This window comes from Odocoileus virginianus, chromosome 10, assembly GCF_023699985.2.
Source record: "Odocoileus virginianus isolate 20LAN1187 ecotype Illinois chromosome 10, Ovbor_1.2, whole genome shotgun sequence".
Classification (NCBI taxonomy): Eukaryota; Metazoa; Chordata; class Mammalia; order Artiodactyla; family Cervidae; genus Odocoileus; species Odocoileus virginianus.
This window is the reverse complement of record NC_069683.1, coordinates 46,092,172-46,336,065: the sequence shown is the minus strand read 5'-3', so window position 1 is coordinate 46,336,065 and position 243,894 is coordinate 46,092,172. Positions and strand designations below refer to the sequence as shown.

The window sequence follows — 243,894 nt, the reverse complement described above, 5'->3', positions numbered from 1 at the left end:
TCTTCTTATCAAGAGGAAATGGCAGTACATCACAGGTAAGAGATGGAGAGAGAAATATCACACTTTAAAAATATACTTCAATATTGCTTGATTTTGTTATATATGTTATGTTCTTATATTTTTAAACAAAGTTTTAAAAGTTGATTTCGCTTGGCTGCACTGGGTCTTTGTTGCTGTGTGTGGGCTTCTCATGGCAGTGGCTCGTCTTATCGCAGAGCATAGACTGTGGGCAGGCGGGCTTCAGGAGCTGCATACTCAGGCTCAAAGCTGTGCCGTATGGGCTGTAAGGTGCTGGGGCGAGCGAGGCACATAGGCTCGGTAGCTGCGGCTGCGCGCCCCGGAGCATGCGGGCTTCAGGAGCTGCAGCACTGGGGCTCGATAGTTTCGGCTCTTGGGCTTAGTAGTTGTGCTGCATGAGCTTAGTTATTCTGTGGTGTGTGGAATCTTCATGGACCAGGGATTGAACCCATATCCCCTGCATTGGCAGGCAGATTCTTGTCCACTGCACCACCAGGGAAGTCCTAACAATGAGGGTGTTTATTTATTTATTTTTTTTAAGGTAACATCAGGGACTCCTTGTAGATACCACTCCACTGCCTGGACTCAGGTGCCTAGACCCATCTTTACTACCTGCCTCCAACACCTCCCTCTTCATCTACCACTCTCTCCCATTTCCCCAAGGAGACAGCAGAGAGCCCTTCCATTGACAAATACACTTGATAATTATCCAAAGATGAGAGACCGTCCTGGTGGACAAGAAACCTGGGGTGGTGGAAGCAAAACTGAGTCAGTTCCAAAGTCCTCAGTCCAATTTCTGCCCAGCTCCCATAGGATCCTGATACCCTTCCCTTTTCCCAATTGGTCCATAAATCTCCTTAGCAACTGCTTCTCCCATAAATCCCTGCCCAGAGCACCCTGTGTCTGCTTGATTACTTCCTGGCACTAAGCTGAGACAGGAATTTTCTGCTTCTGCCTTGCTCCTCATAAGCCAGTTACCATCAACACTTACCTATCTGGGTCTAGGGAACCTGTCCTGGATGGAGGCTGTCTTGGTGGTGATGGGAGGGGAAGTTCTGGAATGGGAATTGGGGAGGATCCTAGAAACAGAAGAGGATCAATGGTAGGGAACTGAGGAGGTCGATTTGAGGAAAGGAGGGAGGGTTCATTGAGGCATTGAGGAAAAGCCCAGGGTAGGAGATTGAAAGTTTATTTGGGGGTTGAGAAATCAAAGTGTACTCCCAGACTAGCAACATCAGCATCACCTGGGGACTTATTAGAGATGCAGATTCTCTGCCCCCACTCCAGATGTTGAATCAGAAACTCTGGGAGGGTCGGAGACCATGATCTGTGTTTTACGGACCCCTCCAGGGGATACTCATGTGTGCTAAGCTTGAGAACCACTATTCTCGAGTTACAAGGCCTCTTCCAGGAGTTAGATGTATGCATACTATGGAATCAAAGTCCTGTCTGGGAAGGTATATGGAGGAAGTTGGAGGTATCTTCCAGAATGGGAAGGGTCTACCCTAGTGGGCCTCTAGAAGGGTGGAAAACTTTTGTATCCTAGAAGGGAAAAAAGCCTATTTAGGAGAGTGGAGATGGATCTGCTTCATAAAATGGGAAGGTGACACTACCAGGGACTGAGGAAGCTTGACAGCGTAGATCAAGTCATGGTTTAGAATGTGTAGTCTTGGATTTGGATCCCTGGATCCACCACATGAGTTGTATGACCTCACACTAGTACTTAACATTTCTTAGCTTCACTTTCCTTATCTGAAACATGAGAGGATAATAACTGGCCTTAGTGGTCCAGTGGCTAAGATTCCGCGTTCCCAGTACATGGGGCCCAGGTTCAATCCCTGGTCAGGGAGCTAGATCCCACATGACACAACTAAGAGTTTGCATGCTGCAACTAAAACAACAGCAACAACAAAAAAGAACCATACATTCTGCAGGCAGCAACTAAATACCCTGCATGCCACAATGAAGACTGAAGATCCTACCGGTCAGAGCTAAAACCCGGTGGAGCCAAATAAAAAAATCGTAGTAACAAATACTGGCCTCTAAATTTGTGAGGACTGGTTAGACTGTTTAGTCAATGGATAGCTATAGAGTGGGTTTTCTGTGTACAAGTTCTGGGAATTGAGGGGAGAAAGAGAGAGACTTAGCTCCGTCTTTAGAGCTCATATCCCTAAGATGAGAGCCGAGCACATAGAAGATGTTCAACAAATGTAGTTTCCTCTCCTTTGCCAAGGAAATGAGAGATTCTTCTGGGGAAAATGAAATGACCTTGAACCATCATAAGTCTGACTTAGAAAGTAAGACTTAGAGAGTAAGGATATGTGATCTGTTTTTGAGAATGAAAAATCACCAATCTAGGCACTTGAACACTTGAATCTCATAAGAACCTTCTGAGGTAGACATGCAGGATTTTTATCATCCCCACAACTTGAATGACGCTCAGAGAGGTGGAGAACTTTGCTTCAGTACAGAATTAGTGAAAGCACCACGGGTAGAATGCACGTCTTCCAACTCCAAATTCAGGACCTGAAAGAAGTGTTCACAAAATAGGAGAGGGTGTCCTGTGTCCTAGAGAACATCCCAGGGAAGAGACAGGCCTTTAGTAGGCACATGACAGGTGTTCTAGCCCAGGGAATTGGAAGCTTCATCTAGGGTAGTGGCTCTCAACTTGGCCCGCTCAGTGGGATCAGTTGGAGAGCATTTAAAAATACTAATGCCTGGATCCAACCTTAGAGATCAGCATGAACTGCTCTAGAGTGTTATCTAAGCATCTTTTGAAAATCCCCAAGTGATGCTGAGTCTCAACCAAAGCTGGGGACCACTGCTCTGGGGCTGGGGATGTGAATCACACAGGGTGGAAAGCTGGTAGATTTGGGAATGTTGATCTCTGAGGATAGGGAAGTCTATCCTGAGGAATGGGGACAGAGCATTCCTAAGGAAGGGGAAGAAGTTTTCCTGAAAATTGTCAAGTTATATGCCACAGAATGGTGGAGAATGTCCTTAAGCTGTGGAGGTTATGAACAGCCTGTCTAGAGAGTGGAGGGAGACAGTCCTGGAACAGGGTTTCCAGGGGCTTCATAGCAGAGTGGGTAGAAGTGAGGGCTTTAGGGTTTAAGCCCTATTCTTCTACCAATTAGATTTGTCTTCTTGGCACATGGCTTAACCTCAGAAACCTCAAAAACCTCAGAAACTTATGCCTCAGCTTCTTTATCTGTAAAGAGTTGTTGTAACACCTGCCTAGTAGGGGCACTGTGAGAATTAAATGAGATAATGCAACTATTGGAGGGGGGAGCCTATAGTAGAGGACTGGAGGTTACCTTGGAGAATAGAGGGTCCTGAGGAACAGTGGTGATGTGGGGCGTGGGATCAGAGGAAGGTAGAGAGGGCTGGACCTGAAATCTGTTTGCAACTCTAAGTCACAGGGCGGGGCCTGGAGATGTCCTGCAGAGGCCGCCAGCCTCCAGGCTGCAGAGAGGCTGGAGGAGGGCGGGGAACCCGCGGAGGAGAGGTTTGACTGCTAGTAACCTCTCGTCTGCTGCGGTAAGGAGAAGCCTCAGCAGTGGCAGCAGACTCCCCTCCCATCCATCTTTGCTATGTGACAGGCGGGAACTTAAAAGCTCAGGTCACGTGTCTCAGCTGGCTAACCTACTTACCCCCTTGAAGACTGGGGCTAGGGCAGGCTGGGGCCAGGAGGAGATGCCTCAGAAAGGCACAGGGCAGGGGGAAGCCCCTGGAGTGCTCTGGGGTCTTAAAGGCTTGTAGGGTGAGGATGAGGATGCATATGTGTGTGAGAAGATGCCAAACACAGTGTTCTGCTCTACGCCCTGGCACACATGTACCTCCAGCATCAGGCGCTGTCTGTCTTAAAGGCCCAAATTTGCCCGGGAGAACTGAGATTTCTACAGTTGGAAATGGAGAAGGAAATGGCAACCCATTCCAGGATTCTTGCTTGGGGTGGGGGTGAGAATGTCCCACGGACAGAGGAGCCTGACCGGCTGCAGTCCACGGGGTTGCAAAGAGTGGATGACAGGAGCAGCCTGGGCTCTGCGTACCGGCTTAACCTTGGAGCTGCCTCTGAATTCTCCAAAAGCAGCTCTATCCCTTTTTGACTGGTCTCCTGGCCCTCAGAGAGGGAAAGGGGAGGTGGGGAGGATGTCCCAAGACTCTTGCTTGGGAATTCCTGGGGGATGCTGAGCTCAAGGGCCAGAATTGAGGGAAATTGATGGGGGTGGGGTGGTGATGCAGACAGGCTTGCAGCTCCACAATCCCCTGAGAGTGACGGAATCTGCACCCTCCCCCCTCCCCCACCACCATTGTATAGTCTGAAATTCAGGGACCTGTCTCCACTGAGCGACTTCAGCTCTCTTCACCGCCTCGGAGTCGGCCTTTTGCCACCAATCCCCAGTCCTGGGTCCACACTTGCACTCTCTCCCACACCCCGAGTAGCCGGCGCTTCTCTCGCCTTCGCCATCCTCGCTTCCCGCTGGCTGCCGGGCGGCGTGGGCCCTTTAAGAACTGCAGGACCTGCTGGTAGCAGCTTGGGCGAGAGCGCAGTCGCCAAAGATTGGGCTTAGGGAACCGGGTGTGCACGGCCGAGAGGGGTAGGGGCACGCCCCAGTCTCCCCTCCCCAGACTTGTCATCTTTTTTCTGACCTGAGGCTCGAGCTCTCCCCTGTCGCCTGCTCCACCCTGGCCCCGCCCCGGCCCGGCCCCCGGGTTCGGGAGCCGGGACACCGGGCCCAGTGCCGCAGCCAGAGGCAGGTAAGGAGGACCTAGCGTTTCCATCCTCAGCCCGTGGCAGCGCTCATCATCTCAGCTCTGCACCAGCCCGGGGAGCCTCAAGGTGACCAGGCTTGCGGAAGATGGGAGGGGAATGACCCCCAATGCGGAGCTTAGTTGGCAATGTGGGTTTTGAGTCCGGGTGGTGAGCCCGTTTGAGGCGAGAGCCCAGGGCGCGCGGACCCAAGGCCGCCGGCAGGAGGGACTGTCCAGGGCACCTCGCCTAGAGATGGGGAGGGAGGTGCAGCGGGAGGCCCAGAGCATCCTCTTCCTCCGCCTTTGCCTGGTCCATCCTGCGGTCACCCTGCTACCCTGATTTCCGAGCAGGCAGCCTCTGCCAGCCGCCCTTTCTGCACCAGCCCCCCCCCCCCCCAACCCCGCCACCACCACACACACACACCTCCGCGCCCTATCCTGTCCCCAGAGACTGCTGGCCTGCGGGGTAAGGAGATTAGAGCCTCCGCGGGGAGGAGGGAGCGGGTGCTGACTTCGAGGGGTCCGGCTGGGGCTGGGCTGCCCAAGACCGTGGAGAGGTGGGAACTGAACATAACTGGGAGTGGTGGTCGGTGGAGGGCAGGTGCTCTGGAGGTAGGACGCGGGAGCTTCCGGTAGCCGACCTACCCTGAGAAGGAGGCGGGGAGGCGAGGGCACAGGAGAAAGCAAGAGAGCTCCGAGCCAGGGATGGAGGTCTGCCCCAAATTGAGCAGGGCCTCTCCCTTCAGGCCGGACTTGGCGTGATGGCGGAGAAGACTCTGGAGGCCGTGGCCTGTGGACTACGACCTGGAGCTGTAGCCATGGCCGTGGCGCTGGAAGACGGGGCGGAGCCCCCTGTGCTGACCACGCACCTGAAGAAGGTGGAGAACGACATCACCGAAGCCCAGCGCTTCTCCCACCTACCCAAGCGCTCAGCGGTGGACATTGAGTTCGTGGAGCTGTCCTATTCCGTGAGGGAGGGGCCCTGCTGGCGCAAACGGGGTAAGGGAGCAGTCTGGTGGGGAACTGTGGGCCCCTATGAGTTGCCCCTTCTGGAACAGGAGGCCTGGGTTTGTCCCCTGTTCTGCAAATCCTGCGGGAGCCAGTCCACTAAAATCTCAGCCCCTCATTTACTCTGCCGACAGCTGAGGTGCCAGGGTCTGAGCTCCCTTCACACCTGTAAACACCATGGGACACTAGGTTCAATGGGTTATTTCCTCTTCTGAGTTGACGCTTTTGTTCCTGGTCCTTGAGGAGTTGTCCTTCTTTGTTTCAGGTGGAGCTCCTGCCTTCTAAGGTGGATATGAGAAAGTCTGGGCTGTGTGGCAGCGGTTGTCCTCAGTGGTTAGCAAAAATCCTTGGACCTATGGAGCACTGCTAATTTTAAAAGATGTTCTCATTCCTGTCTTCTTACTTCATTCTTGCCAAAGTTCTCCAAGGCAGGGAGGGTGAAGGGTTGGTAGGATAGGTGATATCTTGTTGTTTAGTTGCTAAGTCTTGTTTGACTCTTTTGAGAGCCCATGGACTGTAGCCCTCCAGGTTCCTCTGTCCATGGGATTTCCCAGGCAAATTGGCCTGGGTTGCAATTTCTTTCTCCAGATTTGCCCGACTCAGGAATAAAACCTGGGTCTCCTGCTTTGCAGGTGGATTCTTTACTTCTGAGCTACCTGGGAAGCCCTCTCTATGTTGCTCTTATGAAAACTGAGGCCCTAAGAAGTTGAGTAACTTGACCAATGTCACACAGCTAATAAGTGGCAGTGTGAGGACCAGAAGCCGGGTTTCCCAGCTCTCCTTGCAGTGTTCCTTTCTTTCTCTTATCTTCCCTGTTAAGCATTCCCATCTCCATTGCTTCTCTATTTAAGACAGGTGGATAATGGGATTGCCTGCGACTCCAAATTCTCTGAATCCTCACCATCTCCCATCTTTTGCTCCTCACCCCATCCCCCTGCCCTGGGCTGGTTGAGCTGGGAATAGAGAAGCTGGGGTTTCCCCAGAGCCTGGGTGTGGATCAGGGGTGGAGCTGGGACATTCTTCTCTGAGGTTTAAGAAGTGTTTGGGGTGCTTAAGCGAACAAAAGATCACAGGGTCTGAGTCACTAGAATTTGAGATATCTGAGCTCTCTGCTCAGTGCCCTTGGTCCTGAGGCCAGTTTTGGGCACAATCAGGAGGTACCTGTTATTTCTTTAACCCTCAGTTTTTTGTTTGTTTGTTTTAATTGAGTGCAGTTTATTATACCGGCAGGCCCAAGGCAGAGTCTCCTCTTAGCCAAGGACCCTGACCAGTTTTTGAGAAAACATTATATACTCTAAGTGTACTTGCTCAAACCCACCTCCCCAAATTCCTTGAAACTAGTCTGGACAAGGTAAAAGAGAGATACGATCAAAGTTATCCCATGATTCATGTGTCGCAAGACTAGTGGATATTTATCAATAGGCCAGTGGTCATAGCCCAGTAAACATAATGGAATTTACCACTTTGTTCTGTTACAGAGATAATTAGCATATTGTTTTAGGCAACAGAGAGTCCAAGTACAAGTCCTGAGGTGCTTTTATCTGGGGAGTCTGATTTTCCATTGGTATGCCATTTCTATAGACACCCGGCACAAAGTTCAGAGTTCTTTGGGAGGGTGACCGTGCGTATAGCCTAATGTTCACAGCCTGGCCTAAGATGGAGTCCAGCTCCGTCTGTTTCCTCCTTCATTCCCCCTTCTTGATGCTCTTAACTCATATTATGAGCATCATTCAGAGGGATATATTGCACCCTGGCTCTCCAACCGCCAATTTGGGAGAATGACATCAACCTTCGGGTTATAAAGTTCATAATACATTGTAAAATTCAGGGTCCACAAAGCAGAAATATCAAGGCAACTATAACAATGGTAAATATAGTTTTCCACCAATCGCCCTTCACCCAAGATAGGACTGAAGTCCAGAAAGGAATGTTTTCATTTGACATTGCTTTTATCTGGTTTTTCATGTCATCTAAAGCAGTGATACATTGCCAGATAAGTCAGGAATGCATGCACAGCATTCAACCTTAATTAGAGCACAGGTCCCTCCTTGAGCCGCTGAGAGTATGTCCAAAGCCATTCTATTTTGAATCGCCGCTTTTCTCATTTGGCTTTGCTCTTCGTTTAAGGCTTGGATGGCTTCTGTTCTATCTAGGAGGGCCTGTTTTGTGAAATTAGTCAAGGCCTCTACTCATAATATCTGTTGTCCCTATAAGTAAGTAAGTCTAAGTTAGTCAGTATAGTCGCTCAGTCGTGTCCAACTCTTTGCAACCCTGTGGACTGTAGCCCACCAGGCTCCTCTATCCATGGGATTCTCCAGTCAAGAACACTGGAGTGGGTTGCCATTTCCTTCTCCCTAACCTCCAGTTTTAAGGACTTCCCTGGTGGCTCAGATGGTAAAGAATCTGCCTGCAATGTGGGAGACTGGGGTTCGATCCCTGGGTTGGGAAGATCCCCTGGAGAAGGGAATGGCTACCTGCTTCAGTATTCTGGCCTGGAGAATTCCATGGACAGAGGAGTGTGGGTGGTACAGTCCATGGGACCGCAAAGAGTTGGACACGACTGAGCAACTAACACTTTCAGTTTTAGGAGAAATGAAAATACAGAAGAAGTGTCTAGATGGGCCAACTCTCTGGTGGCTGCAGCTCAACTCACCAGCCACAAATGGGCACCCCTGACCAGGTCCTGGAGAAGGCAATGGCACCCCACTCCAGTGCTCTTGCCTGGAAAATCCCATGGACGGAGGAGCCTGGTAGGCTGCAGTCCATGGGATTGCGAAGAGTCAGACAACTGAGCGACTTCACTTTCACTTTTCACTCTCATGCATTGGAGAAGGAAATGGCAACCCACTCCAGTGTTCTTGCCTGGAGAATCCCAGGCTCGGCGGAGCCTGGTGGGCTGCCATCTCTGGGGTCGCACAGAGTTGGTCACGACTGAAGTGACTTAGCACTAGCAGCAGCAGACCAGGTCCTGCCCTCCTTTGCCCTTGCCAGGCCCATTCTGTTCTACTGGCCATTCTGCCATCTTTTGCATCCCTTGTCCCTCTCTCTGCTCTCTGTACTCCTCTCTCTGCCTGCTTTTCTCACGTGAATCCCTGTCCCTTTCTTTGGAGGACAGAGAGCAATTAGAGGTAGTGGTATAGAATCTGCCTCTCGATGCAGGAGACAGGAGACACGGGTTTGATCCCTGAGTTGGAAAGATCACCTGGAGAAGGAACTAGCAACCCACTCTAGTATTCTTGCCTAGAGAATGCCCATGGACAGAGGAGCTTGGTGGGCCACAGTTCATGGGGTCACAAAGAGTTGAACATAACTGAGCACGCAGGCACATTCATTCATTTCAAGAGGAAAAAGAATAAGGAGCATGGAGAAAGGGAGATTCTGACTTTCCCAGGTCAAAATTTGTCACCTGCCTCTCCTAATTATGTATGACATTTCTTGATAGTCAAAACACTTTTCTATTAATTATTATTAATCTCAGTTAATAGTCATAATAACCTTATTTTGTCCTTGGGAGGAGATACTAGTATCCTTATATTACAGGTGAGGAAATGGAGGCCCTGAAAGAGTAAGTGACTTCATAAAATTGCAAAGAGAGTTACTGATGGAGGAAGAACTAGAACTCTGGTGGGTCTCCATCCTGAAAGCCTGGGAGGCAGACCCTTCCCAGGTTGAGCAGCTGGGGTCCAGCAGGAGTCCCAAGACATGGGTTCTTAGCCACTTGTAAGCTGTGTGATCTTGAGCAGACTGCCCGCCCTCTCTTGCTCTCACTTTCCTCACCTATAAACAGGGATGATAAGAATACCCACCACATGGGCTTGTGCAGCTTAGCTGAGATGTTAGCCATGAAAATACTTTGTGAAAGGCAAGCATTAAGATGATATTTGAATTTGGCATCAGAGTTCAATCAAGTGCTTGGCAGTGATTAAATGAGGGGAAGGTTCATCATTGCCAATTTCTTCCCCTGCAAAAGAAATCACTTCTTATGAGTAGCTCTGAGAGGCATATGCTGGTGTGCACAGCCACACGTCTCTCTGATTGATGGTGACAATGACTGAAGCAGAGGGTTGGAATTCATGACGTCCCTTTTCCAAGTAAAGAACTTGCTGTGTGACCTTGGATGTCACTGAATGTCTCTGGGCCCTAGCTGCCTCATCTGTGTTGCTATGGCAGTGACTGAGGCAACGAGCTTTGTAAACTAGAAAGCACCATCCAGGCAGTTAGTATGATCAGGATCTCACAGTGGACACCAAAGAATCCCCTGTCTGATGGAATGTGTTCAGAAGAACAGCTGGGTGCTGTGGAGGGAGGGTGAAAGATCACATCCCTTCACTGCCTCTGCTAAGGAGGTAGAATGAAGAGGGAATTGGGCTCCATAGGGGACGGAAGAGAGTGGTAGTGAGTGTTGGCTGTCAGATTGGTGTTTCAATCTCACTGAGGCAGGCCTGTGAGGCCAGCCTCCTTGGCTTCATCTTTCCTCTCCATCCCCTTGTCTCAGCAGTTGATTCTGTGGAATCTCTGCCCTCTGCTCCCTGGATTGTATTACATATATGTTGTTATACAGCAGCGTTTTCCTCCCAAAGCCTGGAAAGCCTCTGCCTTTCTTTTCCATTTTGAAATGCTGCTCATTCTTCAACACTTAGCTCAATGCCACCTCTTCCATGAAGCCATTCCTGTCCCTCTACCCTCTTCAGTTCTATTTTCTAGATTCTCATTGCCCAAAACTTATGCTTCTATGATAACCCTTACTTTATCTTTCTTCAGATCTATAGATGATTTCTTTTTTAAAAAATTACTTGTTTTTTATGTGACTGTACTAGGTCTTAGCTGCCACATGTACTATCTTCAGTCTCCGTTGTGGCATGTGGGATCTTTAGTTGTGGCATGCAAACTCTTGGTTGGGACATGGGGGATCTAGTTCCCTGACCAGGAATGGAAACTGGGCCCCCTATATTGGGAGTGCGGAGTCTTGGCCACGGGATCACCAGGGAAGTCACCATAGATGTTTTCTTGTCCATCTCTTTTACCTAGACTATCACTGTCTTGAGTGCAGGAACTGTGTCTTCCTCTTTTTTTTTTTTTTTGATTGAGTGCCTGATACAGAGTTTGGAATGTAGTGTATATCAATAAGCATTATCACATGGAATTAACATTAAAATGCCACTTGCTTTTAATGTGCTCTATGTACCAAGCACTGTGTCATATATTTTACATACATATATATACATATTTCTTTATTTGTGGCTGTGCTGGGTCTTTGTTGCTGTGCAGGCTTTTCTCTAGTTGTGGCAAGCAGGGGCCGCTCTCCGGTTGCGGTGCGAGGGCCTCTCGTTTCGGGGGCCTCTCGTTGCGGAAGCCTCTCCTGTTGCAGGGCACAGGCTCCAGGGTGCGCAGCTTCAGTAACTGCGGCACGTGGGCTCAGCAGTTGTGGTGCACAGGCTTAGTTGTTCCGTGGCATGTGGGATCCTCCTAGTATAGGGATCGAACCTGTTTCTCCTGCATTGGAGGATTCTTTACCACTAAGCCACCAGGGAAGCCCTATTTTACATATATTATCTCATTGAACCTTTATAGCAACCCAGTGAGATAGATACTATCTATCGTACAATGAGGCACCTTACAAATGAGGCACCTGGAGCTCAGAGAGATTAAGCAGCTTGCTGCAGGTCACACAGCTAGCTGGTGAGTGTGGAGTCAGAATTTGAATACAGATCCAACTGACTCCAAATGTGTACTCTTAATGCATATGCTGCCTCCCAGTGAGTGAAAGGTGAGATTTTACTGGGCCACATTAGGGGCTGCAGAGATAAGCCTGGTGGGGAGACAGAGCATGCGGATGAAAGACTTTTAGAAGGAGGCCAAGGCTCTGAGAACACACATTCAGAACAAACACTTATTGAGCACCTAATACGTGCCAGCCAATCTGCTAAGGTTACAAAGATGAGTCACACACAGACCCTGTCCCCAAGGAGCTCACTAACTAAGAGGCTGGGGGAGGGGGCTGAGGGGCAGGCACCTCAAGCAACAAACATGCTGGCATATGAGAAGTGCTGTGGGAATAGAGGACAGTTACCTAGCTCAGAATGGAAAATCGGAAACGTCTTCCTGGAGTGGGTAAGAGAGTGGCTGCCGTGTTTGTAGAAGAGAAGTGGGGTCTTCTGTTGGGTCCCCTCTCCATACCCATCCATCGGATGTGGGGATTTTCCCATGGCTTTCAGAAGAGCACTGTCACCTCAGGTACGTTGACATGAGTGGTGGTTGCTTCTGGGGGGACAGAATGAGAGGGTACAGGTCATCACTGGGGCTCTGAGGGTCACTCTGCCATCCTAACCAAGTCACAGTGAGCAGAGACTGCCTAGTTCACTGATAGCCATGGCTCCCAATAGTCTGAGGTGTCTGTTCATTGAAGCACTGATCAAAAGTTCCTCCCTACCTCCCCGTTACAGGTTATAAGACCCTCCTTAAGTGCCTATCCGGTAAATTCTGCTGCCAGGAGATGATTGGCATCATGGGCCCCTCAGGGTCTGGCAAGTCCACGCTCATGAACATCTTGGCAGGATACAGGTAAGGACAAGGCTGGGGTAGAATGGGTGCAGGGCCCAGGAAGAGAGGTACCCTGGGGAGAGGTTCTGAAGTGACCCTGACCTCCATCTCTGACGCCGTTCCTGCAGGGAGTCTGGAATGAAGGGGCAGATCCTGGTCAATGGGAAGCCTCGGGAACTGAGGACCTTCCGCAAGATGTCTTGTTACATCATGCAAGAAGACATCTTACTGCCACACCTCACGGTGCTGGAAGCCATGATGGTGAGAGCTGGACAGCCATTGCCCCCTCCCAGTCCCCCAGGTGCCTGCTGTCCCCACCCTTTCCACTGGCCAAAGGGTCAAGGCTGTGCCTGCCCCCATGCATATCTGATCTGCCCCGTCTCTGGGCCCCAGGTCTCTGCTAACCTGAAACTGAATGAGAAGCAGGAGGTGAAGAAGGAACTGGTGAGTCGGTGGGGTGGGGTGGGGGGTGTGGGGAGGGGAAACAAGGCAGCTGCCCTTTCCAGGCCCTGAGATCTGGGGTGCCCTCGATTTGAGTGGGAGGAGAGGGGTGGCCAAGGCTGGGATGCTGGGTTTAAGGGAGATGCTTATTTAAATTGGGGTGGTGGGACTTGCCTGGTGGCCAAGTGTTTAAGACTCTACTCGTCTCTTACAGGGGTCCCAGGTTCCATCCCTGGTCAGGGGACTAAGATCCCACATGCCGTGCTGGGTGGCCAAAAAAATAAAATAATTAAAAAAATTTTTTTAATACATAAATACATTGGGGTGGTGCTGGGGGGAAGCAGAGACTCTGAAGCTGACCTGGGCTGTATGGGGGGGCTGGGCCAGGTGACGGAGATCCTGACGGCACTTGGCCTGCTGTCCTGCTCCCACACGAGGACAGCCCTGCTCTCCGGTGGGCAGAGGAAGCGCCTGTCCATCGCCCTGGAGCTGGTCAACAACCCACCTGTCATGTTCTTTGATGAGCCCACCAGGTTGTTCTCCCCTCCTCTCCTACTGGGCTGCCCCCTTCCCTCAGCCCAGAGCCAGAACTGGAGACTGCATCTGCTCCGCTGCTGGAGACCAGAGCACGTGTTTGTAGCCTCCTGAGGCCAGAGAAGGGCTGCACCCCTGCCAAGCTTGTTGCCTAGCAGCCCTATCCTTCACCCTTGCAGAAATCCCCATGTCCTCCCTGACTGTTGCCACCTGATCCTTCTCTCCCCAACAGCCAATCAATCAGGGTCCTGCTGAGTCTACCTTCTTTCTCCATCTCTCAGATTCACCCCACCCCCATTCTTAGTGCCAGTGCCTAAATTCAGGACATCATCAACTCTTGCCTGCATTTCTGCAACAGACTCCTCTCTCCTTGTCTCCAGTCTCTCCCAGCCCATCCTTCCTCCAAACTGCAACCAGAGTGAACTTTCTAAAAGACAAGTCTGGCAATACTCATTCCTCTGCTTAAAAACATGCAATGATTCGCATTTGCCCTCAGAATAAAGGCAGAGGACTTACAAGGTCCGGGGCTGAACCTACTTCTCTGGCCTCACATCTTGCTTCATGCTGTCTTGTATTTTATGCTCTAATAAGATTGAATCACTTATTATTCTCTTCGTCAAGCCATGTGTTCCATGCCTCTGAGCCTTGCACATGCTGTGTCTTCTGCCTGGAATGCCCTTCACCACTGCACCTGCCCTTGCCCCCTCACTTGGCTGAACTCTTTCTTCTGCTAGCCTCACTCTGGAACCTCCTCTGACCCCTCTCCCAAACCTTTGTACAGTGGATGTGAATTCTCCCCTACTTTTCATCCTGTTTCTACAGCATGGTTCACATTGTCTCAAATGATCTGTGCATTTCTCTCTCTCTCTCCCTTCCAACCAGAGTCTATGTCTTATTTATTTATCTTTGTAATCCCAGTGGCTGGAATTCAACAAGTGCTTAATAATTGCTTGTTGCACCTATCCATAGTCTGGGCTTCTTGGTACCTCCAATCGCCTGAATCATACAATGTGGATGGGATATAGGGGTGGCCAGAGTGACCCCCTTCCTGCCAGCTCCCTCGCCCTCATAGCAGCTGCCCCATTCAGACACTCCCTTGGCCATCCCCACCTCACCCTGCCCCCTGGTGGCCTCTCTCTGGACAGTGGACTGGACAGTGCCTCCTCTTTCCAAGTGGTGTCCCTCATGAAGTCCCTGGCCCAGGGGGGCCGAACCATCATCTGCACCATCCACCAGCCCAGTGCTAAGCTCTTTGAGATGTTTGACAAGGTGAGGGTCTCTGGGACTCAAAGGTGGCTGACCAGCAATGGGGAGAGGGCCGGGGGTCAGTCAGGGTGTGCTGGGACCTGCCTGACCCACTCGTGCTATTTTCCTTGCCCTTCTTTTTCCACCTCAGCTCTACATCCTGAGCCAGGGTCAGTGCATCTTCAAGGGCATGGTCACCAACCTGATTCCCTATCTGAAGGGGCTCGGTTTGCACTGCCCCACGTACCACAACCCGGCTGACTTCAGTGAGTAGGGGCCTGGTGCCAGGCTGGGATATGGTGGTGGGCCAAACCTAGGGGTCCAGATCATGTCCTTGGGCCTCCCCGGGGCAGAACACTGTCACCTGCCTTCCACACACACTCAAAGAAGAGCTGACTTGCCCTTGGGAAGCAAGGAGAGATCTGAGCTGAGTGTACCCCTCTGTGTCCCCCAGTCATCGAGGTGGCCTCTGGCGAGTATGGAGACCTGAACCCCCTGCTGTTCAGGGCTGTGCAGAATGGGCTCTGTGCCCTGGGAGAGAAGAACAGCAGCCCTGAGAAGAGTGAGGTTCCCGCCCTCTGTCCCTCTCGCCCTCTGGTGAGTAGGGGTGGAGGGAGCAGGATGCAGAGTTGGGGAGGGGAGACAGGACTGGGGACATGGCCCGGCCAGAGAGGCTGTGCCCCAGACTCCTGGGTACTAGGAAGAACCAGGACTCGGAATAGACCTACTATTAGCGGTGTGACCTTGGGCACATTACTTAACCTCTCTGAGCTTCGGCTTTCTCATTCATTTATTTGTTCAACCAATTCTTACCAAGCAACTGTAGTGCCACCTGGTAAGCAAGGTTGAATCTGTCTCTGGCCTCGTGGCCCGTGTGGTTTACTGTCATCTTTAACTTGGGGGTGATGATACTTATTTCACAGGCTTATTGGGAGGACTAATTAGATTAGTCACACAAAGCTCTTCCTACTCTAGCTGGCTCTTTTCCTTAAATGAGATACTGTGACCCCAGGGGACCAGAAGGGTTATTGTTGCTGTTGTCATCATTACCATTGTTAAAAATATTATCGTGAAGCTGGTTGCATAAAGTATTATGCCCTTAGGATAAATGTATTCAATGGATTAAAATTTCCCCAGAATGACTGGGGAATTCCCTGGCAGTTCATTGGTTCGGACTCTCTGCTTTCACTGCCTAGGGTGTGGGTTCAATCCCTGGTCAGGGAACTAGGATTCCACAAGCCATGCAGCTCAGTCAAATAAAATAAAGTTTAAAAATAAACAACTGATCTATTAATAGCCACCACAGGTGTCCTTGACTACCCTTCTGTCTCCTCCCTCCCCACTTCTGTTTACTCCCTCTTTGTGTCTCTCTGAATCTCACTCTGATTCACGCCTCTAAGGCCAGCTTCCAGGTACCCAGCTCAATGGTGGAGAATTCTGGAGGACCCTTGTCCCTGGGGACAGGCTCAGCGGTTTTCCCACCAATTGAGCTGGCTATGTGGTGGGTGGGTGGGGTGGGCTCACCTGATCCAATTTCCTCTCCCCAGGAAGTGGATACCGTTGAAAGCCACACCTTTGCCACCAGCTCCCTCACGCAGTTCTGCATCCTCTTCAAAAGGAGTTTCTTGTCCATCCTCAGGGACATGGTGAGACATCAAGTTGGAGGAAGGGGAGGCTGGTGTTGGCCTGGGTGTGTGTGGTGTAGGATAGCAGCAGTAGAGATGGCGATGGGTCCCTCTCCCAGTGGCCCCCAGTGCTCCTGTGGGTCTCTGTGCCTGTGAGGGCACACCCATGTTCCTATGCAAGTGGACTCACCCATCCCTAGCCTGTGATCCATCCTCTCTCATGATCACCCCTCACACAGGTCCTGACCCACCTGCGGTTCATATCCCATGCGGGGATTGGCGTGCTCATTGGTCTCCTCTACCTGCAAACTGGCAACGATGCCAACAAGGTCTTAAACAACACCGGCTGCCTCTTCTTCTCCATTCTTTTCCTCATGTTTGCCGCCATGATGCCAACTGTGCTCACCTGTGAGCTGAGATGCCCTGGGCATGGGCGGGTGTGGGGAGCATGGGGTAGGGTCAGGGTGCTATGCCTCATCAGCCTGTGTGTTCAGTCCCCTTAGAGATGGCAGTCTTCCTGAGGGAGCATCTCAACTATTGGTACAGCCTCAAAGTGTATTTCCTGGCCAAGACCATGGCTGACGTGCCCTTCCAGGTGAGCCTCTTCCTCCTTCCTCCCTGCTGCCTCCCCCCTGTCTTGCTCCTTCCACCCTTGCTTCCTGGCCCCCCTCAACCTTGTTACATGCCATCCTTTCCTTCACTTCTACTCACTTAGCAAGAGGTGGCGAGTTCCAACCATGCACCAGGCTCTTTGTCAGGCACTGGGGATGTAGCAATGAACATGGCGGAAGTAGTCTTGACCTTGTGGGATTTATGTTCCAGTGGGAATAAGAGAGGACAAACAACACGTGATGAAAATAATAGCCCTACAAATGACTCTTACTCAAGGCAGTAGAGAACAGCATGGGCTCTGGAGCCTTGCTGCTCCTTGTTAGCTGTGAGACACTGGCCAAGTCACCTAATCTCTTTTTGCTTCGATGTCTCCATTTGTAAAATAGAATGATAATAATATCTACCTTGTGATTGTTTATGAGAATGAAATGAGTTAATACAGGTAAAGTACTTAGAATAGTACTTGGCACGTACTGAAGTATCCAATAATGTTTGCTGGGTTTGATTGTTATGGCCACCACTACCCTCTTCCAAGCACCAGGGTCACCAATGATCCATAGGTTACCTTTGAGCAAATTAGAAGAGGTGTCCCTTCCCCAGGGAAAGGGTGCACTGTGCCGGGGTGAGAAGATTACAAGCTGGGGCTTGGCTCCTTGTTGCCTCTTGGTTGAGTGCCTTGTCCAGGGAGCAGCCCTCACTACTGTACCTGGTATCTCGGTCCCTGTTGCCCAGGAACTGATGGGGACAGAGGGCTCCCCAGGTGGCGCTCGTGGTAAACAATCCACCTGCCAGTGCAGGAGACATGAGAGATACAGTTTCAGTCCCTGGGTTGGGAAGACCTCCTGAAGGAGGGTATGGCAACCCTCTCTGATATTCTTGCCTGGAGAATCCCATGGACAGGGGAGTCTGGTGGGCTATGGTCCATAGGGTTGCAAAGAGTTGGACACGAAGCTTACAGTGGGACAAAAGGCGCTCATATGTAAAGTAATTAACAATATAAGGGATCTGCTGGTCAGATGGGATGGATCTTCAAAGAAGTCACCAGGCCTGCATGGGCCTGGGTGGGCCTGATGGAAGATGAATGAGGTTCTTAGTGCCAGGGAAGGGGACACATGTCAAGTTCATGTGACAGCATGAGCAGGAGGACAGAGGACCAGGCATGGACACTCTAGCGTTGCTGTCCTAAAGGTTCCTGCCTGGGTGGAGTTGAGGGTCTTGGCCGCTGCCCAGCCCTGTGCCTTCTCCCCAGGTGATATGCCCAACTGTGTACTGCAGTATCATGTACTGGATGACAAGCCAGCCGGCTGAAACCAGCCGCTTCCTGCTCTTCTTAGCCCTGGCTACCTCCACGGCCTTTGTGGCCCAGTCTTTGGGGATGCTGATTGGAGCTGCCTCTAGCTCCCTACAGGTGAGGGGCTGGCACGTGGGGACCCCCAAGAGAGGGATTGAAGTCTAGTGGGAGGAAGCAGGGGCTGACCTAAGGAATGGGATGGATCTCTGGGAAGCCCGGTCCTGAGTCTGTCCTGGTCACCCCTGTGATGGCCTGGTCCCCTTCCCTCCCCTGCAGGTGGCCACCTTTGTGGGTCCCGTCACCTCTGTCCCTGTCCTCCTGTTCTCCGGTTTTTTCGTCAGCTACAAAACCATCCCCAGTTACCTGCAGTGGAGCTCCTACCTTTCCTATGTCAGGTCAGTACCCCTCCCCTTCCCATCTGCCCCTGCTCCTCCTTGCAGGAGGCCGTGCCTCCAGGTAAGAGATTGCACCTGGCCTCTGGCAGTTTGCCCAGGTGGCAGGGGCCCTGTGCTCTGTCCTGCTCTGATGCCTGTGATTGCCTAGGTATGGCTTCGAGGGTGTGATGCTGACCATATATGGCATGGGGAGAGAAGACCTGAGCTGCCTGACGGAACACTGCCCTTTCCAAAAGCCACAGAGCATCCTCCGAGCCATGGATGTTGAAGGTGGCAAGCTCTACATGGACTTCCTGGCCTTGGGCATCTTCTTCCTGTTCCTGCGGCTGCTGGCGTACCTTGTGCTCCGCTACCGAATCAAGTCCGAGAGATAGAGCTTTGCCTTGGCCTGGGCCCCAGCCCTTTGGGACTGTTTTAACCTTGTAGACTTGGGTCCTCCCCTCTCTCAGCTCCTTTGTAGGCTGGCTGTCGGACTGCGCTCCCAGCCTTGGCCCTAGGGGTGGGGGTGCCAGGCCTCTCTGCCATGCCCAGGATTCTTTCCAAGTTGACTCGGTCTGTAGCTTCCTCCCTCCTCTCTCCAACACCTGCATGCGAAGACCACTAGGAGGCTGCCACCCTCCTTCCTGCCCCGCCCCTGACACCCTCCTCTGTTGTCTGCCTGGGAGCCCCAGGCTCTCCAGGCCCCCTCTCACAATTGACCAAAGTGGTCCTCCTTTTGGGTCCCACCACACAAGTGTTTGTAAACTGGCTGTTATAAGGTTGGGGTTCTAGGGCTTGGTCCCGGTGAGATCCCCTGGATGTCCTGTTGGAATGGGGCAGGGACAGGCTCTGGAAGCCTCTTCTTCCTTCTCCTTACTTCTCTCTGCCCCTAGACCCTGGCTGGTCTGGACAATCAGTGGGGACAGGTGTTTGGATCTGTCTGGACCATCCCTCCCAGTCCCAGGGGTTGGAGAGGGCTGGCGCCTTGGGCTGTCCCCCGGGCCCCTCTGGCAGGGGCTGGGCCTATGGCTCCTCTGCAATAATGTCTCTGTTTCTTTCCCATCTGTTGCTGGAAGTGGAGAAGACGCTTTCTTCCGGGGTGAGGGTGGAGTGGGGTGGAGGGGGTGGTGGTGAGTGAGTGAAGACCCAAGCCTCCCTTCTTGCTGCTCACGTGGTCCCGCAGTGCTCCCTCCCCTCTCCTGAATTACAGGCACATCCACACAATACAAACAGGCAATCTCTACCCTACACACACTCGCCATCCCCCTGATGGCTCAGAGGCAGGGTGATGGTGGCATGGTGGTGGCAGGTGCTCTGGGGAGGTCAATGCCAACCTCTTCCTGGGGCCCCCACTTTGACTCTAAGGATGAGGCTGGTGCTGCCCGGGCCGTCTCCAGGAGCTGCAGGTGTCTACCCCCCAGTCTTCCCTCCTTCCCAAGCCTGGGGCGGCATAGGGTACCAGCTCCCTGGAGTTTAGGACCCCACACAAGCACAAAGCACGAGCATAAGTTGGACATGGTCACCGCCTCCCCATGGCTCTTCTTTTGCGTGTCAAGCTGGCAATGTCACTCCCTCATCCCTTCCATGGCCACTTGCGGCTCATTCAAACTCCTGTCCATGTCCTGCTACCTGCTTCCTATCGGCCAAGGTGGGCCCTGGGTGTCAAAGCAGCATGGCCAGGGCACCAGAGTGACAGATGCATCTAGAATACGTCTGACTTTCCTGGGATGGCTGGGGTCCAGGCTCATTATTTCTGATTTCCTCTTCCCCTAGGGCACTTGTCACCCTTTCTTCCTGTGCACATACCACTCTACCTTCCTTACCCTGCCACGGATTCTCCCCATCACACAGAGATGCCCACTGTATTTGTGGGATTTCACTCATTATTAATAAAACCTATATTTATACAGTATGCTGCGTGGAAATATGTGTGGGTCTGGCACTCGGTACCGTGGGCTATTAGGTGGTCTTCAAAGCTCTTGGTAAGAAGTCTATGTGCTTTAGGGAGCTGTGGCAATGGATGGGAAGTCCTAGATGGAAATCAAGCTGGTGAGTGTGTAACTTATGAGATATATGTATTATGCTCCACATCTTACAAATTCTTATGTTCACTATCTCAAGGGAGTCTCAGATCAAACCTGCATTATCTCTCGTGACAACCCACTTTGCAGATAAGAGAGCTGAGACTTGGGTTAAGTAACTTGCCAAAGGGCCCTGAGCTAAGGGAAGTGGGACTCAGCTCTGGCAACCAGGTCTTCTGCCTTCTGCCTCATCCTTGGCATCAGCTGATGATGCTTATTTATGGTGTATCTGCAAGCTGTGTGCTTCCCAGATGGCACTAGTGGTAAAGAATCTGCCTGCCAATGTAGGAGACTCCAGAGACGTGGGTTCGATTCCTGGGTGGGGAAGATCCCCGGAGGAGAAAAGGCAACCCACTCCAGTATTGCTGCCTGGAAAATTCCATGCACAGAGGAGCCTGGAGGGCTACAGTCCATGGTGCCGCAGAGTCAGACACAGCTGAGCACACACATGCATACACACACATGCAAGCTCTGTGCATGGGTTCTGTGTCTGTTGCATGGGTGAGTTCTTGCCTGACTGATACCCGGCTCTCTTTTCAGAACTCACTGAGCCCTGGTTCCCTGATTCTGCCTATGGGAGAGAGGGGAAGGTTAGGAGTCATGAAGGCAGTGAGAAGCAGAAAGCTTCAGGGGCCTAACCCCAGGATAAGAGTGGCAGGGACCCCACTGAGCTTAACACAGATTTCCCCATTTCCTCTTCACTTCTTTTCTACTGAGCCACACTTCCAGGGCAGTCCATCAGCCATGAGGACTGCTCTGGTTGAAACCATCTGGTGTTGTCTAGGGGCTCCGAAGACCTCCAGTACCATAATTTTTTATGTCTCAGCACAAAGAAGATAGAAATGATTCATTAGAATAGGATGCTTGTGAGACTTACAAGCAGGCAGGCAAGGGATGCTGCACCCAGTACTTACTGGGCTACAGTTTTATAATCAAAAGAAAAATGAGGAAGGGGAGAAGAACTTTGTCTTTGACATTATGCTTCTATCATCAACTCCTTCTCCAGGTTGAGCAGGGGAGTTTTCTTGTCCCTGTGGTCAAGCTAGGTCCACAAATTATGGACCAAATATTGTTTATGTGTGCAGAGAACATGTCCTGGGAATCATTAACCATTGTTTGCTTGTTTTGGAGCACGTCTTGTGCTTCTGTTGCATGGTTTCACGGCTAAACAAGCCTGTGTGGTTTTGTGGTTAAGCAAACCTGCTTTCTTGAGTACCCATTAACTTACAGGGGTCTCCCATATTTTTTTACTTACAATCACCTAGTGGGATTAACTATTTAATCACCTACTTTGTCCCTGTACTCTGTCCCTATCATTGTGGCCTGAGATTTGAAGTAGGCAATTGTCTGGAAGGCCTTAAGGGCTGGTAGAAGGATTACCGAAAAAGGAATACATTGTCTCACCCTCTTCTCTCCTGATCCTGAGCTTGGGGACTGAAGGAAAAAGCAGCATCAGTTCTGCCGGTTGCCCAGAATACCCTAGTAGTGCCACGGGTAGGGTAGGGCCCAATTTATGACTAGCTGGGTACTTGGCTGGAGATGAACTAACTGAGTTTCTTATGGGGGTGGGCATGGGGGTTGGGAAGTGGGAAGTCTGAGTCCTAGCTCCTGGAATTCTAGTTAGCTTTAAGGGCCACTCTGGGTGCCACCAGATGGTGACTGCAGCCATGAAATTAAAAGACGCTTACTCCTTGGAAGGAAAGTTAAGACCAACCTAGACAGCATATTAAAAAGCAGAGACACACACAAAAAAAAAAAATTGAAAAAAAAAAATAAAAAGCAGAGACATTACTTTGCCAACAAAGGTCTGTTGGGTCAAGGCTATGGTTTTTCCAGTGGTCATGTATGAATGTGAGAGTTGGACTGTGAAGAAAGCTGAGCGCCGAAAAATTGATGCTTTAGAACTGTGGTGCTGGAGAAGACTCTTGAGAGTCCCTTGGACTGCAAGGAGATCCAACCAGTCCATCCTGAAGGAGATCAGTCCTGGGTGTTCATTGGAAGGACTGATGCTGAAGCTGAAACTCCAATACTTTGGCCATCTCATGCAAAGAGTTGACTCATTGGAAAAGACCCTGATGCTGGGAGGGATTGGGGGCAGGAGGAGAAGGGGATGACAGAGGATGAGATGGCTGGATGGCATCACCGACTCGATGGGCATGAGTTTGAGTAAACTCCGGGAGTTGGTGCTCGCTTCGGCAGCACATATACTAAAATTGAAATGATACAGAGAAGATTAGCATGGCCCCTGTGCAAGGATGACACGCAAATTCGTGAAGCGTTCCATATTTTTTAAGAGAGTGCAAATGGTATTTTACATATCTTAGAGTTAAAGTTAAATTATACAATTAATTTTCATTTGTCATTCTCTGATCATTAGAATTTTCTCAATATCTCTTCTCTGAAGTATCAGTAAAAATGCTTTCAAATTGGTGTCACTTATTATAGGTGATACATTTATGCCTGTGTGTCTCTGAAGTATGTTAGCATGTTTGTGTATATTTGCTGTCTTTCATAAAAATATTTAAGCCTTTGAGTGTTCATGGCTCTAAGGTGTTGAAGGGCATTTTGTGGGCCTACTGTGTTCTAGAGATTCAGGGCACAACTTAGACACTTTGGCTAAATTTTAATGCTCCCTGGTTGCTCTGAAAGCCAACTGTGATGCTTCACCAGTCTTGCTGCATGAGCTGAGCGGCAGGCCCCTCCTGGTCATGTCGCATGAGTACACCAGAAAGTGTGTGAACACTATAATCCTTGGAATTTGCTTTGGAGGCATCTGTCACCCAGGATATGTTGCATACACATGAGAGAGAGCTATTTTCACAGGAAAATAATGTTTTATTATTTTTATTTTATGGTAATACATTTATTTTAGAGAATGTAAATCACACACACACATATCAGAAATAAAAAATTGTCATAATCCCACACACAAAAAAAACCAAAAAAACTCCGGGAGTTGGTGATGGACAGGGAGGCCTGGCGTGCTGCGATTCATGGGGTCGCAAAGAGTCAGACATGACTGAGTGACTGAACTGAACTGAACTGGACTGGGTGCCTCCTTCTCCCTGGCATAATGCCAATAGATGGCTCCCATAAGTCAGAAGGCACAAAATCCCACCACTATATAGTCTAAAGATTTTTCATTTTTACTTTCTCTCTCTCTTAATATTTATTTATCTGGCTGTACCGAGTCTTAGTTGCAGCATATGGGATCTAGTTCCCTGACCAGGAATTGAACCCAGGGGCCCTGCATTGGGAGGGCAGAATCTTAGCCACTGGACAATCAGGGAAGTCCCTTCTTTCTCTTTTAAGATGAAATTTAAAATACTTTCAAAAGAGTAACACTTATAAGTTCACACATTTGTACATTCCCTTAGGAGCTAAAGGAAATGAACAGCCATTCCAGAGCCAGCAAAGGCCATTCAGGCACAGAGAACATTCGTTGAGTGGCTCACCTAATTGCAAAGAAAGCACTTTTGTTTCTTGCAGCAACCCCCTGAGGCTGAGAGGAGGAGTATGATCATTTCCTCCGTTTACAGAGAAGGAAACCAAGGCATGGAGAAGTGCTTTGAGCAAGCCCTCAAGTTGCTATGCTCTTGCCACTGAGAGTCTTCTCAATTTCTACTCCCAGTCCCAGTAACCTGCGGAGGTGCCGGGTGACTTTCAAACATGTTTTGAAATGGACCCACTCTCTCTGAATGCCAGCCTTCCTGGACTCAGAGATCGTTTCCTTCAACACGGTGCTGCCTTCTGTGTCAGGGTCTGTGCAAGGTGCAGGAGGACAGAGATGACCACGGCACTTCGTGCTGCAGCTCTGTGGCACCTGCTGCCCCGTCCTGAGGTCAGACGACAGAGCACATGCCCACAGCATGACTCACAGTGCTTCTGTCTGCAAGAGGCTGGTCAAATTATATGTCATTAATAAAGCTTACATGGTTGCCATACCCTCTGAGGGGACAGGGGAGGGAAATGGTTTGTTCTGTACTGGGTCCAGTAATGCAACCAGAGGCCTGTCTGCCTCACGTGGCTAGGGAAGTGGAGTGAAGCTAGAGGAGCGCCCCAGGTCCTAAAATCACATTCGCAGGGTCACTCTGCCTCCTCTCCCCTCACCCCTTACCCCTCCCACACCCTGTTCAGAACTCTTGAAATCAAATGTGTTGTCTTCCTGCTGTCAGGAATGCCCTTCCATTCCTTGGCTTTTTAAGAAAAATTTTAATTGACACATTATTGATTTACAATGTCTCAGGTGTATAGCAATGTGATTCAGTTTTATACATACATATATATATTCAACTATATATATATATTCTTTTTCAGATTATTTTCCATTATAGGTTATTACAAGATCTTGAATATAATTCCCTGTTCTATTTGCTGTTTATTTTATTTTTACTTTTTATTTTTAAAAAGTATTTATTTATTTATTTTGCTGTGCTGGGTCTTAGTTGTGGCAAGTGGGATCTTCCATCTTCGTTGAAGCACATGGCACCTTTGTAGTTGTGGCATGTTGGATCTAGTTCCCTGACCAGGGATTGAACCTGGGCCCCTGCAATGGGAGCATGGAGTCAGCCACTGGACCTCCAGGGAAGTCCCTGATTATGTTTTATATGTAGTAATGTGTATCTGTTAATCCCAAAGTCCAAAAGTATCCCCCCCTTCCCTTTCCCCTTTGGTAACCATAAGTTTGCTTTTTATGTCTGTTAGTTTATTTGTTTTGTAAATAAGTTCATTTTTTAAATTAATTTATTTTTAATTGGAGTGTAATTGCCTTACAATATTGTTGGTTTCTGCCATATACCAGCATGAATCAGCCATAGATATATATATATATATATGTCCCCTCCCTCTTGAACCTCCCTCCTTGTACCCTTTTTTTTTAAGATTCTGCATATAAGTGATATCATATGATATTTGTCTTTCTCTGTCTGACTTACTTCACCTAGTAGGATCATCTCTAGCTCCATCCATGTTGCTGCAAATGTCATTATTTCATTGGTTTTTTGGGCTGAGTACCACCTTATTTTTTAAGATCCAGTTCAAATGTCACTTCCGGGTCACAGTCAGTGAGTAACTTCCTCTCCCAGACTTTCCTAAGGCTTCCATCTGCCTCTGAAGTACCGTGCTTTGGGTCCCCTAGAGGGGAGCTGCTCTGGTCTGGTCCTCGTTCTTCTTGTTCTTGTTGTTCAGTCTTAGCCCAATACCACGCATTTGGTGAAAGAACAGAAGTTTACACGTATAAGTGAATCTTCAGTCTGGATGGAAGGTAGAGATTGAGTCAGGAGATAGGCGGGCTCCAGGCTAGACATTTACAACTGGCCTCCTGTTTGCATTTCTTGGGGCTGGAAGAAGTGGGCTTTAGCCTGGGTAGTTAACAACTGTTTGCAATTCCTGATCTAAGAGATAGGCTCCAGTTGAGGAAGTAACAACAGAAGCAGGGTAAATAGCCAGTCTTTGTCTCTTGTGAACACCTTTAGGTAATAGTCATGGCAATAATCAAAATGATAGTCATAGCAAGGACAAAGAGGTGTAAAACTCTGTTCAAGTAAAGGATTAAGGGATTGCCACTCCCCCCCCCCCCCCCTTTTTGGGACAAAGGAGACACTACACTAGCACGGAAAGGCTCCTTGAAGGTCAAAAGTCAGGGGATAATTCCAGGCAATAATGAATGAGTCTTGCGCCTCCCAGAAGCCTTCACTTCGAGATAAATCTTGACTGAGGGATCCCTGTGCAACCAGGGGAGGGTCCCAGGGTAGGTCAGGTGTAGAAAAAGAAACCAGATAATTGGCTGAAGGAAGACAAAGACCCAGAAGAACTGACCTGTATAAATGACTTCACTGCTTTGTTACTGCACTCCTCCTCTCTAAGGGGTACGCCCCTTCTTTCTGGGTGTGCATCTCTGCCTTGCTTCTGCCTTAACTAAACAAGCCATTTCTCTATATGCTCTCCCACCTGTTGTGCTCTGTCTCTAATGATACTTTGTACCTACATTTACAATTTCTGCCTTTGTGATACATGTATTTTTCACTGGGGGCAAAGATCCAGGTTCAGTTCCTGGAGAGGGAATTAAGATCTTACTTCAAGCCACTGCTCACTGCCGCCTCGCTGAAATCAGGATCACAAAGCCCTCTTCCCAGCCCTGGCCTGCTGCCTCTCTGTCACTTCCCTACTGCTCACGTCAGTTCAGTGCACACCTGTGTCTGCTTGCCGAGGCATGCCCTGGCTGTGGGTGGTGGGTGATGCCTCCCTCAGCTTCGGCGTCGTGAGCGTGCCAGCATGGAAGCACAGGGAGAGTAGGGGTTCTGAGGACCAGGAAGCCCCAGGGCTAGGCTATGACTGGGTGCCAGACAAGAAGGGCAGTTAGAGGTGGGAGCAGCCCCCTCAGCCCCATTCTTCTCTCTTCCTTGAGGCAAGTGACCAGAAGCCACACACAGAGGTTGGGGCCGAGGTGAAGAGAGCCAGGTACAGAGGGAAGACGGAAGCTCCCAAGATCTCTGCCAAGAGGCGGGCTGAAGCGGTAAAGAGGCAGAGGGAAGAATGACCTGGGGACGAGGGAGTGAGGTCGCCTCGGGAAGGGCCAGGGGTCCGAGGTAGGAAGACCTAGGCCCCAGATTCTTGTTCTGGCTCTTCCCCTTCCAAGTTGGGTCAACTGGCGGCGCAAGTCATTTCACCCTTCTGAGCGGCAGTGCTTCATCTGTACAATGGGCGTTGCAACAAGCCCTGCCTGAGAGGTGGTGACTAATGGGATGAGACTGTCGCTCGGCGACCTGCAGAAGACAGCCCCAGGGGCAGGGCCCGCCGGATGGAGGGGTGTAGGACGGAAGGCGCGGGGAGATGGCCGGACGAATGGGGAAGAAGTCCCCGCCCCGGGCCTGCTCTCCGGGACCCCAGCCTCTCTCGCTATCTCCCTCCTCCCAGGACGCGGAGGCCCGGAGCGCCGAGGCGCGTACTCGCGCGTGCCCGCTGCCGGGCTGGTAGCCAGAAAGGTCAGGGTTCCGCGGAGGCGGGCGGGGCGGACAGGAAGCGCGGCGCCGCGCCGGGGCCTCTGCGAGTAAGCCGGAGACTCCGGCGGCGACCGCTCCCGGCCTGGACCGCGGCGGGTAAAGGTCTCAGCAGCGGGGGCGGGGCGGGGCTGGGCTGGAGCCGCTAGGAGCTGGCTGCCGGGGTTGCGTAGGACGCAGCGGTGCGCTGAATGGTGGCCGTTGTGGCGGGCTCTCCCCTTGGGTCTGAAACCAACTTGAACAAGGAACGCTGGGGTCTCCGATTAAGAGGAGGAGCTCTGGATCTGTGCGAGCACAGACCTGGTACCTCTCCTGCGGTGCCCTCTTCTTTTCTCACTGCTCTGGAGATCTTCCGAAAGTTACCTTCCCCACCCCCGCCCCCACCGCGAGTCCCATCTTGAATCAGAGGCCCTGCGTCTGATTTTTTCCCACTAGTTTCCCCAAGCTTTTCCAGCTTGCCTCTTAACCCTTCTTCTGCAACCGGGACTCCAGGTCTGAGCCCCAGCCTGCACCTCCACTGGTTGGCCCTGCTGTCAAGAGGCCCCGTGCACCCGCTTCTCCCTAAGTGTGTCCTGCACTTAAGGAGCCACATCCCAATGGAGACCGGCTGCCAAATAGCTGTGTGCTTCATTTAAAGGAGCTCAGGGATTGGGAAAGACTTCCAGGAGAGGGCCTTTAAGCAGTTTTTAAAAGCTTGGGTAGGATTCTGGCAGGAGAGAAAGGTCATTCCAAGCTGATGAAAGAGTATGAACAAAGTAAAGTGCAAGCAAGATTCCAAAAGCCTGGTGGATAAGGCACCGGTCAGGGGCATTATCAGAAAACTAGCAGTTGTGGGTCAGGTATTTGGACTCCATACAACCTAGGATTTTAGGGAGGCGATTGGTGACTGGGATGAGGGATGGGAATGGATGACACTGAAGGCAGAGGCCGGTAAAGTGAAGAGGGGTCTCCAGAAGTCTGGAGAGGGTCTGAATTAGCACAGGGGTGGGAGGAATGATGCAATAGGAACAGGCTGGCAAAGAATGGGGAGGAGGAATGGGCCGGGCTGTTTCCAGTGTATGAAGGAGGAGAGAAGAATTTGAAGACAAAGGGGTCAGATTTAAAGCAGAAATCACTGAACAGGGACTAGGGATGCTGAGTTCAGTTCTGCGAGCATGCATCTTGCAGCACAGGCAGGATGTCCATATGGAGACACCAAATAGGAAGTCCTTCATTCATTTATCTATTATTTATGCCAACCTGAAAAGCAGGTTAGATAAAAGTCACAGAGAAGATAAAACGGTCAAACCATTAAAACTCAGCTAAAAGGACCTGATAGCTACAGAAAAACTTCAGAAGAGAGTGGATGATTGATTGTTTACTGGGAATTGTTGGCTCAGAAAAGCTTCTGAACATGAACACAGAACTCCTGTGAGTTTGCTGGAGGCCAAACAAAAGAAGAAAAGGACAACGAGGGGCACTTCCCTGGTAGTCCAGTGGTTAAGACTCTGCCCTTCCATTGCAGTGGGTATAGGTTCCATCCCTAGTCAAGGAACTAAGATCCTACATGCTTTGTGGCACAGCCAAAATAAATAAATTTGTTTTCTTAAAAGGACAACTAAATAGTTCATTAGGCTGGAACTCAGGAGAAAGGCAATCATGAAGCCATAGGGGAGGGGCAGTGGATGGTAGGAGATAAAATGGGATCACTCAGGTGGGGGATGTAGAGGAGGGAGGTCTGAAGGCCAGGCCAGGGCTTTGGCGATATGGACACTTAACGAAAAGCTAATATTCTCTTGAGGAGGAAGGTCACCCTTTGGCCTGCTCGGGGAGGTGGGGTGGGAAAGTTGGGGTGTGTGGGGTCCATTCATACCATTTTTCCTGCAGGGGAACAGGATAGAAGGCAGTGTGCTCAGTCCCTCAGGCTCTGATCTTTTCTCCTGCCATGAGGTGGGGCTGCCATTTGCCCAGGGCCTCTTGGAGTCCTGGTCTGGGAAGAGTACTCCAGCCAGCAGGTGAGCAGAAAGTAAGGGTTTCTCTTTCCAACTCTTCCTTCATCTTCAGAGTCCAGACGGCACCCCCAGGAGAGCAGGGATCCAGACCCCAGGTGTGCTAGTCCTAGTTCTGTGATTCACTAGCTGTTGACCTTGAACAAGTCACTGCACCTCCTCAGTTTCCTTTCTCCCATCCTAAACTAAGGGAGTCGAACTGGAAGATCTTCGAGGGTCCCTGTAGCCACATAAGTCCAGGAACACTTGTCTGATTTCATTTTGCGTTCAACAGATATTTATTGAGTGCCTGCTGTGTGCTAGACCCTGTGCTTAGTTCTAAGTGGATAATTATGAACAAAACAGATATAATCCCTGCTCTCATGGAAGAATGGGTGTGTGTGTGAATGAATGTTAATGAAATAATTACATAATGAAATATAATAACTGCTGCAAAGGGGCAGTTCGTGATGCTATGAGAGCAAATGATGAGGGGAGTTGACGTAGATGTGGGGGTCTGTGTATTGTTGAGCTAATGTGGTTGCGTTCTCGATGCTATTTCTTCCTTCTTCTTTCTCTCTGTAGATGAACGTATCCCCTTCCTGATTCACTGGAGTTGGCCCCTTAAAGGGGAGGGCCCTCTTGGGTCCCCGAGGTGAGGCCTCCGTGTCATACTTTAGGACACATCTGGACACAGCAGAGTAGCCTGGGAAGGGTCAGGACTTGCAGAGAGCTTGATGTCCTGGGGAGAGGTTGGTCTTCTGGTGGGTAGAAGGGTAGAGAGTCAGCTAGTAGACCTAAAGAGGAAGTTGGCTCATATCATCCATGGTGCAAGTCACAGTGGTCAGCCAGAGGAAGGACTGGTGGAAAGTGGGTGGAGTCCGGCAGAGGCCAGCCTGAGTTCCAGGCAGGCAGGGAGCAGTGGGGAGCTGGAGGGCTAGGGGCGAGACCTCAGGCCCTGGGAAGGCTGTGAGTCAGACGAGGCTCTGGACTTGGATGTCCAGGGTCAGGGCTGGATCTCAGGAAGCTAGAAGCTTAACAGCTAAGGCAGGACTGGACTCTGAGCCTCTGTGGAGCCTGAGCCCAACAGCCAAGCCCCAGCTCACCCCCTCTCTTTGCTCACAGGGCCTTCATACGCCACAATGGAAGCTCAGTGGGCAATGGTCCTTCATCCGGGAGGCACGGACAGTTGTTCCGGGGCATTGCTGCATCTGGTAAAGGAACTGGCTCCTCAGTCAGCCCGAGGAGAGGGGCTGCTGGAATCCCAGGGGGTGTGATGGGGTCGGGGAGGATGGGCAGAGAAGCAAGCAGGAAGGTGGTATAGAGCATCCGTTACCATCGGCCATCCGTGGACCACTTTCCCTGGCCTTATTATCCATCTATCTGTGTACCCCTTCCTGCGACACTCGTGCAGTGCACACTTTCTTTGTACAAAGCACTGGGAGGGACATATCATCCCTCCCTTCAGCACACTGCCTCTAGCTGTCAGGGAAGATCATGCACGGATAATTGTGCAACCAGTCAGCCCAGACTCACCATCACTCATCCCATGGCTCCCCACTTCCTGTCACAGGGGTCTGAACTTCCTGGACATTCTGAGGGAGTCCTGTGTGTCCAGCACCATTTTGGACCCCAGCATCTCCCGATGTCGTGTCTTGACTCGGCAGCTTGACCCTACCATCTCCCTAAGCTCTTGCGTTTCCCCGCCCCTCTCCCTGACGCCCCTCTCTCCTCTTGCCTTCCCATGCAGAAGCTATCCAGCGGCACCGCCACAACCTGGCTGAGTGGTTCAGTCGGCTGCCCAGGGAAGAGCGCCAGTTCGGCCCGACCTTTGCACTAGACACAGTCCATGTAGACCCTGTGATCCGTGAGAGCACCCCTGATGAGCTGCTGCGCCCACTGGCTGAACTGGCCCTGGAGCGTCAGCCACCCTCTGCTGGGCTCCCCCAGCTAGCCCTGTCTCAGCTCTTTGACCCAGATGCCTGTGGGCGTCGGGTGCAGACGGTGGTGCTCTACGGGACCGTGGGCACAGGCAAGAGCACGCTGGTGCGAAAGATGGTCCTGGACTGGTGTTATGGGCGGCTGCCAGCCTTCGAGCTGCTCATCCCCTTCTCCTGCGAGGACCTGTCATCCCTGGGCCCTGCTCCCGCCTCCTTGTGCCAGCTTGTAGCCCAGCGCTACACACCCCTGAAGGAGATTCTGCCTCTGATGGCCACTGCCGGCTCCCGCCTGCTATTTGTGCTCCACGGCTTGGAGCATCTCAACCTCAATTTCTCATTGGCCAGCACAGGGCTTTGCAGTGACCCTGAGAAGCCAGAGGTGCCAGCTGCCATCATCGTCAACCTGCTGCGCAAATACATGTTGCCCGAGGTGAGTGTGCCCTGCCCCGATTTGCTGTCCCTAACTTGCCCCCTAAGGATTTTTGCATTCTGGGTCCACATATTTAATGCATAGGAGCGTAGGCTCTGGGTTAGTTCAAATCCTGCCCCTCTGCTTCCGAGCTGTGGGACTGAGCTGGTCAGTAGCTTCTCTAGGCTTCCATTTCCTTCTCTCCTTGAGTTGCGTTGATCAAATGAGATGCTGCATATGAAGTGCTTAGCACGGTGCCCTGGATCATAGTGGGTCCACAGTAAGCCTGAGTTATTACTGAAGTCATCATCATTTTCACTCTTGGACTCTCCTCCCTGGCAAGTGAGGCAATGAGGACACCCGGGTCTTTCTTAACCCTCCACCATGCCCTTCCCAGGCCAGCATTCTGGTGACCACCCGGCCCTCTGCGATCGGCCGCATCCCCAGCAAGTACGTGGGCCGCTATGGTGAGATCTGTGGCTTCTCCGATACCAACCTCCAGAAGCTCTACTTCCAGCTCCGCCTCAACCAGCCAGACTGCGGGCCTGGAGCCGGAGGGGTGTCGGTCACGCCAGCTCAGCGCGACCACCTGGTGCAGATGCTGACCCGGAACCTGGAGGGGCACCACCAGATCTCTGCTGCCTGCTTCCTGCCCTCCTACTGCTGGCTCGTCTGTGCCACCCTGCACTTCCTGCATGCCCCCACACCGGCCGGCCAGACCCTCACGAGCATCTACACCAGCTTCCTGCGTCTTAACTTCAGTGGGGAGATGCTGGACAGCACTGACCCCTCCAAGTTGTCCCTGATGGCCTATGCAGCCCGAACCATGGGCAAGCTGGCCTACGAGGGGATGTCCTCCCGCAAGACCTACTTCTCTGAAGAGGACGTGCGTGGCTGCTTGGAAGCCGGCGTCCAGACAGAAGAGGAGTTTCAGCTGCTGCATGTTTTCCGCCGAGATGCCCTGCGGTTTTTTCTGGCCCCGTGCGTGGAGCCAGGACACGAGGGTGCCTTCGTGTTCACCGTGCCTGCCATGCAGGAATACCTGGCTGCCCTCTACATCGTGCTGGGTTTGCGGAAGACGACTCTGCAGCGGGTGGGCAAGGAAGTGGCCGAGCTCGTGGGCCGTGTCGGGGAGGATGTCAGCTTGGTCCTGGGCATCGTGGCCAAGCTGCTGCCCTTTCGGGCCCTGCCGCTTCTCCTCAACCTGCTCAAGGTAACAGCCCCAGGACCCCTGGCTGCCAGCCCCATCCTCCCTGTTCACCCCTGCTTTTCTCCCATAAGGAGCCTATTTACCCTGCATAGCTGTGAATCTCCTTCTTGGCTCTGTTTCAGATCTGGGCAGTCTGGCTTTTAATGGGATTGGGGTATAAGGAAGAGGGAGAGAGAAGCTATAGGCTGGGGAACTCTTGGAGGGGAATCTGAGGGTGCAGGGACTTTATTAATAACAATCCCATAATTCTGATGATAGGTTTTGGGGGATGGTTTACTATCTCTCCTAGTCTTTGTTGCTGGGCAGCAGGGGTCACTACAGTCCAGGGTCTATACTGTGCTTTGCAGGTCCGGAAACCCAACTGTATCTATTCCTCAGAGGTGATTAGACTCTGGGAGTGATGTCTCATCCTAACTTAATCATCAGAGACAGGTTTATAAAGCAGATGGCATTTTATTCATTTATACCAGGAGGATAAATAGCATTGGTAATTGATTTAGGACGATTCGTCCGGGGTGCAGGTCCGCTCCAGAAACCAAATTACAGGCCTCAGGACTGTGCTGTGCGCAGTGCAGATGCACTAAGTTTTTGACGGGAAGAAGTATCCACTTTCAGCTGATGTCTGCCAGATGCCTTGTAAATGAAACACTATTATAATCCTTTTTCTAGATGAGGAAACTGGGGCTCGCAGAGGCTAAGTAACTTGAACAAGCTCACTCAGTAAGTAGAATAATTGGGATCTGAGTGCAGGTTTTATAGTTCTGAATCCTGTGCTTTTTCTGCTAAACTTTACTGATGTACTGTGGATATTTCTGTGAAGCTGTAGTGCTTTGCTGGTAACCCCGGTCCTCTGTAGAAATGTTTCAGTTATCTATCTTGAGGAAGCAGGGCCTTGGTAAGTGGACAAGATTTTAACAAGTTTTCCTTTTTATAGGCAGCAAAGCATTAGGGTTAAGACTAGGGATTCTGTAACACAGCTACCTGGGTTCAAATCCAGGCTCTGCCATTTACTAGCTGTGTAACTTTGTTCAAATTACTTAATCTCCCTGTGTCTCAAGGTCCTTATCTGTTAAATGGGAATAATGTGTGTGTTCATTCACTCAGTCATGTCCAACTCTTTACAATCTCATGGACTGTAGCCCACCCAGGCTCCCCTGTCCATAGAATTTTTCAGTCAAGAATACTGGAGTGGCTTGCCATTTCCTATTCCAAACTGGAAAAATAAAGAATCTGTATCATTGGCCCAATATGAGGATTAAATGTCTTCATCTGCAGATCCTGGCACATAGTAAGTGCTATTTAATTGTTTGTTAGGGACTTCCCTGGTGTTCCAGTGGCTAAGACTCCACCCTCCCAATGCCGGGGGTCCGGGTTTGATCCCTAGTCAGGAAACTAGATCCTACATGATCCAACTAAGGTTTCATATGCTGAGAGTAAGACCCAGTGCAGCATAATAAAAATAAATAAAAAGCTTAACAAAAAAATTTTTTTATTAAACATAAACAGGCTCAGGCAGCCCATCCCTTCTCACAGCATCAACTCAGGCAGGAAGGTAATGGCATTGCTGAGGCTGCTCCACCCCTTTGAAGATGTACTTGCTTCATCTGGATTGTAGTGGGGTTTTGGTCTCCTGATGGGATTCAGAAAGCCGCGCAGTTACTTGAGGGGGCACCGCACCCCTAGCCCCTCTTGGAGGGAGGGTTGCCTAGCAGAGGTTGGGTCCCATCTGTGTCTATATGAGCCTATTGACAGCCTCCCAGGGTGACTGTTTTCGTATCTTGTCTCCAGATGATTGTTGGGGGAGGGACCCTGTACCCTCCATGGTGAGAGCCTTGCCTGCAACAAGTGAAAAAAAGAAAAGGCAGGCATTAGAGGTAATTGTTCAGTTGCTCAGTCATGTCTGACTCTCTGCGACCCCATGGACTGCAGCATGCTAGTAAGAAGGTGCCGCAGAACAACCTCGTGGCTCTGGCCAGAGGTCCTTCCTTCTCAGAACCATTGCAAACATGGGAGCTGATGTCACCAACCTCCCCAACATTCATTTTTTTTCAACAGATATTTGAGCGCCTGCTGTGTACTAGATAATGTGTTAGATTCAGAGGAAAAAAACTAACAGAAGCCCAGGTTTTTGTCTTTTCTGATCATGCAGTCTCAACACAAACTTGTCAGCATGACCATATGATTAAAAATCCTGTGAAGTGCCTAGAAAACCAAGTTCCAGGTGTTGTGGAAGTGTGTAAGGTGGGGACCTAATTTAGGGGGATCAGGAAAGCTGCTCTGTAGGAAGGGCATTTAATCTGATCCTTGGAGGATTAACCAGGAGAAGCACTGGGGGAGAAACACTCCAGGAAGAGGATATAGCTTTGAAGGAGGAAAAATCTTAGCACTGTCAAAAAGACAGAAGAGAAAAAAAAAAAAAGACAGGAGAGAGAGAGAGAAAGAGAAGCAGAGAGAACAAGCGCAGAGTGAGTGAGAGGCTGTGATGAAGGCGCTGTGGTTGGCAGGGGCCTGTCAATGAAAAATTAATCAATCGTCCATCTGTTGCAGGAGGGAGGACCCCTTCCAGGGCCTGAGAGTGGGCTCTTGTCTAACTCTTGGAAATGAGTTGTCTGAGGAGACATACATACTGACAAAGCAAGAGGCTTTATTGGGAAGGGACGTCCAGGCAGAGAGCAGTAGGAAAGGGGGTGGGGAGGAGCAGAACTGCTCTGCACCGTGACTCACAGTCTCAGGACTTACGGTGATGAGATTAATTTCTGGGTTGTCTTTGGTCAGTCATCTTGTTTGGCCCATATTTAGTCTGACTCAGGGTCCTTCCAAGTGGCGTGTGCATCTCTTAGCCAAGATGGATACCAGTGTGAAGGACTCTGGGAGGTTAGTAGGACGGTATTATGGGGCTGGCATCTCCTCCCTCCTTTTGGCCCCTCCCAGATTTTCCAGGTTAGCATTTGGCAGCAGCACCACGTCCCTCTTTGGGACCTCCTACTGTGAGATCACTCACGCAAGTGGTCCTCATCGCTCTGGTCAAGGCGGGCCATTTCGGTCAATGGTTCCATAACATATCTAAGAGAGAAATGGAAATTTTAATTCAAGCCAATCTGAGGATTATAACCTGGGAGACAGTCTCTCAGAGAGTTCTAAGAACTATTTCAGAGGTAAAGAGGGAGACTAGTACATATGCTGCTTTGTTGAAGGAAGTGTGTGTGTGTCTGTGTGTTTAGTTGCCTCAGTCGTGTCGTGACCCCATGGACTGTAGCCCACCAGGCTTCTCTGTCCATGGTATTCTCCAGACAAGAATAGTGGAGGGGGTTGCCATTTCCTTCTCCAGGGGATCTTTGACCCAGGGATTGAGCCCACATCCTTACCACTGAGCCACCGGGGAAGCCCCATCTAATCATGAGGAACAGACATCTTAATGATTTTAGTGCTTTCCTAAGTATGGAAAGATGCAAGAATCCAGGTTCATAAAAATTTCTCCTGAAAATATCTGAGGATCAGTTCTGTCAGTTTCAGTCCAGTTCAGTCGCTCAGTCATGTTTGACTCTTTGCGACCCCATGGACTGCAGTACACCAGACTTCCCTGTCCATCACCAACTCTTGGAGCTTGCTCAAACTCATGTCCATTGAGTAGGTGATGCCATCCAACCATCTCATCCTCTGTCATCCTGCCTTCAATGTTACCCAGCATCAGGGTCTTTTCCAATGAGTCAGTTCTTCGCATCAGGTGGCCAAAGTATTGGAGCCTCAGCATCAGCATCAGTCCTTCCAATGAATATTCAGAACTGATTTCCTTTAGTATGGACTGGTTGGATCTCCTTGCAGTCCAAGGGACTCTCAAGAGTCTTCTTAAACACCACAGTTCAAAAGCATCAATTCTTCCATGCTCAGCTTTCTTTATAGTTCAACTCTCACATCCATACGTGACTACTGGAAAAACTATAGCTTTGACTAGACGGACCTTTGTCAGCAAAGTAATGTCTCTGCTTTTTAATGTGCTATCTAAGTTGGTCATAGCTTTTCTTCCAAGGAGTAAGCGAATTTTTATTTCAAGGCTGCAGTCACCATCTGTAGTGATTTTGGAGCCCAAGAAAATAAAGTCTGTCACTGTTTCCACTGTTTTCCCCATCTATTTGCCATGAAGTGATGGGACTGCATGCCGTGATCTTCGTTTTTTGAATGCTGAGTTTTAAGTCAGCATTTTCATTCTCCTCTTTCACTTTCACTGTCAGTTTAACCAGAGCACAAATTGCCTCATCCTGATCTTTACCCTGAATTCCTTTCAAGGTTATTGTAGGCCAGCAACAGCAGTGGCTAATGACTTGATTTTGTAGAACTGGGTGGTGGGCAACATTCTTTATTTTACAATCCCTTCCCTTTCAGTCTTAATTTTGATCAAGGTTTGGGAGGCAGTTTGTGACCAATTTGTTCCAGGGGACTAGGACTGCTCATTCACAGGTCAGGCAAGGATTTCACTGATGGGCCACTCAGTGTGCGGTTACTGGACTAGGCCTTATTTACAGTAGCCAACATCCTCTGACCTGCCTGTCTTACCAGTCTGTTATGATCCAGAAAATGATTCCCTCTTGTTGCTTCTTCCCATATCGAGAGTTACAACTTAAGTCATTCATCTTATAGAACTATGTATTTGATCAGTATTTCGAGTTGCCTGGCCTTCCTTAGTGTCTCAGTTGGTAAAGAATCTGCCTGCAATGCAGGAGACTCGGCCGGGTAGGGAAGATCCCCTGAAGAAGGAAAGAGCAACCCACTCCAGCACTCTTGCCTGGAGAATTCCATGGACAGAGGAGCCAGGCAGGCTGCAGTTCATGGGATTGCAGAGTCGGACATGACTGTGTGATTAACTTTCACTTTAAAGTTGCCTAGTCATTAATTTTATCTGAAGCTCAGTCACATGGTAATTCAGGGAACAGTCTTATAAAAAAGGCAAATACAAGTAATAGACCTCATAGTACCGATAAGATCATAAATAAGTATTGAAGCTAAGATATTCCATGAGGTGAGGTCCAGTATCCCCCCAGGTCATCTGAGAAGTCTTGTTTTGCATCAGTCGCTGTCTTTAAGGAAAATGATATATCGGCATTCTACATAAAGTTCACCTAAGATGTTTGCATATACAAGGTGAGGGGTAGATTATCATGACCCCTTAGAAGATTGAAAAAGGAATGTTATCTTCAAAGGAGTCACATAACTGATGCCAGAAGGAGAAACTGATCTTTGTGGCAGGTATTTTTGCCTTTGGGGAAGTCTAGTTAAATGTAGAATGGAGATGCACAGTGCATACCAGAAGGAAGGGAGGAGGCCCAAATGGGCAGAGAAAAACTTTATGTTTAAATTTTTCTTGTCTTACCTTAAAATATGAATTTTATTTCATCAGGTCAAGTCATGAAGGGTCTGAAGTAGTAGGAGCGACATCAGTCATCACTGCTGTGATGACAGTGATGATGTTGAAGATGGTGATGTATTTACACCACCTAGCCTGGGACCAAGCTAGATGAATAGTATATGCTAATTTCTTCAAGCTAAATGCATAATATATGCTAATTCTTTCCCATCAACCCTGGACTTGAAAACAGAAGGAGTATTAGGGAAAAAGAAAGAATTTCCTTTTGTCTGGAGTACGTTAGACAAGTGCTGAGAGATGACTCTGGAAAGGTCCAGTTGGGGCCAAATTATGCAGTTTTCTATTTCACATGGGCAACAGGGAGCCACGGAAGGTGCTGCAGGAGGGGGTAATGTGATCAGACAAATTACACTCCAGTTTAAAGGAGACTGTGAGGCTTAGGCAGGAAGGCTGAAAGGCAAGCAGGAGGCTGCACCCGCCTCCCCATTCCTCCACACTGCTTCCCTTCTAGGTGGTTCCACGAGTGTTTGGGCGCGTGGTGGGTAAGAGCCGTGAGGCAGTGGCCCAGGCCATGGTGCTGGAGATGTTCCGAGAGGAGGACTACTACAACGACGATGTCCTAGACCAGATGGGTGCTAGTATCCTGGGTGTCGAAGGTCCCCGGCGCCACCCGGACGAGCCTCCAGATGATGAAGTCTTTGAGCTTTTCCCCATGTTCATGGGCGGGCTTCTTTCTGCCCACAACCGGGCAGTGCTGGCTCAACTTGGCTGCCCCATAAAGACCCTGGATGCCCTGGAGAATGCCCAGGCCATCAAGAAGAAGCTGGGCAAGCTGGGCCGGCAGGTGCTGCCCCCCTCGGAGCTCCTGGACCACCTCTTCTTCCACTATGAGTTCCAGAATCAGCGCTTCTCTGCCGAGGTGCTTGGCTCTCTGCGCCAGCTCAACCTGGCAGGCGTGCGCATGACACCCCTCAAGTGCACGGTGGTGGCAGCTGTCCTGGGCAGCGGAAGGCACGCCCTGGACGAGGTGAACTTGGCCTCCTGCCAGCTGGATCCTGCTGGGTTGCGCACGCTCACGCCTGTCTTCCTGCGTGCCCGGAAGCTGGGGTGAGGCCCTGCCCTCCTGCACGGGCAGAGGAGAAGGTGCTCAGGAGACCAAAGGGAGTGAGGAAAAACCAGGGGGTGGGGTGAGTCTGGTGTGGGTGGAGGTGACAGGAGCCACAGAAGGGGATGCAGCTGTGGACTACAAGAGGTGGATGATGAGGGAGGGTCCTAGTGGGTGGGCAGGCTCCAGGCCGAACTCCTTCCTTGGTTTCTTACCTCCCCTCTGGCCACCTTCTGCTCTAGGTTGCAACTCAACAGCCTGGGCCCCGAGGCCTGCAGGGACCTCCGAGACCTGCTGCTACATGACCAGTGCCAAGTGACCACCCTGCGGTGAGCGCCCTATGGGGGGGCTTCATCCTGCTGGCCAGCTATGGTCAAGGGTGGGCTTTCCGCTTCCCAACATGCCTGGTGTAATAAACAAGGCAGGAGGGTAGACCCCGACCCACCCTCCTTACTCCCTCCACCCCCATCTCCCCGATCCTTCCTGTCTAGTACAAGCAGCCAGGCAGGGGGACAGTACCATGGGCCATAGGTATTAAGTAAGCCTCTCACGTGGCTAAAATCAGCCTGGGGAGGGGGCCAGTGAAATAACACCCAGGCCAGTTGCCTGGTAACAGCATCACTGGTTCCCACCCAGGATTTTCCCTGTCGCCTCACAAGGATGACCCTGATGCTGGGCACTCAATAGATGCTCCCAAAGTGTTGACTGGTTGACTAGCAACCCAGATGCCTGGGTTCCTGATTTCAGGTTGGAGTAAGGGGAGGTGAATGGGGTGGGAAGAAGGAGGAGCATATGGGAACAGAGGGCAAAGCAGGGATTGGAAGGGAGTGAAAAAAGGAGGAAGAAGGGAGGAGGAAGGGGAGAGGGAATGGAGGAGGAGGTGTCACAAGGAGAATGGAAGGCCGGAGGAAGGGAGGGAGAAGCCAGCTTCCATCTCACTCTTCCTCCTCTGCAGGGAGCTCACCCCTATTTTCTCATTTCCTGGCCTGCATTTCTCTGCATCCAGGCTGGTCTCTGCCCCAGGTGATGCACCCTTTAGGCCCAAGTCCCGGTGCTCAGCACTGGGCAGTTGCTAGGAGCTCTCATAACCTTGGACTGCTTGTGGCCCTAGGCTGTCCAACAACCCATTGACGGCGGCGGGCGTGGCCCTGCTGCTGGAGGGGCTGGCGGGGAATACCTCCCTGAAACACCTGTCTCTACTGCACACGGGCCTTGGGGATGAGGGCCTAGAGCTGCTGGCTGCCCAGCTGGACCGAAACCAGCAGCTCCGGGAGCTGAATGTGGCCTACAATGGTGCTGGTGACACGGCGGCCCTGGCCTTAGCCAAGGCTGCCTGGAAGCACCCTTCCTTGGAGCTGCTGCAGTGAGTTTCCCTGCCCCTTCCCCACCCTGTCCCATCGCCCCACCCCCCATCCGTGATGGGCACGTCCCCTGCCCTGATTCTCCACCACCGTTTCCCTTAGGGTCCTAGTGGCCTGGTTCCTATCGACTCTGGTCCCACTGATTTCTAGTGTCATCCCTGCCTCCCACCGGCCACCATCCTCCGTCTCTGGCATATTGCAGACACTTTCCCCATCGCATTCCACAGCTAGAGGATGAGTTATGAGACCCCTCGCTTTCTGTCCACCTGCCCTCTGCCTTCCTTCTCTGAACCCCGCTGAACGGCATCTACTCTGCTGTCTCCCACTAGTCTCTACTTCAATGAGCTGAGCCCAGAGTGCCGCCAGGCCCTGCGGGACTTGGGGAGCGCTACAGAGGGCGGTGCCCGGGTCGTGGTGTCGCTGACGGAAGGGACAGCAGTGTCCGAGTACTGGTCCGTGATCCTGAGTGAAGTCCAGCGGAACCTCAACAGCTGGGATCGGGGCCGGGTCCGGCGCCACCTGGAGCTGCTGCTGAGGGATCTGGAAGACAACCGGGGAGCTACCCTTAATCCCTGGCGTAAGGCCCAGCTGCTGCGGGTGGAGGGCGAGGTCAGGGCCCTCCTGGAGCAGCTGGGCGGCCCTGGAAGCTGAGACCGTGGCAGCAGTGTGTGTCCCCTCGCCCCAAGTCCCTTCTGTCTGTGATCCCCTAGCTTCTACTACTACTTCTGGAAAGATCCCTTCAGGGGATGGATGGAATAGGCACACAGGTGTGCCAGTTGCTCTCCTAGGGCATGTCCAACCAGTGTTCCAAGTCTGGAGTTTCCAGGACTGTGGAACATGCCTCACCTCCCTTCAGCCAGAAGGACTGAAAGATGTGGCATTTGGTGGCCACACTGTTCCTTAGCCTGTGTATGTGCATGATAAGTTGCTTCAGTTGTGTCCGACTGTTTGTGTCAGACCGTTTGGGCTGTAGCCCACCAGGCTCCTCTGTCCATGGGATTCTCCAGGCAAGAATACTGGAGTAGGTTGCCATGCCCTCCTCCAGGGGATCTTCCCAACCCAGGGATTGGACCTATGTCTCCTGTGTCTCCTGCATTGCAGGCAGATTGTTTACTGCTGAGCTATTCAGGGAATACACCTGTCCTGTGGCAACACCACCAAGCTGCTCTCTGATTGTGCCACCAGGGGGCACTCTTCTCATGTTGGACTTGCCCGGGGCATTGCTGTCCAGATGTGTTGAAGGGTTTCCGCGTCCTGCCTTTATGTTTTCTGGGGACACCCGGGATGCCAGCAGCCACTTTCCTGCCTCACTGGTGCTGTCTCCTCACCGTCGTCGCCCTTTCACCAATGGTACCCAAGCTTGGTGGCCCCTAGGGACGTGGGCGCTGACTCGCTATTAAAGAGCTGTGTCTTCCAACTATTGTGGCCTCTATTTTGCCTGTTGCTTTCAAGAAAGGGTACTGTTCTTGGTCATTCTGGTTAAACCACTGGCCAGTTTCTGTTGCAGACATTTCTTGAGCACTAAGTTCAGAGGCAGCGAGGGCTGGGGAGGGGGTGGTACATGAACTAGATGTTGGGGCGGGTGGAGGCCATGTTGGGTCATAGGGCTTCTGTCATCCATGTCATACACTTATCCCAGACTTGGAATTGCAGTGACCAGTAATTATAGTGACCTTTCTCTGCACAGAGGGGGACCTGGGACAGCAGCAGAGCCTCCTGAGAAAGTCGGGGCTCAGGAATGGGGCGGGAAGGACATATACACTTCCCCAGAAGACAGGACTCTCCTCCCCTTAACCATTACCCAGCTGCTTCTAAGGCAGTGTCTTGAAGGAGGCGGGACGTGGGGGCGGGGGTAGGTGGGAGGATCAGCTGGTTTCGATGGACCTTGTCCTTACACTGAGCGCTGGGTCGCAGATCCAGCCATGGAGGCAGCTGCAGGTAGGAGGCTGGGAGAAACCCTCCGGAGGGGACTTCAGGGCAGAGGGCGGATTGGAAGGCTTTGGGACTAGGACACACTTGGTATTGGGGCTTGGAGCCCTGAAAATAGACTGGAAGTTAGGAGGTGAGAGGTGAGTGGGTGGATGTGTCTGCCTTCCTGGTCCACGCCCTGTACTGATATGCTCAGATTTCTGTGTATATCAGAAGGCCTGGGCCAGGGAGAGGAAGGAAGGGGAAGGGAAGACCCTTTTGGAGCAGAACATAGGGCGAGTCTTGAATTTGGGGGTTCCCCTAAGTCCTTTCAGTAATGACCATGGAAGTGGAGTCTCGGGAGGCAGACTGCCTCTCGTCCCCTCATCCCTTCTTTGCCTGGCAGATCTTCAGGACACAGCTTCCTTGGCCCTGTAAGTGCCATGCTGCAAAAGACTGGGGCAAGGAGAGGAGGGAACTGAAGGTGGGGAGGCTCATCAGCTGCCTTTGGCACCTCAAGGCGAGCCTGGGACCCAAGTCTGGATGTCAGCTTTCTTCTACGTGTGTGACTTGCCTCGTTGCAGGAAGTTTGAGTTTAACCCAAAGCTGGGCATTGATAATCCTGTCCTCTCCCTGGCTGAAGACTACAACCCTTCTGGTAACCTCCCCCACCCCCCTGGGGCAACCACTTCCTTTCCCCAGAGCCACCAGGGCACCAACAAAGCATCCCGTCTCCTTGGAAACCACTCACTGTCTCCCTCTGATGACGGCCTTGGTGGGGAGTGACTACATGGAGGTGGAAGGGGGCTGGGCTTTTTCCTTCTGTCCCATCCACTCTGCCTGGGCTGTGTTCAGCCCCTCTGCCCAACACCTAACTGGGCAGAAGCCTGTCCACTGTTCAATCACATGGGCAGGGACTACCAGGCATAACGTGACTTGGGTCATGTCCCCTTTCCTCCACCTTTTCTGCTGCCCACCTCCCCATCCAGATCTCTGGAGCCTGGAACGGCCTCGCTTCTACCTGCTGAATAAAGAGGAGGGCAGGACTTTTGGCTTCCACCTGCAGCAGCAGCCGGGCAGGGCTGGGCATGTGGTGTGCAGGGTGGAGCAAGGCTCTTCCGCCCAGCGCCAGGGTCTTCGAGAAGGGGACTGGATCCTGGGGGTGAACAACCACGTCGTGGAACATGAAGATTATTTGATGGTGAGGTTGGGCTGGAATCCCGGTGGTACGAGGGAATGTTCTGCAGCACCTGAGGGAGACAGAAGCCTCTTGGTTACCTCCTTGGGTATGTGGGGGTGACATACCTCCCACATGGGAGGTGGAGGGTGGGGGGTCACTTCCCCCATCTCCCAGAATTTAGGGATACCCTAGGTCAGAATGGTTGGGTGAAGGCCTCCAGAGAGCTGGTTCCCGTGGTGAAGAGTGTGGCTTCTGAGGAGGGGACCTTCATAAAGGGGGCCAGCCCAAGCCCACCCCGCATGCCTGCTGTTCAGGTGATACGCCGGATCCGGGCCAGCGGGCCTCGGGTATTGCTGACAGTCTTGGCGCAGCACGTGCATGAGGTGGCCCGAGCTCAGTGGGGGAACAACGCCCACCTCTGTCCCCCTCTCGGCCAGGGGGTCCGGCCTCGGCTGTGCCACATAGTGAAAGACGAGGGTGGCTTTGGCTTCAGTGTCACCCAAGGTGAGCTTAGAGCGTGGCAGGGGTCAGGAGGGGGGGTCTGAGCCCTGTACTTGTGGGCGGCAGGCAGAAAGTCACCTTTTGGGCTTCCAGGACATCGGGGTCCTTTCTGGTTAGTGCTGAGCACTGGAGGAGCAGCTGAGCGGGCAGGAGTGCCCCCTGGGGCCCGGCTGCTAGAAGTGAATGGGGTCAGTGTGGAAAAGCTCACACATAACCAACTCAACAGGAAGGTATGGCTGGTTCCTCTTGGTCCTCACCCCTCTGGGCCTTCTCCCTGTCTCGGGAAGTAGACTCTCATTCTCCCAGTCTGATCTTGTGCCTCTGTCACCATCCTTCCCTTTCCACTCTGTGCTCGCCACCCCCCTCCCCTCCCGAGGGCTTCATTCTAGGGCCTGGGAAGAAGGGCTGGGATGGGGTGCCTGCCTCTGCCCTCCCTCCCCAGTTGGTTGATGCTGATGCCCTGCTGGGTCCCCACAGCTTTGGCAGAGTGGCAAGCAGGTGACCCTGCTGGTGGCAGGGCCAGAGGTGGAGGAACAGTGTCGCCAGCTGGGAATGCCCCTGGCTGCACCTCTGGCAGAGGGCTGGGCACTGCCCTCCAAGCCCCGCTGTCTGCATCTCGAGAAAGGGCCCCAGGGCTTCGGGTTCGTGCTCCGGGAGGAGAAGGGCCTTGACGGTCGCCTCGGTGAGTGGGAGCCCTGGGGATGAGGCGGGAAGGCGGGCCTTGGGGTGGGCACACCAGTGTCTGCATCCACTGCTCAGTGCACACAAGTGGTGGCCCTGGCTGAACCCCAGCCCGGGGCCTCCTCCTCCTGTGTACCCCTGGGTCAGTCCCCCAGTGGGCACACAGTGGCCTGGGCTGGCACTGGCGGTTGGGAGGGAAGGAGCCATGAGGATGTCTGCATCCCAGGTCAGTTCCTATGGGAGGTGGACCCAGGACTGCCAGCGGAGAAGGCCGGGATGCAGGCTGGGGACCGGCTGGTGGCTGTGGCTGGGGAGAGCGTGGAGGGGCTGGGCCACGAGGAGGCAGTGTCCAAGATCCGGGCGCAGGGTTCCCGTGTCTCCCTCATTGTCGTCGACCCCAAGGCTGACCGCTTCTTCAGCATGGTGCGAGCTGAGGGGCTGGGGCTAGAGAAGGGGCCGGAATGGAGCAGGGCTCAGGTTAGGGAGGAGCAACCGATTTGTCCGCTTCCTCTTTTCCAGGTTCGCTTGTCTCCGCTCCTCTTCTTGGAGAGCACAGAGGCTCCTGACTCTCCCCGGGGTAGTGGCTCAGCCTCTGTGGTTGAGAGCAAGAGCCCACCTGCTGAAGACACAACAGTGGCTCCTGTCCCAGGCAACTTCCGCCAGTGCTTCCTGTACCCTGGGCCTGGTGGTAGCTACGGCTTCCGACTCAGTGGTGTGGCCAGCAAGCCTGGTCTCTTCATCTCCCAGGTGATGGATGCCCCGGGCACCTTGGATGTTTTCAATCCTTTGCCTCTTGATGAGCCTTTTCTTGCTTCCCTCCCAGAGCCCTAGAATACCCAGCAAACATTTCTGCAATGTTCCAGGCTCCTCTAGACCCCACCTATTCCACCAGGTGACCCTAGGAGGCTCCGCTGCCCAGGCCGGGCTGCAAACAGGAGACATGATTCTGGAGGTGAATGGGTATCCCATGGGTGGAGAGAATGACCTGAAAAGACTTCAGCAGCTGGCTGAGGCAAAGCCACCCCTGTACCTGAAGTTGGCGGCCAGATCTCAGCAGGGCTTGGAAGCCTGGATTCCCCCAGGGTCCAGAGAGGTGAGGAAGAAGAGATAGCCAGAAGAGGAGGGGGTTGGTCAGAGAGGCGGGCAGAGCGGGAAGCTGCAGGGTGAAGCAGTTTGGGGGACCCTGGTTGGGACTTTAGGCCAGGGTGGGTGGGGACAGAAGGACCCCGGAGAAGAAGCCCCTATTTGTGGGCATTCCAGTGCAGGTGGGGGCAGGGAAAAGGAACTCTTCTGTTCACTGAATGACTTCTTCCCTTCTTTCTCTGCTTAGGACGGGGTTCTGGCCTCAGATCTGCTGTAGCACCCTGTGCTTGGCAATGATCTGCCCAAGCTTTCCTGTCTTCACCCTCCAGTCTGAGGTGGTAGGAGCCGAGATACTCTCTTTAAACCAGAAGCTGCAGCTTTAGGACTCCTGATACCTCCAGTCACAGGATTGTTCAAGGTCTCCCTCCCTTCCCATGGGTCCACCTCCTGGAAGAGGGTGTGGCCAGAGCCCTCAGGTGGGCCCATGAGGGAGCTTCCCGCTTGATTCTGGAGGAAGTCATGTGGGGTCTTTGGGAGCTGTGCCCCAGAGATGAAGATCTGCTTGAGATGAGCAGTGCGATTTTGTGATTTATAACAAGAAATATATATTAGGTTTTCCTATCCTTTCCTGGCAGAGAGTTCCTAAAATCCTTGGGATTTCCTAAGTAATAAGAGTGATAAAGTTGTCTTCTGTTATTCATAATAAGGCTCTTTCAATTACAGCTATTCTTGTCAATGAGGTACCTTTTGGGAAGCACCTAAGAATGGGGCACTGGTTTCCAGGAGAAACGATCATCTGATTAGCGGGCTGGAACTTTCAGTGCCACTGCCACCCTCACTCTCCTGGGAGGGGAGAGGGGCTGGAGGTTGAATTAATCACCAGTGACCAGTGGATTGATTAATCATGCCTACATAATGAAGTCTCCATAGAAACCCAGAAGCACAGGTTCAGAGAGCTTTCTTTGTTGATGAACAGTGGAGGTGCCAGGGGGTGGCACACCTGGAGAGGATGTGGAGCTTCCATGCTCATACCCCACCCTGTGTATCTCTTGCATCTGGCTGTTCTTGAGTTGTGTCCTTTGTAATAAAATGGTGATCTAGTAAGTAAACCATTTCCCTGAATTCAATCACTCTAGCAAATGATTGAACCCGGGGAGGGGGTTGTGGCTATCACTGATTGATAGCCAGTTAGTCAAAAGCACAAGTGACAACCTGGACTTCAGATTGGTATTTGAGGTTGAGGGCAGTCTTGTGGGACTGAGCCCTTAACCTGTGGGATCTGATGCTATGGCCAGGTAGATAGTGCCACAATTGAGTTAAATTGTAACACAAAAGTTAAATTATGTCTACAGAGAATTATTTGGTGTGGGAAACCTCCCCGCCCCCCTTTTAAAAATGTGTTATATTTATTTCTCTTGGAGGAAGTTTAAGCACCCTGGTGGTGTGGTGGTTTAGCTGTCAGTTGCGTCCAACTCTTTTGTGACTCCATGGACTATAACCTGCCAGTCTCCTCTCTGTCCATGGGATTTTCCAGGCAAGAATACTGGAGTGGGTTGCCATTTCCTTCTCCAGGGGATCTTCTTAATCCAGGGATTGAATTTAGGTCTCCTGCATTGCAAGTGAATTCTTTACTAAGCTACCCAGGAAGCCTTTTAAGCACCATAGCTAAAAGATACACAGTTGTGCATAGTGGAAACAATTGTGCATAGTGAGTAGACTCCTGATGCTTATTTCTATCTAAACCTCTACCTGTTCTACATGAAAGATCAGTCTGTAAGGATGAAACACAAATTACTGAAAGGAAGAATCTATAGAGGGTGAAAATGAACTGTTTCTGCTATTTCTATTATGGTGAATATATTCTATTATTCCCAAGAGATGGCAGAACAGTTAGAATATATTTGGTTATTCCTACTTTATACAAAATTAATTAAATTAAATGAACTTTTAAAATGACATTATAAATTCAATAAAAGGCAATGCTGGGAACTCTTTTCAAAATCTCCCGCTTCCACATTTAACCAGAAATGAAGTAGAACTGAGAACGTTGTAGTAAAAAAAAAAAGGAGAAGCAGAAAGTATTCCCTTTTCAGGTAGGCTGTGGGACTGGCTAGGATTGAAGCCATCTGGAACTTGCCCTAAGCATGACTGCAGGATGTTGGGTATATTACAAGAATTTGGAGACTAGCTGCACCTTCCCTCTGTGGGCATCTGAGGATTGTGGGGGCTGGTGCCTAGTCACTGTTTGTCCTTTATAGAAAAGGCCTTTATCCACAAATCTGGCTGCCTTTGTTGGTGCTGGTGGGGATAGGGTGACCAAAAGGGCTCCAGGCTCAAGGGGTGGGACCCAGACTCTCTAGGAGAGAAGTTGAGACCTAGTCAAATTTCTCTCTTCTTATTCCATCTTCAGGGTAATGGGTCAGTCCACAGCTGAGATATTCCCATGAGAGGCACTCCTCTCTGCCAAAAAAACACATCTCACAGTCCTGCTGAGGTCTACATCAAGACACCTTTATTGCTGGGGTCTCAGAGGGCCCCAGAGACTAGAGACTCACAGCCTCAAAGATCCAGGGGGTTGAGTCCAAACTGGCGGAGCTGCTCCTTGAGCCTGGCGTGGAGTCTCAGCACAGCCCCGTCCCACTGAGGCTTCACAGCTCTCAGCTTAGCCAGGAGCTGGTCCAGGCTGTCCTGCAGACACCGAGCTTCAATCTCAGGAAGGGAGAGGGTGGGGTGAGGGGTGCCCCCAGCCTGGCTGTAAGCTTTCCTGGCCAGTGTTTCTTCAAGCTCTTATTCTTAGTGGGTAGGCATGGTTGGATGCCCTAAGACAGAGCAGAGTGCTCTGTAGAGATGCTTCTTTCGCTTCCCCCGGGGCTACCATTGTCATACTGGCTGGGATCTGTGGGGATGGGGGAGGGCTGGATACTGGGATGGCTGGTCTTCAGAGGGTAGGGCTTACATGTAAGACTTCCTCATACTTGGCCTCCATGTCTGCCACGTGGGCCCGAAGCTGAGCCAGAGTCCGGTCCCGCTCTCCGAGGGCCTGCTTGGCCTCCCTCTGTGCAGTCTCAGCCTCCCTCTGGCACAATTCTGGGGGAGATGGTGCCACGGGGAGGATGAAAGAGGACACTCTGAACAGAATCTCCCACCCAAAGAGCACAACATGAGCAGGACTGTTCCAGACTCCCCCAGAGCTGTCAACTTCCCCTAGTTCCTATAAAGAGCTGACATATACCATTAACAGAGAGAGAGAGAGGGCTTGGGACAAGAGATTTGGCTCCCAAATCAGGTTGCCATTCACTACTTGTGTAACATCTGACACATCTCTAAGACTCAGTTTCTTCATCTTTATAGAGAAAATGACACATACTTCACGGGTGTGCTCTGAGAGTTAAATGTGATAATGTGAGGACTTCCCCAGTGCCAGTGGCTAAGACTGCACTCCCAATGCAGGGGGCTCAGGTTTGATCCCTAGTCGGGGAACTAGATCCCACACGCTGCAACTAAGAGTTCACATGCCCCAACTAAAGATCCCACATGCTCCCAACTAAGACCTGGGGCAGCCAAACAAAAATAAATAAAAATACATTTAAAAAAATGTGATAATGTGTGGGAAAGCACCTAGTATGTAGGAGGTGCTTAATAAATGCTGATTGCATTTGAGATAAGGCAAAGATTAGGAAAGGAACTCAGGGTCTGCGTGGGCAGATAAGCAACTCTTGGATATCTAAAGCTAAACTAAAGCTATTTTAGGATAAGAAAACTTTGAGGCCAAAATTATGGAAAATCCGTGCCATGCTAAAATTTTTCAACTCTGTCCTGTTACCAAGATGGAAGAGAGCAAAAGCTTCCTGTTTTTTTGTTTTGCTTTGTTGCTTATTTAGAAGCTCATTTATTTTTTACCGAATAGTTATTTAGGACCTACCACACATTAGGTCTTGAAGATACAGAGGTAAGTAATTCAAATGGTTACATTCAAGCTTGCTTTCATTCTAAAAATTAGCCAAACTAAGAGAGAATGTGTTTTGCTCATGAGAGACATGGTGGCGGTGGGGAGTAAGAACTGTCTGTAGAGAGACCATTGAGAGAGGGAGATGCAGTGAGAAAGTTAGGTCTTTTTCACTTATAACTTAAAGTTTAAGATAGGGTATTTTTTGCCATCCTGAACATTCTGTTGCAAGTGGTAGGAGAGTCAGTGGGGAAGACAGTATGAGAGCTTAAATTGAGAGAGTTTGCTTAAATTAAGCAAACTTAGTTAAGCTTAACCCCACTCCGGTACTCTTGCCTGGAAAATCCCATGGATGGAGGAGCCTGGTAGGCTGCAGTCGCTAAGAGTTGGACATGACTGAGCGACTTCACTTTCACTTTTCATTTGCATGCGTTGGAGAAGGAAATGGCAACCCACTCCAGTATTCTTGCCTGGAGAATCCCAGGGACGGGGGAGCCTGGTGGGCTGCCATCTATGGGGTCGCACAGAGTCGGACATGACTGAAGTGACTTAGCAGCAGCAGCAGCAGTTAAGCTTAAATTGAGCTTAAAATGAGAGAGTTTTCTAAAGAAAGACCATCCTAACTCCACCCCTTCAGGCTGGACTACGTCAGTGATCCTCTGAGAGAAAGTGCTGTGAGGCTAGGGTGTGCTGTGTGTATGTGCTAAATTGCTTAGTGTTCGACTCTTTGTGACCCCATGGAATGGGGCCGTCCAGGCTCCTCTGCCCATGGGATTCTCCAGGCAAGACTACGGAGTGAGTTGCCATGCCCTCCTCCAGGGGATCTTCCTGACCCAGGGATGGAACCCCCGTCTTTTAAGTCTCCTGCATTGCCAGGCGGTCTTTACCACTAGGGCCACCTGGGAAGCCTACCTAACTGCTTGCGCAGGCCCTTCACTTCTTCCTCCAGCTGCCTGCTGCGACTCTGCATTGCTGCCTGCAGGCTCCGGCACTGACGACTCATCTCTGGCAGAGCGGTGGGTGGCCAGGGACCCAGGTGGGGAGAGAGCAGTGGAGAAAGGACAAGGAGTTGTGGGTGGGGAGGGCTCTGCTTGATCCAGTGGACAGGGGCATAAAGGTCTTTTGGGGGCCTTCCCTGGCAGTCCAGTGTTTAAGACTTCACCTACCAATGCAGGGGATGTGGGTTTCATCCCTGATCTGGAAGCTAAGATCCCACATTCCTCAGGGCCAAAAACACAAAACAGAAGCAATATTGTAACAAATCTAATAAAGACTTAAAAAATGGTCCACATCAAATTAAAAAAAAAAATCTTAAAAAAAAGGTCTTCTGGGTTCTTCTTGTGGTGATCTGAGAAGGTGGGGACAGAGCTAGGAAACAAGATACCCACCCGCTGTGCCAGCTCAGGATGGGAATTCAGGCCCTCCTTCCCACCCACTCCCACGGGAGGAGTGAGACAAAGGCTAGGGCTGCGTTTTATAACCCACGTGACATCAAGCACTTAGCACTGCGCGTCATGGAAGGTTCCTGCCCAAGACCACAGAAGATCTTCCTTTGGTTCCTTCAGGATTCCTGTGCGTGCTGGGAGGGCTGAGGCTAGGTATGGCAGTTTGAAGTCCTCCTTGCCTCCCTTCCTAGCATCCTCGGGCCCTCCCAGCTGTCCTCTTGCAGGCCCCTGTCTCCCGCCCGCCTGCTTGATCAACCTCACACCTGCATATATGGCCTTCCCTTCGCTCCGGGCCCGCTCCAGTTCAGCCTCCAGGTCTCTGATCCTCTGCTTCAGCTGGTCTTCAGAAGCCTTGGCTCGGCGGGCTTCATCCCTCTGCAGAGCTGTGAACAGTCCAGAGCGGCCCTCTGCACTGGCTGGGGACTCCACTGACTCAGCCCCCAGAGCTTGATGGATTCTGTCCACCTTCAGAAACCTGGTGGCACGCTGTCAGTCTCTCATTGTCATTCTGTGTGTTTCCCCTTCCCCGCCTTAGAATCCTACAGACTCTTTGTTACTAAGAGGGAAAAACTCCCTCTGTATTCCAGCTATAAAAAGATAGCTTTCTTTATCAGCCCTCACTGCCCACCCTGTCCTCACGACCCCAACCCTTGACAATCTTTTCCCATTAGGGGATGGTTAGAGAGCAGCTCAGCCCTCCACCATGGCTCCAAAACTTTAAGCTCCCAGGGATACACAAATGCCCACTGTCTCTGTTGCCCCCAGAACTTCCACCCTGCTTACCCAAGCGGTCTTGGAGCACCTCCTTTTCCAGCAGTGCCAGCCTGAGCATGGATTCAGCCTCCACATCTGCCCTGGCAAGACGGCAGACCCTCAGCCTGTCAGGATCTCAGCCTTCCCTACTCCCCTCCCATCCTCCTCCTGTACCCTGGACTTCTCTTTTTTTTTTGTGGGCGATATGAGGACCACTAAATGAGGGATCTCTGACGGCAAAGTCTAATGAGTTCACTGCCCAGCACATAGTAGGGACTTAAAAGATGTGTAATGAATATATAAGGAAGGCACAAAGCCAGAAAGGATTCATGGGCGCTGATTTTCCCACGTTCCCAGCTCCATGGAACCTGGACATGGATATAAAGGGGAAAGGCCAAGACAGCTCCATCTTGTCACGCAGAGGGCTGAATTCTCTCTGGAGGTCTCTGAGCCAGAACAAGGAGAGGCAGGGAGGCACCCACCTCCACCCAGTCTGACTCACCAGCACCTGCATTCCTTTTCTTCTTCTGGGCCCCAGCTTTTGTCCCTTTTTGTTTGGCCTTAGGTGGCATCTCCTTCCTGTCCTGGAGGGAGGGAGGGGGCTCATATTTAGGCCTGGACGTGGAGACACTCTCCTGACTCCCTAGAGGCCCAGAAGTCCCAGGAGAATTAGTGCTCTCGTCTCCAAGTCTGTCTCTTACACTTTCCAGAAGCTTCAGTTCTTGGTTTCCTTGGAAACTTAGGCAAGGCTGGGGCCAGTGGGAAGGATGAACCTGTTTCTCTCTACCAGTCAGTCTTGAAGTACAGAAATCATTCCTCTCAACCCTCTTTCAGAGAAAATAAAGCTCAGTACCTGGCCCCTTCTCTCTTCCCATCATCCTTACCCTGCCTCTTCCTTCCTCCAAGACCCTCACTTGTCTGTTGTGTCTCCTTGTGGTGTGACCCATTCTCCAGGAGGGGCAGAGAAAAGACCCAACCAGCAAGGAGTTGGAGGAGGAGATTGTGTTCTGGGACCCAATCCGGAGTGGCAAATTTCATTTGTGGGTGGGACTGAGAACTGGAAGGTTGGGCTTCTGGAGGCTGCATGTTGTCCAGGCAACTGGGAAACATGGAGTTGATAGGAAGGTACATGCATGCTTGCTTAGTCGCTTTAATCATGTCTGGTAGAAGGGGCTAAATACAACGCTTAAAATACCAAGGTCTCAGAGGGCCAATACTCTTCTTGTCCCCAGATCCTAAGTGTAGTTTGAGGAAAAAGGGCTTTGGAACTGACTAACTATGATTCACTTCTATGTACCACTGCCTGCAATTTGGACACTTATAAATTATAGATTTACACATCGAAAAAAAATCAGCTATTGTGCTGATACAGAGGAACAGAACTGACGGTAGCCATTTGGGGTGATTTACACTTCCCAAAGTCTTATCAACAAAACAATATTATTAAATAGGCTTAAAATTGAAGATCCCTTCAGTTTTAGGTATTCTAGAATACCATAGAAGGTATTCTATGGTGAATGAGGGAAAGAAATTCAGAAGATGGTAGTTGAGTTTCCTATTTCGGATAAATGAGACACAGAGGAGAGTTAGACCTAGGACCTCAAGGTTCTGTGCTAAGTGGCTTCAGTTGTGTTCGACTCTTGTGACCCCATGGACTGTAGACCTCCAGGCTTCTCTGTCCGTTGGATTCTCCAGGCAAGAATACTGGAGTGGGTTGCCATGCCCTTCTGACGTAGATGCAAATCAAGAAGAAAGGGTACCGGTTAGAGACAGGAGCTTTTGACTTCTCATCCTTACCCTTCTCCAGATATGTAAATTTGGGTAAATCATTTTCCTGGCTCAGCCTTGGTTTCCTAAATCTTTAAATCTTTGATTTTGGGAAATTCCCTGGCAATCCAGTGTTTAGAACTCTGTGCTTCCACTGCAAGAGGCATGGGTTCGATCCCTGGTTTGGAAACTAAGATCCAGCAAGCCGCAGTGTGTGGCCAAAAAATAAATCTTTGATTTTGCAAATCTTGAAAGGCTTGGATTTTCACCAGGTATTTACAGGACTATATTCTTTTATGGCGACTTAATATATTTCCTCTTTCCCCCTATTCCTGTCTGTGGTTGACTTTCAGACAGGAGCTGAGAAAATAGCCGGCTTGGTTCCCTGTGGCATTGAGTTGATCTGGGCTCCCTCTAGTGGATTTTCTTGACCTTCTACTGAGTCTCCTGCATTTTTCTATTTAAATTATTTATGGAACAATGTTGGGGGAGCCCCTCACTTAGGGATGCTGCCTAGCATCTTGCTGAAGTCACGAATAGTTGGAAAAATAAATCTGGGGAAGGGAGAATGCTGAGTGGCTTGCCCTAGTCAGCTGTTCCCTCCCTGAAACCCCTCTCTCCAGCCTTTTGCCATTGGGAGCCTTGTTGTCTGTCTGCCACCCAGATTTGTGAACACCAAAGTGGCTAAAATGAAAACAGCAGAAACTTCAGGGCTTTCCCCCTTGTGGATTTAGGGAACTGCAGACTCTTTCTTTAGATATTTCTCTGTCTTTCTCAACAGTTTTGGTCAATTGCCTGTTATCAGGAACAGATCTGAAGAAACAGCCACGAGATCTTGGGGCGGGGAGGGGTGGAATCCTTCTAGGTAGTAGCAGATTCAGGCAGAGCCTGAGGGTATTTATTTGTCACCTTCACAGCTGCAGGATACCTCTCTGACCCCAGGGACATTTTACAGAGTAAAGGGAAGAGCCAGCCTTGTTCTTCATAATGCTTACTGTTCCTCTACTTCAGTGCCAGAAAATCTTGCCCACATGTCCCAAATCTGAAGAAGACTTTTCTTATAACCTTGACACGTTTTCATTTACTCCTGCCCTTCCCCCACCACCCCACCCCACCCCACCCCACTGACAACCCTCTCTCCCCGAGTAGGAAAGCAGTAGAGGTCTCTGTCCTGTCTTTCCCCTCATCCAGAATTCTGTGCTGGGGACTTTTCCATAGAACAATTAGTGTCTCTGCTAGGCTGATGCAGGGAGTCACATATTGAGGAAGAGATTACAGAGAATAAACAACATATCGTGTCTCAGAAGAGCATTTACTTTTCAAATACATTCAGTCAACTGACTTTCAGGTGCAGAATGAGGATGTGGTTTGGGGTGAAGGTGAAATGGAATAAGAAGAGTGCCACAGATCACATGATGCGATACAAACTGAGCCAGCTCTAGAATCATCCAGGAATGACATTGTGCTCTATGATTCAATCTCTAGTACATTTTGAAAATAAGCCAAGTGAAAATTGGGAAAGAAAGGTCAATCTTTCGTTCTTTTTTTTTTTTTTCCATTAACCTCAGTTCAGAAGTGAAAAGAGGAAAGATCATTTCAGCAGAATTCTATCTTCCTTTAAATAGGATCCCATCTTGGGGTTTTAAAGAGACATAGAGAAAAGGTCACCCTCTCTACTTTATTCAGATGTGAGACACAGGTCATCATGCATTAAAAGAAATATGGCTCGCTGCAGCAGGAACAAAGTACAAATTACACCATCCCATTCTATAATATACAGACCATACTGAACGTAATACAAATTGGAAGCCTTAAACCAAGCCAGAGATGGTGTAGATGAGCCACAAGCTCATATGCAACTCCAAGGGTTAATTTCTCACTCTGAGAAATTTGTATGCAGGTCAAGAAGCAACAGTTAGAACTGGACATGGAACAACAGACTGGTTCCAAATTGGGAAAGCAGTATGTCAAGGTTGTATATTGTCACCCTGCTTATTTAACTTATATGCAGAGCACATCATGCGAAATGTCGGGCTGGATGAAGCACAAGCTGGAATCAAGATTGCCAGGAGAAATATCAATAACCTCAGATATACAGATGACACCACCCTTAGGGCAGAAAGTGAAGAACTAAAGAGCCTCTTGATGAAAGTGAAAGAGGAGAGTGAAAAAGTTGGCTTAAAACTCAACATTCAGAAAACTAAGATCATGGCATCCAGTCCCATCAATTCATGGCAAATAGATGGGGAAACAATGGAAACAGTGACAGACTTTATTTTTTTGCGCTCCAAAATCATTGCAGATGGTGACTGCGGCCATGAAATTAAAAGATGCTTGCTCTTTGGAAGAAAAGCTATGACAAACCTAGACAGCATACTAAAAAGCAGAGACATTACTTTGCCAGCAAAGGTTTGTCTAGTCAAAGCTATAGTTTTCCCAGTAGTCATGTATGGATGTGAGAGTTGGACTATAAAGAAAGCTGAGCACCAAAGAATTGGTGCTTTTGAACTGTGGTGTTGGAGAAAGTTCTTGAGAGTCTCTTGGACTGCAAGGAGATCAAACCAGCCTACCCTAAAGGAGATCAGTCCTGAATATTCATTGGAAGGACTGATGCTGCAGCTGAAATTCCAATACTTTGGCCACCTGATGTGAAGAACTGACTCATCTGAAAAGACCCTGATGCTGGGAAAGATTGAAGGCAGGAGGAGAAGGAGATGACAGAGGATGAGATGGTTGGATGGTATCACCGACTCGATGGACATGAGTTTGAGTAAGCTCTGGGAGTTGGTGATGGACAGGGAAGCCTGGTGTGCAGCAGTCCATGGGGTCGCAGAGTTGGACACAACTGAGTGACTGAACTGAACTGAGCTATACTCTATTAAATCTAGGCTTTGACTATGAGGGGAAAAATGTCCCCTTGCATGTCTACAGTGTGCTGGGTACTGTGGAAGACCAAAGTTGATAGGACAGTGTAGCATAAATTAATGCCTGCATGTGTGCTCCGTTGCTTCAGTCGAATCTGACTCTGCGACCCCCTTGGATTATAGCCAGCCAAGCTCCTCTGTCTATGGGATTTTCCCAGCAAGAATACTGGAAGGGATTGCGATTTCCTCCTCCAGGGGATCTTCCCAACCCAGGGATCAAACCTGAGTCTCCTGCGTCGAAAATGGATTCTTTACTGCTAAGCCACCGGAGAAGCCCTCAAATTAATATGTGGTAGGTGAGAAATAGATAGTTATGGAAATTTAGAAGAGAGAAGCATTATTTCTAGCTGGAGTGTCTGATAAGGAGGACAACATTTGAGTATAAAAATTGGATTGGATTTCATTGCACTCTTTAGGCAGAGGGAATGCTCTAAGTAATGGTGATGAGAAAAGAATTGTGGCATTTCGTGACTTGGTGAGTCACCCAGCATAGAATATATGTATTGGAATACTAAAGAACTGCAAGGTAGTTTGGAGTTAGAGCATGACTATTAACTTCATTAAGGAGGCAATGGGGAGTGCTGAAAGTTTTTGTTTTTTGTTTTATGTTGTCAGAAGTATACTTTAGGAACACTGGTCTGGTGAAAGAATGGATTGAAAGTGGCAGGGAAATTAGTGGCAGGAAAGTGGCAGGAAAAGGTTTCAATAAATGCAGTGGGAGGAAAGGAGGGCCTTTAACTAAGGGTGGACGCATCAGGGGTGCGAAGTTTTGATAATTATCTAAGAGCTTTGCCTGTATTTTTTCTTTAGCTATTCTAACTCTTTCTAGATAAGTACTAATTAATGGAAATTCTACTGATAGGAAATGATAATTCTGACTCCACAATCAATTGTAGATACAGGCCGCTGAGTTACAAACAGGAATGTCTGGTTGAAGAGTCTTTCAGTTCAGAGATTCCCCCATCCTCTCTTCTAGGATCATTTGATAAGCTTAATTCCCTAATCAGTCAAGAGCTTTGTAGAAGAGCCAGGTGGGGAATCTAAGGCGGAACTGAGTACTTATTGACACACCAGGGCCTGCTAAGTCCCAAAGCTGAGGCTCAGAATTAGCAAATTAGGGCAGGGCACTTCCTTCTTCAGGAGGGAAGTTCTGTTTTTTCAAAGTTCTTCCAACGGAACTTTGAGACTAGAAAAGTGGAAGTGACTGGGAACTGCATTGCTGTTCCTGGGAGGGGCATGGCCTCCTCAGGTCAGGGCTCAAAGCTCAAGGTTTCTGGGGTCAGGGCCTGATACTGGCGGTGCCTACCCACCTGCAGAACAAGGTGCTAAGCAGGGGAATCTTAAGGCAAAAAAAGGGGGAAGTGTTTTGTTTTCAGAAGGTCAAAGGGCCTGGAAGAACTCATGGCCTGATGGTGCTAGCCTTTCTGAGGTCTAATCAGGATGCAATGATCTGCAGCATTCCCATTCCTGTCCTTGGTCCCGACTTAGCTGAGCTGAGCTGAAGTCGCTCAGTCGTGTCCGACTCTGCAACCCCATGGACTGTAGCCCCCGCAGGCTCCCCGGTCCATAGGATTTTCCGGGCATGAACACTGGAGTGGGTTGCCATTTCCTTCTCCAGGGGATCTTCCCAACCCAGGGATTGAACCCAGGTCTCCTGCATTGTAGGCAGACGCTTTACCATCTGAGCTACCAGGGAAGCCCTGGTCCAGACTTAACTAGGAGTTTAAAACACTAGGCAGTTGGGGGGGGGAAAACTTCCCTTTTTCTTCCACAATGTTAGGAGAAGCAAATAAAGTTCAATTTCCTAATTTGTCAGGTGTGGGGTAAAGACAACATCGAGATTCTTTCCATGGCACTTGTCTTAATTTTTCTTTTATTTCTTTTTTTAACAATTGGGGATTCCCAGGTGGTGCCAGTGGTAAAGAACCCATCTGCCAATGCAGGAGACATAAGAGATGTGGGTTCAGGCCCTCAGTTGGGAAGATCCCCTGGAGGAGGGCATCAGGACTGAAGCGACTTAGCATGCATGCACATATTCTCTTAAGGCTTCCCAGGTGGTACTAGTGGTAAAGAATCTGCCTGCCAATGCAGGAGATGTGGGTTTGATCCCTGGATGGGGAAGATCCCCTGGAGGAGGGCATGGCAACCCACTTCAGTATTCTTGCCTGGAAAATCCATGGGTAGAGGAACCTGATGGGCTACACTCCATGGGGCCACAAAGTCAGACACAACTGAATGACTGAGCACAAGCACGCGTGCGCATGCATCCCCCCACACCCCACACACACTCTTTTCATAATGTAGAAAAGAGCTTTTACAAAGCCAGAAGTTTAGAAAAAGAAGTTTAAACTCAGATGTCATTCCAAAGTTGATTTTCATGAAATTCCCAAATCTCCTTTCTTCTAACATCCTTTCCAAGAATCATTATAAGTAAAATAGTGCAGTAGACTCCCTTTTAAGAAGACATTCAATATAAAATAGATAACCAACAAAGACATACTCTGTATCACAGGAAACTATACTTAACATTTTGTAATAACCTATAAGTGAAAAGAATCAGAAATAATAGGTACATATACAACTGAATCACTTTGCTGTACACCTGAAATGAACACATTGTAAATCAAATATACTTCAATTAAAAATAGAAAATAAAAAAAGAATTCAAATGACCCCTCACCACAGACTGAAATAGACATGAAACTGAAGGTTGACTCACAACTTAGGCATCAATTTCTTCTATTAAAATAGAGGTTCATGTGGGTAAGCCTCTGAAAAGAACCTCTCAGAATCAGTAACTCAGAAGAGGTTACAATCCCTTGTTGGGAGAACTGGTCGAGGCCTTTGTTCTAGTTCTGATTAACCAGTGGAACTTCCTAGCTCTACCCGTCTTAACTTAAATAGCCCAACGACCTCCTCCAGGGGTGACAACCCACAACCCAGAGGGAACATGGAGGGCCTGGGTTCTGCCTAGTGCGCAGACTCCACGTTAGCCACGCCCCGCCCTTTCCCCCACTCTTCCAGCAGGGGGCGAACGGGGACAGTTCGGCCTGGGCCCGCCCCCCGGGGGCAGGGACGGGGGAGGCGGCGCGGAAACTTGGCGGCGGCTTTCCGGGAGCGGTGACTCGGGAAGGGGGTGGCGCAGGAGAGGCCGCTCCTCAGACGCGGCCGCTCGCTTCTCCGAGCCCGGCGCGCTCCCCCCGGGCTCGCGCTCTGTGAGGGGGCGCGCCCGCGCGCACTCGCGCGCCCGGCACCGCCCACTCCCCTCCCCGCGGCCGCCCCTCCCTCCGCCGGACGGCCGGCGGCGGCGGCGGCGGCGGCGGCGGCGGGAGAGGCCCCTCCTTCACGCCCTCCTTCTTCCCTCACTCGCAGCCGAGCGGAGCCGGCGGACGCGGCTGGGCCCCTGACCCTCTCCCGGGCCATGGCCGGCAACGTGAAAAAGAGCTCTGGGGCCGGGGGCGGCGGCGGCTCCGGGGGCTCTGGCGGCCTGATCGGGCTCATGAAGGACGCCTTCCAGCCGCACCACCACCACCACCACCACCTCAGCCCCCACCCGCCGGGGACCGTGGACAAGAAGATGGTGGAGAAGTGCTGGAAGCTCATGGACAAGGTGAAAGGCCCTGCGGAGGACCCGCGGGAGCAGGGGTGGGCGTGGGCGGAGGGGCTGAGGGAGGGGAAGGAAGGGACGGAGGAAGCTGGGGGAGGGGACGGGTCGTGCGAGGCTGGGGAGGCGAGGAGCCGGGGTGCCGGGGCCGAGGGCTGGGGGCTGTGGGGGTAGGGAGGAGAGCAGGAGGACGGGGGTCGGCGGAGGGGGAAGGGCTGCGGTTGGGAGGCGGGGGGGGGGGACGTTGAGGTGGTGTGTTTGGGGTTGCGAGACAAAGATGGGGTGGGGGCTGGGGGAGGTTAACTGGGGAGCCACCGGGGCGGAAGTCTAGTGGGGCTGCAGAGTTTGGGGCTCTGCGCAGGATGTAGGGATGTGGGTCACGGAATTAGCCCCGGGAGATAGGAGGGAAGAGGGGTGAGGAAGAGCGCTCGATTTACCGGCTGGGACTGAGCCGGACGGGCTGTAATTAGGGAATTGGGTTTTACGGGCTCTCATGGAGAGACCTGGGGTCCTGACAACTCCGCGGGTAGACTGCTCTGGGTGAGCGTACAATTGTTTTTTTTTTTTTTCCCCCTTCTCATTAAGATGTGACAGAGATAAAAGAAATGGGGATGTTTAAATGGACCGAGGAAGGAACTTTCCTCCACATCTAGCGCTGGCTCAAGTTTTTCTCTTCCAAAACATTGGATGGGATCCATTGCTGGTGCTGAGATATGCACTGATTAAACCACAAGTTCTGGTTATAACCTTTATCTTCGAAGAGATACGTTGACCGAGTGGGTTAAGCAGCAGATTCTGACTCCTTCCAGAACTTCCTCCTCACACACACTGCTTTTCGTTGGTTTCTACTTTTTTTGGTAATAGACCCTGAGTCCTTATTACAGAACCTGACTTTAAAATTGTTAGATGAACTGCTTTGATTTGTTTGAACTGCTTGTTTTTTTTTTTTTTTTTTTTTTTTAAGCAAGTGTGAAAAATAACTTCACTTTAAGCTTGGCATTTGACAGAATTTTACTTCCTTATAGTATGTCTGTGTAATGAAAGATAGTAGTTAGTCCCAAGTCTAACGGTTTGTTCCAGAGCATTCAATTTTTCCTTGCTATTTTTCAACATTTATCAATAACTGATTTTATCAAAATTCATTCTGCAGATGAAAGATGGTTAGAAGGATCAGGCGTATATTGTAAGTGAATGGTGTTATTTCCGCCACAGTAAAATTGGTTTTCTTTGGTTCCTCTCTGCGCCTAGGTTCCTCTTCTGTGAAGTTTTTCATGGATTGCTTTGGACTAGAAACAGCTAATAAAAGTGATTATGAAGCACTTGGCAGATATAAATGTGCTGTAGAAATACTTAATAAGTCCTCTGTGTGAATTAGTGCTCCTGTAGTGCATACCAGTGGCTTCCGAAGCTACTTTTTCAGGGCTGGTTTTTCTCATGTTAAGTAATTGGTATTGTAAATACTGTTATAACACTAATTTCATTCTTAGAAATTGCAGTAAAACCATTACAGAAAGATAGGCAGTTAAGGGAATTTTAAGTGCATTGATACTTTAAAAAAATATATTGAATATATTCAAAATTTGAAGATTGTAGGTTTGCATTTTGGGGATTTAGAGTTGATTTAAAAAGTTTCTCCAGGAATTTGCATTTCTAATTAGTTTCTCATTTGAGACACATGTATCAACCTGCAGTGTATCAAGATTCTATTGATTAGAGACCTCTCCTTAAAATAAAACTTTTTGTCAAACTCTAGAGTCTCTGTAATGTAGTCCTTAAAATGATTCCCCCCACCCCTTAAGCCTTAACTCCCATCTTTTAAAGAGTGTGTAGTATGATTTCTTCTGCAGAATGTTTATTTGAGAAGAATAGACCTCTCAGTTTTGAGTCAAAGACTTTTCAGGTTTTGATAGTTGAAGGAAAGTAGGCGTCTACCTTTTCCATTCTAGTGTAGGAAGCGTGGTGGTTTTATTCTTGTGTTGATTGTTTTGAAAGATGATTTTTAGTATTCTGTGCCCTGTATCACATGTTGCTGGTTGTGCTGAAATGAAAGCTTCGTTCTTCTTTCTGATGTGTTAATCCGGTGGATTTGTTCTGCTTTCCAGATTTTCTGAATACTCCTGTAGTGTTGTTAGATTGTGCTCTTTTACTCTTGATGTTTTGAGCATAAATGTTTTCTTTTTTCACTTTATTGTTGACAGTCTTAATGTATCACTAACCCTTCTTGACTTCATGTCGTATAATACAAGTGATGAAGAACTTAGTGTTAAATCCACAAATGTTCCATGTATTTATTGAATTTAACTCTAAGTCACCATCTCTTACCTGTTTTAACCTTGTCATTAAAGCTAGGTGAATATTATTCCAGCCTGTTATTAATCAGCTTATTGATTCAGTACTGCGAACTGTCTCCTCTCCTCCATATTTGATGTATATGGATGGAGAAGTTGGCCTAAGCCATGGGTTCTGGTCAGTGTAGGCCCAATTTACTATACCATTGCAGAACTTAAACTCATTGTTGGAAAAATGCTTGTGCTGAGATGCTTGTTATTAAACAGAAGATGTGGTTCAGTCTCTCTCATTTTGTTTTTTTTCTTGCCATCCCAGTATATTGTAATTGATATTTGTGAAGATACCTGTATGTGAAGAAAGTGGCTAGTAAGGAAATAGACAGCTGTGTGGGGGGTAGAGAAAGCAATCATATAATTGCTGTAAATGTAAATATGGAAGTATCAAGTATTTAATTTAGTGAGAGACTCAAAATTCCATTGTGAGGTAGAGTGGGAGTTGACAAACTTTCTGTTACGGAACAGATAGTAAATACTTTAAGCATTGTTGGCCAGCTCTGCAGTTCTATATTCTTGGCTGCTGTTGTTTTTACAACTCTTTGAAAATGTAAAAGCCATTCTTATCTTGCAGGTGTACAGAAAAATCCATCACGTTTTAGTTTGCCCACCGCTGAAGTAGAGCATCATGCCGGCAGTATTTTAGGTCCCTGCTATGTTTTTATTTTAAATTAGCTTACGTTAGTAAAACCTGGAGGTATTGATTTATTTAATGGAATATAATTTATTGGAAAAATGCTTTCCTTTAAATCATGAGTTTTAAAAAGCTTTTTAAAAAGATAATCCTACTTCTTGGCTTTTCTTGCTTGCCGTAAAAAAAAGCACCTTAAGTAACTTCTTGTATTTTGAAAGTAAGATGCACTTAACAGGATTTATGAATCAGTGTTTCGTTGGATTGCTTTCTCCCTTCCTTTTTACCTCTCCCCTATGTTTGCATGCTCACTAAATCCCAAGGATAGCATTACGTGTAAATTCTTGCATTCCAGGAGATTCCATTATAGTGATAAGTGACTAAGTAAGGATGTTCAGCGTGATACGGGATCTTTTAAGTTTAAACATCATGTACAGGGACTTCGCTGGTGGTCCAGTGGTTAAGACTCTGCACTGCCAGTGCAGGGGGCATGAGTTCAATCCCTGGTTGGGGAACTAAGATCCCACATGCCACGCAGTTTGGCTGAAAGATTAAAAAAAAAAAAAAAGCACATGTTTCTTCTCTATCCTAACCTCTCAAGATGTAAGTATCACGAGGACAACAGCTGTAATCTCTTTATCTCCTGCAGTCTCTAATCACGAGGTCTTACACAATAGTAAGTGCATTTGTAAATATTTGTTAAATGAAATTACTTTGTGTGCCCCCAAAGAAAAACTGAAAGGAAGAGGTATGCAAGTGGTAATCATTATTAATTACATTAACTTCTTTCATTAGTTCTTTGGCAGTATCACCCCTCTTTTTTGGGTACTTAGCTTCAAAGAGGTTATATTACTTAATTAATAGGGAGCTTGACGTAGAATCCAGGATTACCCACCTCCTAAGGCTTAGTTGGGGCTTGCTCCTTGGAAGGAGAGCTATGACAAAACTAGATAGCCTGTTAAAAAGCAGAGACGTCACTTTGCCAACAAAGGCCCGTACAGTCAAAGCTACAATTTTTCCAGTAGTCAAAGTATGGATGTGAGAGTTGGACCATAAAGAAGGCTGAGAGCCAAAGAATTGATGCTTTTTTGAACTGTGGTGTTGGAGAAGAGTCTGGAGAGTCCCTTGGGCAGCATGGAGATCAAACCAGTCAATCCTAAAGGAAATCAGCCCTGAATATTCATTGGAAGGACTGATGCTGAAGCTGAAACTCCAGTATTTTGGCCACCTGATATGAAGAGCCAACTCATTGAAAAAGATTCTGATCCTGGGAAAGATTGAGGTCAGGAGAAGGGGACGACAGAGGATGAGATAGTTGGATGGCATCACCAACTCAGTGACCATGAGTTTGAGCAGACTCGAGGAGACAGTGATGGACAGGGAAGTCTGGCATGCTACAGTTCATGAAGTCACAAAGAGTCAGACACGACTTAGCAACTGAACAAGGCTTAGTTATTTCCTCCATGCAGTAACTTCTCAGGTATACAACAGTCTTGATAATGAAAGTCATTTTTCAGAAAGTGGCCTGTGTAGGTATACAAGAGCAATCCTCACGCACACTCCCACACCACCATTCACACACAAAGTAGATGTTTTCTTAAATGGTATTAACATGATGTTTAACTAGTACCATTAAAAGAAAGAGCTACTTTTAAGTTAAGGATTTCTGTCTTTTCAAATTATGTGTACTCGTTACTTTGCATGGTTATTATGAAGGCTTCTACATGTTATTTTTCCACAATACTTAATTCATGTTATCTGTGGTAGCATTTATCACTTTATCTGTCTCTAGCTCCACTAGAGCCTCTTCAGGATCAAGGCTTTGTCTTAACTTCAGTTCCTGTGTCTAATACATAGTATTATACTTGCTGAATGAAGAGCAGGCATTTTAATAAAGTAAAATGAGATTGAAACATGCTCCCTCATTTTCTGTGTGATTAATTAGGGGGATAAGGTAGGGAGGTTTTTTTTTTTTTGAGTGTTGAGTTAAAATAACATTTGCTAAAAGTAGTTTTACCTTCTTTTGGTTGTAAAAGTGATACATAGTCAGTGTAAAAAAAAAAAGATGGTGTTGTTTTCAAACCTGTTAAGAATTCCCCCAGTGGATGTAATGTTCTCTCTTAATTCCTTGTGAGATGTAAGCTCACTGAGCATTTCATGTGATTCATGATAGAAATTTTGAAGGGCTTAGGCTGGGGAAGAAGATAATCTGCTCTGTTCATTTTGTGGCTTTGGTTAAAGTTTTTGGTGACTCTTGCTATAAGGAAACCTGTTTTTAATATGTTGTTAGCTGTATACACATGGGCAGGTTGGTTCCCCAAGTCTACTTTCAGTGGAGTTCATGTTACAGTCAACCATATGATAATGTCCTTTAATGACTAACCTAGAGCATTGAAGAAAAATGAACTAAGTATTAAAAGAAAAGTGGTCTAAATATTTGTTTGAAAACTGAGCCTAAATTTCATTCATATTTTCCAGTGAAGTTGTTAATTCTGATCTCCATTAGGTTTGTTGGAAGAGGGGAATTATAACAAGCAAGTCATTGTGAACTGTTTTCATGATTAGCACATTTTGTGCTGGAAGGAAATAGGTGGGAGTAGTCAACCAGGAGCACTGGAAGTCGGCCTCGGCTCTGTCCCCACAGTGTTCCTTCCTGCAGCAGCTTCCGAAGGAGGAGGGGAAAGGGGTGCAGTGATGGCATCAGTAGTGCTCACCCATGGGCAGTCAGGCCTGGGAGATGGAATGTCACTACTGTAGAAGCTCCTTAACCAGCAACGACTCTGGGTCTCCCCTCTGCAGCTTCCGGGACAGGTGGCAGGTCTTAGTGGTGTCCACTACCTCGGGCGCCTCCTTACAGCCACCACTGACCTTCCCTGTGGCTCTGGGATCAGCCATGAGGAAATCTTAAAATGAGGCCAACCTGCTGCTACTTCAGTGAGGGGGATGGCATCCTAATTCCGGCCTCCTTTCTCGGACTTGGGCTTCCCTGGTGGCTCGGTCGGTGCAGAGTCTGCCTGCAATGCAGGAGACCTGCGTTAGATCTGTGGGTCGGGAAGATCCCCTGGAGAAGGAAATGGCAACCCACTCCAGTATTCTTGCCTGGAGAAATCCATGGACAGAGGAACCTGGAGGGCTACAGTCCATGGGTCACAAAGAGTTGGACATGACTGAGTGACTTTCACTTCTTCACTTCTTCACTTCTTAGACCTATCTGAATAGCAGTATACAAGTATAGCACTCTTTGTGAGAAACAGTTTATGGATCATAAAATATATAGAACACATGAAAAAATATATAGAACAAAATGTAAGTCTCCCTTTACTCTCATACCCCTAAACTACTATTCTCTCCAGAGGTAACCACTGTCTACTATTTGGGGTCCATCCCTCCAGTCCCTTTTTCTAAGTGGCTCTGAGCAAGTTGTTGCCTTCTTAGCATTTAGTCTGAAGACTGACAACTAATAATTCCTTATATTGTGGAGCAGTTTACAATTTCACATCTGATACAGTAAAAATTTCAAAATAATGTATCTTATGAGAATGAAACAAGATTCAGAGAAATTAAGTAAGATAAGCTACCCAACTCATAGTTTTGTTTTTTAATGTGGATCTTGAACTGGTGTTCAGACTCTGTTAAGTGCTTCTCAGACTTTAACAAAAATTCAGATCTGTGAATCTTGTCTGAATAGGTCTGAGGTGGGGCCTGAAACTGTGTTGCTGACATGGATCATACTTCAAGAAGCAAGGCCCCTTCCACAGTCACTTTTATTTTAGATAAGCTTGAATTTTATTTATTTATTTATGTTCAAGATATTAATTATTATGTTCTTAAATTTGAAAAGTAGTATATATAACGTTTTTAATACATATAGAATACATTGCTAAGCAAAAGTGGGATTTTTAAACAAAAATGCTTCTAGAATGAAAAGATTATCTACATTGATACAACATGTAGGTCTCTTTGAATTCTTTTTTTAAGTTTTATTTAAGATTTTGTAATATGAATATATATATGTTTGTTTAACAAATCATAATGATAGTCTTCCAGGTGGCTTCTGGTTTTTAAAATTAGAAACAGTGTTATAGTGACAATCTATTATGCAGTTTCTAGGTATTCTTTAGAATCAACTTCCAGAAATGAAATGTACTGGGTCAAGGGATTCATACATTAAACTTTGAAAAGTATGTATTGGCACATTGCCTTCCAAAAAATCTGCTTTCATCCACAATCCTCGTCTAGTTTGTTGATTTAAATATGGTAGCTAATTCCTAGTTCTTTTAGGTGAAAATTGTGTTGGCACCTTTCCACATCGCGTTTTCATTGGACATGAACTTCTTGCTGGGTGCTAGGGAGTTAAGAACGAGCCATTGCTCACATTTACAAACTAGAGATATAATTGTAGTTATACTGGTTGAGGAATCCCAGCCCTGCACCCTACACCCCACACCATGGGAACCATTAGGCAAATCTTTACCTAATCCTTGAGGAGACCAGAAAGGGAATTGGAACTGGGGAGGTGCTTTAGACCAAACTGGGAATAGGAACTCCACAATATCCTAATTCACAGTTGTGCTCTAATTAGGGTCTGACATCCAAAAATGATGCTAAGATCATTTAATCTCTAGTTCATGCTAAGTATTTGGTTTTGAAGTTGCATTGATAAGTCTGGGGAGAGAATTATTTTTTCCTTTTAAAAACAGAATCCATGTATAAAAACTGCACAGTTAAACTGTAAGCACATGTCAGTTATTTAATTTCCTATTGACTATATTTTTGTCCTGTGATTAATGTGATAAATGAAAATAGTGAGGTTGGTAATTAGTTGTTAAGTGGCAGAGTGTTTTTAATAAATAGTGTTGGGTGGTATTTGAGAAGTGTTGGGTAGTAATTATAGTTCAGGTCCCTGGATGGGTTTTGATAAATCAATAATGGAGAATAGTAATTAGAAGTAAAAGACTTTTTTTCCTTGGGGCCATTACTAGTGATGATATGTTTCTCTTCAAAAAGTATGGGTTTCTGATTTCTCTTTGAAAAAAGTCATGAGTTGTTTTCACTTAGAAGCTTCACTGTGTAGTTACACTTGTAAAACTTAAAATCTTTTAGAGTTTCTAAGTTGATTAGTTTCTAAAATTTGAAGCTTTAAGAAGACTTTAAGGGACTAATTGATCTAACTCTTAATTGATAGGGGGAGAGAGTCCCAGAAAGACAGTAACTTGCTCAAGGTCACGAGGCCAGTTAATGTCAGTCACCAGACTAGGACCCAGGTCTCTTGGCTCCTAGTCCTTTCTGGTATACTTCCTGTTCTCTTGAGCAACTGATTCTTTAAATCTGTAATCAAATTTTTTGTGTTTTATATATAGTTCATCATACTGAATACTTGCTTTAGAAGCATAGTGGTTATTTTAATCATGCTTTTTATCATACGAAAAAGTTTGAAATGAAAAATGCTTCCATGGATAAGTTAAGGTTACAGAGATAAAAATACTTAATCATTCATAGTCTATCAGTTCAGCTCAGTCATGTCCGACTCTTTGCGACCCCATGAATCGCAGCATGCCAGGCCTCCCTGTCCATCACCAACTCCCAGAGTTTACTCAAACTCATGCCCATTGAGTCGGTGATGCCATCCAGCCATCTCATCCTCTGTCGTCCCCTTCTCCTCCTGCCCCCAATCCCTCCCAGCATCAGGGTCTTTTCCAATGAGTCGACTCTTTGCATGAGGTGGCCAAAGTATTGGTGTTTCAGTTTCAGCATCAGTCCTTCCAAGAAACACCCATGACTGATCTTTAGGATGGACTGGTTGGATCTCCTTGCAGTCCAAGGGACTCTCAGGAGTCTTCTCCAACACCACAGTTCAAAAGCATCAATTCTTCGGCACTCAGCTTTCTTCGTAGTCCAACTCTCACATCCATACATGACCACTGGAAAAACCATAGCCTTGACTAGACGAAATTTTGTTGGCAAAGTAATGTCTCTGCTTTTTAATATGCTATCTAGGTTCTGTAAGTTGTATTAAAACTATAAGCTTATAGTTTTCTGCCTGACTAGAAATTTAATTCCTTAGTGTTACAGAAGACTGTGTTCAGAATAGAATTAGGCATAGGTGCTGTTCTCTGTAACTTTTATCTTTTTAAAAATTTAACAATTTCCAACCATAATTTATTCTTCTTTATTGTAATCATAGCACTTTCCAAATTTTTTTTTTGTTGTTGACCATTGAGCCCTTGGCAGAAGCAAAGGGAGGTTCTAGGCCAGTGAGGAAGCTATTATGAATGGAGTACCTGGCAGCTGTACAAGGATGTTGTTGGTTTCCCGGAACTGAGTGTGTTTCTTTTTGACATTGCTCTGAGTGATGCTGTAAATGTACAGGCAGAAGTAAACAAGAGGAAGCCATTTTTGCTATTCCAAGACTTGTAAAGCAAAGGGAGTCAAAGGGAGAATAGACTAAGAAGGAAAATACCTTTCAGAAATTGTTTTGGTGAAGTTTTAAAGCTCAGAATGCTTGTTTGTACTTTAGAGGTTAATGAAAACTGTTTAAAATTCACCAAGTAGTAAAAGCAGGTTCTTTTGGCTTTTGATATTTGTTAACTATTGACTTGAATTATTCACAAAGGCTTTGGGAAGCTTTTCCCCTAGAGGCTCTAAATATTTAGGGAAATTTTTTTTTTTCTGGAGATTTTAATATCAAAAAAGTTACTCTACCTATATACTTTCTTTATGGTCTGTGTTAGTGCTAAAGACTCAGAGTTGTCAGTGGAGTGCTGATTTCCCTGGTCATGTGATGATTTATCTTTGAAATATCTTGAGAAAAGCACATATTTAATCTACAAAAGATCTTTATGAGGTCACATTCTAAGGAGGGACTGGTAACATTCATGGGATGTACCATGGTATGGTGGTGGTTCAAAAATGTGAACTAATCAGGTGTTTAGGAGACATTTTAAAATTCATGATTTTTTTGTTGTTGTTGTTATGGAAAATTAAACTTTTCCTTTATTTATTTATTTGTTTTCCTTTGGGATTTCTGGGTCCCAACTCATGATATTTTAAATCTGTTTGTTGTGAGGGGTAATATGGTTTTTCATTTCATTAATAGCATTTATTGTTTGCTTACTATAGGTTGAACAATTTTAGTTTAGTTTTATTATTGAAAGGAAGTATAGCTTTTTTTCCCAGAAGTATTAGGCAAATACTGCATTTTAGCCTGAATTCTTATTGTTAATACATTTGCTTTGAAATAGGGAGAATATAGGAGAAAGCATTGGCAACCCACTCCAGTACTCTTGCCTGGAGAATCCCAGGGACAGGAGCCTGATGGGCTGCCGTCTATGGGGTCGCACAGAGTTGGACATGACTGAAGTGACTTAGCAGTGGCAGCGGCAGGGAGAATATATGGGTTAGGGCTATGTGGCCCTGAATATAATAAATTTGCTTGGTTTGAACCTTTGAAGGAGTGGATACTGTAGCTTTTGCAGATTGTTGGTCACCCTGTTCTTGGGAGGCTTGCTGCCTTTTCTCTATCTTTTGATTACAAAGTAGTCTGAGACCATACACGTTTGGAAGGCTACCTCTGGCATGGCCAGGATGGTAGGAATAATGGTGTCAGTTTCTGGGAGTCATCAAAGGGTTATGTGAGGTCTAACCGTCTGTCTTCAATAGATAATTCCTGTGTAACCTGCAGATAAACCTGGTCAAGTGGTATGGAAATGGGGAGGGGACGAGCCTTAAATGTCTGTTTTTTTTTTGAAATTGTGCAGTCCCTTCATAAGCACTTATTATGAGGTGGGTATTATCATTGTCTTACAGGTAAAAAACTGAGACTCAGAGGTTAAGAAATTTACTGAAGACTGAAACAGGACATTCTGATGCAGCTATTTGGTATAATCTTGTCATATTAAAACATTTTAATTTTAATTCAACACATAAAAGCTTATATTTTAGGCTTTGTCTTACTGTGTCCTTTTTAATTCCCTGATGCTCCACATCTCTCTCTTAATGACCCTCTTTCACCTTGCTCTTTACATCTCAGTCCACTGACCTTTCTGTTCCCACTCTAGGGCTGTTGGATTAGTTGTTCCCTCTGTCTGGCCTACTCTTCTGCTGATTCTACATGACTGGCTCCTTCCTGTAATTTTAACTCAGCCTAAGTTCAGCTTAGAGAAGCTTTCCCTACTCACTATGCTACGGTGTCATTCAGTATTTTCTTATTATTCTATTTTAATTATCTGCAAAGAAGCTGATATTTTTCTTATTGATTTCCTTTTGTTGTTTATTGCTTGATTCCTCTCAGATTCAGGAGTATTATATTTTCACTTCTGTGTCCCAGTGCCTGACATATTTGTTGAACAGGTACATTGAGAAAAATCAAAACCAGGTGCAGCCTTCTTAAATATATTGCTTTCATGTCACTGAATTTGTGTCTGTTTCATCCTGTCCTTGCTCCCTTTCTTCCTGTTTTAGGGGAAGAAGGTGTCCCTTCTTTTAATGATATTAGGTGTTTAGTGTTCCTAGCTGTGTTGTAGACCCCATTTAGTTTATCTTCTTCTCTTCTGGTTCTTTATCCATATAAAACACATTCAGTAGTCTCTGAAAGTAAAAACCTTTAGTCTTGATCTCTTAGTCTCAGTGTCACTCTCCCTGACTCCTTCCATGGACTAACTTAAGAACCTACCATTTTAATTTTTATTGTAAATGTATATTCTCAATCAGAAATACCTGCCTTACAAATGAGATTTTGGAATGTAATACATGGAGACTACTTTATTAAATTAGTATGAGTTCATAACTCTGTTGCATTTCAAATATATTCTCTTCTGAGATAGAGTCCTGTTTCTTGGCTGTGTTGTGCCCTTTTGGCTTGAAACCCTTAATAGAATGAGCTGCTTCCTAAAACACTGTTAAAATATTCATAAATCAGATATTTTTGTTGATTCAGCTTGTCTTTATTTGCTATGCTTATATAGGGCTATATTTCAAGAGTACAGGAATTGATGTACAGAGGAGAAAATATTTAGTTTAAAAATTTTCATATGCTCTTACATCATTTGAAGAACAATTAGTAATTAAATTGGAATTTTGCAATTGTTCTAGATGGACCTAGTGATCCCAAAGTTGTTCATCATGGTGATATTTGTCATAGCGAAGACTTAAAAACAATATTAATGTTAAAGTGGAGGGGATGGTTTAAGATGCGGTATATCCGTAGAGTACAATCATTGAGATGTCTTGAAAAAGTTTATATGAGCTTTTGGTGACACAAGAAAATAGGCATTTAAAAATATGAATTAAAGCATAGGAAGTCCGATTTCTTCTTCTACCAATGTTAGACTAGATTGTTTGGAACCAAATAATGCTGCTGGCAACTAGAGAAGCTAGGAGAGGTCAAAGAGCTATAAAGGCAGTGAGAAATTAGAGGCCAGGATCTGGAAGATAAGGAAGGCTCTGAAAGGTAAGCCTGATTTTTGAGGCTGCCTTGCCCATGAGGTCATTGTTGATTCTGAAAGCCATAGGTGAAGAGGCCAAATAGAATTTTCAAAATGCTCATGTCTTGGAGGACAAAAAACTGGAATTAGGGCCTGTCAAGGTGGAGGGAAACACTCTAGATTTGGGGATTGAGTCCCTGAGGGCCTGAATTACAGGCGTAAGGGTGAAACAGAAGTAAACCAGTCTTTACAGGGAATTGAAGACTGAAACCCAGCCTTTTACTCTCAATTTGGGGTTAGAGTAAGACAACCTGGATGGAATTCCTCATGTCCCTAGCTAATCTGTTTGCTAGAAGCAAGAGTAAATCCTTTCTGAATAATATTATCCATAGCCTCAGATTATCTCTATAATTTTTTATATGCAGTGTTCAGCCCTCAATAAAAAATAGCAAGGCTTATGAAAAGATAAACTACAACCAACAGGAAAGATTGATAATAGAAACATACAAGGGATACAGATATTTGAGCTGTCAGTCATGGGTTTATATCTATGATTAATGTCTTAGAAGAATTAAAAGTAAAATGGATAATTTTGTCAGAGATTGAGATGGTAAATAATGAAATAGAAATTCTAGATCTGAAAAACAGAAGAACTGATTGTTAAGAGCTCAGTGGTTGGGTTTAACAGTATAAAGCTGAAAGAGAAATTAGTGAAGTGGAAGATAAGTCAGAAAAAAATCTAGACTGAAGCATTGAGAGGCAAAATGATGGAGAATACCAAAAAGAGTACGAGAGGCATATGGAATACTGAGTAAAGTTACCATGCACAAGTACTTGAATTTGAGAAAGAGAATAGAGAATGAGGCAGCAGCTGTATTTGATAAGAAATTGGTTGAGAATTTTCCAAAACTGGTGAAAATGAAGTCATGAATTAAAAAAGTTTTCTCAATACCGGGAAAAATCCAGAGTAAACTGCACCTAGGCACATTATTAGTAAAGCCCTAGGAAAAGAGAGATCTTACAAGCAACTGTAGAATAAAAGACATTTTATATTCAAAGGTGCAGCAGTGAGACTGACAGCATGACTTTTCAACAGGAACAGTGGTATCCAGAAGGCATACCTCATTTTATTGCACTTAGCAGATAATACATTTTTTATACATTGAAGGTTTGTGGCAGCCCTGTGTTGTTAGTTGAAGATTAGCAATTTTTTAGTAATATTTTAAACTAAGGTATGTATATTATTTTTAAAGACACATTACTATTGCACACTTAATAGACTGCCGTATAATATAAGGATAGCTTACATGCACTGGGGAACCAAAATTTTTGTGTGAGTTGCTTTATAGCAGTACTCCCTTCATTTCAGTGGTTTGATGCGGAAATGGTGTTATCTCCGAGGTATGCCTGTAGCTGAGGAGAACTTACAGCCCATAGCCTATACCTTAAAGGGCATAGGGTGTTCTTTAGGCTGAAGGAAAATGATTTCAGATGCAATGAAGAGAATTGGGAAGGGTGGTCTTGTGGGTAAATAAGAATGAATATTGTCTGTATAAAATAATAAATAGTAATAATGGCTTATGAACTTGATACATGCTGTTTGGGATTAAAATGTATGATAGTAAATGGCACATGACTTGGAAAGAGTAAATGGAGTTAGTGTCCCTTGCATTGTCTGGGAAGTGGTAAAAGTACTACTTGATACAAGTTTTCACGAGTCAGAGTGCATTTTACAATTATTAAGTTGTTCATTTAAAGAGTAGTAGAAGAATATATATTTGACAAGCTAATGGAGAAAATTGGGATAATAAACATGTAAACTGAATGAGGGCTAGAAAGGGGAGGTAGGAATATGAAACAAGAGAGACATTGGAAACAAATAGTAAATTATTTTATTATTTACTCTACTGTCAGAACTTATTAAGTGAACCATATGAAATAATAAGTTTCATAATTGAAGTGTAAACAGGTCAAATTGGTTAAAATCAAAGATAGAATGGATTAAAAAGAAACCAGTTATATTCTGTGGAGAAGGCAATGGCACCCCACTCCAGTACTCTTGCCTGGAGAATCCCATGGACGGAGGAGCCTGGTAGGCTGCAGTCCATGGGGTCGCTACCAGTCGGACATGACTGAGTGACTTCACTTTCACTTTTCACTTTCACACATTGGAGAAGGAAATGGCAACCCACTCCAGTGTTCTTGCCTTGAGAATCCCAGGGACGGGGGAGCCTGGTGGGCTGCTGTCTATGGGGTCGCATGGTGTCGCACATGGTTGGACACGACTGAAGTGACTTAGTAGCAACAGTTATATTCTGCACAACAAAATCATGCCTTAAATGTAAGAATACTTTTTTTTTTTTTTTTGGCTCACAGCTTGGCTTGCAGGATCTCAGTTCCCTGATTAGGGATTGAACCCAGGCCATGCAGTTGAAAGCCCAGAATCCAAAAAAAAAAAAGAAAAAAAGAAAGCCCAGAATCCTAACCACTAACTCCCAATTTGTAGACTTTTTGATGATGGCTATTCTGACCAGTGTAAGGTGATCCCTCACTATAGTTTTGATTTGCATTTTTCTACTAATTAATGATGTTGAACATCTTTTCATGTGTTTGGCCATTTGTATGTCTCTTTTGAAGATGTGTCTATTTAGATCTTCCTCTTATTTTTTGATTAGGTTGTTTGTTTTTTTGACATTGAGCTGAATGAGCTGTTTGTATATTTTGGAGATTAATCCCTTGTCAGTTGCTTTGTTTGAGAACATTTTCTCCCATTCTATGGGTTGTCTTTTGTTTTATTTATGGTTATGATTTGTTTTTGTGTCTTAAGTAATACTTCCCCTTTGAGATCATAAATTCAACAAATATTTTCCAAATTTTTTTCCTAAAATCTTCAAAGCTTTTTCTCTGCACAAAATGTTTAATTCACTGGAAATTTACTTATTACGTAATGTGTAAGGGATTTTTTTTTTCCATATGGATAACCAGTTTTCCAGTAGTTCTTCTCTTTAATTGATTTGTGGGTTTGATTTTTTTTTTTTTGGCCACGCCTCATGCAGGATCTTAGCTCCCTGACTAGGGAGGGGACCTGTGCCCCCGACGTAGAAGTGCAGAGTCCTAACCACTGGTTGCCAGCGGATTCCTCTTGAACTTATCTGTAATGCCGCTTCTGATACTTAATATCTATACGTGTGTGTCTGTTTGATCTCTCTTCTTATCCATTTGGTCATTTATCTGTCTTTGGGCGATATCACATTATTTTAATTATAAGATATGAAGGAGTCTTGATAGCCCATTGGGTAAATACCTCCTACTTCAAAATAGGCTTGACTGATTTTGGTTTCTTTTTATTCCATGTGAGTTTGGGATCAACTTGTTAAGTTCTGCAAAAAAGCTTTTTGGAGTTTTGATAAGAAGTGCCCTGCATTTATATACTAACTTGGGGGAGAATTGACATTTCCTTAAACATGATACAATTCCTCCTTAATTTCTGTTTTTATGTTCTTCAGTAAAGTTTAATAATTTTCTTAATAAAAGTCTTGCACACTGTTAGATGTATTCCTAGGAGCCTTAAAATTTTATTTAAGCCATTTAAAATGACAGCAATTAAAATCATGTTTTAAAATTATTTATAAAATGTTTATGAATGCTGTTTTGGTATATCAGTTTTGAACCAGGTTACTTTTGAATCCAGTAACCTGTTGGACTGTTTGCTTCTAATGGTTTGTCAGTTCTCCTTTATTTTAATCATGGACAGTTATATCAGCTGCAAATAAAATAAAATTTATTTTTTTCTGTTACTTATATTTTTACCACCTATGTATGCATAGCTCAACAGTTTAATGGGATATCTTTGTAACAGTAGTGTAGTCATATGTGTAATGGTGTTAAACATATTTTGTTTTCTGGTTTCTTTAGATCTGTTTTGAAGTGAGCTTCCATGTGGTAGTGTGGTGGTGGTGGTGTAGTCACTCAGTTGTGTCTGACTCTTGCGACCCCGTGGACGGTAGCCCGCCAGGCTCCTTCGTCCATGGGATTCTCCAGGCAAGAATACTGGAGTGGGTTGCCATTTCTTTCTCCAGAGGATCTTCCTGACCCAGGGATCAAACCCAGGTCTCCCGCATTGGAGGCAGATGCTTTACCGTCTGAGCTACCAGGGAAGCTGTTTCCAGGAATACTGGAGTGGGTTGCTGTTTCCTTCTCCAATGTGGTAGTGTATTATTGCTAATAAATATACTATAATTTGTCCACTCTACGTTGATGGACATTTGGGTTGTTTGTAGTTGTTAGTTGTTACATATTTTTGTATGTGTATCCTAGTATACCTTTCCAAGTGGAGATCTGCAGGTTTTTAGAGCATATAAATCTTTAGCCTGACAATATAGTGCTGACCTGTTTTTCAAGGTGGTTTTATTAGCTTAGATTCCCACCAGTAGTATTTGAAGGTCCTTGCTCCTTTCCAGTGATTGGCATTACCAGTGTGATGTGTGTAGTGGTAGTTGTGAGCATATGATTTTTTTTTTTTAATGATTTTCATTTTAATGAAATTAAAATGATTAATAAGATTAAGGACCATTTCATATGTTTAGTGGTTATTTTGATATCTTCTTTTGTTTTGTTCTTGTTCAAGTCTTTTGTTCATTTTGTATTAGGTTGTATCTGCTTTACTGATTTGTAGATGCCCTTTATATATTCTGGATATATATGTATGTCTTAATATATACATATTATAAATATCTTTTTACTCTTTCATGGTATCTAGAAGTTCTTTTAGAATATAGTAGACTTTAATATTTTCCTTTATTGCTAATGTATTTATGGTCCTGTTTCAGAATTTTTTCACCATCACGAGGTAATGAAAGATAGTTTTCCTGTCTTCTAAAGCTGCCTTTCACATTTGGGTCTAGAACCCATCTAGGTTTTTTGTTTTGTTTTGTCTTTTTTTTTTTTGATGAGTGGATTCTTTTTATTTTATTTATCTTAATTTTTGGTCATGCTGTATAGCACATGGGATCTTAGTTCCCTGGCCAGGGATCAAACCTGTGTCCCCTGCATTGGGAGTGCAGAGTCTTAACCACTGGATCACCAGGGAAGTCCTTGATTTGTTTTGTTTATTGTATAGTATAAGGGGAGGGTTTAGTTTGATTTTCTTTTTTTCCTGTGTGATTGTACCACTACTGTTTTTGGAAAAGATCATCACTCCATTGTGATAAGTCAAGGGTCTATATATGTGTGGGTCTATTTCTTTACTGAAGTAGGCTTTATTATTCCACTAATTTATGTTTTTTTCAGACACAAAAATCTATGGAAAGTGCTAAACAAGAATAGGAATGAATACAAATTATTAATCGTTATAACAAATATAAAATATACTAAACTCACCAGTCAAAAAACAAAGATTGTTACATTGGATTAAAAAAGTCTAATATGTTTTTTAAAAAGAGACCTACTTAAAGCTAAGAACTCAAAAAAGTTAAAAATAAAAGAAGGTAAAATGAATGACCAGGCACATTCTCAGAGTCTTGCATTTAAATGGGAAGAAATGGTGTCTTGAAAGAGTTGGTTTCAACTCTTTGCTGGGTCTTTGCTGGGTCCAAGACATCTGTGCTCCTGTACCCTAGTGGTCGTCAAATCTCTAGGCTCCTGCATTTCCAAGGTTTTCCTCCCAGGGCAGCCATGTTCTTTATTTGTGCCCCTAGAAATTTTCTTTGTTCTGTTGTGGGATGAGCCATGCATTTCAAAGTAACTTTCTGTACTTCGTCTAGCGTTTTTTAGGCATGTGTGTGGGTATCTCCCCCACCCCAATTGTTTAGTCTTCTGTGTGTTATCTGAACTGTTAAATACAGTTTTAAGAACCCGCCCTTTCGGGGAGCTGCTAAAAGAGATTGCCTGTAGGGGGGTGTTATGGATCATTTCTTATATTCTTGTGCATTTTTCATATTTCTACAAAAGAACACATATTTTATAACTTTTTTTAAATTTAAAAAAGGAAGTTGCCCATAAGATCCTCCAAGTAATAGTCCTTCTTTTCCATTTGTTGCAGGTGGTACGGTTGTGTCAGAACCCAAAGCTGGCGCTAAAGAATAGCCCACCTTATATCTTAGACCTGCTACCAGATACCTACCAGCATCTCCGCACTATCTTGTCAAGATATGAGGGGAAGATGGAGACACTTGGAGAAAATGAGTATTTTAGGGTGTTCATGGAGAATTTGATGAAGAAAACTAAGCAGACCATAAGCCTCTTCAAGGAGGGGAAAGAAAGAATGTATGAGGAGAATTCTCAGCCTAGGTAATGGAGAATACTACACAAATATTTATTCAGGTCTGTGACTGCCTGAATGGGTAACACATAGAAATAGTTAAGTTGGTTTTAAGTTTATGTCAACAGAAATAGAATGCAAAGTTAACATTTTGACTTAAAGCTGTGTTTTGTGTTAAAGGTTGCCTTGGAGGGTAGTGATCCATCCTTAGCTCTGATCATTCATTTACCTCTGAAAAGTGTGAGTGACTTGCAGTCAGGAAGATGAGCTGGAGGCAGGCGGTTTTTTAGAGATCTGGAAGTTTGTGGATGGGTGAGAGTTTGAAAGAAAGAAGTTGGAGTTGACAGTAAATAGTAAGGGGTCAGATTTGGACCATGAACTGTAGCCCACCAGGCTCCTCTGTCCTTGGGATTCTCTAGGCAAGAATACTGGAGTGGGTTGCCATGCCCATCTCCAAGGGATCTTCCCCCACCTAGGGATCGAACCCACGTCTCACGTGTCCTACATTGGCAGGCGTGCTCTTTACCACTAGCTCCATCTGGGAAGCCTCATTTGCCTGAGTTGATAGCATATTAGGTAAGGGTATAAGTTGGGGATAATAGAAAATATTAGCTAGTAGTTTGGATAACTTTAAAAAAAAATAAGCCTAAGTGAAATGACATTTCCTTTATAGGTAAAGTAACTTTTTAAATAGAATTGGCAAAATGCAGTTAATTCAATAAATATTTGAGGAACCGTTAAGTACTCTTTTGTAATTATTAAATGCTAAAAACTGTACTGGCTGTTCTGTATGTTATTGGCTTGGTTGTTGTAAATTACGCATTGGGAGAGGAATAGATTGATTGCGTGCATCGTATAGTTGTGTTTTGTCCAATCAGAATTAAATATTAACTCACCTGGAACAAGTAATAAGATATAAATTCTGTTAGAACTTTTTAGAGAGTAATTTACTCTTGAGGACTGACTTGAATTGGGAGGGACAATAATTTCTGAGGGCATTCAGTCAGTGTGCCAAGCAGTAATTTACTAAATGGTATCCTTGTAGCCTTTGATTCTCTTGGCTTAGATTCTGGGAACTTTCATCTCTCACTTAAAATTTTACCCACATCATTATTCATGTTCACTTTACTGTGGCAAATGACTCAGGTTTGGTCTAGAGTATTAGAATTTTCTTCTTAAGATTTTGGTGACTGAATTCTATTTGTAGGAACTTTTATAACACTGAATTTATATGAAAATGACCTTGTCTACTTAAATTATTTAAATTTTATGGCTTTTGTTAAAACCATGACTACTTAGACATTAGCTAACCAGTCATTTTGTATTGCTAAATTAAAATAAAAGTAATTTTGGACTTTATTAAGTACCATAACTTAAGAATAATTTTGTTTATCATCCACAGTGTACTAGGTTCTAATTCTAGGAGGTTAAAAGAAGAGTTAAGCATTTAATTCTGATGTCATGTGATAAATGCTTTAATAGAAATATGTACAAAATGCTGTATGAACAGTTTTGCCTAATGGCATCAGGGAAGGTGGCACAGAGGAAGTATTATTTGAGCTAGATTTTGAAGGATCTTTTGAAGGAATTGTCTAGGCAAAGTGAAGTGAAGCAAAGGCCTTTAACACAGTGGTGTGAAAATGCAGGCTCTGTTTAAAGAACGTGAGCGGTCTGGTTTGGCTAGAACTAGAGGAGATAGATAAGCTGGAAATATGGGTTAGAGTCAGATTGTAAAGAGCTGTTTTTTGACCTCTAGAATTTCTCCTGTTGATAACATGATGCCATAGGAAAGGTTTTATTTATTTATTTTTTGAATTGTTGTTCAGTTGCTAAGTTGTGTGCAACTCTTTGTGACCTCATGGACTGCAGCTTTTTAAAAATAATGAAACAAAATTGTAGATTTTTCAGTCTTTTTGGAACACACTGAACATTGCTTGACATTTTAATTTTTTTAATTTTTATGACTGATAGCTCATCACTGAGAGGCAGGATAGTCTACTGGTTAAGAAGAGGATTAACTCTGAAGCCAACTGCCTTAGTTTGAATCTTAACTTTTCCACTTACTTAGTGTGATTCCTTGTTTTCCTCATCTGTAAAATGAGATAATAATATGACTTTTCTTGTGGGGTTGTTGGGAATTTGATAAATAAATGTTTGGTACTTAGAACAGTGATTGGCATATGGAAAATAATGAGTGGGTTAGCTCTTATTATATTAATCATCTTCATTATTTTCATTACTATAAACGTAGATTGTTGTGTCAGGCTGTTTGTCATTAGTAAGCATAACCTAATGAAGTGCGTGGGACTTCCCAGATGTTGCTAGTGATAAAGAACCCACCTGCCAGTGAAGGAGACATAAGAAACAAGTGTTTGATCCCTAGATGGGGAAGATCCCCTGGAGAAGGGCATGGCAACCCACTCCAGTATTCTTGCCTGGAGAATCCCATGGACAGAGGAGCCTGGCGGGCTGTAGTCCATAGGGTTGCAAAGAGTCAGATATGACTGAAGTGACTTAGCATGCATACATACATGCAGTGAAATGCATAGACCAATTTGCTCTTACTACATGGCTTCACAAGATGCTTATAAGTTCTTTCGCTTTTTAAAAAAAATCTTACTGTCAGTATGTCTGTTGGTATCAATTTCATTTCCCCTAATATAAAGCTTTTAATCCACTATAGGTTTTGACCATACAACCATGCTTGTACAAATTATATTTAAAGTGAGAATAAATAAATTTGAGGTAAGAATACAATTTTTTTTTAGTAGAGGAAAATATATGGCTTTACTCTATAATCTTTGTGATCTGTATTTTGGTTGTTAGGAAGCTTTTTTCCTATTCAGTTTTAAAAATTGAGATAGAATTCATATACCATAAAATTCACCCTTTTAAAGTATATAATTTAGTAGTTTTTATAAACATAGTGTTCATAAAGTTGTGCAACCGTCACTACCCATTTAATTCCAGAACATTTTTGTCACCCCAAAAAGAAGCCTCATTTTCATTTGCAGTCACCCTGTCCCATTCCCTACTCCTGCTTCTCCCCAGCCCTTCGTGATCAATAATATTTACTTTCTGTCACTGTGTATTGCCTGTAATAGACATTTCATTTACATATGGCCTTTTTTTGTCTAGCGTCTCTGACTTAGCATGTTTTCCCATTCATCTATTTTATAGCATTGATCGTTACTTCATTCCTTTTATGACAAAATTATATTTGTATTGTATTTGTGTGTGTGTGCGCGTGAAGTCATGTCCAACTCTTTGTGACTCCCTGGACCATAGTCCACTAGGCTCCACTGTCCATGGGATTTCCTAGGCAAGATTACTGGAGTGGGTTGCCATTTTCTTCCCCAAGGGTCTTCCTGACCTGGGGATCGAACCCGTGTTTCCTGTGTCTCCTGCATTGGTAGGCAGATTCTTTTCCACTGTGCTACCAGGGTATTTATATTGTATTGTAATTATATTTTATTGATATTGTATTGACATTTTGATTACGACATTTGGGTGGTTTCTGCCTATTACTAATAATGCTGCTATGAACATTTATGCACAATTTTTTGTGAGACTATATGTTTTCAGTTCTATTGGATATATATCTAGGAGTGGAATTGCTGAGTCATATGGTAATGCTGTATTTAACATTTTGAGGAACCACCAAATTGTTTTTCACTGCAGCTGCACCATTTTACATTCCCCAAGCAATATATAAGGGTTCCAACTTCTCACCAATACTTTTATTTTTTTTGTTGTATCCATCTTACTGGGTATGAAGTAGATACTCATTGTTTTGATTTTCATTTCCCTAATAAATAATAAAATGAGCAATATTTTTATATGTTTATTCTCTGCTTGTGTATGTTCTCTGGAAAAATGTCTATTTGAATCCTCTGCTTGTTTTTTTTTTTTTTTTCCATTTATTTTTATTAGTTGGAGGCTAATTACTTTACATCATTACAGTAGTTTTTGTTATACATTGAAATGAATTAGCCATGGATTTACATGTATTCCCCATCCCAGTCCCCCCTCCCACCTCCCTCTCCACCCGATCCCTCTGGGTCTTCCCAGTGCACCAGGCCTGAGCACTTGTCTCATGTACCCAGCCTGGGCTGGTTATCTGTTTCACCCTAGATAATATACATGTTTCAATGCTGTTCTCTTGAAACATCCCACCCTCGCCTTCTCCCAGAGTTCACAAGTCTGTTCTACACATCTGAGTCTCTTTTCCTGTTTTGCATATAGGGTTATCGTTACCATCTTTCTAAAGTCCATATATGTGTGTTAGTATACTGTAATGGTCTTTATCTTTCTGGCTTACTTCGCTCTGTATAATGGGCTCCAGTTTCATCCATCTCATTAGAACTGATTCAAATGAATTCTTTTTAATGGCTGAGTAATATTCCATGGTGTATATGTACCACAGCTTCCTCATCCATTCGTCTGCTGATGGGCATCTGGGTTGCTTCCATGTCCTGGCTATTATAAACAGTGTTGCGATGAACATTGGGGTGCACGTGTCTTTTTCAGATCTGGTTTCCTTGGTGTGTATGCCTAGAAGTGGGATTGCTGGGTCATATGGCAGTTCTATTTCCAGCTTTTTAAGAAATCTCCACACTGTTTTCCATAGTGGCTGTACTAATTTGCATTCCCACCAACAGTGTAAGAGGGTTCCCTTTTCTCCACACCCTCTCCAGCATTTATTGCTTGTAGACTTTTGGATCTCTGCTTGTTTTTTTGACCTGGGTTACTTGGCATCCGGTTCCATCACTTCATGGCATGTAGAAGGGGAAAAAGTGGAAGCAGTGACAGATTTTATTTTCTTGGGCTTCAGAATCACTGCAGACGGTGATTGCAGCCATGAAATTAAAAGACACTTGCTCCTTGGAAGGAAAGCTATGACAAACCTAGACAGACTATTAAAAAGCAGAGATACCACTTTGCTGACTAAGGTCCATCTAGTCAAAGCTATAGTTTTTCCAATAGTCAGGTATGGATGTGAGAGTTGGATCATAAAGAAGGCTGAGTGCTGAAGAATTGATGCTTTTGAACTGTGGTGCTAGAGAAGACTCTCTAGAGTCCCTTGAACATCAGGGAGATCAAACCAGTCAATCCTTAAGGAAATCAAACCTGAATATTCATTGGAAGGACTGATGCTGAATCTCCAGTACTTTGGCCATGTGATGCAAAGAGCTGACTCTCTGGAAAAGACCCTGATGCTGGGAAAGATTGAAGGCAAAAGGAGAAGAGGCATCAGAGGATGAGATGGTTAGATAGCATCACTGACTCAGTGCATATGAATTTGAGCAAACTCTGGGAGATAGTGGAGGACAGGGGAGCCTGGTGTGCTGCAGTCAGTGGGATCACAAAGAGTCAGACACGGCTTAGGGACTGAACAACAACTTGTCTTTTTATTGTTGAGTTGTAAGAGTTCTTTGCATATTCTGGATACTAGATTCTTATCAGATATATGATTTATAAAACTTTATTCCCATTCTGTGAATCATCTTTTCACTTTCTTGATAGTATGATTTGGTAGCCTTTCCCTTCTCCAGGGGATCTTCCCAACCCAGGGATTAAACCTATGTCTCCCACATTGCAGGCAGATTCTTTACCAGCTAAGCCACAAGGGTAACCCAAGAATACTGGAGTGGGTAGCCTTTCCCTTCTCCAGGGGATCTTCCTGACCCAGGAATCAAACTGAGGTCTCCTGCATTGCAGGCAAATTCTTTACCAACTGAGCTATCAGGGAAGCCCAGATTCTTATCAGATATATGATTTATAAAACTTTATCCCCATTCTGTGGGTCATCTTTTCACTTTCTTGATAGTATCATTTGAAGCACAGAAGTGTTTTGTTTATTTGGTTGCACCAGATCTTAGTTGCAGCACACGGGCTCTTAGCTGTGGCATGTGGGATCTAGTACTCTGACCAGGGATCGAACCTGGGCCCCCTGGATTGGGAGTGCAGAATCTTAGCCATTGAACCACCAGGGATGTCCCTGAAGCTTGCAAGTTTTTAATTTTGATGAAGTTCAGTAATTTTTTTCTTTGGTTACTGTGCTTTTTATTTCATAGCTAACAGAGTGAAAGTGACAGTGTTAGTTACCCAGTTGTGTCTGACTCTTTGTGACCCCCAAGGACTGTACCTCTGTTCATGGAATTCTCCAGGCAAGAATACTGGAGTGGGTTGCCATTCCCTTCTGCAGGGAGTCTTCCTAATGTAGGGATCAAACCCAGATCTCCTGCATTGCAGGCAGATTCTTTACTGTCTGAGCCACCAGGGAAGCGTCGTAGTAAAGAAACCAGGACCTAATCCAAGATCGTGAAGATTACAGTTATGATCATTTTGTGTTAATTTTTGTTTATGGTGTAAGGTAAGGGTCCAACTTACTTCTTTTGATTGTAGTCATTCAGTTTTTCCAGCACTATTTGTTGAAAAGACTGTCCTTTTCTCACTGAATGAAGTTGGCATCTGTGTTGAAAATTAATTGACCGTGTGTGTGAAGTTGTATTTCTGGGCTCTCTGTTTTATTTCATTGGTCTACATGTCTATCCTTATGCCTTCCCTGGTGGCTCAGACGGTAAAGAATCTGTCTGCAGTGTGGGAGACCTGGATTCAGTCCCTGGGGTGGGAAGATCGCCTGGAGAAGGGCATGCCAACCAACTCCAGTATTCTTGCTTGGAGAATTCCATGGGAAAAGGAGCCTGGTGGGCTACAGTTCATGGGTTGCAAAGAGTCAAACACAACTGAGCAACTGACTTTAGATTTTCTGTATGTATATCTTTATGCCAGTACCATGTCATCTTAATTAATGTACCTTTGAAGTAAAGTTTTGAAATCAGGAAGTGTGAATCTTCCAATTTTGTCCTTTTTCTAAATTGTTTTGGCTTTTTGAAGTCCCTTGAGATTCTTATGAATTTTAGGATTAGCCCGCCAATTTCTACCAAAAGGGCAGCTGGAATTTTAATAGAAATTGCGAAGGACCTTTAGATCAGTGCAGGAAGTACTGCTACCCCAACAATATTAAGTCTTCCCAATCTATGAACGTGGATGACTTTCCATTTATTTTTGGGTCTTTAATTTCTTTCAGCAGCATTTTGTTTTTAGTGTACAAATCATTTACCTCTTTGGTTAAATTTATTCCTAAGTACTTTACTCTTTCTGATGCTATTATATGAAATTGTTTTTTCTTAGTTTTATCTTTGGATTTTTCATTGCTGCTGTATAGAAAGAATATGAATCAATTTTGTGAAGTTTTGTGTTTGATTCTGAATCCTATAACTTTGCAGAAATCACTTATTGGTACTGGTAGTAGTGGGTTTTTGTTTTAATGGATTCTTTAGGATTTTCTGCAAACAAGATCATGTCATGTGCAAATAGAGATAGTTTTACCTCTTCCTTTTCCATGTGGGTGCTTTTAATTTCTTTTTCTTGCCGAATCACTTTAGCTAGAGCCTCATGTGTTGGATAGAAATATGTTGAATAGAAGTAGTGAGAGCAGACATCCTTGTCTTGTTCCTGATATTACGAGGAAAGGTTTCAGCCTTTCATCACTGGGTATGATGTTAACTCTGGGATTTTCATAGATGCTCTTTATTCAGGTTGAGAAAGTTTCTATTTCTTTAATGTTTTTTGTTTTTTTTTTTTAAATCACAAAAGAATGTTCCAGGCCTTTTATGATTTGCTCTTGGTTTTTCTTCTTAGGAAAGGAAAATTTTGGACTCTTAAAATTCTAGAAAAAGTGAGTATCTTGAGTTGCGTTAAGGACAAGAATGCAGGCAAGCCCAAGGAGTAACTGAAATCAGGGTTGAGAATGCTGCCAGGACACTACCTGCATTCTTTCAATGCAGATTAATATCTGAAATGTGGGGAAATCTGGTCTCTGCTAGAGTCTTCCCAGGTGACTCAGTGGTAAAGAATCCACCTGCCGATGCAGTAGATGCAGGTTTGATACCTGGGCCGGGAGGTCCCCTGGAGAAGAAAATGACAACCCACTCCAGTATTCTTGCCTGGGAAATCCCACGGACAGAAAGCCTGGCACGCATGGTGTCATGGACTATAAGAATGAGACATGATTCAGTGACTGAGCAACAACTGGCCTCTGCTAAACCCAAGATTTACATCTTACAGGTGTCCACCATAGCAGAGCATCTATCTGTGTCTTGATCCCCCTTTTGATTTAGGCTTGGTATAGACCAATTGATTATCTATGGACCAGTCAACTCTAAAAGAAAAACTTAGTTCTATGATTAGTCAAACATGGGCAAAGTGTCACTTATAAACAAACCTGCTATGGCTTGGGGAACATATCTGTTCCCTCAAACCATGTACATGAGGGAATTTGTTCCCAGACTGGGTGTTAAGGAGCTTATCCCTTAAATATTCTGTATAAGAGTGTACATAAGTATCTGTCAGTATATAATACTGTTACTTCCTGTTTTTATTTTAGAGAGGATATTAGATGAATTAACTTCTCTGAAGGTACATTTGCTCTTATTCTTCTTAGACTTTATTAAAAATGAATTAAGTGAAAACCATAAGCTGCTTTCTTGCCTTTTATCTTTAATTCTGGTTTTTGCACCTGTTTTCCTTAGTGTACAGGATGTTATAGTAGAAGCTGAGTGGGGTTATACGGTGCAGTTAATTTTATTATTATTTTTATTTGTTTATTTTTTCATTTATTTTTATTAGTTGGAGGCTAATTACTTTACAGTATTGTAGTGGTTTTTGCCATACATTGACATAAATCAGCTATGGATTTACATCCCCATCCCGATCCCCCCTCCCACCTCCTTCCCCATCCCATCCCTCTGGGTCTTCCCAGTCGGTGCAGTTAATTTTAAAATTATCTTACTGTATTGTCATTGTCTTATTGTATTCATTTTGGAAGTTAGATTAAACTTTTCTGTTGCATGTATATTATCTTTTTAGAGGTGGTTTTAAACTGAAATTATCAAAATTTGGTTTTGTTATATTTAGCCAGGAAGAATTCAGAAACAGATAAAAGCTTATGTGCTAACCATTCATTAAAGAAAAAATAGTAGTGAGTATTTTCTCTGGTATGCACTGCTCTAGGAGCACTGATAGAGCAGTAAACAGAAGATAGTCCCTTTTCTCACAGTGCTTATTGCAAAGAGTTGTACTTAATGACTGAACAACAAAATTATAACCTTATGCTCTTGTCTCTTTACATTTGTTTCAAAAATATAACCACTGAACCAGTATTCTTTTGGTTTCCAGGTTATCCTCAAGTGGAAGAGTGGTGATTCACAAAGAAATGGCAGAATTTGTTACTGCTGTAGTTTTTCACTAGTAGCCTGAAAATAGGTGTCTACAAGTATGCCAAATCCTATTGGTAGATAACGGTGGCTTAGATCTGTGTTGAGGAGTTTGGGCAAAACTTGAGGTGTTTTAAAGCTTGCATAACATGACTTGTAAATGCACTGGCTTAGGTTTCTGGTTTGAGAAAGTGAATGATGTAATGGGAAGCCATGGAAAGGTATAAATAACAAGGGAAAGTCGTGATCTGATTTTTATTTTACAATGCTAGTATTGGCTGTTGTGTGGGAAATGGATTAGGCTTGTGGAGGTAGCAGTGATGAAAGTAGAGGGGATAGGTTAAAAGGTTACTGCTATAGGTCAGATAAGAGATGAAATAATTTAGACTAAGGATGAGAAAGTTGAAAGGAAGGAAAATAGAGTGGAGCTAGACTCAATAAGAATTGCTAGTGGATTGGACAAGAGAATGGTGAGAAGAATGGGCAGGGAAGAATCAAGGATGCTTTGTAGGTTTGTGGTCATTAACTCTGCCAACTGGTGGCAGCATTTACTGAAATGGAGAATTCGGAGTAGAGGTGGGAAAAGTTAAGTTGAGAGTAAGGGAAATTAAGAGTTCCATTTTGGACAGCTTTAAGTTTGAAATATTCTCATGAGCCATCTAAGGTGATACATCAAGCAGGCAATTGGGTATATTAGAGCTTGAAGTTTAGAAGGAGAGATCTGGAATAGAGAGAGAATTTTGGTAATATTCAGAATAGTATTTAAAGCCAGGACTTCTGGTTGGGGAGAGAAATCATCAAAGGAGACTTAAGAGGGGTCACAACTAAGGAAGAAAGTAGAGAATAGATTAAAATAGCCAACACAGAGTAAAAAACAAAAACAAAACAATTCTCTCTAAAACAGAACGCTGCTATGCTGTTGGTAGAATTGTAAATTGGTGCAGCCATTGTGGAAAATAGTATGGATATTCCTAAAAAAAAAAAAAAGCAACTAAAAATAGAATTGCCGTATGATCCAGCAATTCCACTCCTGGGTATTTATCCAGAGAAAACAATAATTCAAAAAGATAAATGCACCACTATGTTCATAGCAGCACTGTTCACAATAGCCAAGATATGGAAGCAACCTGAATATCTTTCAACAAATAAATGGATAAAGAAGATGTGGAATACACACACACACACATACACACACATCATGGAATAGTACTTGGCCATAAAAAAGAATGAAATAATGTCATTTGCAGCAACACAGATGGACCTAGATATATCATTCTAAGTGAAGTAAGTCAGATAAATACTGTATGATATCACTTAGATGTGAAATCTAAAATATGACACAAGTGAATTTATCTACAAAACAGACCCTCACAGGTATAGAGAACATACTTGTGGTTGCCAAAGGAAAGGAGATGGGGTGAGATTTGGGAGTTAGCAGATGCCAACAAGTGTATATAGAATGGATAAACAGCAAGGTCCTACTATATAGCATGGGGAACTATATTTAATATCCTGTGATAAACTAATGGAAAAAAAATTAAAAAATGTATATATATGTATAACTGAATCTTTTTGCTGTATGGCAGAAATTAATACAACACTGTAAATAAACTGTACTTCAGTTAAAAAAAAAAAAGAAATATCCTTCCTTCCCCTCCTCAAATTCTCTCTAAATACAAAACTAGCAAAGGAAATAAGTAATCCATGAAAGAAGTAGATTGCAGGCAGATTCTTTACTGACTGAGCTACAAGGGAAGCCCTTCCATCAACTTGTTAGTTGTAAAAAATTTCCTTTTGGCTTGTAAAATTGGCAAAAGACAAAAAAGGAAAATCTACTTATAACTAATGTTTCAAAGGTTGGGGGTACAGGAATGTGAGTACTCATAACTGGTTGTGGTAGAATGAAACTGGTTTAGCCTTTCTGGAGGGTGATTTATCAGAAAGAACAGAGAAGTGATTTGGGTTAAAATGCAGTTACAAAACTATTCATTTAGATGCTGTATATAAAAGGGAAAAATTGGAAACAACCTAAATGTTCAACATAAGATAAATTATATACACAAGAGAAGATAAGGTGTGCTATGTAGACATAAAAGTTTTTGTCAAATATTTTTGATAGGCAATATATTAAAGAAATATTGAAAATGTCAAAAGGTACACATTTCTAATTATAAGATGAATAAATCCTGGGGATATAATGTACAACATGATGACTGTAATATTTTTATGAAGGAAAAGAGGCCACAGAATTGTATCTGTAACTAATAAGATCACATTTTTGTAAAATGTATTTAAGAAATATAGAAAAAATATGGAAGGAATGATACCAAAATATCAACAGTCATTATTTCTAGGTATTGGAATTAGAGGTAATTTTAATTTTCTTTTTATTTATATATTTTCTCAATTTTCTCCAATTAATATATAATCAACCAAATTATTTTTTGAAAGAAGAAAAAGGTGTGATACTTCTTAGGTGACAACTTGGGTTTACAAGGACAATCCTGAACTTCCCATTTCTTGTAGTAACATGATTGGTAGGTTTAGTTGAATTCAGTGAACCTAGTCAAAGTCTTAAGTTCTCTGCTTGAGAGGCAAGAACTGGGCTCAGATGGACAGGGTGAAGTTTAATGAAGGTTAAGAGTCACATTTAGTTCTTAACACCATCCTGTACAACTATAATATGACAGCACTTGCAGACCAGTTAATCATAAATTACTGTGGTTAATTGTTAATATTGATAATAAGATCTTAAGAAATTCTAATGTAGGTGTTTGGCTGAATATTAGTGCCCAAGGTACTGTTTGTTTTAAACCAAATATCTACATTGTTGTATAGAGCAGTTGTTAATTGATATAGTTTTTTCCTCAAAGAAGACCTCAAAGAACTTTCATGTATGTGGATTATATATCTATCAATATTTACCATATTCACTGTTAAAACCGAGAAATTGAAAATACTTAAAATAACATTTAATAATAAGCCCATTACATATTAACATAAAATATTTTTTTAAACATGAAAACATTTTAATAGGAAAAAAAAATTTTTTTTCCCTTTTGGCCACATCACGTGGCTCGTGGGATCATAGTTCCCTGAACAGGTACTGAACCTGTGCCACAGCAGTGAAAGCCTGGAATTCTAACCACTAGGCAATCAAGGAAACTGACCATTAGTTCCCAAGGGAACTCTTTGGGAAATATTTTAAAAAATAAGTATCTCTCCATTTTCGCAAATGTCTTAAACTGCCTCAGACAACATTTTGTACTTAGTTACGTCAAAATTCATTGGTCTGTCTTGCATTTGGAATGAATCTTTTACCCATGCATGGTTTTATAGCATCCCTTGATCACTTGGAAAATATTGGTTCACTAGGTTTTGTAGATTTTCCAAGTGTTGACACATCACTGTATGATCACATTCATTAGTTAAATATTAGAAAAGTTTCATTTGGAAGCTGTTAAGCTCATAGTGGAGGATGGGCGATCACTTCTTTTCCTTGAAGTGACAAGTCACTTTGCTTATTTTGGAGAAACTGCCAAATAGCCAAGTCTGAGTAAACCATACTTTGTCTATTAGTCATTCTTTCAAGCAAAAATGGTCTTCCATGCCATATGTGAAAATCCCACAGCTAACATTATACTCAATGGTGAAAGACTGAAAGCTTTCCACCTAACATCAGAAGGGACTTCCCTCGTGGTCCAGTGGCCAAGATTCCATATTCCCAATGCAGGGGGCCCAAGTTCAATCCCTGGTCAAGGGACTAGATCCCACATGCCGCAATTAAGACCTGGCACAGCCAAATAAGTAAGTAATTTTTTTTTTTTTTTCAAAAGAGAGAAAACAAGGACGTCTGCTTTCACTGCTTCCATTCAACATGATTTCTGTTCAGCATATGAAGTTCTAGCCAGAGTAATTAAGCAAAAAAAAAGAAAAGCACCTACATGGAAAAGGAAGAGGTAAAACTATCTGTTTGCTTAAAATCCTAAGGAGTCCATTAAAAAAACCCACTACTACCAGAACCAATAAACGATATCTGCAGAGTTACAGGATTCAAGATCAAACACAAAACTTCACAAAACTGAATCGTATTCTTTCTACACAGCAGCAATAAACAATCCAAAGATGAAACTAAGAAAAAACAATTTCATATAATAGCATCAGAAAGAGTAAAGTATTTAGGAATAAATTTAACCAAAGAGGTCAAAGATTTGTACACTGAAAACAACAAAATGCTGCTGAAAGAAATTAAGGAAGACCCAAATAAAGACATGTCATGTTCATAGATTGGTAATGACTCAGTAGTGCTAAGATGGCAGTACTACCCACATTGATCTAAAGGTCCTGTGCAATTCCTGTTAAAATTCCAGCTGCCATTTTGTTAAAAATTGACAGACTAATCCTAAAATTTATTAAGAATCTTGAGGAGCTTTAAAAAACCAAAATAATTTAGAAAAAGGACAAAGGTGGAAGATTCACACTTCTTGGTATCAAAACTTTTACTACAAAGCTATAGTAATCAAGACGATATGGTACTGGCATAGGGATAGACATATAGACAAATGGAATAAAACAGAGAGCCCAGAAATACACCTTCATACATATGACCAATTAGTTTTCACCAAGTATGCCAAGTCTTTTCAATGAATGGTGTTAGCAAAACTGGATAACCACAATTAAAAGGATGAAGTTAGACTTTCACCTTATATTACATATAAAAATTGGCTTTAAATGATCAAAGACCTAAATTAAAGAGCTAAGTACCAAACCCTTAAAACAGGCGAAGATCTTCATGATGTTGGATTAGGCAATGATTTCTTGAGTTATAACACCAAAAGCATTAAAAAAAAAAATCAGCTGGACTTTATCAAAATATAAAAACTTCATCTATCAAAGGACACCAACAAGAGAATGAAAAGACAACCTGCAACTGGGAGAAAATATTTGCAAAGCCTGTATTAGGTAAGGGATTTAAATCCATATTATGTAAAGAACTCCTACAGCTCAACAGAAAACACACACACACACACACACACACACACACACAAACCCAGTTCAAAAATGAGCAAAAGATTTGAGTAGACACTTCTCCCAAGAAGTTATGTAGTTGGCCAATAAGTGCATGAAAAGATGCTCCATGTCATTAAGAAAATGTAAATAAAAACCACAAGATACCACTGGCTATTATGAAACAAGGGAAACTAACAAAAGTTGGTGAAGAGACATTGGCATCCTTTTCCATTTCTGGTGGAAATGTAAAATAGTGTGATCACTTTGTAAAGAATTTGGTGGTTCCTCAGAAAGTTGAAGTGGAATTACCATATGATCCACTGATTCCACTAAGTATCTACCCCCAAAGAATCAAAAGCAGGGCCTTAGATATTTGTATACCTGTGTTCATAGCAGCATTCTTCCTGATAGCCAAAAGGTAGAAACAACACAAATCTCCCTCAGTAGATGAATGGACAAGCAATAGGTGATGTACTCATGTGATGAAATATTATCCAGCTATAAAAAGAAATTCTGATACATGCTACAACATGGCTGAAACTTAAAAGCATTGTACTAAGTGAAATATAGCAGATACAAAGAAACAAATATTGTAAGATTCCACTTATATGAGGTATCTAGACTAGGCAAATTCATAGAGACAAGTTAGAAACGAGGTTACCAGGAGGCTGGGCAGAGGGAGAGTAGGTAGTTATTGCTAACGTTTCTGTTTGGAATGATGAAAAATTCTGGACATGGGTACTGGTGATAGTTATACAACATTGTGGATGTACTTAATGCTACAGAATTGTACTTTTAAAAATGGCTTATAAAAGAAGATATTCCTCAAAAAAGCAACTTCTTCAACTAACTAAACATGGCACAAATGCTTTTTGTGAGGACAACTGTTCATACAGCAAGAATGCTTCTGGGGTACTTCTCATTTGGTCACATGTAATATTTTAAAAAATATTCTCAATATTCAAAATTTAAAGAAATTAATGGTCTTTCCTGTTTCATCAAGGATATTCTGAAGTGCAACTAGCGTTTTGTTTTTGATTTTACTGCAAGTATTGGTGATGAATACGGTGCCTCTGTGTACAGTTCAGGGCTCCTGCCTTGATTCAGCCAGAACACGAGCAAGACACAACTCTCCATTGACACTGTGCCTTTGGTGCAAGTGTCAACCCAGTGGAAAAGATGAATCATGTCACGTCTTTAGTAGTAGTATGGAAATAGTTTTAACGTTGCAAACTCTCTGAAAGAGTCTCAAAGACCCCTAAGGATTGCATGGCACACTTTGAGAACTACTATATTGATATACAAGTTTTAAAAATGCTGCAGCCATGTTGTAGAGAATTGAAAAGTAGTGCAAAGAAAAAGATCGTGATTCATGCTGCTGTTATTTTGATATAGTTCCGTTCAGTCTCTTAAAGAGTGACTTGATGTTATACTGTTCCAGTACTGTCTTATAATTCTGGAGCAAGGCAGGATAATCTTAATCCTCTTTTATGTTTGAACCATTGTACATTTCTAGGGAACAGAATATCAAGGCTGGTAAATAGGTTTTAATAATTGCTGGTCCTATAGCTAGTGTGTAGCTGCTTAGATTGTTGTTTTGAGGAGTTCAATGGGTAAAGGTTGGAATAGAAATGTGAAATAGAAGTGTCTTCCTTGGACTTGGGAAAGAGATATGACATTGTCATAATTTGTTCTTTGTACTGTTTTAGTCTAAAATTCATAGTTTTAGAAAATCTTTATCTAATTTCTTCAGAAAAAAATTTTCTTTTCTTCCCCTTAGGGGACTCTGCTTATATGTATATTTGGCTACTTGATGTCATCCCATAAACCACTGGTACTCTGGTCTTCATTTTTTTCCCAGTGTTTTATTTTGAGGATTTTCTATCACCGTGCTTTTAAGTTAATTAATCTTTTCTTCTGCAGTGGGTAATCTGCTGAGAGCCCCTTCCATTTTAGTTTACATGTCCAGAAGGTAGATTTAGATCTTTTTTATGTCTTTCATATCTTTAACATGTACAAGAATTTCTCTGCCTTTTTGTACAAATATAGTTAAAATAATTATTTTTATATTCTTGTCTATTCTGTCATTGGTGTCACTCATGAATTTAATTCTGTTGATTTGTTTTTATCCTCACTTGCTTATTGCTTCATTTCATGTTTGCTGATTTTTGATTGGATGCTAGACATTGTTAATTTTACTGTGGTAGGTGCTCTATAGTTTTGTATCCTTATAAATATTCTTGAGCTGTGTTTTGGGATATAGCTGAATAATTTGATCCTTTTAAACTTTGTTAGGCAAGGCCAGAATAACTTTTTTAAAAAAAATTAACCTTTTAAAAATTGAAGTATAGTTAATTTTGTACAATGTTGTATTAATTTCAGGTGTATATCAGGTGTAATTATACACACACACACACACACACACACACACACAGATTTCAGATTCTTTTCCATTTTAGATACTGAGTATAGTTCCTTGTGTTGTACAGTAAGTCCTTGTCATTTGTTTTATGCATAGCAGTGTGTATATGTTAATCCCAACCTTCTATTACCTCTGCCCCTCCATTATCTCCTTTGGTAACCATAAGTTTTTTTCCTATGTCTCTGAGTCTATTTTTGTTTTGTAAATAAATTCATTTGTATCATAAGTGAAATATGATATTTGCTTGACTTAATAGTCTCTAGGTCCATCATGTTGCTGCAAATGGCATTATTTCGTTCTTTTTTTAGCTGAGTAATATTCCATTTTGTGTGTTTCTATACACACAGATATATATGTTGTTGGTCAGTAGCCCAGTCGTGTTCGACTCTTTGCAGCTGCTAGGACTGCAGCGTGCCAGGCTTCCCTGTCCCTCACCATCTCCTGAAGTTTGCCCAAGTTCACGTCCATTGTATCAGTGATGCTATCCAACCATCTCATCCTCTGACACCTTTTTCTTCTGCCCTCAGTCTTTCCCAGCATCAGGGACTTTTCCAGTGGGTCGGCTGTTCACATCAGATGACCAAAATACTTGATCTTCAGCTTCAACGTCAGTCCTTCCAATGAGTATTCAGGGTTGATTTGCCTTAAGATTGACTGAGTTGATCTTGCTGTCCCAAGGGTCTTTCAGGAGTCTTCTCTAGCACCACAGTTCAAAGGCATTAATTCTTTGGCACTCTGCTTTCTTTATGGTCCAGCTCTCACAACCGTATGTGATCACTGGGAAGACCATAGCCTTGACTATATGGACCTTTGTTGGCAGAGTAATGTCTCTGCTTTTCAACATACTGTCTAGGTTTGTCATAGCTTTCCTGCCAAGAAGCAGTCATCTGATTTCATGGCTGCAGTCACCATCTGCAGTGATTTTAGAACTCAAGAAGAGGAAATCTGTCACTACTTCTATTTGCCATGAAGTAATGGGGCCTGGTAGCTCAGCTCTCCTGCAGTGCAGGAGACCTCAGTTCAATTCCTGGATGGGGAAGACCCCCTGGAGGAGGGCTTGGCAACCTACTCCAGTATTCTTGCCTGGAGAAACCCAACCAAGGACAGAGGAGACTGGGGCCTGTGGCCCATGGGGTCACAAAGAGTTGGACACAACTGAGAAACTAAGCATAGCACAGTGGGGCCAGATGCCATGATCTTAGTTTTTTTAATATTTAGTTTTAAGCTGGCTCTTTCACTCTCCTTCTTTACCCTCATCAGGAAGCTGTTTAGTTCCTCTTCACGTTCTGACATTAGAATGGTATCATCCGCATATCTGAGGTTGTTGATGTTTCTGCCACCTATCTTGATTCCAGCTTGTAACTCATTCAGTCCAGCACTTCTCATGATGTGCTCAGCGTATATATGCAAACAAACAGGGTGACAGCAGATATATAATAGTTTGTAGGTCCATCATGTTGCTGCAAATGGCGTTATTTCATTCTTTTTTTTAGGCTGAGTCATATTCCGTTTTTTGTGTGTGTATACACACACACACACACACACACACATATCACATCTTCATCCATACGCATGTTGGTGGACATTTAGGTTGCTTCCATGTCTTGGTTATTGTTAATAGTGTTGTTAATGAACACTGGGGGCATGTATCTTCAAATTTAAGAGTTTTCTCCAGATAGATGAATAGCTTTTAATCTAGCTGCGTGCTGGAACTACCTGTGCTCTCTGAATTGCAAGATTCCTCCTGCCTCCTCCTATGTGAGAACTGGGGCGTGTACTCCTTTCATATGGGTTGTCCCCAACCTCAGGTGTTGCCCTTTGCTCATCGCTGCTCAACTGTGGATTTCCTGAGCTTGTGCTCTCTATGCATGTCTCTCCTTTCTTGTATTCTGTACTAAGAACTCCAGCTGCCGTGGTTTCCTCAGACTCAATTCTGTTTTCTCAGCTCAAGAGACTGTCAAGTTCTGCCTGGGTCCCCCCTCCCAGTGCTGAGACCTGGAAATTCCAGGCAGTAAGTGTAATCAGTCCTAAGAGTTCATCTCCATTTGTTTCCCCTCTCTTAGGGACAGTCCTCTGTTGCGTGATGTCTACTGTCTGGAAACCATTATTTTATATATTCTGTCCAGTTTTTTAGTTCTTTCAGGGAGGGCATATGCAGTCCCTGCAAATTTCATCTTGGCTGAAAGTAGGAGTCTCGGTCTAAAATTTAATTTGGTGTTTGGGTTTTCCAAATTCAGATACCATTAGTCTTTATCATGTGATTGCTGTATGCCTGAAAAGTTCAAATGTGGTCTAATCTTCTTTACCCACTCCCTGTCTCACCACACGTATCAACTGGGCACTCTCTCCTTTATGTTGAACAGAAAGAGCATGACCTTTGCCTTTATGTGTTTTCACTTTATAGATGTGGAAACCAAGGCTCAGAAAGTTAGACTACGTTACCCAAGTGTATGAAGTTATTAAGTGCCAGGGACTTTTTAATTTAAGCTACTCTCCCAAGTGTTTATTAACAATTACTTTGGTTTTCTTGGTTTGAATTTAAAGGAATAATGATTTGTGTGTTTCATTTCATATTACAGAAACGATCCCTTGGAGGCCATATTTCAAGTAGTATATGAAATGGTAAACTACATAAACTTGGGGAAGTTAAAACATTTTAATAGACCTGTCTTTTGAACAGGCAAATATTCAATACTGTGATTTACTACAGGATTAGGTATTCATACATAGCAAGAGAATTTCCCTCAGAATATTTCTAACAGAACATAGGCTTGATTATGCAGATAGAGAGGGAATATGAAGGTACCCTGGCCCTTACCTCCCCTCAAAGAATCAGTGATGACTTTTATAAGACCAGAGCAGTATAGAGAAGTAGGCAGTGAATGTTGAGTAGAATGCACGAAAGCCTTTTTGTAATCACTTGCTCTAATAGTGCCAACCAAGACTTGCTCTAAAACCATAATACTTGTGAAGTCTACAACTGCATTTAAATTAGGACATCTTAAAGAACAAGCTCAAAAGCTGGCTACAAGAATGTCTTTTTTGCCAGACTGTAGTATACAAAGCAGCAAATGCTTGCTAGAGATACCTAGTAGCATGAAAATGTTAGAAACATAGTGAACTTAAATCCTGAAAACATATATATATATTAGTTTTACTTGCTGTTTATTGAACCTGAAGTGTATGTTTTGTTCGGAAAGCTTAAAACCCTATATATTAAATTTGTTAAAGAAATGGAATAAAAAACTCCCATTAGCATTTTTCTTTCCTCTTTGTTTAAACCCTTCCCCTACTCCTTTTACATGCAAAACACTCATCCTGCTTAGCATCTAATAAAATATATCTAAATGATTTAAGTACTATTTCTTAACTTGTTTCATTCTTATTCTTAGGGTATTTTTCTTACTTACATTTAAAATAATTAGTTGAATGTTTTATTTACCCTGTAACATTGAGCCAGATTGTAGCGATCCCTTTTCTTCTGCTCTTCTGTTCTAACTTAAAAGAGCATGACTAAAAAGCCACTTTTTTTTTTTAGTGACTTTTTAAGAAAAGGAAATCTTTCATCATTATTTCTGTTAACAGTGAGTTTGAACTAAGTTCTCTGTTTTCTTAAAAATAATTTTATTTATGTATTTATTTATGGCTGTGCTGGGTCTTTGTTGCTGCGTGGGCTTTTCTCTAGTTGCAGTGAGCAACGTTGCTCTTATTTGCAGCATGTGGACTTATTGCAGTGGCTTCATTTGTTGCAGAACTCAGGCTCTAGGCCACGCGGGCTTCAGTAGTTGTGGCTCGTGGACCTGTTTGTTGCTCTGTGATGTGTGGGATCTTCGCAGACCAGGGATTGAACCTGTCTCTCCTGTATTGGCAGGTGGATTCGTTACCACTAAGCCACCAGGGAAGCCCCAAGTTAAGTTCTTTTGACATGAAACATTGTGAAGAGCTCTTTAGGGCTGTATATGACTGAGTGTTACCTATTTTATTTTTTATTACTAGATTAAGGTTGCATAGATTTGTCGAGTGATTAAGGCACTGCTTAATACCACAGGACCTAAGTATTTGATTTTTAAAAAATTAGAGATATACACTCATTGAAAAAATATGGGAGGGGGAAAAATGTTAAGAGAAATGTATATATGCACTTCAAAATAGTTGTAATAAATTTTATGTCGTGTATATTTGTCATTACTTTTAAAAAAGAAATGGCATGATTCAAAGGCTATTGAAATTTTCTTTATGCAAGTATTCATTCAGCAAGTATTTTTTTAATTAATTAATTTATCTTAATTGGAGGCTAATTACTGTACAGTATTGTGGTGGCTTTTGCCATACATTGACATGAATCGGCCACAGGCGCACGTGTGTCCCCGTCCTGAACCTCCTCCCTCCTCGCTCCCCACCCCATCCCTCTGGGTTGTCCCAGAGCACCGGCTTTGAGTGCTCTGCCTGCCTCGTGCATGAGCTTGTGCTGGTCATCTGTTTTACATATGGTAATGTACATGTTTCAGTGCTATTCTCTCAAACCTTCCCTCCCACGCCTTCTCCCACATAATCCAAAAGTCTGTTCTTTACATCTGTGTCTCTTTTGCTGTCTTCAGCAAGTATTTTTTTTTTAATTTAATTTAACTTTTGCTTTTTGGCCATGCGGTGTGGCATGTGAGATCTTGGTTCCCCAACCAAGGATTGAACAAGTACCCTCTCCCCCCCGCCCCGCATTAGCGCACAGAGTCTTCACCACTGGGCCGCCCCAGAAGTCCCCGCAAGCATTTTTGAAATCTTGCTCTCAGTGCACTCTAGGTGAACATCGGGCTTGAATTCACAGGTGGGAGGATGAGCCTGTCTAGAGACCCATAGTTTCTTGGTGTCTTGTGGAGAGAAGCGCTCAGGCACAGTCCAGGAAGGGGGTGCAGCCTCCCCGTGCACCCCTGCACTCTGGTTTACGGGGTCAGTGTGATAAGTGATGTAAAGAGCATGTTTGGCGCCACCTTTGCATAGGAGTTGCTGAGAACCAGCTGCCTGGTCGCTAGAGACTCTGGAGGTGGAGGTTCCTTGGGAAGATGTTAGGAGGAGCCCTTGGTCCTAGTCAAGCTCATTGCCAAGCAATGCAGAAAGAGCAAGATGGCCAGTCAGGGGTCAGATGCAGTAATCTGGGAGGGACTAAGGTAGTAACTGAACTGTGGTGGAAATAAAAAGTCACTGGATCTATAAAATAATTTCATATATATATATATACACACACATGTTGCATATGAGTATCTTATTCCTCTGTTTGCTAAGTAGAATTCTGTTATATGGGTTTACCACAATTTGTTTATCCATTGATGTACATTTTAGTTGTCTCCAGTTTTTGGCTACTATAAATGCAGCTAACAGGAACATTCATGTCCAAGTCTTTGTGTGGATATATATTTTAATTTCTTTGGAGCAAATATTTAGGGCGATATGTGTATGTGTGTGTTTGTATATATACACACACACAAACACACATTTTTTTAAGAGAAACATGCCACTTCTGTCCTTTTTTGACTCCATCCTACATACCCCCATACTCCCAAAGGGAGAAATGCCAAATCTTTTCAAAGCTGTGTTTCAGTTTCTTTTAAACTTTTAGAAGTTTATTGAGATGTGATTGACATACAGCATTATGTAAGTTTAAGGTGTGCAGTATGTTGATTTGATAAAAGCTCCATTTCATTTTGATTATCCCATGTGAGTGAATTAGCAGATAGGTTATTCTCAACAGTGTCAATGGCCTTACACAGATATTCACAAATCTATTTCCCTACTTGCTGCCTCCATCGCAAGTTCCCTGCTAGACAGGCCATAGTAATATCTTTCAGACATCTCACACTCAACATGTCTAAATACTGAATGTGTCCTCTTCATTAGCAAACCAACTTCCTCTTCTCTAAGTTCCCTCGGTTAGTAGTATATAGTGGTGACAGGCATTAGTTATGAGACTGACTCTTGGATTAATTTCTTTCAGCTAAGGTTTCTTTCATTTATAAAATGGGAATAAGAGCAGAATCTGTCTTAGAAGATTGTGTGTGAAAATTAAATAATAAAAAATATAAAATGCTTGACACATAGTAAGCCCTTTAAAAGTATTAGCTTTATTGTATATGTATGGCTGAGGCCCTTCTCAGTTCACATGAAACTACCACAACATTGTTCATTGGCTATGTAAGAAAGTGAAAGTCTCTTAGTCCTCTGACTCTTTGTGACCCCATGGACTGTATATGAATTTTCCAGACCAGGATATTGGAGTGGGTAACCGTTCCCTTCTCCAGGAGATCTTCTCAACCCAGGGATCGAACCCAGGTCTCCTGCGTTGCAGGGGGATTCTTTACCAGCTGAGCCACAAGGGAAGCCTGTTCATCGGCTATAGCCCAATAAAAAAACAAAAAGTTTTTTAAAAAAGTATTAGCTTTATTAATATATTATTTTTAAGACCCTACTCTCAGCTGTGCAGGCTGTTTCATCATCTCTTCCCTCCTACTAATCATCTCATTTTCTTGGTTTACTTCTGCAGTCTCTCTCAAGTCTTATTTTACTGATCATTTTTGGGCTCCCATTACCTTTCTCCTGCAGTAATGTCCTGATTGAGCTTGCTGCTTTTTGTCATTTCCTCTCTGTTTCGTCTTGCATGCCGCTGTCATTCATGGCCTTGAAACAGATTCGATGTCCCTCCTCAGTGCCAAGCCCGTAATGACTTCCTGCTGCATCCGTGACCGCTCTCATCATGGCCGTTAAGTCTCTACATTTTGAGTCCTGCTTGTGTTACTCAGTTTTATCACATGCTGCCATGATTCTACATTCCAGCCCATGCTTACTCTAATCCTCAGCAAAGTGTGCCTAAATGTGTGAGTTTGCTTTGATAACTGGTCAGGGCCAGGAAGACCTTCTTTCCTGTGTTATCTGCCTTTGTCTTTATCTATAGCTTTTTAATAAAACCATATTAAATTTTGTAAAATGCTAATTAAATGCTACTAACTAAAATACTAACACCAGAGTTGTACAGACACAGATTCTTGAACTTGAGGAGAATTATTTTTCATGGAAAATACATTGCAGAAAATGGCAGTGATAAAGATTCTCTGATTTTGATGCCTGCACATAGAGGAGATTCAGTAGATATAGAAAATTTCTTCTTTCCCAACTTTTGAGAACAGTAAAATCTCGTAGTTACTCAGTGTTTGTTCTAGGAAACCATATATTTGAAATGGAAATGGATGTCTGATAAATAATATACTCAGGAGTTAAATAATTAATGACAAATTTGATCTGCTTTTTACGTATTGGATTAGATTCTGTTAGAGCTGTCTCTTGCTCGGTATATAATTTGTCTGTATATCTGTATATTTTAAAGTTTTTTTTTTAAGTTCACGGGATAAAACTTCTGAAGGTGCTTGGTAGTTTTTGTCACTTGCTGAGGGGTATGAGAAGTTTTGGAGATTTCTGTATTATATTACTGATGTATTTGTATATTCTTTAAGTCACTGGTGTAGAGAAATAGTGGGCTTCCCTGGTGGCTCAGACCGTGAAGAATCCGCCGGCAGTGCAAGAGATGAACGTTTGACACTTCGAGGGCATCTTCTCCAGGAAGACCCCTTGGAGAAGGGAATGGCTCCCCACTCTAGTATTCTTGCCTGAGAAATCCCATGGATGGGGAACCTGATGGGCTGCAGTCCATAGGGTCACAAAAAGTCAGACACAGCTGAGTAACAAAGCATGCACACATAGAGAAATAGTAATCCGTTCTCAGGGTTAATTTGCTTTTAGCTGCAGACAGATGCTCCAGTGTATGTAACTTACATAGTTATCTTTCAGAATTTGGGTTGAGTAAATTCAGAGGTTATTTTGAAAGATAGGGAAATCTGATTATATTCTTGACCTCTTTAGGAAATAATGATGATAGTACCTTAATGTAACTTAGTGAACATTTGCTAAATGTTCTCAATGAGTTTTAAGCTGTTTTTGTTTTTTCCAAATGCACTAAAAGCCAAAAAACTTATAAATACTGTGTCTTTATAGTGTGTGCTTTAATGAGAGTATCACATTAATCATTTAAAAATAGTGACAAGGATAAGTGACCTGTTTTACATGAGTTAGGAAAGAAGGAATGTATCTGTGAAAAAAAGAAAATAGATCTTTTCCAGTAGTAAGTGGAGAAGCATGGCGAATCCTTAGTGCCTTAACTCAGGTGGTCAAAGTTAACATCACCAGTGATGTCCTGGGACTTCATGTACCCTCCAGTATTATGTGATGAGATAGGCACCTCTGTGGTATTGTGACCATAAAGCGGATAACCCCAGTCAAAGCATGAGAAAAACATCGGCTAAATAGAAACTGAGACACATCTACAAAATACGTAACTGGTACTCCTCAAAACAGTTAAGATCATGAAAAATAAGGAATGACTGAGGAACTATTACAGACCAGGGGAGACTAAGGAGATGTGTGGATAAATATAATGTAGTATCCTAGATTAGATCCTCGGATACATAAGGACATTAATGGGAAAAATAACTGGTGAAACCTGGATAAAGTCTAGGGTTTAGTTAATAGCACCGTACTGACAGTTTCTTAGTTTTGACAGATGTACCACAGGAATATAAGATGGTACTATTAATGGAAACCATTGAATGAAGGGTATTTGGGGGAATACCTTGTACCATCTTTTCAACTTTTCTGTAAATCTAAAACCCCACAATAAAAAGTTTATTTAAAAAATGAGGAATATTTTTCAATCCTATAAATTTATGGAATGTCTAAGTGCAAGGCAGTGTGCTCACCACTGCAGGGGATAGAGTGTACAAGACACCTTCACTGTGCCTGTCCTTGAGGAGTTGTCATCCAGTTGGGGAATAAGATACCTGGTGCACAGTGGAACATGATGAAGCCAGTAGAGAGTATGAACAAGATGCTGTGAGGCGTGGCAGGGGTGTGTCTGAGTTTGAAAGTGAAAGTGAAGTTGCTCAGTCCTGTCCAACTTTTTGCGACCCCATGGACTGTAGCCCACCAGGCTCCTCCATTCATGGGATTTTCCAGGCAAGAATACTGGAGTGGATTGCCACTTCTGAGTTTGAAACTAGACACTAAATGAAGACTGGGAATACATTTCTGAGAAGATAGCATTTAGAATGAATTTTGAATGAGCAAGATTTCTGTAACCATAGTCATTGGAAAGGAAATGATATGTATCACACCAGCAAGCCTGGGCTTTTGAATCACAGACCTGCTCTATCACTTACTAGCTCTGTGACCTGGACAGTTTATTTGATGTTACTAAAGTCTTTGTTTCTCCTTGTAAAATAGGATTAGTAATTTGTTTCAAAGCACTATTATGAGAATTAAATGAAGTACTTTCGTAGCTTAAGAAAGGATCTGATACATGAAAAAAGTCCATGTATTGGTTTGTCAGTCCTGTCTGACTCTCTGAGGCCCTATAGACTGTAGCCTGCCAGGCTCCTCTGTCCAAGGAATTCTCCAGGCAAAAATACTGGAATAGGTAGCCATTCCCTCCTCCAGGGAATCATCCCAACCCAGGGATCCAACGCAGCTCTCCTGCGTTGCTGGCAGATTCTTTACTGCCTGAGCCACCGGAAGAGCCTATCTGATACATAGTAAACTCTTAATGTTAAGTACTAGAGAAAGAGAGGCATAGATTACTGATGTAAAACCATCACCATAGGCTTGGGGCTTGGGAAATACTGAGTAGTATATGTCTGGATAAGTGAATCAGGACTATACTGTGCATGCTTAGACTTATAAGTAGAGTAACTGTTTTTGGTAGTTATTGGTAAATCATTGAGGATTTTGGTGTAGGGAGATTAAGGAGATTGAGTCTATGTTTTAAGGTTGTAATGGAATTAGAGGGTCATGTTGGAGATTCTTTTGCAGGCTGCTGCCTTCCCCTTTACCTGGTGAATGAGATTACTGTTTCTTTAGGTTTTGAGTTCTATGAAGTGGCTCCAAATGCTCTGAATAATACTCTTCTAATCTGTTACCATGTAACTTGGCGGGGGGCGGGGGGGGGGGGGGGGCCTCATAAGCATGACCATTAGTATATTATCAAATACACTTAGTATGTGTTAAGTAAAAAAGGTCATTGATATTTTTAGACATATTGGCTTAGTACTTTTTTTTAATAGGTGATGGTTTTTGCTTCACCTCCCTCCTTTTTTTTTTTTTTAAAACAGCTTAAGCAGATAAGAGTTAAACAGTACTTCATTGACTTCCTGTGAAGCTTTGCTGAAAGAAGTTCCGTTGTATCTATTTTTAAAGCTGATTACTGTGAGCAGAGGATGCTGCTATTGAGTTATAAATGTCATCTCAGTACGTTCTCACTCAGCGTTCTTTGGATGACACTAGTGTTTGCATATAAAGTTTTGGAGTTTAATGAATAAAAAAAGCAACACAGTTATCCCTGACGTGGTACCAGTAAATGAAATACTTAAAAGCATTGATCATGTCATTGTTGAGCAGTATGATTATTTCTCATCATCTGTGTAGGTTTTACAGCTCACACCATGAATGAGTGGCAGAGTGAATTATATTGTGACCTTATTTGGGAAATATTTTACTGCTCCAAAATGGTATTGTATAATGGTGTGCAGCTTGTTTGTCAGTCATTGTATTAAGTGTTAATCATTCTGAAATTTACTCCCTGGGAAGTACAGGATCATTGGGTCTACAGATATTATTAAAATAGATTTTTGGGGTTTTCCCCACCAATGTTTTATTATAAAATTCTTCAGTCATACAGAAAAATTGGGAAAATTTTTCAATAATTATGTACCTATCACCTAGATGCTACAGTTACCTAAATTATTGTTTTCAAGAGGAAAGTTCCACTTTCTTTGCTTTTTAAAAATAAAACTTCTGAGTCTTTGAACCATTTTCACATGTGACAGTATTTTCACTTAGCTGGGATGATTTTTCATGTTATTTTTTCAGAAATGATAAAATTCTTCGAGTAAAATAATTCAGTACATATTCTGGAATTTAGTAGACCCCTAGTACTAGAGTAGACAACAGTATTTTAATTTATTCCCGTATATGGTTCATATAAGTAACTTTAAATTCCATAAGATGTAAGTTTATTAAATTTTTGCAGGCAGAAATGTACTTTTAAAAATTCTTGTTTCTTGACATAATTTCTAGGCCTCTGTCATATAAGGGTAAAGTGCTGACTTTCTTTCTCTCATGACTTCTTCGATCTTATTATGCAGTTAAACTGCTGAAGTTAAGGTTTCTTTTCCAGTTTCAAATCAGTGACAATAGCATACATTTATACATTTTTATAAGTGGAAAGATACCTTTGGGAGTAATTGGTTCCAGTTTCCTTATGTTACATTTGAGTCGGTGGAGGCTCAGAATGTTTAAATAACTGTCGCAGGACACAGTAAATTAATGGGAGACCAGGAAATACATTTTAGATTTCTAGTTGTCTTTGTTCCCCCTGTTTTTTGGCCTTGCTACACAGCATGTGGGATCTTAGTTCCCTGAGGAGAGAGGTTGAACCTGTGCCTTCTGCAGTGGAGATATGGTATCCTAACCACTTGACTGCCAGCAGAGTCCCGAGTCATCTTGACTGTTACCATATATATGTTCAAGTCCTCTTTTGTGGAAAGAATAAACAGAGCATGCTTGTCGGTTATACACTTTAGCTGCTGAATGGCAGCAGTTGATTATCAAAGTGTAGTTTCAGGAAAAGTAACCGTGAGACTATCTTTATGAGTACATTGGACTGATTGTTTTGTAAGTCATCATTAAGTTTTTTTTCTAGAAGATCCAATCTCTTAATATTAATTTCTCAAAAGTCTTTTTCTTGAAACTTTTTTTGGGATGGAACATTCTCATTGTAACAAAAAAGAATGGTACTGTTCTCTGTACTTAACTTAAACATTAATAGATACACTTTAATATAGAGGGTTAATATATCTCCCCATACTATGTTCTTTTTCCCATTTCCTCTTTGCAAAGTACTTTGTGACCAAGAGTAACATGGCAGCTTGTGTTTTAGTATTTTGTGTAATAGAAATTCATTGGTTGGCATCCCTTAAAGAGTTTTCTGTTTGTTTCATATTCCTATAAAGGCTACTTTCCAACACTGTCTTGCTTGATCTATAGAAATTGTGATTGTGGTTTCTGTCAGGTTGTATTTATCTTTTTACTTTTGAAGCTAAAACAGGAACAATGATCATTTAATTTTCAATATCCTTATGTATTGGTGATACATAAATCTTAGTCCCTTTTAGCTGAAAGTATACATGGAAAAATGTATACCATTACGTTAGGCCTGAGGTACAAAGGTACTTTGGCTTTTAGAGTAGGACCTGAGGTGTGGGGGAGAAGAACTCACACCAGTCCTGAACCTTTTTAAAAATTGACACTACATACTGAATCAGCCTTTGATTCTGGGGAAGTTGTGAGAGGAAAAGAGAAAAGAAAGATGGAAGCTATAGAGTAGAATTTGCAGTTACTTAGATGTGAAGGTTAGTGTAAAGGGTGGTAAAAATAACTGCCTTCAAATACTGAATTAAAGGAAAGCTTTTGCTACCACTCAAAGTTAAGAAAGACAAGTTTTATCTTTAGGGCATTTACAAGGAAAATTTAATAGTTGTGTTCCTCTGTGGATCTTTGGAGAAATGTTAGAACACATTGTATAAGTTGAAGTAACTGCTGACAGAATTTTGAAATGTAATTGGTTGCTTATAATAAGCCCAAATATCCATCATGCTTCATTGCTCTAAGTTTACAAGTTTAGACAGATTTTGCTGGTTAAATTCTGCCCTGAAGGCACTGAACCATAAGCCTACTGCCTTAAAATGTTTTTGAATAGAACTGCAACTCAGACCACTTACCAAATACTCTGATCCATACATGGGCTTTTATAGTTTCTTTTTTTTCCTTTTAAGAAGTGTGATGCTTATGGTGCACATCTCTGGTGGTTTTAAGAAATATAAGCTGGCTTTTTGGGGGATGCATCCTTGAGTAGGAAAATGTCTTAAATTGATTTTCAGTAACTATTTCAGCCAGCACTTCAGATTGTTCTTATGCACCTGGTGCCATTATATCCTTGTGGTCAATAACTTTCTCCTTGTTGTGGCTTACTCCACAAATTAAAATAGCTTTTTGGTCCATTATATTTTGGTTCATGTATTTTATCTCTAATCCAGCATAGTACTACATACCTGGTATATTCTTAGTAGAAAATTATTTGAAAAGTCAAAGATGTCGACGTGGCCCAGTCACCCAAAGACTGGCTTCCTACCTTCACTTCAGAATTGGCTTGAAAAATCACCACTCAGAGAGGACCGTAAGATCATCCTCTCTAAAGATGACAACCATACAGGCCTCTCTTCGCATACCCTGCTTTGTTTTTCTTCAAAGCCTTTTTCTCATACAACCCTGATACCAAGGAAATGCGAGTGCTCTAAAACCAGGAATTTTTGTCTTGTTCATTGTTGTATCCATCCCTAGTACCTAGCACATAGTATGCAGTCACGTATTTTCTGGAGGTGTAATAAAGGTTAGAAATGATTCATTTCTAATATACATCAGAAATGAATTCAGCCCTCATATACACAGATAACCGTAGTACAGGATGGGTTCAGATGACATGGAGAAGAACTGAAGTGAAAATACTTAGGGTATTTTAGAGTTTGTTACTTCTATCTAACCTCTTAGGAAAGTGACATTTAAGCAGGGTCTTTTTCAAATTAAGGAACAAATGCATAGTGATTCAGAGATGAAAAAGTGAATTAGGGTAGTATGTGTAAGAAAAGGTAAAATGAAAAAGAAATGCAAAGGCAAAATGGTTGTCTGAGGAGGCCTTACAAAGCTGAGAAAAGAAGAGAAGCTAAAGGCAAAGGAGAAAAGGAAAGACATACCCATTTGAATGCAGAGTTCCAAAGAGTAGCAAGGAGAGATAAGAAAGCCTTCCTTAGGGATCAGTGCAAAGAAATAGAGGAAAACAATAGAATGGGAAAGACTACAGATCTCCTCAAGAAAATCTATTAAAAATACCAAGGGAACATTTCATGCAAAGATAGGCACAATAATGGATAGAAATGGTATGGACCATTTCTGGTCCAGACCAGAAGCAGAAGATATTAAGAAGAGGTGCCAACAATACACAGAAGAACTATATAAAAAAGATCTTCATGGCCCAGATAACCACGATGGAGTGATCACTCACCTAGAGCCAGACGTACTGTAATGTGAAGTCAAGAAGGCCTTAGGAAGCATCACTACAAACAAAGCTAGTGGAGTTGATGGAATTTCAGTTGAGCTGTTTCAAATCCTAAAAGATGATGCTGTTAAAGTGCTGCACTTGTTATGCCAGCAAATTTGGAAAACTCAGCAGTGGCAGGACTGGAAAAGGTCAGTTTTCATTCCAGTTCCAAAGAAAGGCAATGTCAAAGAATGCTCAAACTACTGCACAATTGCACTCATCTCACACGCTAGCGATGGAGAAGGCAATGGCAACCCACTCCAGTACTCTTGCTTGGAAAATCCCATGGATGGAGGAGCCTGGTGGGCTGCAGTCCCTGGGGTCTCGAAGGGTTGGATACGACTGAGTGACTTCACTTTCACTTTTCATGCATTGGAGAAGGAAATGGCAACCCACTCCAGTGTTCTTGCCTTGAGAATCCCAGGGATGAGGGAGCCTGGTGGGCTGCCGTCTATGGGGTCGCACAGAGTCAGACATGACTGAAGCAACTTAGCAGCAGCAGCACACGCTAGCGAAGTAATGCTCAAAATTCTCCAAGCCAGACTTCAACAGAATGTGAACCGTGAACTTCCAGATGTTCAAGCTGGTTTTAGAAAAGGCAGAGGAACCAGAGATCTGCCTCCTGAGAAATCTGTATGCAAGTCAAGAAGCAACAGTTAGAACTGGACATGGAACAACAGATTGGTTCAGAATCGGGAAGGGAGTACATCAAGGCTGTATATTGTCACCCTGCTAATTTAACTTACATGCAGAGTACATCATGCAAAATGTCAGGCTGGATGAAGCACAGGCTGGATTCACGATTGCCGGGAGAAATATCAACAACCTCAGATATGAAGATGACACCACCCTTATGGCTGAAAGCGAAGAAGAACTAAAGAGCCTCTTGATGAGAGTGAAAGAAGAGAGTGAAAAAGCTGGCTTAAAACTCAACATTCAGAAAACTTAAGATCATGGCATCTGGTTCCATCACTTCATTGCAAATAGATGGGGAAGCAATGGAAACAGTGACAGACTTTATTTTGGGGGGCTCCAAAATCACTGCAGATGATGACTGGAGCCATGAAATCAAAAGATGTGTGCTCCTTGGAAGAAAAGCTATGACCAACCTAGACAGCATACTAAAACCAGAGACATTACTTTGCCAGCAAGGGTTCGTTTAGTCAAAGCTATGGTTTTTCCAGTGATCATGTATGGATGTGAGAGTTGGACTATAAAGAAAGCTGAGCGCTGAAGAATTGATGCTTTTGAACTGTGGTGTTGGAGAAGACTCTTGAGAGTCCCTTGGACTGCAAGGAGATCAAACCAGTCAATCCTAAAGGAAATCAGTCCTGAATATTCATTAGAAGGACTGGTGTTGAAGCTGAAACTCCAATACTTTGGGGTCACCTGATGTGAAGAACTGACTCACTGGAAAGACCCTGATGCTGGGAAAGATTGAAGGCAGGAGGAGAAGGGGATGCCAGAGAATGAGATGGTTGGATGGCATCACTGGCTCAATGGACATCTGTTTGAGCAAGCTCCGGGAGTTGGTGACGGACAGGGAAGCCTGATGTGCTACAGTCAGTGGAGTCGCAAAGAGTCGGACATGACTGAGCAACTGAACTGAACTGAAAATATTCAGTTTGGCAGGAATATGCTAGTGAAATTAGTTATAAAGGTAGGTTAGACCCAGGTTAGTGGAAAGTCTAAAAATCAAAGCTGAGCTGCATTTTGTCTCATTGGTACTATTGAAATTGTGCCCTCCTCCCCTTAAAAGGTAACTAGTTATATGTGGTGTGATTGAACAGTATAGGAATAGACTGAAGACAAGTTTTTTGATTGAAGTATAGCTGATTTATAATGTTTCAAGGGTACAGCAAAGTGGTTCAGTTTTACACATATATTCTTTTTGAGATTATTTTCCATATAGGTTATTGCAAGATACTGAATATAGCTCTGTTGTACAGTAGGTCCTTGCTGTTTATTTTGTGTGTAGTATTGCAGATGGTGATTGCAGCCATGAAATCAAAAGATGCTTACTCCTTGGAAGGAAAGTTATGACCAACCTAGACAGCATATTAAAAAGCAGAGACACTACTTTGCCAACAAAGGTCCGTCTAGTCAAGGCTGTGGTTTTTCCAGTAGTCATGTATGGATGTGAGGGTTAGACTATAAAGAGAGCTGAGTGCCAAAGAATTGATGCTTTTGAACTGTGGTGTTGGAGAAGACTCTTGAGAGTCCCTTGGACTGCAAGGAGATCAAACCCAGTCCATCCTAAAGGAGATCAGCCCTAGGTGTTCATTGGAGGGACTGATGTTGAAGCTGAAACTCCAATACTTTGGCCAGCTGATGCGAAGAGCTGACTCATTGGAAAAGACCCTGATGCTGGGAAAGATTGAGGGCAGGAGAAGGGGACGACAGAGGATGAGATGGTTGAATGGCATCACCGACTCAACGGACATGGGTTTGGGTAGGCTCTGGGAGTTGGTGATGGACAGGGAGGCCTGGCATGCTTCAGTCTGTGGGTCGCAAAGAGTCGGACACGACTAAGCGACTGAACTGAACTGTATATATCTGTTAATCTCAAATTCCAAATTTATTAACACCTCACTCAAGGAAGGTTAGTTTAAGTCTGAGAATGTTGCTTTGAGGTGCTAGCATTTGACTGCAGAAATACAGTAGACAGTTGGAAAGCTACCAAGGCCTAAGATTTGGGAATCTCTTGCAAAGCAGTTTTTGAATCCTTGAGTTAGCAAAGAAAGAGTCTAGAGAGTGCATGGAGAAAGAAAGGAAATGGAGAGCAGATTCTTCAGTTCAGAGCAGATTCTTGGGAAATAGCTATTTTTGGAGGATAGAAAGTAAAACCAAAGGAAGAACAAAAGCAAGTAGGAGAACCAAGAGAGGATGACACTGGAGAAACTAAGGAAAGACATTTTCAGGAGGACATAGGATTCAAACTGTTCTTCCAAAAAGATCTTTGGTGTAACTTTGTAATATGTGTATTTTCTATCATATATGTTACTCTGCTGTACTGTTTAGCATAGTTCTTTACACATAGTTCTCAGCTAATTTAGCACATCTTAAGAGAATCAGGACTCTCTCTTGCTTATCTTTAAAGATTAACATTTGGCAAAATGTTACATAAATATTAAGGTTTAGTGCATTGTGCAGTCTGGTGTCCTGCTGAAAACTTGTGGAAATCATTGGGAATAATTTGTGCTTTGCAGATTTTCAATCATATTATCTGTGATATATATATCTCAATAGTCTCTGTGTGTGTTTCCTGTTTACTAAAATAGTAACTGTCCTAACCAGCAACAATTGAAGGCTCTCAAAGTACCAAGAGGAAAACAATTACTAGAGTTTAGGGATTGGATAAGTGATTGTGTTTTTCAACTTACTTACTTGAACTTTCAACTTACTTGAGCTATTTGGCATATGAATTATTTTAGACTGACTTCAATGAATATTGATTTTATCACTTTTTCGGTGCTTTCAGAAATAGGAAAACTAGAAAGAGTAAAACTTGATACAAGTGCTAGAAGACAGATACCAGAAAACTGAAGCTGATTTGATGAAAAGCTGATTAGAAAGATTTCAAAAGTATTTTGCAGAAAAGTTAGGGCTGCAGGGACTTGGTGCAGCATTTTATCCAGGAAGGACAAAGATGGGACCAATGGTGGAAAGAAAAATCTGTGTTAAAGAGAATTTTGAGGCAATAAAATTGATCATGGATTGACTTGAAATTTTATTGTCTACTTGTATGACAAGAATTGACTTTTTAATATATAAATACTAATTATTGAGGCAAGGGAAAATAGGCAACTGTAATAGTAGCTGATTTGGTGAATAGCAATATCTAAGACATCTGTATCTTATTCTGTAGCAGTACCGTTAAAGATTACCAAGATAATCTGATTTAAGTACACACCTGAAAGTAGAGACATCATCTGGTGTGTTGAACTGGTACTTTATAACCACAACCATTAAACAGAGGTTGTCAGGCTAAAGCTAACTTGTTAAAATATAGTAGTAGCGTGTGCACTTATTTAGAAATTTTTACATGGTTTGGATTTTAGCTTTTAGTTTTTGATAAAGAAAAAGAAGTTCCTCAAAGAGGAAAACTTCTCTTTTATGTCTGATTAGTGAAAATATTTGTTCTGGATATTTAAATAGTCCTCTTTATTGAGGATTTTTAATTTAGATGAGTTGGGATAATTTAAACATCCAGATTAGTTTATGCAAAGCAGGAAATAATATATTTTGCTTTTCTAACATCTCTTTTGTGAGTGAATGGTTATAGCAGTGTACAACTTCTTACACTTTTTGGTTGAGTCCTCTTTTACCTATCAGCCTAAAAAAGGTAGATTTGTTCATAGAAGTTTATGCTCAGTTATTAGGCTTGATTAATTTAAGATTAAAGGTCTTGAAATAGATTACTGTTAAAATTCTTTTTTTCTTATTTACCTGTTAATGCCTATCTGAATGGAGGGAAAGGAGTGGACTTTAGTGAATGCAACAGTCTTAATTGCATTATAATCACAAACCTGGTGTAGTGGATTCAGCACAATTAAAATAAAAATAATTTTATGTGCTCATTTAACCATTGCATTTCTGATCGTTTTTAGGCGAAACCTGACCAAACTGTCCCTGATCTTCAGCCACATGCTAGCAGAACTAAAAGGAATCTTCCCAAGTGGACTCTTTCAAGGAGACACGTTTCGGATTACTAAAGCAGATGCTGCAGAATTTTGGAGGAAAGCTTTTGGGGAAAAGTAAGTGTCAAAATAATGAATTTGAACTATGAAGAACTGAAGCTTGTGTTTTGGGTTTTTGTTTAGTTTGAAACAGAAAAATAATGAATATATGCGTAACTACTCCCAACTTTGGTAAATATTAACCTAGTTTTTCTTTTTTTTGCTCTGATCATGTTTTTTTTTTTTTTTCTTAAAGAAGTAGATAGACCTTTGCAATTCTGTTGAAACCCATGCTGTTCTCTTTTTTTCGTCATCCATTATGCTGTTAATGAACACATACATTTCAAATTATTTGCTATTGCAAACAGTGCTGCAGAAAACAAAATTGTATTTACCTTCATATGCAGGAGTTTCTCAATACTTAAATACTTAGGAGTGGGATTGCTGAGTCAGGGGATTTCACATCTTCTGCTTTGCCAAACATTGCCTAACTGCTTTCCAAAGTGGTTGTACCAGTTTCTGTTCCTGTAAGTAGTATGCACGTGTTCCAGTAGTTCTGCAATTTGGCTAACACTGGTAATATGAATTGGTATCATATTTTGCTTTATATTCCTAATGACAAGGGAGCTTGAGCACCTTTTCACATTTGTCACCTGTCTAGATTCTTTTTCTGACTTGGCTGTTTCTATTCCTGACTTGTCTATTTTCCTATAGACTTGTCTTTTTCCTGTTGTAGGATACTAATTCTTTGTTAGTCACTAACATTAGAGATGTCTTCTCCTAGTCTGTGGCTTGTGTTTCCACTTTGCTATATTGTTCTTTTTTTAAAAAAAGATTTTTTATTTGGCTGTGCTGTGTCTTTGCTGTTGCACAGGCTTTTCTCTAGTTGCTGCAAGCAGGGGCTACTCTCTAATTGTGGTGGCATAGGCTTCTCATCGCAATGGCTTCTCTTGTTGTGGAGCACAGGCTCTAGGACATGAGGGCTTCAGAAGTTCAGGTTCCTGGGCTCTAGAGCACAGGCTCAGTAGTTGTGGCGCAGGGACTCAGGAGCAAGGATTGAACCCATGTCTCCTGCATTAGCAGGTGGATTCTTTACCACTGAGCCACCAGGGAAGCCCATGATTTAAGTCAAGTTTTTGTTTCTAAGTATTAATATAAATGTTCTTGAATATACTCTGAAATTTTAAATCACAGAACTGAAAAAGTAGAAAGCAATAAAAATTTTCAGTTGAATATACAGATCCTAATGTAAGCCTCTCTTTGAATGCTTTTTTTTTTTATTGCAATATAGTTGATGCAAACTGTTAAGTTAGTCTCAGGTATATACTGCGTCTTGATTTGATGTATGTTAAATGTTTGCTTTATTTTAAAAAGTTGTGTTTAAACATCAGATATAGAATAATTAGCGATTTTAAAAAACCTAGTTGAAGAGGATAGGCATGAGTTTAACTTTGTTAATTTCTTCTTCATCTGTATCAGAACTCTTTTCTTCCTGTACCTTAAGCTTTATATTCCTCAAGTTTAGTCCTTGATAGTGTGGGTTCCTCAAAAGAATCAGAGTGTTTTATGTGCTTTTAAAAGGTTAATTTAAACACACTATGTGAATGAAGATCTGGCCACAGGTTACATCTCTAATACTAAAAGGATAATCTCATCTCTTTTCATGCTTCTCTAATACAACAAATATCTGAAGGTGAGAAAGGGAATTAACTTGTGGCATTCTGCCAAAGAAAAGTGGGAAAAGATGTCTCTATTATTAATTTACTCATTAGCAAGTTAAGAAACATATCATTTATACCCTTTCTATTATCAATGTAAAATATAATTCAGTTTCTCTAAGAAAATTAAAGTGGATTTTGAGAATTTAAAGAGACTGTGTTTTCCTTGACTGTAGTAGTGCCTGGAGTTATCTGCTATCTTATTCTGTGCCTTCTCTCCCACCCCCACCCGCATCCTAGGACAATAGTCCCTTGGAAGAGCTTCAGACAGGCCCTTCATGAAGTACATCCCATCAGTTCTGGGCTGGAAGCCATGGCTCTGAAATCCACTATTGATCTGACCTGCAATGATTATATATCAGTTTTTGAATTCGACATCTTTACAAGACTCTTTCAGGTAGGATGCTAAAATGTTGGCTGAACTAATTATTGCCACTTTTCTGAAGGGAAACCTTTTGAAAAAACATTTGGACATTTGGGAGTTTGCCTTTTATAAAAGTATTTTTATTCTAGAAACTATAGTTTAAAAAAAGGTTAAAACTACTCTGTATTTTATATTTATATAGATTCTTGTAAAAAGTAACTATATAATCTGCTTATTTCCCTCATATTTATAATCTTTCTTTTTTTATTAAATATTCTTTTTTACATCATTTTTTTTTCTTTGCATCATTTTAATGGTTGTATTTTACCCTAAAAGTGGGTATAATATACTTCCTGGGTTCAGTTACTGGACATTTATGTATGTTTCCAGCTTTTTCTCGTGTGGTATTAAAATTCTTGACTAATATTGAGATGCATTGATGGTTTGCAACTTCTTTCCTTTTCTAAAAATGATGTGTGTATATGCTACCTTGCATAAACCTTTATTTGGAACTTACTTGCACATCAGGCCTTGCCCTGTTTTCTCTGTTTTTGTCTGTTTAACCTCTGAGGCCGATTGTATGTTTGGAGCCAGATGGTCTGATTGAATCTCTTGTTTCCTTAGCCTTGGTCCTCTTTGCTCAGGAACTGGAATAGCCTTGCTGTAACTCATCCTGGTTACATGGCTTTCCTGACATATGATGAAGTGAAAGCGCGACTCCAGAAATTCATTCACAAACCTGGCAGGTCAGTGGAATGAAGCAAAGAAGTTTATTCACCTGAATTTTATTCTGTGACCTTTGCTGAAAAGGAGGAAACATGATCTTTTACTAGTTCTCCAGTGGCCACATTTCTGTGATAGGATTGTCTGTTTATCAGAGGAATTGACTTATTCAGATACTATGATTTGATAAATGCTTTCAAGCCACTTAAGAATTAAGCTTTTGTGTCTTTTACTTTTGATGTGAAGTCATTGAAAAATCTATTATTGATGGTCTTTTTGATTTTTGTCTCTGTCTCATCTTCCACCCTACTGCAAGCATATGTAATCAAGGTTTTATTTCTCTCTGTTTTCAGTTACATTTTCCGGCTGAGCTGTACTCGTCTGGGTCAGTGGGCTATTGGGTATGTCACTGCTGATGGGAACATTCTCCAGACAATCCCTCACAATAAACCTCTCTTCCAAGCACTGATTGATGGCTTCAGGGAAGGCTTGTGAGTACCTACTGTTTATCATCTGTTAGAGTCTAGGAACTTAGGACTGTGAAACTGAATCATTAATGACTTTATTCCAGGTTTCCTCTACAGGTTAAGATTCAGGAAACATATTAACAACATATATTGTTTGAATTTTCAACTTCTGTAGGACTTCTGTTTTTATTTAAAAAGGATTCCTTGAGTGAAATTATTTTTGCCTCTACTATTTCCATTGTTACCCTGAGTAGATTTTATCTTTCTTTTTTTCCACATGTTAACTTATTTTCAGGTCTATATTAGATTTTAAAATATACAGTACTTTCCAAACACAGGGGCCTCCCCTAGAGCTCAGCAGGTAGAGAATCTGCTTGCAGTGCAGAAGACACAGGAGACACGGGTTTGATCCCTGGGTTGGGAAGATCTCCTGGAGAAGGAAATGGCAGCCCACTTGTCTGGAGAATCCCATGGACTGAGGTGCCTGGTGGGCTAAAGTCCAAAGAGTCACAAGGGGTCTTGACATGAGTGAGCGACTACAACACTGACAACATCAGTATTGTCCTCCATACACTGATATTCTTTCTCCAGGGCCTAGTGCCACAGGCTCTAGGGGTTGATAAGCTTTTTTTGTGAAGGGCCAGATAGTAAATAGTTCTTCAGTCTTTGCAAACCACATAAGTCTGTGTCACTTGGTGGTGCAGTGGTTAAGAATTCACTTTGCAGTGCAAGGGACACGGGTTTGATCCCTGGTTGGGGAACTAAGATCCCACATGCTGCAGAGCATCTAAGTCCGCATGCTCCAGCTAAAGATTTCAGTGCCACAGTGAAAGCTCCCTCATGGGCTGTAGTTAGACCTGACTCAGCCAAATAAATAAGTAGGTAAATATTGTTTAAAATATATATTTCTATACCAATTAGCAGAAAATGTTACCAGTTATTTGACTAGGCACAGTTAGGATGACTTAGATGTTCCTGATGGCAGCAGGCCCAGTGGCCTTCATCCTAACTTCATTTTAATTCAGCAGAATTTCTTCAGGCTATGGGTTTTTGTTATCTCTGCTAATATTTATGACTTAAGTTCCTGTTTATTCCAGAATTCCTATTCCTTTGGGAATTCAAATTGATTATCAGTTGGTAAGCACTAAAAATACTAACAGTTGACCAGGTATGAGAAAACTACATGTGTTTTAAAGTGATTAGGAAAATCCATTTTCCATTACACATCATTTTCTACAGTAATGTTGGAACTGAAAGGGGTACTTTACCAGATGTCAGAGCAGTTTGATGCTAGAAGCTTCCTGGTAGTTGATCTCAGTGGCTTAATTTGCTTCTTGTTACTTTTCTTTCAAATTGGTGTCTCTTAGTGTTAAATCTGTAAACAAGGGTGTTTTAAGGTCTTTGGTTGAAGCAAGTGTCATTTTTTTAAATTGAGAATTCACACTTTAATCTGTGGTCATCCACAGATAAAAATAGTTGGTAAATTGTGGTGCACAGACTAGGTCTTTTAGTCTGTGTCTAAGATAGTTTTTCCTTTTCAGAATGTTGTTTTAAAAAAAAACCTAAAGAAGAATATGTGACACAGACTTATGTGGCTTGCAGAGCCTGAAACATTTACTAACTGGCCCTTTACAGGAACAGCTTGTCAACCCCTTGATTAAAATAGAGCCTGTGACCCTGGATAAAGAATATCAGTGTTTGAAGAGTATCTTCTTAGAACTGATCTGTGTTATTTAATTTTTTTGAAGTACTAATAAAATTTCTCTTTGCACTTCTCTTAAATTACCCTTTTAGAGTGAGAGAATTCCTAGATAACATTTGTCTGTACTAGTAAGCAGTGATAAATTGGCTTCAGATTGGTTACTCTTTTTACAGCTATTTGTTTCCTGATGGACGGAATCAGAATCCCGACCTGACAGGCTTATGTGAGCCAACTCCTCAAGACCACATCAAAGTGACCCAGGTGAGTTTTGTTTTTCATTTTAATCATATTGTTAGACCCAAGCTTCTGTATATTACTCTGTAGAACTGACAGAATTATATTAAGTGATTGGAACACTTAAAATTTTAAACCATTGACTAGAGTAGTGAATTTACGTGTGTGTGGTCTCTTTTTAAACCCTGCTTCTTAAAATAGGACCAAGACTAGGTGCTTTCTGTTTTACCTGTTCACTGTTGTGACATTCTGTTTCCAGGCAAAGATTAGTATTATAATTAACCATCTTCAGTTTTCCTATTTTTAGCTATATAGTTGCAGTCATTCATTCATTCATTCAACAAATATTTTAGCAGACTGAATAATCTCTTTTTCTTTTTTAATCAAAGGAGCAATATGAATTATACTGTGAGATGGGCTCCACATTCCAACTGTGTAAAATATGTGCTGAGAATGATAAAGATGTGAAGATTGAGCCCTGTGGCCACCTCATGTGCACATCCTGTCTAACATCCTGGCAGGTATGGATCCAAACCGTGCTTTTTCTCAGCTCAGTAATCACAGTGAAGAATTGGGGATTGTATATCCTTTATGGATATAAAGAATGGTCTGGTTTGTGGGGTAGGTTCTAAACTTCTGGTGCTTTTTTCATTTTTAGGTACTGTGTTCTTAGTGGACGAATATTTTAAGAACTTTCAGATGTGTCTGTCACCATCTCCTGTTTCCTTTGTAGGAATCAGAAGGCCAGGGCTGTCCTTTCTGCCGATGTGAAATTAAAGGTACTGAGCCCATTGTGGTTGATCCCTTTGATCCTAGAGGAAGTGGCAGTCTGTTGAGGCAAGGAGCAGAGGGAGCTCCCTCCCCAAATTATGATGATGATGATGATGAACGAGCTGATGATTCTCTCTTCATGATGAAGGAATTGGCTGGTGCCAAGGTAAGTCTACAATTTAATAGACTGTGGCAAAATCTTACCATCAGCTGTATCCTGAAGCAGTAGAACACTTAACAACATCTAAAATACAAGGAGTAATACTAGCTAATATTTATTGAACATTTACCATGTGAAAGAGAACCATGCTAAATACTTGACTGCTTTAATTCATAATCCTATACTTACCTATATTCATGTAACCCTATGAGTAGATGCTATTATTATCCTCATTCAGCAATTGAAGAAATCAAGGAGCAATGAGGTTAAGGAATTTGCTGAAGGTCACACTACTAGTAAGTTGAGCCAGAATCTGTGGCCAGGCATCCCGCCTTCCAGGCCCATGCTCTTACTCTCTGTATCCTAGAAGTGGGTTCTACTCAGATAGCTTGGTGGAGAAAATGAAGGGGGAGTAAAAGAATTGGACTGTGTCTTGCTACTGTGACTAGAATATTTTCTCCTCGTTTTTTTCTCTAGTGGAGTCTTGGCAATGGAAAGTTAGGTTTAGGCAGGAGAAACGAGGCCCTGTTAACAAATAAATGGCAACTAAAGTGATTGGAGGGTGGTAGGAGGTACCATACAGAGACTAAACAAACTCGAAAGGCCCTCGTAAAGATAGGAAAGGTAAAGGCCAAGAAAGGATGTGACCAGATTCTGTTACATCAGTGGTAGGATAAAACAGAGGTTTATTCGCTAATTCAAAGTAAGGCAGTCACCGAAGATTTTAATAAATATAGGGTAGACAAAGGTTCTAATATGCTGTCAGTTCTCTAGTTTAGTCTGTTACAACTTTGATAGGAGGCATTTTTTGATACAGAAGAATCTTTCTTTTATATCAGCACCCAACTGCCTGGTACATGGTAGGTGCTCAATAAATACTGAGAAGATGGGTTGGATTCTCTTCAATGATTGTGTCCAGTTTGTCTCCTCTTCTCTGTCCTCAATGCCACTGCCTTATTTCAGGCTCTCAGAAGCGTAAGTTCTCCCTGTTTCCAGAGTCATTGATCTACAACACACACCTTGATCGTCTCATTCCTTTGCCTCATGCTCTTTAATGACTTCTCATTACTTAATGGGTTAGTAAGTACATTCTCTGTTCTAGGCACTTTGCCCTGATAATCCTTTCACTTTGTTTTGTGGAAGCTGAATCATCAAAGATTTCTCCATGCTTTTGTCTTGATAGTTTCTATGTAATTTAGCTCAGTTTTCATATCCTGAGAAATCTTTCTAGATGATACCCTGCTTCTCCTACCCCTAACTCACACATATTTACCCAAATATAATCTAGGTCTGGCTCAGTGTTTCTGGGATACTGTGAAATGTCTGCCATAGAATGTCTGCCACCTGGTAATAATTTATTAAAAATATTTCCTGGAAATTCCATGGCAGTGGTTAGAGTTCCTTGCTTCCACTACTGGGTTTGATCCCTTGTTGGGTAACTGAGATCCCACACACCATGTTGTGTGACCAAAAAAATAATCATTTCCCATTAGTTCCTAGAAGGCAAGAGTCACCTCTCATTTGTAATTGGCTATTCACAATTGAGCACATAGTAATTGCTTTGGATGTTTGGGAATTAAAAACACATTGAAACAGGAATTGATAAATGTATCTATGCTATATGGATAGTTGAAGAAATTTGGACTGTTTGAGTAGTACAATTTTAATTTTTTGAAGCTGACCCTTATGGGCGTTCTTTTGCAAGTCTGTCTGTAGGGTGAATTTCTGACAGTCGGATTGCTAGATAAGAGTATGTCCATTTAATCTCTTTGAGAGAGGAGAGGGATATAATTAGTGGTGGGGCATATGGGAATTTCAGAAAGCAATGGTATTTCATTTTTTAGCTGAAAGGTAGGTTCTATGTGAATGTTTCATCTTATTCTTTGTACCTTATAGTTCATTATCTACTTTGTATGGATAAAATATTGGAGTAAAAATGTTTCTTTTTTTGGATAGACATTAAAATTTATTACCCGTATTTTTTGTCCTAAGGTCACTCCTAAAGTATATGTGACTATGAGAGTACCTGCTTTGTCACATCCCAGTAGCTTGTTTTGTTGCTTAATTTTGATTTGTTTTTAAAATAGTGAATCTACTTTTAAAAATATCCTTGTGATAAATACAGATGATTTTTTTGTTGTTGTTTAAAGTTTAAAAGAATTGCTAAAACTGTTGGTTATCTACTTCCATCTCCTCCAGCTCCTGTGTCCCATTCAGATTTTTCCATTTGTAAAGCTGTTCCTTAGCCACAGGCTATACTGCTTTCTCCTGATTTTTCGATATTAGTTATGTTTAGAAAAGGATTTAAATCTCTTATCTTCCTCCTTCCTACTCCCTAACTTCCGACTGTAGTTAATTGGAATGTTTTTTGGTTCAGTCAGTATGCAGTGTTTATTTATTTATTTATTTATTTATTTTTATTAGTTGGAGGCTAATTACTTTACATCATTACAGTAGTTTTTCTTATACATTGATATGAATTAGCCATGGATTTACATGTACTCCCCATCCCAGTCCCCCCTCCCACCTCCCTCTCCACCCGATCCCTCTGGGTCTTCCCAGTGCACCAGGCCCGAGCACTTGTCTCATGCACCCAACCTAGGCTGGTGATCTGTTTCACCCTAGATAATATACATGTTTCAATGCTGTTCTCCTGAAACATCCCACCCTCGCCTTCTCCCAGAGTCCACAAGTCTGTTCCATACATCTGAGTCTCTTTTTCTGTTTTGCATATAGGGTTATCGTTACCATCTTTCTAAAGTCCATATATATGTGTTAGTTGTATGCAGTGTTTAAATGAGTTTTGCTCCCTATTGTTTCAAGTAATATACTATACTGTGATTACTTTTGCTTTGTTTTACAACCTTCTACTTTTCTGAAATAATTGATTTGTTTTTATTTCCTTAGTTTTCAGTTCGTGCCTGTCACTATCAAACATCCTCTTGATATAATTTTCTCTGGAGTAAATTCTATGCATGTATTAATAAAGTAGATGTTATGTAATGTAGTATACTGATATATGGGAGTCTGTCATGTTTTGGCTTCAGTGTAGACTGGTTTTTCACTGGGTGTGCTGCATTCTGTCACCCTGAGGTCTTTCCTCGCCATCATCATGGGACTTCATTGCCTCTCATCTGTGTTGGATTTCGTAACTCCCATGTTTTTCTGTTTCTTTCTTTAACTTCCTTGTTTGAGTAGGGTATGCCCTCAAAATAGCTTTCTGTGAAAAGGTGAGAGGTGAAATTTTTGAGACATCTGATATCTTAAAAATGTCTTTATTCAGCCCTCAAGCTGACTAAATATAGACTTACTGGGTTAAAAGAACACTTCACCTCTGAATTGTTACAGCCTCAGTGACTTCTAGTTTCCAGCATATTTTTGCTCTTTGGTGCCTCTTTTCTCTCTGTCCTCAGAAGCCTTAGACTATTTTCTTTATCTTTGATTCCCTGAAAACTTAAGGATGTTGTTGTTTGGCTGGTTATGGGTTTCTTTTCTTTCTTTGGGCTACCTATGTAATGAACACTTTCTATATGGATATTTATATCCCTTAGGTCTTGCAAATACTCTTTTTTTTTTTTTTGTAATTTCTTCCTCGTATATGCTTTTATCCTTTCCAGGAACTTTATTATATGTTGAGATAAAAGAACATTTTAGGGATTGGTTATGATATTAAGGCATGAATTGAAGAATATGATTGATTAGCTCAACCCTCTGCCCTTTAGGGATGAGAAGGAGGGATGGATGGTGGAGGGTGGATCAAAATAGGCAGAGAGGGCCTTCCAACTGAGAAACAACTTGAAGAAAGTTAAGGAGGTAGGAATTCCAAAATAGAGAATTACAGAAAACGCTATTGGTTAGGGAGACCAAATTAGACTTGGGAAAGCCAGGCAGGAAAGTGACATTTTATGACATGGGAAAGTAGGAGTTACTGGTGGATGGTTTTTGAGCTAGTGAGGATTTAAGGATGGTTAAGCTGGTAATGGTGAGCAAAATCATTTAGCGAGATAAGAAACTAGAAAGCTGGGAGAATCGTTAGAAGGTGGTTTTGATAAATTAGGTCTGAGGTTGGTAAGTAGAATGGAAAGGAAAATATAGATATGCCATTCTTTTGTGGAAAAATAACAAGATAACAGTGAAAGAAAGAAAGAAAGTGAAGTCACTCAGTCCGACTCTTTGCGGCCCCATGGACTATAGCACTCCAGGCTCCTCTGTCCATGGGATTTTCCAGGCAAGAATACTGGAGTGGGTTGCCATTTCCTTCTCCAGGGAGTCTTCCTGACCCAGGGATGGAACCCGGGTCTACCTGCATTGTAGGCAGACGCTTTACCGTCTGAGCCACCAGGGAAGATACAGTGACTGACTTAGATATTGATGATAGAGGGGGAGTAAGTGTGACTTTTCACTTTCTTAACCCTTGAGGTGTTGCGCTGCTCACGCTTCATTGACGTGGAGGCCATGTTCTTAAGCGTGAGTCAGAGCAAGTAACCTGTAATGCAGGCTTTTTCCCTTGTTCCCATCCTGGCATTAATGATAGGACTTAACATGGAGATGATTGTTTTTCTGTCATTTTACATAAGTGCTTGTAATACATATTTGCCTATTTTCCATCTGTTTTGCTTTCAGGAAATGCAAAGTAGTATTTTGTATAAATTCTCGTATATCTCTTGACAGCCTACTTGGACAAGCTTATCAGCTATTCATCACCCTGCTGTGGGCAGGGAAATGGAAAAGGTTATACGTTTATTTGTTTCTTTTGATTTGGCACAATTTTCGGAATACAAATTGACAAAAATATCATCCCTTTTAATTATTCAATTGAAATAACATTTCTTTGGAAGAACACAAGATGCTTTTTAATAATACCATCGATCACTTTATCTTATAAATCTTTTTTCTTTGAATCATAATAACCTCTGGAGAGTTTATTTACTTTGATTTCTTTCTTCATTCTGTTCCTTAAGCATTATTTTCCTAAATGATTTGTTGAGAGATTAATGTGTATCCCTTTCTTTTAGTACAACTTTCTTTTTTTAAACTTGAAAAGAATTTTTTTTAATCTTGAAAAGAATTTTTTTCTTCTGAAGATTAAGAGATGGGAAATTGTAAAGTTTTTTAAAATTATAAGCTTGGAAGCTTTTTACAGCACAGTAGTTTCTAGATAGAAGCTTTGCAGCTTGTATCTATGATACTTTTGTGATTGAGAGCGCCCTCTTATGGTAACATAAAAATAATTCAGAAAGTGCTTCCGTAAGCCAAAGTCAGGCTCATTGCTATATTCACTGTTCATATTGTACTTGTTTACATCTTTAGGAGTTGAGAGTTACCCCTTCTCCAAACAAGAATAACCTATTAGGAAATTGTTACCTGTATTAGGTGGAACGACCTCCTTCTCCATTCTCCATGGCCCCACAAGCTTCCCTTCCCCCAGTGCCACCACGACTTGACCTTCTACAGCAGCGAATATCTATCCCTTCAAGTGCTTCTGGTCTTGGAACTGCTTCTAAGGTAAAGCATTAGCCATTTCTGCAGTTTTTTCTGATTCTTTTTTGTGGAATAGTGGAATTTGATTGCTTCCATCATGCTTCCATAGGCTCCTCCTGGCTCTCTTCATAAGGACAAACCATTACCAATACCTCCCACTCTTCGAGATCTTCCACCGCCACCTCCTCCAGACCGGCCGTATTCTGGTGGAGCAGAAACCCGGCCTCAGAGACGCCCCTTGCCTTGTACACCGGGTGACTGTCCATCCAGAGACAAACTGCCCCCTGTCCCCTCTGGCCGCATTGGAGAAGCGTCATGGCTACATCGGCCAATCCCCAAAGTACCAGTAGTTGCCCCAAACCCTAGTGACCCCTGGACAGGGAGAGAATTAACCAACCGGCATTCACTTCCATTTTCATTGCCCTCACAAATGGAACCCAGAACTGATATGCCTAGGCTCGGAAGCACATTCAATCTGGATACCTCCATGGTGAGTCCTCATTTTGAAATTATTTATCTTAGTAACAAATATTTGTGGATGACATTGATGGGGAATGTTTATGTTTTGTACTGGATTCAGAGATAATATAATCCCTATTTTCAAGAAGTATATCTGTTAATATGTTTATAAATGCAATAAGCATATTTCTGCCATGAATTGTATGAATAGAAAACACTTTAATTTTTAGAGAAAGAAAAGATTATTTCCAGATAGAGCAATCATGAGGGCTTTATAAGAGTGGCATCTGAATTTGAAGTATTCTTTCCAAAGTGGATACTGTTTTAAGATAGACTACAATGACAGAAATGCTTAAGATGTATTGTGGAATAAGAAGTGTTTAATTTGAGAAGAGGAGAAGTTTTGTGTATCAGAGTAGGAGAAGGGGCTAGAAAGGAACATTGTTGCTAGATTAGAGGGCACCCTCCCAGAAGAATTGGAATTTATTTGGTATAAATGAAGAGTACATGAAGATTAAATTAGTGCAGTAATGTGACCAAAATGATGGCTTAAAGAGAGGAATCTTAAAAAAAAAAAAGAGGAATCTAGGAACAGTATGCAGAATGGATTAGCAAGAGAATGGATTGAAAAAAGACAGGTTAGCAGTCCATTGGATAAGCAGGAGATAAGGGATAGAATTGGGGGTGGGAGAGGTGTATTCATTCTTTTGTTGGTTCTTTTTTTTTTTTTCTTTTTGTTGGTTCTTTATGCACTCAGCAAAAAATCTTGCCCTCAAAAAATTTACATTCTACTGGAGGAAGGATGGAAAATAAACAAGATAAACTATAAAATATAAAAAGTTTTGGATGCTGATGAATGCTGTGATAAAACATAGGGTGAAAATGGTGTAGAGAAAGCTGGATTTGGGATGGGGAGGTACATGAAGGGATGACATACATTTCTGAGCAAAGACTTGGAGCAACATGGGGTGAAGGGAAAGCAGATGAGTTTGGGAAAGTCTGTGGTTGTAATCACAGAGGGGCCTCACATAGCTGGTACAGGGTAAATGAGAGGGATACTCCTGGTCCAGGAACAGAACGGGGAGCCTATTTAGGTAGAGACTTCAGGGAGCATGGAACAAAGACCCAGTGAGTCTTGAAAGCAGTTGGTTGGTGGGAAAAAGGATGAGAGGTCGCGTGTACATATATACGCATATGCACACACTGCAGAGGTTTTTAACCTGGCTAACTAGGGATAGACATGTTGAATTTGACACTAGCCATTAAAGGAAGAATTGGCCAGTGGGTAGTTACAAACCCAAGAAGAAGATGGAATTGGAGGGTGAAGTTGAGAAATGCTGTGGTCCTTAAATGAGCTATGCATTTCATGGTTGAAAGGGAAAGGGGAAGGTAACTTAGCATTTAAGTGGCATTTATGGTATAGGCAGTCTTAATTAGTGAGAGCGGATTAGGTTTGACTTTCAGTGGCATTAATATAGAAAAATATGTAGATTTTTAAAGCTAGAATGGTAATTGTGCAGACAGCCAGTTTCCTCAGATCTTTCTAGAATTAAACAAAAAAATCCCCTCATTTCATTGCCTCATTTTTAGATCTACCCTCCCTAACCCTTATATTTGAACCTTCAACTATACTTTTGTCACATATAATAAGCCCAAAGCATGGCATTGAGGATGACGTCTCTGTCTATATGACTGTTGTTGTTATTTTGAATAGATTAAATAAGAGGAGATGCTTAGCTATATTAAGAACTTTTTTTTTAAACTCTCTTCTTTCCAGAATATGAATAGCAGCCCATTAGCAGGTGCAGAGTGTGAGCATCCCAAAATCAAACCTTCCGCATCTGCCAATGCCATTTATTCTCTGGCTGCCAGGTAAGTTTACTAAAACTGTATTTCATACAGTGGAGTTGATACTTTCAAACAACTTGTTTATAGGAAATTTAGAAAACCCAGAGGGTTGTAAAGAAGAAAATAAAAATTGACCTGTATTTCTATTATGTAAAAATTATCATGTATTGGACTGTTTCTTTCCATTATTTTCTCTGTGTATATGTACATAGTAGGAATGCAAAAGTAGGAAGTCAAGAGATATCTGGAGTAATAGGCAAGTTTGGCTTTGGAGTAAAAAGAAACAGGGTAATTAAAGGCTAAGAGAGTTTTGTCAGGAGAACACACTAGTCATAGCAAACATCCTCTTCCTACAATACAGAATGAGAAGGAACTTTGAGACCTTCTTAAAAAAAAAAGCAAAATAAGGTACAATGTGGAATGTATTGTGGGAAACTTACATATAGGCAGTATTGGGCAGACAACCATCCAGAGGCACTTGGAGCTGCACTGCACGTCACTGAAAGGGGAACAAGAGAGTATAAAGGGGCTAAAGCTAAAGATAGATATCTGACTCCTAAAGGAGAAGTATGTCTGCAGCAATAGGAACCGGGTGGGGCGAGCTGGGGGGAGAATCTCTTGCCGTTATTCCTTACAGACCATTAATCTATGTCAGCTGAAGGTATTCCTCGAGTTTTCATGTCAGATGAAACAAAGGTAAAAGTTGATAGGAAACTCACCTGGCTTGGGCATATTCCTTGTGAGTAGGCTAAAGCCCAGTCACAGAGAAGGGGAAGGTGTGGGACTGCAGGTGTAAGATGGAGCTCACAGAATGGAGCCAGTATGGTTTCAGCTACATAGTTACTCAGGAGTGTATCATTTAATTTCCACAGTTTTCAGTGTTACTTTTTTTTTTAATTGATTTGTAACTTTATCTGTTGTGATTAGAGAAAATATTTTGTATGATATTTTTAAAAATCTATTGAGACTTAGTTTGTGGCCTAACATAACATATTGTCCATCTGTAAGGTGTCCTGTTTGTACATAAGAAGAGCGTGTGTGCTGTTAATGTTGAGTAGAGGTTTTTTGTGTTTGTCCATTACATCTAATTGGTTTATTGTATTAAGTCCTTTGTTTCTTTACTTATTTTATATTTGATTTTTGTGTCCATGATTATGAGTGGGGTGTTAAAATCTCCAGTTGTTATTGTAGAGCTGTCTGTTTCTCCCTTCAATTCTGTCAGGTTTTGCTTCATATATTGATATTTTGATGGTCTGTCATTAGGTGTATCAGTTCAGTTCAGTTCAGTTGCTCAGTTGTGTCCGACTCTTTGTGACCCCATGAACCACAGCACGCCAGGCCTCCCTGTCCATCACCACCTCCCAGAGTCCACCCAAACCCATGTCCATTGAGTCAGTGGTGCCATCCAACCATCTCATCCTCTGTCATCCCCTTCTCCTCCTGCCCTCAATCTTTCCCAGCATCAGGGTCTTTTCCAGTGAGTCAGCTCTTCACATCAGGTGGCCAAAGTATTGGAGTTTCAGCTTCAACATCAATCCTTCCAGTGAACACCCAGGACTGATCTCAGGTGTATAAATGTTTATAATTGTTAAATCTTCCAGTTTATATAATGTTCTTTGTCCCTTGTAACCTTTTTTGACTGAAAGTCTATTGTGTCTGAATATTAGCATAGCTCCCTCCTCCCCGCACCCCTTTGGTTACTATTTGCACAGAATAACTTAACCCATCCTTTGACTTTCAGCCTGTTTGTGTCATGGAGTCTCAAAAGAGTCTCTTATAGATAGCATATCTTGGATTGTGTGTTTTAATCCAATCCAAAGTCTCTGTCTTTTGATTGGAGAGTTTAGCTCATTTATATTTAAAGCAATTACTGATATGGAGGGACTTCTATCATTGTGCTGTTTGTTTTCTGTATTCCCTGTAGTTTTTTTGTCCCTCATTTCCTGCATTACTTTCTTTTGTGTTTAGTTTTTGTTTTTTTTTTGTGTGTGTGTGTGTGTTGAAATGTTTTAAGTTCCTTTCTCATTTCCTTTTGTGTATATTCTATAGATTCTTTCTTTGTGGTTACCATAGGGATTATATGTAACATCCCAAAGCTATAACAGTGTAATTTGAATTTATACCAGCTTAACTTCAGTAGCATGTAAAAACTCTGCTCCTTTACTGCCCCACCACACCCCTTTGGTTGTTGTCACTAAATTACATCTTTATATATTGTGTGCCCCTAGTACTTTTAAACTAGATTATGATCTAGTTCTTTTAAGTGCATTGGTTTCCTAAAATTTATACAGAAAAAGAGATTTGGAGTTACCAGCCAAAGTTACAGTAATACTGGCTTTTACACTGTTTTGGATTTTATACTAATTATGGATTTTTTTCCTTTTAAATGCACTAGTCTCTTAAATCATGTAGGAAAAAAAAGGTACAGTTACAAACCACTCTTACAACAATACTAGCTTTTATAACTGTCTGTGTATTTACTTTTATGCAAGTCTTTATTTCTCCATACAGCTTGAAATTACTGTCTAGTGTTTTCATTTCACCCTGCAGGACTTACTTGGACATTTCTTGCAGGGCAGGTCTAGTGGTCATGTACTCCCTCAGCTTTTGTTTATTTGGGAATATCTTGATTTCTCCCTCACTTTTGGAAGCAATTTTACCAGATGCAGGCATACTTCAAAGATACTGTGGTTTGGTTCCAGACCACTGCATTAAGGTGAATATTGCAGTAAAGTGAGACACCTGAATTCTTTGGTTTTGGTTTCCCAGTATATATAAATGTTATGTTTACACTATGCTGTAGTCTGTTAAGTGTGCAGTTGCATTGTGTCCTATATATATACACACACACACACACCTTAATGTAAAATGTTTCATCGCTAAAAAATTCTAACCATCACCTGAACCTTCAGCAAGTCATAATCTTTTTACAATAGTAATATCAGAGATCACTGATTATAGATCACTGTAACAAATATAATAATGAAAAATCTTGAGAATTATCAAAATGTGGCACACGGACATGAAGTGAGAAAATGCTGTTAGAAAAATGGTGCTAGTAGACTTGCTCGATACAGAGTTGCCCCAGGTCTTCAGCTTATTAAAAAACAACAACAAAATGCTGTCTCTGAAGTGCAGTAAAATAAGGTATGCCTGTGTAGGATTCTTGGTTGAGAGCTTATTTTCTTTTAGCATTTCAAATATATAAGCCAACTGTCTTTTGGCCTTTAAAGTTTCTGATGAGAAGTCTTCTCATAATCTCATTGAAGATCCCTCATGTGTGATGGTTTGCTTCTTTATCTTTGTCTTTTAAGAGTGTGAGTCTTTTTGAGTTCCTTTTACTTGGAGTTTGTTGAACTTCTCAGATGTTTGTGTTCATTGAGTTGGGAAGTTTGGGGCCCTTATTTCTTCATCTATTCTCTCTGCCACCTTTCTCTCTCTCTTCTACTAGGACTCCCACAGTGTGTAGGTTGGTCCTTTGGTGGTGGTATGTCCCACAGCTCCCTTAGACTCTGTTTGGTTTTCTTCAGCCATTTTTTCTTTCTGTTTATTCCTCAGTCTTGATAATTTCCATTGTTCTCTCTTCAAGTTCACTGATTCTTTCTCCTCGCTGCTCAAGTCTACCTTTGACTCCCTCTAGTGATTTTTTTTTTTTTTCCATTTCACTTGTACTTTTCAGTCTAGAATTTCTTCTTTGTTTTTTCTTAGGTTTTTCTGTCTCTGTTGATACTTCCACTTTGTTCCACATGGTTTTCTTGATTTTTCTCCACATCTTCCTTTAAATCTCATGGAAGTGACTTCAGCCAGAGTGGGAGGGATTTACAGTGCAGGAAGGGGCAGCAGCAGTGGCTGCTGCTCCTGCCCCTTTGTCAGCACCCCTGTGATCAGAACACAGATTCCCAATATCTGAGGCTCTGAGTCCTTTTTGTCCACCTTGACTCCTGAATGTTATGTGCAGGCTGCTCCAGGAACATTTGTACAGCTGCCTACCCTGTGACAAGGGTTGGGAATGGATAGCTGCTACTATGCTAAGAACTGAAATTAATAGCAATTTAGCATCCTGACCTTTACCTGGCAGTTACAAGCCTTCAACAGACTCTGGAGTTCCAAAATGGTTACATCAGACAACTTCTACCATCTTCCCAGAATCCTCATTGAGTATCTGGTTTTTGTTTCATTGCTTTCTCCTCTTATATTTTTTTCTTCCAACTTTCTTTAGGCTTTATTTGTTATTTTTCTAGCTCCACGAGCTGGGTGCTCTGTTAATCTGCTCAGGCTGCCATAACAAAATACTGCATACAGACTGGGCAGCTTAAGCAGCAGAATTTAATTTTCTCATCGTTCTGGCGACTGGAAGTCCAAGATCTCTCAGGATGTCAGCATATTTGGTTTCTGGTGAGGAATCTCTTACTGGCTTACATGCTTGCATAACCTTCTCACTGTGTTCTCACATGGCTTTTCCTTCATACATGTGTTGAGGGAGAGGTATAGAGAGCAACAGCAGGCTCTCTGGTGTCTCTTCATATCAGGACACCATCCTGTTGGGTTGGGGCCCATCCTTATGACCTCATGCAACCTTAGTTACTGCCTCAGATGCTCAGTGTTCATACATACAGCCACACTGGGCATTAGGGCCTCAAGACAGTAGTTTTGGGAAAGATACAAACATTCAGTCCATAACAGATGCTGTAGTTGTAAAACCACGAATTTTGATATGTCATATTTTCTTTATCATTCACTTCAAATTATATGATTTTCCATTTGTGATTTCTTCTTTGATTATCAGTTGTTTATATGTTCCTTGACTTTCAAATATTGGAAGATTTTCTAGTTATTTTTCTGTTCCTGCATTCTAGCTTCCTTCCAGTGAGGTCAGAAACTATACCCTGTGACTTAAATTTGTGCTATTTGTGGGACCTTCCTTATTGACTAGTTTATGGTAAATTCCATATGTGTTTTTACCATCTTCATTTTATAAAAATGGATATTCTGCAGTTGTTGGGCACAACATTCTGTATATGTCAAGTTTGTTAATTGTATTCAAATGTACTATCTCCTTGCTGATTTTTTAAAAAAATTTACATGTTCTGTCAAATACTAAGAGGTGTTATTTTAATAACTCCACCTATAATTGGGGGGTCTCTCTTTTTTCTGTTTATTTCTGTCCATTTGTATGTGTATTTAGTCTATGTAATCAGGGTACATAGAAATTTAGAATTATTGACTAAATAATCATTGTTCTTGTTACTCCATTTACTCTCTGATTGTGCTTCAAACTAGCCTTAGTCTGCTTTATTGTTATTGTTCAGTTGCTTAAGTCCTATCCGACTCTTCGTGACCCCATGGAGTTTGGCTTATATTAAAATGTCTGTATCAGAGTCCTAACCCCTGGACTCAGCTCTCTTTTAGTGTTTGCTTGATCTTTTTCCATCCTTTTACTTTCAACTTTCCTGCTGAAGGGATGTTTGAAGGTATGTTTCTTCTAAGCAGTATATATAGATATACTTTTTGGCTTTTTTCCCCCTTAAATCTAGTCTAGCGTTTTTGTTATAAAATATTTGTTCCCTACCCTTTCCCTCATTTTTCCTGTCTTTGCTCATTTTTTTTTCCTTTTCCAATTTTCTTTCTTTGGGAGTAAAATACTTTTTATTATACCATTTCTCTCCTTATATTCTTTTAACAGTTATCTTCAGGATTCCAACGTATACCCTTGACTCATGATCATTAGAGTCCACTTGGAATCAGGGCCTCTTAACACTTCAAGGACATTTAAATTTCCACGTATTTATCCTCTAGTATTTTCATTTCTTCCTGCTTTGCCATCATTCCATCTGAAATCTTTTTCCTTCTGCCTAAATAACTTCCTTTAGAGCAACAGAGGGAGAGAAAGAGGAGTGTGTGTTAGTGTATCTTCTATTCGTGCATTCAATTAAATCTTCTTTGACTTAAAATATCTTTTATCAAAAAAAGTTTTTAAATATCTTTTATCATTCATTTTTTAAAGATATTTTTACTAAATATAGTACAGTCAATCCTTGAACAATTCAGGAGTTAGGGGCACCAACCCACTATGTATTGGAATATCTAGATATAACTACAGTGCACCCTCTGTATCCACAGTTTTACATCCAAATTCAACCAACTTTGTGGATTGTGTAGTACTATAGTATGCATTTATGGGGAAAATGTGCATAAAAGTGGATCAATGCAATTCAAACCCATGTCTTTCAGCACTTTAAAAATATCACACCACCTTCTGACTTTTATTGTATCTGTTGGAAAATGAGAGTAATGTTGCTCCTTCAAGGGTAATGTTTCTTTTTCTGACTACTTATAACACCTTTTTGTCTTTGGATCCCAGCAGTTTTACTATAATGTGCCTATGTAGTTTTCTTTATATTTATGCTTAAGGCTTTTGAGTTTATGGATTTTGTCATTTGATGCTTTTAATCAGTTTTAGAAAATCTCAGCCACTGGGAATTCCCTGGTGGTCCAGTGGTTAGGATTCTGTGCTCTCACTGCCAAGAGTCTGGGTTCAGTCCATGGTTGGGAAACTTAAGATCCTGTAAGTCGTGCAGTGCAGTCCCCTTCTCTCCACCTGCCCTGCCACCACCCCCCACCCCCGCCCCCCGCAAAAAAAAAATCAGCATAGAAAATCTCAGCCACTACTTCCTTTTTCTTTTTAAAACTTTTATTGGAGTGTAGTTGATTTACAGTGTTGTGTTAGTTTCCAGCATGTACTGTTTCTTCAGGTAGACTGAAACCCTGCAGTCTCTCTCTCCTATGACTCCAGTTACCTGGAAGTTCCGCCTTTTCATCATACCTCGTACAGCTCTTTTGCTCATTTCCATGTTTTCCATTCTTTTTCCTCTCTTTACTTGAATTGGAATAGTTCTTACTCTATTTCACTTGCCTAATCTTTTTTTTTTTTCAGTTTCTAATCTGCCCCAGAATCCATCTTAACAAATACTGTGTTTTTAGGTTCTAGACTTTTCATGTATAGCTTTCTAATAAAATTCTCTTTTTTCTTGAACATATAAATTATAACTATTTTAAAGGCCATATTTGTTACTTTCAGCTTTGTCTCTCTAGTTTGGCAAGATAGCCAAGGTACTACTTCTTTTTGCTTGGTTTCTCAGAATCTTGTCCCATGCATACATGGTTTAAGGATTCACAGTAGCTCTAGGGAAAATTGCAGGCAGCATTTCAAACCTGTGTCTCTACTGTTCCCTTCTCCAGGATTTTTGACTCCTTGTGTCTTGGCCATCGTGGTATTCCCGAATTCCAATCCCTCTCTCCTCAGTCTGTTGAAATCTACATTGAAAGCTCAAGTTCAGAACTCCTAATATGGGGCTTAATGCAGTGTATTCTCCTTGCCTCTGGAAAGAGAATATGCCTCTGCTTCTTTCTTTTGTATAGTTTCCTGCTTTTATAGCTGGCTGTTCTAGGCAGATGGTCAGACTATACTTGTTACTTGGTCATGGCTGTAGACATGTAAAATGTATGTATGTTTTAGATCAATATAGTTTTATGTTTTCCCTTTTTTTAAACTTAGCATTATATATTGGGCACTCCTTCCTTTCAGTTAAAAAGTTCTTCAAAATCCTCACTTTTAACGATTGCATATTATTACATAATATGACTATTTTGTTGCTCAATCGTGTCCAACTCTCTGCGACCCCATGGCTGCAGCATACCAGGCTTCCCTGTCCTTCACTATCTCCCGCAAATTTATAACATCATATATTTAATCATTCCTGTTGTTGAATATTTATTTTGTTTAAAAGCTTTTAATGTAATGACTTTACTTCAGTGTATCTTTCTACATAGCCAGAGATGCAGCCAAGGTAGAATTACTGTAACAGAAGAATGTGAATGTTTTAAAGTATGTATTGCCAAAATGCTTAATGAGTAAATGGTGCAATTTTATATTTTTATTAGCATCAACAAAAAGAATTGTAATTAAAATTTGTGGATTACCCTTTTAATGACCTTTTTCTCTTTATGAAAATAGTATGTTATAAGAATATTTTAAAAACACAGGTGAGCAATGCTAAAGAAAGTTAGCAGAATCTTACCACCTAGAGTCAGACAGTAATTGGCAATAGGTAATATACTCATTGCCATTCTTATGTATTTAGAATCATGCTTGCTGTTTTTTACTAGGAGTATCTTGAACATCTGAGGATGTTATATATTTCTTCTGCCACAGTGATTTTCAAATTATTTCAGGTAATTGCAAAGCAGTTCATTCTTTTTGTTTTCTTTTTCTGTTTTTTTATTCTTCCTCTTCCAGACCTCTTCCTGTGCCAAAGCTGCCCCCTGGGGAGCAGTGTGAAAATGAGGAGGATACAGAGTATATGACTCCTTCCTCTAGGCCCGTGGGACTTCAAAAGCCAGAAGTGAAGTGGCCTCCAGAGATAGCGCAGAGTTCACGGTAGGTTCACAACAGTCCTGTTTGGGAATTCAATTGACACCAACTCACTCACCTGCTTGGCTTGCTGCCTGCACATAGTGTTATCCAGCCAAAAATAAAGCAGAAAGATGTGTGTAGCCGCTAATGTTTTAAGCTTCTTGCAGCTGTAAGCAGTTCCACTTAATGTTTCTTGAGCATCACAATAATTTCAAAAACATACACAGCGTTACTCATAATAGGGGTCAATCTTATGATATTTACTAGTAGTGACACTGGCGAAGGGAGAGTGTTATCTTGATAGAATCAGGGTCTAGAGAAGTTGTGAATAAGTGACTCCTGCTAAGTTTGCAGATAACAGAGTTCTGTTTCTGAAGATCATTATGCCACTTTCTTTCCGGTCCAGAACATGTGACTGTGACCAGCAGATTGATAGCTGTACATATGAAGCCATGTATAATATTCAGTCCCAGGTGGCGCCATCTGTCACAGAGAGTGGTACGTTTGGTGAGTAGTCATTCTGCTACTTTATTTATTTATTTAAATTTATTTATTCATTTGGCTATGCGGGGTGTTAGTTGCAGCATGTGGGATCTTTAGTTGTGGCGTGCAAACTCTTAGTTGCGGCATGTGGGATCTTAGTTCCCTGACCAGGGATCAGACCTGGGCCCCTTGCATTGGGGGCATGGAGTTTTAGCCACTGGACCACCAGGGAAGTCCCCAGTTCTGCTGCTTTAACAATCATTGATGTGCCGGAGGAATGAGCTGATAATGTCTGGCCAATGAGAGCTTGATCTAAGTGGAATATTCTTAAATAATTTTCTTTGCAAAGTATTTTTGATCTATGGCAGTAAAGGCCTTTCTTCTCTTTTATTTTTCATTCACACAGCCAGTTCCATTTGGGTTTTTCATCCTTCCAGGGCCTGGCAGCCCTTGTGTTATATGGCCTGGACCTGCAGTGCTGGCAGCTAGCTCCCTCTTACTCCCATTGCTTTTCAACATTGATGAAATTCTTGTGTGTGTGGGTGGTGAATACTTCATTCCCATATTAACTAGCTTACCAAGTTGAAAGTTCAAGAAGGCAGTACATACAACAGGGCCCTTTGGCTGATCTTCCAAGGTGAAATGCAGATGAAAATGTTGACTGAATGCTGTAAAGTGGTGCTTGAGTCTTGGATTTCAGTGGCCGTTAACCTTGGCCAGGGTAGCTTTTGACATATTTAGAAAAATAGAGCTGCAGGGTTGGTGTAGATTTTAGGTTCCTTGTTTCTTTTTTTTCTACCCACAGGGCCACACAGTGTTTGACCCATAATGGATATTCAGTAACTGATGCTACATATGCTGGATGAGTGGATGTCCCTGTCCTGAAATGTTAGGCAGAGAAGTACGTTAGAAAAAGAGGATAACTGCACAAATTTTTCTCTAGGTGAAGGGAATTTGGCTGCAGCCCATGCCAACACTGGCCCTGAGGAATCAGAAAATGAAGAGGACGGGTATGATGTCCCCAAGCCACCCGTGCCTGTGGTGCTGGCCCGCCGCACGCTCTCCGACATCTCCAACGCCAGTTCCTCCTTTGGCTGGCTGTCCCTGGAAGGTGATCCCCCAACACGTGAGTCTCCAGGCTCCCTCAGGTTTACCCAGAAATGCTGTGTGGCTCCCTGTTTATACCAAAACAGAGATGACTGCTTAGTGACAGTAAGTCAGTAGCTGAAAGGAGTGGACCAAAGTGGGAGGAAAGCTGGTCCTGGGACCCAAATTGGGAAGTTAAAGTTGATTTAGACTCTAGAGAATTTTGCCTGACTTAGAAATAAGGTTATTCCTTTCACCCTGGCTCTGCCTATGCTGGGAGTAGTAGGCTTTCTGGCTCATCTGAGCATGCGTGATGACAGTGATAATTCAGCTTGATGATTTGGAGCACACATTCCTGACTTCTAGGCCCTGTCCCACTGGAAGGGAGGCGTACTGGCTCTGGAAAGCATCTGAGTGGGCCTAGAGCCAGCCCACATTTGGACCTCGACTGTTAAAGGCTGTCCTTCTTGCACCTGTGGCCGCCTGGGAACGCAGCGGCCAGAGTTTCTGTCACTTTAGTAACTAACGGAAGACAGCCTTTAGGACAGCTGGTGAAAAAAGATACATGGCATCCATTGCCCAAACAGGCAGTGATCCCCTGCCACCCAGCCTTGTTTAATGCTTCTTCACTGTGACCTCGGCTTATTTCTGTTCCTTGATTTGTGAAGGAGAAATCTAGTGTCTGCTCTGGCCCCTCAGAAATGTTTTTTGACTTATTCAGGCAGTAACGCATGTGAAAATTTGGTGCTCAGTGTAAAGTGTGTTGCAGATGTTGTGTGGGCAGGGCAGCATGGTCCCCGTCGGTAGGGCAAGTGCATGGTGTTTATAGAAGGTTGTCCTGCCGTGAGAGGAAGGCTGTACACTAAAACCCTTAAAGCTGTAAAAACCCAGCCGTGTGACTGAAGAACACATGTACCCGACTGACAGTGGGTCAGTAATATCTCATACTAGCACATTGTTATTAGATGAGGCTTTCTCCCCACCCCCACCCGCCCTCAGATTTGCAAATATTCTCTTTCCGATTTCTTCCAGACTTCACTGAGAGTGCCCAGGTTCCTGAGAGGCCACCCAAGCCATTCCCTCGGAGAATCAACTCTGAACGGAAAGCAGGCAGCTGTCAGCAGAGCAGTGCTGCCACCTCGGCCGCCGCCTCCCCGCAGCTCTCCAGCGAGATCGAGAGCCTCCTGAGTCAGGGCTACTCCTATCAGGACATTCAGAAAGCCTTGGTCATTGCCCACAACAACATTGAAATGGCCAAAAACATCCTCCGGGAATTCGTTTCTATTTCTTCTCCGGCCCACGTTGCCACCTAGCACACCCCCTCCGTGCTGCAGCTTAGAGGACCGAGGAGCCGGGAGCTCTCGCTCAAGTAGCACCCTAAAGGGCGGCTAGGTTCCTTTGGAAACTTCACAGTGAGGTCTTGCCCTGTCTGTGGGGTATCACATCTGTGGTTCCAAGATTTCAAAGCAGTGGACTGGGGACGGAACAGCTAGGAGGCTTGATTCTTTTCTTAATGTTTTAAGAGTGCATTTGAAGGTGTCCTTCAGTCCCCACTTGGAAAGAGTGTGGATTTTTGTGAAATGGTAGCCTACCTGGGGAGCAGTCCAGAAAGCAGAAGTACTGTGCTCTAAATCCTAATTGAGGACTTAAGACTTTCTTGGGTTAAGGATATGGTTCTATGCGTTTTGTCTGTCTGTCTGTGGTTGTGTGTTATAAGATTAACCTGCTGTGTGTGTAAATTCCAGGCGGGGAATTAGCACAAGAGGTTTAGGAAGGAATCTTAAAGACTCCCATCTACTGTGGTTTTCTCCCCAACCCCAGCGTGTGTTACAACTCAAACACTCCCCTTTGGCTTGGATTGTCGTGCGCATAGCTGAAGTCTTGTATTTTTAGAACGCCTCCCCACCCCCTGCTCTGTCTTCTCCCTGTCTCCTCCGCCCTCCTCCTCCTTAGAGTCTGTCATTGGCAGTGGGCTTACTGTGATCAGCCTTACTGACGCCAAGCAGCTTATAGGATGTTCTTTATAATGTGTGATGGTGTTGGTTTGTTTGGTAGATAGGTGGGAAAAAAAGTACTGTTGCTCTGTCATTATGGTCCTGTTTGATACTTGCAGCGAACACTGGTCACTCCAAAGCACTGTTTCTATAGGAACATTGAATCTGTTTTTAAAAAGATGTTTTAATTATCGTAATTACATAATGACTGATACGAGATAGAGGCCTTCAGATACATTCCATGCTCTCCCCAGAAAGTAGTCTGCGGGAGTCAGTTGCCTTGGTGCCAGGTATGTGTTCTAATGTAGATCATGAGATTTTCTACTTAATGGGAAGGGGAAAACATTTGTTTCCGGCATGGCTTTCTGGCCCAAATACCATGAAGCACTTAGGAAGCTCCATTCACACGCTCTATACTTTGTTATACATAAAATGCACTCAGCAGACAATAAGGATTTCTCTCTTCAGCTTTTCTTCCCAGTGAATTTCAGCTTATATGGGTGTCTCCCTGTGATGATGAGCCAGGTTATATTTTCAGAGGTGAGTTTTTTTCTTTGCTCTTTAAGGAGTTGAGGGTATCACTCCAGGGTAGCACAGCATTCTGCTGACAGTTTGCACCAACCCTACACTGGTGCTGCCTGGCGACTCACTTTTCTCTTTGTGCCTATGGCTTTGGGAATGTAGCATTTCCTTCTTCTTCCTCATCCCCTTTCTTCTTCCCTTTAGCTCTCAGATACTCTTTAGTGACTGCGTTCCCCACAGTCATTAGACATCACTGGTGTGATCAATGCCTTTACTGCACTCAGACAACATTGACAAGCCCTACAGCTTGTGCCCTTGCCAGTTGGTAAAGAAGACTCAGAGTTCATTGGTCTATTCCTGTAGATGCTGCCAGCTCGAGCCTTTTAACTGACTCCCTGGCAGTGGGTAACCTTCCTTCTGGTCAGAAACAAGCCTGCTCCTTGATAAACCCACCTGCCTCACAATCTAAAACCTGGTTTGTCTCACAATCTAAACAGAAATGACTTTGCATCTATTTTCTTTCCCATGTTATCATAATTGGACTTAAAGCTTTTTCTAACTCTTTTCTTGGCTTTCAGTTACTCCTAGATCTTTTGTTTTTCTCCTCTTGCCTCCGAGCCATTTACATTCCCAGAGTGGATGGTTTGGGGATTCTTGCTGAATTGCCGTGGTTACGCATTGTCTTCTCTTTGTGGCAGAGAATGACACAGCCCCCACCAGGTGCAGGAGGGCCTCAGTCAGGGTGGAAAGGCAGAGGAAAGTGACAGAGAGTAGGAAAGAGGAACCTAGTGTCTCCTGCTCAAAGCTGGTATAGTGTTTCACTTGTGGTAGCATTCATTTTTGCACTTTGTTTAGATGTGGAAGGCCTAGGTGAAGAACTAGAAAACATGGCAGCAGCCTGCATACCTCTGCCTGCTGGAGTTTTTCCTCATCTGTAGATACTACCTATAGTCTGAAGATCTGTCAAGAGAACAAAGCAGTGGTTCTGCAAATCCTTTGTCTTTTCAAAGTGCATGGAAAGTCTTCTTTGAAGATTATGTCCTTACTTATATACGCTAAAGGCAAGCTTATCCTTTTTTTTTTTTTCATAATGGTTCATTGGGTCATTCAGTACTCAACAGTTCATTGAGTACCTGCGTGGTTCATTGGGTCAGTCCTCAAACTCAGTGCTGAACATATGCACCATTGCTTGGCCTGGTTCTTAGCTTGTCAGTTGTTTGTCTACGGGCACTCAGGGTCTCAGACCTTTCAGTGAGAGGTTCCTTTGGGTGCTCTGAGTTCATGCCTGGGTCTGAGTCTGAGATTGCCAGATGAGCCTCAGGCAAGTTTTCTCATGGCTCTTGTTTGAGGATATTTCCAAAACCATAATTTCTTAAATTTTCCTTTGAGGCACCAGTCACCCATTCTTCATCCTCAGTTCATGTGGCAGTTTTTAATTCTTTGGTTCTGCTCTGAATTTAACTAAATTGCCCTTTTACAAGTGGGCTTTGAATTTTGCCATTTGGAGCAGTCACATCCCCTTTCTCCCTCTAAGTTACAAATGGTTCCCCCTCTGTTAGCTATCAGGTAAGTAAGGTAAAAACCACTTTGCTGTTTCCCCTTTTCTCAAATGCATTAGGCTCTTCGGTTCAACCCTGCTTCCCCATGTCTCCTTGGACTGCTTTCTGCAGCCCTCCTTGATGCTGGCTGGCTGTTTCATCCACTGCCCCTGCCATACTCCTTCTGTTAAAGTCAGGGGTTCTCAAGGTGGGAAAAACCTGTGGGCTCAGTGATATACCTCCGTTTAGGTAAATAATAGATTTGGCAGTCTATTGTCTCAGCATTTATCTGTTAATATTTATATCAATAATGCTGTATACCTGTGGGTGGCCATTCTCTCCCCTAACTCTCTCTATGCCCCCAACCCTGTTCTGCGTGTTGTGCCATCCTGTTCTTTTGCTTCTCATGCAGACTCTTCACACCAGGGCCCAGGGTGTAGTATAGTACTGTTAGTATCATTTAGCTGTTTTGTGGATTTAGAAGAAAAATTGGGGGGGTTGCTATTTCTCATACTTAAAATATTTATTTCCTCTTTAGAAAAGTAAAATATATTTTATGGTTCAATCAGAAACCTCACACATGAATTTTTTATATTTGCTTGCAAAGTAGGGACCAGCTATATGTTCCCTTTAACAAGATCTAGACCTTTTCCCATGTGACCAGCAATGGTGTTAGTGCAGAATATTCTCCTACCTCACGTCATGAGAGGTAGAGGGTTACAGGCCCTCTTCCCAAACTGTAAATCTCCCCTCTTGTTGTTGGCCTTTCTGACTCTGCAGTGACCACTGCCCATGGAATAATGATATTCTGACCATTGGCCCGGCTCTCAGAGTGTGTGTTCGTTCAGCAGGTGGTTATGAGTGAATACCATGAGCCTCAAGTGCCAGCTCTTGTGTTCTCGCCTCCCACCGCAAGGCAGTTTACTGATGTTGAGGAATTGTACTTTGACTGTCTAGCATGTGCATTTGGTCCTAAAATACCCATTCCCAATTCGATTGTGCAGTTTATAATCACAGCTGTATGCAGACATACGTTTCCTTATAGAGCTGTCCTGGTTAAGAATCAGTTCAAGATGCTCCCCTTAACCCCTGTTGTCTTCCTTTAGTTTTGACAATGTCTGGGAGATTCCTCCATGTAAGTCTCATGGATTACCCACTATTTTTATGTGTTTATAGTCTGTGTGATGGGTCTGTTCATTGGCTCAGAGTTGCACAGTAGGGCAGTCAAATGTTTAAGGAAAGCATCTGCCTACAGTCCCCTTTCCACTCTAGTGCCTTCCTTGATCTTTTTACTCAGCTGCTTGTATTCCTGTTCCCCTTTATTAGGAAGTTTTCTTATGACCCTTCTGGGACCTCTTACCATCTCCCATCCTGTGTGGAATTGGTTTTCAATCGTTCCACAACCTTCCTGCTAATCCTGTGTCTCCTTAGAAGAGCCAAAGTTGTGAGAGGAGGATGAGCGCCTGTCTCTGGGTCCTGATTGTCCACCAGTTGTTTGGTCTCCCAAGAGCCAGGCAGTGAGGTAGACTAAATTCAGTTCTCAAAAATGTCAGCCTGTATCTCTCCGAGTATGGAGCTTAGAGACCCTGGAACTTAGTGTAAGAGTCAACACGTTATTCTCCTCCTGGATTTTCATGCCCTAGAAATTCTATCTGAAGTATTCTCAGCATAAAGCATTACTGTTACTTTGATCTCAGTCTACATTAGCAGCCTCATGTTAGAAATGCATGTTGCCACTTAATGCATGGAGGAGGACGCATAGTGGAAGAATGTCAAGACTGTATGTTTGACTATCCTGTTGAGCAGTCCTTCGGATACCAGAAACAAAAGAATTCAAGCAGAAGAAAGGAGGGAGTCATCAGGATGCAGAGTATCTCACAGAACCCAGCGAAGCAGTACAGTTGATTCTGCATGGAGCTGAGAAACTTTGCAACTCGATCTTTCTCCTGCAGGTAAATCTGTTTGTCAGTAATGTGTAGCCGTGAAATCAGTACCCTAGTCCTCAAGTCCTCATGGCCCCCCAGTTCTAGGGATCATCACTTTAACAGATACCCAGCTCCTCTTGTTCATATTCTCAAGGAAAACTGTCATCAGCCCAGCATATTGATCAGGTATGGACACCCAACCAGTCCACCTTTGCCACACAGGGCGGCAGCCGCAGGTTAGTTCAGGTGGGAAGAAGGGGCAGTGGGAGGTTTTGACTGGAGGTGAGAGAGACCCTAAACCACTTTGGGTTGGCCAAAAAGTTCAATCAGCTTTTGTGTATGATGTCATGACATGAAAACCCAAATGCACTTTTTTGCCAAACCAATACTTTCGTAGTAAAGTTTACCATACTGCTTTCTTGAGAGGGGAAAGGCAGGCATGGGACTGTGTCTGGGACATTGAAGAAGCGCTTAGGTTAACGTTAACTTGGGTTACTGTCTTCACTGTTTATTGCCTGTTTTTCTTTCCTTTATGTGTCCTGGCATCCAAGATTTCTTACCTCTTTCTTCAAGACCCGTTTCTCCTTTTCCAGAGCTAGTCTGTTCTTGGGTGACATTTCTTAGCCTTCATTTAATCTCAGGTTTCTGGCTGTCTTTCAGTTTCTTAAGAGAGCAGATCACAAATCCCCCGTCGCCTCTGCCCGTGGCCTCAGTCCCTCCATGTCCTCCTCCCCACCCTTTCATCTAGTCTTTCCTCTGCAGTGATGTCCTTAGGCAGGCCTTCCGTGGTACCTCAGAAACTACTTTGCAGTAAGAATTTATGACATTGGGACAGTTGCCAGGATGTGAATTAGGTATAGATTCCAGTTGAGAGTTTCTACTGAGAGCTCTTTCGACAGGATGCATCTGTCCTTTCTGTCCGGTTGCTTCCTTTGTCGTCCTGTAGTAAAGCCTTTGTTTGTTGGTTTTTTAAAGCCGTGCTTCTGCTTGCCTGAATCTTCTGACCTTATGTCTCTCATCCCGGACCCTGTCCCTTGTTATTAATGCATTTCATAATTACTTACAACTTTTTTAAACTACTGGAGTTGTTTGATGTACATCAAAGTCGCCTAATAATCCAAAGATGCACACTGAGGCCCGTGGTGAAGGCTGGGGCCTGTGTTTGAAATTCCCTTCTAGGCTCCAGAATTCAGGGGCAGAGGGACAGCAGTGCCACTTGCCTTCACCGAGTCCTAGGAAGTCTGGGTTGGTTTCAGAGGGGGAGCACCAATGTTTCTTGTTTCCGGAAAGTAGCCCAGGAGTGAGTGGGGGAGTCGGGGTGGGGAGAGCCAGGCCTGCCTAGAGGCCCCCTGGCAGTCTTCTGGAGAGCACGGTGCCAAAGGGCCAGCTGTTGACTAACAGACTAACAACTGTTTGGAGATCTCACTGCCCCTTCCCTTGTTCAGTTCTTGAGAAAAATGTAGCCGACCACTCCCTGTGTGTGTAGACAGCGGAGGCTGAACGCCAACCTACTGATCTGGCAGTGGAACAAATCAGAGTTCTCATCGCCCGGCCCCAGATTCTTGTTCAGTCCCCAAAATGTGAGAGGCGCCCTTCACAAATCCTCCTTCTGCCCCTGGGTCACTTTGGGAGGCCAGGGGACTCTGCTCGGTCCAGGCTGTCTTGAGCCTCCCCAGGCCTGGCGCCCTGCTGGGCCCCCGCGTGGGGTGTGTGTGCGCCTGCACCCAGCGCTCCGACATAGGTGCTAATGTGCCCTGTGCATCGGTTCCCTCCTCCCCGCCTCCCTCTGACCGAGCTTTGTGGCTGCGCTTATGGCTGTCTGGAAGCTGGGGGGGACCACTTACCCGGCTGTAGACCCCGTGTATTCTGTTCCTTGGTTTCCTCCTTCTGCTGTCAGGGTGAGTGAGCCTGCAGGCACCAGGCCCACAAGAGTGGATGCCTCCCGACCTGCCCGTCTCAGCCTTGTTTTAGTGTCCTGGCCTTGGCCTCCTGCTGAAATGTGTGGCAGGGGCGTGGCAGCTAGGAGGTACCTCCTCCCCCTGCTTTCTGGCTGTGGTGACTTGGTATTTTTAACCTTATATATCTTTTTGCTTTATTCAAAACAAAACAATTTTTAGCACATTGAAAAAAAAAACCAAACATTTTGTGCCTTTCTAAGGCAGCACTGTATCCCAGGCTGCATTTTAGGACTTAATATGGAAATACCAGAGTCTTAGCTCCTCTACCTTGAGGGTCATTAGTTCTCCAGTCTAGGGGAGAGGACGTGTCTCCGTGCGGCTGGGGAGGTGGCACCCAGGTGCAGCGGGTCGGCGGTCCCTTCTCCAGCCACAGTGCTGAGTTGGAAGAGATGAGCATTGTACCCCAGGATCATTTCATTGGCTCCAGTCAGAATCTTAGTTGTCAGGTTGGATGTTCTGTATTCAGCAGGAGACAGAATGTTCCATGACTGCCAGGTATCCTCTGGACCGTTTCAAGTGACCCAGCCTCCCGATCCTGTCAGTGACCCAACAGCATTGAATAGTGTAGAGTGGACTCCTGAGAAGAGGAGGTTGTTTGTCTTGTCTTTATGCTGGATCCTGAACTGGCCTAGACCTCCTGCCTCTCTCTTAAGACTTGGCTTTCCTTTCATTTGAAAACTTCAGACGTAGAGCATTAAGCAGATAGTGCCTCTGCAGGGGCAAGTTTTCCCCTGGGCAGGGCGGCAAGGACCACATACCGGAACAGAAGCCTATCCTCAGTATGGTGGCCACTGTAGGTTTCACCAACAAAAGTTTTCTGTATAATGACGTTTTACTTGTCTCTTTCCCTCTTCTCAGTTCTTCCTTGCCTTTAACTTAATAAAGAATTGGGAGATAGAAACAGTTCTTTTTCAAAGTCCTCCTTATTCAGGATTTTGACATTCTTGGCCTGGGTGGGGCTGGAGAGAACTTGATGCTTTCTCCAGAATGAAGAGTCCCATTTGTATATCAGTGTTAAAAATAAAACAAAATGAAACCTTAGATGAGATTTTTGTGGACTATTTTAAAAATGTGTCATTAATATAAAAAAATTATATTAGCAGTATTTAATCATTCTCACCTGTAAAGAATAAAACAGAAGGTAAATATTCTTACAGAGAATAGCAGAGCTTTAAGAGTCATTTTCATTTTAAGTCCATTTTGTTTTGCCAATGTATTAATGTTTAGAGGTTCTGTTATACTAATGTTATTTATTAATTTTTTTTCACTTCCATACACAGTTAACTAAAGAGCTTTTTCAGGCACCCATGTCTGTAAAAAATATTTTTAAATAAAGTTTCTTTTGTTGTAGCAGACCAGAGTTCTTGCTCATTCGTGGGTCAGGGAGTAATGCATTGGGGAACTACAGGGCCAGATGTATAACCCCATCAGTTCATCACCAGACGTCTTGTTCTGCTACCTGGAGGGCTGTTTAAGTGACAGGAAAGGGGCAAAAACTTCCCTGCTGACAGCTCACCAGGCTCTGTAAGCTGCCTGGATCAGGGCAGCTCTGCTGCTGAGGAGCAAGCTTATCCTCTGTGTTAGAGCTCGAGCCCTCTGCTGAAAAGCAGAGGTGACCTCTGGTCCCTGCTCCCAGCTGCAAAGGGCTCTGTGTTCCTTTTGGCATGGTTCCAACTCTGCAGGCCCCAGGCTGCTGTGGTACCCATGATGAGTAAAAAACAGTGTGAGATTAAGGGACAATTAAGCTTTATTTTTCATATATATATATTATATACACACACATATATAAAAAGGAAACAATTTGCAAATTTACAACCTAACAAAACCATATATACACACACACACGCACGTGCGCACACACACACAGATACACATACACGCCCCAAAGCTCTAGCCAGGCCCGTTTCTCATCTCCAAGTACCATTCTCCCATTAGGACCCTGGTGCTAATATAACTATAGCCTTAACCCTTGTAAAGGACAATCTGGACCTCATCTCCAGCCCCCTCCCCCAGCCTTCAGTCATAATGTGATTCTTAGAGCGGGTTGGGGAGCCAAGTGAATGAGGGTGCTCGGGCCCAAGGGCCTTCACTCTGGAAATCTGTGCCTGGCATCCTCACTGACTATCCTGTAAGGAACACCACCAGGTCCTGGCTTCTGCCCAGGGAAAGAAAGGAGTGTCGCAAAATCGACTCCACAGGCAGGCAGGCAGCTGCTTCCATTTACTGTGGGGGGAGGGGTCTCCCCAGAACTGAAGTGAGCATTGACCCTCACCCGCGGAGAGAGGCCTGGGCTCACTGCAGCCACATTTCAGCGATATGACTGGATTATGAAGCCAGCCCTGGGCCAGGAAGTCAGCTCAAGATAAACAGGCTACCTAATTTGGTTGCTGGTAGAAGACGGGTACTTACATCCATAATGTGTAAAGAGAAAACAAGTTCTATAAGAAACTCTCCTATGCATTTCTGGGATATTGAGGCTCCTCCTTGTTCTCAACAAATTAAGACCCTGGTGGACAGGTCCCCAAGGAGGGGGCCTCCAGGGCCATATGAGGTCTTTCTCTGGACATCTCGGGTCCTAGCCCACGTGCCCTCTGAAATGGGGTCTTCAGGTAAGCTGGAGGGGGATCTTTTCCACTTCAGTAGTCCACTTTAGAGGCTTTGGCGACCATCCTGAGTGCTGGGGAGGAGGGTGAGCAGGGAACAGGGGAGGTTCCAGGCAGTGGGGGGAGAGCCATGTGATTCAGCGGCTAGTGCCTCAGATCGATGTATTTCTCTCCCTAAAGATGGATGAAGAACAGAAGTGAGGCAAGGATTCGGAGACACAGACCGGGGTTTAGGTGCCAGCGCTAAGAGGGAGCAGGGACTGAAGCCACAGCTGATGAACTAGGTGCAGCGCCTGGAGGGAAGAAGCCAGGGTGGGGGGTGGCGGGGGGGGGCGGGCAGGGCAGGGAATGAGAGGTGAGACCCCCAAATCACACTGGGCTGCGCGTCACACCTAGTGATGTGAGCCACCAGCGCCGTTCAGGAAGTGGTGATAAGACGGGGTCCTGCTCTTGGTCCTGGGGGCTACCTTCTCCGGGGTCCCTCAGCCACCTGCCTGGCCCTACCATCTGTGAGTAGTGTTAGGGAGGCGAGGTGGGAGCTGCTCCCCGGTGGAGATGGGGAAGGATGAAGGACAGAGTTAGTGTTCAGCAACCGTCAGCCCCTGCTGCTCCCAATCCCTGAAGACTGTCAGGCTCTGGCCACGGGAACTGCCTCCTACCTGGTCTCCTGGAGCCCTCTTGTCACCGTTGCTGCCCTGAAGGAGGCCCATCTCTTCTGGGAGCTTATCTGACTTAACTTCAACTACAAATTCGCTCTTACGAGACGGGGGCAGCGTGCTGGGAGGAGGGAGGGAGGCAAGAGGTTGGCAACTTGAGGGCACGGGAAGGGGGGCTGTCAGGAGGGACAGGGCACTGGGTGATGATGGGCCCTTGGGTGTTCTGGGCCAGCTCAGGGAAGGGCAACAGGGAAGAAGGGAAGCGGTGTTGTGGAAGGAGCTGGGTAGTGGTGGGAAAGCAGGTGTCCTGCTCCTGCTCCTAACGGGCTAGTGGGCCGGGGGCTGGCAGGGGAACGTCCCCGAGGAGGCAGCAAGCTGGCAGCATGAGATGGGGGGGGGGTGGGTGTGCAAGATGCCAGGTATCGTGCTTACATCTCTTGTTTGCCTGACCGTCCACATGGCAGCTTGCCCTTCTTGTAGAAGAAATAGAGGACAGCGCCCAGCAAGGCCAGGACCAGGACACACACGGTCACAGCCACGATGACCACACCCTTGCTTTCGGGCTCTGTCAGCTTCTTCTCTGTTCCACAAAGACACTCGGAGTCACTCCCTGCCCCAAGCTGTCACGTTACCATCACTGCCCTGCCCAGTCCAGGGCTGATGGAAGGTGGGCAGCTGCCCAAGTCTCCCCTGGGCTGGGCAGGGCAGAATGAGGATGCCCGGTCCAGCCTAGCTCACCTGTTGAGGTGCCGTTGGCTCTGGCAGGGGGGCTGATGGTGGAGGTGCTGAGGTTGGTGGTTCTGTTGGAGTCTGGGGTAGAAGACATGAAATGGATTGGGGTCAGGGGTGGGAGAGGAATGAGCCCGACGTGGGCTGGTCCCCGCCCCCTCTGCAGGAGGACCCAGCCCTTACCCAGCTCCAGGAAAATGATGGTGGTGTTTCTGCCCAGGGAGTTGGAGGCCACGCACTCAGCGCCTGTCTCCAACAGCTCTGGGGTTACCAAGACGTTCAGGACACTCAGGACACTCTGAGGCTCCTGGTCTTGCTCACTTGCCTACAAGGAAGGAGGCGCGGCTCAGGGGTGGGAGGGTGTCGCTCAGGGGTGGGAGGGTGTCGGGTGGTGGCAGCAGAACCTGCAAGGGGATGGCCCGGCGCCTGGGAGGTTGCCATGCGCCCGCTCACCGTGCCGTGGACGCTCCACACGATGCTGGGCCGAGGGTGCCCCGAGGCTTCACAGGACAGATTCAGCACCGAGTTCTCCTTCACCCACATCTTCTTTTCCCTTAATGCCATCCACGGGGGCCCTGCGTGAGGGCAGGGCAGGTCGAGACAGCACACTCTGCCAGCCCGCCATCCCCTCCCCGCACCAGAGTGCCCCAGGGCAGCAGGTGATTTCTGGCCCCCAGAGAGCTTGAAAACACCGACCAACTCAAGGGCCTCACCAAAAACGGCCACGTTGACCAGCTGGGAGCGGTTCAGGCCGGGAACGCTGGGCACAGAGGCCAGGCAGCGGTAGCCTCCCCCTTCCTCCCGTTTCAGTTTGTGTAACTGGAGCATCTGCCCCTTTGCCAGTAACTTGCCTGTCTGAGATGAGAGATGGGTCAGAGGTCACTCCCAGGCCCACCCATGCCCCCAGAGCCCTGGGTCCACCTGGGTACCTTTTCTCTCAGCCACTGGAACTGAAGGTCCTGGTTGCTCTCGGCCTCACAGTTCAGGGTGAGGCTGCTGCCCTCCTGGCTCTCGGGGGCTGCGGGGCTCACCCGGACATCAGACACATCTGGGGGTGCAGCAGTGGGGTCAGGCAGGACAGGGCGGGTTGGATTCCCTCTTGCCCCAGCCTGGTCCCCCTGTCCTGGGCCCCCAGCCCCTCACAGTTCACCACCAGCTCCTGTCGGTCGCTCTGCAGCGATGCCGTGCTCTCCAAGTCCAGGCCCTGACATTCATAGTGGCCACTATGCTCCTTCTGGGCGGGATCCAAGACCAGGACCCCGTTGTCATCCGTCCTCTCTTCCTCCGTCTCCCTGGTATTGAGGTTCTGGGAGAGGATGAAGGTGTGATCAGAGCAGACCTCCAGCCACTCTTGCATGCCCACCTCCACCCAGAACAGAGGGTCCCGCACCTGCTTGATGATGCTGAAGTGGGGCTGGGGGTTGCCATCAGCCAAACACCTGATTTCCACACGGTCCCCCTCCTTCAGCAACCCCTCAGGCTCCACTTCCAACCATACTCTCTCTGCTGGGTCTGTACAGGCAAAGGGGACGGTTCTCAGCCCAAGATTGGCCTCTGTGCCGGGCAGGCAGAAGCGCGCAAGACCCAGCCCCACTGTGAAGGGTCGGTACTCACAGAAAACAGGGACGGTGACCTCCTTAGATTCTTTCATGTGGTTCCCACTGGGCAGCCGGTAGCTGAGCTCACAGTAAAACTGAGCATCTTTGTCCTCCTTGGACACCTGTGCCTGCAGAACGCTGCGCAAGGTAAACAGACCACTCGACTCCTCTGTCTGGAATGACTGGATGTGGACCCCTGGTCAGGGAGGAAGGGGAGAAGGGTTCGGTGGGTCTCCGCTCTGCCTACATCCCCACCCTGTGGTATCCTGGGTTGGGGAAGGAATGGTGGGGAGACCCTGTAGAGGCCGTGGATCATTACAAATGCCACCTGCAACCCTTCAACCCAGCTATTTACTGCTTGCTATCTACCCCAAACACATGTGGGCACTCATACAAGGGTGTGTGCAAATAATACTACAGTGATTTAAAAGTAAAGAGAAAATACTCTGGACGTCTACTAACCAGAATGAATGGTTAGCTAGATCATATTATAGCTATATTATATATTACATTATAGCTCAGCCATGTGAAGTGCTGGGCAGTAGGTAAACAATCAGGTAGATCTAAATAGAGCGATCCAGCAAGATTTCCAGGATTTGTTGTCAAAAGGAAAACAAAGTGTAGGGCAGGCCATGCCATTCAGATCAGGGTTTCTCCACCTCAGCACTACTGAGATTGAAGCCAGAAGTACTCTGTGCCCTGCGGGATGTTTACAGCATCCTTGGCCTCACTGCGCGCCCCCCTCCCCAAATGCCAGTTGCATCTCTCCGTATGCAACCAAAAATATTTCCAGACACTGCCAAGTGTCCCAGAGGAGAGCAAGATCAGCCTTAGAAGAGAGCCACTGATTTAAGTAATAAAAAACAAAACCCTATATAGTCCTAGATATATTTACATGTGTGAGTAAGGACCTAGAAATAGTCTTGAAAGAATACATACACACTGACAGCAGAGATATTTCTGGGAGAAGGGTCTGGGGCAGGAAGGAAATTTTCTTTCTAGATTTTCTGTACAGTTTGAACTCTAATGATAATATTTTCATGGATGGCTTGCGTACTTAAAAAAAAAGGTACAATAGTGACTTCCCTGGTGGTCCAGTGATTAAAGACTCTGCGATCCCAAGGCAGGGGTCATGGGTTTCATTCCTGGTTGGGGAACTAAGATCCGGCATGCCTCACAGTGCAGTCAAAAAAACAAAGTAAAAGTGCAAAGCGGTCCCCATATAGTGCCACAAGCATGGCTTCTAAGGGCAGAGAGGATGACTTACGATTCTTCTCCTCCTTCAGTGACTGGCCGTTCTTGTACCAGGTGACTTGAGGAACAGGGTACCCATTCCTTCCGATGCAGGTGGCAACCTAGGGAGGACAGGGCATGAGGCTTCCTGACTCTGACCTGGCCGAGCTGCCCCCTCTTAGTTCCTGCCAACCCGCCTCCCCCAACACCGGGCCACCCCAGCAGACCTCACCTCCACAGGCTCCTCACTGTTCACAGAAATGCCCAAGGTATTGACCTGGATGCTTGGCTCCTCCGGAGCTTCTACAAGGGAGAGAGGTGGGGAGGCGTGTGGGACCACTGCTTTCCGGGCCCCACGCTGCCCACAGGATGCGGACGGGGCACTCACTGTAGACGCGGAGCCGGATGCGGTGCTCCTGAGCCCGGCGCCTGCCTTGGCACGTGAAGATGCGGTCATCGTGGGGCGTGATGCCGGTCAGGGCCAGAGCAGTCCCTTTGTCCTGGAGGCTGAGCCGGTTTTGGTACTCCCCAGGCTCGCTCTGGCCCTGACCCTGACGCACACGGAAGATGAGCGTCCGCTTCTCCTTGTGGACCTGAGTGGAGGCAGCAGGGCGGGGGTGAGAGTCCTGGGGCTACACGAAGGGCAGGGCCTCCCGCCCCTGCTGCCCTCTGCTGCACTCACAGAAAACCAGTCCACGTGGCTGAGGTTGCCCTGGGCATGGGAGAGGCCACACTTCAGAAGGGCCGTGTGGCCCACTTCCACCTCCACCAGCTCGGGCTCCGGCTGCTCGGCCTCTCCGGGCACACCTGGGGGGAGGCGGGAGGGGGCACCAGCAGCTGTGTGAGCTCCGGCTGCTCACCATGCCCTTCGCTCACACCCGCTCACAGCAGCTGTTCTCTCTACCACTTCAGTGAGGGTCCGAAGGGCACGCTGTCCTCTCTAAGCCTCAACCACTCTGTATGACTCCCCTCAACCCCGGGCCAGCCCTCTCCTGGCTCAAGGGAGCTGGGGCTGGACATTTCTGGTCATTGGAGCAGAGACCCTGAGCACCAGGAACTCTCAGATGAGGCTAGCAGAGGGTGGGCCAAAAGGAAGGCCCCTTTCCTTCCAGGCCCCCTCCTCCCTGGGTGAGCTCAGAGTGCGGGAATGCAAGGCATGTGCCAGGCCGGGGCACACAGGCCCTTTTTGTCCCCACACCCGGGTAAGACATCACTACTCTACCCTTTGCCCCCCAACGCCCCCCCCATAAGACCCCAATGGGCAACCCTGGTCAGGAGACCCATATTTCCTACTCTGTAAGCAGCACCTCTGTGAATTCTCACACTCTCAGGGGACCCCATCCTGGGAGTCTTGTGAGTACAGGAGCGGTCAGAGTCATGGAGGGGCCAGAATCTCTCCCTGGGGTCGGGGGCAGGGGTCAGGGCAAGGGCCAGGCAGTGGGCAAGAGTGACGTCAGCGGTGCCAGTGTCCTGCCCGCCCCACAAGGAGGTGATGTCACTCCATACCATCTGGTTGGACTCGGGTGCCTGGGTGGTTGCCCTGAGCTGGCTCCCAGACAATGAGGGCAGATGGGGTGGTCTTCAGCCCAGAGCAAAAAGCCTCAGCTCCCTGACTCAGTTTCCCCAGTGCTAGAAGAACGGGGCAGGGTGGGGCTGGACCTCCTGCAGCACTGGTGCCCCACGCAGCCCTTTCCCCTACATCCCCCAGAAAGGCTTTGAAGGCAGCAACCGAGAGTACCCCAGGGATACTGTTGGCATGGGCACGAAGCCATGGCATTGGGTATTGCCCAGACCTCCTTTTCCCCAGCCAGCCAGCGGCTAGAACCCGGGAAACAGAGCCAAGAGAAAGGAGCGACACCACTGCGGCCATACAAGGGCAGGGTGAGCCCGGGAGCGCCCGGCTCCTGGGCGGTTTCAGAGAAAAACTCCGAGGTGCAGGGGCCCTTTTCCCACCTGAATCTGGTCCCATTCCGGGAGATGTAACAAGCCTGGGGCGCTCGCACTCTGGGACTCGGAGATCCCCATTCCCTGCCACCTGTGACCCCGTCACCCGGGTAGGCGCGAGGGGACCCACACGGCGCTCCAGCCTTTGCCAACGCCCTGGCAGGGCGGGAGCCGCCGCACCTCCCCCTCTCGCTCACCTCTGGCCTGGCTCGAAGCCCGGGCGGGACAGGGAGGGGTCGGTGCACCCCTCCAGCTAAGAAAGCTGCGTTTTCCAGCAACAGGCGGGCGCGGAATTCAGGATTTGGGGATGCGCTGTAGCTGCCCCTCCCGCCAAGGCTCCAATCACGCTCCCCGCCCCCGAGAACGCACCTGAAGAAAAGCTCTCCCCAGCGCCCGAAGGGACTCTGCTCCACCCCTTCCCGCTCCAGGCAGAAGCCCCCTCCCCGTCTCCCCAGTTCTGCTCCCGGGATGGTCTGGAACAGAGACCGCAAACTGGCCACAAAGAAGAGTTGTACGCGCGCAAGGCGCCGGGTGCCGGGGACCCCGAGAGGAGGAACGCACGCCGCCGCGCAAAGCCCCGGCCTCCACCGGGATGCGGGCTCTGCTCCCGGGCACGCTCCGCCGAAGACCGCCCGGCCGGGCCGTTCGGGGTGCGTGGACCCAGCGAGCTCACTCACCCGCGGCGCGGCGAGAGCAGCAGCAGACGGCGAGCAGGAAAGCGCAGATGAGCCCGGACCGTCCCATGCTTCCCGGCCGGAGGGCTAGAGCCAAGTGAGGGAGCTCGCGGCCGCCAGGGGCTGACGTCAGGGGGGCGGGGGAGGGGGCCCGGGCGCCCGGGCCGCCCGCCACGCCCCGCGCAGCCCACCCCCCGCCCGGCGCGCTGCAGCCCTAGGGGGCGGGCCCGGCGCCGAGATGCCCGGAGCTGCGCCGCGGAATAGCGCGGCGCGGGGTTAGGCCGGAGCCTTCCTCCCAGCCCCCCGCTAGGGAGCGGACAGGGGGCGGTGACAGGTGTCTCCGAGGCGGCTGCGGAGAGAAGCTGGCCCGGATGCTGGAGTCCCGCCGGGTCAGACCCCGCTTCGCCCCAGTCAGCCCGTGTAGCCCTGGGGGACCTCCCGGCGGAGGAGCCACTGGCAGGTCGTTGGTGTCCTTGATGGGGGCCTCGCTCCCTTTTAAGCTCTTCTGCCCGCCGCCTCCTCCACTCCCCCGGACCTCTGCCCCAGAGAAATAGGGCTTCCCAGAACGGTTGCACCATTGCGGCGGCCGCCGGCCTGGCACTGCCCCCAAGCCTTGCAGTCCTGGCTGCTTTGAGGGAAGAACCCTGGGCCCGGGGCCCACAGACCCAGAAGCATCTGTACTGGGGAGACGGTGCTCTAAGGGTGGTCCCTTCACCCTCAGCTCCTGCAAGTCTCAGACCACAGACCAGAGGAAGCCGGGAGGGGCTGAATTCACAGGTCCGAAGTTGTCACACTTGTCCCACCCAGCCCGGATCTTGAGATTTCTGCTTCTGCTGGCTTCACTCACTGAACCCAGCCCGGGACGCAGTTTCCCCTGAATGAAGAAAGAAGGGGGAAAATGAGTTAATGGGCACAAGGTCTCCAGCTTGCTCCCCCCCCTTACCTGTTGCTGTTGCTGAGGGTTGAAGAGACCCCCTGTGTCAGGGCTCTGGCCCCCCAGCAGCTGAGGGTGGGGGTTTTGGAGGAGGAATCAGAATTGACTCCAGGCTGCCCTGCCCAAGTGAAATCTGTCCCAGCGAGGCAAGGGGACCTGCATCTCCCCTTATTCCCAATTCCTGGGTCTTTGGGCCCCTTGAACCTGAACTGAGGCTCTGGGGAGTGAGACTGATTCTTATCTCATGGAGACAGACCCCCAGCTCCCTGACCCTGGGAAAGGGTTCCACATCAGCTGGGACCCATCTAACTGGGAAGGTCTAAAGGGGGCCTGGATTTGGGATAGAGTCCTGTCCTAGGCAGGGCAGCCTTGCCGCTGGTTGGGGGAGGAGCAGGGTGAGGCAGCAAATGCTAGAGATGGGCAGGTGACTTAGAGGATGCTCCAGGACGGCGTTTTGATGACGCCGAGATGACTCTTGAGCCACATCAGCCCTCATCTTTCAGATCCTTGCTGATCCCCTCCTCCATCTCCATTAATTTTCAGCCAGAGGCCATGCCAGGCAGGCCAAGCCAGGGGCCTGGAGCCTGGGGTGGGGGTGGGGGGTGAGAGAAGGATGGTGCTTCCTCATCCCCCAGAGTCAATGTATGGACTGGCCCAGGGCCCAGAATGGAATGGATGCATTTGTTTTTGTCTGCAGGGGCAGGAGTGGGAATGGCTGAAGGATGCTGTTTGCCCTGGCAAGCTCAGAGCTGGGCATGGTATTCTGCTTCCCTGCCCCCACCCCCCTTCCCTTCTCTTAACACCATTAACTAATCATTCTCTCTCCAGCCTGAGAGCAAAGCCAGCTAACCACCAAGGACGGTCAGTTCAGAATCCTTCTTCCGTTGTGAGAAGAGTGAAGCTAGGAGGGGGTGGTGGAGCTGCCTCTGCGGTGAAAGAGAAGTGAGGGTAGAGCCCAGGGTGACCTCTGTGTCCCACATGTCCCCACCAAACTAGCACAGAGACTGTCCTTTAGGGAAGCCAGTAGCTTAGGGTGATCTGGGTTGCCAGGGAGTGGGTGGTAGAAGTCAGGGGGCAGACAACCTCGAGAAGGCTTCATGAGCAGGGCCCACTAGGATTCAAACCAAAGAGGTCAAGTCCTTGGAGAGGCTTCAGAGGGGACTGGAAGCAGAAGTAAGCAGAATGATGGCAGCACAGGGTGAAGGAGCAGGAGGCGGAGGGTATCTGAGATGGGGATCTCCGTGTCTCTGAGATGCCAAAAGCTAGAGCGTCCACAGCTGCAGGAAAGAGAGGAAACAGATGGGGAAGAACTTTCAGCGAGAGAGGATGGAGGTCCAGCAGAAGGGGAGAGCCAAGGAGGCCACTGTGGGCTTTCCATCTGCAGACACTGTTGTGCCTGGACTCGGTGGAGGCAGCCTTGCCCAGATGCAGGCCAGGATCAGCAGAGCCCCAGACCAGAGCCCTAAGTTCCCAGCCTCATTTCTCTCCAGAAGGAATGGATAGGAAGGCTGCCTTCTTCACTCCCATGGCAGACCCAGGGGGCGCAGAAGGCCCTTGGTGTGTCTCTTGGGCATAAATCTGACCACAGGTAGGGAAACTGAGGCTGCGTGGGGTGGTGGCGTGGGGTGGTGGCCACGGTCTGAGTTCCTCAACCGCTGTCTCCAGGGTGAGGGCTTTCATTTCATTGTACGATGTGGGACCCTCCCACCCCCCATATGGAGCTGGAGGTAAAAAGACAGGCTAGTCCTGCCCCGGGGGCTAGTCCTGCTGGGGTGAGATTAAACCCAGGAGTCCTCTCTCATAGTGGCTACAGTGGTCTCCCACCCACCCTCTCTGGTGGAAGGGCCTTAACCAGGAGGATATGAGAAGGGCGGGCTGAGCAGATGAAGGAAGCTGATAAAGACAAGTTTGCATCTGCAGTGAGAAGGAGCCATGGGGTGGAGGGGGTGGGCCAGCAATATTGGCAATGACTGAGGCTGGGGAATCCCCCCTTCCCGGCCTGGCCTAAAAATAGGGTTCAGTCTGAGTCTTTGGAGGGGAGGTAGGAGAATTTTTTCCAGTGTCGGAGGGTCTGAGCTGGGAGGAGACTGTGCTTAGGGACTGAAGAAACGGGGTAGGAGGCGGGTGGGGGGCAGTTGCTGCTGAGACAACCTCGGGCCAGGAAACCGGATACTGGGGGGCTGGGTGGGAAATGTTGGGGAAGAGATTGAATAGGGGGAAGCGGCCCCTGTCTTGGCCGGACGTGGTCTCACCCATGTCCTTCGCACCTGACTCCAGGCAGGAAGGAGCTGCGGCCTGGATTGAGCTGCACCCCAGAAACGCCGTGGAAGAGGAGGAGGGTGGCTTGTGCTGGTGGTGGTGGGTGGGGTGGGGGGAGATGGGAGGGGCTATTTTTAAACTTGGAGAAACCGTCAGTGAGTTCATCTCCACCCTGAGTGCTGGAGGAGGCAAAGGCCCCATTGTACAGGGGTCCAGAGAAGGGGCGGGGGAAGGGAGGTGGTGGCACAATGACTGGGATTATATCGGAGCCGGCGGGGGAGAGGAGGGCGCGGGAGGGGGCGTCTCCATCACAGCTGGCCTACTGAACTCCGGGGTCGAACCAGGCTGGGGCTGGGACAGGGGGGTTTTCCCACTCTCACAGAAGCCCCCTCTTGGGGAGGTGGGATCTGTCTCTGGCATCCGGTGTCGCATTCTGGGGAGGGGGCTGTGGGTGGGATTCCCACAGCCTGGCTTTCCCAGGGACACTGCAGGGTCCGTTCCCAGGCTCCCAGCATTCCAGCAACTCCCCTGGGAGCTGCCGGCCTCTCCTCTCAGCCCCTTCCCTGCTAAGGGGGTGGGGGAGAGAGGGAAAAGAGGATGTGGCCGCAGGGGGACTCTTCCTGGGGATTAGAGACCCATAAACCAGAGGGAGGGTTCGCAGTGAGTGCGGTGTGCAGAGGGGGACCCTTTCCTCCGGTCCTAGTCTCCAGGCCTGTTGAGCCGTCCCTCGGGCCTGGACTATCCCCTCCAGTCCTCTCCGACCCCAGGGTCCTCTCCACGTGGGCTGGCCTGCAGTACGCAGGGCCTCAGCCCAGGGGATCCCAGGTCCTGCCCGGGGGAGGCGGGGCGTTCGCCGAGCTCGCCCCAATCCAAACATTACCATAAATGCTCAGGCTGCTGTGGGCCGGGGAGGGGCTGGGGCAGGGGACCTTGGGGGCTCTCCGGAAGCCCTGAATCAGTTCTCCAGGCCTTTCCCAGCGAGGGCTGGTGGAGGTGATTCAGTCTCTGCTTTGGGAAACGGAGGGGGAGCTGAGTTGCGGGTGGGAGTCGGGTGGAGTTTGGGCAGAGAGCCAGACGGCGTGGGGAGTCCCTGAGCACTGCCTCCCAGGGCCCAGCGACCTCTGACGGAGGGGAGCGGAGGATGATCCAGCCAGGATTTCAGCCTCGGGCAGGGCTGGGGGCTCCTGTCAGCTGTGGTAAAGGATTGTCTCGCTTCCGGTCCTGGGTCTCTGCTCTCTGGCCTCTGAGGACCCAAACGTCTTCCCACTTCTTCCTCCCATCCTAAATTTGGAGAACGGAGCGAGCGGGGGGCAGGGGGAAGGGCAAAGGGCCGGACGCTGGGAGCCTACATCTCTCCCCCTTGGGGAAGTTCACATCCGCTCCCCAAAATACCACCACCCAGGAGAAGGAGTGTCCCCAGAGAACTGTTTAAATTTTGACTTTGAGACTTCCCTGAGGAAGGGCTAGCTTGTCTGCCCGAGAGGAGCCTACAGGAAGCCTAGTGACCCCAGATTCTGCTCCACCCCTGGAGACACCCAGAGCTTTGAACAACTAGGGGAGCCCCAGACCAGGGGGGAGCCGTGTTCCACTGCCCCCTGGCAGGACCTGTGGCCCCTTCTGTAGTCGCCACAGCTGGCCTTGGAGGCTGCCAGAGAGGTGGGGGGAAGGGAACAGCAAGCTGGGGGGAGAGGGACGCTGAACCCCCATCTCCCTGACCCACTTCCCAGGGCTCGCGGCCTCAAGGGACCTTGAAAAGTGGAGAGAACACAGGATTTGGAGTCAGAGAAAATCCCCAGACCAGGTCAGACTGAGCCTGTGTTCTTGCGGGCATCTTGCCTTCGTGTCCCAATCACACTGGAAAGAGCTAGTTCTGCTTTGGTCTCCAGGGTGTGATCATGCATGTCGCCCCGTCCCTTCGTCGTGTCTGACCCTTTGCAGCCCCTTGGACTGTAGCCCGCCAGGCTCCTCAGTCCGTGGGATTCTCCAGGCAAGAATACTGGAATGGGTTGCCGTGCCCTCCTCCAGAGGATTCCTGACCCAGGGATCGAACCCACATCTCCTGCATTGTTGGTGGATTCTTTTACCGGCCGAGCCACCGGAGAAGCGCTTGTCTCCAGCACCCAGCTGTAAACTCCATGAAGGAATTGGCGGCTTTGAGATCTCTTGCCACTTAATTAACTCATCTTGGGCATGTAGCCAAACCAGTGACTGTTGAGAAGGGACATGGCAGTGCTCAGAATGAGAGAAGAATCTGCTCATGGCTAATATTTTCACAGGGCTGTACAACTCAGCCCATGACTTAAGGGTCATTTTCATTGCTAATGTTTATCTTGATCTTTGCAACAAAAAAATGAGGAATCTGAAGTGAAAATTTACACGACCTAAAGTCACACAGCCTGTGAGTAACGGAGCTACATTTTTTCAGTGTGGTAAAATACGCATAACCTAAAACTTACCCTTTTAACCACTTTAAGTGCACAAGTCAGTGGCATCAAGCATGCTCACAATGTTATGCAACCATCACCACTGTCTAGTTCCAGAACTTTTTGATCACTCCAAGGAACTAAAATTTGAACGAAGATTGATCCAACTCCCAAAGCTGGGCCCCATACCTGTGATAATTTACAGCTGCATTAAGTAAACACATCATGGAAAAGAAAGCAGCAGACTGAATACCAACGAATTATGTGGTATAAACAGGAAATGCAACAGGGATTCAGAAGAGGGAGCTTCTATGGACAGCGCCTGCACTAGCCAGGAAAGCCTTTCTGGAAGTGTGGAGGCTCCAGCGAAAAGTCAAGTGTAGATAGGGGAGGAGTGAGGCTAAATCATTCCAAGCAGAGCAAGTGGCACAAACAAGGACAGGAAGGGTGAGGATGAAGAAAGGGACACACACAGTGACAACTGCTTCTTCTGTATTAAAGAGTTTCAGCATCAGCATCTGGCTAGAAGGTCAGGCTGATGTGGGGAGGCTGGCAGACATGAACTGCTGTTTGCACAGCCAGCTCACTGCTTTCACTTTCATTGTATGTTTACTTAGAGTGTCTTGAGGAGAGCTTCAGCCACTGCTACCACGTATTGGCACCACCTTTATGCAAACAGCGGGTGCTAAAATAAAGTCTTAGACAGCTAGCTAGAAATGCAGGAGGGTAGAGGGTGGGCAGATGAGGTGGAGTAAAGTCATGGGGGAGGAACTTGGATCTTAAGATAGAAGAGGCAGTGGGGAGCCACTGCAAGTTCTTGAGCAATGATGTGATGAAATTGGAATGGAGGGTTATAAGGGTTTCTCCATCCTAAAGGAAATCATCCTAAAGGAACTCAGGCCATCCTAAAGGAAATCAGTCCTGAATATTCAGTTGAAGGGCTGATGCTGAAGCTACTTTGGCCACCTAATGCGAAGAAACGACTCATTGGGAAAGACCCTGATGCTGGGAAAGATTGAAGGCAGGAGGAGAAGGGGACGACAGAGGATGAGATGGTTGGATGGCATCATGGACAGGATGGACATGAATCTGAGTAGGCTCCAGGAGTTGGTGATGGACAGGGAAGCCTGGTGTGCTGCAGTCTATGGGGTTGCAGAGAGTCAGAAGACTGAACGATTGAACTTAACTGAAGGGTTTCTCTTATTTCTTCTTGCCTGAGAGCGCCCCCTGGTGCCCCTAATTTAAATTGTTCTCTCATCTCACGGAAAGCAGGTAGGATGGGGGGATGGAAAAACAGAATTGATCAGTTGGAGAAGCCAGAGTCTTAGGCTTCATTTCAATTCGTCCTGAGTGATGCCAACACTACGGTACAAATAGAGGTGACATGTGGACAGAGAAGGTTTGCTTCGAAGGAAAAGGGCACTGTGGCAGCTCCCTTCTCTGTCTCATCATTCAAACTAGGATGTCGTGTGTCAGATACTAAGCTTGGAGGTGGAGGATGGGGTCATAATTAAGACAAGGTTCATGGGCTTAAGAGGTTTGTACTCTAGTGAGGGAATGCATGCTCAGTTGCTTCAGTCGTGTCCGACTCTTTGTGACCCCATGAACTGTAGCCTGCCAAGCTCCTCTGTTCACAGGATTTTACCAGGCAAGAATACTGGAGTGGGTTGCCATGCCCTCCTCCAGGGGACCTTCCTGACCCAAGGATCAAACCTGGCTCTCTTGCATGGCAGGCAGATTTGTGAACGCTGAGCCACTGGGGAAGCCCCAGTGAGGGGGATTGACAAATAAACAATTAGAATATAAAGTGCAAGTACTAGGGTGCACAAATGCATATGAACAGTTACTTAACTCAACCTTAGGTGGCCAAGGAAGGCTTCCTGGAAGAGTTGACACCTAGCTTCATTTTAAGGGATAATGGCAGGTAGCTGGGTATATAGGGTATGGTAGCATCTTCTGTGCAGGAGACGACTAGTGGTTGGTTCATATCCTGCAAGGGAGGAATGAATTTAGTGAGGGATGAGGCCAGATTACAGAGGATTTGTAGACCCTGATAAATGGTTTAGCACAGCAGGGTGTGTGTAAATGGTTTTGAGCAGGGGAATCCCTGCCAATCAGTTTAGATCCATCTGAGTTCAGGCACAGAGGGACAGAACCAAAGGTCTCATTTTCCTTCTTTTTTTAACTAATTAATTACACTGGGCCAGGTCTTAGTTGCCTCATGAGAGATCTTTGTTGCCAAATGCAGGATCTTTTTTTTTTTTTAGTTACAGCATGCAGGATCTTTTTAAAATTGCAGCTTGTGGGATCTAGCTCCTTGACTAGGGATCAGCCCAGGCCTCTTGCATTGGGAGCATGGATGGAGTCTTAGCCACTGGACCTCCAGGGAAGTCCCCCCAAAGGTTCCAACTTTCTAAGATCCTGTCTCTCCTCCCAGATCTGTCCTCTCCCTTGGGTGACTGAGGTTGGAAACATCCAGTTGCTTCTGGGGAGGCTGCTGCTATACCTGGGGTATACCTACTGTACCTGGGGTATGGCCTTATTTTAACTTTGAACATGCCAATCCATCTGATCATAAAAGCTTCACACTAGAATAAAACATAAGCTTGGGAGGAATCTGGTCCCTTATGTCACTCACCATGACTGAGATTTCTCTTGGCAGCCTTCTCTCCTTACCACATCCACCTGGAGATGGGACACAACACTTCTGAGCCCCCTATCAACAATCTTTGAATTAACTCCACTAAGTGGCATACTATGCAGCTGTTAAAAGGATAAGGACACCCCTATGCATTGATATGGAATGATCACTGGAATACACTTTTATTTATTTATTTGAGGTTCATTGACATTTTTATTGAGGTGTGGTTGATGTAGAATATAGTTCTAAATTTAAAAGCTTGATATACAGTGCTATATGTGGAATGTTACCTTTTGTATAAGAATAGATAAATATTTTTATATGATCAACATCTGTTTATACTTTAAAATAGAAATAAAGGACCAAAACCTTCAATACTTGTGTGGCCAGGTCAGATATAAAAGAAGGTTCACATATTGTATGTCAAGCTGTTTGAATTACTTGAAGGTTAGCTAACTCTTAAACATGTTCTGCCCTCTTACCTTGACAAATAACCTTTCTAATGACAAAATTAAAAGATATGTAATGCCACAGTTTTTTTATGACTTAAAGTCAGCAAAATATTCAAGATAATTTAATCTTCATTGCGTATGCCTGGGTATCCTCAAGAAGGGCCAGCAATGTTTGGATGGATAATAAAGTCATGTGCAACTCATAAGTTATTATATAATATTTCATTAAATAAAATGTTCTTGTATTCATTTTGGCAAAATCCCTAATTACTTTGTATAATAAAAATCTCATAATGCATATTCTATTGCTAGGAATGCCTAGTTAATTTACTTTTCTTGGGTTGTTGTTTTTAACTGCTTAAAAAATAAATTTCAATTTAGAGAAATGTTGCTCCAAACTGAAATTATTACTAACAATTTTAAAACAATACTTGGATTCAGAATTGAATCATAAATTTTGCACCTCACATTTAAACATTATAAAGGAGTCACAGATAGTAAATATTTTATCCCTGAAAATACTTTTTCATCATGTAAGTCTTTATCATAATAATTTTCAACAGCCTTTAAAGCAATATCTAGATCCATTTGGTGTTTAAATTTTACTGATTGAAAATTATTCAATGCTGAGCTCTTATTTTAAAAAAACACCAAAGAGTAATATTTTGTTATATTTCTTAAAATCTCTCTGCAACTGAAGCTGTTATTCGAACTTGGCCAGAAGTTAGGTTCAAGAGAAATTAGTTTGGGGATTATTTGCATGTGAGTTTTTTCCTTAATGCCCTTGCAAACATTTTTATTTCCTTGTTTTAGCTTCTCTTTTTATATATTTAACTTTATTTCAAAATAATTTCAAACATTCAGAAAGGTTGCAGAGATAGTGTAGACTCCCTGTATACTCTTTACTTAGAATCAAAGATGATTAATGTTTTGCCACAGATTTTGCTTTTTTCTTTTTGGGCCATGCTAGCTGGCTTGTGGGATCTTAGTCTGTACCAAGGATTTAAATCCACGCTCTCAGCAGTGAAAGCTCAGAGTCCTAACCACTGCACCACCAGGGAATTCCCCAGATTTTGCTTTTTCATTCTCTCTGAACTAAAATTTATATTAAATTTTAACTACAATTTTTTATTTGATGTGTGTACATATGTATAATTTTTCTAAATCATGAAAGTAGACTGCATACGGTGTGCTCCTAGGTCCCTTTATACTTCAATATTTCCTGAGAAGAAGGATATTGTCCCATATAATCACAATACAGTTATCCAATTTAGAAGATTTAAATTGATACGAAACATTTCTAGTCTATAATCCATATTCCAGTTTGACAAGAGTCCCAAATGTTCACTGTGGTGTTGGTCTTTTCCCTCTAGAACAGGATGCAGTCCAGGCTTCTCTACTGTCTTTAGTCTTCACGTCTCGTTATTTCCCTGTAATCTGCAATGGTTCCTCATACATTGCCTTCATATTTGTCAATCAGGATTTGTCTGGTGTAATCTTGTGCATGAAGTAGGGTTATGCAACCCAGGCTGAAATGCTATATAAGTAATACATACGTTAGCATCCCTTAATGGTTCTGGTCTGAACCAATTTTTACCATGATGGTTTTATTTATTATTATATATTTTTTAATATATTTTTTGGCTACACCACCACAGCATGTGGGACCTTAGTTCCTCAACCAGGGATTGAACCTGCACCCCCTGCATTAGAAGTGCAGCGTCTTCCCCACTGGACCACTAGGGAAGTAGCTATGATGGTTTGAAATGATAATTTTCTCCTGTCAGCCTCCCTCCTTCTGTATCAGTCAGTGTTCCATTGTAAACAAGAGCCCTCCTTTCTAATTTTTTGTTTATTTATATTCTTTGTAACATATTTGGACTCATGGACTCCTGTTTTATTCAGTGGGTTTTATTCCATTACTGTCCTTATTTATTTTGATGCTGAAATCAACCCAGATGTGGCCACCTTTGACCTGGCTTCTGCATCCTCTGACACAGCCACCCCCACCCCCACCCCCAGTCTGCTGGCCCCTGCCCCATAATTTTTGGCGCTACTTTATTTCTGGCAGAATTTTCAACCTTCTACCTTCTCTGTCTCAGCCACTATAATCAACTCTTTCCCCCAGGAACCCTGTTTCTTTTAGTGGGGAATGGTAGAAACCAACATCTGAGTACTAGGTATGCTTCTTGCTACTAGGGTTTTATTGCTTCTAGGTTCTTTCAATGGACACACATAATCACATATACTGTGTATATAATACACCTAAGCTAATATATAGTATATCTAATATATATATTATTATTATAGAAAGCATGAGTTTATACTGGTAACACAATTTTGATCCAGTTTCACGAGGTTCTCTATCTTGCCTCCCTGTATTCCATATTTATGTCTTCCTTCTTCCAAACGAAGAACTCTGGCTCCCAACAATATTTCAAAATTGTCATACACTACAAAAAGTAAGCCTAGTAAAGTGAGTTCAAGAGGTCTTTACTTCCCCCAGGCGGAGGATGTATAGTGTGGTGTTCGTTGTCCAGTCATGTCCTACTCTTTGTGACCCCACGGACTGTAGCCCACCAGGCTCTTCTGTCCATGGAATTCTTCAGGCAAGAATATCGGGGTGGATTGCCATTCCCTTCTCCAGAGGATCTTCCTGACTCATGGATGGAACCTGAGTCTCCTGCATTGCAGGCAGATTCTTTACCATCTGAGACATGGGGTATACTTCCCTCCTTGCTATGTGGTTATATCACTCGTGTGAAATTCAGTTGGGTTCATTTGTTTCTGTTTGCATTCAGTTTGGTTTGTTTTTTCCTCATCTTTTGATTTAGTTTAATATTTTAAGTGTGTAGGAGATTAACATGCTTCTAAAAGTCAAAATTACACAAGAGAATTCCCTGGTGGTCCAGTGGTTAGGACTTGGAGCTCTCACTGCTGTGGTCCAAGAACTAAGAGTCCACAAGCCATATAGGCGGGGCCAAAAACAATTTCCAGTATTTTGCAATTATAAATAATTTGACAATAAATTTTCATGTTGTTGAAAGTGTCTTAACAGTATATTCCTAGAGGTGGATTTCTGGGTCAAAGGGTAAACGCACAGGTAGGGTTTTTTGTTTGTTTCTTTAATTGTGATTAAAAAAAGTTTGTAAAATTTAACTCCTTTGCCATTTTTAAGCACACAGTTCAGCAGTGGGGAGTGCTATGCTGTACTCAATCTCTTCAGTCGTGTCTGACTCTTTGCGACCCCATGGAATGTAGCCCACCAGGCTCCTCTGTCCAGGGGATTTTCCAGGCAAGAACACTGGAGAGGGTTGCCGTGCCCTCCTCCAAGGGAGTTTCACGACCCAGGGATCGAACCCATATCTCTTATGTCTCCTGCATTGCAGACAGATTCTTTACAGTCTGAGCCACCAGGGAAACCTGGGGAATTGCAAATTAAAACAACAGTGAGATGCAATGCACACCTATCGGAATAGTTAAAGTTCAAAAACACGGGCAACGCCAAGCGCTGCAGAGCATGTGGAGTGACAGGGACTCTCATTCATTTCTGGTGGGAATGCCAAATGGCACAGCCACTTTGGAAAACAGTGTGGAAGTTTATTATAAAGTGAAACATGCCTTTACTATAACATCCATTAATCACGTTCCTTGATATTCACCCAAATGAATTGAAAACTTAGTTATACACAACTACCTCCATATGGAGGTTTATAGCAGATTTATTCATAATTGTCAAAACTTGGAAGCAATCGCAACGTTGTTTAATAGGAGAATGGATAAACAAACTGGTAGTTGCATCCATACAATGAATTATTATGCAGGGATTAAAAAGAAGTGGGCTATCAAGTCACAAAAAGACATGGAGGAAGCTTGAATATTTATTGCTAAGAAGATAATTTGAAAAGGCTACTGCATGATTCCAGTGATTTGACATTCTGGAAAAGGCAAAACGAAGAAGATGGCAAAAAGATCAGTGATGGCCACGAAGTAGGGCTGGAGGGGAGGCAGGAAGGGGTCATCCCTGTGGAGCACAGGGGATTTTTAGGGCAGGGAAAATACTTTGCATGATATTGTAATGGTAGACCATGGTATAATACATCTGTCAAAACCCATAGGATCTACAGCAGATTTCAGGTTTTTTTTTTTTAAATATTTATTTTTATTTATTTATTTGGCTGTGCTGGGTCTTCATTGCGGCATGTAGGATCTTTAGTTGTGGCATTTGGATTCTAGTTCCCTGATCAGGTATCAAACTCCACCCCCCTGCATTGGGAGCTTGGAGTCTTAGTCACTGGACTACCAGGGAAGTCTCCATAGCATGTCCCACATTAAAAGTGAACCCTAATGTAAACTATGGACTTCAGTTAGTAATAATAATGTATTAGTATTAGCTCATCAATTGTGAGAAAGAAACTAAAACGGTCAAACTTAGGTTTAGATTTGTTAAACTTTTGTCAATATTATTAATATTAAGAAACAGTCCCTCTCAAATATCTGTGGGTAGCCCACATTCAAGAATAATTTCATTTTCCACTTGGGACCATGTGGAAACTCTTTATTTGAGAGTTTTCTGTTGTTTTGCTTAACTCTTCAAGTTCTTTTAGTATCATGTGTTAATTAAGTCTACTTGTTTTATTAGCATTTAGCCAATATTCTCATTATGTGTCCAAGAGTGTTGTGAATTCAAATGTGATATGTGTTTTCCTAAGATGTTTCATCTTTGGGAAGGTCCAGAAAATTCTGTATATAATCTTTTTAATGTTCCAAAGAAAGCCATGATGATCACAGTTGAGGTCGGGTCATAGTAACAAATAACTGTATGCCATACATGGCATACGGCACAAAAAATGTTTCTGGATTTTCAGTGAAAAAAATGACCTTGTTCATCTTTATTTTTACTAACCATGTCAATCACATTATCAACTTGCCTTCAACATCCTTTTAAATCAATGCCTAAAATCGTAAGTTGCTTTTCTTCAGTCCTTCCCGTAAATCAGAACAGGACTAAAACCAATTAAATTGTGAGTCTGTTTCATCTAGACTCATATATAGACAAATTTTAAAAAATATGAATTAATATTACAAATGTTCCTCAGCCACTATTGCATATACCACATTAATTTCTGAGTACTTCTGGAACCGCAAATTGGAACAGGAGGAAAAGCAAGAGGATTTGACTAGTTAATTAATGTATTTCTTTTCTTCCCTAAGTGCTTCAGTGGCTGAAATCCTCCCCTGGCACAAACCATAGAACTTTGTGGCATTTGGATACAGTCACTTCATGTTTCCAGGACATGGGTTATGAGATGTGAAGTGCTTCTCTGGGACTGAACAGAGTTATTACTAGAGCCGATGTTTAGGGTTTGAGTTCTCCTGTACCAGTGCCAAGCCTCGGATGCAGATTGAGAGAGGAAAACAGTTTTCAGTGTGTTTGTGATTTGTGGGGCTTAGGGTGTTACTCGAAGGGAACAGGGTGGAGGGGTCAGGGTGAAAGCAAACTGTGGAGACTTATACCCAGTTCAGAGGTGTGGAGCCCTATACCAAGGTCACAGGACAGAAATCTCTGGAACTGATGGAGCCCTATATCTACTGCTGCCATAAGCCTTCAGATCATCTAAACCAGTCAGTTCCCTGACCCCGTATTAGGTAAAATACCCACTCAATGCATCCTGAAAAGTGAAAGTGTCAGTTGCTCAGTGGTGTCTGACTCTGTGATCTCATGAACTGTAGCCCGCTAGGCTCCTCTGTCCCTGGAATTCTCCAGGCAAGAATACCAGAGTGGGTAGGTAGCCATTCCCTTCTCCAGGGGATAGATCAAACCTGCATCTCCTGCATTGCAGGCAGATTCTTTACCATCTGAACCACCAGGGAAATGCCCATAGCATCTTAACCAATCACTAAAGCCACTCGTCTGGTAGGAATTTTCTTGGTCTTGAGGCTATAAAAATTGGTGTGCAAATATTTCAGCCTTGAATCAGTGGTCCTTTGGGAAAGAAAGGATTCAGGCAGTGTCAAGGGTGGGGTGATGGGGACAGTTTAAGAAGTCCAGGCCAGAGTGGAGATGAAGAGTTTAATGTGCCAACTAAAAACTGTCATAGGCCACCAGTCACTGAACATTGACATATCCTGAAGGGAATTCAGAGCCAAGAGCAGGAATGAGCACTCTGTGCTCTGGGAAAAACAGGCAGAACAGGCCTTTGGATAGTTATTTTCAGGAGATTTTATGAACCCAAATTCTTGCGCCTTCTTATATCTAGAAAAGCACTACAATCATTAACTGAGACATCTGCTTCTCACGACTAGCAGCAAACTTCCTGTGACCAGCAGCAGCCTTCTGTAAAAACACATGTGAAATTGCACGTCTGCCTGATTACCTACCAAAATTGCATATATATATATATCCACCTCCCCTCTTACCTCTTCTGAGCACTTCCTCAGAACTATCTGAAAGACTGTCTGCTGGCCTATAGTCCTTGTTTTCCCCTGAGTAAAATTTAACTCACAACTTTCTTGTTGTGCATTGTTTTCAGTGGACAAATGGAAGCAGGAAATTAAAGCAATAGAGGCCTGGGGAAGGCTCAGACCCCCAAGTATTCTTGACTTTACTAAGAACACCAGGCTCTCAATATATTTGGGATAGGATCTTAGATATTTTAAATATTATTTGAATATTTTAAAAAGGGATAAATTTTTGAGGTCACTACTAAGGCTGCCCAGGCAGATATCTAACTAGAGTGTTTAAGTAAACAAATGAATAGGGCCTGGACTAGGAGTGTGAGCTATTTCCGGCCTGTGACCTCTTTTTCTTACCGACATGAGGTAATCTCCTGAGGATGCTGAGAAAACGTGACAGAGCTTGAGGAAACAGTTTGGAAATAGCAGCTTGGGAATCCCCGATCACAATCTGTTTCCCCTTAAACTGCTTGTGAGCAGGCAGGTCTTAAACATTTTTTGCGTCCCCAGTGCATGTGTAGCAGCTCAATACACGACGGAGTAAATGGATGAATGGAGGAGGACAAGGGACTGAGTCTGGCTGCGGAGGCGGCGCAATCCTAAAGCCTGGTTCAGAACAGTCACCACCAATCCGTACTTAAAAAAAAAAATCAAGGCTGGAGGAGAAGAGAAAGAACAGCGCCGTATTAGCCCAGTCCGAAGTCCTTCCTGTTCCTTTAGAATCCACCTGCCAGTGCAGGAGACTCAAGAGAGGTGGGTTCGATCCCTGGGTCAGGAAGATCCCTTGGAGTAGGAAATGGCAACCCACTCCAGCATTCTTGCTTAGGAAATCCCATGGACAGAGAAATTTGGCAGACCACAGTCCGTTGAGTCGCAGTCTGACACGACTGAGTCACAGAACACACATACACAAAGTCCTGCTCCTTTAGGGGGCGGGTCTGGGGCAATTCGCCTCTGCCCTTCAATTGACCAATCCCCGCCTCAGGGGGGCGGGGATTTCAATGTTTCCGCCCCACCTCTGTAAGAGCACTGAATGTGTTTGGGCGCCGTTCAAACGGACCAATGAGCGCTCGACGTTTCCTGGTCTCACCGATTGGCCAGAGTTCGTCGCCCCTCCCTCCTTGACATGCCTCTTGCCCCACCCTGTATCACACAAGATGGCGGCGCCCAGCGGAGTAGAGGCCGCGCCTGGGGTTTGCTAAGGCTCGCTCCCTTCCCTCCTGCTCCCTTGGGCGCAAAGAGCCGCGAGCCTAGAGAACGGGGGCCGGGAGGGGACAGGGGCACCTGCGTAGCTGGACAGCGAGCTCGCGCCCAGCCTGCGCCGCCCCCACCCGGCCCCGGCCTGGCCCGATCCCTTCCGTTCCCGGTCTCCTCTCGATCTGACCCATTGCCCGGCCGTGGTACGCCACCAGCAGGCCTCCAAAGCTGAGATTTTTTTCCTCCAGCCCGGGATCACTTCCACTTTAGAGATGTTTGGGCTCTTTCTTCCCAAACAGCTCGCCTTCAAAACTGGGAGACCTGGCCCTCTTTCCCTCCCCTGAGACTCCACTTCTAACCCAGTTCTTCCTCAGCTTCTCTCAGATTGGAGAGACCGTTCACCTCCCTTCCAGATTAATCCCTGAGCCCCCTTTCCCCCAAATATTGACAACCGTGACACCCCCCCTCAACCGGGTGCCAGACTTCTCTTGGACCAACCCCATAGCCCTATCATGGAGGCTGTGTACTTGGTAGTGAATGGGGTGGGCCTGTTGCTGGATGTGCTGACCTTGGTGTTGGATCTCAACTTTCTGCTGGTGTCCTCCCTCCTGGCTTCCTTGGCCTGGCTCCTGGCCTTCATCTACAACCTGCCACACACGGTACTGACTAGTCTTCTGCACTTGGGCCGTGGAGTCTTATTTTCATTGCTGGCCTTGATTGAAGCTATGGTCCGCTTCACCTGTGGAGGCTTGCAGGCCTTGTCTGCGGTACTGTACAGCTGCTGTTCTGGCCTGGAGAGCCTAAAGCTCCTGGGGCACCTGGCCTCCCATGGGGCGCTTAGGAGTCGGGAGATCCTCCACCGAGGTATCCTCAATATGATCTCCAATGGCCATGCTTTGCTGCGTCAGATCTGTGACATCTGTGCCATCACCATGAGCCTGGTGGCCTACGTGATCAATAGCCTGGTCAACATCTGCCTCATTGGCACTCAGAACTTCTTCTCTCTCGTGCTGGCCCTGTGGGATGCAGTGATGGGGCCGCTGTGGAGGATGACAGATGTAGTGGCTGCCTTCCTAGCCCACATTTCTAGCAGTGCCGTGGCCATGTCCATCCTTCTCTGGACCCCCTGCCAGCTAGTGCTGGAGCTCTTGGCCTCAGCTGCCCGCCTCCTGGCCAGCTTTGTGCTTGTCAATCTCACTGGCCTGGTGCTGCTGGCTTGTGTGCTGGCAGTGACAGTGACTCTGTTGCACCCGGACCTCACCCTGAGGCTGGCCACCCGGGCACTCAGTCAGCTCCATGCCCGGCCATCCTACCACCGGCTCAGAGAGGATGTTGTGCGTCTCTCTCGGCTAGTCCTGGGCTTGGAGGCCTGGCGCCGAGTCTGGAGCCGTAGCCTGCAGCTGGCAAGCTGGCCAAACCGGGGAGGGGCCCCTGGAGCCCCCCAGGGTGGCCCTAGGAGGCTGCCCTCAGCCAGGACATGGCAACAGGACGTTCTTCCTGAAGCTGGGCCCCAATCGGAGGCAGAAGAGGAGGTCAGGATGGCCAGAGTGACGGCAGCCCGGGGCCGGGAGAGGCTCAACATGGAGGAGTCTGTAGCTGGGCAGGACCCGTGGAAACTGCTGAAGGAGCAGGAGGAGCGGAAGAAGTGTGTCATCTGCCAGGACCAGAGCAAGACGGTGCTGCTTCTGCCTTGTCGGCACCTGTGCCTGTGCCAGGCCTGCACTGAGATCCTGATGCGCCACCCCGTCTACCATCGCAACTGCCCACTGTGCCGTCGGGGCATCCTGCAGACCCTCAACGTCTACCTCTGAAGGTTTCCTCCCTCCCTCCTGCCCACCCCTCCACGCTCCACACAGCCATTTGCGCGCAGACAGCCTTCACACCTGATCTCTGGGTCCCGGCCTCCATCCCCTGCTGCCCCCACAGTCATCGTGCTGAGTCTCTAAGCTGCATCTCCAGGACATTGAAATGGGAAACCCTGGAAGACTGTGACTTGGGTAGGGGCAGGGTAACAGCTTTTCCTTACCCCGTGTCTCCCTGTGATGCCAAGGGTGGCGAGGGTGTCGCTCTGCAAGGCCCTGGAGACTGTTCACTGTGGACTCCCCTCCAGCCTGCCAGGGCCCACCCTGATGCCAGCATTGGGGACTCCCCCCACTTTGTTTCTGGTTTTTCTGTTGTGGATTTGTAGGTTCTCTCCCTGCTCCCTGCCCACTTCCTTCCCAGCTTCTTCAGCCATGCACATCAATGTCATTTGGGTATTTTGGCAACTCAAGGGCCTTAGAATGATCTTGAACATTTACTTTCAGCTGGAGCTGCTATGCTCTGGCAGGCTTTGGGGGTAGTATATCTCAGGTGCCCTTTGAGCTGCTTCTACCTGTCGTGATCTTACAAGGCTCCCTCCTTACCTGACCCGACAGCTGGGATCAAGCATTACCCCCCAGGTGTGTGTGTATGTGTGTATGTTTGCACCTGGCTTTGGGACCATGTACCCTCTGATACCCAGCACCACTGGGAACCTCAGGAGGGATAACCAGATTTCTGTTCTTCCTTTCACTCCCCACATCACAGAGACAAAAATGGTATTCCCCTTCTGTCCGTCTCTCCCTGCCACTGGGGAGGGCAGACTGCACATTTCACTAGGGTCCAAATACAGGAGCCAGGGCTGAGGGGCATGCAGCTCCCTGAGGGGTCCATCTGGCCCAGGATCCAATGAATAAAGTTGTGTTACAGCTCTGATGGCCTCTGTGTGCATCTTTGCAAGGGTTGGTTGGTTATGGTAACGGATGCTCCAGCAGGGTCTTTCAGTCCCAACAAGTGTAGTTGATGGAACTGGCAGGGGAAGAGCTGAGATAGGGTGCCTTGGGGAGAGCCCGTGCCCTGTGTGGCTAGATTTGCTTTTACCTTCTCCAATTTGTGCCCTCTCATATGCATGGCTTTTGGAAAGCTCTCCCTATCTTTTCCAGGCTTCCATGGTGGCTCAGTCAGTAAAGAATCTACCTGCAGTGTGAGAGACCTGCAGGGTTTGATCCCTGGGTTGGGAAGATCCCCCAGAGAAGGGCATGGCAACCCACTCTAGTATTCTGTCCTGAATCCCCATGGACAGAGGAGCCTGGCAGGCTACAGTCCATGGGGTTGCAAAGAGTCAGACACAACTGAGCGACTAAGCATAGCCCTATCTTTTCCATTTGCCAGAATTGAGCCCTTGGAGAGAGGAATGTGAACTTACCCTTTGAGCAAGTTTTTCTTCTAGTGCCACACTTTCCAGGAGAGCACTTGTGGCCCTTGCTGCCTGGAGTCCAATCTACCCTGAGATCCCTGAAGGAGCTGGTGCTTGTCTTTGTGTCTCTTGGCAGAGAGCGGCGCTATGATGGGCTGGAGCATAGCTGCGGGGCCTCCTCATGGAGAGCTGGGAGAGCTGGGAGCTCATTTAATGGGCCCAGTCCCCATTGGGCATATCAATCCTCACATGACCTGCAAAGGGGTGGAGGGGGGTGGAACACTACCCCATAATTGTATGTTAAATGTAGGAGCATAATGCCAGGGACAGCCTTCTGGAAGGAGGGGAGGGGGGAAAGGGGTAGGTCAGGAGGAAACGCTGAGGAGAGGCCCCTTCACTTTTGCGTTGAGAGCCTGAGCTGATGTGGGTCTGGCAAGCCAGGGTTTGTTAGTCATTGGGTTAGGGGCGGGACAAGGCGGGGAGACTTGAAGGGGCTCTGCGGCTAGCCTCAGACTTAGTGGCGCGGCCTAGCACAGTGAGGGAGCGTTCCCCACATCCACCTTGGAGTGGAGAGGTCTGAGGAAGGGCTTTTCTGCCTCCCTTCCCCCAACCCTGGAGGGGGAGCTGATCAAGGGGAGGCTTAGTTCCTTCCAGTCTCTGTTTAATGTGAGGATAAACATTTTATGAGAGAAGATAAACTTCCTGAGCTGGGAGCAAATGACCCCATTATCCCCCACCCCCATCTGGAATCCTACTGGGAGACCTCAAAACCCTTCCTCTACCTAATCGCCCTAGTAGCCAGGAGCTCAAGCTATCTGGGGTCACTGCTGCATTCTGGAACTGGGGCGCCCCCTTGTGGCCATCTCCGAAAATGACATCTCTAGACAGCCAGGGACACTCCACTCCCCTGGCCTCGAGGACAGAGAAATAGCGTTCCAGTCATCCACGAAACAGGCACATAGCCAGAGGAGCCATGGGTGAAAATCTCAAGTTCCTTTTTGTTGGTCAGGGCAGGGATGTGTGTGTTGAAGCTCCAGCCAGTTCTTATAATATCTTTGAGTTAGAAAAAGGTGTGCCTTCTTGGGTGGCCGGAGTCCCCCACCAGGACACCATCCCCAGCAGGGCGCTCCTGTTCACAACCTACACCGCTTGGGGGGCAGCTCCGTGGACCGGTCTCTTCATCACCTGGGCCTGTTTTCTGTATGTCCTGGTCCATAGCTCCATCCAGCCTCAGAGCCCTTCCTTCTGCCTGAGCACCCTCTCCCTCCACCCTTCTCCCATGTCTCCCCATTCTTGGAATCAAAGCATTTCCACCAGTAAAGAAAGACTGAAGCCAGCAGGAGGGTTTTATTAGATTTATTGAATTATCTCTGAGAAAAAGGGCCCAGGAGCAGGAAGGATGAGGGAAGACCCAGAGAGACAGAGGACCAGGAAGCGAGCACCGCACCTGGGGGTCCCGGGCCAGAGCAACTGGGGGGAACTAAACCTGCCAGAACAGCGAACTCCTTTGATCTAGGGCAGAAATCCAGCTACTGCCCCATGCTGCCAGCCCTGATCTCAGCCTTGATCCCCATTCCCTGCCGGCAGCAGAACAGAGAAGCCCCCACCCCACCTCTGCAGTCATTCGGGATACTCCAGGGGGGCCAGCCCTCCCGGGTGATGGGGCCAGTCGGTGTCACTCCCTCCTCCCCTAGGAGTGAGAGAGCACGAGCTCACTTCCCAGTGGGCATCAAGCGAAGACAGGGGAGCTGTGCCAGTCAGAATACACTAGAAATCCAGAGAAGGTGCTGTCTGTCTTGATGCTGGCATAGATGCCAATCGATAATCCCCCACGCCCACCTGTACCCACACCTGGTCCTCAGGCTCCAGCCTCACCATGGCGCCCCCGGAGAGCGAGGCTGGCTTGGGCCACCCCCCGAAGAACTGGAAGAAAGAGGCGATAGACTCGCCGTTCTTGACCAGATCAAACTGCAGGCTAGCCCGGTAGACGGTGGCGTGGACGGCAAAGTAGTAGACCCCGGGCACCTGGCAGGTGAACTTGCCGGTGACGGCGTCGTAATGTCCCTGCTCATTCACCAGCACGCGGTCGAAGGGTAGGGGCGCGTCCGACGGCGGGGGCACCCGGCTCTCAGAGCGCTTAGCGCTGAAGGCGGAGCGCGGAGGTACCGAGCATTCGCCCGCCGGCCCGGTTGCTCCCATGGGTCCTGCCTCTCCTCGCGGCCCGGGCTCCCCACGCGGCCCCGGGAGGCCTGCGGGTTGGGGGGGAGGGAAGCAGAGCGGTTAGGGTGCGCCCGCCGCGGTCCTCCCGCACCCTCCCTCGGCCTCCCAGCCGCCCCTTCCCAGCTGGGGCCGCCCTGCGCCCCAGGGCCCCCATCCCCGCTTCCTGCAGGGCTCGGGGTGGATCTGAGGGTCCCAGGGGTTCCGGCTCCCCCGCTGAGTCACTCCTCTGCGCGCTCCCGGAGGCGACGGGGTCGGGCGGGGACGGGAGCGGCGCCCCCTGGCGTGAACCCCTAGCTCGGGACCCCGCGGGCAAGAGCCGGGCCGCGCTCACTGGGACATCCCCACCGATCGCCGCCGAGGCGCCGCTTACCCGGCCTCCCGCCCTCGCCTTTCTCTCCCGGAGCCCCCGGCGCGCCATCGCGGCCGTCGCGGCCGTCGCGGCCCGGCAGGCCCTGGCTGCCGTGGTGGCCCGGCGTGCCGGGGAGGCCCGGGTGCCCCGGGCACAGGCTGGGGATCTTGTTGTCGTCCAGAGGGGCCGAGCCGGTCGCCAGGCCCAGGAGCAGCAGGGCGAGGAGCGGCCTCATGGCGCTGGCACGCGGAGCCCGGACGCCGCGGGCCTCTGGTCGTCTGTGGGCCGGGCAGGACGGGAGTCGGGACCAAGAATCCTGGGACCTGTCTCGGTCCCCACTCCGGGCGCGGCCGGCTCAGTCCCCACCCCACTGCCGTGTCCCTGAGCGAGGCTGAGTGGCCGCGTGGGGAAGAAGAGGGGTCCCTAGACTCGGGAACCTCTAAAGCCCTGCGCCGAGGGAAGGACAGACCGGACCTCCCTCCTCTTCCAGCCCCGGCCGGCGCCCAGTCTTTCCCACAGTCCCCTCCCCCAGCCCCATCTCCCCGCCCCACTCACGCCCCTCCCGGCGCCGGGGGCTGCTCGCTGTCTCCGTGGCCTTCGAGGCTCTCGCTAATCCAGACCCTCCAGGTGACCCCAGCGCTGCCTTCCCTGCGCTTCGCTCCAGCCAGGCTCCCCCTGTCCCCGGTGTCTCCCTGGTCCTGTTCGTTCCTTGCCGGCTCCGCGGTGCTCCTCCCAGACTCCAAGAGGAAACCAGTTGCTCGGGGGCCAAGAGCCCAGGCCGGGAAATAGCAGGGAAATAACTCGTGGTGTCGCGCGGCGGCCGGCCAAAGTTTGGGGGAGAGAGGAGGGAGAGGTTTGAGGCGGGCACAGAGAGGCAGAACTGTGAGAGACAGACGCTCAGGGCATCCATAGCTCCAAGGAGCTGGAAGCAGAGATGATGCAGCGACAGAGACCAAGGATAACAGAGACCAAGGATAAATCCAGGAGAAATAGAAGCTGAGAACTGAGGGTGGAGGGTTCTAGAGCAGTAGACAACTGGATGGCCAGGGCTCAGAACAGGCCCTGCCACATAACTAGACTCTAGATGACATTTTCTGTTGAATAAATGAAAATGTCAGAAGGCGGGTGGTAGAGAGCCTGAAAAACCAGATGGGAGATGGGAAAGGCAGAAAACAGGAAGTCAAGGTCAGACACGGGTGGGAAGAGCTCCAGATTGTCAGTGGTACAGCGGTGGAGTCAGGCCAGCTGTTTGCAGCAGCTGGGGAAAGTAAAGGCATAGGGGAGGATGCGGGAGGGTGGGGGGCTCCACTAGCGTCACTGAGGACTCCTCTTCCCCTCCCTGGGAGGACCCCTAGGTGAGGGGGATGGGCAGAGTTCCATGCTGGGCCCCTTCCCTTGCCCCCTTGCCTGCCCACCCTGATGGGCAAAAGAGGGTGTGTAACAGAGGGCAAGGGCCCCGCCTCAGGGTCAGGGCTGGGCACAAGCCTCCAGGCCAGCTGCCTCAGGCAGCCTGTTGCAGTTGAAGGGCCAGGGGGTGCCCAGTAGCGCCAGGCCAGACTGGCACTGGCGCTCTGCCTCCTGGCAGACAGAGCGGCAAGGGGGAAGGACGCTGCCTAGTGGGGTGCAGTGGGGCACCAGCAGCCCGCAAAGGAGCCTCCGGAAATTCTGGTAGCAGGGCAGGCTTGTCAGGCTCTGTGGAAGGAAGAGGGGAGCCCTCAGGCACCCGGCTCCCCAGATTCCCTCCCTTCCTGGGGGCTCCTCCTTATCTCTGCCTGGAGCACCTTGTAACCTCTGAGGACCTCCACCACCTCCTCCTGGGTGGTCATGCCCACCCAGATGTTAGGGAAGGCCGTGGTGTTGTAGCTCAGACCGACGCACATCTCCACCTGGACAGGCTCACAGGCCAGCTCTGCAGGGAGGGGAGGGGAGAGTCACCCTGGGGAGCACTCCCTGCCTGTGTGGCTGGGGACAAGTCCCCTAATCACCCTTCATGGGTCAGACGGGGCTTGTAAGAACCAAAGGAGGTAATATGGAAAGAAAGTGAAAGTGTCAGTCGCTCAGTCGTGTCTGACTCTGCGACCCCATGGACTGTAGCCCGCCAGCCTCCTCTGTCCACGGAATTCTCCAGGCAAGATCCTGGAGTGGGTTGCCATTGTGAGAATCAAAGGAGCTAACACGGAGAGGTGCCTTATATACATGTCAAGGGTTCCTGTTCTCGGGAGCCTATTCCAAGCATCTTTCGCCAGCCCCGGGCATCATGCAGGCACCTCTGTGATCTCAGGAAGCAAGGGTCACCAACATTGGCAGAACCACTAGCCATCTGGAAGGAATTCCCCCGGGCTCACCCACATCTGTGAGGTGGACCTCTCTGTGTGGTAAAGGCCAGACTGGTTTTTGAAGCCCCAACCATCGTCTCCCAGATTCCCATTTGCTTTGGGGGTAACTCTAAATACTGTTGCCATGGCTGGGGGAGAATCCCTTCAGGATTTGGTGAAGTGGTCCAGAGTCTGAACAGGGGGCCCCCAGCCCCCATCGGGAAGGACGGGGTAACTGTTAAGACGCTTGCCCGCGGGTTTCTCTGGATGGGCACCCAGCCTTCCCAGTCTGCCAGCCCTGCCCTCAGTGCCCTGGGGCCGGCTCCTCACCTGGGGTTGGGAACAAGGGGCTGCTGCAGTTGTCATCGGCGCAGTCTCGCCACGTGCTGCACATCCACTGCAGACTCTTACACCTTCCATCCTGGCAGGGGAACTCTCCGGGCCTACAGGGGCCTGCAGGCACAGGGGGGCATGTCTGAATCCCCATGCCCTTCACTGTGCTCAGACCAGGGTCTAGATCCCTTCCCCATTCTTCTGGAGGCGCCCCTACCGCCCACACCCAAGTGCCCAGGGCCACCTACCCTCTGTGGCATTGAGGGCCCGGTAGGTGGCTGAGAAGCCCCCAACGCTGAAGCCATGGTCTGTCCTAAAGAGCACTGCCAGCTGGTGGTGCGAGGAGATGAGACGCGGGGGCAGCTCTGCTCCACAGAACCTGTCCAGAGCAGGCAGCGGTCCTGGCATCAGGCCGCCTGGCTGAGCGAGCATGCGTGAGGCCTCTTGCAGGCCCGGGGCGGGTGGAGGAACCAGGTTCTCTGGATGATGCCAGAGGGGATGGGAGGCATAGTCATTGACTCATGGGAGGAAGACACCTGTGTTCAGTAGACAAAGGACTAGACACACTGCTTGAACTTGAGGCACTTCGACCTGGGGATAATTAGTGAAGGTTCCGGGGGAAGTGAACACGGACCCAGGAGAACTGGGAGTGGGAGAGGCCTGGGGAGGGCTTCCTGGAGGAGCAATGTAAGGAGTCAAGGCGAGAGGGACAGGTACAAAGGTGTGGAAGGACAGGCCTTTTTTAAAAAAAGTGTGACAGTGAGGAGACCTCCAGCTTGGTGCAAAAGAGGACAATGATGCTACTGAATGGCTGTGGTAATTTGTGGGCAGCCTTGACATCAGGCAGTGGAGGCGGGGGTGTATCCTTGGCTCCTCCCGTGAATCTGCCCTATACCTGTCCAGGAGACTGAGGGCCCCTGAGCTGCGGGCCTCGTACACCTCCACGTAGTCAGACTTGCACTCGTCCTGAGCTTCCAGGCTGAAGTTGTGGAAGAGCAGTTCGATGCCATGTCCAGCAGGCACCGAGATATGCCAGGTGCAAAGCTTGGGGAAGGCACAGGTCGGGTAATTTATGGGTTCCTTCTCCTGTCCCAATCAGGGTCCCCAGGCTGAGCTCCAGACGGGCTTTCCCCGGGTGCATGTGGTGGTGGTGGTGGTGGGGGGGGGGCTTGGCCCACACCACTCTCATCATCATTCGCGGAAGGGCCTTTAACTTGTCTGGTCTCAGAGATAAGCTTACCCAGCATGGGAGCTGGGTGCCTAGTAAGCACTTAATAATGTCCCCTTCCTGTCTGCTTGATCTCTGGTCTGTCCAGGTACAAGGAGTATCTGCCATGCTGTTCTCCATTGCACTAACCCCGATGCTCAGGTGTGCCCACGTGTGCCCCACTGCCCTCCCCATGGAGTGCTGGCTGGCTTACCTGTTGGTGAGGGTACTGCTGCAGGTAGCTGGGAGCAGAGAAAGTGCCCTCAAGCCCAGTCAGGTTCCCCCCACACCCTGTAGAGAGGAGAGGAGGAGGCTCATGAGTTTACCACGATCTGTGCCTTTGGCCAGTAGGCCCGGCAGTGACAGCGGCAAAGAGTCTTGGCTGTGCCCATGGGAAACAAGTTCTGGGCCAGAAGGATGACCAGGCAGGTTTGGATCTGGGCCAGGTCAGGGGGGGTCCAGCCTGCACTTGGATCAGACAGTACCCACCCCGAGGCTGATCGGACCTGTACCTGAAAACTTGGCACTGCAGTTGGTCTCATCACTGCCGTCAGCACAGTTGGCGAAACCGTCACACACCGAGTCACGCAGCAAGCAGACGAACTGGTCACAGGGGAACTCCTCGTGGGCACAGCGCCCTGGGGGTAGGCATCTGGATTCAGAACCCTCTAGAGTCTCTACCCCTTTTGCAGGACTGGGAGCAGCTGGAGGGAAGGAAAGTGGCTGGTTGACAGATAGCTGGGCATTTGGTGGGAGAACACTCACCATGTCCAGGGGCCACAGCCTGGTACCAGGCATGGAATCCAGATCCTTCCACACTGCTGTCAGAGACGAAGGCCACCCGGAGGCGGCTGGCATTGGTGTTGAGTGTGGGGGGAGGCACCCTCCCACATACTCTGCAAGAAGCCAGATTGGGGGTGATGGCGGCTCAGAGCTCAGGGCCAGCAGGAGTGGAGCCTGCCTGAGCTCTGTGGTCCTCTTTCCTGAAGCCCCATCCTGGGGACGATGTGTCGAAAAAGGTTCCCTTTCTTCCCAGCAGAGCCGTGACCTCCCTGGCACCTGCTTGTCCATCCTTGAAGCATTGATTCATGGGAAAGACATGCAGGAGCTTCCAGATTTGGAAGTCAAGGTCAGAGAGGGGAAGTGACCTTCCCAAGGTCATATAGCAAGATGGTGGCAGAGCTGGGCGCAGAGGCCAAGTCTCTCCATTTCTTCCTCCCAGTCAAGAGTTTCCCTCTGCATCTCCCTGGTTCTGCCCTCCAGACAGTCATTCAGGACAGGGGTGAGAGAGTGGCGCTTGGGATCTCTGGGGACAGAGGAACCTACCTGAGGAGGGGGCCTTCAGGCTCAGGAGAGATTTCCAAGCGATCGAAAAGACAAGAGGCCACACTCTCCGTGCTGAGTGTTTCAATCTTGAGCTGTATTGCATGGTCTGTGGCCACCTGGATATGCCACACGCAGTGGGCATTGGGTGGGTAAGGGTCTGGGTAGTTGGGGCTGCTGAAGAAGCCCCTTGGGCCGGGAAGGAGGCCCCCACAGGCTGCAGAGATGGAGGTTAGCATTCAGAGGTCAAAAGAAGAGAGAGTTTTTTTTTTTCCTCAAGGTGCCTTTTCCCACACACCCCCTCCTGCCATCTTGGGCCCTTCTCCAGGAAGATCAGCCCCGAGTACTCACCGGACTGGGGTGCGAGGCTCACTCCTACCTCTGGTTGCCCTCTAGGGGTCCCAGTTGCCTGGGAGGTGGTGGTGGAGGTGGCAGGGGTAGTGTCAATGGTGGCGAGGCCTCGGGAAGGCAGTGGATGGTAGGTGGCTCCGGGTGGGGCTGTAGCCTGCAATTCTGGAGGTGACAAGATGGAGGAGGGACTCAGAGGCTCTGGATCCCTTGGGGGCATGGGCAGTAGAGCTCATGGAGTCTCATCCTAAAGCCCTTCTTCCAGCAGACCCTGGGGACTTACGGGCCAGGATGATGGCCACCAGCAGCCCGAGCAGCAGGAGCAGCAGGCCGGCCAGCAGAAGGACACACAGCCAGGAGAAGCGGCAGTCCGGCTGCAGCCGTCGGGGATGCCGACCTGGGGACAGGCAGGGCGGGCTTTTGAGAGCCCTCTCCCTTGGGCGTCCCTCACCTACCGCCCTCAGCTGCCAGGCCTTTCTTGTCCTACCCCCGGGTCACCCCCTGAGACGGTTACCATGCCAGGGAGCTCGGGCGCTGCAGTTGGCGTCCTCCTGGAGGGCGGGGAGGGGGCAGGGTGGCCCTGATTCAGGCTCAAAAGCAGGATTGCAGAACTCAGTCTGGAGGGAGAGATTTGAGGGCTGAGGGCCGGTGGCAGCGCTGCCCGGCAGGTCTGTTCACGGGGCACGGCAGCCCTGGGCAGGCGTCCGGGTCTTGCGGGAGTGGCCCTGGTGACCCTACCTTGCTCAGCTCTGTCGTCTCCACACAGAGGACGATATCTGAGCAGTCCTTCATGGCTCTAGGCTCTGCATGGCTTTCTGGAGTCCCTGCGATGGCACAAGGCCCTAAAGAGCCTACTTCCTGCCCCAGTCCCCCTCTCAAGGGGCAGCCTCTGCTCCCTGAGGCTGCGGGCAGTCGGGCTAGACCAGCTCTCCTGCTGCCTTAGGCAGACTGGCTCAGGCTGCTGGCTATGTCTCCGTGTGGGGGAAGGGACAACAGCCAGAAGGAATTCGCAAGGGCATGGAACGGTCCCTTAATCCAACTCAGCTGAGGATGCTGAAGTCAAGACCCTGGCACACAGCAGCGGTCCTTAAAGGCACAGGCCATGGCTGAGGGCACCCTGCAGAGGAAGCTGGGTGCTCTGTGTGGGCTGTGACGGGGAGCTGGTCACCCCCTTTCTTAATCTCACTGAGGTGTTGAGTGAGTGCTGGGAGGAAAGGCGGGCAGTGGGGCAGTTTTGCAAGCATGAGGGAGCCTTCAAAGCCAGCTGTGAGGACTTGGCAGCTTCAAAGCCTGTGAGTCCTGAGGGCCCTGGACAAAAACAGTGGCCTTCTGCTCCTTCTAGGCTTCCCAGGTGGCTCAGGGGTAAAGACTCTGCCTGCCAACGCAGGAGATGGGGGTTCAATTCCTGGGTGGGGAAGATCCCCTGGTGAAAGAAATGGTTACCACTCCAGTATTCTTGCCTGGGAAATCCCATGGACAGAGGAGCCTAGTGGGCTTCAGTCCATGGGGTCACAAAGAGTCAGACAACAATTTAGCGAGTAAATAACAACTGCTCCTTGGCATCAGGGTGACTGAGGCATTACCCAAGCTGGGTCTTTGAAAGTCCCCTTAAAGCACCTGGGTGCCCAGGGACAAGAACATGGTGTGAGCAGGACATGGTGTGTAGGGGTTGCTTGTGAACTTGAGGGGTTGGCTGCTTCTTCCTGTGCCACTTCAGGCTGCAGGAGAAAGGACAGAGGAGGAGAAGGTGCCTGAGGCCTTGGGCAGGGTCAGGGCAGGCCCTTCAGATGGGCTGTGAATTCTGGTGGGTGGTGCCATCTGCTGTTGCGGGATAGAAAATCTGCCCTCTGCAAACTACATCACTCCATGTCTCTCTCTCCAGGAGCGAAGTTCTGGAAAATCCCCGCCTGACGCAGCTGTCCGCAGGGAGACTGGAAAGGGATTGTAATCTGTTTTGACTCGGCCATGCTCCGGCTGAGTCGGGCAGGGCAGGAGGTGGGGAAGCAGCATATTTTTTTTCCTACTGTTTGTAGAATGTCTGTTACATACTAGCCCTGGGTGAGAGATCCTAAGTGCAATTTCTCTCCTTGAATCACTGTGAAACTGCATAATCCTTTTACAAATGATGGCCTACGGCTCAGAGAGGTTCAGTAACTTCCTCAAATTCACACAGCTGGTGAGATACCGAGATAGGCGTTGAACCCTGAACTGGGAAAATCCAAAACACACATTTTCTCAGACACACCTCTATGCCTCTACACTGGCCTGAGGCAGGCTTGTGACAGAGGGGAACTAAGTAAGGAACCCAGTGGGGAGAGAAGAGGGGAGACTGAGTCTGTGATCCTGAGGCAGCTCTCCTCACACGCACACATTCAGCTCTTCTCTCTCTTTTTATTTGTTTAATTTTTTTTAATTTTAATTTTTTAAACGCCAAAAGCATTTTTATATTGGAGACTTCCCTGGTGGCTCAGACGGTAAAGTGATAAAGTCTACAACGCGGGAGACCCGGGTTCAATCCCTGGGTTGGGAAGATCTCTTGGAGAAGGAAATGGCAACCCACTCCAGTATTCTTGCCTGGAAAATTCCATGGAGGAAGAGCCTGGTAGGCTACAGTCCATGGGGTCGCGAAGAGTCGGACATGACTGAGTGACTTTTCACCACCACCATAGCCAGTTAACAGTGTGATAGTTCCCAGTGAACAGCAAAGGGACTTAGACATACACATACATGTATCCACTCTCCTCCCAACCCCTCTCCCATGCAGGCTGCCACAGAACGTTGAGCAGAATTCCCTGTGCTATACAGTAGGTCCTCATAGGTTTTCCATTTAAAATATAGCAGTGTGTAGCAGTCCATCCCAAACTCGCTAACTACCCCTTCCCCCTGGAAAGCATAAGTTTGTTTCCTTAAGTCTGTGTCTCTCTTTTTATTTTTTAAAAAATATTTATTTGGCTGCGCCAGGTCTTAGTTGCACTATATCTTTGATCTTCGTTGACACATGCAGTCACTTTAGCTGAGGCATGTGGGATCTTGTTCCTTGACCAGGGATCCAACCTGGACCCTTGCACTGGGAGCTCAGAATCTTAGCCTCTGGACCACCAGGGAAGTTCCCAGCTCCTCTCCATTCACCCAGTGGAGGGCCCTGGGGCACTTTTGTCTAGGGGAGAAGGCTTTCCTGGGTCCTAAGGCTGGACTGCTTTTAGAGGGTTTAAAAGGTCAAAAGTATTGTCCATAAATAACACAGGCATTATTTGTCCTTCTCTCTTTCATTCCTGAGCACACAGCTGAGGCTGCCTGATGTGAAGCAGGTGAGAATCCAGCCAGGTGTTACTGAGATTTGCAAAAATGTAAATACTATCCTTCTTCCTAAGTTCTTTTTGTTTTGGAAAATGCAGTTTAAAAAAAAAATTTAACAACCCACTCCAGTATTCTTGCCTGGAAAAGTCCATGGACAGAGGAGCTTGGCGGACTGCAGTCCATGGGGTTACATGACTGAGCATGTGTGCACAAGGGTGGAGGGAGATGGCTTGGTAGCAATAAAGTGGTAGAACTAAAAAAATAAATAAATAAAATAAAAATAAAAAAAAAATTAAGGGAATTCCCTGGCAGCCCAGAGGTTAGGACTGTGTGCTTCCACTGCAGGGGGTCACTGGTTCAATCAGGTGGTTTAATCCCTGGTCACAGAACTAAGATTCCACAAACTGTGTGGTGCAGCCAAAAAAAGAAAGAAAATGTTACTTATGCTAGCATGTGAAAGGTTTACTGTTATTTTAAAATTTTATTTAAAAATTAATAAGTATTTATATTCCTTTCAAATTTTAACATGGAAAATATTGATAGCTATAACAGGCAGGGAGACCTCTTGGAAGAGGTGGATATTTAGTCTCAAGTTAGAGAGTTGAGGGACTTCTGTGGTGGTTCAGTGGATAAGACTCCAGGGGGCCTGGGTTCTAGTCCAGGTCAGGGAACTAGATCCCACCATGCTGCAACTAGGACCTGGTATAGCCAAATAAAAAATTTTTTTAATTGGAAAAAAGTGAGAGAACTGTAAAAAATTCTAATAGGTAAAACTTGGGGGTTGGGTAGGGATTCCAGAAAGGAGGGGCTGCTTAGCACTGTGGGCCTCAAGAGCCTGGGTTGTGACCCATTTTAAGCAGGGAGTGGCTTGGTCAGATCCGGGTCTCAGAACAGTCCCTGTTTGTGGGGAAGTGGTAGCAAGGAGGCAGGGGGGAGGCAGGCAGGGCTGGAAGCGTCTCTCTGGCTTTGCCCTTGCCCATGGCCATCCTCCACGACACCCCTTGCAGTTGGCTGCTTCGTGAAAGTGTTCCTAGGAGAGGAGGTAAGGGGGGCGAGGCACCAGGGCAGGGTGGGAAGATGGCTTGGGTGAACAGATGAGAGAAACAGAACCTAGACCCTTCACTCATTGGCTCATTTGACCCTCACAACAACCCCGCGAGGCAAGGACAGGGAGGCATTTTTGTTCCCATTTTCCAGATGTCACTGAGGCGCCAGAGTCACACAGCCGGCAAGGAGCAGCGCTGGGTTTCAGAGCTGGGTCTACTGGATTCTGAATTTTTAGCTTTTGTTCCTTTTCTTCCTTTCTTTTTTTATTTTTTTCTTCCCTTCCAAGTTTTTCTGCAAACCGCATAGAATAGTTGGGGCGAGAGGGCCTGTGGGCAAGGGCCCCGTAGGCGGCCTTTGCTGGAGCCCAGGTGTGCGGAGGAGGCATGGGCCCTGAGGCCAGGGGGAGGCTTTCTGCTGGCGGCTCGAGTCCCAGGTTCTTGCTTCATTCTTGGCTGTCTCTTGGGCTTCCTTTTCTCCTTTGCAGGCCCCAGGCCTTGGCCTTCTTGCCTCTTCCTTCTCAGGGGTGTCCCCACCTCTTCGCTACCTGCAAGGACTTTGTGTCTCCAGCCCTCCCTTTTCTTGCCCCTACCAGGGCGACTGCATGGACTTTGCTGCCAGCCACTGTGGATAAAACTAACAAGCAAAGGGGGAAGTGACCCCTTTTCTTGCTCAGGCGATTTCCAGACCCCTGGAAGCTCCACTGGGCTTTTGCTTTGGTTCTTGCAAAAGCTTGGCCTGCCTGGCTCTCTGTGGCCCCTCCATAACCAGGAAGGGCAAGGCCAGCTGAAATTAGCTATCACCTTCTACACTCTGGCTCACTAGCTCTCCCTCCTACTGGGCCTCCAGCCCCAGACTTCCACTCCTGCCAGATCAGCCTCTCTCTGGTCCCTGGCACACACTGTACCCACCCTACCTGTCTTTGTCCAGGCTTGTCCTCTGAAGACTTTCCTTTTGCTTGCTCCTAGGGCCAGCATTCTAGGCGTGCATTTGGACTTAATTCTCCTTCACTAAGTCTGTCAAATACTCTCCTCTCGTTATTCACTGCCTCCTGTACCCTTGACTCTCACCCCTCTGGTTCCTGGATCTTTAGTCTCTAGGAGCCAGGACGACTGCAGCTCTATCCCAGCCCACCCTCTGCGGGCTCCAAGAGGAAGGTCACACCGAGTACCAGGAAATAAGAAGAGCTCAGCCCTTGGCCTTGGAATGCTCAGACAGTGCTCTGCGTCACCAATTCTGTGTGGTTTGGGCAATGCTGTACTATACTTATTGCATTCCTGAAAAGTCAGAAGCACTCTGAGAGGCCAGGGGAGCTCGGCATTTGCCAAGGATCACACGCTATGAGAATCTTAGTGGAGTGTGGATGGCACAGTCCTGGAAATGGAGGTGAGGCTGGGGGAAATGGACATCCATTGAGTACCTACTATGTGCCAGATTCTCACAGTCACAATTCTGAGTAGCTCTTGTGCACAGATTACAGAGGTGGAAACAAGCCCACAGAAATGAAGTACTTTGCTTAGACTATGTATGCTATTCTCTCTGTTGCCCCCTGCCTCCTGTCCAGATGCTCATTTGTGCCTCTAGAGGTGCATGGGCCCAGGTATGCAACAGATCATGCTGGTTTGCTCTTGGCTGTATGAACATGTAAGAATCACATGGGCAGAAGGGCCTAGTAGACTACAGTCCACAGGGTCACAAAGAGTTGGACACGACTGAAGCAGCTTAGCACGTACCAAATGTGTAAAGTCAGTGAGTTCCCAGGTTAACTGTTCCACTCAGCTGAACACAGGGTTGGGCAATTTGCTGCAGAAAGCCCTGAAAAATGCTGTCAATTATTTGGCCAAAAGGCAGAGCACTCAGATGGAAAGAGAGCTGCTGGGGAGTCAAGATCCCCGAGTTGCGTCCTGTCCCTGCCACTGACAAGCTGGTGAACTTGAGGCTGGTGGTCTAGAGCTCGTGTCTTCCCTGGCAAGATGAGAACGTGGACAAGGTGACCCCAACGGAAAGCAGAATGCATTTTCTGAGCACTGGCTCCTTTAAAACAGATAGACTCTAGGAAATGGAATCAGGGAACCAGAGGTAGGACTTGTATTTAGGGGAAAAATGACTTAGAGTGAGAACAGTTGAGTTGAGACCTTTGAGAAGCTCTAGTCCAATCTCCTTAATTCACAGATGAGACACCAAGGCCCAGAAAGAGGGAGGTTCTTGCTCAAGGTCACACGAGAGCAGGAGCAAGGGGAGCTTCTCCTCTAGGGAGAGGCCTGCTGGGATGCCAGCAAAGAATGGGGACCGCAATCCCAGTTGCTAGGAGGCAAAGCTGACGGGTGAGGAAACATGGCGATAGGCTGTTTGGGGGCCTGTGCAGCACTAGGACCTGTTGCCTCGGGGATGAGAAAGCAGCACAGGTTAAATATAGGACGGGCTGGGCTGAGCCCCTGTCCTCGGGGGGGCCTTACCTATAGTCTGTTCCCCAGTAAAGACAACAACACACACAGGTGACTTCTACCTCTCATGAAAAACTGGTCACAGAAGAGGTAGAGCACCTTACATGGATTAGGGGCTCAGCCATCCACTTTGCTCTAAGCCTAATGTTTCCATTTGGAAGGTCATCCTGTTCACTTGTGGTTTGGGGGAAATTATCTTTCCTAGGTCAGGCCCCTGCCAGTGCATGTTTGGGAGAAACGTCTGCCTCGAGTCACTGTTGTTTTCGATCCTACTCGGGAAATGCCCAGACATACCACTGTCTTGGCCCCAGCAGGTGTGACAGCAGGTGCCACTGCCTCAGAGAGGGAGGGGGAGGGAGGCCTTGATTTCTCAGTGTCTGGATCATGGGTGGTGTTTGTTACTGGGAAAAATCCCACTAAGACACTCTAAGCTCAACTGGTGGAGACTTAAATTTCCCAAGTTCTAGATCGGTGACAGAAATGGAAAATCTGAACAGAAAAAAAGAGAAAACCCAAGGAACCAAGTCCCTGGGGCTGCCAAGGAGGTCCTTCCTTCAAGAAGTTCAATCTAGTGATGTCTTGAAAACAGTACTTAGAGAACACTTTTAACGTAAACGCAGCTGTTTCCAGGTATTAGTGGGGCAAGTGGAGATGTTTCACATGAGGACCAGGCCTTGATCACTCCACACCCAGGCATAGGCCAGTCTGCTCTAAGAGCAAATGTGCTGTCTGTATTCAGCCTCTGCTGGAGACCTGTCTTGGCTCGTCATGGGTCTGTAGAGGGACCCGAGTTGTCAATAGAGAACCACCAGGGTGCCCATACCAGCAGTTAAAAAACAGACCATTTAGAGAGAGGTCTGTTAGAGATGATTTCCTCGGTGTGAAGCCAGGGTTGTGGTTAAATGGGAGAAACATGCTGAGGTGTTCAGAAGTGGTAATATAATGCCTCACCCCCTAAATGTTTTGCCCCAAAGAATAGTGTATACATAAACAAATGTGGCAAAAAGTTAAAATATTGGTGAATTCAGATGAGGAATATCATGTTCAAGATATGTACTATTCTGGCTTTTTTTTTTTTAAACAGAATTGAGAAGTTTAAGCTAAAAAGTAGGTAGTTTACTTTTTCCAGAACTTGAAATTTACAACCTGGTTGAAGCAGTAAAATATCTGGTCACTGATAGGCTAGGAGCACTTCCTGGGTTTGGACCCCTACCAAATCAATATTCCATCACTTATCAGCTTATTTCTCAAAGCTATGATTTATTCTGTACAAGGTTCCACTGTACATCACACATTCATCTACTCTTGCTTACACGGTAAACAAGTGTATACACCAGCCCTTTGGCTCAGGTTCACAGGTCTTCCCTGGAGAAGGGTGTCAGGCCAGTGAGACTCAGGGCGTCTTATTCTGCTGCCTCCTGGGAGCATGGGAGAGTTCTGCCCTCGAGGGGCACAGGCAGGGCCCGGCTGTGTGGGCGCACAAGGGGCGCCGTGCGCAGAACTCTGGGCCTCGGTGCTCAACAGCTTTTCTCTCTGGGACAACACAGAGTTTTGCCCGACGACTTAAGAGCAAAATCAAGCCCCTGGGGAAGAACCATACAACTGAGGCAAGATGTTCCCAGACACCCAGGCTCCAGCTCCCAGGCTGAACTACAGACTGATGCCAAGGGGAGCTGGGGGTGGCATGGGCATCCCTGAGAAACTCGGTCCAAAGGGCCTATGTCAGGAGGCTCTGAGAATGGGGGCGGGGCAGGGAGGCTGGGGCGAAGGAGCAAGTTAAGGGGGAATAAATTAAAGGTGAGAGAAGCTCAAGGGTCAGGGGCTCGTGCTATCCTTCCAACAGCTGGGGAGCAGACCAGGGCTGGGTTAGAGGAAGCTGGCGGGAAGAACTTGATACACTATCAGAAGAAGAATTTCCTTATACCTACTCTCCTCTTCACGTCACTGCAATGTGAAATGAGCCAGGGGCTGGGGGTGTGACCCCGAGCTCCCTGGCAGCTCTGGACATGGCACTGGGGAAAAGGGAAGAGGCTGAGGGATATTTCAGGGAGGGGAAGTTACCCCCTGGTCCCCAAACACTATAAGGCACAATTCTTGGAGGCAACTAGATTCCATCCAAAACATTAAAAAAAAAAACAAAAAACCTGTCAGATCCCAGGTCTACTGTGGCTGTGCTTGGGCCCGGCCAACTCCCACCTAGCACCACTGGGGGCTAGCACTAGAAAAGTTGTACTTGAGGAATTAAAAAAAAAAAATGACCAGCACAACATCCCAGCTGTGAAGAGGTGTGAAAGAGCATCTCCAGTCTGAAAACTTTAGTTACGGTAATTAAAAAAAAAAAAGTTGGGCTTTTAAAAATCAAAAACAGCTTTTTTCAAAGACGTCCCCTCATCTGTACCCCTGGAGTTAGCAGCCTTAAGAGGGCTCTTGGCTCATGGGTGAGCGGGGTCCAGGCAAAGACGGGCAGCGTTCCAGGCAGCGATCCTCCCAGCAGGCTCCAGAGGGCGCTGTGTTCTCAGGAGGCCGGGGCTGGGCCGAGGCCAGTGGGCCCTTGGACAAGATCTTCTCCCCACAGAGGGCTGTGGTTTATCACACACGAGAAAAGAACCACACGCTTACAAATGCAGACATGAGGAGCCCAGCGCACTGTGCTGGCTCAGTCTGCGTCCTGCCAATCTTCCCTACCAGGCGGGGCTCGGGGGCACCGGGCTCCCCGCTCCAAGCTCTGGCCAGGCTGCAGCAACTCCTGCTCTGCAGCTTCACTTTCCTTTATTTTCCTCTTATTTGTCAGGACTTTTTTTGCCTTTTTTTGGTCTTTTTAAAAAAACTTAGGTTGTGGGGCCACCACGGGGAAGGGAGGATGGGATGTAGCTCCTCGTTGCTACATGCGGGAGGGCGGACTGGCCAACTCGTAGAAGAGCAGGTAGGCGTCGCTGGTACGCACTTGGCTGGAGGACATGGGGGAGACGCTGTGGAGAGAGCAGGACAGGTCAGCCTGGCGGCCTGGGGGGCCCGTGACACGCAGCTGGGGCAGCATGAGCGCCTGTCTCGACCTATTGGACACCCAAGGCCATCTCCTTCTGGAGAGCCTTCTAATGGGCAGCTCCACACCTTCTGGCCCTGACCGCTCCTGGGTGAGGGACGGGTATCTGACAGCCGGGAGTCCTGCCCGAGGCCCGTCTCACCTGGAGTCGTTGAAAGTGTGCCACTCGCCTGTCACCGGACTTCGGCAGTAGGCTGTGTAATGGCCGCCCATGGTGGTTCCGGAGTGATTGGACACAGCGTACAGGTTGTAAACAGCGTGGTCTGAAGAGGAAGCCTGAGGTGTCAAGTCCCAAGGTATCCCTTGCACCCTCCCCTTCTGCCCTTCTCAGTCCTGCGTCTCCTCCCGATTTCCACCTCTCTCTCCTCAGCAGCTTCCCGCCACCTTGAAGCCTCCCATCTGCAGCTCAGACACCCGTGCCTTGGTTCTGTGCTTCCAGCTGAGAAATGCTTACTGGTGTTTTCTGAGGCAAATTCCCTCAAGTCCAGGTCTCTTAGTGGGAAATTCACAAATGTTGTGAGCTTGCTGGTTCGTATCCTGGATTCTGAGAACCGCTTCAGATCTGGTGTTGGTGTGAGTCAAGGGCAGAGTCAGCACAGGAGACAGAGCTCCTGAGGGCGCTACACGTCTCAGGAGGCAGAGGAGGGGAGGGCCCAGCGCGTTTTCTCGTCCTACCCTGCCGGCCCCACCTGGCCCCCAGTGCCCAGTCACTCTCTAACATCAGCCCCTGCCCTGACCATCTCAAGGATACGGAGCACCAAGATCTTTGGGAACCTCTGGATGGAGAACTTCTTTATACACCGTTTTCTGGCTCGGCAGCGACAGCACGTCTGAAAGACATGACAGGACAGAGCTGGGAAGGACTCACGGGTGAGGCCAACAGCCGAATGCAGCAATTTCTAGGCTGGTCCGCCCCCAAGAGGACTCTGGGAGATGTGCCCTCCCTGCCACGGAGGGTGATGTACCGGCTTTTCATCGCCATCAAGCATGTCCTCTTTGGTGAAGAGCCTCATGCAGTCCGTTAACGTCACCTCAGGATAACCTCGCTAGGAGAGAGAAGCGAGGGGTCAGAGGTCAACAAAGTGAAAGGGTAAGAGCGAGAGTTTCAAAACTGGGGCGACAGGGGTGCCTACCTTAGCAATGGGCAGAGAGAGGTCCCAGAAGGGATCAAAGACCGTAGAACAGTAGCCACAATCAGTGCACGTCAGGGAGCTCTTCAGCTGCCCAACAAAGAGATCTGGGGAAGAGATGGACACACGACGCCTAAACACCATGTCTCCTTTCTCACTGCTCCCGCCTCAGTCCTCTGGGGGCTGGGCACCGGGAAGCAGGAAGGGTGCTGGGAGAATGGGCTTCTCATGCTCTGCTCAGGCCAAGCAGTTAACAGGGAAGGCAGGCAACCCACCTCCGGCCCCCTTGTCTGCACTTACCCCCGATCCGACTGTCCTCCCGTTCCAGATACTTTCTCCACATCTGGCGCCCTTTCTCATCATCACTAGGACCCAAAGAGAGGAAGACAACTGGGTCAGAGCTCAAACCATGATAAGTGTAAAGACCTAGCCATCTAAATCCTTAATATCCAAAGTTCTTCTGACATCATTATCCCCAAAGAAGTTCCCATAGTTCGGGTCCCAGCCCTCTCCTCCTACTTACGGCAGATGGTCGAGGTTTTCAGGGTTGGACTTGGGCCTCGCTGTGACCCGGTTCACCTCATTGTGCAGCCCATCCAGAAGGAAGCGAAGAAACTCCTGAGCATCCTGCTGACTGAACGTGAAGAAAAGGGAGTAAGCGACACCTCTGGTCCCTCGAATCTGCTACTGCCGCCACCCACCCTGGGGAGGGACACGTCCCCAAGGCCCTTACTTATAGCCGACGAAACGCGGTGCGTATCTCTGGATCTGGGTTTTGAACTCAGAGGGGCTCACCACGTCATTGGGGGATGAGGTCCATATGGTCTGGATTAGTTTTGCAAACTCTACAGGAAGAAGAAAAGGGTAGGGGGGCGTGGAGGACAGCTGAGCCATTTTCTCTATTCTGTAGAGTCCCAACAAAAAGAAGCCAGAGGAAGAGTAATGGGAGAGAAGCATGTAACCCTCGACCCCTACAGTGGCGTGGGAGAGCGTCCAGGGCTGGGCCCTCACCTTCCATGAGGGCCGTGTGGGCACGGCTGCTGTGGCTGAGGTCCCGCAGGTAGAGCCGCTGCAGGCAGTAGTCTCTCAGCTCCCGCGTGTTGCTCAGGCACTGCAGAATGGAGTTCATGAAGCACTGCGGGAGACCACTGGACATCAGCAGCGGAACAAAGACTCCTGGCTGGCATGTCTAGTTACCTAACACTCAGAGCCCTCTGGTACACCTGGCCTACAAATGAAGCCTCCCACAGCCTCAGGGTCCTCTTTCTGTAAGTCACAGTGTTGAAGTGAGGCAAATCCCCGCTGCTGGCATGGGTGAAGTAACTGGTTATTTACTACAGAGGTGTAAAAAGAGTGTCGGGCAGCTGGACAGAGTGAGTGGGAAGTGATGGATGTCCTGGGGGACAGGGATCCAGGAAAGTGACTGAGGTATCAGTTAAAAGGGCGACTGCCCTTTAGCAGTGCTTCCTGCTGGGGTGGGGGTGAGGCAGAGCCCAGCAACTCTGTAAAACATCAGCCAGGAAGGGCAGGTACCAACGGGCCTGGGGGTAGGGAGTGAGCTGCAGCCAGGATCATCTGGTTACACAGTCCCAGTTGAGATGGACTGAGTCCCACCTCAGGAAAGAAGTGGGTTGGGCAGAACTCACCGTGTTCCCAAGGTTTCGAAGACCAGCCAGACCCTGGGCGCTCTTAGAATTCTGTGAGCAAAGAACAGGAGGCATATTCAGGCTGAAGGAAGAGGCCTGGCCTACGTTAGTTTCTCTCTGCAACTTTCTGCCAGTTGTAGCCACTAGCCTCAGGCCACACACATGATCCTCTCTTCAACTTTAATCTACTTACATTGTAGGAAAGCGGGGGGTATGGAATGCCTGTCATTTTCAACACATGACAAAAACACTCTTCAAGATTTTGCTTTCTTTTCTTGACTTATGTGGTTTTGCTTTCTTTAACTGACATGTAATTACACCCCCCATCTTTTATGTTAATACTTTTCATTCTCTGCCATATTGGAGACTGGAGATTAGAAGCCAGAGGCTAGGAATTCATATACCTGATTCTGACAAATTTCAGGTCCCAAATCCAGGCACTCTCTCAAATGACCTACATTTGTACTCTGAGATGTCTGATATCTAAAGCAGCTGTCATAATGAGCACTTCATGGAGGTCTTGAAAAGTTCAATGACAAAACATCTAAACTGAGTTTAGATCTTCAGCTGGGGAAAATCTCCAGTCGGCCTGCCATTCTGAACTGCCAGAGACAGGTGGAATTCCTTCCAGCTGAGCTCAGCTCCTGAGGGCAGTTTAGAGCCTGGGAGAATCCTCCCTCCTGGTTCAGGTTTCAACATCCTGATCGGCCACTGGCTGGGAATCCTTCTGATGGCAGCTTGCGGCCAAGCAGAGGTCAGCACCTGGCTGAAGGTGCTACTCTAGCTCCTGTACTTCTTGTGGAGGCTGGTGAGGGTGGGAGAGTGAACAGGACTCTGAGCAACGTTTGTCCAGGTCTCTTGGCTAATCCTGGCCCAACCTCCAAGAAGTCAGATAACCTTCCAGCTCAAAGGGTTAAAGCATCAGCATACAGATGAGCCTGCTACCGTCTTTCTTGGGGAGGGGACCCGGGAGCAGGCAACTCTGGAGCAACACTGGCTGGGGCATGCGTGGGGCCAGCTCAACCCTGATCAGAACAGGAGCCTGAAATAACTCAGCTAAAATTACTCATGCCGTGTGCTGTCAGCAGCTCAAAGCCCATGAGGTTGTCAGCATAAGGGGGTGGGGTGGGGAGAGGCAGGCTGAAGGAGGGCTTTTCTCAGGAATTGCCCTGCTGATCCCCTACAAGTGAGACGATCCCTCCTTGCCAGTTATCAGGTCTAACACTCACAGGTAGGGAGGGAAATACCTAAACCAGCAGGCAGACCTGCTGTCCACCTGCAGCTAGAAAGAAAAGCCTATTGGCAGCAGGTGGGGTACAAGCATCACTGAAGATCAGCAGTGTATGGTCCCAGACACGACATTTAAATCTTACCTTTATGACAATCTAAACCCTGATGTTCCAGTCAGTGGGCCACAACAGAGATAATTCCCTGGACAAAGACCTTATCAGCCTTTTGAAGTAGACCTGGGGCTCAAGAGAAACACTGAAGTCTGTGTTGCTCATTTGGAACTAAACATTAAAGCCTGCCCACACCTGCATACCTGCTCTTCCTCCCCTAGAATACCCACTCGAACACCTCTTTCCAGCAGTGCTTTATCAGTTCTACTCCGCACCCCTCCCCCACCTGCCTCAGACAACATCTGTCTAAACAGGCCACAGAAACAAAGCATTCTACCGCTGATGACTGTCACTGTCCACCAAGTGGGCCCTCGACTGAGATAGCAGTCACACAGCACCAGTGGGGGTGCGGCAATGGGAGGTTGAAGGCATCTTTCTAATGAAGCATTCCTGTGGTGTTGACACTTCCCTCTCTGAACCAGCGGAGGCAGGTCAGGAAGAACAGGTCACGATCGGGGTTACTATCCTTAAGAATCTAACCCTATATCTGGCCTGGCTGGTGGAGAGAAGTGGGAGGCTCCTTTAAGGCTTCTTCGCCAGGACCCTCTTAATTCTGGGGGTGGGGGCTGTGCCTTTGTCTAAAATTTCCCGAGCTTGAAAGTGCCTGCCAATTTCCAAGCACTTTGTGTAGAAGGCGGATGGGTATCAGGAGTCAGGGGGTGGGAGTGGAGGGGAGAGCAGGGTTGTTCTCAGCCCAGCCAGATATTCTTCTGCCATGAATAGGAAATCAGGAGCTCCAGGGAAAGTCAGCAGTTTCCATTCCAGAGGGGAACAAAATGTCCCAGGAGTGACCTTTCTTACGGGGAAAACAATCCTACCTCAGGGCTGACAGGGAGAGGCCCAAACTGGAGAAGCTGGGAGAGACCCTGCAGGCCAGCCTCTCAGCAGGAGAAGGAAATGACTCCAGCTGGGCTGCTGGAGCTCAAGTGCAAAGAGCTGAGAAAAGTTCGGGGCAAAAACTTCCTTAAAATAAGCCATCAGAAGACCTAATTCGACTCAGGAGCAGCCATTGTTCTAGAAGGCAGGTGCCACCTCCATGGCTAGTAAACAGACAGCATTCACCACCCACTGAAGGAGCAAGAGCCCTGCCGCTATGTGAGCATGGAGGAAACATCTGGGAACACGGGCCACAGAAGAAAGGCTGATGGAGGTTTGTGTCTTCACACTTGAGACCCCAGGAAAGGGCTTTTCCAGCTTACTTCACCTGTGCCATGAGGGTCAGCCATGAGTCCTGGCTGCAGCCAAGGAGCCTGGTGTGGCCCTGGCACGGGGCAGTGCACGCACTGCCAACACAGGAGCTTGTGCTGTTACATAAGATCTGTCAAGCTCTGGCCCCTTCTCCCTTCCCCGAGGGGGCAGTGCCCAGCTTTTAGCCCCAGCATCACTCTGGGGCAGCTACATCATTGAAGGGATCCAGTGCCCACCTAGCTGAACTGGGGAGGGGAGGGGAGGGGAGAGGAGGGGAGGGAAGGGATGTTGACCTCTTTCCCTGTCTGCAACTCCTTTGCCCTTCGCGGGGTCAAAGGACCCCTGCAGCCCACCCTCTGGGAGAGGGCGTAAGCGATGAGTGACGGGGAGGCGGTCCCTTTCTCACCAGCCTTTCTAGCTGGCTTTTAGCCTTGGAGGAGTCACGCCCGCAGAGTCCAGCGAGCTGCCCATTCTCTCACACCCCGAGAACTAGTCAAGGTTACGCTTTTCTGCACCTGTCCTGATAGGTGCCAGGAATTACGAGCCCAAGAGCCACCTGGTGCTGGGGTCAAGGAGAGGGAGGGGGCAGGGGGGCTCGGGGGACACGGGGCGGGGGGCAGGGACCTCAGCAAGGGGGAGGGGGCCGCGAGTAAGCGTGAGATCACCTGGGGAAGGGGCATTCCGTGTCGGGAGACCCTGGGAAAGGAGGGGTGGGGGTTGGGAAGAATCTGTGCCCCGGACGGGCGGGCGCGCGGTGGAAGGGGGCGAGAGGGGGGCACCACGGGAAGGAAGCAGAACCCCAGCCCTCGGCGTGAGGGTCCCGGAAAAGGGCCCCGCGTACCTTGGCTTTGTTGAGCAGAAGCCCCACGAAGGTGGAGAGCAGCAGGGAAGGGGAGAGAGGGGAGCGCGGTCGCAGCTCCTTGGCGAGGGCGGGAAAGGGGGCGGCGGGGGGCTCCTCGGGCAGGGTCACGGTGTACGAGGTGCGCATGCTGGGGGGCGGGCGGCGGGCTCGGCCCCTCGCCTAACGTTGGCCAATAGGGCGCGGGGGAGTACCGCGAGGTCCCACGGCCAGGACGCCCAGGCCGCCACAGCCCGCCGTCCGCGGCGCCCGGCGGTAACCGCTCCGGCGGGCCGATCGCGCGCTCCCGCACCTCAACCTCCCCGGCACGAGCCGCCAACCGCCCCGGCGCCGGCTCTCGCGCTCCTGCCGACTGGGGGCCCCGCCGGCGCCTTGGGCCGCGCGACGTCATCGTAGGGGCGGGGCTAGGATCAGGCCCCGCCCCGCTCGGCCCCTCCCTCGGGCCCCGGCACGCGGACGGGAGTGAGGCCGCGCCCCCGCGCCTCCCGCGGTTCCACCCCCGGCCCGGCTGCCCGCAGCCCCCCGGGACCAGGCGGGCCAGCCCGCGACCGAGACCTGCAGTCCCCGAGGGCGGGCCGGACCCGGGAGGGCAGGACTGGAGCGCGGAGCCCGGGAACCACCTCCAGTTGGGACTCGGGAGAAACTGCCTTTGAGGCCCAAAGAGGACACGTCTCCAAGGCCGAGTGTCAGCGGGTGAGCTTCCCCGAAGGCAGCGAAAGATTTCTAACTTTTGGAGGGCTGCAGATCATTTTGAGAACCTGATGAAAGCCCTGTACTCATTTTTTTCAGGAAAAAATGCACCCACGCACAAACTTTTGCACAACATTCTGGGCGTGTGGGTGGGAGGCGACGACTCAGGCCTTCTTGGAGCCCAATATCCACCCAATCCGTGGTAAGAGGGACCGAGGTAGATTTCCACGGCTTCCGGACGAAATCCCCTCCTCCTTCCAGTCCTAGTTTGGCCCACTATCAGGAAAGGCAATGCCTAGATTTTTTACATGATGACATCAGGTCACTGTCCCTTTTGGCCCCAGGAAGAAACATTTTTTCTGACCTCATCTACCCAATTACCCAACTCCATCTCTCTGAGAATCTCAGATTTTGATTTGTTTTTGGGAGGTGGGAAGAAAGTCACAGCTCGTGGGGAAACTGGTGCTCCCTTGGTGTGTGGAGGAGAGTGTCCTTCTCTGACCCTAAGGGCAGCAGTGCTCGGAGATCAGAGGTCTCTGGGTTTTATTCCTGCTGCTCCACCCGTCTCACCTATCAGGGACCCACACAGAATCTGCCTGGAGAAAGTATCTTGTTTGGAGCTTGAGGGCTATTTTTAGCCAGTATTTTTAGCATTTAAAAATACTCTGAGAGGCAGCAGTGTGTGCTGTTACTCATCTGTGGCCTCCTTCTGTTCCTCTTGGCCTGCTCATCCCCACATGTACACGCGCACTGCACACACAACCGCAGCCACATGGGGAATGTGTCCAGGACACACGTATGGCTGTACCCCAGGCCTCCCACAGAACAGCACTTTTGTGCTGTTGAGAGAGAAGCACAGACAGTCGCCCCCGTGTTCCCGCCTCAGTGGTGGGAGGAGTGGGCAGGAGGCAGTGGCTTCTGGGCATCCTCCTAGGTGGTAAGCGACATTAGAAGCGCAGATCTCCCAGTCACTGTCCTTAACGGGATTGGAGCTGGGCCCTGGGCAAGATGCAACCACCTTTCCCTCCATGGTTCCTTCTTCCTAACCACACCCCTCTGAGCCAGTCCCACACTGTCTACAGCAAGGCTTGCATTTCATCACATCATTCCCCTGCCCTGACACACCTGACTCTTCCAGCTAGTCCAGAAGTCTTAGGTAGCCTTGTCTGTGAGGCTGTGGTCCTTAGGCTGGATAGCACCATGGTCACCACCCTCACTCTTCTCTAATCCCCGCTGCCAGTCAACCTGCTTTAGCACATGCCTTCTCTCCTTTAACAAAACTGTCACCAGTAAAGTACTTACTAAATGCCAGGCACTGCTGAGTGCTTTATATACATTATGCCAGTTAACTTGCATAACAACTCAGTGACAGTGACGCAGTAACTATTACCTCTATTTTCTAAACGAAGGATCTTAAGCCCTGAGAGTTCAAACGACTTGCCAGGACTGCAAAGCTGGTACATGGCAGTGTGGGGCTTTGAACCCAGATGGGTCCTACAGCAAAACCCATGCCAGTAACTACTACCAGGAGATTCTGGAATGCCCTTGCTGTTCTCTGGCAATTATCTCCTTGTAAATTCTGCTCAAAACTCATGTTTTCCACAAAGCCTTTTCTAATGAACTCCAAGTTCTAAACATTCCATTACTGCATAGCATACTCTCGGTTTTCTAGCATTCGGTTTCCACCGTACCAATTTGTCTTACTATGTATATCTTTGTGTTATACATGTCTCTAAGACTTCTGTAAATGGTCTGAGCTTGTGTGTTGATTGTACCATCACACTGATACCTCAAGGGCAGGACTGTGAGTTCTCTTAGTGGGTGCTTAATAGAGGTGTTGGGCTCATCACGAAAGGGGGCCAGACCAGTTGGTGCTGGAAGTCCCACTGAGCCTCAGAGGGTGGGGTAAGTCTGGGTTTGCGTGTTAAGTGATTTGCAGGAAGTGCTGTCAGGCGGTCACCCACTGGAGCGTTTGACCTGTTTCCCCATGACGTAGGCCAGCTACCCCGGGGACATCATGGCATTCTGCCAACCTGCTCTCTCCCTCTTTCCTGGGATGTAGGAGGTCAGGGGCATTGCTGGGAGCAGGGAGGCCCAGCTGGGGAAGGCTCTTGCATGGGTGCCCTTTGAGAAGTCTGGTTGGTCCAGTCTTGTCAGGCAGGTGTGATGGCTGCTGGACACGGCCATGAAGAACTGTGGTCATTTCTCAAGACTCCGTGAGACCCTTTCTCCTTAATGTCGTTTCCTGAAGTGGCATGGGCAAAGCATACAGTCTTCAGGGATCTGAATCTGGCTCTGGCTCCGTGACTTTTTGCCTCAAACACACTGAGCTAAGCTGAGCAGAACTCCTTGCTGGAGCCCAAGACTGCCATCTCTCAGACCCTGTGCTTGACCTGCCTCTCCTGCTGGAATTTTCTCCCCTCAAATCCCCCCTGGCACGGATGGAGTATTTAAATAAATTAAAGTCAGGGTTAGTTGTGTGAAGACAAGACTGCAAATATCTTGCTTTCTCAGCTGTTAGGGGGCAGCCCAGTCCCAGGTTTAGAAACATGGCTTAATCTCTGCTCTGGCACGCACCTGCAATTACCCACGCAAGACGGGACAGACTGGCGGTCTGACTGAACTGGTGGGGGCTCAGGGTCCTTGTTAGGGGTTCGGCTCTCAGCCTTCCAGGGCCCTTGGGGAGGGAGGGCCAGCCAGCTGGACCGAGGTCCCTGGGAAGCTCCTCCTTCCTGCATCACTCAGACCCCAGGAGGCCTACAGCTCTGTGCTTCTTGGAGCCCCTGGGCAGTCTGGTCTGGACCAGCTGGATTCCAGAGGCCCACACACTTCCCTCTCCCATTTATGTCTTTGTGTGGGGTGCCAGTTTTACATTTCCATTGAGGTGAGAGGGTGCAGGGAACGTGTGCAGCTCTGAGCCCTGAACGTGATGTTCATTTCTGCAGCAGGATGGTCAGTGGAGCGGCTCTCCCACAGGCCAGGAACATTTTGCCAGGCTCGGATGAACTCCTGCCTTGCTGAGCCCACCCCCATGCCACTTGACCTCACTCACAGAGACATCCATCCCAGAGTGGGGGTGGAGGAGGAAGCAGGGAGCATGGTGCTGGGCACTGGTTGAGAAAATGAGCCTGGATAAGGCGGCTCCAAGGCCACCAGCCAGGTCACAGCCCACAGCCGGTCTTCAAGGCCTGAGACATTGGCGTCTTGCTGATTCTGACCACAGACTACAAACCGACTGCCCTTTCTTCCTCAGCAGCTAGGATCAGTTCAGCCATGGGACCCCTCTGTGTGATCTTCCTGGGCTGTGAGCACAGCCCTCCTCCAGGTGGCCAAGTGGGTGAGGACAAGCCCCAGGGTCTCCGGCTGCCAAGCTGCACAAACAGGATGGCAGGGATGCCGTTCAGCGTGGCTGAGTAAACAGTGAGAAGGCCGGGGACAGAGGGAGAGGTCACGCTTCTCACCCAGGAGCCGGAGGGCAGCCGCCGCCGTCCTCCGCTTCAGACTAAAACTCCTCCCTTCCCCCCACTGCTCGACAGCAGTCAAGTCCAAAGTCCCACCTGAGAGGAAAATCACATGACCTCATCTTATATAATCTCCCTGTCACTGAACAGCTGGAACCCGAGGCTCTGTGAGATGAGTCAGCAGCCCCCCCAGTGGCAAATAGGATCTAGGTAGTCCAGGTGCCCAAGGCCGACTGCTCCTAGCAACAGGTCCCAGAGCAGAGGGCAAGGGTGTGGGAAAGGCCGTGTGAGGGCAAGAGGCTGGGCCGGGCTCCGCATCTGAGTAGCAGGTGCCCAGCCCATGGCTTGTACTCTGGAGGGCCCTGGGCCAGCTCCCAGCTCTTCTGAGGGAGAGGAGACGGTGCCCTGGGCAGGGTGAGCGCAGGGCTGAAGCTTGCAGGCAGAACTGCCAGGGCTCAGGGGAGAGAGCAGCTGGAGAGGGTGGAGTGGAGGATTAGCGTGGATTGTAGGGGTTAAAGCGCAGCCTGGGCAGGGCTCATTGGGAACAGCTTGTCCTTCCATAGGCCCAGGGGAACAAGAGAGGTGGGGTGGAGGGGGGATGTGACCAAGTTGGGGGCGTGGACCCCTGGCTCTCTGCAGGGCCAACCCACCTGGCCTGGCTTGAAGTCCCCACTGTGGGTAGTGAAAGTTAAAAAAAAAAACAAACCCCAAAAAACCCAGTTCTGAACCAACATACAACTCTCCTGCAATCTATCTGAAGGGGGAGTCTAGGGCAGCCCTCACTGCCCTAGGCTGACAGCGCAAACTCTGTGGACTGCCATCTTGTCAGTGCTTAAGCAAGCCAGCCACGGACGGAGGTGTTCAGAATTCTTGTCCCCCTCCACCAGTTCTTCACTCGTGCTCAGCTGAGTCTGTGATATTCCAAGTTCATGTGGGCTGTTACTATTAACAGGAGGATTGAATCTGGTTAGATCTGTTCTACTCTGCAGTTGGTCCTGCTTCTTTTGACCTGTAGTTCAGGTCAGCGGCCCAGAGAGCCCAGGGGGCCAGGGCTGCCTTAGAGGAGTTGGATCTCACCTGGGGCCCTGCCCTAGGATGCACTTTCTCACCTTTGTTCCTCCCAGCGGTGGTCCCCTCCCTCCACTCTAGTCAGCTGCCAAAGGCCCCTTCTTTTCCAGCAGCACCTTTTCCCCCTTGAGTTTAAGCCAGCTCTCCCATTGCATTTTACTGATTGCAGATTCCTCCACATCCATGATTTGCTTTGAACCTCATGACAACCCTGGGAGGTGGGCAGGGCAGGCATGACCATTCCCTTTTATGGGTGAGGCAACAGTTCAGATGAGAGGTATCCAAGGTTAAAAAGGCAAAGTGTTCTTCCAGCGGTCAAACTGTTCATCCCAGCCTCGAATGACCTCTCCCTATCCCATCACCTATGACACTGAAAAAACACCTAGGGCAGCCTCCTGTTGCAACTATTTTTAGAACTTATTTCCCAAGCTTCCCCGAGGGCAGGGACCACGACTCACAACTCTCCTGCTCCGCGCGCCACCCCCCCCCCACCCCACCCCCCACCCCCACCCCCCCCCACCCCCCCCCCACCCCCCCCCCCCCCCCCCCCCCCCCCCCCGCCAAGCACCTGGAAGGCAGAAGGGAGGACTGATATTGATCAAGCACCTACTAAGTGCCAAGCCCTTTCACACCACAACCTTTGATTCCACACCAGGATCTCTGAAGTGGGAACTATGACCGCTCTCATTTTACAGAGCAAACAGGTTCAGAAGTTCATGCATTTCTCTAAGGTTATGCTGCTAGTAAGCTGAACACCATAAAATGAATGAATGAGACGGGAAGAGCCGTGGATTGTGGTCAGAAAAGAAACTGGACCTGGTTATAGAAAGAAGTGGTCCAGGCCCCACAAACAGGGTCGTTCTCACCCCAGCAAGATGTGATCAGCACCAGAAGCGAGGGTGAGGGCAGTGAGGGAGAGGAGTGAGATCAAATCAAAGCCTCACACCACTGAGCCCAGGAGGGGTCTCTCCCAGTTGGTAGTATTGCGCTGACCAGGAAATTCGTTCGGGTTTTTCTGTTACAGAAAAACTCAGACGACCTTTTTCTTGAGGAAGAGCTCAGAGTGAAACACTAGCACAGTGTAGGGCTGCTGGTTACTCCTGTGTGTTGTGGGTTGTTTCTGGACAGGGAAAAACGGATGTTACAGTGGCTGAGTTTGCCCTGGGTCCACCTGCCCACTCCTCTGAGGTCCTCTTGCAAAACTCCCCTCAGGCTGGCCCTGGGGGAGGAGGTTGGGGCCAGGGTGTCTGCTGTGGAGACTCCAAGGGGGTTTGGGATCTGCCTGTGTAGGAAGGAGGAGGCCCTGCTCTCCGCGGATTGGGGCTGAGAACGGCTCTGTAGTTTAGCCTGTGGAGGGGAGGTTTTCGCACCTCAGTGTGCTTGAAGATTACCTGAAAAGCTTGTGAAAAAGGGCAGAGTCTCAGGCCCTATATCCCTAGAGAGTTTGGCTCCAGGGGGTCTGGATGGGGCCCGCAGACAATTCAGCGCACAGATGATTCTGAGCTAGTCAGTTTGCAGACCCCACTTTTTAGGAACACTGAGCCCCATAAAGAGTCCTTCTGAACAAAGGGAGGGAGCCCCTCAGAGGCCTCTAACACCCAGGCCCCTCCATTGAGAGTCGCTTTCTGATTGATTGCCCCTGAGATGAGCAACACCAGACCTGTTCCAGCCAATCACACTTCAACCCAAGTACATGTCCCCTGAGAGCGTGTCTTTCTCTCCGAGGCCAGGTCTGTCGTTTGCCTTTCATCGTCCACTCTAGCCCTCCAACGTAGCCAGCCCTGCCTTCTTAGGGTCTGAATGTTCTGGGAGGCACCAGCTTTTGCATCTCCCATGGCACTTCACAGGGGGCCCAGCAAGGCTGAGACTCTAAGCAGTGGTATCAAGTTGTCCTCTCGGGACCTTTAGTTATGACAAGGTCTGTGTCCCAAAGCCCCACCCCCATCCTGTACCCCTGCTCCGTTTTTCTGGACAAGTCCCCTAAGCAGCATTTCTTGCTGTGGCACAACTATTGTTTCTAAAAGACATGTGTCCTAAGAGTCGAAGGGCACATAAAGTAATAAAGATGACACAACACCCAGTTCTCCTGCCCATATGCTTGCCTGTCCTGCATACCCACTCATATCCATCCATCCACCTACCCACTCACTCCCCCATCTATCCATTCATTCCTCCATGTATCTATTCACTCCCCCATCCATCCATCCATCCATCCATCCATCCATCCATCCATCCATCCATCCATCCATCCATCCATCCATCCAATCATCCATGTGATACGCAGGTCAGCTGAATTCTACACTGAGCTAGGTACATAGTGAGGGGTCTGGAGATTTGATTTCTTTCTTATCCTCTGAAAGCTCACCACCTAATGGGTAAATTGATGACTACACAAGAGGAAGAATTGTAGTCAGTGCCCAGGAGAGGTGTTCCAGGGATCAGATGTGGGTGGGTCATGCCAGCCCTCACTCAAGTCTCCAGCAGAGCCTCTTCCTTATTTGAACCCAGGCACATTGGAGTAGAAAGACTGGATCATCTAAAGCCCTAGGCAAGAAGTTCTGCACCATTTTCTCCAAAGACACACGAGAACTACTCCTGTCTAGACCCCTGGTCCAGAGCCAGGTTGCGTCCACCAGAGGAGAGACCCTCTTCTTCTGATGTCTTACGTCTCAACGTTAAGCCATGTCTCTGGACTGAGAGGTAAAAGCCTGAGCAGGAGGGGAGATGCAGTCAGGGCCGGGGGGGCCTTTCTTACCACAGGGCACACTGGTGGTCTGGGGGTCTCAGCATGCAGTCCAGGATGGGGCAGGGCCTGCAGGGGCCCCAGGCATGTTGGGTGAGAAATCAGAGGATAAAAGTCGCAGTGTGTGTGAGGGTAGCTGGGCATTTCCAAGAGCACTGCAGGGCCATCATCGAGGGCATGGGTCGTGAAGTGCATTTCCTGGGGAGAGTGCGAGAGCCCCTGAGCAAAGACATCAAGCCACGAGGGCACCAGGTGCGCTGAGATGACTTCCCTGGTTCGTCCCCACCTGGGCTATAGGAACAGCCACTGTGAGGCCTGGGAAGGAAAACCTCTGCCTGTGATCGTCGGTCAAGGTGGAAGCCCTTTCCTCATCAGTGGCTTCCTCCCCAGCCCATCACCAGGTCCCCAAGGGGCAAACTCACCATGGTGTCTCGCCCTGGGGAGCTGGAGCGGCTGGACACAAGGGCCTGGCCCTTGCCCTTCTCCCACAGACTGTAACGGCCACTGGGTCGGTAGGTGGGGCTGAGGACTTCGGGGGCTCGTGAGGGTGGGGTCGGGGTGGGCACCTGAGGTGCGCTGGCCTTGCGACCATAGTTCTCCAGGTAGTCGGCCAGGTACTCGGAGCGGCTGGCTGCCTGGTACAGGCCCTGCAGGGCGCACAGCTCCTTGCGCGTGCGGGCCAGCATGGGGCTGCGGCCCAGGTTCCCAGAGTCCAGCCGGTAGCTATCTGAGGTCCGGAGGCTGGAGAAATCCCGGGCCAGGTCTGATTGACTGTTCGGCTTCTTCTGGGTCAGGGTCACCCCCTGGTCACGGGCACTGACAGGCAGGTAGCTGAGGGAGCTGGTGGTCACTCCATAAGGGAACCCGCTGCCCCCACTGAGGCCACTCCCTGAAGGCCGCTCAGTGCCCCGAGTCTGGCTCTCCGCCCGCTTACCACCCCCGATGACGTCAGGTCTCAGCAAGGGGCGGCCTCGGTCATAGTCCAGGATGGAGTGGGGGCCATAGGTACGGGGACGGGTGAGATAGCTGATGGGGGGGCTGGGCTTGAAACCAAGCTTCTCCTTCTCCAGGAAGGAGGCAGCCAGGTTGGCTCCGTAGGAAGAGGGAGTGTAGGTGCCATAGCTCGATTTGGTGAAAGGTGCATCTGTATAATGGGCCGATTCTGTGTAGCGCTTCAGGGTGGAGGAGAGCTGGGACATCCTTCAGGGCGGCACTCGGTGGGGACTGGGAGCCTCATGGGCTGAAAGACAAGGAAAGCAGTTGTCAGAAGGCCCTGCCGGGGGTCAGGCTGCTCCCATTGTGCCTGCTTTCCATCCCCCAGTGGCTTGATCTCAACCAGGGATCACACTTGTCTGTTTCCAGGAAAGCCACTGGCCCACCACTGGAACACACCTCCGCATGTGCGTGCGCACCGGCATGCAGGTCTCCTCGCACCCAGGCATTCACACCTCAGGGAGAGCCCCAGAGCTGAGCAGGCTTTCATAAACTACACGGGCAATCAGTCTCAGCACTACTTGGATTGGATGCTCCCCTCAAAGCCCCCAGCCTGAGAGCAGGGACTGCCCCACCTCTGCAGCCCTTCAAGTAACAAATAGTATTCCAGGGACTTCCCTGGTGGTGCAGTGGCTATGACCCTGCACTCCCAATGCAAGGGCCCCAGGTTCGATCTCTGGTCTGGGGACTAGATCCCACGTGCCCCAACTAACACCCAGTGCAGCTGAATAAACAAAAACAAAAAAGCCCCCAGTAGTATTCCAACCCAAATCCCATCTGCTTCCTCTCCTTGGTTTCTTTCTGCAGGCACCCCCGAGATGAGGGATGCCACCGCCCTTACCCCCTGGATTAAAAACTGCTGGACATTCCAAGAGTTCAGACTGCTCCCCTCTTTGGAAGCAATCTTTCGGGAATCTTACACTGTTCAGACAGCATGACCTGAGGATCATTTAGCCACATCCCTGATGAGGAACAGGAAGGCCCATGAGAGGAGGAAAGGGGCTTAGATGTGGGTGGTGGTGGTGATGAGTGGCTGAGAGGAATGCTTGACCTCAGTCTCCAGACCCAATCGCAGAGTACTTCCCTGGACGTGGCCACCTGCTGCGGTGGGGGATCCTTGTGTGGTAGACCCCACCCTCTTCATTGACCTAAGCCTTCAGTTCTAAGTGGAGTTAGGGCCCTGTGGCCTCCCAGGGCTCCCCCTATCAGTACCCACAGCAAACTGATGGTGATAATGACTCGTGCAAAGTGGGCCCCCTAGAGGCTAAAATCCTGCACTGCAGGCAGAGCTCCTGTCTCCACCTGCCGTCCTTGCCGCTGGGGTGGATCTGCTGAAGGAACACAGAACCTCTGAATTGAGTTTTCAAAGCCCGAACGGGTCGACTTTTTTTTTTTTTTTTAACTTTCACATCAAATATATTTTACCACAAGTGAAAGAGGACATTTCCACATTCATCATCCAATTGAACCTTCCCGCAGGCCTAGGGAGTGGACAGCCACGACCACAGTTTACATAGAGGACACCAAAGCTGATCGATGCGAAACAGCTAGAGCCAGGTCTCACCACGGGGACATCAGGTTTGGGAATCTAGCCCAGATTTCCCTGCTGCTGAAACAAGGGTGATTATCAGTTAGATGCACTGCACCTGTCACCTACCCTCATTGTCAACCTCGCTTTAACTGTTGCTACAAAGGACTTGTAGCAGCATCCTCCAACTGTTACTCAGACTGAACAGTAAGATGTTTGCCCGAGCTGTTTTTCAGGAACTTGGAGTCAGCTGTGTCCAAGTGCATGCTCTAGCCAATTAAGACTGGTTAGGACATCCACCCCACCGCCCCGCCCCGGGGGCATATGAGAGTGTCCACTCGATGAAGGGTCATCTATCTTATGTTCTCCGTTGTACAAGTGGAAAAGTGCCACTGACTTGCCCAGGGTCACATGCTAGCAGAGCCAGGACTGGTGTCCATGTCTCTCAGATTTCCAGCCCAGTGCCCTTCCCACTTTACCTTGACTCACCACCCCCATCAAATTTAGGCTCACGTGGGGACCCCCAGAGTCCCTCCATCTCCGTAAACCTGCAGGCTTTATCTCAATGGAGCTGGAGGGCAAAGGAGGAGTAGGTAAGATCTCTTACTTTCCTTGAGGGTCAACAGGGGCTCTTGGGGGCTCCTGGGGTGGTGGGAGTGCAGAGCCGCCCAGGCCTCTCAGAAGGGTCTTGCCCCGTGGCTGACTAGCTCGTGATTTTGCCCTAGTCATTGAACCTCTCTGAGCCCCAATTTACTCACCTGCAAAATCAGTATAGTGATCATCATGATTCCTACCTCACAGGGTTGTTGTGAGGAATAAATGAGATAATAACATGTGAAAGCTCTCAACAAAGACAGTGGTTATTATCTCCTCTCCTAGCCCTGCCAGGCAGCCCGGCTCCTCCCTTTGTAGGCCTATAATAATGTCGGGGCTGGCTGTCTCCTGGCCGGGCCAGCCTCTGACCGCAGCCCCGATCATCGGGGTTCTCCCCGCAGCTCCTAGTGAGATGAGTGGGTCGTGGGCAGAATCTGGCTGTTTGGCAGTCAGTGGCTCAGGCAGCCTACAGCCTGCCCTAGGCCGCAGCCTAGCTCACTAGGGCAGAGGGGACTTGGTGCCAAGCCCCAGGTGCTGAGTGCCTGGCAGAGAGCTGTAGATACTCAGTCCATGTAGGGTATGGGATAGGTTGCAGAGGCGGGAGGTGAGCAGGTGGCACTTTTCATATAGGCCCTAGGACAGAACTTCCAGGCTCTGCCAGAGACCTCTAGCCATTTTCAGTCCAGGCCGATGTCAGAAAGGCCTGGCCTATAAATTACCATCCATCCTTATTCCCTCCTTGCCTGGCTGGGGGCTCCCTCAACCAGCCATGTTCCCACGGCTAGCACACCTTCTACCCCTTTCTAGGAAAAGAGAACGGGAGGAGGACCAGGTGTAAGGTTGGGGGAACCACAGGCTTCCCTCCCATCTGCTTAGCTTCCTGGGGTCCAGAGGAGGAAGAGGAGGAAGGCTGAGGAGGCCAGGGGCGGAGACAGGCAGAGGCTCGGGGTGGGGGCGTGGGACCAGTCCTGCTCTATTTCACTTTGGAGAGCTCCATCAATAATTCAAAGTCACAGAGGCTCCAGGTCTCAGGAGCTGGGCTCTGGGACACCCGGCAGCCAATCAGATGTGCCCCCCACCCCCACAAGGGCCTGAACTCCTGCTTCCTCCCCACGGGTCTCTCTACCCCTCCCCCCACACTTGAGCTCGGGGGAATTGGTATTCTGCAGGCAGCACCCCAAGCTTGCAACCTCTCCTGGCCCTGCTGACGCAGAAGTGCTGGGGTCAAACAGGTACAGCGGATAGGGACAGACGGCCCTGGGATGGCCCACAGGTCGCCCTGGACAGGATCAGGGTCAGAAGTGGAGCTGCACCACTCGAGGGAGGGCTCCTAAACACTGCTCTCCTGTCTGCTTCAATCTGCCAGACAACTGACAGGCCTCCCCACCACGAACAGCCCCCTGGAAGCTGTCTGGTCAGTGCTGGCATCTGGCAGAGAGTTCCTCTCTGGGGAGAGGGTCCCGACTGCGGCTGAGGCCTGGAGCATGCCTGTCTCCTCCCCCAACCCCTAGTTTCGCCCTTGAGGACAGTGCCAGCACCTTGCAGGTGGGCAGACAGCTTGGGTTGGTGCCCCTCGAGTTACCTGGCGTGGCTGTCCCTGGAGGCTGCAGGAGGCACTCTGGGCGGGAGAGCGGGCCGCGGCCCTGGCTATAGCTCTGCTGCCCAAGACAGGGACAGGACAGGCACTCACATGGCCGCGAGTCTCCTCGTTGCCAAAGGAACGGCCTGAACTGAATGGCCCTTTCATGGGGCAGTGGGAGGCCAGCCGATTGGCTGAGATCCCCCGTGCCCCTCCCTGCCCAGTGTGGGGCCCCTGCTGCCCTTTCGCTGTTTACCCAGAGCTGGCAAGTACAGGCATGCGGTTCCAGGCAGCACCTCCCCAGGTGCCTGCCACCTCGGACAGTGGGGCAGCCTTCCTGCCAGCCTCTTCCTCCATGCAGGCTCACCAGGGCCCTTGGCCCCTCCCTGTTCTGCCAGGCTTCCCTTGCTTCCCTCTCGTTTTACTCACCTCCCCTTCTTGGGAGGTGTGGAGGCACTCTTCCTCCTGAAAGGACGAGGGAACCAGTTGGCCATCACCCCGCCAGCAGGTACAGAGCACCCCTGGACCAGGCACCCCACTGGGTAATTCTTAGGTAGCTTGTCATTTTCCAGCAGCCCAAAGTCCAACACTGACACAGCCTTCTCAATGCCCCTGGCTTACAAACATCATTTGAAGGTTTAATTTTTTTTAATGTTAAATTGAAATTCAAAATACTTTGATTCAAATAGACAAGAAATTTAAATAGTGAAACAGACAAGTGTAGCATTTAGCATTCATATTTCTGAAGTTATTAAAGCTTAAATCAGCACTAAGACTTCTGGGACACCGCGTATTAATCACTCACTTAATCCTCATGACTGCCCTAAGCAACAGGTGCTGTTATTATGCCGGTGTGCAGATGAGAAAACTAGGGTTTGGAGAGGTAGTGTGGATCGCGCGGGGTCACACTGGGACTGGGACCTACCTGGGCTCTGTCTGCTAACGCCTACCTTGAAGCCAACCCACCGCCCCCTTCTGTCTTCCCGGGCCTTCCCTGAGCTGGCACAGGGTGGGGGGCCTGCAGCGTGGGGTGAGGGGGTCCAGGTGGCCGCCGTCTAGGCAAAACAGCATGGCAGGTACAGACTCTCAAAGGAGCTGCCCTTCGAGTTTCCACTGCAGGCAAATGAAAGCGAAGCCAGGCGCAACCTGAGCCCCAGAACAACGCTGATCTGCTGAGAGATGGTCCAGGAGGCCTCCATTTCACCTGTGATGCCAAGCTCCTGCATGTCCCCCGCCTCCTAGCCTTTGGCAGCTTGGGTACCCAGTCTAGGTGAGTCAGGGCTTAAATGAACCCTATCTTCCTGGGGCCACCAGCCCATTACGTCAGCCACTGTCATTTCCTGCTGCTCACATGAAGGGCTCCCTAACCTGCCCAGTCAGGGGAGGGACTTGCTCCCCAGGAATGCCAGGCACTCTTGGCCCCCAGGGTATGGGATGGGTGATGCCCAACATCCCAGTAGCCTTCACGGCCCCTCTCTGCCCAGATCCGCTCTCCTGTCTGGGGTGAAGGCACGCCAGCTTCTGTGGCCTTGCCAATGCCTGGATAGAAAGCCCCTAGCTGGGGTTCAGACATATACCTCAGTGGGGTTCCGCCCCTTTCCTCCTATCTGTGTTCAAGGAGGTGAGTAGGGAATCCCAGCCAGTCCCACAGGTGCTTGGGAACCGTCACAGTGGTGACCTCAGAGCTTCCCACAGCTGCTTGCTAACAACATCGGAATGAGACACTGAGACATATGACCTTGAAGGGTAAAGTGGGCTGACAGAGGGGCCCTGTCTCCATCTATACTTTCCCACCCACAAGCCCAGCTGCTGGGACACTGCCTAGACACAAGCGTCATCCCTTAGGTCGAGGGATGTCCTGGCAGGAATGGAAGATGTAGGCAGAGGGGGAGGTTGGGGTGGGGAACATTTGTGCTCTCCCAGTTCAGGAGTTCTGCTTACTGCTCTCAGATGCCTGGGAGCCTCAGCCTGCCGCGAGCGGCTCTACCTCTCGGGCTGGCACCCTCTGACCCACCGGTTTAGTGCCTGATATGCTTTGGCTGGGAGTCATCAAGGGGACTGGGTCCCTCTCAGTTGCTCTAGATCCCAACAGTTACTCAAGGCCTGGGAGGGGGTAAAAGAGGTAAAAGAGACTGGAGACTAAAACCAGAATTCCGCCTGGAGGAGAAGAGGTGGGTGGGCTTAAGGCAGTGTCTCTTTAGGGTTCTCCTTCATTTGGGTTGGGAGGGGGTGGGCATTTCTACACATCCAAGAAAAGGCAAAGATATGGGGCCCCCAGGCAGTGTTGGAATCCTTAAGTTCTGTTTTCCAACCACGACTATCCCAGGCACTCTCCTGGAGCCCCCACCCCAGGGGAGAGCCCCAGGCTCCTTCCCTCTCCTCCAGGGCTTCAGCTTCCTCCTCCTGGCCTCCCAGCCCGTGGTCCTGCCCCTTGCTCTTGCGCATAGCACCTCCCAGGCCTGGTGGGGTCGCCTCTCACATGCTCCCCCAAACAGACAGGGATCCCTCAAACAGACAGTCCAGGGCCCTCTGGACAACAGCCCTGTGAAGTTCGGATACCAAAGGGACAGTTACTGACCTGTGTCCGGGGACACTGGGCAGGATCTGGGGGGCTTCTCCTTCCCCGGCAGGGCAGGGAGTGCAGTGGCGAGCCCAGAAGCAGGAGTCTGACTTGGACCGGGTAATCCGGGGCTCAGGTTACTGACTCGATATATATAGTATCTTATCTGACCTCATGGAGATGGCTAGCTCCTCTCGCTGGCATTCTGAGCTCAGGGAGAATTAAAGGGGCAGTGGCAGGCCCTCCCTCTTGAGGTGGGTGCCAGGCAAGGAGACTGTTTGCAGGGAGCGTTTTGAAATGGAACAGAAGGGGGATTCAAGGGGAAGCAGAACTGGAAAGAGGGTAGAGGGATGGGGGTGGAATTAGGCAAAAATATGGAGAAGGAGGTGTCAGTTACAGAACTAGAGAAGAGGAAGAAGCCCCAGTCCACCTCCTTTAGCTTTGAGATAGAGGGGACCTGGAGGCAGACAGCAGCTCGCTCAAGGACACAGAGGCAGGGAGAGGCAGAAGGGACCTCTCTCAGGTTTCCGGTTCAAACTCTTTTATGATGGACTTCTAGGCTTGGGCTTGTATTCCAAGTCTTTCCCTTTTATTGCCTCGGAGACATTTAAGCTGTCATTTAAGTGGTCCAAACCTTATTTAGTCTTAAAATGGGAGTAATAATGATGATATACCTCACAGAGGTGAGGATTAAATAATGCTTGTTATTTCCTGGCATATAGTAAGAGTTTAATAAATGATCATTACTACTAAATCGAATACTTCCACTTACAATTAGTGGTAGCATTTGTCGGGTGAAACTTGTTAGGGAAAAAAGGTTCCTCCAGGCCACCCCGTGGGAGTGCCCTGTTCTCATGTCAGAAAATTGCCATGGTTTTCCGAGCTGATCTGTGTCCCATAGCTGGCAAGGCAAATGAGGCTTGCCCTATTCCCAGATATGCAGTCCACCCATCAGAGAAGGGCCAGGCCCACTTGGGCTCTTTCCTTCTCTACCTAGAAAAATATAGCAAGTGTAGCGTCCCCCAGGCTACCAGGAGCAAGCCTGGCTGCTCTGGAGTGGTTCCACTCTACCTGGAGGAGTGTTCAGGATCCCGAGCCTACAGAGCCAGGCTGGCTGGGCAGGGTCACAGGAGGAAGGTGCAGGATTCTTAACCTCTCGGGCGTTGGTGCTCTTGTCAGCTCCCAGTCTGTTTCTCCTGTTTCTCGATGGCTCTCCCTGGGGACTGGGAGTACCCGGGATGGTGCCTCCACCCTGTCTCAGCAGAGACTACTGACTCAGCTCAGGTCCTGACGATGCACTTCAGAGGACGCCCTCGTCCCCAGCCCTCATTCCAGTCCTCATTCCGACTCCAGTCTGGCATCATCTACAGCATCAAAGGAATGGTGGTTGCTCCAGCCCCAGCCCAACCAGCTCTCCTTTCCTCCACTGTACATGTCAGACTCTGGGGACCTTCTCCTGCCTGTGCCTGGGGAGATGAGCATGGGCAGGATCTCCAGCTCAGTCCCATTCTAAGAGTGGCCAGGTCAGGAGGTAGATGCTCCTCCTTAGAGGACAGCCAGAATGGGTTGGCCAGGACTTCCTTAGGCTGTTGAGTATAAGTTACTTGCCTTGGAGCATCGCGTGCCTGATTCTGGTTTGGGATTGGTGAGAATTTCAAAGATGCCTCTTTCTGGTTTGGGATTGGTGGAAAATCTACCTCCCTTCCACTTAACTACTGCCCTCCCGCCCCCCCACCCCCACCCCCTTTGGCAAACTGACCAGAGACAAGCCCCCAGGAGCTTTGAGAGGAGGGAGTAAGAAAGCTGCCACGCACATGTTGGGAGGGGATGTCAGGGTCCAGGCATCACTCTCCGCCACATCCCACACAGGGCTCGGAGATATGGTCCTGCTCAAGCAGCGTTTCCTTAGAACACGCTGATCAGCACACAGATGGCTCTCCCTGGCACCCTGAGCTGTCGGCTCACACACACAACTGGCACCCACAGCTGGAGAGCCTCAGCGCAGCTGGCATTTGCCCTACATTTCTAGTGCCCATTCTGCCCAGGCGGTCGTTGACACCTCACTTTCGGAGCCTCAAACGGCACTGCCCTCCGTATCCTCCCCTCCCAGTCTCCGACAGGTGGCACGTACCTGCCTATTCTCCGCGGATGGATGAGTCGAGCCGGGCACAAGCATGGAGCTACGGGTGAGTCCCGGCTTGTACTGGAGCGGCGCAGTGAACAGCCGCTGACGCAGAGGGCTCCCTGGCCTCGGCTCTTGCCCGCCTCTACCCCACCTCCGCCGGGGGCCCAGAGAGGACCTCCCCGGGAAATCGGCGCCACCCAGCGGGCCGCCGCCTCATTGCGCCGGGGCCGGCAAAGCCACACCTCGCGTCTCGCATCACTGAGACGCGTCACGGCGATTGGCTTGTTCCTATTGTGACGTCATCAGAGCCCCGCCCGACCAGGATCTCCCAGGCGACCGACATATACAGAGAACCACGTGGAGAAAAGGCAGAGGAGCTTGGAGTGGGTGGTTGGAGCACCTGAAGTGGACCTAAATATGACACGACGGGACAGCTGGAAGGTATTGGGAAAGAGGAAGGGTCACGGGGAGAAGGCTCAGCGTTGAACCCCAGGGCATACATATCAGCTTTCAGTTTTTAGGGAAGGGTAAATGTTCCAGCTCCTTCCCACCCAGCTGGGAGAGGGCCAGTTCTTCTTCCTCTTCCCTTCTTCTCTACTCTTTAAGACACTCTCTGCTTATTTTACTAACATGAGACGAGTGATTGGTGGTGTTTCCTGAAGTGGGTAAACGGTAGCACTGGGTCAGTAGAAGAGATTCTCTTTTTGTCTTTCAAGAAAAAGCCAAAGGAAACTTGATTTTTTGTCACTTCCATTCTTTGTATATAACCTTCCCCCCTTTCCTCCACCGTGAAGAAAACCACACGGCCAGGTAGATTGGTGCCAAGGCAAGTCCAAGGTTTTCAGTTTCACCTGGACCATCTGTCCTTCCAAGTGTCCTTAACTGCTTCTCTTATTCTCTACAGCTGGCATTTGTCCATTACCACTCTCCCAAGTCCCTCCTTGTCTTCTTTTTCCCTGAGGAACTAGAGGCAATCAGGAGGGAAATCCTCAAAGTTCTGCCTACGAACATAGCTGAATTCATTGTTACCTCTGCTCCAGGAGCAGTGAGAGCTGTGTCCCTCTTGTGCAAGACAAATGTCTTCCAGATCTCAGCTCTTTTGTTTCTTTATTGTTACCCCTAAACCGGGTTCCCCTTTTGGTGGGTGTCACGCCAAAAGACACAACCAAGCCAAAAGATCAGGAGAAGGAAGAATTTATTACTTGCAGCAAGTAAGGAGGGTAGATGGGATCTTTCCCCAAGCAGTGTGTCCCTGAACAGCAAAATTGGGGAAATTTTAAGCTAAGGGTACATGCATATTCATGAAAGGGATTGAGCAGTGTATGCATATTCATGAAGGGGCTTAAGCAGAATTCCGCATAGAATTGGATCAAAGGTTAACAGAGAGACTTCAGTTTGGTTCAGTCCCTCAGTCACTGACTCATTGTGACCCCATGGACTGCAGCACGCCAGGCTTCCCTGTCATTCACCAACTCCCGGAGCTTGCTCAAACTCATGTCCATCGAGTTGGTGATGCCATCCAACCATCTCATCCTGTCATCCCCTTCTCCTGCCTTCAGTCTTTCCCAGCATCAGGCTCTTTTTCAGTGAGTCAGTTCTTCGCATCAGGTGGCCAAAGTGTTGGAGTTTCAGCTTCAGCAGCAGTCCTTCCAATGAATAGTCAGGACTCATTTCCTTTAGGATTGACTGGTTGGATATCCTTGCAGTCCAAGGGACTCAAGAGTCTTCTCCAACTCCACAGTTCAAAAGGATCAAGTCTTTGGTGCTCAGCTTTCTTTATAGTCCAACTATCACATCCATACATGACTAGTGGAAAAACCATAGCTTTGACTAGACGGAATTTGTCGGCAAAGTGATGTCTCTGCTTTTTAAAAGAGAGCCTTAGTTGATTGAAGTCAGAGTGTTGGAAAAGGTCAGCATCATTCCCTAGATTCAGACCTGTCTAGGGTCTCAGCAGATAAGTTATCATCCTCCACCTTGGTGAGGACCTTAGATCCAGCTGAACGAAAAGATTGACATCAGATTCTTATATATATCCCTTGAGTAAGAACTAGGACTCTTTTTATTACATTATTGTTTACTATTACTTAACTGAGCAATTGTTTCTTGACTGGTTTTCCTTTATCTCTGCATTCTTTCCCTTCACTCATGGTCATTGATCACTGAAACCTGTTCAAGAGCTGCCACTGAGGCCAGGCTTAGATGACAAAACAGCTTCGGCCAAAAATGGCTTCTCTTCTGTCAAGAAAGCCATGCCTAGTTCTCTTTCTCCAGGGACCGCCTACTCTGTTTACCTTAGGACCCTCCTTCCATTGCATTTTACAGATAGCTACTGGACATGCTGGGTAATCTTCCTGGAAGTGGGGATACAGCAGTGAAGAAAACAGGCGAAGTCCTTGCCTTTAAGGAGCTTACATTCTAGTAGAAGTAGGAAGCAATAAGCAAATAAGGAAATAAGTAAAATACATAGTACTGGATGGCAGTCAGAGTGATAGAGGCAAAGAAAGCAGGGAGGATGATAGAGTGTGTCAGGTGATATCAGAGATGGTCCCAATGATAAAGTGACTTTGGATAACCCAAAGGAGCTAAGGGAGTGAGCCGTCTGGATGTCTGGGCAGAGAGTATTTGAAACAGAAGGAACAGTAATGCACATGTCCTGAGATAGGCCACCTTTGAGGAAGAGAATGAAGATCAGTGCAGTTGGAGTGAAAGAGGGCAAGCTAGAGAGTGGAAGACGAAGTCAAAGAGATAAGGGAACACCCTTGTTGGATCCTAAGAGCATCTCAGTGACTTTAACTTTTACTGGAAAGATTTTCTAGTAGTCATGTATGGATATGAGAGTTGGACTATAAAGAAAGCTGAGCACCAAAGAATTGATGCTTTTGAACTGTGGTGTTGGAAAAGACTCTTGAGAGTCCCTTGGACTGCAAGGAGATCCAACCAGTCCATCCTAAAGGAAATCAGTCCTGAATATTCATTGGGAGGACTGATGCTAAAGCTGAAACTCCAATACTTTGGCCACCTGATGCAAAGAACTGACTCATTGGAAAAGAGCCTGATGCTGGGCAAGACTGAAGATAGAAGGAGAAGGGGACGACAGAGGATGAGATGGTTGGATGGCATCACCAACTCGATGGACATGAGTTTGAGTAAACTCCGGGAGTTGGTGATGGACAGGAAGCCTGGTGTGCTGCAGTCCATAGTGTCCCAAAGAGCTGGACACGAACTGAACTGAACTTTTACTCTGAGATAGCAGCCATTGAACAGAGGAGGGACATAGATCTGATTTTTGCTTTAACAGAGTCCCTAAAACTACTGTATGTCATGGCAGCCTGAGCCTAGGTTGGATAAGAATTTCCAGACACAGAGTATTTCAGAAGGGAGTGAGTTTAGGGTGCTTCAAGTGCAGCGGGCTGACCTTCTGACAGGTCAGGGAGAGTTGACAGTTTTTGTGGGTTAGTAGCCAATTTTTATAGCCTCAAGACAAAAAATTCCTGCAGGAAAGGTTGCATTAGGTTATTGGTTAGGGTGAGTATTTTTGCTTAATTTGGGGTCAGGAAGCTGCCTTTAAGGATTGGGGGGCTTTTGGCAACGGTTACAACTGGGTTCAGTTAGTTCCAATGATGGCCTTGGTTCAAGGTCTCGCATCTGTGACCTTGGTATGGGACCCCACAGAGCATGGAGGACAGATCTGAAGAGAGCCAAAGTAGAAGCAGGAGATCAAGTAGGTCACTACTGTCATCCCAAGAGAGGTGATGGTCGCTCTGGTTAGTGTGATAACAGGAGAGGAGGTGAGAAGCAGTTGGATTCTGGATGTTTTGAATACAGAGCCAATAGCGTTTCCTGGTGGATTCGGTGACATGAGAAAAAGGGAGGAATTTTTGGCCTGACCATTAACTGAGTATGTGTAGGCTGTGGCAGTTTTACTGAGTCCTAGCTGTCTGTGCTCTGTGCACAACAGGCCAGTAAATTGGGAGACAAGGTGCTGAGGCGAGGAATAGTGACTTTATTCGGAAAGTTGGCAGAGAAGATGGCAGACTAGTGTCTCAAAAAAAAAATCTTGTCGGGGTCTGGGTGTCTTTTATAGAACAGAGAGGGGGAGGAGGTGAGGAAGTAAGGTATTTAAAAAGGCCGTGTGTGTATGCTCAGTCATGTCCAACTCTTTTGTGACCCCATGGACTGTAGCCCACAGGCTTCTCTGTCCATGGGATTTCCCAGACAAGAATATTGGAGTGGATGCCATTTCCTCCTCCAAGAAGTGAAGTGAAATGAAGTTGCTCAGTCGTGCCTGCCTCTTTGCGACCCCATGGACTGTAGCCTGCCAGGCTGGGATCTTCCCAATCCAGGGATCAAACCCAAGTCCCCTGCATTGGCAGGCAGATCCTTTACCACTGAGCCACCTAGAAAGCCCCAAAAGGTCATAAATCTTGCAAGTATCTCCTGGAATGGCCAGTCTTGGGTAATAGAGGGAAGGAAATGTGTTAATTTCTTCTTTCTTATAGCCATTCACAGGTGGACAAGATCCGGATGTCTCCCTAAACAAAGGCACTTTGGTTTAATCTTCAGGCAGAAGGGAGGGTTCCCTATGGCAGACCATTATGTACAGACAGTATCCTGTTAGTGAACAAAAGCAACAGGAAGCAAAGATTAAAGTAAAACAAAGATCCAACATGTAGTCAGATTTTGTTCTAGGTGGCTCAGTGGTAAAGAATCTACCTGCCAATACAGGAGACACGGGTTTTAATTCCTGGATTGGGAAGATCCTGGAGCATGGCAACCCACTCCAGTAGTCTTGCACGGAAAATTCCATGGACAGAGGAGCCTGGCAGGCTACAGTCCATGGGGTCGCAGAGAGTCGACAAGACTGAGTAGCTGAGTGGGCACGTGTGCGCGTGCACACACATATCACAGAAGGAGCAGATTTGGGAGTGAGGGGAAGATCAGGAACTTGATTTAACACGTATTAAGTTTGAGATGTCTATTAGGCGTGTCAAGACACCAAGAAAGAGGTTGGATTTTCATGTTTGGCAAGATCTGGGTTGGAGATATACAATTGAGAGTCATCAGCATACGGATGTTATTTAAAGCTATGAGATTAAAAGAAATCACCAAGGGAGCAAATATAAACAGGAAAGAAAAGATGTGCAAGGACTGAATCCTGGAGCTCTCTGTCGACTTAAAAAAGATATACAGTGTGAGAGTTATGATTTATTGGGGGCAAAATAGTTTTATTTGGGGGCAAAATGAGAACTGCAGCCCGAGATGCTGCACCTCAGATAGCTCTGAGAAACTGCTCCAATGAGTTGAGGTGGTGGGGAGGTCAGTGTATGTGGTTTTGTGAAGGGGGAATTCATACAATCAAGCACTTTCTTTGCAGAAGTTTTCTGCCAACCAAGAGGAGCTGATGTCACCAAGAGGGGATTTAGTGCTCTTCTAGATAGGAGGAGATGCAAGGACTGGGCTCATAAAATCAGTTCCTGAAAATATCTAGCTATCTAAGGACCTGTTCTGCCAGTTTTCCTGGAACACAAAGTATCTAGTTCCTGTTTTCCACCCTGAACTTCCTTCAGGGCATGTGGAAGATCAACAGCTGCGACAGCACAGGAGTCGATCCCTGCAGAGGCAGATGGCGAATGCCTATGGCAAGTGCCAGTTTGTCATTGACATCTCCGACATTAAATGGTTTTAGAGAATTGTTGTTTAGTTGCTAAGTTGTGTCCGACTCTTTCACGACCTCGTGGACTGTAGCCTGCCAGGCTTTTCTGTCCATGGGATTTCCCAGGCAAGAATATTGGAGTGCGTTGCCATTTCCATCTCCAGGGGATCTTCCCAACCCAGGGACTGAACCCGTGTCTCCTTCTTTGGCAGGTGGATTCTTTACCACTGAGCCACCATGACAAACTGATTAGAAACATCTAGGTCCAAGATGGCAGAGGATTCCAATGGACCTTGAGCCTCACTCAGTTCAGTTCAGTCGCTCAGACATGTCCAACTCTATGACTCCATGGACTGCAGCATGCCAGGCTTCCCTGTCCATCACCAACTCCCGGAGCTTACTCAAACTCATGTCCATCGAGTCAGTGATGCCATCTAACCATCTCATCCTCTGTCGTCCCCTTCTCCTGCCCTCAATCTTTCCCAGCATCAGGCTCTTTTTCAGTGAGTCAGTTCTTCACATCAGGTGTCCAAAGTGTTGGAGTTTCAGTTTCAGCATCAGTCCTTCCAATGAATATTCAGGACTGATTTCCTTTAGGATTGATTGTTTGGATCTCCTTGCAGTCCAAGGGACTCAAGAGTCTTCTCCAACACCGTAGTTCAAAAGCATCAATTCTTCAGCACTCAGCTTTCTTTATAGTCCCAACTCTCACATCCATACATGACTACTGGAAAAACCATAGTTTTGACTAGACAGACCTTTGTTGGCAAATTAACGTCTCTGCTTTTTAATATGCTGTGTAGGTTGGTCATAGCTTCCAAGGAGCAAGCATCTTTTAATTTCATGGCTGCAGTCACCATCTGAAGTGATTTTGGAGCCCAGGAAAATAAAGTCTCTCACTGTTTTCATTGTTTCCCTATCTGGTTTGCCATGAAGTGATGGCAAATGAGCTTCCTTATATGCTTAGTATAATACATTAGCATCTAAATGACACACCCTCCAGCACCTTGACCCTTCAGAGCTAACCCTAAAGGTCAAAGTGGGTAGTGGCCTAAATTCCTGGAAATTCCCACCTCTTCCCCCAAATAGGTAGAATACTCCTCCCACTCATTAGCATATGAAATTACCCACCCGGGTAAAAACTGACAACCCCATACGCTGGGTCCGCTCTTGCCTTCTGGGATGACCTACCCTTTGTCTGTGGAGTATGTTCTAAGTCCACTTTTTACCTATCACTTTGTCTGTCACTGAATTCTTTTTGTGATGAGACATCAATAACCTGAGTTTTGTTAAGTCCTGAGACCAGGTGTATGATCTCGGTTAGAAGACGATGGGTTTAAGTCCCAGTCTGAGTTGCACATTTTCAGTTCCAACTGTGTGGGGTCTAAGTGTTTGTGGTCAGTATGTAGTTAACTTCTTCACATGGTGAGGGTTTCAGCATCTGCTGAATAGCTCAAAGGATATGGCTCAGAATATTTTCCATAGCCCTTGAGGAGGAACTAAAGTTTGTGACTTGGTTTATTTATTTACTTATTTTTGAAAAAAGTATTTGGCTGTGCCAAGTCTTAGTTTTGGCATGCGGGAGCCTTTGTTGCCGTGTGTGGGATCTAGTTCCCTGACCAGGGACCGAGCCAGGGCCCCCTGCATTGGGAGCACAGAGTCTTGACCACTGGGCCACCAGGGAAGTCCCCCTTGACTTGGTTTAATAGATAAACTTATTGTCTTGCTTGACTGTTTTCCTTTCATTTTGCATTTTCTCACTTCTCTGATTAAATTTGTTCTTTGGGATGGCCTAGGAGGCTAAAGATTTTCTACAAATAAGAGAAAGGCAGAGGGTATAGGTGGCTGTGTGCTGGGAGGGCCCCATGGGGCCCTGTTGAGTTACAAAGACAATTTTTTAAGTGGGAAAAATAGTTGTACGTTTATATATTGATGGGAAAAAGCCAGTAGAGTCAGATGATGCGGGACAGAGATTAGTGGAGCAACTTTGTTGATGAGGTATGAGTGGATGGGATCTCGTACAGAATGAGAGCTTGACTTTGGTCAGGACACTAACGTGCATCCAGAATGAGAAGGCAATATAGGCACCAATATAGGCACCAAGGCAGAGAGATGGATGGATGTGGTGGAACCTGGTGGAGATTCTCTCGGATGGCCTCTTTTCCTCAGTGAATTAGGCAGCAAGGTCAGCTAGATGGAAGAGGGGATAGAAATTTAGAGAAATTGGGGGGTGCTGATGCACTAGTCATCTCGGGACACTTAACCTTGAGTGTGTATCAGAATCACCTAGAGTCTGTTCAAGCCCCGTCCAGAGTTTCTGGTTCTGGAGAGCTGGGTGGGCCTGAGAATCTGAGTTTCTAGGAAGTTTCTGGGTGATGCTGAGGCTGCTGGTCTAGGGATGACCCTTTGAGAACTAGCTAGTATGGCCCAGTGGGTGGGAGAGCGAGTGTATGAACTGTGGACAGACAGTAGGGTTGTTAGGCAGCTTTAAGACCAGTTTGAGGTTGGAAATCAGGGATGGAAAGTGTTTCCATTCAGTATTCTTCCTCATCACATTCACAGTCACTGTCCCTGTGGAGTCCTGTCTTTTTCTTTTTTTAACTTTTTATTTTGTATTGGGGTATAGCCAGTTAATGATGTTGTGGTAGTTTCAGGAGGACAGCAGAGGGACTCAGCCATACATACTGAGTGTATACATACATCCATACACGTGTATCCATTTTACCCCCAGAGTCCCCTCCCATCCAGGTTGCCACATGACATCGAGCAGAGTTCCGTGTGCTCTACAGTAGGTCCTGTTGGTTATCCATTTTATTTATTATTAGAACTTTTTATTTCATATTGAGGTATAGCCAATTAATAGTGTTGTGATAGTTTCTGGTGAACAGTGAAGGGACTCAAGCCACATATATAACGTATCCATTCTCCCCCAAACTCCCCTCCCATCCAGTCTGCCCCATAACATTGAGGAGAGTTCCCTGTGCTGTATAGTAAGTGCTTGTTGGTTATCCATTTTAAATATAGCAGTGTGTACCTGTCCATCCCAAATCTCCTAACTTCCCCTTCCTTTCATTCTCCCCCCGCCATCCAGCAAGTTCATGTCTGTGAATCTCTTTCTGTTTTGCAAGTAAGTTCATTTCACATACAAGGGATGTTGTATGATATCTGCCGACTTTCCCTTTGACGTATGAGTCTCCCAATTCTTCCCCTTAAAAAAACCATAAATCTCTAAATCTCTTAGCTCTCTTCTCTTCACTGTTCTCTTGGAAGAATTGTGCACACTGTCTCCCCACCTCCCCATCTATTCTGCAGACAGCTGGGAACCACCTGCACCCACTCGGCATCCTTTTCTGCTTGCTCGCTCCAATGGGCCTTTTCAGCTGTACTCGATTACTAGACCTCTTGCAAAGTTGAGACTGCCTACAGATTGTGTGATAATGCTTTGCTCCTTTACTCCCTGCTACCTCCTTCTCATTCCCCCTTTCCTCTGGTGTTGCTTCATTCTCAGCTTTCAGAGAGCTTATAGCACCGTGGTTGTTATACTTGCAGATTGTGTACTGTAGATTTCCTGAGGTAACTTCTGATTCCTCTGGTTACTAGCGCGAGCCCTGCAACTTTTACATCTGTATCTTCATACTATAACAGAAAATGGGGGACTTCCCTAGTGGCATAGTGGATAAGAATCTGCCTGACAACACAGGGACAAGGGATTTGATCCCTGGTCCGGGAAGATCCCATATGCCGCGGAGCAACTAAGCCCGTGGACCATAACTACTGAGGCCCATGTGCCCTCAAGCCAACAAGTCACGGCTGCTGAACACATGTGCTGCCGGTTGAAGCCCCTGCCCCTGGAGCCTGGACTCCGCAACAAGAGAAGCCACTGCACCACTGCTAGGGAGTAGCCCACTCACCACAGCTAGAGAAAGCCTGTGTGTAGCAACGAAGACCCAGTGCAGCCAAAAATAAATAGGTAGATAAATATAGCAGTGTGTGCATATCAAAAGAGAGATTTAAAAAAATGGGGATGGTAGTATCTGCTTCCTCATGGAGTTGATTTGAGGACTAAATGGGTTCATATAGGAAATTCTTGGGCAGTCCAGTGGTCAGGACTCCATGTTTTCACTGCTGAGGGTGCGGGTTCAATCCCTCATCGGGGAACTAAGATCCCGTAAGCCATATGGCATGGTGAAAAAAGAAAAGTTCATATAAACAAAAAGCTTTCAGTGGCACTTGGCATGTAGTGAGTGTCTGAGCTCATCTGATCTCCCGCTCATCCATCAGCTATTACTTGTATGGGCTGATGATGCCTAAATGTGTACTCACTCCTGAGTACCAGTCATAGTCATCCAACTGCCTCCTGACATACCCTTGGACATCACATCAGTACCTCCATCTGAGCGTGTCTGAACCTTTAAACTTACCATTTTCCATTCCATTTGCTCCCCTTCCTTTAATCCCCACATCTATGAATGGTGGCATTATCTATCTAGTTTACTACCAAAAATTTGCTAGTTTTCAACTTCTCTCCTCCCATAGTTCTCAAACAGAGGTATTCTCTTAGCCTACCAACTCGGATATACAGGAAACTAACGTTTTTTTGTAATGTGGCTACATTTCTATGTGGCTGCTGTTTAGTTGCTAGGTCGTGTCTCACTCTGCGACTCCATGGACTGTAGCCTGCCAGGCTGCTCTGTCCATGTGCTTTCCCAGGCAAGAATATACTGGACTGGGTTGCCATTTCCTTCTCCAGGGGATCTTCCTGACCCAGGGATTGAACCTGAGTCTCCTCCTTGGCTGGTGAATTCTTTCTTACTGACCTACCTGGGAAACCATTCTATGTGGAGCCAGCCCCTATTTAACTGGAGTGGTGGACAACTGAGTTTCAGTCTGTTGATGGAGTTGCCCTTCCTTTCTTCAAGGATTGCCTGAACTCTGAGGGGTGTCCCATACATATTTACTAAAGCCCTGGAGGAAGTGGCCCTTGTTATTGGGTTGGCCAAAAAGTTTGTTTGGGTTTTTCTGTAAGATGTTATGGAAGAGCGCAAATGAACCTTTTGGCCAACCCAATATTAAATGGCCTCCCAAGTGTCCACTGGGATGTATGCTGCCTGGTTCCTGCTTGTGTGACCTCGTTAGGTCTGATGTGTCTCTGCTGCCTCTCGATCACTCTTGGACACGCGAGAATTATTCTGCCTATTCCAGGCCCCAGAATAGCAGGAGAAAGCATGACGCTCTCCAAGGTTCCAGCTCTCTCCAAAATAGGCTGCTCTCTGCAGTCACTTTCTCTCCCTGTCCTCTATCTTAGAATCTACCCCTGGTTGGGTGGCAGGGCCCCCTTGTGGTCAGATCTCAAAACCTTCTCTGGGTTTTTTTCTGTCTCTGGGCTTGTCTCTGGCTTGTGTATGCAGGTGGTGCTGGTGGTCATGCCAACGGGAGGCCTGGCTTTACCCAAGACATCTTCACACCTTCTCTCCAGGCTGTGAGTCCTTTCTGTCTTGTGAAGGGTCTAGGCTAGTGGAGCATAAAGGCCAGAACTGGCTTCCCATTTTCCCCCCTTTTTAAAAAAAAAAATTTTATTATGTATTTATTTTTGACTGTGCTGGGTCTTCGTTGTTGTGTGAGCTTTTTTCTAGTTGCAGAGCCCAGTCTTCCCTTTGTGGTGGCTTCTCTGGTTGTGAAGCATGGGCTCTAGGGCATGTGAGCTTCAGTAGTTGCGTTTCCTGGGCTCTAGGGCACAGGCTCAGTAGTTGTGGCGCATAGACTTAGCTGCCCCGCGGCTTGTGGGATCTTCCGGATTCTCCACCTCTTTAGCTACAAGGGAAGCCCTGCCCCCTGGTTTTTGCTGTCGCGTCCTTTTACTGAGGTATGAGCACAAAACCTTGGCTGGTTAAAGTAAGGCTGTAGGGGTAAAGGGAAGCCAACAAAAGTAATATTTAAAAATACCATCGTACTGTATTCACTGCATCTTGTGGGGACCATGTCTTTTTTATTTTCTTTTGTTCCCCTCAGGTTCCCCTCTTACTGCCTCTGTTGCTTCTTAGTTCCAAGTTTTTTTTTTTTTTTTAAGATTTTTTTGGTGTTGACCATTTTTAAAGTTGTTATTGAATTTGCTACAATATTGTTTCTGTTTTCTGTTTTAGTTTTCTGGCTATGAGGCATGTGGGATTTTGGCTCCCCTCAACCCTGCATTGGAAGGCAAAGTCTTAACCACTAGATTGCCAGGGCAGTTCCCAGAGTTTCATTCTCATATTTCTCCTGGTTTGGCAAAATTTTCTTCCCAGTCCTGAGGGTCAGGTTTCAGGAAAACAATGTGAGGTTTTTATGGTTGAAGACCTTTAATAAAAAAAAATAAGTTTAGAAAGACTGAGCAACATATCCAACGTCTGATAAATATTTTATCTTGACTAAAATAAATGCTAACATTTAGCACTCACACTAAAGGAAGTGTCAGTAACATTTTACAGATCTGAAGTTAGCAGTAATATGTATATTATAATTTCTATTTGTCATCCCTGGGTGGTTTCACTTCTTTGGGGTTTCCCTGCAGTTTCAACAGTCTAGTTGGTTTCAATGCAGGTGACATGTTAGGGTTTCTCTTCATGCTCGGTGCCTTCTGCAGGCATGTCTCCCGAGCTTTAGGATTTCCAAATGCTATGGTCCCACAGTCTCATTCCCTTGTGGTCTCCAAGCCGACTTTGCAGAATCCTTTATAAAGGGTGCCGGCCTGAGATCAGATCCTATGATTTTTGACACCTTGGTAAGAAGAAGCAGGAAAAACCATTCTTTAAAAGTTGCCAGCACAGGGGCTTTCCTGGCAGTCCAGTGGCTAAGACTCTGTGCTCCCAATGCAGGGGGCCTGGGTTTGTTCCCTGGTCAGGGAACTAGATTCCATATGCTCCAACTAAAGACCCGGTGAAGTCAAATAAAAATAATAAATATATTTTTGAAAAAGTTGCAAGCACATTTTCAGTTTATAGAGAGGGAGAGACTTCCCACTGGGGCTGACTGATTCTTTGCTTTGGGAAAATCACCACAAAGAGGTTTTAATTTCCTAGACGTGGAGCAAGTATCCATCGCTGAACTGAGAGGGTTGTTAGATCTGGCAGGTGGGAATTGTTTTCTGGCCTTCTAGCTTTTTAAGAAGGAGCTGGGGAGAAAGTATGCCTTGGCTCTGAGTTTCGAGTGCCCTGGCTGGGTCTCTGCCCAGCGTATGTGTACAGGATCTCTGAGGTGTGAGACAGGGACCCAGGGAGCGGGGGCAGGAGGTGCTAGAGGGTGAGAGGGAGCTGGTGGGTGGTGGGCGTCCTTCAGGCCTACTCAGGGCCCAGACAGCCGGCTAACACAGACATGTTCAAATGAACTGAGTTGGCATGTGTTAGAGGCGTACCCCAGCCCATGCCTCTGAAGGAAGTGGACTTTCCGCTGTTAGTTGTGCTGAGACAGAAAGTAAAGAATGGGGGGTGATGGGTCTTAGACTCTCGGGGAGGAGAAGCTTTCCCCTTTCTGGGCCTCCTGACACTGTGTTCTGGGCTCTGAGGGGTTGGTGTGCTCAGAGCATTCCTGGAGCTGACCCTCACCTGAGGGAGCAAGGCTGAGGGGTGTCCCTATTACAGGCCCTCCTCCTCTCCACAAGTTTGACTGAGGTGAATAGCTCTGCTTCATAAGGGCAGAGGTTCAGACCACCATGGTTCCTGCCCTTGGCCTGGTCCAGCTCTGTCCAATAGAGCTTTCTGTGAGGAGGGAACATCACCAGCCACATGTGCTGTTGCGCGCTTGAAGTGTGGCTGTTGCGGCTGAGGAACTGAAAATTTAATTTACTTAAGTGTTACCTGTTTATGTCTAAATGCCCACATGTGGCTAGGGGCTACCATACTGGACAGCTCGGGTCTAGATGGCAGAAAGCCATGAAGCGTTAAAGCCCAAAGCCTGAACCCAGAGCTGTGATGCTGGCTGTCGTTATCAGAGGATACGGAGGCTCCAAGAGGCTGTGTCACCCTGTGTTGGGGGTGGAGCTGTCCCAGAAGACCCCACAGCAGGAGGCGCCAGTGCCCTAAATGTGCCAAGGCTGCAGCTGACACCCCAAGAGCCCAGGACAGTGGGACCAAGTGTCAGGCCATAATTAAACTACTGCCCACCATCCCACAGTGCGTGCCTCGGGCCCTGTCCTCCCTGTCCGGCTGGGTCACCAGCGGTCCAGAGAACTCCGCATTTCTCTTCTGTGGCGTTTCCTTACCTGAGCCAGTTCCCGTCCCCACCTCCCCGGAGCCTCTCACCCCCGGACACTTCCCTGGGGTGGACAAGCTCTGCGTTGTTCTCAGCCTCTTCTCCGGAGAGTCTGAGTGCCGGCCTTCAGTGAAACCCATTGTCCCTTGAGGACACTGTTTCCCTTGAAGCCTCCTTCAGTGGAATCTGCTTTTTTTTTTTTAAACTGGAAGATAATTGCTTTACCATGTTGTGTTGGCCTCTGCCACACAACAATGCGAATCAGCCATAATTATATATATATGTGTGTGTGTGTGTGTGTGTGTGTATATATATATATGTGTATGTATGTATCTCCCTTCCCTCCAGAGCTTCCCTCCCCTCTTCCAATGGAGTCTGCTTTTACTTCATCCCTCACACATCTCAGGGTCAGGAGGTGGGGTTTGGGTGTCCTAGGGCTGCCGGGACAAATGACCATCTCTTAAAGCAACAGAAATGTTTTTTTTTAGACTTACACTTTTGGCCAGAAGTCCAAAGTTAAGGTGCTTCCAGGGCCATGCTCCCTCTGAAGCCTCTGGGGGAGGGTCCTTCCTGGCCTCTTCCAGCTTCTGGTGGTCCCCGGTGATCCTTGGCTGGGGGCAGCACCACTCCAGTCTTTCCTTCATCTTCACGTGGCTGTCTTCTCTCTGTGTCTCCTGTTTCTATGTTCAAATTTCCCTTTCTCATAGGGCACCAATCTTTGGATTAGGGTCCACTCTAATCCTATGGGCTTCCCTGGTGGCGCAGAGGTAAAGAATCTCTCTGCAATGCAGGATCCCTGGGTTGGGAAGATCCCCTGGGGAAGGGAATGGCAACCCACTCCAGTATTTTTGCCTGGGAAATCCCATGGACAGAGGAACCTGGTGGGCTACAGTCCATGGTATGACTGTATGATCCTATGACTTCATTTTAGCTTGATTACATCTGCAAAGACCCAGTTTCCAAATAAGGCTTCATTCATGGGTCGTGGGGATTAGGACTTGAATGTATCTTTTTGGGGGAGGCTACACTTCAACCCTAAAATCACTGCAGATGGTGATTGCAGCAATGAAATTAAAAGACGGTTATTCCTTGGAAGGAAAGTTATGACCAACCTACATAGCATATAAAAAGCAGAGACATTACTTTGCCAACAAAGGTCCATCTAGTCAAGGCTATGGTTTTTCCAGTGGTCATGTATAGATGTTGGAGTTGGACTGTGAAGAAAGCTGAGCACCGAAGAATTGATGCTTTTGAACTGTGGTGTTGGAGAAGACTCTTGAGAGTCCCTTGGACTGCAAGGAGATTCAACCAGTCCATCCTAAAGGAGATCAGTCCTGGGGTGTTCATTGGAAGGACTGATGCTGAAGCTGAAACTCCAATACTTTGGCCACCTCATGCGAAGAGTTGACTCATTGGAAAAGACCCTGATGGTGGGAGGGATTGGGGGCAGGAGGAGAAGAGGACGACAGGATGATATGGTTGAATGGCATCACCGACTTGATGGACATGAGTTTGAGTAAACTCCGGGAGTTGGTGATGGACAGGGAGGCCTGGCGTGCTGCGATTCATGGGGTCACAAAGAGTCAGACATGACTGAGCGACTGAACTGAACTGAACATTTCAACCCACAACAGGTGGGGGCCGTGTCCTTGCTGCCTTCCTCCCTGTGGAGGAATCTACTGGCGTCTGGGTGCCCTGTTGCCAGCCTTCCTCACTGCTGCCACCTGCTGGCCCCAGGTCACTGCTGCCTCCTGGCTCAGTGGCTTCCTGCCCACTGTGTCTCATCATTCTCCATGATTTCAACAACCACGTGGATGCTCCTTCCAGCCCGCTGGCCTGTCAGCTTTTGGCCCCCTGTACCTCCTCTTTCTATTGTAATCTGTCCACTGTCTGACCTTTTTACTTCCTGACACAGTTAAGACTCTAAAATGCATTTTACAAATGTAAGTGCTCACATAAACACAGCAGAAAGTTCCCTTGTTTACTTAAAAAAAAATTGTGTTAAAATACATAAAACAAAATCCATGGCTAATTCATATCAATGTATAACAAAAACTACTGTAATGATGTAAAGTAATTAGCCTCCAACTAATAAAAAAAAAAAAAAAAAAAAAAAGAAATACAGGAAAAAAAAAAATACATAAAACAGTTTGGTAGCGTTAAGTACACTCCCATTATTGTGAAACTGCCATCATCAATCTCCGGAATGCTTTTCATCTTGAGAACTGAAACTCTGTACCCGTTAAATAATGACTCCCCATCCCTCCTCCCCCCTCCCCTCAACCTCTGGCAACCATCATTTTACTTTGTCTCTCTGAATTTGCTTCTGTATTTTTTGGTGGTAAAAAAATATATATATATAAAATTTACTATCTTAACTATTTTTAAGCATATAATTAAGTTGTGTTAAATAGCAACTTCTTTTTAAGGGTACATTTTGGTTCAGTTGTGAGTGCAGAAATTCCAAGTAACAGTTGCTCTAACACAGTATTCCATGGCTTCTCTGATGGCCCTACCATCATTAGGAATCCAAGCGTAGTATACAACTTCTATCTTGCACTCCAAGATGGCTGCTCCAGTTCTAGCCATCAACTCCACATTTCAGCCAGCATGAAGATGAAAAGGGTTGAAAAGTACACATTCTCCCTTTAAGAGCACTTCTCTGCTTGCAGTGCAGGAGACACGAGTTCGATTCCTGGGTTGAGACAATCCCTTGGAGAAGAATATTGCAGCTCACTCCCGTATTCTTGCCTGGAAAATTCCATGGACAGAGAAGTTTGGCAGGCTACAGTCCATGGGGTCGTAGAGTCAGACATGACTGAGTGACTGAACACACATACATAGAAATTATACTCATTATTTTGTGTTAATGTTCCATTGGACAGAACTTAGCCATATGTGCACATCTTGCTACAAGGGAGCTGAGAAATGTAGTCTTTATTCTGATCAAATGTAGTCTTTATTCTAGTTCAAATTTGTGGGTTCTATTGCTGAGAAAGTAGAGGAGAATGCATGTTGGGACACCACTAAGCAATCTGCCACAGCTTTGCTGCCTCCTAGCAACAATCACTGTATTGAAATCAATTCTGACTTCTTACTGGGCTGTAGATTCCTTGAGCCAGGGGCTGTGTCTTTTACCTCTTCGCACAGCTAGGTACTTAACATTTGTTGTACAAATAAATGTTCCAGTGCTACCATCTGATTTTATTTTTTGTTTTATTTTTGGCTGCGCTGCAAAGCTTGCAGGATCTTAGTTCCCTGCAGTGGGGGGTGTGGAATCCACTGGACCACCAGGGAGTTTCCTCCATCTTACTTTGGAAATCAGAGAAGTGAGGCATTGAAGGGTGAAGTGACTGGGATCTTCTAGCTCAGGTTTCCACTGAATACCAGAGGCTACTTGAATGACCTCCTCTGACCATGCCCACTGCCAGGCACTCCCACCTCTGCTGCTGGGCCAGGCCGGCCACCAGTGGCCCTTGCAGGGTGGAGCCACACTTGGCTTCTGCAGAACTCTCCTGTTGGTTCTACTCTGCCCTCCCCAGCATGTGCCCATTTCCATACTTTCCCTGTCCACAGGTCTTCCCTCTGCCGGGCAAAGATGCCTCCCAAGAGTCTTTTTTTTTTTTTAATTTTTGCCTGTGCTGGGTTTTTGCTGCTGTGTGCAGTGGGCTTTCTCTAGTTGCGGTGAGCGAGGGCTGCTCTGTAGTTGCTGTGGGTGAACTTCTCATCTCGGTGGCGTCTCTCGTTGCAGAACACGGGCTCGAGGCCGCAGTAGTTGCAGCTCCAGGGCTCTAGAGCGCAGGCTTAGTAGTTGTGGCGCACAGGCTTAACTGCCCCTCGTCATGTGGAATCTTCCCAGACTGGGGATTGAATCCCAGTCCCCTGTATTGGCAGGCAGATTCTCTTACCACTGAGCGACCAGGGAAATCCTTCTGGGAGTCTTCACAGGACATGATCCTCTCGAGGGGTGGGCATATTTGGGCCCTGAGAGCCCTGGGCAGGAGGCAGTCCCACCATTGTCCTGAATCCTTGCTGGATTAGCAGGAGGGAGGACCTTTGTCGCGCTTTGCCAGAACTCAGGACTCCAGCCCCACAGATTCCTTAATGATAGATGAGAAAGTGGTTGACTCCTAACGTGGGACTTGCTTGCTTCACATGTAGAGAAACCTGCTCATCACAACATGGGAGTTGCAGACATAGGACAGGAACATCGCGCTGGTGGTGGTGGGCAGGGGGGGTAGGGTGGCTGGAGGACGCATGTCATGGGTCCCCTGGATGCCGGGTACATTTATTGGTTGGCCAGTGAGAGTCCCTGCGTCTCCCCATGGTGATCCCCTTGCCCTTCATGAGGGAGCACCTGGGTGTTGGGAAGACCCTCACACCGATGTTCAGATGTTCCTCTGTCTCAGTGACGGAGGTGTGCAGAGGAGCTTCTTTCTGTTTCCATTGAGCAAGCATTCTGTGCCCTAGGGGAGGGACCTAGACAGCCGAGGGGGGTGTGGGGGAGGGGTGAGGAGGAGTGGGAAGGGGCTTGGTGGGGTGAGTTCTGGGCATCTGTGCAGGAACCAGGGATGGCTGGGGCCTAGCCCTCTCCTCCCCCCCCCCAAATTTTAAACTTTAAATTTTGAATTGGGGTATAGCCAATTAACAATGTAGTGGTAGTTTCAGGTGAACAGTGAAGGGACTTAGCATCCATATGCCTGTACCTATTCTCCCCCAAACTCCCCTCCCATCCAGGCTGCCACATAACACTGAGCAGAATTCCATACAATAGGTCCTTGTTGGTTATCCATTTAAAATACAGCAGTGTTTACACGACCTTCCCAAAGTCCCTAACTACCCCTTTTTGTTATTAGCCAAGTCACCGTGGACGTGTCGCAGTGCCTTCAGGCTCTCCTGCCTTGACCCGAGAGGAGCTGACTGCCATCGTGGCCTGCCTCTGAGAGCCCACCGCAGCCCCGGCCCACAGTCTTTGCGGGTCGGCTTGTGCTGTGAGGCCTGACAGCTCTGACTTTTAAGTCGTTGAGCCCCTTCTCAGGCCCAGGCCTGTTCCTCTCTTCTCCATCTCTGCCTTCTGGGAGCCCCTGGCCCTCAGATGGCCTCTGCATCTTCTGAAGCTAACCCCACTCACTGTGGGCCTTGGGCTCTCCTTCTCCTGCTCCGCCCCACGGCGGTGGAGGGACCCTTGTGGGGTGGGGCACTAAACTCTTGAGGGGGACAGTGCCAGGGTGACAAAGACCCCACGGGGGCTCATGCAGGTGCCAAGGTCTCATGGCTTCTCACAGTCGAGGCTTGGCTTCCCAGTTCCTTCCTGGAAGTTCCTTCCAACTTGAACTCTTACTACCCCGAGTGTAGCATTTGAATTCCCTTCCCCTTCTAAAGGCTCTTTTGGCTCAATGGTAAAGAATCTGCCTGCAATGCAGGAGACCTGGGTTCGATCCCTGGGTCGAGAAGATCCCCTGGAGAAGGAAATGGCAACCCACTCCAATATTCTTGCCGGGTGAATCCCATGGATGGAGGAGGCTGGCGGGCTACAGTCCATGGGGTTGCAAGAGTTGGTCATGACTTAGGGACGAAACCACCACCAAGCAAAGCAAAAGGGACCCGTGCCCAGGCTGGGCACCCTGTACTGAATGTCTGACAGGCCACGTGGGGATGGGTAGGCCTCTGTTTCTTGTTGGCCACACAGTTTCTTATCTTGGGGGCTTCTCTTGCTCTCTTCTAACCCGGCCACTAGGGGCTTGGGAGTTGGTGGTGTGAATTTAGATCCTAGGCCTTTAAGCAAAAGCTCAGAAAAATCATCCTACTCAGCACTAAATATCAGATGAGTCAGATTCTGGGTAGTCACCACTCTCCTCCCCCAGATGCCCTGGCAGAGCATGGAAGGATGTCTGGGAGCTGTGTCACTCTGCCAGCCACTGGGACCCAGAGCCACCCTGCGGTGCTGTTCTAACCCCTGATGCCAGGGAGTGCTGTTGGCGTTTTACTCAGTGATTTTAGGGGAGGGAGCCTGGGATGGGCCTGTGTTGTCTCCCCATCCCAGCGCTCTCTATGGCCATGCTGGACTTACGCTTGTCCTCACACCCTGGTGGATGAGGGCAGCTCCCACGTAGCAGATGTAACCTGATGGGGCATTTCTGAGAACAGCCCCATCTGAGAAAGGCAGACTCCGCACCCTGGTGCTCATTAGCCTGTCCTGGAAGCACTGCCATGTGGCTTGGCCCCCAGGGTGTTGTGGGCAGGTGAGTCCACACAGAGGGAGTCATCCTTTATTTGGGCAAACGTGTGGTGGTAGAATGGTTGAGAAGCCAGGCGTGCAGAGGTCCACCCCTGGAGGCAGCGGGGAGAGGAAGGGCTGCTGGAGGGGGTGGCGGTGGGGGGGGGGGGGACAAGAGGCAGGGGATGGACCTCTTGGCTAAGGGAGGGGGGCGGGCAGGCCTGGAGAGAGGAGCAAAGCAGAGACCCACAGGTGGGAAGATTCCAGAGGCTTGGTTTTATTATACAGTATTCTTTTTCCTCAACGAGATGCCATAAGCTGTGCTGGCACTACACATGGTCACGAGACATGGCAGAGCCGCCGGGTGGGGAGCTGGGTGCTGGGAAAAGCCATTGCTCGAGATAGGTCCCACTCAAGGGTCTCACCCCATGGCCTGCCTCAGGCCCCCCCGGAGGTCCCTGAGAAGGCAGGCCTAAGGGGCAGGGGGCTGTCAGAAGGCTCAGGCACTGCTGGGGGAGAGGGGAAGAGCCTCCCGGAGAAACACTGGGGCCAAACTCCGTGGGTCTCCATCAGGGCCTCCAGCAGGCCTGAGTTCTGGAAGCTCATAGGACCTTGGGATAAGCCCGGGAGGGGCCTTGTCCTCCTCTGCCACCTTCCCGGCTGCTGGTCGGGCCAGTGAGAGACACTGGATTCCCAGCTGTAGCTTCCTCTGTGGTGGGGGAGGGTGATGCACCCTCCACCTGCCTCCAACCCATCAGCACTGCTTCCTACACAATCGGCATCGTCACTGGACCAAACCCTGGGCCCAGGGCCCCTCGGCAGGGTAAGAAGATGGCATTCTTCTGTGGCAGAAAGTGCTCGTGGTGACGCTCGGTGTTCCCCACATGCGATGGGCCACGCTAGGCGGTGCCCCCACATCCGGGGCCTTCAGGTGCCATCCCGCTGCTCGGGCCAGACACACCCTCCCCCTCCTCATGCAGGGCTCTCCCAGGCCTCAGGTCCCCGCGGGCAAGGATGGCGGCCTCCAGGGACTGATACCCCTCCATCCTTCCACCCCTCCCATCCCCTCACTCTCCATCAGGTCTCCAACCCTGGCTTCCCCGTTCACAAACGCCCCCAAGAAAAGGAAGGTTAAGCCCTAAATATAAACCAGACGGAAGCAGCTCTGGAACAAACAGTACAAGTAGCCAGTGGCAGGCAGAGGGGGTGTGAGGTGGCACTGGCGGAGGGGAGGGAATGGCATGCAGCACTGGAATCCCTTAGGAGGGGAGGGGTCCCCATCGCTCCCCAAGGTGTGTGAGGGGTTGTGGGGAAGGGGGTTAGCCGACTCAGAGAAGCAGGGTCTCTGGGCTGGGCCTTGTGGCTTCCTGTGTGCTCCGCGGGCCCGAGCCGTCAGAGGGAGATGAAGTCCATGGCCTGCAGGAGAGGCAGCGAGAGCAGCAGCAGCAGCAGCCACGAGGTGTTCTGGATCAGCAGGCTTATGCCCCCACACCTGACCAGTTTATCTGTGGCGAGAGAATGGGGCGGACAGGCAGGGCGGGAATGGAGAGGGGCCGGACCCAGAGCAAGGGTGCTTTCCCCTGGGGAGGCTGGCGCCATGGCGTCTTGGCTGCAACCAGGGCCAACCTGGTTGAACCAACCATCTTTCCCATTTGCAGGTTCCGGAGCCCTTGAAGGGCTTCCCTGGTGGTAAAGAATCTGCCTGCAATGCAGGAGACCCAGATTGTCATGCCTGGGTTGGGAAGATCCCCTGGAGAAGGGAATGGCAACCCAGTCCAGTATTCTTGCCTGCAGAATTTCACGGACAGAGCCCAGTGGGCTACAGTCCATGAGGTCACAAAGAGTCGGACACGACTGAGTGATCAACACTTTCATCTTTTTTTTTTTCTCTCCTGAGCCCTTGAACACATATCATCACAAGAAAACTGCGGGTGAGGTAGCTAGAGCCATCCTGTTTTCCAGGCGGGGAGAAGGAGGTTTGGGGAGGCCCAGTGATTTGCCCACGCTCATAGGGGAAGCATCCACCACACTACTCCACCTGTCTGACTGTCCCCTTAGCCCTTCCCCCATTCAGGCTGGGGGTAGTGATTCCCCTGGGCACAGGCGGCCGTAGGGGACAGGGGAGAGAGGTTACGGTGCTACTCTTCTCTGCGGTCCCGCCAAGAGGCCTGCCTGGTGCCCCAGCTGGCCCATTCCTCCCCAGCTTGCCTCTGCCTGCCTACCTGATCTTGCTGGGGGCTTGCCTCACCTCTGAACACAGAGACATCCTTGTTGGAGACGGTGGGATTCGGGCCAGAGAGGCGGAGTTCACACGTGTAGACCCCCTCATCCTTGGTGGTGAAGTTGGACAGGTAGAGGACCTTGAGGTTGTACTTGCTGAGGAATTTGGTTCGGGAGCTGTATTCTGGCCTGGTGACCCCATTGGAGCCAGAGAGCACCCACTTCTTTGTATCACGGGTCAGGCTGAACTCGTATTGCATGGGCGTGGTGGTGGTATTCTCATGATGGCAGTCTAGACGAAGGCTCTGGTTCACCAGGCAGGCTGTCAGGCTGGTCACCTTCTGCCCATGGGCCACCTGTAAGACTGGAACCAGCACTGCCCCCCTCCAAGCTGGGGAGGACCTATAGAGCAGGAGGCCTCCCACCCACATTCACAGCAGAGGAAGGTCTGACCAGGGAGGGCACAAGGGTCTGCTGCCGAGTGCCTCTCCCTGCCCAAGGGGTCCCTGAGGGCCAGTGTACCTTCCCTTCTGCAGTTTCCAGCCCATCTCCCTCTGTTCTATCCTGGGGTCCCGCCAGTGTGTTCCAGGGGCAGGAGATCTTGGGGGAGCTGACACTACATCTTGATCTGCATTTGCAGATTCCAACTCAGTATGGGGCTGACTTAGTGAACTGTGTTTCTAGAAATGGTCCCAGGTGGTCAGAAAACCAACTAGGTTGCTCAGCTGTCTTAGGGATAAAAGAAGCCCTCTCTCCCTTAGTCACCTACACCTTCTGAGTTCTTCAGGAAGAAGCTAGCTTTTCTGAAAAGAAAGCAGCCAGGGAGCTTGGAATCCCAGCCCTATCCCTTGCCCGATACCTGTCAGCAGGAGGGCGATGCCGATGGTAGGGTTCATGGTGCCAAGAGCTCAGTCCTGGATCTGGGGTGGAACAAGATGGGAATCAGCCAGGAGGTAGGGCAGGTGTGCCCAGACTTACTGCCAGGGCTGGGGGCCCTCAGGAGACATCCCATAATGGCCATCCAAGCACCTCTCTACAGCTCTCTCCCCTCCCCACCTCAGTGAATGTGATACTGCCACAGCTCTTCCCTGTCAGGGAAAGCGAGTGGGTGGGAGAACACACCCTTCTGTGGTGTGTGTGTATGTGAACATTTACTAGCTGGGTGGCTTTGAATAAGTGACTTTAACTCGATCATTTCCAAGGCAGGGATATCCTACTTTTTTTATCGTAAAATTTGCAGAAACACAGTTTATCTTAACCATATATATTAAAAAAAAAAAATTGGCTGCATCAGGCAGCATGGAGTCTTAACTGCTGGACCACCAGGAAGTCCCTGTTAATTGTTTTTAAGTGTACAGTTCAGAAATGTTAAGTTCACCCACACTGTACTGCAGCCAATCTCCAGAACCCTTTTGTTGAGGAAACTAAAATGGAGGAAGTCTTGTTCAGGCTTCAGAAGCAGGAGAGCAGGCCTCTGACCTGCCTGGACGCTGCCTGGATTCTGTGCGTTCCTGCAAGCACAGCTAGTCAGGCGACACTTTAGTTAAGGAAAAAGAGCGGGTCTTGGAATTCCTGAACCCCTGAGGGTCTGGCCAATCCGCCAGGGTCTAGTGAAATCATATGACTCATAAGGTGAAACAAACAGCATTGTAAGAAGGTTAAATACGTAAAACCAGAAGAGCATTTTTGCATGCAAACAAATGGTGCTATCACTGTAAGGCCTGGGATTATAAGCAGGAACCCCCAAAACTGCAATTTGAAGTCTCACCTGCTAAGTGGACACTTAGCCTGGGACACTTTCCCAACTGGGACTCCAGACTGCTGTTACTTGGGACTTCCCAGTGCTGTTTAAGTCTGGATGTTGGTTGGCCCAATTTGGTGATGTATGTGCTGTTTCTATTTCTCTTTTCTTTTAATGACTATATATTGAAATTAAGTTAAATAAGCCTCTATTAAATATTGAAATTGTTTATGTATTTGTGGTTTCTTTTGTTAAGGATCCTTTGATCTGAAATGAAAGTTCAGCAAAACACCTTTTCATCTTGCAAAATCCAGAACTCTCTACCCATGAAACAAAACCTTATTCAGGGCCTTCCTAGCTCTTATTCTGAAGAAACTCCCCAATGCCCAAACAGTTCCTGGCATATAACAGATGCCTGAAAGATACTGAATGAACCTGGCTTTAGATATCCACCGGGTTGTGATGGGGCTTAAGGAAAATGACAAACATCTAGCACTGTTCAAGAGTTAAGTGATCCACAAGCGTTCATCTCTGACCAGCTGTGTGGCTCGAGATGATGGCTGGGTCGTCGGTCATGCGTGTGGGGGGCCCCACTTGGCACACAGCTAAACGTGTCTCCGGTTGTGTGTGCGGAAGGTGACAGTGGTCTCCTATTGCATGTGTTCTCTGCATCGGAACCAAGGCATTTTCTATGGTTCAGCTCTCTGGGCAGGATTCCTGGACCTGCAATTTTCCAGTCCGGCTTCTGGTAGCCTCTCTGCCCCCATCTTTTTTTGCAGCCTGGGCTCAATCAGTATCCTGGCGAGGCAACAGAGCGGGTAGACTAGCCTGTCTGCAGCAGCACTAGCCAGGGAGAGGCCACAGGAGGGCCGTGCCCGGGTGCTAGCGCTCCCGTGCGCAGTGCGCGCCGCTAGCCGCGTCCAGGTCCCCGGCGCTCTGCCCAGGGCGGGGAGGGAGGGGCGAGGCTGGGGTCCCCGGGCGCCTGCGCTGCAGTCAGTTCCCTTTCAGACCTCCGCCGAAAGGGACCCGGAGGTGCTGTTGGGGAAGAAAGGGGGAGGGGGGCAACATCTGGTTTTGATTAGCAGACACCGAGTTGCAGAGGCGGGTGGCGAGCTTGGGATCTAGAGAGGAAGGGGGGAGGCGGCTAGAACTAGAAAGGAAGAAATGGGGCTGGAGCTGGAAGGGGATGCAGAGCGGAAGGGTGGGGTGGACGCTATAGGGGAGGCACCGTCTGTTAGCATTTCCCTGGCCTGGTGTCCCCGCAGCTCAGAACCTGGAGAAGCTTCGCGCTCCCTCCCGCTCTAGCTCGCATTCGACTAACCCCACCCTTATTCCGTTTCCCTATTCCAAGTCTCTTTTTTCCCAATTGAGGTCCCCCTTCCCCCTCGCTTATCCTTTTCCGGTTCTCGCCTCCCCTGTCTGCAGGCCTTTCTCCCGGTCCCCCGCCGCCCCACCCGGCCCCGCGGCACTGCGGTTTCCCGTTCCGTGGATGCCCCGCACCCAGCCCGCCGCGAGGTCGCAGGGCAGAGATTGCCTTCAGTTTTCGGTCCTCCGTTCCCCTAGTCTCACCCCGCCTCACCACCCCCCGCCTTTACGATCTGGGTTTGGGTACATCTGGGTGGAGAGCAGAACCCAAGCCTGTCCTTGCCGCCCTCTTCCCGGTTCTCCTCCAGCACTCCAGTCCCAGGTAAACGTCTCCCAGCGGGCGAAAGGTGGGCCGCGGCTCCCGCCCCTGCCTTGCAGGCAGGCCCCTCTCCAAGCACTGCGCAGCTCCTTCCCAGGGCGCCCTCGGTCCGTTTTCCGAAGCCTCGGGTCGGGAGGGCTGACTTGGGCGCCAGTGACCTATCCATCCCTGCGCCCCGGGTCCCGCCCTGGCTCCAGCTCCCACCTGGCCTCCGGTCCTCCGCCGCTGCAGCCGCCCGCAGACGCGCCGCCGCCTCCAGTTGCTGCACCGTGCCCCGCGCCCGCAGTTTTCACCAGGGGTGGGAGAGGGGGAGCGGGGAGGGCCCCGGGGGCTCGGCCAATCAGAGGCTGAGCGGCAGCGAAAAAGGGTGGTGGAGGGAGGAGGAGGCGGTCCGAGACAGACGTGAAAGAGGGGACTTCTGCAGCAAAAGGGGGCCGCCATCCTTTGGCCGTCTGGCCTGGTCTGGGTGGGCAGGGTTCTGGACTCTGGAGATCGGGCTGGGATCGCTCAGGGAACGCTAGCCGCCTCCCAGAGCCCCGCCACGACCACTCCCCTTTTAAGGCTTTAACCCTTTCTTTTGACCTAGGTTTCAGAAGCCTGCGCGAAAACCGAAAATCGAGGGGGTAAGGAATGGTGGATGGAAGCCAGCTGCTGGGTCCCCTTAGGCAGCGCCTACTCCTCCTCTTTTCCGTTTCAGCTAGAACCTGTCTCCGCGGGAGAAGCCAGTGAGAGGTGTTTGGTGTTGGAGTATTCCAGGTCTTCTCCAAAGGAAGATAGTGGGGTGTTTTTCCACATGGCAGCAGCCCTCAAGGGCAGCACTTCGTTTTTCCTGGTCCCCAGCCCTGCCCCAA

At 47.3% G+C, this 243,894-nt stretch overlaps 11 protein-coding genes, 1 long non-coding RNA gene and 1 other non-coding gene across 36 annotated transcripts; 7 read left to right on the top strand and 6 right to left on the bottom strand.

The window, feature by feature from the left end:
• The first annotated feature begins 4,340 nt into the window (after positions 1–4,340).
• Positions 4,341–20,355, top strand: ABCG4 (ATP binding cassette subfamily G member 4). 5 transcript variants are annotated; one of them, XM_020872028.2, is made up of 15 exons: positions 4,341–4,779; positions 5,520–5,772; positions 12,225–12,342; positions 12,450–12,582; positions 12,715–12,765; positions 13,150–13,295; positions 14,442–14,565; positions 14,693–14,807; positions 14,996–15,138; positions 16,089–16,187; positions 16,406–16,574; positions 16,661–16,761; positions 18,028–18,186; positions 18,346–18,464; positions 18,613–20,355. In XM_020872028.2, the coding sequence occupies exons 2-15, from the start codon at positions 5,535–5,537 to the stop codon at positions 18,836–18,838; spliced, it is 1,941 nt and encodes a 646-aa protein (XP_020727687.2). In that variant the 5' UTR covers positions 4,341–4,779; positions 5,520–5,534; the 3' UTR covers positions 18,839–20,355. The 5 variants fall into 5 exon arrangements, with proteins under 5 accessions (XP_020727687.2, XP_020727688.2, XP_070329584.1 ...); XM_020872029.2 differs by having other exon boundaries at positions 4,771–4,861; XM_070473483.1 differs by lacking the exon at positions 4,341–4,779 and adding an exon at positions 5,185–5,239.
• A 2,352-nt stretch (positions 20,356–22,707) lies between these two features.
• LOC139037288 (U6 spliceosomal RNA) lies at positions 22,708–22,814 on the top strand. The gene has a single exon (XR_011490109.1). It is a non-coding gene; the product is annotated as a U6 spliceosomal RNA (small nuclear RNA).
• Positions 22,815–27,240: 4,426 nt separating this feature from the next.
• On the top strand, positions 27,241–42,293 carry NLRX1 (NLR family member X1). 3 transcript variants are annotated; one of them, XM_070473479.1, is made up of 10 exons: positions 27,241–27,507; positions 29,389–29,516; positions 30,075–30,144; positions 30,615–30,703; positions 31,240–31,859; positions 32,236–33,051; positions 38,919–39,514; positions 39,755–39,841; positions 40,624–40,875; positions 41,203–42,293. In XM_070473479.1, exons 2-10 carry the CDS (start codon positions 29,447–29,449, stop codon positions 41,522–41,524), a joined length of 2,922 nt encoding a protein of 973 aa, XP_070329580.1. In that variant the 5' UTR covers positions 27,241–27,507; positions 29,389–29,446; the 3' UTR covers positions 41,525–42,293. The 3 variants fall into 3 exon arrangements, with proteins under 3 accessions (XP_070329580.1, XP_020727661.2, XP_020727662.2); XM_020872002.2 differs by lacking the exon at positions 27,241–27,507 and adding an exon at positions 27,517–27,621; XM_020872003.2 differs by lacking the exon at positions 27,241–27,507 and adding an exon at positions 27,532–27,627.
• A 95-nt stretch (positions 42,294–42,388) lies between these two features.
• NHERF4 (NHERF family PDZ scaffold protein 4) lies at positions 42,389–47,335 on the top strand. Its single transcript, XM_070473480.1, has 9 exons — positions 42,389–43,439; positions 43,771–43,982; positions 44,276–44,465; positions 44,556–44,692; positions 44,940–45,144; positions 45,370–45,566; positions 45,663–45,890; positions 46,036–46,236; positions 46,474–47,335. The coding sequence occupies exons 1-9, from the start codon at positions 43,325–43,327 to the stop codon at positions 46,501–46,503; spliced, it is 1,515 nt and encodes a 504-aa protein (XP_070329581.1). The 5' UTR covers positions 42,389–43,324; the 3' UTR covers positions 46,504–47,335.
• A 1,381-nt stretch (positions 47,336–48,716) lies between these two features.
• Positions 48,717–60,005, bottom strand: DRC12 (dynein regulatory complex subunit 12 homolog). 6 transcript variants are annotated; one of them, XM_020871999.1, is made up of 7 exons: positions 59,742–60,005; positions 52,873–52,954; positions 52,401–52,466; positions 51,881–52,000; positions 51,085–51,177; positions 49,183–49,313; positions 48,717–48,914 (listed from the first exon to the last, which is right to left on the bottom strand). In XM_020871999.1, exons 2-7 carry the CDS (start codon positions 52,940–52,942, stop codon positions 48,786–48,788), a joined length of 609 nt encoding a protein of 202 aa, XP_020727658.1. In that variant the 5' UTR covers positions 52,943–52,954; positions 59,742–60,005; the 3' UTR covers positions 48,717–48,785. The 6 variants fall into 6 exon arrangements, with proteins under 6 accessions (XP_020727658.1, XP_020727657.1, XP_020727654.1 ...); XM_020871998.1 differs by having other exon boundaries at positions 59,781–60,005; XM_020871995.2 differs by lacking the exon at positions 59,742–60,005 and adding an exon at positions 53,255–53,542.
• Positions 60,006–60,206: 201 nt separating this feature from the next.
• On the top strand, positions 60,207–148,152 carry CBL (Cbl proto-oncogene). Of its 4 annotated transcripts, none has more exons than XM_020872032.2 (17): positions 60,207–60,671; positions 79,101–79,348; positions 114,885–115,031; positions 116,912–117,068; positions 117,660–117,781; positions 118,112–118,249; positions 120,101–120,188; positions 120,551–120,682; positions 120,895–121,098; positions 125,764–125,823; positions 126,466–126,597; positions 126,683–127,063; positions 128,810–128,904; positions 137,177–137,317; positions 137,700–137,800; positions 138,720–138,902; positions 139,895–148,152. In XM_020872032.2, exons 1-17 carry the CDS (start codon positions 60,483–60,485, stop codon positions 140,173–140,175), a joined length of 2,799 nt encoding a protein of 932 aa, XP_020727691.1. In that variant the 5' UTR covers positions 60,207–60,482; the 3' UTR covers positions 140,176–148,152. The 4 variants fall into 4 exon arrangements, with proteins under 4 accessions (XP_020727691.1, XP_020727695.1, XP_070329578.1 ...); XM_070473477.1 differs by lacking the exon at positions 60,207–60,671 and adding an exon at positions 77,073–77,267; XM_020872036.2 differs by lacking the exon at positions 125,764–125,823 and having other exon boundaries at positions 60,209–60,671.
• A 376-nt stretch (positions 148,153–148,528) lies between these two features.
• Positions 148,529–156,409, bottom strand: MCAM (melanoma cell adhesion molecule). 2 transcript variants are annotated; one of them, XM_020872039.2, is made up of 16 exons: positions 156,240–156,409; positions 154,301–154,425; positions 154,007–154,211; positions 153,851–153,921; positions 153,653–153,740; positions 152,402–152,581; positions 152,178–152,299; positions 151,931–152,093; positions 151,717–151,835; positions 151,501–151,642; positions 151,241–151,362; positions 150,971–151,112; positions 150,797–150,868; positions 150,491–150,638; positions 150,062–150,179; positions 148,529–149,576 (listed from the first exon to the last, which is right to left on the bottom strand). In XM_020872039.2, the coding sequence occupies exons 1-16, from the start codon at positions 156,304–156,306 to the stop codon at positions 149,547–149,549; spliced, it is 1,914 nt and encodes a 637-aa protein (XP_020727698.1). In that variant the 5' UTR covers positions 156,307–156,409; the 3' UTR covers positions 148,529–149,546. The 2 variants fall into 2 exon arrangements, with proteins under 2 accessions (XP_020727698.1, XP_020727697.1); XM_020872038.2 differs by lacking the exon at positions 150,062–150,179 and having other exon boundaries at positions 156,240–156,363.
• Positions 156,410–172,545: 16,136 nt separating this feature from the next.
• On the top strand, positions 172,546–175,332 carry RNF26 (ring finger protein 26). Its single transcript, XM_020871969.2, has one exon. It carries the CDS (start codon positions 173,111–173,113, stop codon positions 174,407–174,409), a length of 1,299 nt encoding a protein of 432 aa, XP_020727628.2. The 5' UTR covers positions 172,546–173,110; the 3' UTR covers positions 174,410–175,332.
• A 1,823-nt stretch (positions 175,333–177,155) lies between these two features.
• On the bottom strand, positions 177,156–179,718 carry C1QTNF5 (C1q and TNF related 5). Its single transcript, XM_020872019.2, has 3 exons — positions 178,940–179,718; positions 178,406–178,662; positions 177,156–178,064 (listed from the first exon to the last, which is right to left on the bottom strand). The coding sequence occupies exons 2-3, from the start codon at positions 178,617–178,619 to the stop codon at positions 177,583–177,585; spliced, it is 696 nt and encodes a 231-aa protein (XP_020727678.2). The 5' UTR covers positions 178,620–178,662; positions 178,940–179,718; the 3' UTR covers positions 177,156–177,582.
• Positions 179,719–179,851: 133 nt separating this feature from the next.
• On the bottom strand, positions 179,852–184,984 carry MFRP (membrane frizzled-related protein). Its single transcript, XM_020872018.2, has 13 exons — positions 184,649–184,984; positions 184,425–184,527; positions 184,194–184,307; positions 183,914–184,075; positions 183,566–183,779; positions 183,005–183,135; positions 182,752–182,877; positions 182,454–182,530; positions 181,928–182,076; positions 181,281–181,411; positions 181,030–181,152; positions 180,166–180,293; positions 179,852–180,076 (listed from the first exon to the last, which is right to left on the bottom strand). Exons 1-13 carry the CDS (start codon positions 184,700–184,702, stop codon positions 179,852–179,854), a joined length of 1,737 nt encoding a protein of 578 aa, XP_020727677.2. The 5' UTR covers positions 184,703–184,984.
• A 6,951-nt stretch (positions 184,985–191,935) lies between these two features.
• On the bottom strand, positions 191,936–217,399 carry USP2 (ubiquitin specific peptidase 2). Of its 8 annotated transcripts, XM_020871975.2 has the most exons (15): positions 217,309–217,399; positions 216,249–216,541; positions 208,346–209,163; positions 207,936–208,121; positions 196,515–196,565; positions 195,880–196,003; positions 195,602–195,713; positions 195,392–195,502; positions 195,169–195,233; positions 194,872–194,975; positions 194,704–194,784; positions 194,490–194,568; positions 194,193–194,300; positions 193,881–194,001; positions 191,936–193,664 (listed from the first exon to the last, which is right to left on the bottom strand). In XM_020871975.2, exons 3-15 carry the CDS (start codon positions 209,120–209,122, stop codon positions 193,577–193,579), a joined length of 2,007 nt encoding a protein of 668 aa, XP_020727634.2. In that variant the 5' UTR covers positions 209,123–209,163; positions 216,249–216,541; positions 217,309–217,399; the 3' UTR covers positions 191,936–193,576. The 8 variants fall into 8 exon arrangements, with proteins under 8 accessions (XP_020727634.2, XP_020727638.2, XP_020727635.2 ...); XM_020871979.2 differs by lacking the exon at positions 207,936–208,121; XM_020871976.2 differs by lacking the exon at positions 216,249–216,541.
• On the top strand, positions 200,391–210,342 carry LOC139037158 (uncharacterized). The gene is made up of 3 exons (XR_011489995.1): positions 200,391–200,654; positions 207,689–207,880; positions 209,286–210,342. It is a non-coding gene; the product is annotated as an uncharacterized lncRNA (long non-coding RNA).
• A 20,255-nt stretch (positions 217,400–237,654) lies between the features above and the next one.
• THY1 (Thy-1 cell surface antigen) lies at positions 237,655–243,357 on the bottom strand. 2 transcript variants are annotated; one of them, XM_020871992.2, is made up of 4 exons: positions 243,248–243,357; positions 240,478–240,538; positions 239,647–239,994; positions 237,655–238,903 (listed from the first exon to the last, which is right to left on the bottom strand). In XM_020871992.2, exons 2-4 carry the CDS (start codon positions 240,512–240,514, stop codon positions 238,791–238,793), a joined length of 498 nt encoding a protein of 165 aa, XP_020727651.1. In that variant the 5' UTR covers positions 240,515–240,538; positions 243,248–243,357; the 3' UTR covers positions 237,655–238,790. The 2 variants fall into 2 exon arrangements, with proteins under 2 accessions (XP_020727651.1, XP_020727652.1); XM_020871993.2 differs by having other exon boundaries at positions 239,647–239,982.
• Positions 243,358–243,894: the final 537 nt, after the last annotated feature.

What these genes read in the sequence shown, in the direction of transcription:
- NLRX1 (XM_070473479.1), top strand. Translation starts at nt 29,447, where the DNA reads ATGAGGTGGGGCTGCCATTTGCCCAGGGCCTCTTGGAGTCCTGGTCTG. An exon ending in GCAAATACATGTTGCCCGAG is followed by an intron (nt 31,860 to 32,235) that starts GTGAGTGTGCCC and finishes TGCCCTTCCCAG; the next exon opens with GCCAGCATTCTGGTGACCAC. An exon ending in TTCTCCTCAACCTGCTCAAG is followed by an intron (nt 33,052 to 38,918) that starts GTAACAGCCCCA and finishes CTTCCCTTCTAG; the next exon opens with GTGGTTCCACGAGTGTTTGG.
- RNF26 (XM_020871969.2), top strand. Translation starts at nt 173,111, where the DNA reads ATGGAGGCTGTGTACTTGGTAGTGAATGGGGTGGGCCTGTTGCTGGAT.
- USP2 (XM_020871975.2), bottom strand. Translation starts at nt 209,122, where the DNA reads ATGTCCCAGCTCTCCTCCACCCTGAAGCGCTACACAGAATCGGCCCAT. An exon ending in GAAAACCTCGACCATCTGCC is followed by an intron (nt 195,234 to 195,391) that starts GTAAGTAGGAGG and finishes TTTGGGTCCTAG; the next exon opens with TGATGATGAGAAAGGGCGCC. An exon ending in GGAGGACAGTCGGATCGGGG is followed by an intron (nt 194,976 to 195,168) that starts GTAAGTGCAGAC and finishes TCTCTTCCCCAG; the next exon opens with ATCTCTTTGTTGGGCAGCTG.
- NHERF4 (XM_070473480.1), top strand. Translation starts at nt 43,325, where the DNA reads ATGTCAGCTTTCTTCTACGTGTGTGACTTGCCTCGTTGCAGGAAGTTT. An exon ending in TGGCTTCAGTGTCACCCAAG is followed by an intron (nt 44,466 to 44,555) that starts GTGAGCTTAGAG and finishes TTGGGCTTCCAG; the next exon opens with GACATCGGGGTCCTTTCTGG. An exon ending in ATAACCAACTCAACAGGAAG is followed by an intron (nt 44,693 to 44,939) that starts GTATGGCTGGTT and finishes GGGTCCCCACAG; the next exon opens with CTTTGGCAGAGTGGCAAGCA.
- ABCG4 (XM_020872028.2), top strand. Translation starts at nt 5,535, where the DNA reads ATGGCGGAGAAGACTCTGGAGGCCGTGGCCTGTGGACTACGACCTGGA. An exon ending in TCTGTCCCTCTCGCCCTCTG is followed by an intron (nt 15,139 to 16,088) that starts GTGAGTAGGGGT and finishes TCCTCTCCCCAG; the next exon opens with GAAGTGGATACCGTTGAAAG. An exon ending in CTGCCTCTAGCTCCCTACAG is followed by an intron (nt 18,187 to 18,345) that starts GTGAGGGGCTGG and finishes CCTCCCCTGCAG; the next exon opens with GTGGCCACCTTTGTGGGTCC.
- MFRP (XM_020872018.2), bottom strand. Translation starts at nt 184,702, where the DNA reads ATGAAGGACTGCTCAGATATCGTCCTCTGTGTGGAGACGACAGAGCTG. An exon ending in CGCCCGAGCTCCCTGGCATG is followed by an intron (nt 184,308 to 184,424) that starts GTAACCGTCTCA and finishes GCCTGTCCCCAG; the next exon opens with GTCGGCATCCCCGACGGCTG. An exon ending in GGCTGTGGCCCCTGGACATG is followed by an intron (nt 182,878 to 183,004) that starts GTGAGTGTTCTC and finishes GCCTACCCCCAG; the next exon opens with GGCGCTGTGCCCACGAGGAG.
- THY1 (XM_020871992.2), bottom strand. Translation starts at nt 240,514, where the DNA reads ATGAACCCTACCATCGGCATCGCCCTCCTGCTGACAG. An exon ending in CATCGCCCTCCTGCTGACAG is followed by an intron (nt 239,995 to 240,477) that starts GTATCGGGCAAG and finishes GGAGGGGGGCAG; the next exon opens with TGCTGGTTCCAGTCTTACAG. An exon ending in GGATGTCTCTGTGTTCAGAG is followed by an intron (nt 238,904 to 239,646) that starts GTGAGGCAAGCC and finishes CTCTCGCCACAG; the next exon opens with ATAAACTGGTCAGGTGTGGG.
- C1QTNF5 (XM_020872019.2), bottom strand. Translation starts at nt 178,619, where the DNA reads ATGAGGCCGCTCCTCGCCCTGCTGCTCCTGGGCCTGGCGACCGGCTCG. An exon ending in AGGCGAGGGCGGGAGGCCGG is followed by an intron (nt 178,065 to 178,405) that starts GTAAGCGGCGCC and finishes CCCAACCCGCAG; the next exon opens with GCCTCCCGGGGCCGCGTGGG.
- CBL (XM_020872032.2), top strand. Translation starts at nt 60,483, where the DNA reads ATGGCCGGCAACGTGAAAAAGAGCTCTGGGGCCGGGGGCGGCGGCGGC. An exon ending in AGGAAAGCTTTTGGGGAAAA is followed by an intron (nt 115,032 to 116,911) that starts GTAAGTGTCAAA and finishes CCCGCATCCTAG; the next exon opens with GACAATAGTCCCTTGGAAGA. An exon ending in TCTTTACAAGACTCTTTCAG is followed by an intron (nt 117,069 to 117,659) that starts GTAGGATGCTAA and finishes TTGTTTCCTTAG; the next exon opens with CCTTGGTCCTCTTTGCTCAG.
- MCAM (XM_020872039.2), bottom strand. Translation starts at nt 156,306, where the DNA reads ATGGGACGGTCCGGGCTCATCTGCGCTTTCCTGCTCGCCGTCTGCTGC. An exon ending in GGTCACCGTCCCTGTTTTCT is followed by an intron (nt 152,300 to 152,401) that starts GTGAGTACCGAC and finishes TTGCCTGTACAG; the next exon opens with ACCCAGCAGAGAGAGTATGG. An exon ending in ACAGGAGCTGGTGGTGAACT is followed by an intron (nt 151,836 to 151,930) that starts GTGAGGGGCTGG and finishes CTGCACCCCCAG; the next exon opens with ATGTGTCTGATGTCCGGGTG.
- DRC12 (XM_020871995.2), bottom strand. Translation starts at nt 53,317, where the DNA reads ATGGGTCACACCACAAGGAGACACAACAGACAAGTGAGGGTCTTGGAG. An exon ending in GGTGCTCCAAGACCGCTTGG is followed by an intron (nt 52,001 to 52,400) that starts GTAAGCAGGGTG and finishes GACTGTTCACAG; the next exon opens with CTCTGCAGAGGGATGAAGCC. An exon ending in AGTATGAGGAAGTCTTACAT is followed by an intron (nt 48,915 to 49,182) that starts GTAAGCCCTACC and finishes CGGTGTCTGCAG; the next exon opens with GACAGCCTGGACCAGCTCCT.